At 56.1% G+C, this 248,234-nt stretch overlaps 11 protein-coding genes and 3 non-coding genes across 20 annotated transcripts; 4 read left to right on the plus strand and 10 right to left on the minus strand.

The window, feature by feature from the left end:
* Window positions 1-7,979: 7,979 nt before the first annotated feature.
* Window positions 7,980-119,054, plus strand: MACF1 (microtubule actin crosslinking factor 1). Its single transcript, XM_065650722.1, has 99 exons — window positions 7,980-8,293; window positions 13,137-13,198; window positions 14,319-14,408; window positions 16,810-16,887; window positions 18,330-18,422; window positions 24,366-24,532; window positions 24,882-24,994; window positions 25,086-25,192; window positions 25,539-25,658; window positions 25,763-25,858; window positions 26,116-26,243; window positions 26,340-26,433; window positions 27,231-27,385; window positions 27,773-28,049; window positions 28,468-28,596; window positions 28,857-28,934; window positions 29,048-29,209; window positions 29,814-29,918; window positions 30,480-30,575; window positions 31,287-31,412; window positions 33,554-33,706; window positions 34,131-34,285; window positions 34,777-34,903; window positions 35,329-35,512; window positions 36,062-36,231; window positions 36,493-36,671; window positions 36,847-36,985; window positions 37,436-37,629; window positions 37,884-38,046; window positions 38,327-38,410; window positions 38,519-38,626; window positions 39,244-39,342; window positions 39,719-39,871; window positions 39,970-40,058; window positions 40,498-40,633; window positions 43,503-48,767; window positions 49,270-49,419; window positions 49,869-50,084; window positions 50,194-50,343; window positions 51,267-51,500; window positions 52,901-53,050; window positions 53,140-53,373; window positions 53,832-54,059; window positions 54,646-55,167; window positions 55,484-55,660; window positions 56,275-56,398; window positions 56,726-56,934; window positions 57,298-57,615; window positions 58,335-58,501; window positions 59,502-59,658; window positions 60,428-60,545; window positions 61,920-61,979; window positions 62,728-62,969; window positions 63,421-63,550; window positions 64,332-64,531; window positions 65,633-66,128; window positions 66,697-68,168; window positions 85,810-85,971; window positions 86,118-86,288; window positions 87,194-87,360; window positions 88,132-88,291; window positions 88,949-89,275; window positions 90,000-90,084; window positions 90,941-91,182; window positions 91,298-91,504; window positions 92,265-92,384; window positions 93,387-93,494; window positions 93,824-94,042; window positions 95,014-95,217; window positions 97,083-97,314; window positions 98,192-98,418; window positions 99,251-99,373; window positions 99,467-99,568; window positions 100,245-100,346; window positions 100,448-100,621; window positions 100,728-100,883; window positions 101,041-101,238; window positions 101,936-102,064; window positions 102,390-102,563; window positions 103,593-103,748; window positions 103,865-104,071; window positions 104,205-104,324; window positions 104,528-104,697; window positions 104,858-105,017; window positions 105,469-105,663; window positions 106,320-106,448; window positions 106,532-106,675; window positions 107,082-107,270; window positions 107,574-107,691; window positions 108,071-108,234; window positions 109,178-109,340; window positions 109,756-109,910; window positions 110,154-110,228; window positions 110,918-110,935; window positions 112,858-112,975; window positions 113,469-113,680; window positions 114,302-114,412; window positions 116,257-116,380; window positions 117,476-119,054. The coding sequence occupies exons 1-99, from the start codon at window positions 8,191-8,193 to the stop codon at window positions 117,730-117,732; spliced, it is 22,305 nt and encodes a 7,434-aa protein (XP_065506794.1). The 5' UTR covers window positions 7,980-8,190; the 3' UTR covers window positions 117,733-119,054.
* A 1,351-nt stretch (window positions 119,055-120,405) lies between these two features.
* On the plus strand, window positions 120,406-132,118 carry LOC135997826 (bone morphogenetic protein 8A-like). Its single transcript, XM_065650720.1, has 7 exons — window positions 120,406-120,835; window positions 127,081-127,273; window positions 128,080-128,228; window positions 128,898-129,092; window positions 129,639-129,718; window positions 130,076-130,186; window positions 131,660-132,118. Exons 1-7 carry the CDS (start codon window positions 120,406-120,408, stop codon window positions 131,807-131,809), a joined length of 1,308 nt encoding a protein of 435 aa, XP_065506792.1. The 3' UTR covers window positions 131,810-132,118.
* Window positions 132,119-133,454: 1,336 nt separating this feature from the next.
* On the minus strand, window positions 133,455-136,282 carry PPIE (peptidylprolyl isomerase E). Its single transcript, XM_065650721.1, has 10 exons — window positions 136,214-136,282; window positions 136,025-136,123; window positions 135,870-135,913; window positions 135,551-135,577; window positions 135,281-135,362; window positions 135,076-135,176; window positions 134,824-134,947; window positions 134,556-134,741; window positions 133,855-133,997; window positions 133,455-133,769 (listed from the first exon to the last, which is right to left on the minus strand). The coding sequence occupies exons 1-10, from the start codon at window positions 136,242-136,244 to the stop codon at window positions 133,701-133,703; spliced, it is 906 nt and encodes a 301-aa protein (XP_065506793.1). The 5' UTR covers window positions 136,245-136,282; the 3' UTR covers window positions 133,455-133,700.
* Window positions 136,283-137,337: 1,055 nt separating this feature from the next.
* Window positions 137,338-152,224, minus strand: PABPC4 (poly(A) binding protein cytoplasmic 4). Of its 4 annotated transcripts, none has more exons than XM_065650576.1 (16): window positions 152,116-152,224; window positions 151,152-151,374; window positions 145,043-145,236; window positions 144,624-144,739; window positions 144,004-144,143; window positions 143,646-143,740; window positions 142,894-143,031; window positions 142,211-142,306; window positions 141,439-141,711; window positions 141,093-141,180; window positions 140,801-140,920; window positions 140,097-140,224; window positions 139,354-139,447; window positions 138,761-138,891; window positions 138,572-138,671; window positions 137,338-137,687 (listed from the first exon to the last, which is right to left on the minus strand). In XM_065650576.1, exons 2-15 carry the CDS (start codon window positions 151,342-151,344, stop codon window positions 138,585-138,587), a joined length of 1,893 nt encoding a protein of 630 aa, XP_065506648.1. In that variant the 5' UTR covers window positions 151,345-151,374; window positions 152,116-152,224; the 3' UTR covers window positions 137,338-137,687; window positions 138,572-138,584. The 4 variants fall into 4 exon arrangements, with proteins under 4 accessions (XP_065506648.1, XP_065506651.1, XP_065506649.1 ...); XM_065650579.1 differs by lacking the exon at window positions 152,116-152,224 and adding an exon at window positions 152,083-152,100; XM_065650577.1 differs by lacking the exon at window positions 152,116-152,224 and adding an exon at window positions 151,869-152,057.
* LOC135997874 (small nucleolar RNA SNORA55) lies at window positions 140,527-140,651 on the minus strand. The gene has a single exon (XR_010607498.1). It is a non-coding gene; the product is annotated as a small nucleolar RNA SNORA55 (small nucleolar RNA).
* Window positions 141,807-141,937, minus strand: LOC135997873 (small nucleolar RNA SNORA55). Its single transcript, XR_010607497.1, has one exon. It is a non-coding gene; the product is annotated as a small nucleolar RNA SNORA55 (small nucleolar RNA).
* Window positions 142,451-142,583, minus strand: LOC135997872 (small nucleolar RNA SNORA55). Its single transcript, XR_010607496.1, has one exon. It is a non-coding gene; the product is annotated as a small nucleolar RNA SNORA55 (small nucleolar RNA).
* Window positions 152,225-155,946: 3,722 nt separating the features above from the next.
* Window positions 155,947-164,705, minus strand: HEYL (hes related family bHLH transcription factor with YRPW motif like). Its single transcript, XM_065650643.1, has 5 exons — window positions 164,443-164,705; window positions 160,883-160,949; window positions 160,362-160,445; window positions 159,832-159,913; window positions 155,947-158,444 (listed from the first exon to the last, which is right to left on the minus strand). The coding sequence occupies exons 1-5, from the start codon at window positions 164,520-164,522 to the stop codon at window positions 157,777-157,779; spliced, it is 981 nt and encodes a 326-aa protein (XP_065506715.1). The 5' UTR covers window positions 164,523-164,705; the 3' UTR covers window positions 155,947-157,776.
* Window positions 164,706-176,311: 11,606 nt separating this feature from the next.
* On the minus strand, window positions 176,312-187,920 carry NT5C1A (5'-nucleotidase, cytosolic IA). Its single transcript, XM_065650637.1, has 6 exons — window positions 187,758-187,920; window positions 181,864-182,031; window positions 180,933-181,062; window positions 180,117-180,239; window positions 179,486-179,670; window positions 176,312-179,218 (listed from the first exon to the last, which is right to left on the minus strand). The coding sequence occupies exons 1-6, from the start codon at window positions 187,860-187,862 to the stop codon at window positions 178,853-178,855; spliced, it is 1,077 nt and encodes a 358-aa protein (XP_065506709.1). The 5' UTR covers window positions 187,863-187,920; the 3' UTR covers window positions 176,312-178,852.
* Window positions 187,921-190,623: 2,703 nt separating this feature from the next.
* HPCAL4 (hippocalcin like 4) lies at window positions 190,624-191,616 on the minus strand. 2 transcript variants are annotated; one of them, XM_065650670.1, is made up of 3 exons: window positions 191,455-191,616; window positions 191,096-191,311; window positions 190,624-190,821 (listed from the first exon to the last, which is right to left on the minus strand). In XM_065650670.1, exons 1-3 carry the CDS (start codon window positions 191,614-191,616, stop codon window positions 190,624-190,626), a joined length of 576 nt encoding a protein of 191 aa, XP_065506742.1. The 2 variants fall into 2 exon arrangements, with proteins under 2 accessions (XP_065506742.1, XP_065506743.1); XM_065650671.1 differs by lacking the exon at window positions 191,096-191,311.
* Window positions 191,617-198,259: 6,643 nt separating this feature from the next.
* LOC135997813 (CYFIP-related Rac1 interactor A-like) lies at window positions 198,260-202,064 on the plus strand. 3 transcript variants are annotated; one of them, XM_065650703.1, is made up of 10 exons: window positions 198,260-198,329; window positions 200,132-200,253; window positions 200,331-200,436; window positions 200,637-200,773; window positions 200,936-201,013; window positions 201,095-201,211; window positions 201,310-201,389; window positions 201,473-201,599; window positions 201,807-201,877; window positions 202,001-202,064. In XM_065650703.1, the coding sequence occupies exons 1-10, from the start codon at window positions 198,260-198,262 to the stop codon at window positions 202,062-202,064; spliced, it is 972 nt and encodes a 323-aa protein (XP_065506775.1). The 3 variants fall into 3 exon arrangements, with proteins under 3 accessions (XP_065506775.1, XP_065506773.1, XP_065506774.1); XM_065650701.1 differs by lacking the exon at window positions 198,260-198,329 and adding an exon at window positions 199,550-199,622 and having other exon boundaries at window positions 200,093-200,253; XM_065650702.1 differs by lacking the exon at window positions 198,260-198,329 and adding an exon at window positions 199,550-199,622.
* A 4,210-nt stretch (window positions 202,065-206,274) lies between these two features.
* TRIT1 (tRNA isopentenyltransferase 1) lies at window positions 206,275-221,565 on the minus strand. The gene is made up of 11 exons (XM_065650544.1): window positions 221,389-221,565; window positions 215,568-215,710; window positions 215,026-215,122; window positions 214,666-214,811; window positions 213,665-213,807; window positions 213,335-213,446; window positions 212,830-212,942; window positions 211,940-212,017; window positions 209,639-209,748; window positions 209,196-209,313; window positions 206,275-206,869 (listed from the first exon to the last, which is right to left on the minus strand). Exons 1-11 carry the CDS (start codon window positions 221,563-221,565, stop codon window positions 206,730-206,732), a joined length of 1,377 nt encoding a protein of 458 aa, XP_065506616.1. The 3' UTR covers window positions 206,275-206,729.
* Window positions 221,566-224,446: 2,881 nt separating this feature from the next.
* Window positions 224,447-228,285, minus strand: MYCL (MYCL proto-oncogene, bHLH transcription factor). The gene is made up of 2 exons (XM_065650546.1): window positions 227,781-228,285; window positions 224,447-225,507 (listed from the first exon to the last, which is right to left on the minus strand). Exons 1-2 carry the CDS (start codon window positions 228,283-228,285, stop codon window positions 224,948-224,950), a joined length of 1,065 nt encoding a protein of 354 aa, XP_065506618.1. The 3' UTR covers window positions 224,447-224,947.
* Window positions 228,286-233,666: 5,381 nt separating this feature from the next.
* MFSD2A (MFSD2 lysolipid transporter A, lysophospholipid) lies at window positions 233,667-242,775 on the plus strand. The gene is made up of 14 exons (XM_065650587.1): window positions 233,667-233,744; window positions 233,827-233,949; window positions 234,455-234,579; window positions 237,270-237,393; window positions 237,523-237,601; window positions 237,714-237,886; window positions 237,975-238,065; window positions 238,964-239,085; window positions 239,347-239,430; window positions 240,219-240,302; window positions 240,566-240,678; window positions 240,892-241,035; window positions 241,239-241,415; window positions 242,184-242,775. The coding sequence occupies exons 1-14, from the start codon at window positions 233,667-233,669 to the stop codon at window positions 242,239-242,241; spliced, it is 1,575 nt and encodes a 524-aa protein (XP_065506659.1). The 3' UTR covers window positions 242,242-242,775.
* Window positions 242,776-248,234: the final 5,459 nt, after the last annotated feature.

A 248,234-nucleotide genomic window follows, 5' to 3' on the forward strand; every position in this document is an offset into this window, starting at 1 on the left:
TTCTGCTATTAAAAAAGAAGGATTTTTAGATATTTTTAGGTGTTTTAGGAGGATCGGAGCGGGAGGCAGGAGCAGCACCGGAGTAGTGCCACAGCTTGTCCCTGCATCCTGCTGTCACCGTTTGCTTTCGTCCCGTCATGCGGCGGCTTCCCCGAGGGGCTGCCCAAGGTGTCCGGGTGCGATAAGAGATCCGGGGCCACCATCTGCCCCGGCCACCGCGGGCGGAGGCCCCGGCAGGTTTCGGTTCCTTTGGCGTGCGGCTCTCCCGGCCCCGTGTCCCCATGCGCGGGGAGGAGGACACAGCTGGTTGCTCCTGGGGAATGGTGGGTGCTTCTCCTCCGGCACGGCCACCCATGGGGTGTCCCCTGGGCCATGCCCTGAGAATCCCCTGCGACTTACAGCTCTTGTCTTGCTAGAGATGGGTTTTGCTCCGGAAAGGTCCAACTGAGCCCTCCTGAGAGCATCCGATGGGCTCTGGCCAGGCTGGTGGGACCCAGCAGATCTGGTGCTGGCGCTTGAACGGAGCTGCAGAGCAGTGTTAGCAACGGGATTATTGCATTTGGTTTTTAATGGAGATTAAGTTTCTCCGCAGGAGAGCGGGTCTCTAGGGAACAGAAGTTTCAGGCTCCTGCCTTCCCCTGTTTGGTTTAGTTTGGTTTTTTTTTTTTTTTCTTTCGCCTTTTTAATCCCAAATTCCTCTCTGCTGCTGCATGCCAAGGCCAGCCCGGCTGGGAGCCGGCAGCAACTGGGCTGAAGCATCACGGTGCAGCCGTGAATAAACCCGTGGGTGTGATCTCAGGAGCGTTCACACTCCGGGCAAGCCAGGAAGGACCAGGGCCACATCCAGAGCCTGGGCAGGGAGCTCTGGGTGCCCTGGCTTTTTGGGGTGCCGGGACCCCCCATCTTGGGTGCTGGGGCTGGCTGGCGGAGCCGGCTGCCGTCCCTTCGCCCGCCTCCGGCGCCGCGTTAATCAGGTTTCACACTGCTTAGTTTGGGACATCTAATGAGATCAGGGCTCAAGGTTGCTCACCCGTCCTCCGCTCGCAGGGGAAAACGAGGGAATCGCCTCCTTCTCTTTGACCTCCATTACTAAGATGGGGCTTCGCACGTCTGCCATCCCGAGCGGGCTGGGGGGGCCGTGGGTCCCCCAGCTGTCCTCGGGTTTGCGGTGTGGTGAGGCCGCTCGAACCCTGGGCTGATTTTTGGGGCCGGAGGCAGCAAAAGTGGGGGACGCAGCTGCCTACCAGCAGCTTGGGCTGTGAGCTCTCCTCTTGCTCTTTTGCATCCCCGTTTGCAGGGAGCAGGGCGAGGGGATCCGCAGCCAGGGGCTGTCGCCGTGGCTGTGACCGAGGACCCCGATCGGGGGGAACCCGGCCCTGGTGCCCCCGCGAGCGGCTGCGTGGAGCCTGTGCAAACACAGCGCCCAAGCGCGCCCCGAAACAAAGCGCGGCCAGTTCCCGCTAGCCTAACGTTTTCCTACGGCTCCCGCTGCCAAGCAGCCTTTGCTTGGCGTTGGAATAACAAGCCTCTTTGCGGAGACACCAGGCCTTTTGTTAGCCCGGAGAAAAGGGGTTTTGATGCCGGCCGGTCCCTCCGCCCCCCCAGCTTTGCTGCTCCCTAAGCTGTGGGAAGTGCAAAGCTTGGCCTTGAGCAGCCGCTGATGATCCCAGCGCTGGGACTTCAGCCCCACGGTCTCCCCGGGGCTCCGCTGTGCCGGGTTCTGGCTCCTCTGGGAAGGGCTGGGCCCTGGGTCTTCATTTGGGGGGTTTTTCCAGGATTTGGGGCATTTACTGGTGCTCAGCGCCTGTGGATGAAGGGTGTGGCCAGGGCTCGGGCTGCTCTCAGGCACAGGGCTCTGCTGCTCGCCTCCAACAAATCTTGTGGTGGGATTTTTTTGGTGGCGTTCAATTTTGTTGTTGTTTTGGGGTTTTTTTTGGTTTGTTTTTGCACGCTTTTCTCCCTGCCGCGGTGCCGGCGGGGCGTGCTGGGAATGGCGGAGCGGGTGCGAACCCAGCCGCGGTGACGGCGGCTCCGTGGAGGTGTGCGGCGTTGTCCCCGTGGCTGGAGGGGCAGGGAGGGACCCAGAGATGGCATCACCTTCCTCCTCCTCCTCCTCCCTCCGCCTGGGAAAGGTGCCACCTCGCCGTGTCGGCACAGGCCCCTGGGAAAGCGCGCGGACGTGTGTGTCCTCATGGGCGTGCGAGCAAACCTTCCTCTGCGCCCAGAGACGGTGCTGCTCCCTCCCAAAGAACAGGAGTGCTTTCTGCTCTTCCTCCCCCTGCGCGTCCCCATCCTCCTCCTCATCTCCTCCCTCCTGCCCAGCAGCTCCAGGTGCATCGTGAGCCGCCCTCGCTGCTTGGCTGTCTGCCTCCCAAAATACAGTTTTTATCTGTGCCCTGGTACCCAGTTGCTGCCTGTCCTTGTCCCCTGTCCCCTCCTGCCGTCCCCTCGCAGGGTGATGCCACCGAGCTGATGCCGGCTCAGAGGGATTCGGTGCTTTCCCAGATGCATGGCCACGAGTTTTATGGCATCACTCGATGAGCAAGCGTGGTCCGGCTCCCTGCCAGCGTCCTCGGAGGGCTGACAAACCCGGGGAGGCTTCTGAGAAGCAGGAAGCGATGAACTAATGCCCGAGCTGCTGCGTCAGCACAAACCCCACGGCCTCGGCAGGCGCCTGGGGAGGCTGCCGGGCGGATCGATGGAGGTTTTTTACGCGGGGAAAGGAGCGGTGAGATCACTCTCGCCACCTATTCAGCGTGACGTGCTTGGTTTCCTGCCGAGGGGGAGAGTTCTAGAGCCTGGGTGGTGTTGGGGAGGGTCTCAAGGAGACGTGTTTAGCATGGCATCATGCATGTGGGTCGGCAAAGCCACTGGCTGGGCACAAGGATCTGCTGGGGTCCTGCTGTGGGAGGAGGGAGGTTTGGGGTCACTTTGGGGGACACGCGGAGGGGAGGCACCCTGCCTGCCCTGGCTCTGCTGAGGGCTACGGACGCCCTGGGGAAAGGTGCTGAATCTGGGGCACCAAAAAGCAAACCCCAGCAAGGCCAGGAGGCTGGAGCTCCGTGCCGGTGTCCTGGGAAACCAGCCGCTCTTCCCGCTGCGGGCTCGGGGTGAGCCCACCTTCCCGCTGGTGCTGCCGGGGGAAACAAGCTCCTTTTGGGTCATTTTGCAGTTTTTTGAGGTTTTGGGGTCCTCCCGTTGGCTCTGACCATCCGTGGTGAATCGATTCCCTTGACCGGCCCCAGCTGGGGTGTCACATTCCTGCAGACCCCACAACCGCTGGTGTGCTGGGGAGTTTCCGCTCCCCCCGCGCGGGAGCAGGAGTTAACACCGCGGTGCTGGGGAATGATTAAGCCGGGAGCAGGTGGCCGTCCAGCTCGGCTGTTTGCTCTGCAGGATGGAAACAGGCAGGAATGATGTTTGCTTCCAGCCTCCAACCATCTCCGCTCTGCCCTCCGCCTCCATCTCCCAGTAGAGAGGTGGCCCTCGGGGTCCTGTCCCATGTCCCCCCCACCCCAAGGCAGCACCGGTTGTGGGGCAGCAGCTCTGCCCTGAGAAGGGAAGTCTTTTTTGTTTTCCTTTTTTAAGATATAATTCTTATTTTAGTGCCCAGACGTCTGCTGGAAAGGGGAACATCTCCGCCCTTATCCTCAGCGCTTCCTTCCTCCGGTTCCTTGGGGCTCAGGTTTTACCGCTGGCGGTGCCGGGGGGTCCGAGGTTCCCCCACTGCAGCCCCCATCCCTCTCCCTTTGCTTTGCTGCGTCCAGTCGACCTTTGGCAGCATGAGTGGCTCCTCTACCGAGCGATTTGCAGTTAAATATTCACTTGGGCTGCCCTCTTGGTGCAGATACTGCTCGGGGGGGCTGGTGCAGAACAGCCCCCCAAGCCCTGAGCTGAACGGGGCTGCCTTGGTTGTTTCAGGTGAAACCTGGCTCGAGTCCCCCCGTTCTCTATGCAAGAACAGGGCGTTTGGAGCTTTAGCCCTTGCACAGACACTTCTCCAGGGCCAAAAGCCCTATTTGCACAAAACCCAGCATTTGGGAGGTTTTTTTCCAGGGCCACGAAGAGCATCGCTGCCTGCGAGGTTTTGTAATCCTGATTTTTCAGACCTTTTGGAGCCCTGGGGTTCGGCGGCGATGCCGAGGGGGCCGGCATGGAACCTGGCGGGCTCGTCCCCGTCCCTCTTGGCAGGGCCGCGGCCTCTCGGGGATGATGAAAGGCAGAAGGAAATGTTTAACGCGGGGAATGTGCCGGCTTTGCCAGGAGCCGGAGGTGCCTGGGCAGGGCCCGGCACCGGGGCCCGCCGGATGGCAAAGGGCTCGGCGGCTCTGCCCGCACACGCACGGGCGGTGATTCATTGGCAAGACGAGAAGGTTTTTTAGCCGAAGCCAAGGAGCTCGTCTCAAAGGGGATGCGCTGGGCAGTGCCGGGAGCCGCCACCTGCCGCGTTCCACCTTGTTTTTTAATAGCCCGGATCACAAGAAACGTCATCTTTGTTCTCGCTTGGCTTTCCCATGGCTCCTGGCGCCGCGGGCAGGGTGGGGTGAGCCCCCGCGCCCCGGCGGGCCCTGCCCGTGCTTGCCGGCAGGAGGGGGCGCGCCGGCACGTGTGGGTGCACCCGGCAGCCAGGAACGCGTCTTGCTGAGCTGTCTGTCTGTCTGTTGTTTGCGTGAGGGTTTAGCCAAGCTCTGGGTTTTGAAGGAGGAGAAGCTGCGGTTTGGGGGGAAACAACCCCAGGGCATGGGCTTGCTCCTCGGGCTCAGGGTTGGGGGTGCAGCGGTTTTGCTCCAGGACTATGTCCCCCATCCAGTCCCTGTGGATGCCAGAGCCAAACCGGGTCCTTGTCACACTCTGGAGCGGGTCCTGTCCCCAGGGAGTGATGGGTGATGAGTGTCTGTGATTTACCCCAATCCAAAACCCAGAGTCTCCTTCCCCTCCTGGGCGATTCTCATAAGTGACCGAGATTTGCCCTCCCAGAATGGAGGAAAAAACACCAGAATGAGGAAAGCACCACAGAGGAAGCACGGCAGGAAACCCGGCTCCTGTCCCACGGCCGTGAGCTTGTGCGTGCTCAGCACCGCTGCCGGACAAGCCCTTTTCCCCACCCTGGGATCGCGTGTCCCTTGCCCATCTCCAGCGCCATCCGGTGACACCAATTTCGGCGTTTCCACAGTGCCACCTGGCTGCCACCACCCAGGGCTGGGACACGTGTCCCTGGCTGGAGCCTGTGGGGCCTCTGGGGAGCCCCCAGCACCCAGGGGATGGAGCAGCATCCCGGGATGCAGGAGCATCCTCGGGCCGTTGCCCACTGCGATGCCCAGGTACCCCCGTACCCCAGGCGGTGCCGGGGAGGTGCAGACCATGCCGGCTCCGTGTGCTGCTGCCCAGCAGCGTCCCCGGTCATATAAGGAGATGCCAGAGCCGGCAGCCGCGGCGGGGCCGTGTCGGCTGAGCATTACTCACCGGGGAGGCGCATGGATGGCGGGGGGGGGATCAGCCCCACGAAATGCTTGGCCGGAGCCGGGAGTGACTCAGCTCCGGGTGAGAGGCACGGCTGGAGCGATGGGGTGTGTGGGGGAGCCCCTGTCCTCAAAGCTGTCCTGTGGAGTACCCTAAAACCCAGGCAGGGCGCTGGGGAGGAGCAGGGGAAGGCACGAGGGTGACACCGTTTTGGGGGATGCACAGGCATGGAAAATGCTGAGCAGGGCACCCCGTGAAACAGGGGAGTGCCTTGCAAAGCGGGGACACCCCATTTGGGGGGAAGGTGCCTTATCCCCAATTTCCTCTGCAGGTGGGAGACGCGTGTCCTCTCCCCCCGACCTTTCCGGGCTGCTGAAGGAGCCGCCTCGCAAGGAACTGAAACGAGCTGTTTGTGTTTCGGGTGCGTGGGGCGGTTTCCATGGCGGCTGCATCCGGGGCTGGGTGTTCCCCAGAACCCCAACGGGTCACCCCGAAACCGGCCGCAGGCTCCCTGCACCCCGCGGCAGCCGTTACCGGCTTCCTGCCGCGGCCAGAGGTGCCGGGCTGGTTGTGCCGAACGTGCACCGGGGAGGGCGGAAGGGAAGGGGAAAAAGGGGAGGAACGGCGTGAGACTGAGTGGGATGGAGTGGGGGACCCCAGTGCCCTGGTGCAAGAGAGGGATGTATTTATATATCTATAAATATATGTTGTTTATATATATAAAAATATTTCTATTTCTGTGTGATTGTATATATATTTATACATCTATTTAAAGAGTTTATTTTGCTGAAGGCGTTGCTCGGTGCATTTTTTTCCCTATGGAACAGGTTTCCAGGAGAAATTGTGGCTGCCCCATCCCTGGATGTGTCCAAGGGCAGGTTGGACGGGGCTCTGAGCAACCTGCTCTAGTGGAAAGTGTCCTTTCCTTTAAGGTCCTTTCCGACCCAAACGATTTTCTGATTTTGTGATTTTTCTCCATCCTTCTGACTGCCCCGCTCAGGGCTGCACCGCGGGGCCATTTATGGTGGCCATTTATGGTGGCCATTTATGGTGGCCGCAGTGCCGGCTGGCAGGTCGTTCCTCCGCAGCGCTTCCCCTGCCCGTACACAAAGCAGATTGCTTTACATGAAAACTATGCCGGGATATTTTTCATCCAGGCAGGGCTGAAGCTCTGGAAAATATATCGTAACAGTGCCGAGCCCTGGGGTAAATATCACTGTTTTCTGTCACCCGTCTTATTAGCTCGAGCGGCGCTGGGAGGTCGTGTGTGGTGCAGCATTGGGGTCCGTCGTGTTTTACTTGATATGGATTTCATGGTGGGCCTGGCCGGCATGCAGCTGTTTGATTTAGGGAGCTATAATTGATATTATAAAGATAATATAAATCCCTGCTTGTACCTAGGTTATACCCCAGACCGCGGGTGGGTTCACCGTCCCACGCTGTGGAGCTGGTGGTGCCGGATGGTGGCCGGTCTGGCGATGGGCGCGTGTGGTCCTGGGCTCTTGGCTCAACCCGTGAGCAAAGCCTGAGCCAGGCTGTGGTTTTGCAGGTCCAGCCTTACCTTAACGCCGTTCCCCTTTGCCGCCGAGCGCCGGCAGCAGAACAGACCCCTCTTGTCTGAGCCCGTCTGCGAAGGTAAAGGCAAAAAATGAGCATTTTGTTCTGCACAATTTTCTATCGAAGAGCAAATCTCTTCCCCCAGGAGCTGGCGGGGGGGACGAAGCAAACCGGGCTTTGTAAGGAGCCTCTCTGCCCGGTTCGCTTGTGGTTACAACGGCAACAAGCCGGGGATGTAACCGTTGTGCCGCGCAGGGCTCGCCGCTCTTGGTTTCCCTGTGCTGTTTCTCTATCTCCACTGCCGGAAAAGGTTCCAAACAGAAGCAAAACTGCGAAAGTGCCGCCTAGCACAGTGCTAACCGCTAATAAACAGCGCCGGCTGCACAGTGTCACCGTGATGCTAGTGGCACCCGGCTGCAGGAAGGGTTGGGACATGGAGGAACCTTCTGTGTTAGAGCAGCTTTTGTGGGTATTTATTTCCCCCCCCGGCTCTGGGGGTGTCCTGGCACTTAATGCATTTATTTCTGGGCATCCAGAATAAATGTTCTTGGGGTACCCAACTCCCAGAAGCCCGAATTGGGTCACTTTTACCCATCTTGCTGGGGAGATGGTTTCGTGTGAGCAGACCGGAGCTGGGCCCAGCCCCGGTACCCACCCGCTCCCCGCTCCATCCCGGCTGCTCTCGGTGTGTGGGCATCACCGGGCAGCGGCCGCTGGCTGGGCTGTCACCCGCTGGCGGGGGACGAGAGCTCGTGCCCCCGATGAGGGTGTCGCGGTGATGCCGGCGCGGCAGCTGCTCCCGCCGATCCCCCCTCGCGAGGCCACCGGGGCTGGGAATGGAAATTGAGGAGATGACGTCTGTGCCCCCGACGCGGGGGGGGCCGAAGTTTGGCCGCGTGAATGCCGAGGAAAGATGTTTGAGCCGGCCTGACGCTGCCTTCCTCCCTCTACCCGCCCCCCCGGCTCCGAGCTCCCGAATCTCCCTGGCCCCGTCCCGGCGCCGCTGGCTGTCCCCGAGCCCTGCCAGCCCTGGGGACACAGCCAGCTGGAGGCAGAAGTTTTCGGAAGTTTCTGCAGGCGGCAGCTCGGCCCCCGCCCCGTCCCGTCACCCTCCCAGCGATGCCGGGCTCCGGGAGAAAGAAATTCGGGAGAAGGGGCCGGGAGTAGGGGACGATGCCGCTGTCGCAGAGCTCCTATCTGCCACCCGCCGCCTTTGTCCTGAGCCACGTCCTGGGCATCGCCGGCGTCCTGTACTGGCGGAGCCGGAGCAGAGGAGGTACGGCAGCCCCCGCGGGGGGGTTAAGATGGCCGACGTGTTACCGGCGAGGGTCACGGCTTGTTTTCCCTCCCCGAGAGCCGCGGCGCAGGCAGGGACGGACGTGGCTGGCGGGGAGGAGGGAGGAGAACGCGGTGACGGGGACCTGTCCCCGCGCTGGGGGGGTGGGCAAAGGTTTCGGTGCCTAAATTTGGTCTCGCCACCCATTCCCAGCGCACGTGGGGGGTGGGAGCGGGTGGGACGGGGGGCGTCTTTCTGCTTTTTTGTCTTGGCGCAAACCCGCGACACGTGGCCAGTGTCGTGCGTCCTGCCCCGGCGCGGGCAGCGTCGCTCCCGTCCCTCGCCGTGACAGCAGCGTCTCGGTCCCCACCGACACCAGCAGCGCCAAGACGCGGCTCTGCGAGCTGGCACAGCCTCGCCGAGCAGCTGGGGCTGACCCTGCCTCAGTTTCCCAAAATAGGGCTCGCACGTGACTGCCGCTCGAGGAGGGCGAGGATTCGGTACAGGGATGTGCGATAGCTCCGGGCCCCAGGCGAGGACTCAGTAGCTCCTTCTCCATCCCGACCGCTTTCTCCTGGGATTTGTTTGTTTTGATTCTTCTCCCTCTTTATTTCCCAGCAGCGCTTGTTCTCGCCTGTGCCTCCGCATGGGGCCTCTTCCCATGTCCGTGACCAATTCCCCCTTTTCTTTCACTTTTTCCATGCAAAGGGGCGGGACCGTGGAGCCCGGGCAGCACACAGGGACTTTTCCCCAAATGTTGCTTTGGGATACGCTTCTTCCTTCCTCCCCCAAAACTACTGGGAGAGAGATATTGAGGCTGAGTTGCACAAATGTGCAGCAGTGCTCCCTGTCACCCACTAAACCCGGCCCTGCTGCAATTCCTCCTGCTGACCCGCCGTTCCATGTCATTAATCTCCCCAAACCGCTGCAGAAATCCATCCCTTTTGGAAAAAATCCTGGTGCAAGTGTTGCAAGCAGCAAGTATGTTCAATATCTGTTTTCCTTCATCCCTCCTTCCCAGGAGTTCTGGAAGACGAGGGCGATTTTGCAGCAGGTTTTCTTGCCCTGGGATGCTCGTCCAGCTCTGCCGAGCATCCACCCAGGTCTCCTTTGCATCACCGCCTCTCAGGTATCTCCCTCATTAAATATCCGGGTGCTGGATTGTTTTCCACCGCAGGTATCTCTTGTGCATTCTTCCAGGCTGAATCAGGCGCCGTTTCCTCTCCCTGTTTCCAAAGGCTCTGTAAATCCTGCCCGCTTGTCTCTGCTGTCATGATGGATTATGTCAGCCCCCGAGTTGGCAGCCAGCACATTTTAAATACCTCGTGCTCCTGAGCCAGCCAGGATTTTTGCATATCCCCCATCTTAAAAGTACCGCGTTAAAAAAAAAAAAAGGTGCATTCCCATTCTTTGCTTGCCTCGAAGGAGTTCAAAGTGAAAGCGATGGGTTTAAACTCTCAAAAAACTTGTTTCTAGGCATTTATACATAACAAACCCTCCTTCACCCCTTCGCTGTTTAATGCACAGAGCTGCTTTCACGCTGAGCTGGGGCTTGGAGATGTCTCCAAGATCTCTGTGCGCTTGTCCAGTGCAGGGGCCTGTCTGATGTCTCCCGTATTCCTTCAGCTTTAGCAGGAATCAATGAACAGGAGGAGGGAGTATGGGAAGCTGCTTCCAGGCTTTATTCCAGCCGGAGAGGCTGAAGGAGCCGATGGGGGACACTGGAATCCCAGGGTCCTTCCCGAGGGTGGCAAAGGGCTCCCTGGTCCCACTCCTGGGGTGTCTGTCCAGGCACCCCCATCCCACAGGGATGGGGACGGGGATGAGGACGGGGACGGGGATGAGGACGGGGATGGCACGGCAACATCTCGGCTGGGCTTACGCTGGGCTGTTCCCTGGCTCGTCCGGGTTTTCATCTCTGTGAGTCTCACCCATCTTGGGAAAGCAGCAAGGCGGAAGCGTTTTGCAGCTGGAAGCATCTGTGCGGCTCCGATAGCATCCGTGGTGCTGGGAACCGTGACGTGGGTGTGTGACACAGGTGTGCCCAGTTAAGGAATCTGGTTTTTGCTGGTGCTGCTGGCAGCAGGGTCTCCATTTGCCGGCGATGCTCCCTGCATCACTGGCACCAGCCTTTGCATGGGGGGTTTGCAACAAGTTGCTCGTCAGGGTGACTCTGGAAAAGATTAGTCAGGGAGAGATAAGCTTGCAATGCCTTAATATCGTTAGTAAGCAGTAACCGGGCATTATTATTAGTGCAGACGGTGGTGCAGGTGCGCGGTGGGGAGGTGTAATCTGGTTAGAACCCAGGAACCACCCAAAGGTGGTGAGACAGGGCCAAAAAAAAAGGAAGAAAACCCCCCATATCTGCAGGAGATGGGAAGAGGGAGCGTGCAGAGGAGCCGCTGGCCCGCGGGCACCCCTGGGATCCGGCATCGGAGATGCCTCGCTGCAGATCGTCCGTGTGGGACTCGGTGACGCGACCCCGTCCCCGTGTGCTCCCTGTGATGCTCAGGGACACGCTCCCCGCTCCTCTCCCCCTCCTGGCCGGGGCTCCTGCCAGCAGAAAGGCTTCAGGGGGTTTATATTTAGAAGAAAAGGAAGAGAGGGGGTGATAAGGAGGCCCCCGTTATCTCCCCGCGTGCCGAGCGGGGCTGCGGAGGGTTCCTGGCTCTGGCGCTTCGGACCCGGGAAGTGATTTGGGCAGAAGCCGCAGGCGGGAGCGGGGAGAACAGCCCGGCATTGTCCCTCCCGTCCCTGGTGCAATTAACTGGAAAACAAGACGAGGCAAAACAAGCCAAGAGCCTGCCGGCGGAGCGGTGTCCGGCTCCGCGGGGCGAGCCCGTGTCCGCACCCCCAGCGATCCGCACCGCGATCCGCACCGCAGCGATCCGCACCGCGATCCGCACCGCGATCTGCACAGCTCCTTGCTGGCTTGCAGGAGGGAGCAGCTCTGCCCTTCTGAGTTTTCTGAGCAGCTTTGCCGGCCATCGGGACCATGGGACGGTGAGGATTTTGCCATCGTGGAGCTGCCGCACCGGCGGCACCCTCAGCTGGGAGCACCCGGAGGAGCCGGGGAAGCTCCGGCCAAGCCACCCTTGACTTCATGGCGATGTCCCGGAGGAAGAACGGCCGGTGCCCGCGCCGGGCGCAGCGGGTGTAGGAAGTGGTGAGGTGGGAGGAGCCGCGGCCGAGAAGTCGCCAAACTGCTGGGAACGAGGTCGGTTGAGCGGGTGGTGCCACCAGAAGACCCTTCCCCAGGAGGCAGCCGGTGCTGTGCCGGGACCCAGCGCTGCCCGGCGCGGTTCGGGCGATGGAGAGGCGGCATCTCGCCGGGGAGCGGCGGCGGCTGAGTGCCTGCCTGGTGTGCCGGATGTGCTGCATCGGTTCGTACCCGCCGCCCGCTCTTCCCACCCTGCCGGCACCGCGGCACGGCTCAGGCTTTATCCACCCCAAATTAGCACCGGGGTTGGGAAGGGACTCGGCACCGTGGCTGCGAGGGGGGATCGGGTGAAGGAAATGTCCATAAACCCCGTGGGGTGACGTGGTTTCCTATCACGGGCGGCAGCACCGTGACTCGGCCGCGTCGTGCCGGGGAGCTGTGCCGAGGCCGGAGCTCGGCGGGGTTGGGGGGCGAGGGGGACCGGAGTCTGTCCAGTGGGTGGTTTTGGCAGCTGGTGACATTCCGTGGCTGGAGGATGGAGCAGGGCAGGGGGAACACATGGAAGGTGTCACCGGGGATGTGCCACGTGTTTTACCGCGGTGCTTTCGGATGGGGGAAGCCGTGGGGTGGAGGAGGAAGAGGAGGGGTGTTCGATAGCGCTCTCAAATCTGTGCAGGTTGGCGTGTGGAGATGTTTTCCTGATCCCATGGGCACCCGGCCGGTGCAGGGACCCCCACCCCGGGAATGGGGACACGGGGCCATCGGGGAGTCCAGGCTGACAAATGCTGGGTTTTTTCCCCTTTTCTTGATTTTTTTGGCTTAAAACCAAAGCAAACGGTGCTTCCGCTGGGTGAAGTGGCATCAAAGGGATGTCTTGGGGTAGTGGGTTTTGTCCTGTCCGCTCTGTCCCACGGATCCCCGGGCTGGACGGGGCAGCACTCAGGAACTTGGTTGTGTCCTGTGGGTCGGTACCAAGACACTCTCTGTCCCATGTTGCTGCTCGGCATCTCCCATCATGTCACGCCATGGGGCTGGCGGCCACCCCTGGGGACAGGACCCCCTTTGTCACCCTGTCCCACCCGTGTTCACCGCTCCCGGTGTCTGGCCAGGGCACCCCCGGCTGAGCCGTGGGACGGGAATAAACGTTAAATCCTGACAATCCAATGAACCAAAAATACAGCGACAGAATAAGCTGCTAATTGCACAGGCTGGTAGCGCCCAGCAGAAGCCTGTTACGGGACACCTGTGGGGTTTATGTAAAGCGTTGAACCTCTGGGGAGCAGGGACACCCTCCTAAAGCGGCGGGCTCGGGTAGAGCCACCTCCCTCCCTGCTCTGCGTCCCCGGGGGGACAAGCGGACGCAGGGGTCCCAGCTGGTGTGACACATTTTAGGGGTTCATTTGCCACTTGCAGCTGCAGCTATACCCATCCCAATCGTCCACTCTGCTTTTATTCGAATAACGCTATTTTCCCCCCCAAAAAAGTTGATGTATTTTGTTTGAGTGGCCCCGTCCTGCGCTAACCCGTGACTAAGCTGCCTCTGTTCCCCTGCGCGGGCGCGGGATCCGTCCCGCGGTCCTGGCAGCGCCGGCGATTCCTCTGTCTGTTCCCCTCATTTCAAAGTCATTTGAGTTTCTGCATGAGAAACACCGACCAAGAGCCGCTTTTGTCTTCTTTTGACAGATGAACGGGACAGAGTCCAGAAGAAAACCTTCACTAAATGGGTCAATAAACACTTGATGAAGGTAAGATTCACATATTTCTTTACAAGGCTGGTTAAATGACCATCTGTCTGTGTGTTCTGGCTCAAGACTGGCAGATAAATTCCTTTTTTTAAACCTTTTTGTCTAGGAATTTTTGCATTGGATTGGAGCGTTCATATGTGTCTGTACTCAGAGCAGAGACGGTTGCGGTGGATCCGCACCATGTCAGTGCCTTTGGAGGGCACTGTAACATCACCACAGGCCTTTTTTAATTACATTTGCCTCCTGAGAACCTGGTTCTTGCTTTAATATGAGGCTTGTACACCCTCCCACCCAGGTCACAGGCAGTTGGGGTGAAGAAGGGGGTCCTGGCATGGGGCTATTCCCCGCTCGCACCCCCTTTACCTGGGCAAAAGGGCTTTTTTGTCTTTCAAGGGAATCTCCTGCATGGAGAGGAGCCCCAAAGTGCGTGAAGGGAGATGCTTGCAGCTGTAGGTAACTAAACAGGATTAACATCGCACCTGGTTTTGCTTGGTTAATACCGGGCGGTTTTTAATTAATTCTCCGTTTGCCCAAAAAAGAAGTTGTTTGGGCATTAAGTGTGAGAGCTGCAATTTCCTGCCAGCTTTGCAAACCTCTGCATCGAGCTTTTGGCTCCTTTCTAAATCTGTGATGGGTACAAGTTAGTCCTGGGGAGATTCTGATTGGACACAAGAGGGAAATTTGTCGCGATGAGAACAATCAGCCCTTGGAATCATCTCCCCAGGGAAGGGCTGGATTCCCCAACATCGAGCACTTGTAAGGTGCTGCTGGACCAGCTTGTCCAGACTGGGCTTTTGCCAAGAAAGGTCGGACCAGATGATCCTTGTGGTCCCTTCCAACCTGTTGTTCTATGATTCTGTAATTCGATTAAACTGCTGCTTCAGGACCGAGCTGCCCTTTCTGCAGAGCTCTGAGCGTGATATTGTGGGATTACCTGGAGCACGGGTGGTTTAACAGATTGTTTTGGGGCACAAAATCGGCAGCAGCTTCTGTCAGGTCATTTGGGAAACAAGGAGCTGCTTTCCTTAATAATAATTATTGAATAATAATTCTGGAATAACCATGTGAAATGTGCGCGGGGCTGCAGTTCTGACATTTCTCCCCCCGGCTCTCTCTGTAGGTGCGCAAGCACATCAACGACCTCTATGAAGATTTGCGAGATGGCCACAACCTCATCTCCCTCCTGGAGGTGCTGTCGGGAGTGAAGCTGGTGAGTCCCCAGGGCTGGCCGGTGACACTGCTGTCCCCACAAGCCCCCTTCCGTCCCCCCCTGCTCCCCTCCACTCCCAGCCATCACCCGTCATTTCTTACACCATAGTTTTGTTTTCAAATGTCTCTCATTGTTTCTTTTATTATTATTACTATTTTAATGTATTTATTATGATTATTATTTTATTCATCGTCGCTCAAACCCGTGTTCCCCAGGCTGGCCTCTCGGATACCACCAAAGCCTGTGATTAAAGCCGCTGACTTCTGGTCGAGCCGTCTCTTTGTGAAGGCTCACACGCCTTCATCTGCTAGATTTGGTTCCATATTTAAGATAACGGATAATAGCGGCTTTGGCCAAAAGTGTTTCTGTGACAGCTCAGATTTGCCTCTCCTGCCCCACGCTCGGCTCCTGCATGAGCTGGATTTGTAGCAGTCGGTGGCATCATCTTGAGCATCGTAGAGTTCCCCTCCTTCCTCCTCCTCCTCAGACTGATACGTTCACGCAGCTCTGGGAAGATCCCAATTGCTGCAACAGGGTAGCGCGGCAGGAATTATTTTAGTTTTCCCCTAAAATAGGATCTGGGCAAAGATCTCCTTCAGCAACCCTCCCGAGATGCCAAATCAGTTTTTGTGGAGGCCGAAAAATTGGATTGAGCTGTTTGTGATCCAGGCAGTTTCCTCCTCGCTGCTCCGGCTTCCAAAGCCAGGGGGAAATTTCTGTGCCGGAGCCCCAGCCGCCTTCGTCCCCGCTCATTTTTGTTTTTCCTTTTACCTGGGTGTTGCATTTTGGTTTCCATTCTGTCTCCCTGTTGTGTCCCCTTCCCGTTGCCGCCGTCCCTCCCCTCCTCGTTAGCCGGTAGAGCCGCCAGCTCAGAGGAGCCTTCGCCTGGTGCAAGCGCCGGCCTGGTGCCGTGCAAGCAGCGAAGAGGAGGAAGATGATGATGATGAAGAAGTAGGTTGAGTCTGCCCCGGCCGCAGCATCATCCCGGTGGACACTGGAGTGACACCAGATAGCCCAGTGCAGCCCAGCATCGCTGGGGGCTCTGACCTGCCCCTCTTTTCGTTTTTAGCCGGGAGTTTTTGATAAAACCCACCCAGGGTGGTCACCCCGAGCAAAGAGACGCTGCGATCTTTGTTACTGGGCTGCGTTCTCATTAACTGGATTATCTGCGTGCGTTGCAGTGTCCGCCTGCAGCCAGGGCGTGCCAGCCACCCGGTGGGACAGCATGTGTCCCCTCCACGGGGTCGGGAGGGGACAGGGACGGGTCCTGCACGGTGTTCGCGGCCAGGTCCCCTCGGGGGGCTGCGGTGACGGCTGCTCACCTCGCACTGCATGGCACCTTCTTGGGGGGCTGGTGCCACTGTGGGGTCTGGGGTGCCACCGGTCACCACATGCATGTGAGTGGAGGTGGGAGCACAACTGGGGGTTACCCCAAAATCTTGCTCAAGTGTAAGAGAAAGGTGTATTTTCCATCCCCCTGGCTCCGGGTGACGATTCCTTTGGACATGGTGTCACCTCCTGGAGCAGCTGGGGCTGTCGCACCTTCCTGGAGATGTTCCCCTTGCTCTTCCCCTTGGGGCTGGGGACAGAAGGTGACTAGGAGGACTTGGGGTATCCTCGTGGGTCAGAGCATCCTGGTGATGCCTCTTATTGAGGCTGGGATCAGGACTTAAGCATCGATCCTCCCCCTTGTGCTGATTTGGAGCAGACCCATCATCCCATACCCTTCCCTGGGCCAGGGCTCAGCTACCGGGTACCTCGGAAAATCCCCCGACGATGAGCACAGCCCAGGGCACCTCATTTCTGCCCTTCCCAAGGGTCCAGAGCTGGCACCCAGAGCATCAGCCGCTGCTGGCGCACAGGAGGAGCTGAGCCCGGTCTGCAGGGGCCGATGCTGAAGTTGGGGTTTCTCTGCTGGCAGCGGGGACACACAGCCTGTCCCTGCACGGGTCCCCGTGCCCTGCTGCTGAGCAGACCTGCTCTGCTTCCACCCCACAGGTCGGGGTCTGGACCCGCTCGGGTAAATCTCTCATTGCTGAGCCGTCTTCCCAGCTTACCTGGCTGAGCTTGGGCTGGGTGAGACCCTGCCCTGGGATTTTGGAAGCTGAGCCAGTCCTGGGAGCCATTCTGTGCCCAGCTCAGAGCCTGGACATGGACCCTCAGGGTCTCGGAGGTGATTGAGATCTCAGGGTCTTCCCACCTCCATGCCCCACCATGGGCTTTTTGCCCTTTTTCAGCAGGACCATGCGTAGCAATGACTTTATTTCCCTCCAGAGCAGGGTGTGTGGGGTGCACGGGGGGCTCACAGCAGCGCACTGAGCGTGGGGGGTGGCTGTGCATGTGGGGGGGCCCCTGCCTGGCCCCCCGAGCCTGACCTGAACCTGCCTCCTCTCTCTTGCAGCCGCGTGAGAAGGGACGGATGCGTTTCCACCGGCTGCAGAATGTGCAGATCGCCCTGGATTTCCTGAAGCAGCGGCAGGTAAGGGCTCATTTCGGCTCAGCCAGAAGCAAAGCTGCACAAAAACTGGTATCAAAATGGAGGATCAGACTCTTGTTCTGGGAAGGGGTTTGCAGATGTCACTGATGTCACTTCTGTGCCCCGATTTGCACCAGGGTATGTTGAGATTGGATCTTGGGAGCAATTTCTCCCCCAAAGGGCTGTGGGGCATTGAACAGGCTGCCCAGGGCAGTGGTGGAGTCACCATCCCTGGAGGGGTTGGACAGACGGACATGAGGTTCTCAGGACATGGGGCAGTGCCAGGGCTGGGGAACGGTTGGAGTCCATGATCTTGAGGGGCTTTTCCAACCCAAATGATTCTGTGATTCTATGATTCCTCAGCCTCGTTGGCTCTGCAGGTGGAACCCCCGCAGCCCCCGGACCGGGTGTCCTGTTCTGCCTGTTGGGTCAGGTCTCCTGATCCTCAGATATGCCGAGATGATGATGAATTGCAGAGGTTCATGCTGAAGCAGAGATTTTTCTCTCTCTACTGGCCTGAGGGCACTGAATAAATTTAAGCACATACCCCACTCCAGGGAGGGCGAGCCGCTTCCACCTCCCTCCTCCCCAGCCCCTTGATAGAGACATTTTGCCGGCGGCTCTCGGGAGCTTGTTTCTCTACTCGGATGAAACAGCTTTTTCCTTTGAAGCCTGATGGCCCGGTGACAGTGACTGTGTTGGGATGTCTTACCCTGAGTGCTCCCGCTAGAGGTTGTGGGGTCCCCTTGAGTGCTGGGGAGCGGGGACACCCCTCTGGGGAGCCTGATGGGGGGGGAGAGAACCCGAAATAGGTGGCAGCTCCCGGGAAGGCGACTGCAAGGAGAGCAGGAGCAGCAGCCAGGCAGCACCGCTGCGCTTTGCATCTGCTGGGAGCACCGAGGCTGGTGCCGCCGGCATCTCCGTGGGGTTCAGGGACTGCAAGTGTGTTTAAATCATCCACAGAGCAAAGCAGCTCCGGGATTGCTGGGGCTGGAAGCTGCTGGGATAGGGGCTTTGGGTGGGTGCTGGACCCTCAGCGCTGGTGTTTCTGCCTTCGTTAGGGCTGATTGATTTGTTTTGAGCCCAGGAGAGAGTTAATAAAGCTCGGCCATCCTATTTTAACCACGCTCTGTGGTCTGCAGCTATTAAATTATGCACTAGTGCTCCGGGCTTCGGGGATGAGGCACTTCTCTTGTGAGCTGAAATAAAGCCGCTAAGTGCTGGGAAAGCACTTCTAGATGGAGAGCGATGGAGATGTGAAAAATCCTTCCCGAACTGGGGCATGGGGCGGCCTTGCTGCCTCTTTTAGAAGCACCAGGGTGTTTGTGTCTGTTCCCTGTGGAGTGCTGGGGGTGACCCTGGGTACAGCCTGGTTGGGGACGTGTCCCCCTCCTCTCTGTGGGTGAGGCTGATGAGGAGCTTTGACCCTGTTGCTTCTCTTTCAGGTGAAACTGGTGAACATTCGCAACGATGACATTACGGACGGCAACCCCAAGCTCACCCTGGGGCTCATCTGGACAATCATCCTCCACTTCCAGGTAGGACAGGAGAGTATTTTGCCAAAGGACGCAGGGCGGATGGCGGGAGCGCGTTGTCACCCTGGGGCGCTGGCCTCAAGTTGCGCCAGGGGAGGTTGAGGTTGGATCTGGGGAACAATTTCTTCCCCAAAGGGCTGTCGGGCATTGAACAGGCTGCCCAGGGCAGTGCTGGAGTCACCATCCCTGGAGGGGTTGGACAGACGGAGATGAGGTTCTCAGGGACGTGGGGCAGTGCCAGGGGTGGGGGACGGTTGGACTTGATGAGCTTGAGGGGCTTTTCCAACCCAGATGATTCTCTGATTGTCCACGTGCTCCATGGTGATGCCGGCACCGTGGATCGGTCTGGGGGATCAACACACGTTGCAGTGTCGCAGAGAGCGGTATCGGGGAATAGCAAGGCCCTTTTCTTATCATTTGCATGATGAAATCGTTAACGATGGGCTGTGTGCGGTGGCCTCCTGGTTGGCACCAGGGTTGTTTTTGGTGGCTGTTTGCTCAGACGAGTCTCTGGAGGAGAAGAACAAACTTGGAGGGGACCAAGGGGGACGGGCTGAGCTCACACCACATGGGAATGTTGTCCCGAGGTGCTCCCGGCCCTTTGGGTGGTCAGAGCAGCCACAGGATCTTTTGCTGAGATGGAAAATATCAGCTATGTGACAGTGGTTCGGGTCGGGGATGGGAGAAGCTCTGTGATCCAGCTGGAGAGCGCACTTTGGACTGTCTCCAGCAATCCTGTACTATAGATGCTCTTGCAAAACAGGGTCTTGGGGTCTTTAATAGCCTCAGATCATCTGTTTGCAGCTTTGATGTCCTCAGGGGGACAATGCGTGGCCCCTCATGCCACCAGCGCGTTGGCACGTGGGGCTTGCTCAGCGGTGCTGCTGCCAGCGGCTCGTTAGTGAATGTGCAATTAGCTCTGGGGCCGTCACCGCCGCGGAACCGAGCCCATGGGAGCTGCTGCATCCCAAATCCCTCCCGTATCCCCGCTGGCATCTTCCAGACAACACCAGCACTGGCTTTGGGACCTCGTAAGGAAGATTTTCATGTGTGTGCCCCATGCCAGCACAGCCGTGCTGTCCCCGAGCGCTGGGCGAGCCCCTCCTGACCTGTATTTCTCAAGAAGAGGCTTTTTTGGGGGGGAAGCATGGGGTTAAATTGCGTGTGGGGCTGCTGACGGTGCGCTCTGCCCGTGTTTTGGCCCCGGGAAGCAGCCGCGATCGAGCAGGAGCTGGATGCTGATGAGTCACTGTCATCGCTGGTGGGGCCCTGGCTGGTGGCATCTCATCCCCGCTGTCCTCTCGGTGGCCCTGTCCTGGTGCAGGGGACCAGGGAGGGGACATCAGGAGGTCCTGGGTCCCCTCCGTGCCCCAGGGGAGCTGGGCTGGTGCTGAGCCTGCGCGTCCTCCCCCCGCCTGCGCTAACGGGATTTTTTCTGGGGTTGTAGCTCCATTGTGAACCTCTTAATCTCTGCGTCCCGGTGCCTGGGGACAGGCGGCTGGGAGAGCCCTGGGGACAGGCTTGGGGGGGCCGGTGCCCCCTGTTTTCTGTCTCAGCCCTGCTTTTGTCATGTGTCACCCTGCGCTGGTCCCTCCGAGAGGAGCGGGGACGGGAGCACCGGTGCTGCCGGAGCCTGTTGGGGACCCCACAACCGCGGCTCCTGAAGCGATGCCGGGACCCCAGGGCACCTTGGGGACACCCCTCTGCCCCCCAAGCCGGGTGAGCCTGGCGGGGGGGGTGGGCACATGAACCGGCTTCTCGGGGCTCTCGATATTTAAGAATTAAGGAGCAAACCTCCCAAATTGGAGAGGAACACCCCTGCGAGAGCCGGCGCGGCTCCCCATCCCCATCGCGTGCCTGCCGAGCCGCTCTGACTCCTCCCTGCTTTTTTTTTTTTTTTTCCCTCCCCATTTCTCTCCCACCCCTTCCTTTATTCTACCTTTACCAACCTTCCCTGGGTTTTGTGTTTTTTATCCCCCCTTCCCCACCCTCTCCCACCCTCCCTCCCCGCGATTCCTGCTCCCGGCTCGTGTTGGCGAGGGCCGTGCTCCAATTACCTCATATTTGGCGAGAAGGACGGCGCAGCCAATCCCCGCTCCCTCTGCTTTTAGGTCAAGTGATTTCTGAACTGCAGTGTAGATGCTTTGAATTTGTCTTCCGAGCAGCTCCCAGGCTGTAAGATGGCTGTCTGGAGCGGCGGCGACGGCGGCAGGGCCGGCGGGAGGGAGCGGCGGCGGGGGACGGTCCCCGGCGCGGTGCACGGCGTGGCTTTGAGCCCATGAAACCCGGCTCGGGATTTATTCGGCAGCCGGCGATTCGCTTTAAGTGCATTCCTGCCGGTACCGAGGAGGAGATGGGGAATTCTCTGGGCTGCGTTAAAGAGCAGAAGGAAAAAGCCGTGGGAAAAGCCCCCCTGTCTCCCAAAAAAAGGGTCCGCTTCAAACGGAGGCGGAGGGGGAAGAGGAGAGCGATGCCGGCGGCAGCGCCGCAGGAGGAGCCCCCGGCGCTGGAGGTCACTGAGGATGAGGAGGCAGCGAAGTGGAAGGCGGCCACGCAGCAGGAGGGGGGACAGGAGCCCCCCGGGAGCCGGCACGGCGGGGGGGGCCCCAACCCGGCATCCCTGCACCCCGGGCTCATCGTGCAGGTGAAGGAGCGGTTTCAGGGGGAGGTGCAGAAAGCTCGCCTGGTGCTGGAGCCGGCTGCGGAGGGGACATCCCGGGAGGAAGGCACCACCGTCATCGCCCACTTGCTGGAGAACCCGGCCGAGAAGGGCTGCGAGAAGGCGGTGAGCCGGCTGGTTGAGCTGCAGCGGAGCGGCACCGGTAACCGCCGGGCCGTGCTGCTGCCTCTGCGTGAGGGCGATGCCGATGGCCACGCCGGGGGGCTTCTGTCCCCGCTGAGCACCAGGCCTGGCGAGGAGCTGGCGAAGAGCCGGGAGCCGGCGGCCGGCAGTGCCCGGGGTGCTTGGGGAAGAGGAGGCAGTGACAATCCCAGCTCCAGCGCCGCGTGGACCTGCTCATCCTCTGCAGAGCCAGGCACTGTTTCGGAGCTGTCTACACCGTCCCCCGTAGTGGATCAGCTGGAAAACCCCAGCGTGGGGACAACCTTGGTGTTGCCACCATCTCGGGATGGGCAGGGGCTGCCGGGCTCCCGCAGCTCGTCCTCCTTCAGCGGCGGCGTGGCCCGGAGCTCCTCGGGCTACGGCAGCGACCCGGCACGGCGGTCGGCCAAGGGTGCTGGAGCTGGTGGGACCGTGATACGTCGCGGTGACAGTGGCCGCAGGCTCGCTGCGGAGGGCTGGGGTTGGAGCGGGAGCTCAGGGACAGCCGGAGGAATGGTCAGTGTCTGTGTGTGCCCTCGCCCCCCTTTTTGGAGTGTGGTGGGGGGATCTGGTTCAGCAGACCCCAGATCCTGGTGGCCCCTGGGGATGGTCACATTGACGAGGTTCAACCTCGTGCTGAGTGCGGGCAGGCGGACTCTTGTGCAGAAAGTTGCCTGGTGCCTTTTCCCCTCCAAGCATCTCTGCTGGGAAAGCGTCCCCGGGACCGACCTGTCCCGTCCCCTGCTCCTGGCACGGGCGGCCAGAGGGCGGCTCTTGCTGGAGTCGGTGGTTGTGTTTTTTGTCAAGTGGTGGCACATGTGTCCTCCGTGCGATTTTGGTGTGTCCCCTTCCTGCTGCCCACACTTGGCTCCCAGGCAATGTATGAACACAGAGATGCGAGGGCTCTCCCTGCCCCGAGGCGGGTCTGGGAGGAAGAGGAGGGGGTGATGCTGGGTTTTGGAGCCTGTTGTTGTGGTTCAGAGGTCGCTCTATGGGTGGGCTGAAGGTGCCCTGGGTTTTGGCTGAGCTCTGCACATCCCAGGACAAGCACGTTGGAGGGGCAGGAAAGGGGCTGTGGCCCCCGACACCTTTGGGTTGGGATCGGTGTCACAGCTGCCCTCCTGCCTTCAGCCTCCTGCCACCGGTTGCTTGATGCTGGAGGCTGATGTTGGAAGGGTTTGGAAGGGCTTGGCCCCAGATCCTGCGAGTTTCCATTCTCTCTTCTCGCCGGTGCCTCCCTAAATCTTTGTCCTGACACGGAGATGTGAAGAAAGGAGGGTGGAGCTGGTGCCGCATCCTGCACCTCCGTAAGCGCATCTCCAGGAGGGTCTCCTGCCAGGATGCCCTCGGGGAAAGGCCCAGCACTCAAAGAACCCCAGTGCCACGTGAACGATGAAAAATGAAGGATTTATCTGAGCTGGGAGCTGCAAGGAGCTCTCCGATGGGCAGCGGTGCAGGAGAGCCCAGGTGGGGCACTGCCGACCGGTGCGTTTGCAGAAGGTTTTATCCCACTCTTAATTAAGAGCTGCTAGGAAATCACTATGGGGGTGCTGGGCAAAGGTTTGTGGGTCCCTCCCTCAGGGTGCGGAGGGTCCCACCCTGCTGCTCGCCTGGTCCATTGCCCCATCCCGGCTCTGCCGATGGGCGCTGGGTCCCAGCATCCCTACGGCAACCCGGCCACGGGGCTGGAGGAGTTAAAGGCAGCGCCGGCGGTGTAGCAGCGCCTGACAAAGAGCAGTTTTGTGTGTGATGAGCGGCTCAGGCTGGAGAAGGGGAGGTGAGCTGCAGAATACCAATGACACCATCGCTGCCGTGCCTCGGCAGCATCCTCCCCGCCGGCACGGCGTGGCTGCCATCCCAGCGGTCCCTGCCTCCTGCCTGCTAAGGGATCCCTGGCAGCGCTGCCAGCGCCCAACCTGGCGTATTTTTGGGGAGGAATAAAGCAACTGGGTGTTGTCAGGACCGGGAGAGGCGGCAGGTGGGGCTGGGTGCTGGCACACGCGTCCCTGCCGCGCCGGGAGGAGGAATCCGGTGAGCAAACAGCCCGCGGTGCCTTTGCACAGGCGCCCCAGAAAATCCGCGAGGCTGACATCCTCCCCTTTGTCTGCCCCTTAATTAAGGGGAGGCAACTGTACTAATTGGGGAGCTGGGGGAGGAGGCAGCCGTGCCAGTCAGGAATACGCTGGCATGCGGGGACACGTGCGTTTTGTCACGTGCGAGTCTGGGATTCGCAGCCGGTGCCGTGTGTCTGTCTGAGGGGTCTGTGCCCGTCGGTCTCTTTTGTTGGGGAATTGGGTCACGGGCACCCCCTGGCACCGGCTCTGCAGGCATGGCGAGGCACAGGAGCGATGTGACAGCCTTGTCCCCATCCTTCCCTTTGCCCCCAGGGTGGAGCCGGTGGCCGTGCTGGCTGGAGATCGGGGAGATCCCTCTGCCCCACGCGTCCTCCCAAACAGCACCTCCAAGTGCTGTTTTCTGCTTCTTAATTTGGTATTTTTTGTGCCTCTTTCACCTGTCGGGATCTCCCATCTGCCCGATCTGTGCGATCCAGCTCTGGGGTCCTCAGCACGGGAAAGATATGGAACTGTTGGAGAGGGGCCAGAGGAGCCACAAAAATGATCCGAGGCTGGAACAGCTCTGCTGTGGGACAGGCTGAGAGAGTTGGGGTGTTCAGGTGGAGAAGAGAAGCTCTGGGGAGACCTTATTGCACCTTTCTGGACTTAAAAGGGGCCGATAAGAAAGATGGGGACAGACTTTTGAGCAGGATCTGTTGCGAGAGGACAAGGGGTGATGGTTTTAAACTAAAGAGGGGAGATTCAGGCTGGACACGAGGAAGAAATCATTGGCCCTGAGGGTGGTGAGAGCCTGGCCCAGGTTGGCCAGAGAGGTGGTGGCTGAACCATCCCTGGAGACATCCCAGGCCAGGCTGGACGGGGCTCTGAGCAACCTGAGCTGGTGCAGATGTCCCTGCTCGTGGCAGGGGGGGCGCTGGGGGAGCTGGGAAGGTTTCCTCCTGTCCTTCCTGGCAGCTGCTGGGTCTTGGGCAAGTTCATGGCCACTGGCCGTGCCTGGTGGAGTCTCCTCCTCGTCCCACATCACCCCATGGCTGTGCCGCTTCCTTACAGATCTCCGACATCTACATCAGTGGGGAGTCGGGGGATATGTCGGCCAAGGAGAAGCTGCTTCTGTGGACGCAGAAGGTGACAGCAGGTTACATCGGGGTGAAGTGCACCAACTTCTCATCATGCTGGAGCGATGGGAAGATGTTCAACGCACTCATCCACAGATACAGGTGGGGAGGAAGGAGCAGCAGAGAGCATCGTCTCGGTGGGGAGGAAGGGCTGGGGTTGGTCTCTTCCAACCAAAATGATTCTATATTCTGCCAGGGAGGGCTCGTGGTCCCAGCCTGGCACGCTGGTCACAGGGGGCAGGTCGCAGTGGAGCACGGGGGGGTTTCTTCACAGCCTGAACACCCCCTTCCAAAGGGGACAAGCTGGGGAGCTGCTGCAGCCGAGGTCCCCTTGGAAAGCCACCATCCTGGGACAGGGACAGAGGCTCGGAGTGATGCCCACCCAAGCTGCTCTGTCCTGGGACACCTTGCGCTGTTTGCCACCGTGATGACTCCGGCACGTGTCTTGCAGGCCAGATCTGGTGGACATGGAGAGGGTGCAGATCCAGAGTAACCGGGAGAACCTGGAGCAAGCCTTCGAGATCGCCGAGCGGCTGGGGGTCACGCGGCTGCTGGATGCCGAAGGTGGGCGGCCAGGGAAGCGGCTGGCGCAGGGGGACATCGACCTCTCCGCCCGCTCCCCTTCCTCACTCCCTTCCTGCTTCCCTCTTGCCAGATGTGGATGTCCCCTCCCCGGATGAGAAATCCGTGATCACTTACGTGTCTTCAATCTACGATGCCTTTCCCAAAGTCCCTGAGGGAGGAGAAGGGATCAGCGCTATCGTAAGCATCGCTGCGAGTTGGGACAGCGGTTGGAGGCAGCTGGTTGTTGTGGGAAGGGTTTGGGGGTTCCCTGTTGCTGTAGCAGATGGATGGAAGAGGCTTTGGGGGAGGAAGGAGCTTCCCCCATGAGCGTGTCTGCCCTGAGAACTGCCAGCGTGCCCGTAGGTCCGTGGTGTTCTCCACACTCTGCGGGTTATGCCACAATTTTTGAGCTGGTGGGAAAGCTGAGCTGGCTTCCAGGGAGCAGCTCACACGGAGGATCTTCCTCCTCCTCCTCCTCCCTCCTGTACCTGGGATGGCATCCCTGCCACCGGCAGCGCTCTGCAAGGATGCTTTTGCTCCACAGGAGGTGGATTCGAGGTGGCTGGAGTACCAGAGCCGTGTGGAGTCCCTCGTCTCCTGGATCAAGCAGCACACGATACTCATGTCCGATAAATCCTTCCCCCAGAACCCTGTAGAGCTAAAGGTAGGTCCTGGACAAGCTCCACCCGCAGTGTTCCTTGTGCTCAGTGCCGAGCGCTGGGTGGTGGCATCACCAGACTGGCTTCTGATGAGCCTTTCTCATCCCAGGCACTTTATAACCAGTACATACACTTCAAAGAAACTGAAATCCCAGTGAAAGAGCAGGAGAAAGGAAGGATAGAGGAGCTCTACAAACTGTTAGAAGTAAGTATCATCGCAGCTCCCCAGCGGCTTGTAGGTGGGAGTGTTGTGCTTTTAGCAAGACTAAAGTGTGCTCAGTTTGGGTTTATTTTGGAATGAGAAGTGGAAATAACCCTGAGGGTAAATGATGTAGCAAGCAAGATGCTGCAGGAGTGGAGACAGATCTGGTGCCTTATAGCCCCGCGTTCCTTGCTGTAGTTTCTCTCTACCCAGCTCGAGGAGGAGGTAGAAAATGCCATTCTGCTGATGTTTTCCCCCAGGTGTGGATTGAATTTGGACGCGTCAAGTTGCCCCAGGGCTACCACCCCAACGACGTGGAGGAGGAGTGGGGCAAACTCATCATCGAGATGCTGGAGCGCGAGAAGCTGCTGCGGCCGGCGGTGGAGAGGTGGGAGCCGTGCCCGTGGCGGGGTGTCCCCTGCTCCCCTGGCTGCGGGGACATCCCAAAGCCCCTCTCTCATTCTCTTTCCCTCTGCCATCGCAGGCTGGAATTGCTGCTACAAATCGCTAACAAAATCCAGAATGGTGCCCTGAGCTGTGAGGAGAAACTCACTCTCGCGAAGAACACGCTGCAGGCTGTGAGTAGCCGGGGAGGGGGTGATTTTTCCTCTCCTAAATTTTTATGGATTTTTGTTTGTTTGTTTTTCTGCCTCTTCTTTTATGCGCATCTCTTCCTCTCTCTTCTGTGTGGGGTGGTGGGTTCCCTGGACAGTTTTCCTTTCTCTTCTGATGTTGAGCCCATCCTGGAGGGGCTACAGAGGTGACAGTGGATGCCTGGGAGTCTATGACATGAGGATCTAGGGGACAGGGGACAGAGGATTGGCCTTGTCATGCAGCAGGCTGCCTCTGGGAATGCAGCTATCGAGGCTGGATGTCTGCAGAAGCGTTGGCTTGGAGGAGAACTGCAGTTCTGGGAAAGCTGCTTGTATAATGAGGCTTAAAAACCCCCGAATCTGTTTTATTTGTCTAAAAGACTGGCAGAAAGGATGCAGGTGCAGACTGCAGCTACCTGGGCAGGGAGTAGATTTCTGAAGAGAGGTGTTTTGTTCTGGGAGAAAGAGATGTAAGGGTTAGGAGCTAGAAATGGGTAAACCCAAGCAAGAAATGAGAGACGTGTTTACATGACCATCCATGGGACTGACCATGGGACCCCATCCATCACCAGAAGCTCCAGTTCGTCCGCAGGAGCTTTTCTAAAGGGGATGTCTTGGATGTGGTGTGAGTGATGAACTCATGTTCTGCTGTTCAAATCAAGCTTGTGGATCAAAAGGTCTGGGGTTTTTTTGGTGTTAAAGTTGATGCTGGGCTGCTCTCTTGTTCTCTCTGCCCATGTGCCCGAGGGGCCCGTGCCTCAGTGTCCCCTCTCTCGGTGCAGGACGCTGCTCACCTGGAGTCAGGCCAGCCGGTGCACTACGAGTCCGACGTGGTGATGTATCTGCAGGAGTGCGAGGGGCTGATCCGCCAGCTCCAGGTGGACGTGCAGATCCTGCGGGATGAGAATTACTACCAGCTGGAGGAGCTGGTGTTCAGGTGAGAGGAGCCGTGTCCCAGATGGTCTGTGGATGGAGAAATGGGGTGCACGGGGTTCCTCTGCTCGGTTGTGGGGAAGGAGGGAGTGTGTGAGCATCTTCTCCCAAGTAGCAAGTGATAGGATGAGAGGAAACGGCCTCAGGTTGCACCAGGAGGGGTTGAGGTTGGATCTTGGGAACAATTTCTTCCCCAAAGGGCTGTCGGGCACTGGAACAGGCTGCCCAGGGCAGTGCTGGAGTCACCATCCCTGGAGGGGTTGGACAGACGGAGATGAGGTTCTCAGGGACATGGGGCAGTGCCAGGGGTGGGTTAACAGTTGGATTTGATGATCTTGAGGGTCTCTTCCAACCCCAATGATTCTTACCCGTGCCTTGCTCGCTTCTCCAGGATCATGCGGCTGCAGGATGAGCTGGTGACGCTGCGGCTGGAATGCACCAACCTGTACAGGAAAGGTCACTTCTCCAGCCTGGAGCTGGCACCCACTACCACGCTGAGCACGACGCACTTGAAGGGCGAGTCCCTGACCAAAGGGCTTCACACCTCCTCCGCCTCCTGGTTCCGAAAGCCCATGCGCAGGACGGAGCTGGTGGCCATCTCCTCATCCGAAGACGAAGGCAGCCTCCGGTTCGTGTACGAGCTGCTGGCCTGGGTGGAGGAGATGCAGGTGAGTGCTGGGCCAAATCGCCTGTGGGGAGGTAGGAAGCTGGTCTGGGCTTTTTCCTGCCTTTATCTGAATAATTGCTTCGATGGTTCAAAGTTTCTGGAGAGCGCCGATGCTTTTGTCTTGAGTTGGGTTTCTCTCTCATTATCCTGCTGATCAGTGGGTATCAGAAGAGCCTTTCAAAGCCGGAAGCAAATCTGTACTGATGCAGTCAGTCCTTTCATCTTACATGTGTGCAAAGCTTGTGTAGGCTGTCCCAGAAATCATTCTGTGCTGGATCACTGGCTTTGGATCCTCCACAAGGACTGGAGGGTGTTTGCTCCCTCTTGAGTGACCTAGGAGGTTTCCGTGCCCTTGTGTCCTTTTGAGACACTCTCCTGCAGATGAGGAGAGCTGACTTGCACCTCCTGGCCTGTTTCAGATGAGACTGGAGCGGGCAGAGTGGGGGACTGACCTGCCGAGCGTGGAAACCCAGCTGGAGACCCAGCGGCACGTCCACGCCAGCGTGGAGGAGCTGGGCTCCAGCGTGAAGGAGGCCAGGGTGTACGAGGTACGGGGGCACGGGCTGGGTGACAGCGTGTGGCACAACGTGTATGGGAAGGCGAGGGCGTCAGAATCGCCTCTTGTGGGTAAAGGTGGCTGGGGCAGAGACGTTTTTTAAGGACAGAACTTCTGAATTGATGCTGGAGGCTGCTGCATCCCCTCCACCTCCTCTTGCTCACACAGGGCTGGGGAGAAAGATTTGGAGATGGGGTTTTCAAGTGATGCTGTCCTCTGGTGGGTAACAGGAGCGTATTTTTCATCCTTCAGGGTAAAATATCTCAGAATTTCCGTGCTAGCTACACAGAGACGCTCGGCAAGCTGGAGACGCAGTACTGCAAGCTGATGGTGAGTGGGCTTGGAGTGGGTCCATCCCCGCATCCCTGCTCCCGGCTGGGGAGGGGGCCAGACCCCCATTGCCTGCAGAGCAGGGAAGGGCAATGATGCTTTGTTGTGTTCAGGAAACCTCCAGCTTTCGGCTGAGACACCTCCAGAGCTTGCACGGGTTTGTGTCTCGGGCCACGGCTGAGCTGATTTGGCTGAACGAGAAGGAGGAGGAGGAACTGGCCTACGACTGGAGCGACAACAACCCCAACATTGCAGCCAAGAGGAATTACTTCTCGGTGAGTGACCGCAGGGCAGGACAGGTGGGATTGGGTGCTCTCTGGGTGCTGCTGCTGCTTTTGATCCACTCTGGGACCTTCAGCTACCGACAGACCCGAAGTCCCCAGAGGTTTGATGCTCCCTCTCAAGTCGCTGAACTTGTAGCTCGTGAGTGCAGCTGATGAAAGAGCTCTCCCTAGAGCAGAAAGTGCAAATAGTGTTTGTTCGGTTGAGTTTCAATCGCAAAGGCATCAAAAGATGGCTTTTTAGCACTATTTGGAGCTAAAGGCATCTTTAACAGGGAAAAAAAAAAATCTGAGCTAAAGAGGAACATTGATTCCTCTTAAAAGCAGTATAAGTAAATTGCTGTTTTTCCACAATTGCACTGTCTGGAACTGAATAGGTCCCCGCGCAGGTTTCCAGTGTCTGTGTTACATCTGCGTTTGGTGCACAGGAGGTGTCCTGATGGGAGCTGGCTGTGCTGCTCCCCTGAGCGGTACAGGTTTCCCTGAGAACCACTGGTATTTACTGCCAGACTGCACGTTGTGTTAGTTGGACACGTGCTCTGAGTGAGGCTGCTCCACGTAGCCGAGATTTGGACTTTTGCTTCGGTCCTTCACGCAGGAGCTGACGACGGAGCTGGAGGAGAAGCAGGACATCTTCCGCTCCCTGCAGGACACGGCCGAGCTGCTGGCCCTGGAGAACCACCCGGCCAAGCAAACCGTGGAGGTGAGTGGGTGCCAGGAGGAGCCCCGAGAACCGGCTGGTGGCAAATCGTCTCACTTGGGACTAGGAAACTCTGTCCCACCCTTATGGGCAGCCAGAGCTGGTAAAGCTGGTGGTAGCAGAATGTCAGTGCGGTGATAGGGCTGTTATATTCTCGGGAGTGCAGTGAGAAGCTCGAGGCCGTTCCTAAATAATCCTCAGCTCACATTAAAGCACGGATATGCTTCTACGGAGCATGAGCCTTTTCTAAAGCAAGATGACGCAGGGAACGGCCTCAGCTCGCTTGGAGTTACCCAGGCGTGGAGGAAAACTGCGGTGCTGAAGCAAAGGGCTGTGGGGACGTGTTTCTCCCTGGTGTTTCTCTCTGGGGAGAGAACAGACCCGTGTGTGCTGCAGCCCTGTTCCTGTGTTCCTGCTCTTTGTGCCTGCAGCCAAACCCTCCTGGTTGCAGCCAGATCTTGCCCGTTTCTGTCCATCCCACCGGCTGTAGCCGTGTCCTTCCCGTGACCCTCCTGGCCGGTAAATGCTCGTTACTCATCACCGTTTGGTGCGTGTGTTTCTCAGGCGTACAGCGCTGCCGTGCAGACGCAGTGGCAGTGGATTAAGCAGCTCTGCCTGTGCGTGGAACAGCACGTGAAGGAGAACGCTGCCTATTTCCAGGTACCTGGGGAGGGGCATCCCCAATTTCCCTGCTCACCATCCGCTGTGTCCCGTTGCATGAGCTTCAAACGCTGCTGTTCCCTTTTGGGGAGAGAGAAGGAGGGGTTTGTGGTGCTCATGGGGGTTGGTTTCTCATGACTCGTCTCCTTCTCCTTAGCTGCTCTCTGGGTTGTCTCATTGGGGCAAAAGGGATCAACTTCCACCTAATTCTGGCTATCCATGTGGGATCATGGAATATTTTGGGTTGAAGGGCCCTTCCCAGCTCCCCCAGTGCCCCCCTGCCATGAGCAGGGACATCTGCACCAGCTCAGGTTGCTCAGAGCCCCGTCCAGCCTGGCCTGGGATGTCTCCAGGGATGGTTCAGCCACCACCTCTCTGGCCAACCTGGGCCAGGCTCTCACCACCCTCAGGGCCAACAATTCATCCTCATGTCCAGCCTGAATCTCCTTCCTTTAGTTTAAAACCATCACCCCTTGTCCTCTCACAACAGGCCCTGCTCAAAAGTCTGTCCCCATCTTTCTTATCGGCCCCTCTTAAGCACAGAAAGGGCACAATAAGGTCTCCCCAGAGTCCTGCTTTCACAGCTCCAAGGCCAGAATAACTTTGGGAGCCGCTGGTTGCAACGTGGGGGTGATTGTCCCCTGCCTGCAGTGCTGCTGGCTGCTCGATGGCCTTTTGTGCAGGTTTCCATGAACCTCTTTGTCTTTCCAGTTCTTCAGCGATGCCCGGGAGTCAGAGACCTACCTGCGCAACCTGCAGGACTCCATCAAAAGGAAATATTCTTGCGACCACAACACGAGCCTGACGCGGCTGGAGGACCTGCTGCAGGACTCCATGGTGGGTTCTCCGGCATTCTGACCACCCTGGGCCTTCTTGCTCCGGTCCAGCGGCGTTACTTGGGGCACCTCTTGCTTCCCAGCGACACCTGGGCCCATTTTATTCCCACAACGATGCGGTTTCATGTAACGTGGTTTGGTTTCCCCATCGACGTCAATGTTCTGCTTTGCCTTGGAGCTGCTGCATGTGTTTGTAGGTGGCTGTGGGCTGTAGGTCATGTGCGTGACCCAGATCTCAGTTATTACAGCAGCCGATGGGTCACTTTTATTTAGGGGCACCGTCCAGCATTTTTCTGTTTTCCTCGGGCTGAAGAGCAGGCGGTGCGTGCTGTCTGTGCAAACTCAGAGTTTGATATGCGAACTGTTTTTTCCCCGTCGGTGCCCATCGTGCCATCCCGCTCTGCATGGAGCTGGTTGTGTTCAGGCAGAGCCCGTAGGATGCTTCTGGTTCTGCTTTGGAGCTGCTGCTTGCAAGGGATGCGGAGAAATGCCTGCGCTTTATCCAGACCAAATCCGCCGTTAATCCATCACGCTGTGCCGAGTGGGGGGGACCCCGGCTGTGCATGGGGACGGGGACTCGGCTGCGCTGATCTCCAAACACGTGGCATGGCTTAGCTGCGGCGTGGCAGAGAGCAGACAAGGGGCGATCGCGCTGTGATCTTCTTGTCCAAATTGGCCTGGAAAAAAAACCCCAAAAAACCGGAAAACAAACAGCATAAAAACAAAACCCGAGGAGCAACATGTCAGATGGTGTTTGAAACCAGGGGCGGGGGAGGATTTGGGTTGGGGGTTGACCGCTGAGCCGCTGGTGGAAGTGCCAGGAGGTGACACTTGAGTGTGTGGAGGCGAGGGGCTGCTGTGGCTTTGCTCTTAGTGCTCACCAGTGACAGCCAACATGTCCCCAGTGGAGCTGGACACCGTCGCTGGGTGTTGGTGATGGGGGATCAGCTGGGTCAAGGCTCACCGTCGCCTCTCCGGGGGGCTCCCATCCTCTGTCATTGTCTCGGGGTTGTCCTGGTCTGTCCTCCAGTGTCACCAGGACACGGAGTGGCCAGCCCGAGTCCCGGGGTCCGTGTTGGCAGCACCAGGGTCTGGCAGGAGCGTCTGGGGTGGGAGAAGCTTGTTTGAGAGCGGCCACGACCGCAGCACTGGGCAGCTGCCCTGAGCTCAGCTGTATTACTCTTTCTTACCTAATAAGTTAAAGTTGTATTTCTTCCAATCATGCTCCCTGGGACAGGCACAGGTAGTTTAATCATTTATTCTTTTCTTTTTCTTTTTTTTTTTTTTTTGCCATTAAATTATCCTCCATTGTTAGCACACTAACCAACCCCAAGAGTACCAAGCATGAGGGAGAACATTTTTCTGGGATCCTTTTTAAACTTTTGCAGCCAGGACGAGCTGAGCTGCCACTAATCACACAAGCTGCCGGTGTTGTGATGCGCACACGTCTCCCTCGGTGCCGGAGGCTGTTCCAGGGGAGCTTTGTCACCAGTCCCCTGGGTTGTCCCATCACCAAACCTAGCAGGGACTTTATTATGCTGCATCTTCCTCCAACCAGCAAATTTCTCCCCAAACACAGAGACCTGTGCAATCACTCCACCACGAGCCCCTTCTCCTGAGGTGTTTTATCCACATAATTCATCGTATCGCCATTCCAGCCGTTGGTTTACACATCTGTCATCCTTTGCTGTAGAAAAGGGAGCATGCTTCTGGGGTCTCTCCTCCAGGCAGCTAAACATCCCCAGCTTTGGGCTGGAGCTTGTCCTGCTCTTGGCCCTTTACACCTCCTCGGACTTTAATTTTGCTGTATGCTGTGTTCTCTTTTTTTTTTTTTTTTTTCCTTTTGAAATAAAATATTTTCTTGTTCTAGCAGCACAAGAGCCAGAGGCGTGCATGCGGCTTTGCAGGGCAGTGGGAGCAGTAGCGTAGAGGTCCCGTCCTGACCCACCATCCGTTCTCCCTCCCATCCCATCTCCTGCCCCCTCATCCCATCCCGTTAGGGCAGCAGGATCCTCCTGCCGTGTTTGTTCAACCCTTGAGACCCCAGCAGGGCAGCGTTGGGGTGGGGGGTGCCGAGATGCCTGGGAGACGCCTCCTCTCCCCTGGCTCCAGCAACCCGTCCTTCCTCCTCCTCTCTGCCAGGACGAGAAGGAGCAGCTCATCCAGTCCAAGAGCTCCGTCGCCAGCCTGGTGGGACGCTCCAAAACCATCGTGCAGCTCCGGCCCAGGAACCCGGAGCACCTCGTGAAGAGCACGATCCCCATCAAGGCCGTTTGTGACTATCGGCAGATCGAGGTGAGGGCTGGGAGCACTTGGGAAGGGGAGGCAGGGACAAGGCGGAGGAGAAAACCCCGTGGTGGTTTAGGACAAGCTCCGTGGCATCTGTCACTGGGAAGCAGGGAGTGGGAAGACAGGAGGAGGGAAATAGTGCGGCTGGTGTTCCCGGAGCAGATTTCCATGTCTCAGATTTATTCTGGGCAGGAGCTAAAGTCCTTTTCCCCAAGGAGGACAGGCTTCAGCAGCCTCAACCAGATCAGCACAGTTAACTCCTTGTCCCTTCCTCTCCAGACGTGAGCGTGCTGCACTGCCTGGCACCGTTCCAGGCTTTTGCTTCGTTAAAAGATCTCTATATAACGCTATTTGGAGGAGAGCTGGCAGGCAGGGCAGGCGTGGGCATCCCTGCTGCTGGTTTCTGACGGGGCGGGTGGTGTTGGTGCAGATCACCATCTGCAGGAACGACGAGTGCGTGCTGGAGGACAATTCCCAGAGAACCAAGTGGAAGGTGATCAGCCCCACGGGGAACGAGGCCATGGTGCCCTCCGTGTGCTTCCTCATCCCCCCGCCCAACAAGGAGGCCATCGAGGTGGCCAACAGGTGACTCGCGGTGGTGGGAGTCCCTGGGGCACAGTGGCGGGGAGGTGGGGAGGGGTTGTTGACACAGGAGAGGACAGATCTGGGGTGGGAAGCGGGGAGGAACTGGGGCAGAGGAACAGGAACGGGTGGAAAGACCTTGAGGTGCTGGAGCGAGTTGAGAGAAGGGAACGGAGCTGGGGAAGGGGCTGGAGCACAAGTGTGATGGGAGCGGCTGAGGGACCTGGGGTTTGGAGGAGGTTGAGGTTGGATCTGGGGAACGATTTCTTCCCCAAAGGGCTGTCGGGCATTGAACAGGCTGCCCAGGGCAGTGCTGGAGTCACCATCCCTGGAGAGGTTGGACAGACGGAGATGAGGCTCTCAGGACATGGGGTAGTGCCAGGGTTGGGTTAATGGTTGGAATCGATGACCTTGAGGGTCTTTTCCAACCAAAATGATTCTGAGAGTGTGCTAGGTTGATCCAGGGCTGACAGATCTGCTCCTGTCCCGTGCAGGGTGGAACAGTTGTACCAGAAGGTGATGACTCTCTGGCACCAGCTCCACATGAACACCAAGAGCCTCATCTCCTGGAACTACCTGCGGAAGGACATCACCATGGTGCAAAGCTTCAGCATGGAAAAGGTACGGTAGGAATTTCCCTGACTGGCTCCAGGGCTGCACTGCTCATCCTCTGGGCTTCTTTGTGCGGCTGAGGAGGAAGGGAAGGGTTAAAGGGAAGAGCAGAGACTGCGAGGTTGGGGAAGTTCAAGGGTCTTTGCACCTTGGACAGTAGGAAGACCTGAGCTGGGGGGTTCTTTTCAAAATGATTGCAGTTTTTCCTAATAAAGCATCAGGAGTTTGCTGCTGTTAAGGCATAAGAGATTGTGGACTTAGCGTTTCCTAGGGAGTGAGCGAGGTGTGAGACTGAGACGGAAGAGTTTGCCTTTGCTCCTCTAACGAGAAAAGACTCACTTGGCCGAGGAAGGCGATGGAGCTGGGCAGGGTGGCTCCGGGTGAAGTGTGGGAAGTCGTTCCCGGGGGTTAACGTGCTGCTTTTCCACTCGCAGCTCAGATCCTTGGCGCAAGGCGAGTGCCAGCAAGCGCTGAAGAGCCTGCAGACGCACTACGAGGACTTTGTGCAGGACAGCAGGGACTCGGAGCTCTTCTCGGTGTCCGACCGGCTGCGTCTGGAGGAGGAAGTGGAGTCGTCCAAGGAACACATCCGGCAGCTGCTGGAGTCCATGGAGAACGGTGAGCTTCAAAGGGCTGATGGGTTCACCAGGAGCTGTGGGGACTCATAAACACAGGATTTATGGGATGGCTTCATTTTCCTTTTTTTTTTTTTCTGAGCTAGTTGATGGTGTGAGCAGCTGCTCTCCTTATTTCTCCATCCATTCAACTGTTTGGTCTTTGTCCAGCGATGTTCCTGCAGAGAGGGCTTGGCTTTGCAGCTTCAGCTTAACCGCTGAATCCTCTTGCCCTAATATTGCTGGAGGATTTGGTCATTGGGGTTCATTCTGAGCAAGGAGTTCTTCCTGCATTTAATCTTTAAGAAAACATACATGGTGGTGACACATGTGACACAGCAGCACTGTGAGCCTCACTTCAAGGATTTGTCATGCGAGGTGCCCTGTGGCTGGGCTCGTTCTCAGCTGCGTTTGAACGAGATGATATGATTAAATTACTTTCCGTCTGAGCGGAGTCCCCAGTGTCTCGGTGTCAGCGCGATGCTGTGCTCAGCTCCGGGGGTCAGACACCAGCCAGGTTGTTTGAGCTGCTCTTTTGGTTTGTGACTTGCAGAAGACAAGGACGAGACCGTTGCCAGGACGTATCTCTCCGAGCTCAAGAACATCCGTCTGCGCCTGGAGGAGTGCGAGCAGAGGCTGGTGAGCCGGATCCAGAGCCCGAGCAGCGCCCGAGCAGATGGTGACACTATCCAGGAAAACACCATTCGCATTGCAGAGCAGGAGGTCAGTCCTGCCGCTGGGAGGTGCGGAGGTGGTGGCCGCTGGTCTTTAACATGTGCAAAAAATAGCTTTAGCTGCCCTGGGCTGTGTGTGTGGGTGATGGATGTGTGACTGTGGGGTTTGAGGGGATCTTGCTGAGCAGAAGGTGGTAAGGACCGTCTCCAGGTGGGCTCCCTGCTTCATTCCATCCTTTGCCAAGGACAATCCTGCTTTTTCTCTGCCCGCTTGGGCTCTCCTTTCATGTTCTTTCCCTCCGTCCCGTAGCGCATGCAGGAGGATCTGCAGCGGCTGCAGTCGGACCTGCGGTTCATTTCCGAGAGATGCTACAGCTTCCTGGACAAGGCGCCCGCGGGCTCCAGCACGCCCCACTTGCGCTCGGAACTCGACTTGGTGGTGAACAAGATGGACCAGATGTACGGGCTGTCTTCCATCTACCTGGACAAGTGAGTCGGGACGTGCCTCTGTTCCCAAATACCTTTTTTTTATCTGCCCGATTCTGCTCAAGACCTTTCATCTGCCCGTCTGCCACACCTTGCGCTGAGCTCCGTCCCTCTCGCGATCGAGGGGATCTCTGTGAAACTCTGGATGTCATTGTGCTGCCTCTGCTTGATTTGCCAGGTTGAAGACTGTCGATGTTATTATCCGTAACACCCAAGGAGCAGAGTCTCTGGTCAAAGGCTACGAGGTGAAGCTGAGCCAAGAGGAGGCCGTCCCCGCCGACCTGCCAGCTATTCAGTCTCACCGAGCGGCGTTACAGGTGGGTGCTGTTCCCTTCCCGAGGCAGAAACCAGCCAGCGTTTTGGCGTTTGGCAAGTGGGGTCCTTCCCTTTCTCTACTGAATTTGGACTGCATGCCGTATCTTGCCACGGTGTAGCTGCCAGGAGGATTTTGTGCTGCTTACGCGATCCCTTATTGCTTTGTAAAGGTAAAGGAGCTGCTGCGGTTTGTGCTCGTTGTAGGTCACATCAGCATCTTGGCAGCTTCATGTCCTGTTGCTGCAGGACAGGAGCTGAACCAATCTGACTTGCTCCAATCTGTGAACACAGTCCGCTCTGTTTTGCACCTCCCATCGTCAGCAGGTGGAGGAGAGAGGAAAGATAAACCCCTTCTCAGGCTTGGCAGCTCTGGGCAGGAGAGCATCGCTGACTCAACGTGCCTTTTGCTTTCCGAGCCATTGAGCTGGTGCTGTCTCTTGCTGGTTTTGCAGCAATGGCTCGGGGAGGTGAAGGACAAGAGCTCCGTCTTCTCCACGCTGGAGGAGGAGTTGGCCAAGGCAAAGGCAGTGGGAGAGCAGCTGTACCGGCTGAGGCAGGAGCGCAGCATCGACCTGGAGCGCTACCAGGAGAAGGGCAGCCAGCTGTGGGACCGCTGGCAGCGCGTCTGCGCCCAGATCGAGACCCGGTGAGAAACCTCCTGCCTCCTCTCGCAGATTTGCTTTCATGTCTTTCCAATGCACCGCAAGAAAGGTTGGACCAGATGATCCTTGTGGTCCCTCCCAACCTGATATTCCATAATTATGCTTCAGCGGAGAGCTTGGATCAGGCTTTTTCGCAGGGATATTCTTCCAGATGGGATTCCCCCTGCTGGCTGGGATAATCCCTATTTCATACAGTGGTGTTTCGTCCTCCTCTTATTTGTCTTGGTTCTTCTCACAGCCACACGGAGCTGGAGAGCATCCAGGAGGTGCTGAGCGATTACCGGCAGTGCCACAGCGCCCTGATCCAGTGGATCGAGGAGATCACGGTCCAGCAGGAGCTGATGAAGCCTGGGCAGGCAGAGGACAGCCGGGTGCTGTCGGAGCAGCTGAGCCAGCAGACGGTAAATTATGTCTTGACAGAGCAGTTGCTGCTGTGACTCCGTCACTTCTTTTACTAAAATCTTTCCATCTGTGAGCTTGAAAACATGAAACAGAGGAGGAGAGGCTGCAGGCCTGAGCTGGGTGTCTGGGAAGTAAAGAAATTCTTGCTTAGCTTGAGGTAGAGATGAGGCCTCGCATGAAAAATTGAAAAGGATAAAAACTTTACTCAGAGGGAGAGGGATGGGGACTGAAATTCAGCCTGCCGCCTGACAACTCTTTTTACTTTGAATTTTGCTGAAGGCTTTGGCTGCAGAAATTGAGAAAAATCAAGCCAAACTGGACCAGTGTCAGAAATTCTCCCAGCAATACTCGGCTGCCGTCAAGGTACGAGTCCCCTCCTGCACCTGGATCAGGCTGGCTGGGCAGAACCAGCCCCGGCAGAGTTTGTGTCTCACACGCTCCGTGTCTCTCCACCCCTGCTTGCGTTTGCAGGACTACGAGTTGCAGCTCATGACATACAGGGCGTTCGTGGAGTCGCAGCAGAAGTCTCCCATGAAGCGCCGGCGGATGCTCTCGTCCTCAGATGCCATCACGCAGGAGGTAGGAGCCGCCCGACCCCGCCAGGGAGAAATTGCACGGGGGGTTCTTCGACACCGAGCAAAGCGCCGAGCAGCCGCTGCAAAATGAGCTCCTTTCTGCTGAACTCGCTTGTATAAATAAAGCTTCCACCCTCGCTGTTTTTTCCGCTAGCCAGAGAGGATGGCTTTGTGCTCTAAGCACCAGGTATGACATACCCAGCCTCCTGGGAACCCCTGGGCAAATCCAGCGGGGTCGGCTCAGCCCTTCGGCCTTGCGAGGTAAATAACCAGAGCGCCGTGCGGCCTCAGTGTCTGTGGGTCTTCGGGATGAGACCTTTAGGGACCCGAGGTCCTGTCTGCTCCGTGTGGACATTAAAGATCCCGCCAGCCCTTTTTTGTCAGAGTTGAGCACCCACCCCAGCGTCCCCTTCGCTCCGGTGTTGTGCAGCATGCTGTGCGTGGCCACAACCCTCCCCGTCACACTCGCCGTGTTTCATTGATGCCGTACGGGGTCTGCGAGATGCTGGGGGGCTGCCCAAGCAAGAGATGGTGCATCCATGCCATGTACCGTAAAGTACATCTCTGCGGATCCGCTGGTCGTGACTGACAGGCCCCGTTTCTCCTTCTCTCCCTTCGCAGTTCATGGATTTGCGGACTCGCTATACGGCTCTGGTGACGTTAACCACGCAGCACGTGAAGTACATCAGCGATGCTCTCCGGCGGCTGGAGGAGGAGGAGGTAAGGGTGTTGTTCGGAACCGAACTCTGTTCAAAATGTGCTGCCTCATTTCCTGACACCCCAAGGATGCTCCATGTTGAGGTTACATAGAATCACAGGACAGTTTGGGTTGGAGGGACCTTCCCAGCTCCCCCAGCGCCCCCCCTGCCACGAGCAGGGACATCTGCACCAGCTCAGGCTGCTCAGAGCCCCGTCCAGCCTGGCCTGGGATGTCTCCAGGGATGGTTCAGCCACCACCTCTCTGGCCAACCTGGGCCAGGCTCTCACCACCCTCAGGGCCAACAATTTCTTCCTCGTGTCCAGCCTGAATCTCCCTCTCCACTTTTGGGAATCTGGGACCCCTTTGACGTGGTTAATCTTCCTCTCTCTTCTGCAGAAAGTCGTGGAGGAGGAGAAGCAGGAGCACGTGGACAAGGTGAAGGAGCTGCTGGGCTGGGCCCTGGGCTTGAAGCAGAGCGTGCAGGGCAGGACGGCAGCTGCTGGGAGCAGAGAGCTGGGTGACATCGAGAAATCCATCTCAGAGCAACAGGTAAACCGCGGGCAGCTGTCAGACAGTTTGTTTAACTGCTGTTCTTCTTCCACAGCTGGTTTAAGCTTCTTTCTTTCTTTCTTTCTTTTTTTCAACAGACCCTGAATGATGAGCTGGCTGCAAAGAAGGAGCAGGTCTCTGAGGCCATCAAAACTTCACAAATCTTCCTGGCAAAACACAGCCACAAGTGAGTGTGGCCAGAGGAGGAGACAGGCAGGGAGAACAGTGGGGAAAATGAGATACCTTAGAGCTGGTGATTTGGTGTCCCTGGGCTCCAGGGCCCAATTCCTGTTAAAAAACAAGGATGAGCTGGACGGAACAGTTGTCTTCTTTCTTATTTGCAAGGAGAGCTATGAAATATGCTACCCATTTATGCTGTTGGGACAATATTAATCCCATTTAGGTATGATCCAGCCCTGTATATTTGGGGATTTGATCGTTATGATGCAGGTCAGCCTTTGCTGAGCCCAGTACCCTTGCTGGTTTTAGCTGAGCTGGGCAAGGAGTGGGGCAGTGGGAAGAGGGGACTCGTGGTGGGTTTGTCCTTTTCCTTCCCCAGAAGAACACGTTAATTCTGCAAAGCTGGGAGCTGCTTCGTGCTGAGAGATTTCCCCTTCCTCTTGCAGGCTTTCCCATCCGGAGAAGGAGCAGATTTCTGCTCAGATCGCTGCGCTCAAGGACACCTACCAGGTGCTGTGCAATGACTCCACGGAGCAGCTCCAGCAGCTCCAGAGCCAACTGGCTCAGGAGACAGAGCACAAGGTACCAGTTCCTGCTCAGTCCTGCAGCTGCACGGACACAGGGGGTGACAAAGTTTTTCGCTTGGTCGCGTGTCTCATGGCCACCAGCCACTCCCAGCCCGTTGACTTTCTTATTTGCACGTGGTTGCCCTCCCTTCTCTTCTGTCCATGCTGAAGCATCCAGGCTGGGGTTGGTCCCGCGTACCTCCTGCCTTCCAGGGCGGTGAGGGAGTCGTCCTTTGCGAGGGTTTTCATCAGAGTTCTGCTCTGCACAAGGGTCGGCTTGTTCACGCTCAGTAGGGAAGGATGTAGATGGAGCTCTGGCCTGGGAACGGTCCCCATAGCAAATCCGTGTCCTCTGAGGAGCGTCCTCTTGGTGGTTTAACCACAGAGAGCTCCATCTCGCAGGCAGGAGACACAAGAAGGTGGTTTCTGCACAAGGGCGTTTTGTGGTCTCATATCTCAGGGTCTGGCGAGAGGTTTGTCTCAGCTGTGGCTGAATAAAATTGCTTCTCCCAGTGGAAGGCGACCTGGGAGCCCTTCCCAACCCATAGCTGGACCCTGTTCACATCCACCAGTGCCCCCCACCAGTCCCCATCCTGGTTTTGCTGGGTAGAGAGGGCTGAAAGCGCATCCTTATTGCCTCTGTTACGAGCTGTCTTTGGTCGTTCACAGGTGTACGTGTTCTATAAGTGTATATACATGTGTCGATGGATATATCTGTGTGTTTGCTTGCTGGCTCCCTGTACTCTGAAGCAACGGCCCGCTCAGATCTGGCTGCGTGACGCAGGTTTTGGCTGTCGGGTCCGTGAGTGAAGCCCTGTTCGGGACAATGGTGACAGGGCTGCTTGTTTGACATCTGCCCATCCAGCTTGCACCTAAACATAGAGCATTCCTCTCCAAATTGGACTCTATAGCAATTTCAGGTGTCTTAATGGAGCCAACGCTTTCTGTCACACGTCCCTTTAGCTCTCGTGCTTGCGATGAGCAAACAGACTCATTAATTGCCATTAAGCCCTCGCAGATTTGCTGCTGCTTCGTGCCAGGATTGCAGCGCAGAGCAACCAGCCCCTGGAAAGGCTCCTTTGTCCTTTCCCTTTTCCTCCTTCCCGGGCAGGAGAATGACTTTAGAGCAAAAAGCCTTCTCCAGGGCTTGCCGGGTGGGTTTTGTGCAGCATGAGGATGCTTTGGGGCTAGAACAGTTTTCACTCACGCTCTCGATGGAGCCCAGGACACAAAACGAGAGGTGGCAGTGGGGCTTCGCTGTAGATCCTGTCTACGAGACGATCCCCGCGGCTCCTGTGCTGTGCGGTTGCTTCACTGTAGAGGGAGCATGAGGAACTCTTAACATTTGCTTGCTGGAAACATTCAACTGCCAGAGAGAAGTTACAAAAGATGAAAATGCAAAGCAGAACGCGCTAAATTGAGCATGATGTGTCCCTGTACAGTTTGTGTTTCATGTCAACTGTTTTTTAAGATTAACTGACATCCTTGCTTACAAGTTTAACTAACCCTCCGAGATTTAAACACACAAAACACACAAAGTGAAAAAGAGGACGACCTGTGTGTGGGGTTCTTTTTGCAAACAAAACAGTCGCATGCTGGACGCTAACACCAAGCTTTACACTGTGTGTGATACGGCTGAACTGCTCCATAAGGCTCTGTCTTTAACTGCTCAAGGCACACCCTGCGACTCGGGTAAGTAAAAGCCTTTTACCCCCATCTCCTTTTTTACCTTTCTCTCTTTTGTCCTCCCTCCTTTTCTCTGTCTTTCCATGGCTTGTTCATCTCCGAACCTGCATGCCCGAGTCTGGTGATGGTGGTGGAGAGCTGAGGTTTTGCCAGCAGGTTCACCGGGGGAACCTGCAACCCGGCGCGGTGGAGGCTGCGTCCTCGCCCGTGCCGTCACCGCGGCTACAAACACCCCAGCCGCTGGTGCCGTTAGACTGACCAATAAAAAAAAAATAATCTGAAGCTCTTGGAATTAATTCCACAATCCAAATTCCTTCCTCCCTATCCCCACAAAAATCTTTTCGTGCTTGGGCCAACCTTACACCCAACCGGTGGGGCTGGGAGAAACCCGAACATCCAAAGAGCTGTTACTGTTCATCATCTTAATTATTACCTTCCCTGTGGGGATACCAGCAAGAAGAGAAAAGCCCCTCCAGAAACACCAAAGGAGATGCCCTGTTTCCATGCTGGGACCTCCAGCTTCTTATATTTCTCCCTGTGACCTGTCCGAAGAGCGGGTTAATTTGAGATGCTGGTGGTGGTGTCGGGGGGAGCTGCCCTGCACGCAGCGCTCCTGCCCTAACGCATGGCCGGTCTGTGCAGCTGGGGAGCTGCTTGGGCTGCTCCTGAGCCATCCTGGCACTTGGGATCTGCCTGGGAAGGGCAGGATTTAAAGCATGGCAGGAGTCAGTGCGGAGGCTGCGCTGGGACAGGTTCCTAGATAAGGGTTGGTTTTTTTTCTCCTCTGGGTACACAGTGGTCTTTGCGTTGTCTTTACTTTTTAAAACTGAAGTTATTGAAGGGCTTTGGTGTGCTTGGTGGTCTCCTTCCCTCTGTTTCTCCGTGGAGCGCTAGGAGCACGTCTGGGTTTTGCCGCTTGCCGCTTTGCTGCATTGCTGTTGGATGCTGGAGGCATCTCAGTGCTGCCCTGGGTGATGGACTAGATGAGCATTAAAACTTGCTGGCAAATGCACTGATTTGAGTGCTGTGATGCCTTTGGAGTTGCATTTCAAACACTTTGGGACTCCTTTCTAGCCTGTTTAGAGTTTTAAAACTTTTTTATTTTTTTTGGAAATCGAGACCTCCCTGGACCTCGTACAACCTGAGTGCTTGCAATGCTCAATTTTGATTTAATGCTTTTCCTTCTCTTTCTGTTCTAGGGCAGTGAAGCAGTGGCAGGAGTGATCGATCTTGGCACGGTAGAAATATTCCCTGTCTTTGGTGCCATGCAGAGAGGTCTTATAGATCAGGACACCGGCCTCGTCCTCTTGGAGGCTCAGGTTATCATGTCTGACTTAGTTGTTCCAGAGACCAACGAGAAACTCTCCTTGGAGAAAGGTCTGGCGAGAAACATCATCGATCTCAGGACATTCCAGGTGCTGCAGGAGCTGAAGAATGCTCTCCGCCAGGTGGAAGAAATCAGCTGGGAAGGGAGGCAGCTCCTACCTGCTGCCGCTGCAATAGAAGAGGGGAAAATCAGCGAGAGCATCGGGTTAAAGATTCTTGAAGCTGAGCTTGTCACCGGCGGCTTTAAAACCCATCAGGGCAGAATCAGCATGGAGACAGCAGTGCAAGAAGGGCTCCTTCCCCCTCAGCTGCATTCCAGGCTTCTGTCTCACCTGGAGAGCGGCAAGGATTTGATTGACCCCAACACCGCTGAGAAAATCAGCCTGTCCGAGCTCCTGGACCGATGCATCGTCCACCAAGAGACAGGGCTGAGGCTGCTGCCGGTCACGCAGCTGGCGGGTGGGACGGTGAGCTTGAAATCGGGCAGGAAAGTCAGCATCTTCCGTGCCGTCCAGGAGGGGCTGATAGACAGGCAGGTGACGGTCAGGTTGCTGGAAGCCCACCTCTTCGCTGGTGGCATTGTCGACCCCAGGACAGGGCACAGGCTCACTGTGGACGAGGCTGTGAGACATAATTTAATTGACCAGGATTTGGCGTGCACGCTGCTCATCCGGCAGCTTCAGACGGGCGGCATCATCGATACCGTCACAGGAGAGAGACTGACCATTGATGAAGCTGTAAGGAAAGAGTTGGTAGCACCAAGGATTGCGTTGGTGGTCCTGGAATCCCTCTGGTCCTTCATGGGGCTCCTGTGGCCAGAGACAGGGGAGACTGTCACGGTTGCAGATGCTTTGGAGCAAGGAATCCTGTCCACAGAGTTGGTTTACAAGATTCTCAGCAAGAGGCAACTCATTAAGGCTGTCTTCATACCAGAAACCACCGAGGTGCTGTCCTGGAAGAGAGCGGTTGAACACGGTGTCTTGGAGAGAGATGTGGCGAAGAAGCTGAAGTCAACAGTCATACCCGACGTCATGGCCGGCGTGCAGCTCGCTGGCTCTCCCAGCAGAACCAGGCACAGCCAGAGCTCCGCTGGAAGGAGTCCCACGGGTCACCAAGAGCAAAGTGACGCTTTGCTAAGGAGTGACGATGAAAGGCTGATGTTCCACCTGATGACCCACAGCTACATCAACATCCATGATGGCCAAAAGCTGCTGTTAGTGGATGGAGAATTGAACAGTGTCACTAACGCCCTACTCCAAACCCAAGAAAATGGAACCTCTGCACACATGTTGGAAGAGTGTGAAGGTTTTGATGAGAAAAGGGCAGATGCGGCTCTTGAGAGCGAGCCTTGCAATGGCTTGGCTTCGCAGCAGCTGGAGTTGCAATTTGCTCCTTCCAAAGAACAAAGCGAAAAGGTCCTGCCACCCAGAACTGCTTTGGAGAATGGGGAGGTGGTGATGGGACCTGAAAGGCTCCTGTTGGAGGGTGCAGAAGACAACCTGCTTGTGGAGGAGCAAGAGCAGATTTATGCCGAGCAGGTCTCCATCAAGGGCAAAGCTGATGCTGAATTTGGAAGGCAGCAAGCAGCCTCTACAGGCAGGGACAAACAGCAGATAAAATTATCCGTGCGAGGACATCCTGGTGACCTTGAAAGTAGATTCAGAGAAACAGAGGAAATGATGACTGAGGCAGAAGAGTCCAAGCCTACTACAGTAGATGGAGTGGAAAGTATGGAAGATCAGCAGAGGGCATCGGAAAGCGTGACAGTTGTTATGAAAAGAGAAATCTGCATATCGGTGGATGTTTCAGAAAGAAGAGATAGGCTGGAAATCAAGGCAGAGAGGTCTCAGGGTGTGGAGGAACCTGAACTAGAGGCAGAGGATGTTGGAGAGATTGATTTGCCAGATGAAGAAACAGTTGAGAATGGCATGCTGGGGGAAGAGGAGGTTGTGCTCCCAAAAACTGGAGAGACTGAGCGAACAGAGAGGCAAAGTGAAAACATCGAAAGTGGATTGGAAGAAGGAGAAGAGGAAGAAGTATTAGATGATGAGAGTGTTCATGAAACATCCCTGCCAGCCCCAGCAGAGCAGGAACCAGAGGACACTTTGGAAATGCTGTTAATGCAGCTCCAAAGCGGTGGCATAATCCATGAGCAGACAGGCAAGAGTCTTCTTCTGAACGAAGCCGTCGCCTGTGGAGTGGTGTCCAGCCACACCGCCGTGAAACTAATGGAGAAGATGAAGATGTTCAGCGGCTTCTTTGACTCTCAGACGTGTGAATCATTGACCACTGAGGACGTCATTGAAGAAGGTCTGATGGATGAGAAGCTTCTCCAGAAGGTACTTGAGTCTGACAAAGCAATAAGTGGTGTTCTGGACCCAGGCAATAACTTTGTCTACTCTATCAAGGACGCCACTGCCGTTGGCCTTCTGGACAAAGAAACAGCGCTGAGGATCTTGGAAGGGCAAGTGGTTACTGGAGGGATCGTTGACTTGAAACGTGGCAAAAAAGTATCAGTCACTTTGGCTTCAAATCTGGGCCTTATAGAGCCAACGAGTCAGAAAGAGCTGGTCAAGCTGGAGAAGGCTTCCAAAGGGAAGGGCACTGATGAGGTGACCAGACAGAAGCTCATTCGCTTACAGGCTGAGACCAGCGGGATTGTGGATCCTAAAACCAAGCAGCCTTTGACTGTTGCACAGTCTGTTGAAAAAGGGCTCCTGGAAAAGGAAAAAGCTTTTCAGCTCTTGGCCAAGCAGGTTGCCGATGGAGGAATCATCCATCATGTGTCTGGAATGAGGCTTTCGGTAAACGAGGCAATGAAACATGGTTTGATAGGTGAAGATTTATATGATGAACTCAGGAAAGCTGAAAGCGTGTGTCTTCAGGACTACGTTCATCCAGTCACGCAGGAGAAACTGCCCTTGTCCAGGGTGGTATCATTAGGGCTTGTTAGTCCAGAATTCCAGAGGAAAGTGCAAGAAATCCAGGCTGGGGGTGGAAGCATTTTAGATCCTGCTTCTGGCCAGAGACTGGCACTCAGTCAAGCGGTCGAGGAGGGCTTGCTGCCCAAACAGGTGGTGGAGAAAGTCCTGGCATCTTCAGAAATGAAAGAAGGGATTGTAGATCCTGAGACTTGCGTGATCGTTCCCTACTCGGAGTTCATCAAGAAGTGTAAAATCGACATCGAATCTGGCCAGAGGTATCTGGAGGTCCATCCCTTCCGAGCCATGGAGGACGAGGTGACGGGGAAGAAGCTGACGTGTGCCGAGGCGGTGAGGTTGGGGAAGGTGGACCCGCTGCCCACCCTGCGGCTGCTGCAGGCTCAGGCGGACGCCGGGGGGGTCGTGGAGGGGACGGTCACCAAGAGGTTGTCCCTGAGGGCTGCCGTGGAGCGGGGGGTGCTGGACGAGGAGATGGCCCAAGTCATCGCCACCAACCAGATGAGGACGGGGGGAATTGTGGATGCGAGCAGTGGGAAAAGGCTGAGCTTAAAGGAAGCTGTTGAAAAAGAGCTGATTAGTCCCAAATTAGCTGCCAGCCTTCGGGAGGCGCAAATATCCCCAGAGAAATATGGTTCTGAGGTCTGCAAAGTAGATAAACCCCACCTTTTCAAGGAAAAAACGGAAAAGTTATCTCCACGAGAGGAAGATGACGTTGTCTCCACCAGTGCTGCTAAGAAGTCTGAGCACAAAGCTGGATCTGAAGCCGTAAGCTACGACGTGACTGGAGGTGCAGCCGCTGCCACCGAGAGATCCCCGGTGACACCGAGAAAAGGGAAATCAAAACCTCCAGAAACTTCAGAGGATGCTGTAACGCACCGTCCCCAAGACCAGGCTGAACGGGCTCCAGAATGCCCCTCAGCATCGAGCAAAGCGTCTCTCTCCGAAGAAATAGGGGTGGAAAGGGCAACAGAAAAAAGGATCGTGAAAAGCAGCTTCCAGGTGGGAGCAGCTGGGGGGAAGGAACTGAGAGAAGCAGCAGATCGAGGGTCAAAGAAAGTGGAGGGATTGGGGTTGGAGAAAGAACGGTTGGTTTTGGACACGGAGGTTCTTCACAGTGTGGAGGATGATGAGCAGAGGATGAGGGGAAGGTTTGGAAGTGCAGAGGGAATCGTGGCAGGTGGAGAAGGTGCAGAGGTGGCTTCTGAGCAAGAGGAGCGAGTGGGCAGGCCGGGCCGGGTGACACCGGCAGCCCCGAGGGAATCCGTGACTGTGGGTCGAGGGAAAGGCAAGATGGGCCCTACAGAGCCTGGAGAACCCCCCGAGATCAGCATCCCGATGGAGCCTGCGGGAGATGAGCTTGCAGGTGAAAGAACTGTCAAGCACATCGAAGGAGAAACCCTGAGACTGGGTGCAGAAGGTCCAGTTGATCAAGGAAAAACAAGTGAAACCGAGCCGAAACCTACCCAAAACCAGAAAAGCAAGAAAAAGAAAGCAAAGCAGACTGGTGTCCCAGGAGACGGTGCTCATCCAGAGAAACCTTCTGTGGAAAAACAATCCCTTCCTTTTCCAATTTCCGAAGAAATTCCAGGGAAGAAGGAGGAGGACTTCATCTCGAGCACGCCAGAACCAAAACATGAAACCACCACCAAGATCACTGCTGGGTTGGCAGGAGACGCAGCCACGCGCGTGGGGAGCAGCAGGGATGATGAAGAAAAGAAAACGGTTTCTGAGAAGGATGAAGAAAACCTTGCTGGGGGTCAGGAGTTCCCTGTTCCCTCAGGACAAGAGGAAGCTGAAGAGCTGATGAAAGGTGGGATCAGAAATGGTCGCGATTCCTCGGTGGCATTTAGCCTGGAGGAGAGGATGGAGGAGGACACCAAGGTGGAAACCACAGGTGATGTGTCCAGTGCAGCCCCTGCAGCCGGTGAACTGCCCGAGGAATTAATTATCAGAGAGGAACCCAGAGAGGTGCAGGAAACCTCCGCAGCCCTTGGGCGTGGAGAAGAGACACGGCGAGAGCAAACGCTGGAGATCAGCCCAGGCCAAGGAGCTGCCCCCGTTCCCCCAAAATCCCCCGGAGAAACCCCCCAGGAGAGGAGCCGGCAGCCGGGTCCTGCCGATCGGGGTTTGCTCTTACCGGTGATCGTGGAGGGGGAGCTGCTGGAAACCTCCCAGGAATCCACCAGGCCAGCCCAGGTAAATTGATGCTTTTTGCTATTTTGACTTTTTTTTTTTTTTTTGAGTTATTTGTGCCTGTTTGATGTTAAATCTGTCCGAGGTCCTCAGCACAAAGGACAGCCAGGACAAGAGGAGTGGGTGTTTGAGCTTGATGTTGCAGTGTCAGCTGCGATGGATCTGGCAGAGGACCCGGTGATGTGAGACTGAAAACACGCAAGGCTTGGTCGTGGCTTCTTTTTTGCTAGAGCATTACTTATAAATGACTAATAAATAGGACTCTTTTTTGGCACTTTTACTGTAACACCAGGGATCTCTTGCCATTTATAAGCTTATGTTGGAAAAAGAGCTGTGTGTTTTATTTCTCCTGTAGTAAATCTTGTAGATAAGGCTAGCGAGTGGAAAGTCCCTGAAATGAAACGTGATTAAGAGATTTCTTCTTTGCAACAAAACAATAGCGTATAATCCTTTGTTTTCTTTTCTGTCTAAACCTGCGGTTTTGTTTTACTGTTTGATTCTGTAGATCATGTTCACCAAGAAGATGTGTCTGGAGCACGATGAGAAGCTGATATCGTATCGCTCCATGCTCCGAGATATCGAGATGAGAATCAAACGGGTGCAGCCGGCCGAGCAGGATTTGGCAGCGCTGCACGACCTGCTGCGGCAGGCGGAGGTGAGCCGGGCTGGGCCAGGCTTGGCCGGCGTTAGGCCGGACAGAAGTTAGGCCGGACAGAAGTTAGGCAGGACAAAACTCATCCCTCCTCTCCCCAGCTTCTTGCACAGCCCTTGCACCCCCTCCCTGCTCCTGGGAGCCAGCCGGGGAGTTTAGTCTCAGGTTTAACAGACATTTATAAGCAAACCTGTCCCTCCCTGCTCTGGCACTGCCTCTGCCTCACCTCCTCCCTGCTTAGACAAGAAGTGAAGCTTGGCTGAAACGCATTTTCCAGCCTGGAGAAAGATGGGCGAGCACTGGCAGCTGAGCAGGGCTGGAGGATGGTCGTGAATCTTCCGAGGAGACAGACGCAGTGTTTGGAGCTGCGTCTCCAGAGCCTTTTCCTCGGTTTTGGCAGCGGGAAGATGAAGTCACCGTATCTCAGACATAACGATGTTGTCTTGTCTCAGGCCCTGGGCGCTGAGCTGCGGGAGTTGAGCTTCCCCGTGAATCAGGAGTTGGATGCCGTGAAGCAGATTGTGGCCAACCCCCCTGAAGAAGTCCCTGAGCAATTACTGAAGGCTTTGGAGAAGGACGCCAAGAACCTCCAGAAGTCTCTGAGCTCTGCGAATGATGTCCTGGAATCCCGGCTGCAAAACCTTCATGGGGCTGCAGAAACCGAAAAGGTAGAGCCGGTGACTATCCCCGCTACCTGTTCCCCCCAGCATCCTGGTGCTCCTTCCCCAGAGAGCTCTGCTCCTTTTTTAAATGATGGATTTTAAATTTGTTTTTAAGGCTAAAATCCTGGCACATCACGAGACCCTCCAGGGCAAACTCCAGGAGCTGCTGAGCTGGGTCTCTGGCACCACAGAGTCGCTGGACGGCAGCGATTACCAGCACACGACCGATGCCAACAGCTTGAATCGCTGCCTCCAGCACTACCAGGTAACCATGGCAATGCCCCTAATCCTTCTGCGTGATGAAGTTACTGTCCTCTGCACAGAGAAGCTTTTAATCCTGTTTCTCTCCTGGAGCCGACCGAGGGTTTGCCCTTATCCTTTGTTGCAGGAGGAGCAAAAATGTTGTATTTGCTCCAAAGTCTTTTGTTTCTGCAATAAACAAACCATCGGCTTTGGCTGCTTGGGGAACATGCTCAAACGCAGGTGTGTGATGGGGGTTCCCGTCGGGGCGTGGAGGAGAGAGCTGCTTCCTCCATGGGGGCTCTGAGAGATCCCCCATCACACCCACCCTGGGCTCCATCAGCTTTGGTGGAGTCACCATCCCTGGAGGGGTTGGACAGACACGGAGATGAGGTTCTCAGGGACATGGGGTAGTGCCGGGGTTGGGTTAACAGTTGGACTCGATGACCTTGAGGGGCTTTTCCAACCAAAATGATTCTATTCTATGATGACTATACCAAAAGCCCAGGTTCCCCTCCACATTTATTCATCTTTTAGCGATAGCTCTCCAGATTGGGTCAGTTCAGCATCTCTTGTTTGCTGGTAGCACTTTGGCATTGACGTCAGGGGATCGAAGGCTTTGAGAGCTGCTGGTGGCACATGGAGTCACCATGGACCGGACCGGGCTGGTGGCAGCTCCGTGTCACCTTCAGGGCTCCGGCAGCCCCGCACCCTCACTCTGAACCATCTCTCGGTGAGGTGCTGGAGGGCAGAACTGGAAAATTGCTGCAGCGAGATGCCATCACCTCGATGCTGAGTGCGCTTTTGGCAGCATTTGGGATTTCTGGAATATATTCTGGTGATGAAGCATTTTTTTTGCATGTGTACTGCTGCGTGTCTGTGCGTCCCATCTGAAGCGGCACGGGAAGGAACCACGTTGCCTGACAGGTCTTTTCTCTCCCCGTTCAGGAGCTGCGAGAGCCCCTCGCTGACACCAAATCTCAACTCGATGCCACCGCCTTTGACATCCAGTTCCTTATCTCTGAGCACGCCCAGGATCTGACCCCGCAGCAGAGCAGGCAGCTGCTCAGGCTGCTCAATGAGCTGCAGAAAGCTTTCCGGGACCTGTCGGAGCGAGTGACGGCTCGGGTGGAGGTCCTGCAGGTCTGTCTCCAGCAAGCGGAGCAGCCGGATCAGGTGAAGGTTGGGAGACATCTGCTGCCTGGCTGCATTTTGCTCGCTGAAGCGCTTCCCGGCCACAAGAACATGCGCTGAGACACCTCGTATTTGGGGTTTCATGTGCATGTCACTCACGGTTTACGACTTCTCATTGCACATCATGAGCTTCCTCTAAAGTCTGTCTTCTTCCTACCACGTAACTCCCAGGCGGAAAATCACTTTCCTCTGAAAAAATGGAGCTTTGCCAATGTCTGGCCAGTGCCCTGCTAGACGTAGAGTTGCTCTGGGCTGGGTGGAATAATCCCTGCTCTCTGTAACCCCACCAGAAAAATCCCTGTGCAGAGGAGCCTCCCGGGTTACAGTTTTAATGTCTTATTTCCAGTGCCCAAGTCAGGAATTGCTGTCCCAGAGAAAGAGCTGATGGTGTATCGAGGCAGCAGGCAGCTGCAAAAATAAGTCCTCGGGGCTCTGCTGCATTGCTGCAGCACCCATCACTGCATGGATCCTCTGATTCCAGACAGGATTAATGTGTTTTTTTATTAACAATTGCTCTCTGTAACTCTTGCCTGTCCTCTCTGGAGTGCGTGTGTATATTAACCAGTTTGCTTTGCTTTTTCAGATTGAGTGTGCGCCCATCCTAACCCAGGAAGAACTCGCTTTGCAGCTGGAGAGCTCTTAAGAAGGCTCTTTCAATTTGCTTCTGTTGTTTATCTTATGACTGGGAGCAACAAGCACAGTGTTTTGCACAAGTTTGTCCGTCACCTTGCTGAAATGCCCAGTGAAAACTCAAAAAAACCCTTTTGTGTCCCCTGTGGAAAGGGGAACGGGAACGTTGCAGGGACTCTGAGGTCACATCATGCTCAATTGCTCAAACAGGCGCTTCTGTTTTGTGCTCTGGCAGCAAAACGCAGGAGCTGGATCAGCTACAGAAACGCTTTCTCTCTCCTGGGCTCCCTCTCCAACCCCAGGATCAAAAAAATCAGCCTATTTAGGTTGTTTGGGGCTCCACAGTGGTGCTGCCTGACCTCAGGTCATCGCTGCCTCTCATTAGATGAGTTTCTGCTGCATTTTTGATGTAAGGTTGCATGGAAAAGGCACAGAAACTTCTGGCTGGGCTCTCCCAGGAGAGGAGCGCGTGACCTGGAGCGTAGCTCCACGGTGGAGCTCCTCAAAGAGCAAATTCAGAGAAACCTGCTCGAATGGTGGCAAATTCACAGCGAGCAACTTCTGCTCGGCGGGGACTTGGCGTCTCAGCCCCGCAGCCGGAGAGGGAGCACGTGGAGAGCTGCAAAAGCTGTTTTCTGTGCTGCATCCTCATCGTCAGGAGATGCTCCAGCTGTAACCTCTCGCCTTTGCCTTTCAGCGTGAGCGGAGGGCGCAGCGGCCGGTTCTAACTGTCCCCTCTCTGTCCCCTGTGCCCGCAGACACTGCAGGAGCAGCAGGCAGCCCGGGCGCGCAGCCTGGCCGAGCTGAGCCGCTGGCTGGGCCAGGCAGAGGACACGCTGCAGGAGCAGCAGCGAGCAGCCAGCCAAGGGGACCTGTCCGCCTTGCAGCAGAGGCAAAGCGACGTGAAGGTCAGTGCTTTAAAAACCAGGGACCGGAGGGCGGAGAGGGTCGGTGGCGCCTCGGGAGCGCAGGGAGCCTTACGGCATCGTCTGCTTAGGAGCTGCAGAGGAACATGCACACCCGAGCCGCCTCCTTCGCCAACGTCCTCAAAAGCACAGAGGAGTTTTTGGAGGAGAACAAGGCGAAGATGGAGCCCGGGGAGCTGGCCGCACTGCAGAAGGACCTCCAGCGTGCCAAGGAGCAGTATCGGTCCCTGCAGGAGAGGACGGAGGTGGCGCAAAAGGAGCTGGAGAGCGCTGTGACGGCCGCGATGCAGCAGGAGACGGAAAAGGTGACGTGCAAAGAGCTGGAGCCCCTGGGTTCTGCTTGAGGTGGACAGCGAGGTCTGGTCGGTGCAGAATCATTTGGGGTCCTGGTATTTGTCTGGGTAATGGGGTGTAAAGACATCTACTGTTCCTCTGTCCCTTGGGTGAGGTGGGACAGTGGTGCTGTGTCCCCTCCTGAGATGCCTTGAGAGCTGCGGCCGCAGATGAGCTGGTTGTGGGGGAAACGGGGACCCTGGGCTGAGAAATACAACACAGCTGGGAGGCTGAGTTTATTCACAGCTTCTTTGCACATTTCTCCCTTTTGGAGAGCCCCACGTTGTTCTGGAGGTCTCTGAGTGTCTCAGGCATTTGCTGTGGCTGGAAAACTGTCCAGGGATTTTCCTTTGTTTATTTTTGTCTCCCCTGTGCAGCAGTTTGCTGAACACGCGTAAAATGAGTTCTTATCTGGAGTCTCTGCTTTCAGGTGAAAGCTGCCAAAGAGCTGGAGGAGAACAGCAGTAAGATCGATTCCCTCTTGAACTGGGTGGCATCGCTGGAGCAGAAGGGAGAGCTCCTGGAGTACAGAGCGCACCCCGTCGAGCAAGCGCTGGGGACACGAGCGGGGACGGGTGCTCAGGATGTCCCTGACGACCACGTCGTGGGAGCAGCCAGCGCTGCCGAGAGCCTGGAGGAGCAGTACGAGAGGCTGAAGGTCAGGACCGACACCTCGTCTCTCTCAAAGCTTTCTACCCCACACACTGACCCTGCCTCTGGGAGCAGGGTGGGCTGTGAGATGGGTCTGGCCTCAAAAACACGTGTTCAGGGTGATTCTCCAGATGGGAGACTCGGGATTTCCTGGGAAGTCCCTGCCCGACGCCCTGGAGGACACGCGGTCTGTGTGTTGGCGGGTGGGTGCAATCAGGGTGATGAGAGAAGGTGCCCATCACAGTTAGAGAAGGGGTTACTCCTGCCGGTACCTCCACCTTGGGGTGTTCCACACATTGCTGGTGCTGCAGGAAGGGTGTGGAGGCTCCATCACACGCATGGCCTCACTGCACTCGCTGGGTGCTTGGTCTTCAGCTGTCATAGAATCACAGGATGCTTTGGGTTGAAGGGACCTTCCCGGCTCCCCCAGTGCCCCCCCTGCCATGAGCAGGGACATCTGCACCAGCTCAGGTTGCTCAGAGCCCCGTCCAGCCTGGCCTGGGATGTCTCCAGGGATGGTTCATCCACTGCCTCTCTGGCCAACCTGGGCCAGGCTCTCACCTTTGTCCCTTTTGCTCGTTGGCATCTTCCAGGCCCAGCACCAGGAGCTGCTGTCCCAGCAGCAGGACGTCATCCTGGCCACGCAGTCGGCGCAGGCGTTCCTGGACAAGCACGGCCCCAGCCTGGCCGGGGAGGAGCGCGAGCGGCTGCGGGACCGGCTGGGAGAGCTGAAGGAACAGTATGCGGCGTCCCTCTCGCGGTCCGAGATGCAGCTGAAGCAAGTGCAGGTCCTGCGGGACGAGCTGCAGAAATTCCTGCGGGATCACGGGGAGTTCGAGGCTTGGCTGACGCAAGCGGAGCAGGATCTGGAGGGGATGCACAAGGGGGACAGCGACCCCGCGGCTCTCCGGCAGCTGCTCCTGCAACAGGGGAGCTTCTCGGAGGACGTGATTTCCCACAAAGGCGACCTGCGGTTTGTCACCATGTCAGGGCAGAAGGTGCTGGATGCGGAGGGAGCTGCTGGGGACGCGGGGTCCCAGGCGCTGGCGTCCGGGAGCGTGGTCAGGAGCAAGCTGGAGGATGCGACGCAGAGATACACCACGCTGCACTCCAAGGTAGGGAAAGGGCTCTGCAAGGCTGGGAGTTGAACCCTGGCTGCTGGTTTTCCTCCTGTGCGTGTCTAACAAGCAGGGATGGCAGAGGGATGTTTCACTTTTGAGTGTCTGGCTGGACTTCTAGCACATATGTAGATTGTAGGACAAGGATTGTCTCCTCCCAGGGCTTGGGCAAGAGTAACACCCTCTGTTGTTTCCTGTAATTCCTTTAACATGTATGGCAAGATTGGTTGTGAAATTATTTTTTTCTTTCTTGATGATTTCTGTGCATCTTTCCCTTGCTGTTTTTTTTCACCCTCCTGTTGCTCCTTTGCAGTGCACCAAGCTGGGCTCCCACCTGAGCACCTTGCTGGATCACTACCAGCAGTTCCAGGAGGTGGCAGAGTCTCTCAGGACGTGGCTGCAGGAGAGAGAAGCCACCATTGGGAAACTGCTCTCAGAGACAGTTTCTTCAGACCCAGGTGTTCTGCAGGAGCAGCTCGCCAGCGCCAAGGTACGGATGGGCTCCTTGGGTCATCTCCTGGGGGAGCGGTGGCAGCTGGGTGGCAATTTGGCTGCTGCTCTGAGCAGCAGGAAAGAAACTTGATCCATTCACTTTTTTTGCTGGTTGAGCACGGTTGGACTCGGGGATCTAGAGGGTCTCTTCCAAACAAAACGATTCTGTGATTCTGTCATCGAGTCCAACCATAACCCAGCCCTGGCACTGCCCCATGTCCTGAGAACCTCATCTCCGTCTGTCCAGCCCCTCCAGGGATGGTGACTCCAGCACTGCCCTGGGCAGCCTGTTCCAATGCCCCACAGCCCTTTGGGGAAGAAATTGTTCCCCAGATCCAACCTCAACCTCCCCTGGCGCAACTTGAGGCCGTTTCCTCTCATTCCTCCCCATGAAGGTGGCACTGGAACAGCCCAGACCCCCTGAGCCAGTTCTGTGTGCACCATGAGGTTGGACCTTCCAACCTACATTATTATTTTTCTTTAATGATTTTGTGATTTAAGCGGACAGGATCCCTCAGCAGGGTTTAAATGGAGCCCTGAGCTCCTCGCAGGTGTGGGTCTCTCTTGCGTGTGACCCACCACTGATTTCTGCCTTGTCTTTTGTCCAAGCAGCAGCTGCAGGGAGACCTTGCTGAGCATCAGGTGCTGGTGGAGAAGCTCCAGAAAGCGGCTCGGTCCCTGCTGGAGGTACAAGGGGAGCCGGCCCCGGACCATGGGCACGTCCAGGAAACAACAGGTATGGAGCAAAGTGTTAGCAGGGATGGTTGGGGAGAGCCTGAAAACCAGCCAGGGAGGGGAGAAAGAAGAAATCTCCCACTTTTGGGGGAAGGTGGGGCAAAGGCGCACAGCAGCACGTCTTGAACACGCTTATGTTTGCCCATGGGGACGGCTGTGATCCAGTTTTTCTGTTTGCCTTGGGTTCCCTGTCTCGCTGCTGAGTTTGGGGATGGGGATTCAGCATCGGTGAGAGTTCGGCAGGAGCCACACATGGTCCTCACCGCTCTCCGAGCACTGGGCGAGAAGCTCTTTGCCGCTGATTCTCCTTTTGCGCTGAATTCCGCAGATGCCATCGTCGGCCGATTCCAGAGCCTCTCCCAGCAGATGGCCGAGCGCTCGGACCTGCTGCAGAAATCCATCGCCCAGTCCCAGAGCGTCCAGGAGAGCCTGGAGAACCTTCTCCAGGCCGTGGCCGAGGTCGAGAAGAGCCTAGAGGGAGAGCAGCCGGCTGCGCTCTCCTCCACCTCCATCCAGCACGTGCTTGCCACCAGCACGGTAAGGCTGGTCCCTGTGCTCCCTCGCCTCAAACACACCTGTGCAAGACCTGAACCGGGCAGGAGTTTAGCTACACTATTCTGAAAGCACAAAAAAAACCCTAAAAAAGGGATACGAGCAGAACCTTTACTGAATTTCTTTAAGCCAGGACCTGTTGGAAGTCTTTCTTCTGCGGACAAGCAGGGCTTGGATATCAGGCACCAGGGCAAGGCAGAGCGGGCTGGGGAGATCAGAAAGGAAACCAGGGATAGAAAACTATTCTTGCCCGACTGTTCTTTCTCAGCCTCTTCACCTCTTCGTGCCCGTCCAGTTTTGCTCAAGAGCCTTCCTAAAATGGCATCCCTGTCTGTGTGCCTCCCGCAGAAGCTGAAGCAGGACATCGCCAGGCAGAACAGCTGCCTGGAAGCCACCCGTGAGATGGTGACGCGGTTCCTGGAGACGGCGGACAGCCCCACGGCCTCGGCCCTGCAGGCCAAGCTGGCCGAGGTGACGGAGCGTTTCGGGAGGCTGCGCCGGCAGCAGCGGGACCGGGAGGACACGCTCAAGAGCCTCCTCCCCAAGGTCGAGCAGTACGAGCAGCTCTCGGAGAAGCTGCAGCAGTTCACGGAGAGCAGAGCACGGGTGTTGGCGTCTGGGAACCGGCCAGACCAGGATATCGCTCACTTCTCCCAGCACATCCAGGTGAGATGCAGGGGGAGAAGGCTCCACCTCGGCCTGGGGTTTCTGGGACAGGGATGTTTTGCAGTGATTTCTTCCTGGACAAAAAGCCCCGGGTCGCTCCCGGGCTGGCAGGATCCGCAGGACCGGTGCTGGCTCTTTGCCTGGGGAAGGGAGCGTGGCCGGAGCAGCGGAGGCTGTTTCCATCAGTGAGAGAGGGGAATGGCATTTCCCCGGGGCCGGGCTGGTTTTCGGAAGAGATCTCTAGCCAGGCTCTTAGGGGCCGCTCCAAATATAGCCAGGTTTTCCAGATTAAAGACTCCACAGGGCTAATACGGCAAGACGCCCGAGCGCTGGCAGCGAGTACAGTGCAGGATGTGACAAAGCCCTCGGAGATGCCGTGGGTCCCGCTCACTGCTGTGTCAGGATTCCCTCCTCTGGTTTCCTACCAGGCGGGAGGTTTGGCCACAACCTCAGCAATGCTCTAAGCTGGTGTAAACCCGGACACTTGTGCTGTGGGGGGGTGGTTTGGTTTGGGCTAGAGCCCCCCCATCCCATTCCCTGTGTGCTGGGGAAGGTGGAATTTGCACCTAGAGCTGCTTGAAGTCTTTTCTGAGGTGGGGAGCAGGTGCTGGTGCAATCCATGGTGCTGCCCGCAGAGGGACACGGGGCTGCCCGGTTCGCCCCCCCTGCCCCAGTCTGCTGGCAGGGGCACGGTTGGCATCACCCTTTGCTCTTGGCAGGAGCTGAATTCGGAGCTGAGGCAGCACCAGGAGGACCTGACCACCCTGGAGCACCTGGCTGCAGAGCTGAGCTCCTGCGGCTTCGCTCCCAGCGCTTCCCAGCAGCAGGAGAAGCTGCAGAGCCTGAAGAAAGACTTTCTGCAGCTGCAGAAGGTGGCAAAAGAGAGGTGAGTCCCAGGGACCCGGCCAGGGGACGTGAGTTTGGGGGTCAGAGCAAGACCTTGTAGAGATCTCCTTTCCATGGCGGGGCAAGAGCGAGCTCCTCCTGCCTCCCTCCTCCCACGCCGGGAGATGCGAGGCAGCTCGCTCCAGCTGACGCTTTAAAAAAAGCCTTTGGCTGGGGGCGTCGTGAAAAATTCCTGGTGCTGCAGGAGCCGGCGCTGGTGCGTTTCCCAGCGTGTGGGCTGCCACAGCTCCCACCCGGAGCATCTTGGCGGGGGGAGCCTGTCCCGGGGGTGCTCTCCGGGAGGTGACACAGCAGAGCAGCCTGTCCCCAGAGTCTCCTTCAAGGTGGGGATACAGAGGAGCTTTTAGCAGCGACCTGGGCTTGAATTGGCCAGGGTTGGAGCGATAACTCACTTGTGTCCCTGAGGGGGTCACACCTCCTGGGCTGTATCTCTAAAAACTCCCTGCTGAATACAGAGAAGGTGATGAGGAAAAGCAGATGAATCTCATAACAACCCCGGGTCATTCAGTGCTGAGCAGAGAGCTGCCTCCGGCCAGCAGCTGCATTGGGCGAGCGCTGCGCTGGGGGGGCCCGCGGCTCCTGCCCGGGGCTGCCTTGTTCCTCGGGGACGGGCTGAATAGATGAGGCTGCAGCTGGCTGGGCTGAGCCGGCATGAATGAGCCTTGTTTTCCCAAAAGCTTCACTCCCCCCGGCACAAAGACCCCGGCGCAGGTCAGCTGTGGTGGTCCCAGGGCTGTCAGTCACCGCAGTGATGCTGGAGCGTCCCCAAAAGTGCCACCGGCCACGATTTTGGGGGGGCAGGCCGTGGCGTGCACCCCGCTTTTGGCTGGCGCTGCTTGTGCTGTTCCTAAGCAACATCTAATAATAATAATAATAATAAAAAGAAGGGCTCCTAGAGACACAACTGTGCGACATTCAAACGGGGGTAATTGCGAGGCAAAGCACGAGCTCTGACTCTCCAAAAACCTTTTCACTCGCAGAGAAAAGGATGCGTCGTCCTGCCAGGAGCAACTGGATGAGTTTCGGAAGCTGGTCGGGGCCGTGAGGAAGTGGCTGAAGGAGAGCGAAGGCAAAATGCCGCCGGCTGAGACCTCCCTGGGCACCCAGGAGCTGCACGAGCGCAGGCAGCAGATCCAGGTGGGCAGCAGGAGCTGGAACCGAACTGGGAAAGTCGGCAGCTGGTGTGGAAATGCTGGAATGTGGAATGAATCCCAGGAGGTGGAGTCCTTGGAGGTGTTCTATGGTCGCGGGAATCCTGGGCTCCCCTGTGCTTATGGGGCTGCAGCCCCTGGTGTATGAGCATCCCGTGGTGCCCGGTTTGCAGAGGAGGGAGCGTTGCCAAGGTCCTTGTGGTCCCCGCCTGGTGTCCCCTCCCTCTCCCCACCTGCTCAGGGGGATATTTCGGGGTGGGGGACCCGAGTACGCTCATTTTCCCTGAGAGTTTCCCCTTGCTAGACGCAGAAGGCGGCCTCCCGTCATCCAAACCCCCGCTCCTCTCCGGCACAGCGATGCTTTAAGTCAGGATGAGCCGAGGGTTTGACTCGGAGGCGGCTGCTGAGTCACCTGCAGCCCTCGCCCCCGCGGCATGTCGCCGGCTCCGGCGCATCGCCGGGCTGTGCCGAAAGCTGCGGGGACCGGCCTCGCGTCAGGCTGGGTCTTGGCGAGAGGAGGAGGGATGTCCTCGAAATGGTGGGAGGGATGAGAAGGTTTCCTGCAGCAGACCCGTGAGTTAGGGAAGAGCTTTTCACTCTTTGATTCCCCCCAACAAAAATAAATGTAAAGACACCCACTTTGCCGGTGCGGTCTGCGCCGTGTCCCGGTGTCACCGCAGAGGTGACAGATGAGGAAGGAAGGCTGTGGCGGGGCAAACGCAGCCTCTGACCCCCGGCATTTGCTTTTTGAGCAGGATCTCCTGGAGGAGTGGACGGGGAAGGGGGCCCAGGTGGAGGAGATTGGCCACAGAGGGACCCTCCTGGAGAACCTGATCATGGACATCACGGCCCCCGACACCGCGGCCAAGGCAGGTGAGTCGCAACCCAGCTCTCCCGAGGATGCCTCCTTCCTCGGCACACTGTTTGCTCTCACTGCTGTGTCTTTTCTGACCCCGCTTCAAGCGAAAAATGTGGTTATTTCCCCCTTTTAACAAATTTCAGAGGGCCCGTGGTGGTCCAAGTATCGTGCGCCTCAGCCCGGTGGTCAAGTTGCCGCTGCTCATTGAGTTAATAAACCAGCCGAGCGCTGGGAGCCCAGCAACGTGGCTGAATTAGCTGTGGTGTAACAAGCACTGAATTACCTGGCCTTTGGCGTGGGGACACGTTATCACGGTGTGGATGGAGCTTCAAGCTGCAGCAGCACCGGGTTTGGGTGCTTGGCCCCGTGGGAGCTCGTGGAGGCGGCTCCATCATCTTGGTGATGTGCTTCAGCCTCCCGAGGGCTGGCACGTTTGAGTCAAACTCTCGTATTTGTTTCCTATCTGGATGAAATTTAAGACTGCGATATTCAGACGTGATTTACTAGTCTCCTTTTTGGCTTCAAGGCTGTGAAGCTATGAGATTATGTCTGGCTCGTTTGGAAACCAACTACAAGATGTCTTCCAGCTCGTGAGAACGAGTCCCTGGTTTCTCATCGTTGATGGGCATTTATGGGAATTCACAGTCTAGATGTGTTTGTCGGGATTAACTTGATGGGAAACCTCCAAGAGGAGTGGGGAGAGGCTTGTTGTGGGTGACCCAAGCTGCAGCCCCTTACGTCCATTAAAGCTTTAAAATGTGTGGTTAGGTAGAGACTTACCCGATAATGTTTCTGGTGAATCCCCCTTTGGTTGCAAACGTAGCTGTGGTGTCTGGTGTCCAAGGACGGGACACCGGTGCATCCCACGGGGAGCCTCTTGACAAAGAGAGCGTGTCCGTGCACCAAAGCGGGGTTTAAATAGCTTCAGCCCATAAGAAAAGGAGAATATGGGGAGTTAATAACTTCAGGGGAGTTAATCTCTTCAGGGAAGGCATCCAACAGTCTCACTTGATATTATAATTCACAAAGTCATGCTTAGGGTAGCAGCTTTCCTGGGGTGGAGACGTGGCCAGTGGCCCCTGGTGTGATGGTCCAGGCAGGGGGCACGTCCACCTTGGGCGATGCTGGGAGAGGTGCCCAGCTCCGGGTGGCTTCAGCTCTTCTGCTTCTGGTCCAGCAAGGTCCAGCACCTCTGGGAAAGCGATGGATTCGGGTGTGTTGGGAGGAGGAGAAAGAAATGGGCTCCAAATTGAATTAGGGCTGATCCAGTGAGTGGGCTCGTGGAGACGCCGTGTCTGTGCTTGGTGGCCGGTGTGCTCCGTGTCCCGGAGGGTGCTGTCTGCATTCCTAACGCGTCTGTCTTGTCTGTCTCCATCCCCTCTGCTCAGGTGCGACCCTGCCCGCTGCGGGAGGCTCCAGCAGCGTGAACGGATTCCACACGTGCAAAGGTGAGCTGCCCGTCCCCACCGTGCCGTCACCGCCGTGCCATCACATGCGTGCGCGACTGTCTCCCCGTCCCTTTCCGTCCGTGCGTTTTCCATCCGTGAGCATATAAAGCACAATGTGACACCGACAGCGTCCCGGTGCAGGGAAATGAGGCTGCAAATAGGCTGGCAAGTTCCCAGCCGTGCCGCGGGATGGGCAGGCGGCGATGGAGGGTGTAGGTCAGGCTGAAGGACGGGGAGGGACAGCACCCCGACACCCCATCAGGTGGTGGTAAAAGCTGATGAATGAGAGGTCATTTTAAGGCCTGCAATTAAATTTATTAGTTCTAAGGGATTGTAACCCATCCAACCCTTCAGTTTGAAGAGCAATTTTAATTATTGCCCGTTATCTGCTGTTAGTTCGCCGGTTCAACGGATCATAGGTGCATAAAAACGGCGTTTATGTTTTGGTGTCAAATTCTTTACCACTGTATTAGCAGTGACATCGCGAACGGGGGGCTCAGCTCGCATCAGTCTCACAAACACGGAGGCGTTTGCTTGGTTTGCAAACTGTCAACATCCGTACGTGATGCAGCTGGAAAGGCCCCTCTGGCATGAGAGGTGAGGACAGTCTGACATTGCTCTGCAGACAGACAGACAGCAGCATGGCCTCTTGCCTCTCCTGCCCAGGGCTAGACTAGAACCTGATAGTCCAGCTTAAGATGGGCCAGGCGGGCAGTGGTTCTCATCTCGGGCTACTTTTTGGCACCAGATCTGACGGAGATCCAGTGCGATGTGTCGGACGTGACCCAGCAGTACCAGTCCCTCGGCGCGGCGCTGCGGGAGCGCCAGCAGCAGCTCACGGCCATGCTGGAGAAGATGCAGGAGGTGCAGGAGGAGGCCAGCTCGATGCTGAAGTGGCTGGAGTCCAAGGAACGGATGCTGTCGGAGCTGGACGCCTCCTCCTCGCCCACTAAGACGGAGACGATGAGAGCCCAGGCTGAGCACAACAAGGTAACGTCTCTTCCCGAGGAAATCGGGGATCTGAGCATCACCCAGAGGATCTCGGAGATGTGCTTGATTGCTGCTCATCCTTCTAGCCCCACTGCAAAGATCTGCCCTGGGGTCAGGAAGGGTTTTCCACAGGAGGGATCATGGGCAGGTCGCTGTGCTCAGCCTCTTTTTGCTTTTAGACCTCTTGCTTTCAGGCTTTTGGCTCCGAGAAAAGGAGCTTTTATCTACAGCCCTTGTTGCTGGGTTACTCCGGCTTCTCGTGGAAAGCAATTCCCATCCTTTCCCTGCTCTCGGAGCCAAGTTAGCTCACAATATTGCTAATAAAATGATTTCATTAAAGAGCAAAGAACAGAAATTGCCCAACTCTGAGTTGTGGCTGCTGCTTCATTCCTGCTTGGTGATTTCATTCTTTTGCCCTGTGTCTGAAGAAGGTCCAATAATTATTTTCCAGGCATTTCTGGCTGAATTGGAACAAAATTCAGGGAAGATCCAGAAGGTAAAGGAAGAACTTTCGGGCTTGTTGGAGAAATATCCAGATTCTCCGGAAGCAGCGAACTGGAAGAAGATGCAGGAAGACCTGAGTAAGTGCCTGAAGCACTTCGTGAGGTTTCTATCTTGAAACATCACGTTAGAAGTGGTTCAGGATTGCAGGGCAATTCCAAAGTCACAGCAGAGCAGAGTCGCTTCTAATTAAAATTCAGTAAATAGCGAACTTATCTCCCAGCTGTCTGGTGTACAAGGTGTTCCTGAGACGAGCACTGTCGTGTTTAATGAAATCTCTATGATGGATGCATATTGTAGAGACTTGCCTCCTTAGATTACTTCTTTAAAAAAAAAAAAAAAGAAAAGAAAAAAAAGCTTTAGCAGCATGGATTGATTATTTTGATTAAAAGCTTCACTGCTTGATATAAAATTCTAGTCATTAGTAGGGCTATCCTAGGTAATTAAATGTCAACTAAACAAGACTATGTATTTCAAAAGAAGCCCAGAGATTCTCTTCTTTGAAATAGCAGGAACGCATTTATGGAATTCTCCATCCAGGAGGTGTGAGTGTGCTGTGTGAGGACTGGTACACATGAGAGTACCCTCATTTCTCGAGCCAGGGATGTGAGATGGCTCAGCCAAGGTCAGCCCAGCTTGTGGCAGTAGTGACTAGAGCGCAGAAAACCTGCTTGCAAGGACTTAATTTCTAGGAGCTTCAAGACCACATAGCTGTTAGAAATGGGTAAACAGCTTATTAGATGGAGAGTGACTAAAGCCACGCTAGTTTTATTGAAAAGCTGAGCAGGTTTCCCGGCGGGAGGGTGAAAAACCTTCTCGCTGGAGGGGTTGGCCGGCCGTGAACACAAGCTGGTGCTTCAGATTGCAGGTGGGAACGAGCCAGCCGGGCGACGGCCGCGCGGCAGCAGAAGCTGGAGGAGTCGGTGACCCAGCTGGCCACCTTCCAGGCGGCCGAAGCCCAGCTGCGCCCGTGGCTGCTGGAGAAGGAGCTGATGATGAGCGTGTTGGGACCCCTCTCCATCGACCCGAACATGCTGAACGCACAGAAACAGCAGGTCCAGGTGAGCCGGGAGCTGTGTCCGCATCCTCAAGCGGGGAATGAGGATGCGGGTGAAGCCACTTGGTTTGTTCAGCCTGGAGAAGAGGAGGTTGAGGGGAAACCTCATCGTGGTCTTCAGCTTCCTTGCAAGGGGAGATCTCTCTGGCAACCAATGATAGAACCCAAGGGAATCACAGGATGCTTTGGGTTGGAACGGACCTTCCCGGCTCCCCCAGTGCCCCCCTGCCACGAGCAGGGACATCTGCACCAGCTCAGGTTGCTCAGAGCCCCGTCCAGCCTGGCCTGGGATGTCTCCAGGGATGGTTCAGCCACCACCTCTCTGGGCAACCTGGGCCAGGCTCTCACCACCCTCAGGGGCAGCAAAATGTGCCAGGGGAGGGTCAGGTCGGGCATTAGGAAAAGGTTCTTCACCCAGAGGGTGCTGGACACTGGAACAGGCTCCCCAGGGAGGTGTCACGGCCCCAACCTGACAGTGTTCAAGTAGCGATTGGCCGATGCCTTCAGACACGTGGTGTGAATTTTGGGGTTACACATCTTGCAAACGCTCCCCCAGCGCTGGGAGACCTCGCGGCTCCTCTCCCGAGTCCTCCAAACCCCACTGGGCACAAACCACTGTGAATAACTTAAAACGGGTGCTGTGTTTGAGCTCCCTTCCCTGCATTGGATTGACTCATCACTGAATCACTTGGCCCCTCTCGGAGAGTGAAATTGCTTTAAACAAGACCTGTGCTGATGCTCTGCAGGACTGGCCGATGCAGCTTTCCTGCCTCCCGCTTCCAAATCCCAACATGTCCGTGACCGGCCACGTCATAGAAGAAAATGCCCTAGTTAACATAATTATTTTTCCTTCTCCGTCCAACTGGTTTCTGTTATGTTACACAGCAGCACGACAAATAAGAGAGAAAGTCCTGGAATCACAGACCCCTCCCAGCTTTTTAAATTTCACGGTTGCAGTAAATCCCCCAATTGTTGTCCCACCCCAGGGCTGGTTCCTACTGATTCCATGGGCTGGATGAAGCCCCTGAAGGTCTGGTTTGTTTTGACTGTGTGTACTCCGAGCTGTCAGTTTTATGCAAACATTTTTATGTTATTTCTGTTGCAGTTTATGCTGAAGGAATTTGAAGCTCGCAGGCAACAGCACGAGCAGCTCAACCAGGCAGCTCAGGGCATCTTGACTGGCCCTGGAGATGTTTCTCCATCCACCAGCCAGGTGCGGGAGGAGCTCCAAGGGGTTAACCAGAAATGGTCCGAGCTAACGGAACGCCTCAACTCCCGCTCCAGCCAGATTGACCAAGCCATAGTAAAGAGCACCCAGTACCAGGAGCTCCTCCAAGGCCTCTCCGAGAAGGTGAAGGCGGTCGGGCAGCGCCTGAGCAGCCAGTCGGCCGTCAGCACGCAGCCTGACGCCGTCAAACAGCAGCTGGAGGAGACCAGCGAGATCCGCTCGGACCTGGAGCAGCTGGAGGAGGAGATCGCGGAGGCTCAGACCCTCTGCGATGACCTCTCGGTCCTGATCGGAGAGCAGTATCTCAAAGATGAGTTACGGAAACGTCTGGAGACGGTGGCTCTTCCTCTCAAAGGGCTGGAAGACCTGGCAGGTGAGACAGCGTGGAGATGTTAGGACATCCAACTCCACCCCTGCTTTCTGCCAAAGGGCTCTCCCATCAATGGGTTTCTAGGAATGATAGGGAAAGCACCATTTATCATTTTTTAGGGTGCTTTATGTGTGTTTTATGTGGGACTAAGGACAGGAGAGTTCACACTCTAGACATACCTGAGCCCGGGGAGCGAGCAGAGATGTTTAGTCCCACTGATGTGGCTCTTTACCAAGCCCGCCTGGCTTGGGGAAAAAAAACCTGGTTCCTAAATTAAGAATGGAGCATGGAGAAGACCCGATGGCCACCCTTTAGTCTTGGGCTGCCTCTCCTGGTTTCTGAGAGGTTGCATTTAGAGACTAGACAGGAGAACCGAGACCTCTGCGTTACCGTTGCCTGTTCCTACTTAAGAAACTCATGAATCAGGGAGCAAAAAGGCCGGCGATGCAACAGAAGGCTCCTTCCTGTTAATCAAAACACAGTTGGAGCATCTGAGATGATTTTAAATAATTGCATTTTGCTTATTTGATTTCAGCTTAATTGTCGCATTCTAATCTTGTTTCCATTTCAGCTGATCGGATGAACCGGCTGCAGACTGCGCTCGCAAGTTCCCAGCAGTTCCAGCACATGTTTGATGAACTCAGGACCTGGCTGGATGACAGACTGTGCCAGCAAGCTCAGAGCCAACCGATTTCTGCTAAACTGGAGAGGCTACAGAGCCAAATTCAAGAGCAAGAAGAGTTCCAGAAGAGCCTCAACCAACACAGCGGCTCCTATGAGATGATTGTAGCCGAGGGAGAATCTTTGCTGCTTTCTGTCCAGCCCGGGGAGGAGAAGACCACTCTGCAAAACCAGTTGGTCAACCTCAAAACCCACTGGGAAGAGCTCAGCAAACAGGCTGCTGATAGACACTCTAAGCTCAAGGTCTGTTTGCAGAAAGCTCAGAAGTACCAACGGCACATGGAGGACCTCCTCCCGTGGGTGGAGGACTGCAAGGCAAAGATGTCTGAGCTGGAAGTGACTTTGGATCCGGTGCAGCTGGAGGCGACTCTTCTGAGATCAAAGGCTTTGCTGAGCGACGTGGAGAAGCGTCGCTCCTTGCTGGAGATGCTGAACAGCGCCGCCGACATCCTGATCGACGCTTCTCAGACCGACGAGGACGACATTCGGGATGAGAAGGCCAGGATCAATCAGAAGATGGATGCCGTCACCGAAGAGCTGCAAGCCAAGACGGGCTCCATTGAAGAAATGTCACAGAGGCTGAAGGAGTTTCAAGAGAGCTTCAAGAACATTGAGAAGAAGCTGGAAGGGGCGAAGCACCAGCTGGAGATCTATGATGCCCTGGGGCCGCAGGCTTGCAGCAACAAGAATTTGGAGAAGCTCAGGGCACAGCAGGAGGTCCTGCAGGCCCTGGAGCCACAGGTGGATTATCTGAAAAACTTCACTCAAGGTCTGGTAGAAGATGCCCCAGATGGGTCCGACTGTTCCCAGCTCTTAGGCCAAGCTGAGGTGGCTCAGCAGGACTTCACAGCTGTGAAGCAAAAGGTGAACGACTGCTGTACGCTCATGGAGAACAAGCTCGAAGGCATCGGCCAATTCAATAATCGGGTGAGGGAGATGTTCTCTCAACTGGCGGATCTCGACGATGAGTTGGACAGCATGGGCCCCATCGGGAGGGACTCTGACAGCCTGCAGTCCCAAGCCGAGGACATTCGCACCTTCCTGGGCAAGCTCCACAGCCTGAAGTCTGACATTGAAGCTTCTGAAGGTGAATGTAAGAAGATGCTGGAGGACGAAGGGAGCCCCGACTTATTAGGGCTGAAACGTGAGCTGGAGACGCTGAATAAACAGTGCGGCAAACTGACCGAGAGAGGCAAGAACCGTCAGGAGCAGGTGGAAACCACGCTGGCTCGTGTCGAGGACTTCTACAGCAGGCTGAAGGAGCTGACCCACATGACGACCGCGGCGGAGGAGAGCGAGGCCTTGCAGTGGGTGGTGGGGACCGAGGTGGAAACCATCAGCCAACAGCTGGCAGACTTCAAGGTAAGGCCTCATGCCATCAAGTGGTGGTTGGCGTTCGAAGGTCTGTCTGGTGTCGTGGTCTTTTCTGTAGGATCTCTGGTCTTCAAGCTATGGCGGCGGCGTTGTTCATTGCTGTAACGTCAGCATTTTTGGTGTGTAAAATATCCTTAATCTGCACTTGATGGTCTGCGGTGAAAAGGTGCAGAAAGATTTTTGTGATTGGAAAGAAAAAAACTTTTGCCTGTTCTTGCGATGTGTCATGTTGACGTGCCAGAGCCTCGTGGGCTTGTAGAGGCAGTTGGCATTTGGGTTTTGGGGAGGGAGGGATGTTTTTGAGTCCATCTGAACTGTAAGTTGGCTTCATCCGAGAGTCTAGTCCAGATCAGGTCATCCCGTGGGTTTTTCTACCTGCTCTACCATTCCTGCTTGTTGTTCCCTTCATCTGGGACATTTGTAAGTCTATTTTGGGGGTCCTTGGGTACAAATAAAGCCACAGATAAACTGTGGGATGGCATGCACAGGGAATAAAACCAAGGCGAAGTTTTGCTGGGGGCTGTTCATGTTTCCAGCAAAGAGCTGCTAGAGACCATCAAGACTTGCACAAAATGCTGAGAGAGGGAAGAGTTGGTGTCTGATATTTTTTTTTTTATGCAGTATGATGGTGTTGGGTCATGCTGTTACACTACATTAATTATTTTAATACTGCTTAGAAATTCTCTTGCTGTGAAACTTCTATTACTGATGTGCTCGGTAGCTGATGATTGGGCTGATTTACATCTGGCTGCTCGTTTCCTGGTGTTAATAGGGGCTGGGAGGAGGAGGAGGAGGCATTTTTACAGCCATTTACTTTTCATCTCATGGCTAATTGATCCCGTTCCACCACTTAATAGCTCTGCGAAACCTTCACCAGGACAAGGTATTTCTGTTTTGGGGATTGCTTCTCCAAAAGAAAAGGGTTTGGAGGTGTTACAGGACAAACTCAAACTCATCCGCTCGTGTTGCTGTTAACTCTTGTGTCGGGCAGCCATTTGTGTTGAGCTTATATCGATGGGAAGGATTTAACTTCCCCGTTAAACACTACACAGCTGCTTGGAACAAATATAGCCAAAAAGGAGTTTCTAGTCTTTAAAACCAGGGAAACTTTCCTGCAGAGCAAGGGATTGTTGCCGGCTGAGCAGCTCTCATTAGCAGCGATGCTGGAACGCAGCGTCGGTGCAGATTGCTCGGTTTTCCAGGCTGGCAGGCGCAGCTTAACCCGTCGGAGCATTTGCAAATGGTCTGTGTGACAGTGACCTTGAGGGTGACCCTTTAAGACAGTGGTGGCCTGGGCTGCAGGAGCCAAAGGTGCTTCGGGAGGTGACGTGTCCTCACCAGGAGTCATTCGTCGGCCATCGAGGCCACGCGGTGCAGCCGGGGTCTTCGTTCACGGCGAGTTTAGTGGGGAAAAATGCAAGTTGCAGCAGCGAGGGTAGGGATCTGCTGTGTGATCGCCGAGAATAAAACGGGGGAGAAGCGAGAGGGGAGGACGGAGCAATCGCGGCGGCGCAGCAACATTCCCCCCGCGCACGGTTCGTCCAGGGAACGAGCGTTTTTGCACGGAATCGTTAAACGTTGCGGAGCGGATCGTTGCAAAGCCTCAGCTTACGGTTCTCTCTAAGGGGAAACGCGATCGCAGATACGGATCTGCATGTGGAAATGGCATCGCGGCGGTCGGGCAGGGACCGTCTGTGCTCCGTACGTGCCGGAGAGCGAGCGATGGACAAGTCTGGCGCGTGCTCTGGAGCAAGCGGGGAGCACGGGGTTGTGTTTTGGGTTTTTTTTGTTGCACCAGGCTTTTATTTCTCAACGCTTAATCTCACAACTGCTTCCCGTCTTGGATCGCAAACACGGTGCGTGTCCGTGGGGACACGGGGCAGCTCCTCGGCTGGGCGACGCAGGGAGGGAATGGGGTGGCCAGGGCTCTCCAGGCGCGGTCATGGTCCGTCTGTCCAGAAGGCTCCAACGCGGGCAGATATATTATGTCTTCAAGGCATTAATTTTAATGAACATCTGTGTAAATGAGATGCAAATTAGGCACGGCTCCAGGGCCCCAGGCAAGTTGCCAACGCAGCCCTGACAAAGGTGGGCGCTTCTGGGCTCATTGTGTCCAGATTTTAATAAAGAAGATATATTGAAGGCTCTGACAGAGCCCATGAAGAGATGACTTTTGAAGCAGATAATACTTGAAACTTCCCATCTATTTCTCTTTTCCTGCCTGCAAACACCCCTCAAACTTGCCCCAAAAGACCACAAACACTAATTTTTGGAGACCCGCCCGCCCGTGTGTTTCCTCTGTCCCCTTTCCCGGGTCACAGAGAGACGAATCCTGACTGCAGGAGGGATGAGCGTCTCCCACTGGATGTGCTGAGCATCGCTGGGTTCTTTGGGGCCGGGAGGCTGGGAAGCAGCTGTGGGATCTTGCTCGGGGGGAACCTTTGGTTGCGGGAGGTGTTTCGGGGCAGCGAGCGGGTGCGATAGCGGGGATGGCTGCACCAAGGGGCTCCGATGGCTCCCGTGGCCATCAGAAGCCAGGACGGGGACATAGGGTGGTCCTGGCCTTTGGGGGTGCGGGAGAACCACACAGGGACCGGTTCAGAGCACCACGTCCTTAGAGGGTTGTAAGAAACCCATCTGGAAAGACTTGAAGGGGTCGTCTAGTTTAGCCCCTAGTTTTATGGTGAGATCAAGTGCAGCTGAAAGGCATTTCTGTGGTTTGGAGTCTGTGCTTATATGGACATCCTGATGGATGGCTGCAGATCCGCCGTGCTACAGAAATCGCACGGGGCTCGCTTATGTGAAGCTGTCGGAGCCAAGGGACCTCATCCTTAACTCCTGCTCTTCAGCCCGAGTTTAACCCAAGTGAGTCTTTCTATTTCTGCCTCTCCGAAGAGCCCCTTTTTTGTATAAAAAGGCACTAAAAGTTGGAAGACTCTTTCAGCGCCGCGTCTCTGTGAGCATCACATGGCCGAGTTGGGCTCTTGGGCACAGGGGACAAGGGACATCTCCTCGGAGCTTTCTGGCCGGGGTGTTTCTTCCGCCGCCGCGCTCTGTGCTGTCAGCTCAGGTTTCTCAAAGCTTACGCTAATATTAAATTTTAATGACTGGAATCAAATGAGCAACAGTTGAAATGTTACTAAACATAACAGCTATGTTGATTCAGTTTAGCAAGCGGCACGACTCCCCCGGGATGCGGTTCCCCGGTTATGATGAGAGACGAAGGGTCACACAAAGGGGTTTTCTCCATCCCATATTTTTCCAGCATCAGCAACCCCTGAGCTTTTATAAAGCGGATTTTGCACTTGGGTTTCAAAGCCTGGCTGGTACTTATCATTTGCAATTCTGAGCTGGGATCCTCTTTGATTCACCGTGTTGGTTTTGGGCGAACTCTGATTTTGCCACATTTCACCTACAAAGCAGAATGTAACACTCAGCCCCGGGTCAAAGGTGCCAGCAGAGATTTTTTAGGCTTGCTGTGATACAAAGTGATGCTCAGGAGCAGAAAGATGCCGCTGCTTCCCCAGTTGGATCAGGCCAGGGTGGTTTTTGGTTTGCTGGGGACACTTTCTTCCCTGTGACGAGGATGAGAACAGGAACGGGGCAGCCTGTTTTCCTTCTGAGTTGTGCTCAACAACCCGAGGGCATTCCTGCAAGAGTCTGGAGAGCTCGACCCAAAACGCAACCCAAGAAAAAGCATCAAACTTTGACATAACCAAACGCTCGCTGTCGTGTTCAAATCGGCGCGGGCGCCGTTGGCCGAAGGGGAGGACGCGCGGTGACACCTCCGCGTGCGGCTGGAGCTCCGTTGAGCCCTTGTCCCCGCAGCTGCGCGTGGCCCCGCGGCTCTGCGGGCGCCGGGGCACGGCGCAGGAATGCCGGCGAGCCGGGACCTGCCGCGGCTGGCACACGCCGCGCCGCTTAGCCGCGATCTCGCCTCCGAGTGTTAATTAAACCCCACCCTCGCCCCAGCCGGAGAGAAGCGGGGAGAGGAGGGAACAAGGGACCTGCCGCCTCCGACCCTCGCAGGCGATGGCTTTGCTGGGGTGGGTTGCGGGGAGCGGAGGGAGGAGATGGGGTTCGGGGCGGTTTTGGGGAGGTGATTTGAAACCGGAGTCGCTCAACGTGGTGAACGCGGGCACCGCTCTTTCACGCCAATAAAGGTTTTATGCCGGAGGATGGAGAGAGGGAGGGAGGATCCCTAGACGGCAATAACTGAAGCTGCACTCCTATTTTATTTTAGAGCAGGTCAGATCGTCCGGGTTCCCCTCGTGCCTCCAACACCCTCTTTGTCTACTGAAATAAAAAAAAAAAAAAAAATCAGGAAAGCAATCCCAGGAGGGGTGATGCAGTGAATGAGTAAAGCCCTAAACAGCATTAGTCATCTCGCCATTCAGACGCTGCTCTGTCTAATCCTGCTCCGGGTCCTCCCGCTTCACCCCAAGCAAAAGCAGCAATTAGCCGGCACTCATCGCGCGCTCCTACCCCTGCCTCCTTTGCCGTGGCTTTCTTTGGTGCTCTCTTTATGACTCTCTTAATTCCCCCAGCCTTTCAGATGGAAGCTGACTCAACGGCCGCTGTTGCTAATAAGTATTTGCCTCGTGTCTGGTGTCCCTGGGTTGCTCCCAGGTGCTTTTTGGGAGAGGGACCCACGGCCTCTGGGGGGTACAAGGGAGCTCGTGGGCATCGCATCCCCCTGTGAGCTGTGGTCATCGCACGGGGCATCGGTGGCAGGGAGGGACGTGAGATGGGGACTTGGCGTTTCACAGTGGTTGTTTTGCAGGAGGACTGAAATTGGGTGGTTTCTTCCCAGAAGTTTATCCCGTTCGCGGAACGAGCTCCTCGGTGGGCTGGGGACGAGCGGAGTCCCCGATCGCGCGGGTGGCATTTTGTGACCGTCCTTTGCAAGACACGCGTGTGACGATCTTAAGGGTGGGTGGGAGAGGGGAGGTGGGTTTCTGGGACGGGACAGGGAAGGGGACACTCTGCCACTTGCTGTGCCCCAGCCTGGCCGAGGGTATTTTTAACCCTTCCGTGCCCCCCGAAGGAATGCGCGCGGCTCCCGACAGTCCGGTTGGGAGCAGCTGGGTGGGACTGGGAGCGGGGACAGGCTGCACCACGGTGTCTTCTCGTTGAACGCTTTCCAAACCTACTTAAAGTATCTCTGGCTCGTATTTTCAGCATCGACAACACACGCAAAAATGCCTCCTCTCTGACAGCTGTTAAGCTGCCTTAAAGGCACCACCTCCCCTCGTTGGAGAAGAGGATGATAAATGGGGGGTGATAAGCGCGGGCTGCGCCGGGTGACAGGGCTGTCACCAAACCTGGATGGGATGGGTGGCCCGAGCAGAACTGCAAAGGCGTTTGCTTCTAACCTGGTCATCGGGGGGTGTTGTGTTATAATAAATAAAGGTGTTTGCACAAGAGGCACTTGAGCGTGAGCAGCCCGTGCAGCCTTGTTGTTCCTTGGGAATCAATTTTATTGCAAAGGGAAGAGCAAACGTGCCCCCGGGGCTCGTCCTCCCCCCAGGGAGCATCGCGGGTGCTCTTGTTCATCAGCGAGAGCCACGGGTGGGTTTTGACCTTGACTTGTCTGCGGGTGGGCAGAGAGGGACGGGCACCGTCCAGGTCCTGAGCGCACCGAGAGCTAGAGCGAATTAATCCGAGAGCTGCTGAGACTGACCACATCATAGCCAGAATTCTTTATTTTAAATTTCGACCGTGAAGCAATTAAGCTGCGATCAAACGGTCCCTTTCAGGAGCTGGCGTGGGTCGCTGCTCCAAAGCCACCCGCTTGCTGATGCTGCCGCGGCCCTGCCAGGGAGATGATGGCTGCAGGAATGTCCTCCCGTTGGCTGGTGGTGCTGACACTTCGCAGTGTTTCCAGGAGATACTAAAAATACCGGCTTTGCACAAGACCAGGAGAGCTGAGGATCCGAGGGAGGAGGTGGGAAGCTGTTTGTCTGCAAGGGCCAAGCAGAGCAAGCGGAGAAGCCGGGTCCTGGTGGGACACGGCCATGGAGGGGGGATCCATGGGGAAGGACGCGGTGGAGCCAACCCTGGGCTGTCCCATCGCCCGTGGTACCCAAGCGAGTCCCCGTTCTCCTGTGGGGAAGAGAGGGACAGCGGCCGCAGGGTCTGGGGCGGACGGGAGCGTCTCCGGGGAAGGGCTCGGGCTGGGATTAGTCACCGCAGCCTTTCGAGAACAATTGCCAATTCTTCTGCCAAAGGAGCGGTTTAAAATGTCTCCCATCCAGAGGATTCTCTGGATGATAACACGCTTACCTCACTTCCTCACGAGCCTCCAGAGCAGTTTATTAATCGCCCCATCCCTCGGCTCTCCCCGGTTACTGTGACACCAGGTGAGGAGCAGCTTCTGCCATTGTCCCTTTCCCCGGGTACGGGGGTTGGCAGCTCCCTGCCCGTGGCCGCTGGGTCGCTGCTGCTTCATCCCCCTCCTGCAGCACCGCAGCAAAGCCACGGAGCGGGGTGTGCAGGAAAACCGGGCAGCTGAGGACAAAAATGGGCATTTCAGCAGGTTACTTCCATGAGGATGCTGGCACGTGGCTCTACCCTTCGCTCGCAGCCCCAGCTCAGGTTGTTGCTGGTCTGTTTTGGGGTGATCTGTGCATACAAATGGGGTTCTGGGAGAGCCCCAGGCTCCACAGCCGTCGAGCGGCGAATGCCGGGGTGTGGGGCTGTGCTCGAGCGCTGCCGTGACACGTGGCTTCAGTCGGGAGAATTATTTATACCAACGTCTGTATTAGCTACCTTGTGGGGAAATTGCTCTAGTGCAGCTCCTGTGCCCTCGGAAAAAGAAAATAAGTTAAAAAAAGAAAATAAGTTAAAAAAATGCAGCGCTCACTGCATCTGTACATCCAAGCTGCAGAACGTTTCTCCGGGAGGTTGGTTTTTAACCTCTCTCTAAAACTTTTCCAATGGAGGTGCAGACCCCCGTGAAGCCAACCGAGTTTTCCTCCCCCAGCCCCGTGGAGGAAAGTCCCCAAATTAAGGGGCTACAGGTTGCAAATCGCTGTTCGGAAGGGCGGGCTGGCTCCCTGCGTCACCCACAGCCGGAGCCTTTGAAGGGAGGGATTGCGCCGTGGCAGAGAGTGACGTGAAATGGGTTTGAAGTCAGCTGGAAGCCAAGAGCCGGGGTGGTGGGATGGGATTAGCCCGAGCGCTCTCGCCTGGCGCAGGCTGGGAGCTCGGCGCTTGCCCACGCGGCGCCGAAATGGCAATCGCGAAGATTTGGCAAAAGGAGCGAGTTTAGGAGAAAAGCAACAGCGCTGAAAGGGAGATAAAGAAATCTCTCAGAGCTTCCGACAAATGCAGCAAAGGCTTTAGAGGATGTGAATGCTGCAGTAAAAATCCCAGCAAAACCTTAAAAGTGGTTTCTAAGGCAGATTTTGAGCGTGCGTGATTTGGCTTTGTGCTTTTATCGCGGTGTCTGAGGGAGGCTGGATCCCTCCCTGAGTCCCTCTGCGGCACTCGGGGCTCATCTCCTCGGCTTTTGTTGGATGTGGCACCGTGTCCCAACCCCGTGGTCCCTCCTGCACCTCTGTGACCTTCACGGAGTCACACATGGGGCCATGGTCAGCCAGACCCGTAGGGACAAAGCTCGTGGTGCAAAGCCATCGATGAGGTTGGGCGAGGGCTGGAGGGCACCAAGGTGAAGATTAAAGGAGCTTTGAGGATGAAGAAGCCCCTTGGTTGTACCCTGGGCTCATTAGCGACCTGTCCGTCAAAGATCTCGAGCTGTCTCTGGGATCTTTTGTTCGTCACATAACACAGGTCCCTCATTTCCAGCTGCTGAGATGCATTAAAAGAAAGCTAAAAATATATTGGTTTCCAAATACTGCTTTCCCATGTAAACAGCGGCGGCAGGCGGGATGTAACGCAGTCGTAAACAGGGTGACATCAGCCCGTGACGGGGAAGGCGCGTGTCCCCGAGGCTGGTGGCCATATGAGGAAAGCCTGAAACCTCCAGGTCTGGGAGATAAATGAGGATGCTCCTACTTGGAGCAAGTCTGGGAAAAGCTCCGGGCGGGTTTTAGCTGAAGGTCTTTGTCTAAAGGACGTGGCTGTTGGGTGGACCTTCTCGTCCTGCCCCGTCTTGCCCTCACGCCAATGCGAAGCTCGAGCAAAGCCCTGAACTTGCAATTCCCAGCACCCTTGGGCTTCTGTCCCCATGGCAGGGGGTGGCACTTGGTGGCTTAAAGCCAAGTGACCCGTGACTTGGGGAACCTGTGAGAGCTCCGCCTCTTCAGGCCAGGTTTTTAATTGGCTTTAGTACCTGCCGAATCTTTCCCTAATGGTTTCAGGGATGGGGGGGATGTGTTGGAAGAAGACTTGCCTTGCTTCTGGCACGTGACTCGGTGAGGAAATGGGAAAAGAATTTCTGGCTGTGAAACAGCAGCTCCACGTCGAGATTCGTTCCTTCTTCGCAGTGGAACAAAAAGCCTCCGCGCCCCAGCCCGGATGCCTGGGATTCCTCGCGGAGGGGCCCCGGAGCGGTAACGGTTCTGCTGCTCCTGCTCCGCCAGCTCCCGGCCAAGGTGGGAGCCGGGGGTGGCTTTGCCGGAGCGCCGGCACGGCACGGCCGACCTGCTCTTGTTGTTTCAGCTGCGCCGGATTAATAACTCGGACCAAGGGCTGGTGTGTCCCCCGCCAAGTATCAAAATCTGGGCTTGGGGACGCTCTTGCGGTGTTGGCCGCGTGGGATGGAGGAGGCTGTAGGGCCAGTCCTGACTGTCCGTCTGTCCATCCAGGAGGGCTCACAGAGGCCGCTCCTGTTCTTTTCCTTGGTCATATTTAATGATGGAAATAAGAAAAGGGATTCATGAAGATTTCCAGCATGCAGCCAACCCTGCCAAGCGCTTTGGACCATTTCTCATCCATAGACCTGCACCCTCCCCTTCCACAAAACATCCATTCCTGTCTCTCCACAAGGAAAAAGTCCTTCGGGGAGTGCGGTGCTGGAGCTGCTGTGTGTGCCATTGGGGACAAAGGGTCCAAAGGCTGGGGACGGGGATCCAGGCTTCCACCATAGCTGTGCCATGACCTTGGCCAAGCCACCATGTTTCCAGATAGAGCAGGCACCTGCTGCGCATCTGAAATATCAGGCTTTTCACCTTTCCCTTGGCTTCATGGCAGAGCAGGAAGGCTTTTGGTGAAGCTGTGGCCCAGCAAAGTGCAGACCGGGGTCACCATCTCCCAGCGTTGGCACTGTTGGGGTGCACAGTGCGTGCTTTTGTGTATTATCCACCCGCCCGGCCTCTTGTATTTTTATCCCAGTGTTCAAATTCATCCCCGAAGTAGCAGGCAGGGTGGCTGGTGGGGCGGGTTGTTGCCTGGAGATGCGTGGAGGCTGTTTCAAGCCCTCTCCTGTTTTCTCTTCCCAAGTCTGTGACTTCCCTCAGCATCACTTCGCAGCAGTGATTCACACGCTGGGCTGCCTCCCTCTCCCAGCCCCACGGCAGCTGCTTTAAATGTTCCCCATCCCTTAAACCAAGAGATCGGGGGGGAAAAAGAGGGTGTTGGGGTGGGGGGAGCATGATGCTGACCCAGAGATGGCGATGTAAAATTTAGGTTTTTTGGAAAAGGAGCCGGCGAGCCACGCGGTGGCAAGTCGGGGGTGGGTTTTTGGCAGAGCGATGCGGCTTTGGGAAAAGCAAAAATGGTACTTCGAGGGGGGTTTTTTTGGTGATTTAATAACTCGGTTCTTTGTGCAGGGGTGGCTGTGAGAGCAAAGGGGACCCGGCGGGAGGGGCCAGGCCCCCTCCCTCGGTTGGGAAGCGCCTGAAACCGCCGCGATGGAGGAAGAGCCGCGGCCGGGCGCGGACAAAGGGCCGGGGGAGCGCGGCTCGGCGGGGCCGGGGCGCGGGGGGAGCCGGAGCTGAGCCGAGCCAGGGCGTTGCTGCTCTTTGTCGGGGGCTGCCGCCTCCCCCCGGAGGAGGGGCCACCCCGGCGGGGCGGGGAAGGGGCAGCCCCGGGGCTCCTACCGGCCGCGGAGACCCCCCCCCAGCATCCCCACCACCGCGCTCCGGTCCCCCCGTCCCGGTGAGGCGGCGGTTTGGGGGGGGTGGAAGCGGCCGCGGTGCCCGGGGAGGGGGCGGCTCCGTTGCTCCCGCTCCGCCCCGCGGTGCCGCCCCCCGGCCGCCCCCGCCTCCCCCCGCCCTCCGCCGGGGCTGGCAGCTCCGCGGGAGCCCGGTGCTGGCGGCGAGCGGCGGGGCCGGGGCGTGCGGCGGCCTGCGCGGCTCGGCCTTTTGTTCCGCCGGCGGGAAGGAGAGCGGAGGAGGAGGAGGAGGAGGAGGAGGAGGAAGGCGGCAGCAGCCCGGGCTCGCCATGCATCCCGCCGCGCCGGCCGGGGGCTGCCCGCGGGGGCGACGCGGAGCCCCCCCCCGCCCCCGGCCCGGCCGCTGAGCCGCGCACAAAAAGGGGCGAGAGCGGCGGGCAAGGGGAAGGGAACGCGCGGGCGGCCCCGGTGTGCGTGTGTCTGTCTGTCTGTCTGTCTGTCTGTCTGTCTGTCTGTGTGTCTGTGTGTCTGACCCCCCTCCCCACCCCCCCACGCCACCGGGACCGGCCCCCGCGCCCTCCCCGCCGCCCTCCCCGCCATGGCCGGGCAGCCCGGGGCCGCGGAGCCGCCGCCGCCCGACACCGGCCGGGAAAGTTAGTGCGGGAGGAGGAGGAGGAGGAAGAACCAGCAGCCTCCGGCCGCGGCTGTTCCCCGGCTCCCCCCGCCAGCTCCCGGCAACTTGGGGGATTTCGTGCCGCTCCGTCCCCTTGCCATTTTTGGATGCGTTTTATAGCCTTTTTTTTTTTTTTTTCCTGGGGAGAAAGAGAAAGAGAAAAAAAAAAGCGAAGACTCGGCAGCCTTCCTCCACCGCCGCAGGAGTCAGCGGCGTGCCCCGCGCGCCGGGCTGGATTTTGGGGGTTCGGTGGCTCCGGGCATCACGACAGGGTGGCGGGAACAACAATGCCATCATGTTTTTGAGACAGGAAACCTCCGAGTTTGCCCTGAATGAAGAACTTCCTGTGTTTAAACTTGCACGAATATCCGCTGACAAGCTCAGTTCAAATGAAAACACGAGAGTCGGGGGGAGAGGCTAATTCAGACCAGCTGGACTTCCACGGGACTTAAAGCTGGGCAGAAAAAAAATGCGAGGAGCCGCTCGCCGCTCGGGCTGCAAAACGTGAGCGGCCGGGACAAGCGGTGCCTTTGTTATTAAAGAAGGGCGGACAGGAGAAATTCAGAGCTTCAAACTCTTTCCGTGGATTTGCTAACGGCGATTGGGAATATTTTATCGAAGCGGTCGGATTTGGGCGGTTTTTGCTGATGGATGGGATTTTTTTAAGGGGGCTGGGGGGATGAGATGGGTCGTTTCTCCGCTCGGGACAGCCGGTCGGGCTGCTGAGCCGGCGCGGTGCTGCTGGTGCTCCCTCCCGTCCCTGTAGCGTCGCTGCTTTGGGATTCGAGTCTTTCGCGGTGGGTTTGGGACCTGCTGGCCGTGTGATGCTGCCCGCGGTGGCGGGCGAAAGGTTGCTGGGGCGGTTTTGTCACCCGTAAGGACGAGAGCATGGGCAAACCACTGAGCCGGCCAGACTGTTTACGGCAGAACCGCACTTGCCTGGGGAAGGGCGAGGAGGAGGATGGTTATATAGAGGATTGCTACGTGCCCCAGAGGTCGATATACGACACGATGAGAATTAACGAGCAAATCGATCAGGGATCGAAGCTCAACCAGCTTTCCAAGAGCACCCTCAGCAAGGGGGATGGCAGCACCATATCCAGCAACGGGACGCTGGGAGCTGGCAACGTCTTCGAGTCCAGGGCGCCAGAAACAAAAAAGTTGGATGAGCGAGTCATTTTTGACGCGCTGAAGCTCAGCAGCGATGTCTCCAAGCCCGCTCCAGCTCCACCGAGGAGACGACCGAACCCTGAGAGGAAGGAGAACGTCAACCGGCGGTCGTGGAAGTCCTTCATGCCACCCAACTTCACCGAATTTGCGGAAAGGATGGGAGCTTCGCTGAGCGAGGTGTCGGAAGCGGGCGCCTCCAACCCTTCCCTGCGGGATAAGCGGGAGTCGAGCGCCATGCTCGCCGAGCACACCGGCCAGCCCGACCATGGCGAACCCATGTCCGAGTCCCTCACCTTGGAACACGTCTCCAAGTCATCTGGCACGACGGAGGCTCTGACAGCCAAGCAGTTCAGCATGGATGGCTACGGCGGTCCCCGGGATGAGCACCAGCCCCTGCTGAACACCGGCAATGGTCGCGGTCGCGCTGGGGACCTGGCCAGGGCTCGCCAGATCCCCAGTGCCACCTGGCCGCGAGCCAGGAAGAACTTCATCAAGGGAAACTTCAACGACGGGCGCCAGGAGACCCTGGAGGCCTCTGAGTCGGACTGTACGGTGGAGAACGTCAACCTCTCTCCGTGCCTTAGCGAAGAGCTGCTGGATGCGGGACTGGATATTCTCATCACCTCCAATCTCAGGGAGAAAACGGAGTCTGAGCTGAGATTTGAGGAGGACGAGCGCTGGGTGATGATGGAGGAGTGGGAGGAGGCGACGCTGTCAGAGAGAGGAAAGGCTGTTCTGGTGGCAGAGGAGAAGAGGAGCTGTTGCTTGGCAGATATTTCTGAAGAAAGGGAACAATTTGCTGCTCCAGGGGATGGCTCTGCCCCCAGCCCAGGGACCTCCCAGTCCTGTGCGTCCCCAGGGGGTGCCGGCAGCCCCCTCCCCGGCAGCACGGGCTGCACCGGGGACACAGCGGTGCCATGCGAGGCCGAGGACTTTGCTCCAGGTTTGGAGTGCTCAGCCAGCCCCGCGGTCCCCGAGTTGTCCGACACGGACTCGGTGCAGATGTTCCTGGAACTGGAGGAGCAGTGTCTGAACGAGGACGATGGGGCCGTCCCTGCCTGCCAGGAGGTTCAGGTCTCCCCGATGGACTCGGGGGGGCTGGACACAGATTCGACCAAACTGTCCGGGACGGCGGTTGAAGCGTGTCAGCGTATGGCGCCTTTGGACATCAGTGCTTCAGACTCTGCCGTCGTGTCGGATCTGGAAGACTTTGATGTCACCTGCAGCTCGCAGGTGCTGAGCATGCTGGAGCCGGCGACAGAGCCCTTCTCGGAAAGGGACACGTCGGCTGTCACCCCGACGGACTCTGACGGAGGGACGTCTCCCAGCCCCATGGCCGCGACGGGGCCGGGCTCCCTCCGGCCGTGCTCTCCGGCACCCGAGGATGAACCTGACCCGCTGGTGGACCTGGAGCTGGTGGACGGTTGCATGGTGGCCGTGCTGGTGGCTGGTGGGATGTCATCTCCTGAGCTGGGCGTACATCCAGCGTCTGGCTTGGAGGGAGCTGGTTACCCCAGCGCTCCGGTGGGGTGGGGTGAAGATAACCAAGGCTTGCTGGACCACGACAGTGAAGTATCACAGCTCCCTGAGGAGACCTGTCCTGGCCAAGTGTCCCCGTGCCACCCCCCAGCTCCTGACACGATAGCAGAGGAGCCACAGTCCCCTCCACAGCACCACGAGGATGGTGTTGAGGGAACGGATCCATCAGGGACCTGTCACCTTCTGCCTGGAAGGACAGAGCTCCCCAGCTGGGATGTCCCAGAGCTGGTTTCTGAGGAAGAAGCCACAGATTTGGGATCAGAGAGTGACGGAGCTGAGGGCCAGACTCATCTGGCAGAAAGCGGGGATGCTCACCAGGCTTCTCTGCCGCCCTTCCACGCCGGCTCTGCATCAGAGCCAGGCTCCGAAGCTCCGACAACATCCCTGGCGCCTGTCAAGGACCTGCTGTGGGATGCGGTTCCCCCGCGCCAGGGCCTGGCTCTGGAAGGGGCTGCCCACGCCGAGGGGACCCGTGCGGACGTGACCCCTGCAGAGGTGACTGTCACACACGGGGAGGCACCGGCAGCCGTCCTGCAGCCGGGAGACCTGGACTCGCTGTTTGCCTGCAGCTGGGGGGACCGGCCGGTGACACGGTGCCGGACCATGGTGCTGGACCCCCCAGAAGAACTTCCCAGCATGTTGTCCCTTGCAGAGCAGCCTGTCCCCGATGCCACCCCATGGGATGTTGAGGGGCTTTATCCCCCAGCCGACCCATCAGCACCGGAGGATGTGGCTGTCCCAGAGCCCCTGGGGACACCTCCAGCCACCGAGGATCATACCGCAGGTGCTGAGGAGCTGTGCGTTGAGTACCCGCCTCCAGATGCCACCACCGTCCCCGCACCCTTAGCGGTGGCAGAGCTGCTGGCTGCCCCGCCGCCGTTTGCTGATGTGCCTGTTGCCACCGTGCCACCCGAAGCGGCCGACCCGCTCATCTCCGGCGTCGGGGACCTCAGTGGTGTCCCTGCACCGCTGGCACCAGGGGGGCCAGCGGTGGCCTTGGGAGATACAGATGACTTTGGCAACGTGGTTGTGCTGCCCCTGGGGGAGCCTGGTTCCACCAAAGCGCTGGCTTTGGAGGGTGACCCCTTTGCGACAGCACCCGCAGTGGAGGTGGCAGCTTGGGACAGTCCCCCCTTTGCTTTCCCACCCTCCCCAGAGGGACCCCCCACCCTTGAGCTGCTTCTGCTGCCGGGTGCACCCACCGCACAAACCCCCTGTCCCCCCAGCCCTGGGGAGGTGCCCATGGGCATGGAGGGACCCTCGGCCACCGCTCCCATTGCAGAGGGGCCTCCTGCTCTGCCAGATGGATTCGTTCCAGATAACGAGGTATTTGTTGCTCAGGCGCTCGCAGACGGGGGTTCCAGGTGCAGAAATCGCTTTATTTTGCACTGGGGGTGGGTGGGAGGTGGGACCGTGCGCAGTAACTCACGGCCACTATCTGTGGGGTTCAGGTTTTGAAATCCTCTCCCTCCCGAAGCCGGCTTGAATTTGGCAGGCAAAAAGCCGGCTGTGGGAATTGTGTGTTTTTGTAAGTAGAGGAGGCAAAAGGCTATCGGCGATTATCTAAACTATTGTCTTAAACTTTTTTGGCTTATAAAGTACGTTATGGTCACTCAGATGTAAATCACAGACTTCAGAAAAACCTTCTTGCCACATCCTGGCAAGATGGTTCCCGCCTTTGAGGCAGAAAATATATTGGAAGAGAGAATCCTGCAAAAGAAATTAAGTGCAAATAATTCCTGTCCTGTGCAGTCACCGCTTTCTGTAGCTTTTTAAGTGAGCAATAAGGTGCTGAGGCTCCAAACGTGCGCAGGAAGGGGCTGAAATTCCCTCCGGCGTTTGGGGATTTGCTTTCCCGTGCTGTGCTGATGGCTTTTGCCTGGAGAGACCTCGGTGCTGGAAGTTCCCACAGCCGAGCACTGATTTACTGCCATCTGGATCAGGAGAAATATCACTAAGGAGACATCAGAAGTTAGTCAGCGCCGAAAACCCCGATTCGGTAGCAATTACTCATCCTTTGGGCTGTGTCACTCTTTTAAGAAATGCGTGTGGAGGGGCTTGGGGAGATGCTTTCGCATGGCGGGGGTCCATGTGAGCACGGGCTGGGGCACCCGGTGTGGGCTATAGCAAGGAAAAAAAAGAGCTTTTGGGTTCTTGCCGTTGTACGTCTCTTGTCCAAAACTTGGTGTCGGCGTTGGCCTCGCTGGTGGGATATTTTCCGTGCGGTGTCTCTGGTGGTTAACCCCGTAAATCTTCCCCCTTGTTCAGATGTTGTAGCAGCCCTTGGCGGCCCCGGGTCTGCACCGGGCCCCGCGTTCGGCAGCGCTGGGGTTAAGGACCGCGGCCGCTGGGGGATGAGGGAAGCAGAAAGCCAGGGGATGCTTCAGGAAGCTTTTCTGGGAGCGAGGAGGAGGAAGAGGAGGAGGAGGAGTGGTGGAGCAGATGTCCCTCTGCTCACCGAGACGCCTGTCCCGAGCAGGACAGCTTGCTCTGTGCTTTCCCTTGCAAAATTAAATACTTGTTTCAAAGCTGAGTCACAACGAGGTTAATGAACTAAATCGCTGGAATCGTTCACAAGCAGAGAAAAACCAAGTGTATTCAACACGCTCGCTTCTCAGGCTATTCGCGTGATGACCTTTGTGGCTCTCGGACTGTACGGGTTCGTGTTTTGGGTGATTCCCATGTTGCAGGTACCCGTGGTCGGGTGGCCGGGCTCTCAATCCCTCCTGTCCCGGCTGCCTCGAATCCCTGGAGTTTGTTTTTGCGGCGTGCACAGGGCTCGGCCCCAGCCCCACATGCCAGACTTATCAGCCTGCTCCTTTTGTGGGTTTGGCAGCTCTTAACAGCCAACTCCATATATAAACAGTAAGGGGAGAAGCGGCCGGGGAATCGGTGATTTCATGTCACCATTTACTTTTTTATAACCGTGGCATAATTCTCCCTGAGCAAACAGCTCTGGACAGTGTCTGCCAGCACACCCTTCGCTTCTTGTCCCGCAGTGATGCCTCCCTGCCCTCGAGGAGCTGAGCTCCGCTTGGAAAATATCGCTTTTTATTTAAGAACGGGGCAAAGAAAGTCAAGTAAGCCTCTCTTGCTCAGGCAGGGAACTTGCTGTGTGTATATTTGGGGTTTTTTTGTGTATCTGGGGATTTTTGCCCGCCTTGTGTTCCTTCAGAAGCAAAGCAATTGCCGGGTCCGGAGAGCCTTGCCATCCCCGAGCCGCTGCTCTGCTCGAGAGGTCTCGCATCCGAGTGGGAATTTCTCAATGTGTTCTCGGGCACGTGAGGAGGAGGACGCTTGAGAAAGCAGCATCTGGCTGCGATCCCACCGCTTTCCAAAGAGAAAATGATGCAACAGGGCCGAGGGCTCCGGTCCTGCCCGGGTGACCTGTGCTCTGGATGGGCTTGTGGTCCAGGGGACCAGAATAAGTGATGAAGGACTCCGGTCTCTTTTCTGGGGGCTTGTGCTGTTTGCTGTGGTTTGTCGCTCGGTGCCGGAGAGGGACCGCGCACGGGTGGTTACAGCAGATCCACAGCTCTGATAACACTGATCTCCCTCGCAGAAACAGGATTTTCCCTGCTGCCTCTCTTTACAATGAGGAGCTTCATTCACTCTCCTCCCCCTTCCCTATCAACTCTTTTTTTTTTTTTTTTTTTTTGGTTTGGAAAAGCTTTCCCCCACAGGATTCCCAGGCAGGATCATGCCAAATATGTGGTGCGCTAAACGACTCGCACATTAATTGCCTATTGCCTTTGTCTTTCGAAACACAGCCAGCTTCTCGGTGTCTGTAATTTCGCGGTTAACAAAACTCGGGTGATGCCAGGTCTCCGTTCTCAATGGCTTCACTGTGAGAATCACTTCGGGTTTTTCCCCAGGAGCATTATTTCCCAATCTGATGGCTGACCAGAGCCAACACTCTCATTTTTTCCCCAATTTGCTCTCTCCGCCTTGCTTCAGTCCTTGGAAAAAGGGGATTTGCCCATATAAAAGCAAAGATGCGTCCTTATTAATCCCGAGCTGTGCTTCCGACTAGCAAAAACCTGCAATATCCGTGTTACTGGGTCAAGGCAAGGGTATTTAGAAAAGGTATTTAGAAAACTTGCGCAACTCTAATAAAATCAGTGCAAGCAGCTACCGCATATTCTCTGTGTTCGCTGAAGGTTGGAGGGACCGAAAGAGCAACAGGCGGGTTATAAATACCTTTTCTGTCCCACCCTTCCCATCCCCAGCTGTTCCAGAAGGAGCAAGTGGATCCTCTCCAGCTCAAGCTACAGCAAGTCAATGGGGTTGGTCAAGGACTCATCCAAAGCGCCGGGAAAAACTGTGATGTCCAAGGACTGGAGCACGACATGGAAGAAATCAACACCCGCTGGAACACCCTCAACAAGAAGGTCAGAGCGCGGGGAGGGGCTGTAACTGGGTTTTCTCGGCCCCGTTGGGGTCTGGTAGAAGAAAAGGGTCATGGACGGGGAGCTGAGGCTCCGGCGCGGATGTGTCGCTGCCCTGACGGTGCAATGGGCTTGTTTTTGGGGTGCAGGTGGCCCAAAGAGTCGCTCAGCTGCAAGAGGCCCTGTTGCACTGCGGGAAGTTTCAGGACGCGCTGGAGCCGTTGCTGAGCTGGCTGGCGGACACCGAGGAGCTCATCTCCAACCAGAAACCTCCCTCGGCCGAGTACAAGGTGGTGAAAGCCCAGATCCAGGAGCAGAAGGTGAGCGAGTATGGGGCGAGCGTTTGGAGGGGGAGCTCTGGGCAGCCAGGCAATATTTTGGGGGTCCAGCTCTAAAGATAAAGCGTAGCTGGGATGTTCACAAACATGCTCCTTCCATGGTGGCTCTTCTACCAGTTCCCCACATCCTAATGTCATAAAAACACAGCCCGTTTGCCCTCACATCGTCTAAATCACCAGCATCACTTTGTTGTCCCGTTGCCTCCTGAAGTTTCCTGCTGGTTTGGCTGGTCGGCCGTGTTTTTCCAGCCCTGGGGTTTTTTTTGCGCTGGCAGTTCTGCTGCGTCAGGAGCAAGCTGGCGTTGTAGGTACCGGTTTGGGTGTTTGGACAAAACGAATATACAAATGGCAAGAACAAACCCGAGGCGTGCCGGTGTTTGCAGAGATAACAGCCGGGCTCGGCGCCTGCCCGCGTGAGCCGGCGGATGAAAGTTCAAGCGTGGTTGTGGTCAAACGTTTTAGGAACGAATTCTTAGCGAGGCTTGGTCCGATGTATTGAGACTTTGAAGAGGAAATGTATTTTAAGTGCAACTTAAGAACTTGATAAGTTTGGGGGGGTGATAGGGAAGTCTCTCTGGCACAGAAGTGCTTCGAATCTCTTTTAGAAGAGAGTATTTCAGTTGGAATGGACCTACGATGATCATCTAGTCCAACTGCCTGACCACTTCAGGGCTTGCCAAAAGTTAAAGCATATTACGATTATTTTCTTTTGAACTGGTTTTGATGGCAGAGGCTGTCCCGCTGGGCCGGCTTTGGTCTCAGCCCCGCGCTTACGGCGGTTTGCAGTCACAATTAGAGATCGGGTCTCTCTGAGGGCTAGAAGAGGTTCTGACTGATCCAATCCGGTAACTTTTATCTCCTCCCGTGTTCCGTTTCTGATGCTAAAGCTGCTCCAGCGACTCCTGGACGATCGCAAAGCCACGGTGGAGATGATCCAAGCGGAGGGCGGCCGGATCGCGCAGTCGGCCGAGCCCGCGGACCGCGACAAGATCGTGGGTCAGCTGGAGATGCTGGAGCGTCGCTGGGCCGGGCTGCTGGGCCGGGCGGCCGCGAGGTGAGGGGGGAACTGTCCCGCCGGCCAAAAACCGCGGCGACAAGCTCGTCCGGCAATTCACGGTGCCCCCGGAGCCTGGGGTTACAACACGTGGGGAGCTGGCGGGGATTTCTGTGCAGATACATCCTGGAAACGTGGAAACAGCTGGAAAACATGAGAAATCAAAGCCTGTTTGGGGAGCTGAAGTTGATAGCGGTGGTTTACAATGGCAGGGAAGAGCTCGGATTAAATAAATTCCCTGCAGGGTATGGGATGTTATTTTTATTCCTTTAAGCGTTAACGTTTAGCTTTAGCGGCAACATCCTGTTGACACCTTTCTGCTGCCTGAATCTCATTTATGGGTTGCTGGTTGCTACATAAGCTAATATTTGAGGTTATAAAGTGACTTTTGAGAACCAGATTTGACCTCCTAGTGTTTAAATCACTGCCAACTAGATGGATTGTCCATCTAGGACTTGTACTGGTGCTGGGCTGTCGTTGAACAGAAGCTCTGAAACACCAAGAGCCCGGCCACAAGGACAAGGGGTGATGGTTTTAGATTAAAGGAGGGAGATTCAGGCTGGACGTGAAGAAATTGTTGGCCCTGAGGGTGGTGAGAGCCTGGCCCAGGTTGCCCAGAGAGGTGGTGGCTGAACCATCCCTGGAGACATCCCAGGCCAGGCTGGACGGGGCTCTGAGCAACCTGAGCTGGTGCAGATGTCCCTGCTCATGGCGGGGGGGGCACTGGGGGACATTTGAAGGTCCCTTCAACCCAGACTGTTCTTCCCACAGGCAGAAGCAGCTGGAGGACATCCTGGTCCTGGCGAAACAGTTCCACGAAACCACGGAGCCTGTGTCGGACTGGCTGTCGGTGACCGAGAAGAAACTGGCCAACTCGGAGCCCATCGGTACCCAAACGGCCAAAATCCAGCAGCAGATCAGCCGGCACAAGGTGGGACCTGTGTGTGAGCAGGAGCTGCTGGTGGTCGTTACTGGGTCCCACTGGGGTGGGTGGTTCTGCCTTTGGTTTGCAACTTTTGAGTCTCAAAAGCTAATTCCTATATTGACAAAATCCCCTGTAAGCAGTACATCTCTTGTAAACAACATCTTCAGCCAGGCAGCTCAGGCACACATCAGGCCAAATACAGACGTTCTAATTTTATTTATTATTATTTCTTTAGTATATTTATTGTTGTTATTTATTTATTCTTGGGTGGGGGCGGTACAAACAGCTATTCAGGAGTTATCCAGGCTTTATGTACAGAGAAGGCTGCAAACCCTAAGCCACCAGCGTGGGTAAATATTAAACTGGTGTCTTTACACCTTCACAGAATGACAGAATGTGATTCACCTTGCAGCGAACGTATGTGCCTCTACATACAAAACCCATTCCTGTTCTTGTGTTTCTTTTAAACTTTTTTTTTATTTGATGCAGTTCACCCGTTCACGGGTGGGTTTTGTGTCTCCATTCCTTCTGTTGCGTTCATTACTCGTTTTCCTTTTTATGTTTGGTTTTTATTGCGTTTTATTTATTTATTTATTTATTTTTAACCCATTTGTTTCACTCATTTTTCCTTTCTGTTGTCCGTTTTATCCTCCCGGCATTCAGGCTCTAGCGGACGAGATAGAAAGCCACGCGGCCGACGTGTCTCGGGCGGTCGGTGTCGGGCAGTCCCTCTCCTCCCTGAGCTGTGCCGCTGAGCGCAGGCTGCTGGCAGAGAAACTCGAGTCTCTGCAGAGCCGCTACGGCGAGGTCCACGACCGGTGCTGCCGAAAGGCCGCGCTGCTGGACCAGGCGCTGTCCAACGCCAGGCTCTTTGGGGAGGAGGAGGTGGAGGTGCTCAACTGGCTGGCTGAGGTGGAGGACAAGCTCAGCCTGGTATCCGTAAAGGATTACAAACGGGACGTCCTGCAGAAGCAGCATGCCGACCAGCTGGTATTTTCCGTTTTTCTTCCATCGTTTATGTTGTTTATTTTGTCGCATTTATCTGGTTTTATTTTAGTTCCCGGCCTGACTTTAATTTTGCAAAGCTCGTTCGGCCCCTGGTTCGCTTCTAGGCTTGGAGGAGTGTAAAGAGATTTCATGTGTTTAAAAAAACCCCAATAATCGTGGCCCTAAAAAATGGGTTTCCCGGGGGAAACTTCAAATGATTCATTTGCTTTGTGAACAATGCCTGAGCAAACTTGGCCACCCCGTGCCTTTAGAAAGCTGGATGCTGCTTCCAAGAACAAGAGCTTCAAACGCCCGGTGGGTTTTCCGAGCCAGGCTGGCCACCAAGGAAGCCGTCTGCTTCCGCTGCCCGGGGGCCGTGCGAGCTCTTGCAAAGAGGGAGGTGATGTCTGATACAAGGGCAAGTTCTATCCAACACACATCCAATGGGTTTGCTCGAAGATTTGAGCCTTTGGGTCCCACAAGTCCCAACAGTTCCCATAGCAGAAGGATGACTGGACAGGTTTGCTCTAAGATTTGGGTCTTTGGGTCCCCCAAGTCCCAATAATTCCCGTAGCAGGAGAAGGTTGGCTGGACAAGCATCAGATCTGTTGTCCACCCTCCCGTGCTCAGCAGAAGCAGCTCATGCTCTCCGTAGCATCTCTGGCCGGCAGGACATGTGGACCTGCCCGCAGAAGGATAACTAACCCAAATTGCCCTTTCTCTCCAGGCTTTGAATGAGGAAATTGTGAACAGGAAGAAGAACGTGGACCAAGCCATTAGAAACGGGCAAGCTCTTCTGAAGCAAACCACAGGTAACACGAATTGCTGGGCACCCCCTGACCCATCCAAGGGGTCTGGGAAGCCCCTCCCGTCCTCTGCAGCAATATGTTGTTCGGGGGATGCTGTTCTCCCACACATCTAATTTCCTTTTGGATGCTCCCAAAGTAGCTGATTTGCATCCAGAGCCACAAGCACTCCAGCTTAGTAAATCCTGAGTCCCAGCCTTTGTGAGCGATTCCCACCGCCGGTGTGGCGATGCTCAGCGCCGAGCGGCCCCGCAACACGAGGGAGGGTTTTCTCATTGCATCCAGCTGCTCAATCACATGGAAAGAGGTTAAAAATACACCCAGCCCTTTCCTAATATCGCTTTCCCATACTGAGCAGTTGCTGCTGTTGCCACGTGGGTGTGAGTTTATGTTTATGAGTGGGAAGAAAGGTCGGGGCGATGCGTTTCCTTCAGATGTGGCCTGCTCGGAGCAGATGCACGGACCTCTGTCCTTGTGGGAGCCGTGTAGCAGGAAGAGCGATTACAAAGAATTTGGCTTGCAGTTTCTTGTCCTCTCGGAAATAGCAGTAAAGAGCGACTTGGACCTTTTCTCTGGGAGCTGTGACACGGTAGTTGAGAGAGGAGTTGTGGCTTTGAGGCTTGTGGCAAAGCCCAGTTTCACGGCCCGCTTCCATCCTTTTCCAGGGAGGAACGGACGTTACGCTGGTAGAAAATGTCAGCTCTAAGAGTAGCTTCCTGGCTGTAAAAAAATAGGCTGAGAAGTTGCACTGATACAAAGAAAAGCGAGACTGAAAATAGCTATTTAAAATGTGGGGGAACGGGGCGGGTGGCTGCTTAAACCTTCCTGCAGCCCCCAACCCAGCGTCGTTTGCCCCTGGCAGGGGAGGAGGTGTTGCTGATCCAGGAGAAGCTGGACGGAATCAAGACCCGCTATTCGGACATCACGGCCGCCAGCTCCAAGGCCCTGCGCACGCTGGAGCAGGCTCGCCAGCTGGCCACCAAGTTCCAGTCCACGCACGAGGAGCTCACCGGCTGGATGAGCAAAGTGGAGGACGAGCTGGCTTCTAGCGGGGGACAGTCCCCCGCCGGCGAGCAGATCCCCCAGTTCCAGCAGAGGCAAAAGGTGGGAGCTGGCAGGGACGGGGAGCTGGTGCGGGTTTGCTCGCTGTTTTGGGGAGCTGGAGAGGGGTGACATGTGCGGAGCACTGAGGACACGTCTCCATGGGTCCCTCCCACAGGAGCTGAAGAAGGAGGTGATGGAGCACCGGCTCGTCCTGGACACGGTGAACGAGGTGAGCCGAGCTCTGCTGGAGCTGGTGCCCTGGCGAGCGCGCGAGGGGCTGGATAAACTCGTGTCGGACACCAACGAGCGCTACAAGCTGGTCAGCGACACCGTCAAGCAGAGGGTGGAAGAAATCGATGCTGCTATTCAGAGGTCTCAACAGGTAATTTAATAAGCTGGCCGGAGGCTGATGGGGTTTCTCGGCAGAGCGGGAGTGGGCAAATCGGAACCGCTCCAGCCCGGCGCAAGGGCTAGATGCCATCAGGAACACCAAGGCGTTAACTGGTCCCACCAGTGGCTTGTGTCAGACGGGCTGGTTTCTGACCCATCCCATCGCGTCTGGTTTGGAGGGAACAACTCCAGGGCAGTGCCGTGTTATCCTGCCTGCGGGCTTTTGCTCACGTGGGCAACGTAGATGGTGTAAAACTCATCACAGGTGACATTCAGGCCTGGAAAAACATCACCCTCTGTTGTGATAGCACGGGGGTTTGTTCCAGGTGAATGGTCCTCTCAAAAAAGTCTTGTTCTGCACAGACTGAGGGCTGTGGAGTGTGATTAACTGCCCTCGCTGGCTTTGAGCACGGACTCCGCAATGCTGAACGTGCGAGCAAAATCGGCGTGTAAAATAGAGCCGTCCCTTTCCCCACGGGCAGGGAGGGTGTAGAGGAAGGTGGTGGCTCCCCCGTGCTCTGCTGCCTGTGCTGCAGTGATGCTCCGTGCCCCCAAACTAACTCCAGGAGCTGTGGGGCAGTTTTGCTGCTCCCCTCGGAAGGGAGTGTTGGGTCAGAAACCCGCGTCCACCCCAAAGTCCCCACCACTGCGGGTGAGGAATTTGTCCCCTGCATCCCGCTGGGCGCCCCCCACGTCTCCCACCGTCCCCAACTTGCCGTGTGCTCTAACCTGCGCTCTGTGTCCTCTCGCAGTACGAGCAGGCGGCCGACGCGGAGCTGGCCTGGGTGGCCGAGACCACGCGGAAGCTGATGGCTCTGGGTCCCATCCGCCTGGAGCAGGACCAGACGACGGCCCAGCTGCAGGTGCAGAAGGTCCGCGCGCACTCGCGGACAGCGGGGACGGGTGCGGTTTGAGTTTGGAAGGGGTTGGCTTTACCCTGGAGAAGCTTCTGGGGTTTGTGTGGCTGAGCCCAGGGCACTGGGGGAGATGCAGCACTTGTCCTTGGTGAGTAAAAGGAGAAAAATGAGCGAGAAAAAGGGTTTAGAGAAAGGAAGTGTTGGGTTTCCGAAGGAAAAAACCTCCTGTGTGTTTGCAGGAGCCGAAACCTTTGCGCGGTTGATGGATGCTCAAGACAGAGCTGCTCCTTCCCAAGGCTTTTCTTGCAGCCGCTGGAACGAGCTCTGCCTGGGAAGGGTTTAGGGAAATGTATATATTGATTAATGAGTGCGCTTTTACATTTGCTTTTTTGCTCATTGTTCCTTGCAGTGGGGGACTCCTCGTTTCCCCCCGTGGCAGCCAGACGTGGAACAAAGAGACGCTGGGGTGTTTTTGTTTCTATCTTTGAGATGAGCTCATGCCTGAAAGAACGTGCACTTTAAATAAACGGGCCTTTTCTTCCCTTCTCAGCCTCAGCAATCAGAGCAGTGTACAGGCTTATTGGATTTAGAAAAAAAAAGACATTATTATAAAGGAGGGGGACTGAAACGTCGAGCATTAAGTTAAATTGAGCTCAGCTTGGCTTCCCGCTGTTAATCGCGTGGACCTTGGGAATGGCAAAATTATCGGTAGATGCAGTTCTGGAGAGCATCGTTTGGGTGGGTTAACGTGGTCGCTAACGAATGGGTGGTGGAGCTTTTGAGGACCATGGCTGTAGAAGTTGACTGATATACCTCATTCCGAGAGCTGTTTCCAGGCCTTCGAAAAAGAGAGAGGTTGATGTAGATGAGTCATGAGAAAAGCATGCAGCAATCTGCATTTTCAGCCGGATTTTCAGCGCGCAGCAAGATGCCTGTGCTGAGTTTTGCCCGGTCTCTGCTGGCGCAGGCAGGAGGGTCCCGCTCTGATTTCTTCCCTTTCCTTGGCCGTTTCTCCAGGCTTTTTCCATCGACATTATCCGGCACAAAGACTCCATGGATGAACTGTTCAGCCAGCGCAATGAGATCTTCGGGACGTGCGGGGAGGAACAAAAAGCCGTTCTCCAGGTGAGCTCCCTCTGCTATTTGCCACGCCGGGGAAGACAAACGCTCGGCTCTTCCACAGGCTGAACTAGTTTAAAATTACTCCATCTTCAGTAATTCCCACCAGCGTTAGCAGAAATCTCTTTACATTTATTACTCTCCTTTATTACATATTTTTATTGTAGCATTTGATGGGGTGGGGGGATAGCAGGGGTTTCTGAGGCTGCTTTAATTGGAATTACAGCTTGTATGCTTGGAAAGCCACCAAAGGCACCTCCAGCTCTTCCAGCTGGCGCTTTTCCTGGGCCATTTCACATCCTTTTTTAACCTTCTCTATTTATTTTTTTTTTTAGGAGAAAACCGAGTCCCTGGTGCAGCAGTACGAAGCCGTGAGCCAGCTCAACTCGGAGCGTTACGCTCGCCTGGAGCGCGCCCAGGTCCTGGTCAACCAGTTCTGGGAGACCTACGAGGAGCTGAACCCCTGGATCGAGGAGACACAAACGCTCCTGTCGCAGCTGCCGCCCCCGGCCATCGACCACGAGCAGCTCAAGCAGCAGCAGGAGGACATGAGGGTAAGAGGACGCGGCGTTCGCGTCTCCTGCTCCATTGGTTTTTCTACCTTAAATGGAGGTGTAGCGCTCGCAGGGGTGAGAGCACCTTTTTCTGAATTTTTTTGGTGAATTTTCTTTCTGGATTTTTTTTCTGTCTGGAATTGTTTTCTTTTTTTGGAATTTTTTTTTTTCTTTCTGGATTCCCCCCCCCCGCCCCGTTTTTTATTTTTCTGTCTGGAGTTTTCCTTCCTTGCTTGTCTGGAGTTTTCCTTCCTTGCTTGTCTGGAGTTTTCCTTCCTTGCTTGTCTGGAGTTTTCCTTCCTTCCTTGTCTGGAGTTTTTTTTTAAATTTCTGGGATTTTTTCTTTCTGTTTTTTGTGGGTGTTTTTTTTTCTCCCCCCCTCTTTCTGGATTTTTTTCCTTTCTGGATTTTTTCCTTTCTGGATCCCCCCTTCCCCTGATTTTTTTTTTTAATATATATTTCCCCCCCCCCCAAATTTTTTTTTTCCCCCTCTGATTTTTCTTTTGTTTTCTCCCCCTGATTTTTTTTTTTTCCCCCCCCATTCTCTTCTTTTTTGGGATCCTGCCCATGTCCCACTAGCGTGCCGTGAGCGTACCATGTGGAAATCACTAGTTCCATTAGAGCGCTGCTTACTAAAGCGCAGATGGTGCCCAGGGGAGCCTGACTGCCTTCGGATCTCCTGCCTGACTGTGGTGGGGAAAAACCGCTTTCTGCTTTTAGGGTAGCGAGCTGCAAAGTGCATTTTCTCAGCGGTTTTCCCTGTGGGGCCTTGGGGGGGTCAGGACCGTGTCGGGTGATGAGCCATGGACGTGTATGGAAAATCCATGTGCTTGGCAGACGCCGGGTCAAGAAACTGGCGGTGAGAGTTCACTACCAGATACGATCGCTGCTCCCGGAGTGTTGAAATAGGCAGTGGCTTTCAGTAGATTTCTAAATAAATATATTTCTTTTTTTCCCGTCCTATTCCCTAGCAACTGCGCGAGTCCATTGCTGAACACAAGCCGCATATTGACAAGCTGCTGAAGATCGGGCCGCAGCTCAAGGACCTCAACCCGGAGGAAGGGGAGATGGTGCAGAACAAATACTCGACGGCGGAGGCCATGTACGCCAAAATCAAGGAGGAGGTGTGCCAGCGGGCGCTGGCGCTCGACGAGGCTGTCTCGCAGTCCACCCAGGTACGCTGGGGCGGGAAGGAGCCAAATCTTGTCGTCACAGCCCCCCGGGGGAGCCACGTGCTTTGAAACGTGGTTTTATTCCGAGTGTTAGGGTTGTAAAACCCTTTACAAGGCACGACCTGGTCGGATGCCTCTGGGAGATTTTTTTTCCTGCTGGGAAAGGAGGGGTGAAGGCATTTGAATCTTGACGTGGTAAATAGGGTAATAAATTTTTACAGCCTCCATAATGATGCTCCTTCAAAACGGGGCTGTTTTGGCATCCACCCAAGGTTAGAAGGGCCCGCAGAGGCTCTTTAAAGAGCTTGGAGAGATAAGTTTCATTTCTGATAAGCTGTGTGTGCAGCAAACAGCCACGGGATCCTTTGTATGGGAGAGCGAAGGGTCTTCTCCAGGGTCTGGGCATCTCCAGAGCACGTCGGTGGCTGGAGGAGCAGAGATGTGAAGCGAAGGGCAGAGACCGTAGGTGCTAAAGCCCGGAAAAGCGGTGAAGAGTTTCTGCCGCTGAGGGTTTACGACCCCTAATTCTGTTCCATTCCGCCCTGTGTTACCGTAGAACAGTTGGTTTTGTCATGTCTGGGTGTTTGGTTTTTTTTATTCCTGTATTGTGTAGTCACTTCTCTTGGTTTGCACTTGTATTAACTCCGAGTTTTTCCCCCCCACACCCCCCTCCCGTCTCATCTCTCACTCCCATTGTGGAATATGTTGTCTGTGTGTGTTGCTGCCCGTCCTCCCCACGTGGTCCCATTTCATTCTTGTGTTGACCGCGTCCCACCATTGCAGATTACGGAGGTAAGCCCCACCACCCCCCATCTTCATTTACGCTCTTCCTTTGGCCTAATTCGTTTTTACACCCGGACTTTTACTTCTGGCCCGCGCGTAGCAGAGAACGTGCTTAAAAATCCACTTGGCGGGCCTGAAAAATCCCGTTTCTGAGATGGCTTTTGTCGCATTGCCGCCTGGTCTGGGCCGTGGGCAGCTTCTGCTGGGAAATGCCTCCTGCAAAGCGGAGGTTTTGCTTTCGGGGCAGTTCTGGAGCTCCCTGCTCTGGCTGGACTTGCCGGTTTGCTCCCGCTTGTTGCCCCCGATCAACTTTGCACCGAGAACCCGTCTCGTCTCTGCTGGTAGAGCCTGGGATTTGGTGAACACCAACACCGGGGTCCCACAGAGCGGGACCGGAGCTGGCAGCAGAGCCGTGCTTGCCAGCAGAGATGGTTTGGGGTCTTTAAGGCCAAAGTTGACTTTTCTTTAAAAAAAAAAAAATAAATGATAGTAATAAATCCTGCTAGATCCCCTTCCTGTCTCACTCTCGGCTTTCTGGTTCTGCTTTTGGTGACATCCCGGCTCTGCGGCACCTCGCTGCTCCCCGCACCTGCAGCCTCCCAGCATCTCCTGCCACCCCTGCCGGCTGGAATTCCTGCTGCCGTTGCACCAAACGGAGATTTTCCTCCGCACCAAACGGAGATTTTCCTCCGCACCAAATGGACATTTCCCTCCGCACCAAACACGGGCGCTTTTCCAGCAGCATCTCCACATGGATGCTCAAACAACCGGCTTTGGGTTTTCTTACCATGCTGCTCACAAAATGCAACGCAGCGGGCAAAAATGTGCATTTTACCAGGTTGAATCTGGTGATAAGTCGCTGCCGTGTTTGTTCCCAGTTGCCTGTGCCGGCTCTGTGGGTCTATACAGCTCGAGCTGGTGCAGCAAAGGGAAGCGGAGGCAGGAGAACAGGAGGCTGCAGGTTTATTTGCTGTTGCAGACCATGTTTGTCCTCTCCGAGAGGCCGCAAAGGGCTGTTGCACAGGCAGGGAGCGACGCAGCGTTGCTCGGTCTCATCTCACCCTAATGGACTTGTTCTCCTCCAGTTCCACGACAAGATCGAGCCCATGCTGGAGACGCTGGAGAGCCTCTCCTCCCGCCTGCGGCTGCCGCCCCTCATCCCCGCCGAGGTCGATAAGATCCGGGAGTGCATCAGCGAGAACAAAAACGCCACGGTGGAGCTGGAGAAGCTGCAGCCGTCCTTCGAGGCCCTGAAACGCCGCGGGGAGGAGCTGATCGGCCGATCGCAGGGAGCGGACAAGGACCTGGCAGCCAAAGGTATCTCCGGGTGGATTTAACAGGAGGTGCTGGTGGCAGCATCCAGCGTCTCCTAGCCAAACCGCGGCCCCAGCACCCATGGCACCCATCTCCCCCTGTACTGGGTGCTGGTGAGGCCAAACCTCGAATCCTGGGGTCAGTTTTGGGCTGATGGTTTAGTGCCAATGTTGGGTTGGACTCAATGATCTTAAGGGTCTCTTCCAACCCAAATGCTTCTGATTCTGTCACTGTTGGGGAGGCTTTGGTGCCCTAGGGGTGTATTTCAGAGGGTCTCCTGGCCTTAGGAGGAAGGATGAATCCTCTGTATGGAGATATCTGGTGTCTCCTTCCACCTGGAGCAGACAGGGTGGCATCGACCAGAGGAAAATGAACTATTTGTGGCTTCTCAGGCAGCAGTTTCGGCTCAGCCGAGCCCTCACCCGGAGCTGGTCTCTTGTGGCAGCCGTTGGTGGCCCCTGCGAAATGATTTGTTGGTGTCGATCCAGCATCTAATGGAGGGAAGGAACATCCCCAGCACAAAAAGACCTGTCGGCGCGATTGGCGCTAATTGGCACCTTTGTTGGCAGCTCAACAGCCGGCTCATGGACTGAGCGTAGGCTTCACGCTAGAGGTGGCCAGAACAGAGGGTCGTTGGAGGGAGAGTGTGTGGGCAAATTTGCCCCGAGCTTGCCTGCACATAAATAAAGGCTTTATTTCTGCAAGCTGGAGTTTCTCATGTCCCTCAGCATCTCTGAGTTAATGCTCTGATAGTCCTGGTTGTCTTTAATTCCCATTTGAATATTCTCTTGGCTGTTTCTAAATGGGAAGTGTTTGCAAAATGCTTTCGAATTGTAAAAGGGTTTCCTTCTTCACTGAATATTTTCATTCCCTTCCTCAGTCATCCAGGATAAGTTGGATCAGATGGTCTTCTTCTGGGAGGACATCAAAGCTCGGGCAGAGGAACGTGAAATGAAGTTCCTTGATGTCCTGGAGCTCGCAGAGAAGTTCTGGTACGACATGGCAGCCCTGCTGACGACCATCAAAGACACGCAGGACATCGTTCACGACCTGGAGAGCCCAGGCATCGACCCCTCCATCATCAAGCAGCAGGTGGAAGCGGCAGAGGTGAGAACTGTGGGGCTGGAGCTTGTCTGCACCCAGCTTGTGAGCTAAACTGGGACAGATCTTAGATACCAGCATGGCCAGAAGTGGCTGCAAAACAGTTTTGTAGGCAGCTGGATTACGAAATGTTATTTCCATCGCAATTTGGAGCAACCTCCTATTCCAGACGAGGAAAAAATGCTTAAATCACTTCGTCTGTGGCTGTTTTGGGAAGCTTATCGTGCGCGTGGTCAGAGTTGGCTGCCCACGTGTTTCCATGTAGAAGTTTGCACGGCTCTGCTCCCAGTCTCACTCGAAGGCACCCGAGTGCTGTCTAGCGTGGGAAGTGTATATTTAGATTTTGGGTAGACCGGAGATAAGTACAAAGCTGGATGGGTTTGCATTTGTATATTGTTGGTTGTTTCAAATAAGTGATGAAATCCACTTCAGGTGGATTTGACCTGACTCAAACATTGGGGAGTGAGTTTGTTTATGCTTTGCTAAGTTTGTCCTTGCTATTTCCCTTTCATAAACCCTTTGACTTCGGTTTGCAACTTCGGAGTCTCAAAAGCTAATTCCTATATTGACAAAATACCCTGTAAGCAGTACATCTCTTGTAAACAACATCTTCAGCCAGGCAGTTCAGGCACACGTCAAGCCAAATACAGATGTTCTTACTTTATTTTATTCCCCCAGCCCCTACACACAGCGATATTTCCACTGTGGCCAGAGCTGGGAGCAAACTAGTTTGGTGCTGGTGATGCTGGTGAGCAGGAAGGACCCTCCTGTTCACGGGGCGATTTTGGAAGAGCATTTAATAATAAACATTTTTCTTTTGTCTCTGTGTTCCATGCAGACTATTAAAGAGGAGACAGACGGCTTGCACGAAGAGTTGGAGTTCATCCGACTCCTTGGAACTGATTTAATTTTCGCCTGTGGCGAAACTGAGAAACCAGAAGTGAAAAAGAGCATTGATGAGGTAGGAAAAGCAGCAGATAAGATCACGTAGGAGTAAGTGGGAGCTCTGGTAGAAGAGCCTAGCGAATTTCGTGGGCAATCTTGTGTTCCGCAGATGAACAACGCGTGGGAAAATCTAAACAAAACGTGGAAGGAGAGGCTGGAAAAGCTGGAGGAAGCCATGCAGTCGGCTGTGCAATACCAAGATACACTGCAAGTAAGAGGCAGGGCTGTTGGTGTGGGGTGGGAAGAGCTTGGGAACACCACTGCGAATCCTCTCCCTGGTATGTGCTGGGATTTGCACAAATGCAAAGCAGAAAACGTCTCCTGGGCGAGGGTTTGCAGCCTCTGATAGAGCCTGAGCACAACAACCAGCTCCAAGGAACAGCACATCATAGAATCACAGAATAATTTGGGTTGAAGGGCCCTCCCCAGCTCCCCCAGTGCCCCCCTGCCACGAGCAGGGACATCTGCACCAGCTCAGGTTGCTCAGAGCCCCGTCCAGCCTGGCCTGGGATGTCTCCAGGGATGGTTCAGCCACCACCTCTCTGGCCAACCTGGGCCAGGCTCTCACCACCCTCAGGGCCAACAATTTCTCCTTCATGTCCAGCCTGAATCTCCCTCCTTTAGTTCAAAACCATTACCCCTTGTCCTATTGCAACAGGCCCTGATAAAAAGTCTGCCCTCATCTTTCTTATCAGCCCCTTTTAAGTATGGAAAGGTGCGATAAGGTCTCCTCAGAGCTTCTCTTCTCCAGCTGAACACTCGAACTCTCTCAGCCTGACCCATAGCAGAGGGGTTCCATCCCAGCATCCAGATATTTGATGGGATTTGTCTTCAGGGAGAGGATGCTTCACCATTCCCTTTGGTAACGGTGTCCTCACCCCTTCCAGGCCATGTTCGACTGGCTGGATAACGCCGTGATCAAGCTCTGCAACATGTCTGCTGTCGGCACGGACCTCAACACGGTGAAGGAGCAGATGAACGAGATGAAGGTACCAGTGGGACCAGTTCTCCAGTTCTCTTGCTTTGCGTCACGGGGCTCACGCTCCAGTGATTCACTTTGTTCTGGTTTTTCTCTGGTTTGTTTTGGCAGGAGTTTAAAATGGAGGTTTACCAGCAGCAGATTGAGATGGAAAAGCTTAATCACCAAGGTGAACTGATGCTAAAAAAAGCTACGGATGAGACAGACAGAGACATCATAAAGGAACCACTGACAGAGCTGAAACATCTCTGGGAGAATTTGGGCGAGAAAATTGCTCACAGACAGGTAGGGAGAAGACCTGGGCTCTCACAAGTGCGAGGTTGAAGCTCGCCGGGATGCTTTCCATCCTTCCCAACTTCAACTTGCCTTTTCCATCGCTGTCCTTGCCCAGCACAAGTTGGAAGCCGCTCTCCTGGCACTGGGCCAGTTCCAGCACGCGTTGGCGGAGCTGATGGCGTGGCTGACCCACACCGAGGAGCTGCTCGACGCGCAAAAACCCATCAACGGGGACCCAAAAGTCATCGAGGTTGAACTCGCGAAGCACCATGTGAGTACTCCCGCTCCAGGCCCTTTTTTCATCTATTCCCATTGCAGGATTTTATTTCTCGTGAAGGGTTTGGGTTGGTTCGACTCCATGAGAACGTACAGGAATTAAGAGGGTGTTTGAAAGATATATCCAATGTTTGCTATCGTGTCCCGCGTAGGTGCTGAAGAACGATGTCCTGGCCCACCAAGCGACCGTGGAGACGGTGAACAAAGCGGGCAACGAGCTGCTGGAGTCGAGCGCAGGGGACGACGCCAGCAGCCTGCGGCACCGCCTGGAGACGCTGAACTCGTGCTGGGAGTCGGTGCTGCAGAAGACCGAGGAGAGGGAGCAGCAGCTGCAGTCCACGCTCCAGCAGGTCGGGGAGATGCCTTGGGGCGGTGGTTTGCTGTGGAGGGCCCGCTTCCCCTTTGCTTTGGGGGGGAAATGAAGTGGGAAAGAAGTTAGAGAGGCACTGGGATTTTTTAATGCAAGTTTTTGACTTAACTGGAGTGGTTTGGTGCCTTGTTTTGGTTGGAAGACATGCTCAAAATCATGGAGTCCAACCATTAACCCAGCCCTGGCACTGCCCCATGTCCTGAGAACCTCATGTCCGTCTGTCCAACCCCTCCAGGGATGGTGACTCCAGCACTGCCCTGGGCAGCCTGTTCAATGCCCCACAGCCCTTCGGGGAAGAAATTGTTCCCAAGATCCAACCTCAACCTCCTCTAAACCCCAGACCCGCTCCCATCACGCTTGTGCTCCAGCCCCTTCCCCAGCTCCGTTCCCGTCTCTCAACTCGCTCCAGCACCTCAAGGGCTTTCTTGGTGTGAGGGGCCCAAAACTGACCCCAGGATTTGAGGTTTGGCCTCCCCAGGGCCCAGCACAGGGAGAAAAGCACCACAGGGCCCCGGCACACGCATGTGGCTAAGGATATATCGTGTATAACCTGCTGCTGCTGCCTCCAGCTCTGCCACTTTATCTGGTTTTTGGAGCGAACACAGTGTTAATCTTGGCGCATGATCAATGGTGGCTGATGTCATCTGACCTGTGGACGATTATATGTTCCCGAACAGGCCCAGGGTTTCCATGGTGAGATTGAAGACTTCCTCCTGTGGCTAACGAGGATGGAGAGCCAATTGTCGGCATCGAAACCCACGGGAGGTCTGCCAGAAACTGCCCGGGAACAACTCAATGCCCACATGGTAATTTCTTAGGAGAGATTTTCTTTTTAATGCTTTTAATTCAGCAAGCTCCTGTCTGTCAAATATCGCCGTCAAATCTTCTCGCTTCTTTTTCTGATGCGAAGAAGAGCGCTTCTTTGCTCTCTTCTTAACGATAATTTTCTACTTGATGCCTGGGACAAGCGTCACGATGCTTTAACCACCCATCTCTGCTCACAGTGACACACGGCTCTCACTTTGCTGCCTGCCCTGAACCTTATTTTCTTGTCACCCTGAGTCTCAGTGAGTCATGGCCCCTCTTTGGGCTCTTTCTGTATCCAACCCTTGGGTGGTGTCTCTCTCGCAGGAGCTGTACGGGCAGCTGAAAGCCAAGGAGGACGTGTACAGTCAGCTGCTGGCCAAGGGGCGGCTGATGCTGCTGAACCGCGACGACTCGGGCTCCGGCTCAAAGACGGAGCAAAGCGTCGCGCTGCTGGAGCAGAAATGGTGTCTGGTCAGCACCAAGATGGAGGAGAGAAAGGTAATTTGGTGGTGTCATGAAATCACAGAATCATTTTGGTTGTAAAGCCCCTCAAGATCATGGACTCCAACCGTTCCCCCAGCGCTGGCACTGCCCCATGTCCTGAGAACCTCATGTCCGTCTGTCCAGCCCCTCCAGGGATGGTGACTCCAGCACTGCCCTGGGCAGCCTGTTCCAATGCCCCACAGCCCTTTGGGGAAGAAACTGTTCCCCAGATCCAACCTCAACCTCCCCTGGCGCAACTTGAGGCCGTTTCCTCTGGTCCTGCCCTTGTCCCGTGAGCTGGTGGCTCCCAGCATTGCTGCTCAGCTTTCCCTGGGGGCTGGAGCTGGTCAGGGCTGGGGAGGAGGACGGGGTGGGGATTTTTGGACAACCTTTTGGTTGCACAGCTTGAGTTTGTTTTTCAGGTGGTGCTGTCCAAGCATAAAGCTGGTGGTTTTTTGTGGTGTTGGTTTTTTTTTTTTTTTCTAGATAGTTGTCGGAATTAAATCACACAGAAAAATAAGAGTAAAATGGCATTTTGGGTTAATTTAGAGGAGCGGTGGGAAGAGGCATCCCGCGGCTCTGAAAGACAGCCTTTGTTGGTCCCCTGCGAGCCAGCGGGCCAAATCCTCCCCCGAGCTGACTCCATCCCAGGCTTTTGGCCGGCGATGAGATAAAACAAGGGACGCGGTGGCCTCGGCCCAGAATAAATTTGCCGCGCCGCAGCTGTTACCATCAAAATATCCCCCACCTTGTTCACCGAGCCGCTCTCCCACGGCGATCCCTTTCTGGGGAAGCTGGGGGTGACACGGCAGCTGCTCGCGTGCCGATGGGCTTCCCCCCTTCCAGGGGTGGAAAGAAAGCAATGGCTTTCACCAAAACCCCCTCCCCTTGGGAAACAAGTCGCGTTGCCGGGCTGAGGAGGTTCCTGCTCGAGAGACGTTTCGGCAGCAACACAAAGGCCGCCTCTGTCTGCAGAACCGCGGATTCCGAGCTCTCACCCTCCATCTTGTGGGTTTTTTTTTCTCTCCCTCCCCACTGCGACAGGCGAAGCTGGAGGAAGCTCTAGCCCTGGCTACGGATTTCCAGAATTCCCTCCAGGATTTCATCAACTGGCTGACGCTGGCCGAGCAGAGCCTGAACATCGCGCCCCCGGCCAGCCTCATCCTCGCCGCCGTGCTGGCCCAGATCGACGAGCACAAGGTACCGGCACCGCCAGCACCCAGCGGCTCCCTGGGATGGAGGGGACGAGGGTAGCACCCTTGGGTGCTCGCGGGCACGTCCCCTTGCAGACAGGAGAACGTCTTTGCCGTCCGCAGGTGTTTGCCAACGAGGTGAATGCTCACCGGGATCGGATCATCGAGCTGGACCAAACCGGGAACCAGCTCAAGTTTCTCAGTCAGAAGCAGGACGTGGTGCTGATCAAGAACCTGCTGGTGAGCGTCCAGTCGCGCTGGGAGAAGGTCGTCCAGCGCTCGGTGGAGCGGGGACGGGCTCTCGATGACGCCAGGAAGCGAGCCAAGCAGGTGAGAAACATGGGAAGGGTGCGACAGAGCCCAAGGTGTGGTCAGCCTTGGAGAGCAGGAGGTCCCGAGAACAGAAAGGGGCTGGGGACGCCACCGGTGTTACCTTTCAGACTTTGCTCCTGTTTCTTTGCAGTTCCACGAAGCTTGGAAGAAACTGGTTGATTGGCTGGAGGATGCAGAGAATCACCTGGACTCCGAGCTGGAGATTTCCAACGATCCTGACAAAATTAAGCTCCAGCTCTCCAAACACAAGGTAGAGCTTTGAGCAAGCAAGATGGGTGCTGGATGCTGGGTGGAAGGTGGGGGAGCAGGGTCGCGTTTCTGCTGTCAGGACAGGGGAAAGTCTCGTCCACATCTACACTGCCGTGGAAAACATTCAGCTGGGGACCTTCATGTGTCTTCAGAGAGCCAAGGTCAGGCTTTCTGAAGCAGTTTTGTTTTCTCTCTGGTTCCCAGGAGTTCCAGAAGACGCTGGGGGGGAAGCAGCCTGTCTATGACACTACCATCAGGACGGGCAGAGCCCTCAAGGAGAAAGCCTTGCTTCCAGATGACACTCAAAAGCTGGACAATTTACTGGGAGAAGTCCGGGATAAGTGGGACACGGTGTGCGGAAAATCTGTGGAAAGGTGAGTCCGGCCCAACGTTGCACCAACAGCGCTCGTTTGCCAAGACTCTTAACAAAGGGGAGAGCAGAGGAGGTGATTTCGTGGGGCGGTTGGGTCACTGGGATGCGACAAACGGAGGCGAGTTTGTTCGTGGAAGCTCACAGGGATGTTTGTTTTCCAGGCAGCACAAGCTGGAAGAAGCCCTCTTGTTCTCTGGGCAGTTCATGGACGCGCTGCAGGCCTTGGTGGACTGGCTCTACAAGGTGGAACCCCAGTTAGCTGAAGACCAGCCAGTCCATGGTGACCTGGATCTGGTCATGAACCTGATGGACGCTCACAAGGTGAGAGCGCCTTTCCCAGCTCTTCTTTGGGATGTGAGTGGGGCTTGTCGTCTCCAGGAGCCAAAGGACAGAGGAGCCGGAGTTGGTGCCTCGCTGCAGAGCTGCATCTCGCTGCTCTGCGTTGCTGCGGTGGACAAGGAGGACAAAAATAGGGCAAAAAAGTGGGAAGAAACATTGACATTATTGGGAAGGTTAGAGGAGATGGAGCTCTGCTCTTCCGAGATGCTATCAGTCTGATATGCTGAGGGTTTCGTTTTGAAAAGCTTGCTGAATTATAGTGTCTATAAACTATGGATGTGGACATTAATCCATGGCGTGATGGATCCCTGATGCGGGTACAGAACCCCTGTTCCAGACTATTTCAGATGCGCCCCCTTGTTTTTCTTTCCCCACATGAAACGACCCGCTGGGACTGACTCACCCCGCTCGGCTTTGCCCTCTGTCCTTCCAGGTTTTCCAGAAGGAGCTGGGGAAGCGCACGGGGACGGTCCAGGTGCTCAAACGTTCCGGCCGGGAGCTCATCGAGAACAGCCGGGACGACACGACCTGGGTGAAGGTGCAGCTGCAGGAGCTGAGCAACCGGTGGGACACGGTGTGCAAGCTGTCTGTGTCCAAACAGACCCGCCTGGAGCAGGCTTTGAAGCAGGTGAGCAGAAAGCTGCAGGTGGAAATGGTCTCGGAGAGCTTTGCTGGGCTCTGGGTTTGCGCTGAGAGGTCGACACCAACCTCAGACAAAGATGGTTTTGCTCAGGGACTGATCTCCTGACCGAGCAGGTCGCCCCAACCCTGCAGCAGTAACCAGTGAGAACTGCAAAGCGTTGGGATGGCGTCAGTTATTTCCTTATTCTTTTCCCCAAAGAAGAGCTGATAAAAGCTGATATGAAAAGGGAGGACGAAGAGATCTCACTGATGTGCACAGCAGGAACAGAGCGGTGACCAGAGACTGGTGCTTGCTGATGTCCAGTGCAAAAGAGAGAGCCAGATTGAAGTTAAAAAAAAAAATAAAGGGTCTTAAGTAGTTTTAGTATCAAGTAGGCCATTTACAGAATAAACTGCCGAAGTGCCAAGTTGATCGGAATACAGATAGTTGTGCTGTTTTTAAAAACATTTAGTTCTTCGGTGCAGCTGAAGAGGAGGAAAGTGCTGCGGGACCCATCTGCTGGGGCTGCAGGGCTTTTTTTCCCCTTTTTAAATTCGTTTTTCAAGTCCCTTTCAGCCCTTTGTCTCTCCAGCTCCCGGCAGTGAATGTAGCGTCCCGTTTTGGGGGGAGGAGGGCTAACCCCGCTGCCCTTGTCGCCGCAGGCAGAGGAGTTCCGCACGGCCGTGCACGTGCTGCTGGAGTGGCTGTCGGAGGCTGAGCAGTCCCTGCGCTTTCGGGGAGCACTTCCCGACGACGCCGAGGCCTTGCAGTCCCTCATCGACACGCACAAGGTAGCGGGGAAGCTTTGAAACGCAACCCGAGCGAAAATGAACAGGGGGGAATACCGGCAAGCAATTCATTTGGGTCTTTTCAGGAGTTCATGAAGAAAGTGGAGGAGAAGAGAGTGGATGTGAACGCAGCGGTGGGCATGGGGGAGGTGATCCTGGCCGCTTGCCATCCTGACTGCATCACCACCATCAAGCACTGGATCACCATCATCCGGGCCAGGTTTGAGGAGGTGAGTCCACCAGGCTGGTGGTCCCAGCAGGGATTGTAGAATCATAGAATCACAGAACAGTTTGGGTTGGAGGGCCCTTCAAATGTCCCCCAGTGTCCCCCCTGCCACGAGCAGGGACATCTGCACCAGCTCAGGTTGCTCAGAGCCCCGTCCAGCCTGGCCTGGGATGTCTCCAGGGATGGTTCATCCACCCCCTCTCTGGCCAACCTGGGCCAGGCTCTCACCACCCTCAGGGCCAACAATTTCTCCTTCATGTCCAGCCTGAATCTCCCCTCCTTTAGTTTAAACCACCACCCCTTGTCCTATCACCACTGCTCAAGGGTCTGTCCGCGGGGTGGCCGTGTGGTGGTGGGTCCTGCCCGGGTTCCCTACGCCGGGCTCACGGTCACCTCTGCGTCCCCACCAGGTTCTGACGTGGGCGAAGCAGCACCAGCAGCGACTGGAGTCGGCACTTTCCGAGCTGGTGGCGAACGCGGAGCTTCTGGAAGAGCTCCTGGCTTGGATCCAGTGGGCTGAGACAACCCTGATCCAGCGGGACCAGGACCCCATGCCGCAAAATATCGATCAGGTCAAAGCCCTCATCTCCGAACACCAGGTGAGCACTCGGGAGAGGGGCTGGGAGGTGTTTTTCCCTGCCCCTCCATGGAGGAGGCATTAACTTCTCTTGGAAGTTGCTATGAAAACAGCCTGTGACCCAACCAGAGCTGTCACCTGGGAGCAAAGCCACCTCAGGGGACAAACTGCGTCATTGGCAGATCCAAACCAACCCCATCGCTGGTGCTTGGTGCCCCCATCTCCTCTGTGGGCTTGGCATGGCCCAGAGAGGGTCTGGAGCAACAGGAGACTCAAAACATCTCAAAGCTGCCAACGTTTTCTTGTCCCTTCCATATTTTGACAGTCCTTCATGGAGGAGATGACGCGGAAGCAGCCAGACGTGGACCGGGTCACCAAGACGTACAAGAGGAAAGCGACTGAGCCACCCCATGGGCCTTTCATTGACAAGTCCCGCAGCAACAGTACGTCTGTGCTCTATATGCAGCTCTTGGTGAAACGTGGAGGAAATGAAACGCAGAGGAAGCTCGTTAACTGTGATTATCAATTAACGAGGCATCCTGCATTGACAGCCACCAGGAAGGCGGCTGGGACTCGTTGGGAGGGGACGATCCAGGTGGCATTTGCCGAAACAACCTGTCGCTGTTCTTTGCTTTCTCTCTGCAGTCACTTTGTGATGAGGTTTTGGTTTTTTCTTTTTTTAATGTTTCTCAAAGCCGGAGTCCAGTGTGAATTCCCAAAAATGAAACAAAATCTATTCCATTGCTGCTCTTCCCTGACCCACTCAGACTCAATGAACCCACCGACACCACCTCAAACAATTCCTTTTCCCTCTTTTTCCAGGGAAATCCTTGAGCCAGGCGGCACCCCCCAGCATGCCCATCATCTCCCAGTCGGAAACCAAGAACCCGCGCATCAACCAGCTGTCGGCGCGCTGGCAGCAGGTCTGGCTGCTGGCGCTGGAGCGGCAGCGCAAGCTCAACGATGCCCTGGACAGGCTGGAGGAGGTACCGGCCGCGTTTCGTAAATCACTGCTGCCCCTCGAATTGCCCAGCTCAAAGTTAATTCTGAAAACTACCTCCTGTAATTAACCGCACGTTAATGAACTGCTTTGCGCCCCTGCAGTCGGTACCTGTAGAGGTGGCGGCGGCCAGGCTTGCTTTACTCCTAGTAATTAGTCTAACAATTACTGTCTCTATCTTTTCCAAACATCTAATGGAATTTTTGTTTTTATTTATGCTTAACAAAGCAGCTATGCCCAGAAGTGAGTGGTTTTTTTGTTTTCTTTTTTGTTGCTTTCGCTGTAGGTCAGTTCAGTTTATACGTATTAATGTTTTTTTCTTTGTTGCTTTTAACTCCCAAGAACGTTTAGAGAAAACAAAACAACAAAAATTGTCGCGTTACCTTGCTGTGAGCTGCTTGAGCTGGTGGGGTCGTGGGAGTCCTTTCTGGGGGGGTGTTAATTGAAATTGGAGGGCGAGTGGCTCATCGGAGGCTGGCGGGCCAGGGTTTGCAGAGCTGAGATGTGCCCCAGCCGCTCTCTTACCTGGAAGATGAGCAAAAAATCCCTTCTTGGCTGCTTAGGGGGAAAGGGAGAGGGAAGACTTGTCCCCAAAATGGTGCCAGCGATGGGTGTTCCTCCCGGGCAGACCCTGGCGAGTCGTTAGGTGAAATCCCAGCCGAGGAAGCGTCCCCAAAAGCACGAGCAGGGATGGGGGGGTGTGTGTCCGTGTGTGAGTAGCTGATATCTCTGCGTGTTTTGTCCCACCCTGGGGGATGCTGCATCCCATGTCGATGGCTGTCGGCTGCGCTGTGTGTCCTTCTGTTCCTCCAAGTCCCCTCGTTAACGAGGATCATCTGGATAAACCCAGATAAACCTTCCCAGCGGGTGGGTTTGGGTGCTGCTCCTTCGGGGCTTTCCCCTGCTGACTCTTGCGGGTTCCCTTCCAGTTGAAGGAGTTTGCAAACTTCGACTTCGACGTCTGGCGGAAGAAATACATGCGCTGGATGAACCACAAGAAATCCCGCGTCATGGATTTCTTCCGGCGCATCGACAAAGACCAAGACGGGAAAATCACCCGACAGGAGTTTATCGACGGCATCCTGGCATCTAGTAAGTCCCTGCCTGAAAGGAGCTTGGAAAATAGTATCACAGAATAATTGTAGTTGGAAAAGCCCCTCAAGATCATCAAGTCCAACCATAACCCACCCCAGCACTCGTCCATGTCCCTGAGAACCTCATCTCCGTCTGTCCAACCCCTCCAGGGATGGTGACTCCAGCACTGCCCTGGGCAGCCTGTTCCAATGCCCCACAGCCCTTTGGGGAAGAAATTGTTCCCCAGATCCAACCTCAGCCTCCCCTGGCACAACTTGAGGCCGTTTGCTCTGGTCCTGTCCCTTGTTCGTGGGGAGCAGAGCCCAACACCCTCCCTGGCCACCCCGGCGTGACAAGGACCAAGATGCAGATGATGCTCTGACTCTGATCAGTGAGGTCCCACCATCAACCTCTCATTTCTCTCTCCTTCCAGAGTTCCCCACCACCAAGCTGGAGATGACAGCGGTGGCCGACATCTTTGACCGTGACGGCGACGGCTACATCGATTACTACGAGTTTGTGGCCGCTCTCCATCCCAACAAGGATGCCTACCGCCCCACCACCGACGCCGACAAAATCGAGGACGAGGTGAAGCACCCAAAGAGATGGGCGCTGGGGGTGTGGGTGGCTCAGGCTACAGGTCGGCAGTGGGGAAGACAAGAAGGAGGAGGGGGAAAAAAAGGATTATGGTGGTGCTGAGCTAAAATAATTGGCTGGTGCCACCAGTACCTAGTGTGATTTTGAAAGGCTGCACAGGGCTGTGTGTTATCCAAGGTTTTCGGGGGGAAACTCGCAAAATCCCGGTCCCTTACCTGTCTTTGCTGCTGGCAGGTCACCAGGCAAGTGGCCCAGTGCAAGTGTGCCAAGAGGTTCCAAGTGGAGCAGATCGGCGAGAACAAATATCGGGTAAGGCAGAGGGGGCCAAATTCTGCCCCGGCGGCACAAACCCTGTTCCCCCTCCCCAGCCGGGGAGGGGTCCCCGCCGGGGGGTGCCCAGCCTGGTGTGGGGGACCCCCCCGGGGTGAGATGGAGCCGCTGAGCTGCGTTTGCCCAGCGCGTCCCAGGGCGTTCCCCGAATCGGGAGAACATAAAAGTGTCCCTGTTCTGGGGCACCCGCTGCCCCGTGAAACGCCGCATTCACCGCGCCGCCAGCCGCCCTTGAACTTCTCCTGGCGGACGAGTGTACCTTACGCTGGTGTTTTTCTTAGCTGCCTCCCGAAGAAGGGAGAATAATTTCCTTAAAGAATCTCTTTGTAACGTGGCTTGTTTACGTTTCAAATCGTTCCCCGAGGTCGAACCGGCGAAAGGAGCCGGCGCTGCCCACATTCCTACCCGCGGGTTTTTGGGGGTGATGCTCCGGCCAGGAGGAGCTGCAGGGCTCACCCCCCCAAACCTGCACCGGCCCCGAGCTTCTCCCTTCCACCCAAATACCATAAACCCCCCGGATTTCTAACTCCCGCAGTTAACAGTTTTCATTATTATTGCACTGTTAATCCCATAAATGTTTTTCTTGTTTTTTCTTTCCCCTCCTCTTCCTCTCGACTTTCCTTCCCCTCCCCATCCCTTCTCCCCCCACAACTCTTCTCCCTCCATAGTTCTTCCTCGGCAATCAGGTACAGTTTGCCTTGCGATGCTGTCTCTCAACTCTTTTTTTTTTCTATTTTTTTTTTTTTTTTAACAAATGTAGCTTTGTGTGTCCATTTGCTCTGTCCTTCGGTGCTGTGGGAGGATGATCTGTGAGCGCTGCTCAGCAGAGCCTGGTCCAGACGAGCGCCTGAGCTGGGGCGGGGGGCACCCAAAAAAAGACAAGACTGCAAAGGGAAAAACTCAATGGGAAAAAGCAGAATTTGACAAAATTTAAGGGATTTTTCACTCTGTGGCTCCTTTCTCGGATACATTGGGGGTGTTGATGGTAACCAGTGGCAAACCACAGCATCCTGCGGTGGGGAGCACTGGGATACTGGTGCGCTTACGCTCGGGGTGCCCTTTGGGGACCCAAGCGCCTGGATTAAATCAGGGGGGTGCAAGTACTGGCAGGACGGCTGTACCAGGCTCTGGGTGGGTTTGGGTCGCAATCACCATGGAATGAGAATGCCGAGTGTCCACCCCTTTAATCCCGTAGGTAACGACAATTAAACCCTCATCCCCGCTGCACCCACTCTCCTAACGGGAGCAGAGCTCACAAAACCCGCATGTGTCCCCATTCCCGTCATGAGATGAACAGTGCAGCTTCTTTTCACGGGACTGGAGCATCGCGTGTCGTTCCGATGTGCCCACTGCCCCTGCTCAAACAGAAAAGCTTTTTTTTTTTTTTTTTGCACGTGGAATGATGATGCCCCACCAAAAACACGCCCAAAAAAAGAAAGAAACTTGGGTGTCAGAAGCGGACGGATCCAAGAGAGCTCTGACTTTCATTTAGACAGCGATGATAGGAAAATTTTCAACAGCGACTGAAAAATAACATAAAAGTGGCAGTGGGGATGAGAACTGACTCGTCCCTGGTGTTCCCTGGTGCAGAAGTAGCTCTTGAAGCGCAGTCCAGGGTCCCACGTCCCCGCGGGAAGGAGGGTCAGAGGTGCCGTCACCTCCTGCCACGACCCATGTCCGTATGGCTTTGCACTCTCTATTTTCATTTAATCTCTTGTTTTTTACATTCTTATCCACCCAGCAAAAACATTGCTGCTTTTTTAAAAATTCTTTTAACCATTCTGAAGATGGTCTTGCTGTCGAAGGCTGGTTCCCTTATCTCCTCATCGCAGCAGGTGCTCCGTAGACCTGGATGCAGAGCTCCTACACCCACACCAGGTTCTGCCGAGGTCCCAATTCCTGGGCTTGGCCGTCCAGGAGCTTTAGGGAGCTTTGACAGACAAACACATGCTTCCGATTGAGGGTGCGCTCGTTGGAAATCGCAGGTGTTTCAAATCACTAATGAACATCGCAATCACTAATCAACATTGCTGCGGGATTCCTGCCTGGATTCCCATCACTCCGCACTCACCGAAACATCCTCACGGGGCGATCTCTTGTGGCGGGGGCTTTTTTTTGGCTGGTGGGGTCAAGTCTGAGGCTCAGTGGAATCGCTGGGCTTCACACTTGATGACGGGAGGTTTCTGGCTCGGTGGTGATGAATCAGATGGTTCTTTTCCACATGGGCTGCACCAGGAGGGTCATTGCGTTGCCAGCCTCTATTTCCTTCATGGTAAAAGGAAAAACTATGACTTTGGCTGAGAAAACCCATCCAAAGACCAAATTCCAAATTCTCGTTTGCTGCTCTAAAAAATTCTCTCGTTCCAGCGTTAAAACTGAAGGATTTGGGTGGTTTCATCACCTTAAAACCACGCAGCAGAAAAACTCCTGTAGATCGGAACTAGCCTTCGCTTACTCCAGAACAACCTATCTGGAGAAACCTTAGAAGTATTCAACAGATCAAATAAACATTTCCAGTGGCTTTGCCCTGGTGCAGCCTGCTGCGGGAAGGAGCCGAGTGTCCCTGGTTGTGTCCCCCGTTCTCTGAACTGTCCCCTTGGCTCCGCAGTTCGGCGATTCCCAGCAGCTGCGCCTGGTCCGTATCCTGCGCAGCACCGTCATGGTTCGCGTCGGCGGAGGATGGATGGCCCTGGATGAGTTTTTAGTGAAGAACGATCCTTGCAGAGGTAAGAGAATTCCTTGGTTTTATACAACTGAGGTGGTTTTGCGCAGGAAAGGGGAGTTTGAGAACTGGTCTGATCTGTGAATGAGCTGATGGTACCTGAGTGGGAGACACCACCAGCAGGGACCGTAGAATCACAGGATGGTTTGGGTTGGAAGGGACCTTCAGAGCTCATCCAGTGCCCCCCCTGCCATGAGCAGGGACATCTGCACCAGCTCAGGTTGCTCAGAGCCCCGTCCAGCCTGGCCTGGGATGTCTCCAGGGATGGTTCAGCCACCACCTCTCTGGCCAACCTGGGCCAGGCTCTCACCACCCTCAGGCCCAACAATTCTTCCTCATGTCCGGCCTGAATCTCCCTCCTTTAGTTTAAAAGCATCACCCCTTGTTCTATCGCAACAGGCCCTGCTGAAAACCACGTAAGCTCTGACCTCCTGAGCCCCGGTATCGGTGTCAGGTCCGCACAAACCTCCGCTCTCCTCTCCTTTGTCCCCTTCCAGCACGAGGACGGACCAACCTCGAACTCCGAGAGAAATTCATCCTGCCGGAGGGAGCCTCCCAGGGGATGACCCCCTTCCGATCACGAGGCCGGCGATCCAAACCCTCCTCCCGGGCGGCCTCCCCGACGCGATCCAGCTCCAGTGCCAGCCAGAGCAACCACAGCTGTGCCTCCATGCCGTCCTCCCCCGCCACGCCGGCCAGCGGAGCCAAGGTGGGGTTTGCACGTGAAGCCCCCGTCTTCCCTCTCCTTTAGATCCTGGTGGCCTCCAGACCCCTTCCTGGTGGCCTCCGGACCCCATCCTGGTGGCCTCCAGACCCCTTCCTGGTGGCCTCCAGACCCCTTCCTGGTGGCCTCCAGACCCCATCCTGGTGGCCTCCGGACCCCTTCCTGGGGAGCTGAGGAGCTGGAGGAGGAGGAAGGCTGGGGATGAGCTGGATGGCTCCTGCGCTCTCAGGAGGATGTTCGTGGTGGTTGTCCACGTGGTGGGGTGGGGTGGGGTGGGATGGGGCAGGACGGGTTTTCAGCCCCAGCTCGTGGTTCTGTGGCAGGTGGCGGCTCCTGGTCCCCCAGGCAGGGCCGTGGCGCAGGGAGAAGCCGTCGCCCATCGTCTCTCCTTCCCCACCGCATCATCTGCCCGTGCATGTTTCATTTCGTCATATTTGGGTTTTTTCCCGTTTATTTTAATTTATATATTTCCCGTTTGCTTCTCGTTTCATTTTAGTGCCATTTCCCCCCCATTCCAAATACCTTTCCGTTTTCTTTTTTCTTTTTTTTTTTTTCACTCACTTCCATCTCCCCCCCCCTCCCCTCCTTGGATTTTCCATTTCGCAGACTCCACATCACTTCTCTCGATGTTATGACAAACCCTGGTTGATAAACAGTAAAGCGGGCACCCCCCTGAGGGGATTCGATTATTCCGACTTCCAGCTCCCGAGCGCCGAGGTAGAGTATGGGCTGGCAGCCCCAGGACCTGCCCGCGGGCCGGAGTGCCGCTGTCACGGACAAATCCTCCTTTTTGCCTGTTTTTAACGCTTTTCTTGTGGTAGAGCAGCGCTTGTTAGCACCGCTACCGCTCGGACTGTTAGCGTTTTTCATGGGTTTCTAACTCGGATTAAAGAAAACGCCAAAAGAAAAGAAATCAAGCACAGTGGTTTGCAATTCGCTTTTACCCGCTTGCAAACCGAGAGAGCAACATTTATCCTCTTGTGCTTTTTTAAAAAAAAAGGAATTTTTTAACTTTAACAGCTTTTAAGCATTGAAAAGCAGCCACGTTTGGCTTTCAAAAATTGAAATCCAACAGCCGAGTTGAGACTTGAAAATCAGCTACAGCGCATGCACAGTAACCACGTCGCCTTCATTTTGATGAAGCGCTTGTATTTATCGCCGCGTTGAAGCACGTCTGGTGTGTCCAGCGCTGTCACCGGCTTGATGCTCCCAGGAGGATGAATTCGGGCTGAGATTTTGATTTCCCTGAAGTTTCAGCCTCCTCGCGGACTTTCCTGACCTTGTGAATCGGTGATGAGAAATTCCTGCTGGATCTCGGTGATTCGCTGAGCGGTGGGGTGCGCCGGCGAGAGAACCGCGTCTCGCTCGGCGGTGCTGTCACGCAGAAAAAATAATTATTTTAAATCGTGAGAAGGCCAGGAGCACTTCCCCGACTGCCCTAAATTGCCTGCTTGCTGCTGTTAACATGTTTATAAAATAGGGTCACGGACGAGAATCGAAATCTCTGATGATGCAAATGGCACCTTCGCAATCACGTATTAATGGATTTTAATTCCCCCGGAGCCGAGCCCGCTGCTCGGCTGCCCCTCTCCCCCTCCGCAGCTCCAGTTTCGTGACGTTTCAAGATTTCTAAGTTTCCCAAAAATCTCGGGGAATAGAGGGAAACCTCTCCAGCTCTTGCTTTTATTGCTCATTGGGAAATTATCCGCTGTTAATGTACGTTTATCCAGGGATGCAGCTGGGATGGAGCCGTCCCTGCAGCGATGCCGGGACAGGGGACACGACGGGCAGTCGCTTTCCTGCCGCGCCGCCCCAAACCCGGAGCTTTCTGGGGTTATAGAAACTGGAGCTGCCCTTTCCAGCTGCTCCGGGTGCCCTCGCCCTGCCCAGCGCTTTCCCCTTCGCTTCATTCCACAGCGGCGGGAGCCAAACTGCCCCTTGAGCTGCTTTTCCACCCTTCATCTGCGTTCGCGACATCTTAAAGGTCGGGGAAAGCACCGTTTCAGGATGCGACCCAAGCAGACTGGCTGTGTTTTGTGTCCCACTGGTGCTCAAATTTGGGTGGTGGGTGCACGGACCTGCCCGCTGACGTCCGTCCGACCCGCGGCATCGCGCCGAGCCGGTGCCTCCGGACAACGGGACGCGTTTCTCAAGTCGCTGCGTTGTATTTGGCCTTCCAAAGTGGTCCTGAGCTGCTCAGGTGCTGAAATACCTATTTTTGCAAGATACCACTCTCTCTTTGGCGAGCTTTTGAGCCCAGATGATGCTGTCATCCTCCAAATGGGTAGCAGCTTTGCTTTTACTTTTTTTTTTTCCAACAAATAGCTGCGCATCAGCCTGCAGCGCACAAACTGCCACTGCCTTCCAAATTTTTTTGGCTTCTTTCCTTTTTTTTTATTAACCGCTGCTGAAACGACAGCTCGTGTTCTCCTTGACCGTTAAGATGAGCGTTTCTTCAACGTCAAAATCTTTTTGCTGAGGTTGCCGATGTCGGACGTGCTCTTGGCCCCGTTGGCGGCTCAGGCGACCCCTGAACGATGCTCTGTGTGCTTCCCCCCAAGGTGACCCCCTCGGCGGGCAGCAAGCTGAAGCGACCCACCTTCCACTCCAGCCGCACCTCCCTGGCTGGGGACACCAGTAACAGCTCCTCACCGGTCTCTACAGGTGCCAAAACCAGTCGCGCAGGTGAGTTAGGCGCAAAAAAAAACACCCAAAAAATTCCTGCTGCTGCTCTTCCTACTTGGTTGCTTAAATTGGCGGAGAATATGTTGAATATTTAGGGAGCCCCCAGCGAGCTGGGAAGCTGGTGCCCCCGTCGTGTCCTGGTTTCGCAGTGGGAGGACTTACGGGTTCTTCCAGCTCAAGATATTCTGCACAGGGGCTGGAGCACAAGTGTGATGGGAGCGGCTGAGGGAGCTGGGGGTTCAGCTGGAGAACAGGAGCTGAGGGGAGACCTTCTGATCTCTGACCTGCCTGAAAGGAGCTTGGAGCCAGGGGGGGTCGGGCTCTGCTCCCCAGGAACAAGCGCCAGGACCAGAGGAAACGGCCTCAAGTTGCACCAGGGGAGGTTGAGGTTGGATCTGGGGAACAATTTCTTCCCCAAAGGGCTGTGGGGCATTGGAACAGGCTGCCCAGGGCAGTGCTGGAGTCACCACCCTGGAGGGGTTGGACAGACGCAGAGATGAGGTTCTCAGGGACAAGGGTTGGTGATGGGGATGGGTTAACAGGTGGACTCACTGAGCTTGAGCGGCTTTTCCAACCAAAATGATTCTATAATTCTATGATGATGGAACTATTTGGGTTGAAGGGACCTTCCAAGCTCATCCCCAATGAGCAGGGACATGACATCTTCACCCAGCTCAGGTTGCTCAGAGCCCCGTCCAATGTGACGTTGGATGTTTTCATGGATGGGGCACCCACCACTGCCCTGGGCAACCTGGGCCGGGCTCTCACCCACCCTCAGCATCACAAATGGAGATTGGAAATTGGAAATTTGGGCTAATTTCTTCCCAAAAGGGCTGTGGGGCGCTGAAACAGGCTGCCCAGGGCAGTGCTGGAGTCACCATCCCTGAAGGGTTGAACAGATGGAGATGAGGTTCTCATGGACATGGGGCAGTGCCAGGGGCGGGGAACAGTTGGACTTGATGACCTTGAGGGTCTCCTCCAACCCGAACGATTCAACGATTCTATGACTTGCTGGGGGTTTGGGTGCCGGTCGGTTTGGGGATGGGAAAGAAACCTCCATCCTCCTCTATCCGCTCACCTCGGCTCTTCTTGCAGACCCCAAGAAAACCGCCAGTCGTCCCACCAGCCGCGCCGGGAGCCGCACGGGCAGCCGGGCCAGCAGCCGGCGGGGCAGCGACGCCTCCGACTTCGACCTGCTGGAGACGCAGTCGGCGTGTTCCGACACCTCGGAGAGCAGCGCGGCCGGCGGGCAGGGCGGCTCGCGCCGGGCCATGGCCAAGCCCTCCAAGATCCCAACCATGTCCAAGAAAACCACCGCTGCCACCCCAAAAACTCCAGGCCCCAAAAGATAATACTGTACCCACCGCCCTCCCGAAAGCGAGAAAACCCCAACAACCTGTGTCCAGTTTTTAAACCCTGCTACGTACATTGGATGTATATTTATTCTAAATGGGAGAAACTATATTGTTAAAAGTGTAAAAGAAAGTTGTGTTATGAAGCTGCCTTATTTGGGGTTTTTTTTGTTTTTGTTTTTTTCTTTTTTTTTTTTTTTTGTAAGTTACTATTTTCATGTGAATATTTATGTAGATAAAAATTGCCTCTCGGTGCCCCCTGTTCAGAGAGGGGCCTGGAAAACTGAAATGTGGGAGAGAAAAAGTAAGAAAAAAAATTAAAAAAAAAAAAAAAAAAGGAAAAAGAAAAAAAAAAAGGAAGCAAAAAAGGTCAAGGTGTGAAAGTGTAAAGAAAAACTAAAATATAAATAGGATTTCTGCGCGGTGCAGGGTGCGAACCTGCTTTATCTTTTAGGATTGTTTCCTAAATGCATCTTTATAAACTTAACTTGCTGTCTCAGCAAGGTAAATTATATTTAAAAAGAAAGACCTGAATCCTACAGTGTTCAAGGAACTCTCTTTTTGTAAATCACAGATACCTCAACCAGAGAAACTTGAGGTGAGGGGACTTGGGGCTTAACGTTTCCATTTTTTTAAAGCTATGTGGTTTTACCTGAAGAAAGCGGAGTTTGACTTAATAAAAAATTTGCACACACTACAGCAAAGGTCATGACAATTGCTGTCTTGAAAATACTGTCCCGAGCACTTAGTTTTTAACGATCAAAGAGCCGGTGCTGGGTTTGGGGAGGGGGTTCACGCTGGTAAGATTGCAGGTCTGGCTCACTCGGATACATCCCTTAGTGGTGGCGGGTCCTACAAATTAAAGGATTCTTCTGCATCCATGGCCTAAGAGACCGACCCAAGATGTTCCTTACAGAATTTGCTATTTATCTGCATATTTTTTTTTTCCTATTTATTATTTAACTGGTCATTCCACTTCCAACCAGGCTGAGATTGATGTGACCTCTGCTCCTAGAAGAAATCTGGACTTACACGCACAGTCGCTTGTCCTTGAAATGAGTCTCACCAGCACACTTGCTACGAGTCCTGTCTCGCTTTTGTACGCTACTTTTTCTTTGTAATAAAATCCAACTGACCAAGTGACCAGGAGGCGGGCCGGGGGAGAAAGCTCTCCAGAGCTCCTGTATTTATTAAATATTGTTCCTTTCCGGCTCTGACCGTGTTGCTGTGTGATTCTCTCAATTGGTTTAAATTGAGGCAAAACTGAAGCTCTACCAATGAATTGTTTAAAAACCAGACACATTTTTGTATTAAAATTGCTTGCGGTAATAAACAATCTTGCCTCCTACTTTATTCTGCAGTGTTAGCTTTTTAAGTACAAGAGCTGGAGCCGTTTATCCCGTGCAGGGAGGCGATGGATGTGCTGGCCACGGAGTGTCCGTACCCAGGTTTCCCTGCAGAACGGAGCAGTGAACCACCAGCCCCAAAATTAAAAGGTCCAGATGGGTGCACGGGTGCTGGTGAGGGTGCTCGGTGGTGCGGGTGCCCGTGGGTGAGGACACCGGCTGGTGAGGGTGCGTGTTGGAGTGGGTGTTTGTCAGTGAGGTGCGTGGTGGGGTTGGGTGTTGGTGAGATGGGTGCTCGGTGAGGTCAGTGTTTGTGGTCATGGGTGCTGCCGAAGTGGGTGCCTGTGAGGCTGGATGCACGTTGGGTGCCCGTGGGTTTGGGTTTTCAATGAGGGGGCAGATGCCCTTGGTTTTGAGCGCCCACAGGGGTGGTGGGTGCCTGTGGGTTTGGGTGTTCACGGCTTTGGGTGCTCCTGAGCATGAGCACCCATAGGGATGGTTACCTGTGGGTTTAGGCGTCAACACAAGCGAGTGCCCATGGGTTTGGGTGCCAATGGGGGTGAGTGCCCATGGGTTTGGGTGCCAATGGGGGCGAGTGCCCATGGGTTTGGGTGTCAATGGGTGTGGCTGTCCATGGGTTTGGGTGTCAATGGTGGCGAGCACCCATGGATTTGGGTGTCAATGAGGGTGGGTGCCCATCGATTTGGTTGCCCACAAGGGTGAGCATCTGTAGAGGTAGGTGCCCATGAGGGTGAGCATCCCTAGGGATGGGTGTTTGTGGGTTTGGGTGTTCATGGATTTGGGTGCCCACGAGGGGTGAGCATGCCCAGGAGTGGCTGCCCATGGGTTTGGGTGTCAACGGGGGTGGCTGCCCATGGGTTTGTGTGTCAGTGAGGGTGGGTACCCATGGATGAGTGTCAATGGGAGTGGGCGTCCATGGGTTTGGTTGCTCACAAGGGTGAGCGTCTGTAGAGGCGAGGTGCCCATGAGGGTGAGCATCCTAGGGACAGGTGCCCGTGGGATTGGGAGTTCATGGGTTCGGCCTTTTGTGCGTTCGGGTGTTTGTGGGTTTGTGTGTTCTTAAGTTTGGGTGCCCACGAGGGTGAGCACCCCCAGGGTGGCTGCCCGTGGGTTCACACGCCCAGCGATGCTCCCGGCGCCCCGGGGGCCGCAGGGCGGGGAGGGCCGGGGCGGCCCGGAGCCGTGGCCGGGGCGGTGCCGCCGGCGGGACCGTCCCTTTCCCTCGCCCCGCCGGGGCGGGCCGGGGCCGTGCCGGTGCCCGGGGCCGTTCCGCACCGCACCGTGCGGGGGGGGGGGCGGCGGTGCCATGGGGCCGGGGCGCGGGGGGGCGGCGGGCCGGGGTCCGCTGGGGGCCCTGGCGCTGCTCTGGGCCGTGGCCGTGCTGTGCCAGCTGGGCAGCGGCAGCGTCCTCCGCCGCCGGCTCCACACCGCCGGGGTCCTGCAGCGGCGGCTGAGCGGCGGGGAGCGGCGGGACGTGCAGCGGGAGATCCTGGCGGTGCTGGGGCTGCCCGGGCGGCCCCGGCCGCGGACCCCCCCCGCCGCCCGCGCCCCCGCCGCCGCCGCCCCGCTCTTCATGCTGGATCTGTACCACGCCGTGGCCGGGGAGGAGGAGGCGGAGGAGGAGGAGGATGAAGCGGCGGTATCGCGACCGGTGCTCACCGGGCTCAGCACCCAGACCCCCCCGCCCGGCAGCGTCGTCAGCCGCGCCGACACCGTCGTCAGCCTCGTCAACATGGGTGAGAGCGGCGGCGGGGACCGCGGGCGCACCGGGAGGAGCGGGGGCACCGGGAGGAGCGGGGCGCGCAGGGACGACCGGAGCCTGCGCGGGCACCGGGGCGGCGGCGGAGTGCGGGCAGGATATAGGCGGCTTTGGCGGGACCGGGGGAACCGGAGGGACCGGAGCCGGGGTGGGGGGAAACCGGGATGCACGGGCAGGATCCACCCGGCTTGGGCAGGACCGGAGGGACCGGGGCGCACGGCCGGACCGGGGACACCCCAGCAAGCCGGGGCAGGACCGGGCGGTCTCGGGAGCACCGGGCGCGGCGGTTGAGCCCCGCACAGGGCAGCGCAGCGGCCCGGGGCACTCGGTACCCTCGCCCGCAGCGCCCGGGAAGCACCGGGAGCACCGGGGAGCAGCGAACGGGCGGACCGGGGCGCTCGGGGCTGCGACGGCCGCACTGCCGGGGCTGGGCACGGCACGGAGCCCCGCCGCCAACCCAGCCCGGGCTGCCGAACCCCCCCAGACCCAAACCCCGCGGAGCAAACCCCGTCCCTGGCTGCGGGCAGGCTCTGTAGCTGCTGCGCCGCTGGCCCCGAGCATCCCTCGCTCCTGGGGCGCTTTCTCAGTGTGTCCCTGCTCAAAGTCTCTCTTGCACAGCTCTGAGCTTAATGGCAGCAGGAGAGTGGTTGTGGGGGACGCGGTGGCCATGGGCCTGTAGCCTGGGTGCTGGGAGAGAGATGCTGCGGTCAGTCCTGGCAGGCTGGGCACAGCCTGGGCACAAAACCCAGCTCTGTTTAGGAAAGAGGAGATGGACAGAGGGAAAGTCATGCAGCGAGGCTGGGCTGGGACCACGGTGGGACAGCTTGGTCAGCACGTCTCCAAGTTCCAATGAACTGGGCTGCTTCCCCCAAACGCTGTCTCCATCATAAGGCAGCGGCGGGAGGCTGGAAGCCACCGGGGGATGAGGCAGGCTCGTCCTGCTCCACAGACACGTGTCACCCACCCCGCACTCCCCATTTCGGTGGGCAGATGTGAAGTGGTTGCAGAGCGAGCGGGGAGCGCAGGCAGGACAGCAGCTCTCTAGTGCCAGCAGCAGGGTGGACCGAATTACCTGCGGTGGGACACTGAATCACGGTTCAAAATAAAATCCTCAAGGTTGCTAATTATTGCTGGAATCCCGTCCAGCTGGTTACTGAGCAATGCCCGGCTCCAGCCACCGGCCTGTTTCCAGGCGGCCGTGTGAGCGGCAGTGAAAGCAGAGCTGTTTCCAGCCAGCATCAGTAAGAACTTGGGGTGCAAGGGGTCCCCCTGTGAGGGCAGGCACTAGGGTGACCTGAACCCAGCACGTTGAGCAGACTAGGCATTCGGATACGGAGGTTTTTCCTGCTTCTGCTCGGTGCTTTAAGGGATGTTCAGGTGTTCCTGTCCAGGCCAAGCCCAAGGATTTCGGAGAAGCATTTGTGCAATGGCTGGGGACGAGGTGCAGAGCAGGGGGGTGTTAGTGAGCGCAGAGCAGCATCCTGGGCCATGAGCCACGCATGTGGCCGGTGTCTTGGGCTCAGTGATGCTGACGGGGGCAAGGACCCAGCACCCAGCTCCCATCTAGAGCCCTTGGGGCTGTGGGTGCTCAGCATCCCAGGGGAACCAGGACCAAGGGAGGCACCCAATCCCAGCTCAAGACCACACAAGCACCAAAAAGTGCTTTAAGATGGCTGGGTTTGATGACAGCCAGGGTGGGATGCTCGGGGGTGCTGGTGCCGCTCCCCTTCCCGGTGCTCATGGAGCAGCCAGGAGAGTTGGGGAACACAGTTCCAGCCTTCAATTTGAATGGCTTTGATTTCTGCGGCTTCGTCAGCCCCTTCATGTTAATTAAATAAAGTTTTGTGGGAGAAGGCCAGCTTCCATTTGCATGTGTAATTTGCTGCGCAATTACCCTGATGGGACATGCAAATGGGGTAAGTCGGTGCTCCATTGGGCACTTGGACCTCTTTGCTTGCGGCTACCCGGCGTAGCCCTGTGTGAGCCGGCCGGGAGTGCGGCTCCCAACAACACACCTCTGCTGGGAAGGGGGAAGGACAAACCTCCCCGGCACAAACACAGCCCGGGTTGGGCGGGCAGAGCACCCTGCCCGCTGGGCTCACAGGTGGAGGGGCCGCGAGCCCCCCCCCGGCGATGGGTGGCCACTGGGCACATCGGTCGAGTTTGGTGATGCTGGACCCGCCTGTCCCATCCTGTTTGCATGAAGAGAAAGCTCTTCCCATAAGCCTGCCCCGTGCTATTTCTGTGCGCTAACTGAAGGAGTCAGGTGGGTTGTATTTTTAAGCCTGGGGTAAGGCTGGGCTTGGAGATTTCGTCTCGGCCGGGGCTGAGCCGCCAGCCGTGAGTCACAGTGATGCTCAGGGTGTAATCACGGAGCAGAGGTTTGTAACAGGAAGGCGAGGAGGAGGCTGGTGGTGCTGCAGGGTCCCCGAGCCCCCCGCGATCACCCCTCACACCACGACACATATGTCTTCCCCTCAGGCTGGACACGAGGAAGAAATCGTTGGCCCTGATGGTGGTGAGAGCCTGGCCCAGGTTGGCCAGAGAGGGGGTGGCTGAACCATCCCTGGAGACATCCCAGGCCAGGCTGGACGGGGCTCTGAGCAACCTGAGCTGGTGCAGATGTCCCTGCTCGTGGCAGGGGGGGAACTGGGGGACATTTGAAGGGCCCTCCAACCCAAACTGTTCTGTGATTCTATGGTTCCCTTCCTGGCATCCGCCGCTGCCCGGGAAGCACCGGACTCTCCTGCGGCTGTTGCGCATGGATCAGTGCGGCGGCTCTGCCGGTGTCCGGGCACCTTTCTGGCAAATCCTGGTTTTACCGGGTGTGTGTCCCGGGGGGCACGGCGGGCAGGGGGCAGGACACCTTTGCAGAAATGGCTGCACTTGTGGGACGAAGCAGGAGCCCGGCAGAGGCTTGGCTGCATTTCTCAACATTCAGGATAAATGTTAAATCTCTCTCCACCTCAGAAAACCTCCAGAGTTTATTTTTTCCTGCTAGCAATGAAGGACAGCATCTTCCTTGCATCTCCTTTAAACCTATTTTAGGATGCAGAGCGCTTGATGTGGTTGAATATCCTGGCATTTCCTTTTAATTTCGTGTCTGAAATGATCATGGAGACCATCAGGAGCAGCCAGGACCAGTAATTACGACTGATGTGCAGTTTATAGAAACAGAGAAAGTTAAAAATGAAAAAAGTGGAGCTAAAAACAACCTGGGGAGCAGGACGAAGGGCCAGCAGCTCTGTCCCCCCATCTCTGGGAAGGGAGCAGGACCACGCAGGGATGGGGAGACAGCAGGGCCAGGGCTTGCATGGCCCCACAACCATTTATGTACCTATCTAATATATTTTAATTATTTTTGTGAGGATAGCGGGAGCACACGGCGCAGCCATGGCGTTTGGCTTTGGGGAAAGACGCAGCATCTTCTAGGGGCAAGATGGTAAATGCCAAAGGAGGGGGGTGGCAAAGAGAGCAAAGAGCTTGGCTTGGGGTTTTTTTAGTGCGTCTCATCGCAATCCGGATAATCCGCCCACAGATAATTGAGGGTTGGTGGCGCGGCTGAGTCAACCCGCTCGAATCAATCGCGGGTTCCCGGGCACGACGGGGAGGGCCCATCGCCCCCCAGCACCCGCGGGGTTTGAGCAAAAAGGAGGCGCTGGGTGTTTTGGGGATGCGACACGTGCTCCCCCGCTGCAGAGTTTGTAATTTTGCAGCCCTTTATAATTTTTTCTGGAAAACACGGTGATATTAAACCCTTCCCATCACCCTCCTCTGCTGCACCGACCCCGTGTCAGCGCAGAAGGTGCTTTAGCCTTGGTTCTGCCCTTCTGCTCCACAAAACGGGGGAGAAAGTGGGGATTTCTCCCTGTGTCTCAGCCCAAATACTCGGCAGGTTGCTATTAAGTCCAGCTCGTTTCGTTCGTCAAGGTGCACAGCTAATTGCCGTCACCGTGAGCATTTCTCATCCCCGGGCTTCACGCGGCCCCGGTCTCCTCCATCACCTCCACAGCAGATGGATGTGACGATTCCGTAACAAACCGCACCTTTAGCAAAGGTTTTTCACCCTTTTTACAGGGGCTGGAAATCACCCTGGGGGCTTTTTTTTGGTGTCGCTGGGTCCCTGTGAGCTCCTTGGCTGTGTCACAAAACTCTCCCTGCCCGTCCCTGGAGCCACGCGGGCGGTATCGCCGCTTCGCTTTGCTGAAAACACTCGGTCCGCGATGATCGCCGTGGTTTCTGAGCCCGTATTTAATTTGGTTGGGTCTTGCCTGATGCCAGGGAGCAAAGGGGTGACCCGTGAAATACCCAGGTGACCGAAAATACCCGAGGGGACACCAGTCTGTACCTGGGTGTCCCCTGGACTGACCACAGGACCTCCCGGTGAGGGAGTTTGTCAGTGAAAAGAAAAGAAAAGAAAAGAAAAAAGATGAAAGAGAAAAGGAAAAAAAAAGGAAAAGGAAGAAAGAAAAAAGAAAAAAGGAAAAGAAAAAGAAAGAAGAAAGAAGAGAGAAGAAAGAAAAAAGAAGAAAGAAAAAAGAAAGAAAAAAGAAAGAAAAAGAGAAAAGAGAAAAAAGAAAAAAGAAAAAAGAAAACAGAAAAGAAAAATAAAAAAGAAAAAAGAAAAAAGGAGAAAAGAAAAGAAAAAAGAAAAAAGGAAAAGGAAAAAAGAAAAGAAAAAAGGAAAAAGGAAAAGGAGAAAAGGAGAAAAGGAAAGAAAAAAGGAAAGAGAAAAAAGAAAAATAAAAATAAAAAGAGGAAAAAGAAAAAATAAAAAATAAAACCGAAAAAGTAAAAAAGAAAAAAAGGGGGATTCCTACTGCTTTATTTTGGGAGATACGAAGATTTTGCAAGAACCATGAAGCAGTGATGGTCTCAGCAGCATCTTCAGTGGCCCAGGAGCATCAAACCACCCGCGATGGGTCAGTGGATGGGAGAAAACTGCAGAAAAGGGCTGGGGAGCCCCCGGGGGGGCCGGGGCCGGTGTGTCCCCCCCCGGGGCCGCATGGCCGGATCCGGCTCCCACAGCATCCTCCTCCTCCAGCTGCCGCTCTCCGCATCCGCCCGGCCACGGGCTTTTTTGGTAACATCGCTTGTGGTGAGCAGTAGCTGGAGGGAATGTGGGTTTTATTTAAAAAAAAAAATAAGGAGAAGAGAAAAAAAAAAAGAAAAAAAAAAAATCAGTGTATGCATAATTAAAATCTCAGTGTTCGATTCAGAGCGACACTCCAGGCTGCTCCTCCCGTATAAACGGGGACATCAGCTTTACGGTGTATTAAATTCAGACCGGTTCCCCCCGCCCCCTGGAATCAGTTAAAAATGGCGTTTAAAACGTGTGTTCTCATTTATTTAATTATTTGGTCGATTTTATTTGTTCGGTTTATTTTTAAAAGTCAAGTGGCTGGGGTCAGATTTGTCGCGTTGCTTTTGTGCCTGGGGCGGGAGGAGTTTTAATCGCTTCAATTATATTCAGACATGGGAGCCTGGGATAACTTTAAAGAACAATTTGAAGAAAATAATTATATATTACAGAAACTGTATGGGGCTGCCTTAGTGTAAAGAAAGAGAGTGTTTTGTTTCTTTGTGCACTTAAAAAAAAAATTCAGATTTTTCCTTTCCCAACATGCAGTAGGTTTCTGCAGAGAGGAGGTATTTTCAGTAAAAATGAAGGTTTATTTTTACAGAGCCGGGACCTGACATTTCCCCCACAGTCTTGTTGAGGTTGCAAATCTTCACAGAGGGGACCCGCGACACCCAAAAATGGCCCTGGGCTGCCCGGACTTTGTCCCCTGAGCATCTGATGCCAGAAAAGCTTGTAAAAAAAAACCCAAATTTCTGTCCAGAGGGTTCTGCTGACCCCCAAACTTGTGGGTTTTTTGGGTGAGTTTTTCACCTTTTGGGTGCAGCCCCTGAACCCGGCACAAGCGGCAGCTTCTCTGCGCTCCTGCCATAGCCAAGCCTTCATGCTTTTTATTTTATTATTTTATTTTAAATTAATACAAAAGCAAGAGGGCTGGGAGGCTGGGGGGTTTACAGCAAGATAAAGTCAGGGAGGGTGTGCAAAATTAGGGAGGATTTGCACATGCACAGATTAAAACTCTCAGGAGAGGAGAGGTGGGAATTTGCAGCAGCAGCCAAGAGCTCAGCAGGGTTTGTCCCCAAATGGGGACAAATCGGGGTGTCTGCAGCCCAGCACAGTGCCCTGAGCCCTTTTCTCTGCAGTCGAGCAGGACCGGGACATCTTCTCCCCGAAGCCGTACTGGAAGGAGTTCAGATTCGACCTGACCCAGGTGCCCACGGGTGAGTCGGTGACGGCCGCCGAGTTTCGCATCTACAAGGCGCGGGGCGTCACCCGCCACGCCAACAACACCCTCCACGTCAGCATCTATGAGATCGCGGCCGAGCACGCCAACAGGTGACGGGGATGGGGATGGAGACAGGGATGGGAATGAGGATGGGTTTGGGGATGGGAATGAAGATGGTGAGGATGGAGACGGTAGGGGATGGAGATTAAGATGGCGAGGATGGGGATGGAGACGAGGATGGAGATGGGGATGGAGATGGTGGGAATGGGAAGGAAGATGGTGAGGATGGGGATGGAAACAGGGATGAAGATGGTGAGCATGAGGATGGGAATGGGGATGAAGATACTGAGGATGGGAATGAAGAGGAGGATGGAGATGATGGAGAAGAGGGTGGAAATGATAGAGAAGGAAATGATGAGGATGGAGACAATGAGGATGGAGACGATGAGGATGGAGACGATGAGGATGGAGACGATGAGGATGGAGACGATGAGGATGGAGACGATGGAGGTGATGAGGATGGAGATGAGGATGGAGGTGATGAGGATGGAGATGATGATGGAGATGATGATGGCGATGATGATGGTGATGATGATGGCGATGATGATGGCGATGATGGCGATGGGGCCCCCACAAGCCCCAGCCCCAGCCCTTTCCCTTCCAACCACCACCCAAGCGGCAGGGCAGCCGCTGCTCCCACGCTTTCCCACCGGGCAGTGCCGCACCCCAGCTTTTTGGCCGGGGCTGAGACGATGCTTTTCCCGGTGCCACCACCATGTGCAGCACAGCCAGAGGCGCCGGGAGCCGCCGTCCTGAGCCGGGACCTGCACGGACGCAGGCACCGAGGAGTCATTTCCATGAGCTGGTGCCCTTCGGGTGCTGTTACTCACCTGCTCTTTTTTCCCCATCCCCACAGGGAATCTGAGCTGTTCCTGCTGGACGTCCAGGACCTGCGTGCCGGGACGGAGGGCTGGCTGGTGTTTGACGTCACGGCCGCCAGTAACCACTGGTTAGTGGATCGGAAATACAACCTGGGGCTGCGGCTCTATGTGGAGACAGATGATGGTGAGCCCGCTTAACCTCCCTGCAGCGTTTGGGGCCAAACCCCCCGGAATTGGAGCCCTCCTGTTCCCTGTTGGTGCCACACAGTGGGAGGTGAGGGGGGGTTCGTCTTGTTGCAATTTTAAATTTCCAGCTGCGATGGGGAACCACAGAAGCTCGGGGTTTGTAGACAAGCCCTGATGGTGCAGCCTCCCAGAGGCATTAATGCTAATGAGGTTCCTGGTGTGGGCTGTAATAACCTCATTAGCACTTAATGAACTCCTTACCTGGAGGGATCCTTGTGTGTGTGTGTGTTCGTTCCAGAGGATTAACCCTCTTCTCACTGCAGGATCAAATCTGCTCCAAAGGTGCCTTTTGCAGGTACAAAGACACGATGCTGAGGGGCACGAGGAGCATCTTCAACCCCATGGGGTGGAATTCGCAGCTGTTTGTGCCCCATCCACCCCCCTCCCAGCACCCTGAGCTTTGCATCCCCGTGTCCAAGGGGAAAATCAGTTGCTTGGGGTCGCTCGGTTTTTCTCCCTGAGTCGCTCTGCGTGACCACGAGGGTCCAGCCGCTCGGGATGCCCAAACTCCAGCTCTCCGCTGCAAATTTCCTGTATTTTTTTCTCCTTGCTTTAACCGAACGCGTTCATCCCGAGAGCAGCCCCATGCATGGTCTCGTCCTCGCAGGGCACAGCGTGGACCCGGGCTCTGCGGGGCTGCTGGGGCGCCGGGGTCCCCGCTCCAAACAGCCCTTCATGGTGACATTTTTCCGGGCCAGTCCCGGCCCCGCGCGCATCACCCGGGCGGCCAAACCCCCCAGGAGGCGGCAGCCGAAGAAGACGAACGACCTCCCGCATCCGAACAAGCTGCCGGGAATTTTTGGTAAGATCAAGGACAATTTGTTCGTAGCTTGTCTTGCAAGGAGTCCCAATTTTGGCCCAGAAATGCAGCCCAGGGGAGCAAAGAGCTCTGAGTTTTTAGGATGGGGTGGTTTGTTGTCCAGGGTGGGCACCCCCGAGAGGACAGTGAGGTTTTGGGTGTACCTGAATATTTGGACTTTTTGCATCCTTGCCTTCTTCCCAATTTCAGAGCAATAATTTTCGGGTCGGTTTGAAGCCTCTTTTCTCTTTGTACAAGCGCAGAGGCTCCTCTACTTTAATTTTTCTGGACTAACCCCGACGACACAGACTGTTCTGTCCCACCCTGTGCGGGGACGATGCTGCACGGGGGGGTGGGACGTGGGGCAGTGGGATGTTGGCGGTGGGACGGTGGGATGTCGAGGGGTGGGATGTGGGATGTTGGCGGTGGGACGGTGGGATGTCGAGGGGTGGGATGTGGGATGTCGAGGGGTGGGATGTGGGATGTCGAGGGGTGGGATGTGGGATGTGGCACCGCGGGGATGATGCCGCCTGTCCCCTTGTCCCACAGACGATGTCCACGCCGCGGACGGGCGGCAGATCTGCCGGCGCCACGAGCTCTACGTCAGCTTTCAGGACCTTGGCTGGCTGGTATTTGTCTGCAGGGAGAAGTAAATGCAAAAAAAACACCCCCAAAAAACCCCCAAAATCATCTCCCCCATCCCAGCCCATCTTCTCCTGCCCATGCAGCAAGCTGCAGCGGTGTGAGCAGCGGGGAAGGCAAATATGAACCGCCACAACCCCAAACCTACCGGTGACCCTGAAAAACTCATGGCTCAGGCTAAAAAAAAATCAAAATAAACCTTTGCTGCTGGCAGGGCTGCCCGGGGAGGAGCCGCTTGGGTTGTTTTTGCAGGTGGGGGATGGATGAGGTGGCACAGAAAGGGCAAAACCCACAGTCTAACCAGTGTAAATCCTTTTATTTTTTTTTTTTTCTTTTTTTTGCAGGACTGGGTGATCGCCCCGCAGGGCTACTCAGCCTACTACTGTGAGGGGGAGTGCGCCTTTCCCTTGGACTCCTGCATGAACGCCACCAACCATGCCATCCTGCAGTCCCTGGTCGGTGCCACCCGCGGTGACAATCTGGGGGGACACCGGCGGTCCCGGGGGAGTGGTCGGGTCCCCACAGAAATCGGGATTTGGAGCTGGATTGAGAGTGTTTAGGTCGGAGGGTGCAGTTTAGTTCCAGCTCCCAATAAAGCATTGGTGGGTGCGTGCACATCTGGGGGGGGGTGCTCACACATCTGGGTGGGTGTGTGTGCACATCTGGCTGGGTGTGTGTGCACATCTGGGTGGGTGCTCGCACATCTGGGGGGTGCTCACGCATTTGGTGGGTGCTCAGGCATCTGGGTGGGTGCGTGCACATCTGGATGTGTGCTCGCACATCTGGCGGCGAAGGGCCCTGTGTCTCCCGTGCATCCTCCTTGCACGAGGGTTTCACCAGAGGCCCCACGATGCAGCTCCAGCGCGCAAATGTTAAGCTCAGCATATTCCAAGCAGGAAAAGCTTTAATGCCCCGTGTTTTTTTCCCCAAACCCACCCCTCCATCCCAGCCAACGCTTTAATTTCTGGAATTTCCTGCCCTGTGAGTGTCTGATTTCCCAATGGCACAGTCACACCGGCTCCGGTGTTCACTGTTAATTACAGGGAGCGCCGAGTCCTTGGCCGAACCTTTGAAGGTGTCGCCTGGTGGGGTTTAGTTTTTGCATTAACAAAGCTGCCAGCGGCCCCATCCGGGCTTGGGCACGATCCTGGGAGGGATCCCTGTCCCCCCTACACCCACCCATCACCCCTAAACCCCAAATTTTTCCCCAAACAGAGCCCTTTGGGCAGGATGTGAATCACCTGGCGCCCAAATCCGGCTCTTCTGGGAAGCGCCGGGGCGAGCGCGGCCGAGGATTCGTGCCAGCACCGGCCTGTGCTGCAAATAGCAGGGTTTGCGAGCAAAAACACCCAACTTCCGAACTGGGAGAGCTGGGCTGCCCCGTATTAAATTAATCGCATATGTCGGGTAAAGCCAGCGAGGGCTGTGTGTGTCTGGCAGCCCGGGAGCCTCCCGGTTCATGAAAATTACTGGGATAACGGGTGTCCTGAGCAGGGGATGAACGAGCCAAAGCAGATTCAGGTTCAGAGAGGTGTTGTGTACTGAAGACTTTAGTGCAATATGTTAAATTTGCAGCGGTGCTGAGCCCTGAAGGAGAATCTCTATTGCAACAGCATCCAGCACCCCACGCTGGGATGAGACCCACAATGCCCTAATTTTTTTTTTTTTTTTTTAGCCATTTGCCTATTTATTGTGAGCAAACGGCCCAGCGATCCCAAATTAACGAAGGGGCTGCCTGGCCCGTGCAGTGCCACGAGCCCCGATCCAACACAAACTGCAGCCAGGACTGCCTGGAGCTCAGAATAAATATTTTTGTAAAACCTGGAAATAATCTCCCCATTCACTCGGGGTGTTTTTTGCAGTTACGAGCTACTTTGATGCTTTTTATTCTGCTTGGAGTGGTGCTGACGGGCTCCATCCTCCCCCAGGTCCACCTGGTGAAGCCCGAGGCCGTGCCCAAGGCGTGCTGTGCCCCCACCAAGCTCAGCGCCACCTCCGTCCTCTACTACGACAGCAACAACAACGTCATCCTCAAGAAACACCGCAACATGGTGGTGAAGTCATGTGGTTGTCACTGATGGCTGGGTCCTGTGCCCGGACATCCCATCCCATCTTATCCCCATCCCATCTTATCCCCATCCCATCCATCTCCATCCCATTCATCTCCATCCCATCCTCTTCCATCACATCCCATCCCATCTTTTCCCCCATCCCATCCATCTCCATCCCATCCTCTTCCATCCCATCCATCTCCATCTAATCCCATCTCATCTTATCCCCATCCCATCCCATTCATCTCCATCCCATCCTCTCCCATCCCATCCATCTCCATCCTGTCCCATCCCATCTTATCCCCATCCCATCCCATTCGTCTCCATCCCACGCCATCCCATCCATTTCCATCTCCAACCCATCCCATCTCCATCTCCATCTCCATCCCATTTTATCCCCAACCCATCTCCACCAGAGCAACACGTTTTTCTGCTGCGTGTGCAGAAGAGGCATTTCACGGTCTGCACCATACCTAAAATCCCATTAATTATAATAAAGAATAATTAAAGAAAAAAAAAAAAAACACTCCCAACCCCTCCTAGAAGCAGATGTAAATAATATAAAAGTTTTATTCTCTTACCCCACTTAATGAGACACATACATATATACAAATATATATACGTATTTAGGAAAGAGAGGATTTGTGGCTGGTTCTGTGTGTGTTTTTTCGTGGCTCGTGTTTTCCCCCCATCTCCGGCAGAGGCTGTTGGGGCTGGAGGGTAATTAGGACAACGGAGGCGGCGTCCAAGTTGCTCTGGGGTTGAGCTGTTTCTGGCCATGAATGTCAAACTAACCCACCTCTACCCAGAGCTTTTAATTCCCTTAATGAAAACACCGACAGCCAATTAAGTAGCTGGCTGACTAACCCGCTCCTGTTTACTTAAAGCTCACAAAATTCAGCGGGTTGGAAAAAAGAAGAAAATATCCATATTGAGCTATGACACTGTTATAAAATAAACACCTGGTTTGGAAAGTAAACACAGAGTTTCTCTTGCTCTTTGTTTTTTAATAAATGTCACGGCACAGCAGCGCTCTGTTCGGCGGATGGGATTTCGCAAGGAAAACATATTCAGGATTGGCTAAAATTGTAGGTGTTTGGTTGAAAACAAGCCCGGCCAATTGTTGTGATGGGAGGTTTGGGTCGGGCTGTGTCTGCACGACCGGTAGATGCTTCCCCTGGGCTCACAACAGGGCAGCTTCCCGGGGTTATTTGCACAATTAAGTTACTTATTTGCTCTGGAAATTAAACCCCTTCCTCGAGCCTCATCGCTTTTTTTTTTAATTCTTCCATCACCCAAAGGGCTTCTTCATCTCCTGGTGCTTCTCATCCAGACCTTGTTCTCCCACTCACACATCCCAGTAAATTCTCCCCTTCTCAACCAAACCGGCTTCCCAGCCAGGGACCTGCCTCCCTCTGCTGATGGGAAAGGACATTACAGAGCAGGGAAAATACCAAAAACACCTCCACGAAACCCTGCTGCAGAAAAAGCATGAGATTCGGCTTTGCTCTTCTCTCCATGACATGCGTAGCTTCCCCTGGAACCAGGACTTAGGCACCGGATTTGAGAAGATGAGTGCAAACGCAAAAAGAAAAAACGTAAAGCATATTTTCTCAAAAGCAAAGACCATCCTCACACAGTGAGAACTGAACAGGCAGGAGTAGGTCATCCATATTTTTTAAAACTATATTTTATTTTTTTACCAAATATAAAGCCTTTCCCAAACACAGCAGCAGAACCAGCACAGGACAGCGCGGTCTGAGAAGCGATTTATCCTCGGGTGGGTCGGACCCCCCGGCACCGTCCCCAGGGATGTTCACACCAAACTTCACAGGGAAATTTGCGCAGGAGCCGGGGGGATGTGGGGCCATCCCGCCCCAGCCACGCTCCCCACGTCCAGCCCCCTCCAAAGTCGAGCTCACGAGCACTCCCCGCAGTCTGAGATAATCACCTTCTGCTTCGTTTTCCCATCTTTGGTGCCCTGAGCCTTTGGGAAAAAGAGCAGGAGGAATGAAAAGCACAAAATTTCGCAGTGGGAAGGAGGTGGGGGCTCTGCCACGAGCGGCGCCTACCTCGATCTGCCGCACCACATCCATGCCCTCCGTCACCTCGCCAAACACCACGTGCTTCCCGTCCAGCCAGTCTGTTTTATCGCAGGTGATGAAGAACTGGGAGCCGTTGGTGTTCGGGCCAGAGTTTGCCATCGATAACAGCCCTGCGATCGAAAAAAAGGGGAGTGTTACAGGCTGGGGAGGGAGCGACGCGATCCAGTGCGTGAGCTGCTACTTTGGCCCAAACCCATGCTGCTGGTTTTAGGAAAGCCTCTAATATTAAACTTCATAGAAACTGGTGGAAATAAACCAAACTGAGAAACACTTGCAAGCGTGAAAGATGCAAAGTGGTCCAGATTGCTCATCTATTGCTAAATGCAGTAATAGAAAAGCTGTTTGTGCGGAGATAAACCTGCTTGCTTTTTGCTGTTTTCATAGTCACGCTGCAACTTTTCTCCTTTAAAATCAAACAAGAAAGCAGTTTTGAAATGCTTTTGCCATTATGCAACACTGGAAATTATCGGCATATGAACGGAGAGAGAAAGATGCGATTCTGGTTGCTGAACGCAAGTGACACGCGATGGTCTGACCATGGGAGATTCCACCAGGCAGAGGCAACACAGATCAACATTCAGAGCTCCTACGACCAACACGGTCTGAGTCAAAACAGACCAAGCGTGGGCCCTGGATGACATTGAGCTGTTTTGGGGAGGTGGCTCTACCTGGCCCCGTGTGTTTGAGAATGAAGTTCTCATCATCAAACTTCTTCCCGTAGATGGATTTGCCTCCGGTGCCGTTGTGGTTGGTGAAGTCGCCGCCCTGGCACATGAACTGGGGGATGATGCGGTGGAAGCTGCTCCCTTTGAAGCCAAAGCCTTTCTCGTGGGTGCAGAGGCAGCGGAAATTCTCTGTTTGGGGGAAAAGGGGAGCGGTGGGAGCTGTGCTGTAAGTGGAACCAGCAGAGCGGGGAGGCTGAGCCTCCTCACTCACCTGCGGTCATGGGCACCACGTCCGAGCGCAGGAGGATCTGCAGCCGCCCCGCGGGTTTGTTTCCAATCTTGATGTCCATGTAAACCTGAGGGTTGGCCCGGGATTTCTTGGCGGGAGGCTCACCCTGGGCGGAAAAAGAGAAAAAAGCAGCTTGAGGTGACATCGCTCTGCTCTCCCTCCAGAGATGCGTGGCCTCACGCTCTCAGCCTTAAGGACAGCGGGGATACAGACGGCTCCGGTCGTTTTTTGTACCTCCTGCGCCTCTGGTTTGGGGGCCTTTTCTCCTGTCTCCTCTGTGTTCTCCTCCAGAGTCTTCCCGGAAAACTTCTTCAGCCATTCGTCATCCGACCAGACTGCGATGGCGAAAGGAAGGGTCAGGGCAGGGCAAACAAAGGGCCGCACGGCAGCACAGAGCTCTGAGCGTGGGGATGCTCTTCCTTCCCAGGCACCAGCTCACCGGGTCTGGACGATCCTTCTTTAATTCGCATGGGTTTGGCCAAGTTCACGCGAATTGTCCTGCCAAAGAGCTCGGATTCGTTCTACAGAGGAGGAAAAAAAGCACAACAAAGCCCACCAAAAAGTAAAAAAAAAAAAAAAAAAAAAAAAATCAATCTGCCCCCCCAAATCCCTGCACAGGTCAGAGGAAAACAGAGTTTGGATTTTATATACAGCCACATGTGGCCTCGCTCTGAGCTACCAGGGTGACGAGCGGGAACAGCGTCCGTACCATGTTGTCGATAGCTGCTGCTGCATCCTGCCAAAAGAAGTGAAACGAAATGATTATCGACGTTTCTTCTCTCTACCTTTAAACGCAAGGCTCAGGATACACGCGCCCCAGCGGTGCGTTGCAAAAAAGATTGCCGAAGGGCTGTTTTCCTAAAGCTCAGGGCCGTAAAAACGGATGGATCTTGGGAAAAGGGGAGAAGAGAAGGGGGAAAGCAGAAGAGCGGCTGCCGCTGCTGGGGGGTCTCCATTGAGATCCAGCCCAAAACCCCCGGGGGGGACGAGGAGGGTCCCAGCAGCTCAAGTATTTGCCCTTTTCTCACCTCGGCCAGCTCGAACTCAACGAAGGCGAATCCCCGGTGCTTTTCTGGAGAGAGAGGAACCGGCGGTCACGGGCACTGGGGACCCCCGCTCGCGTTGTGTCCCGTGTCCCCCCCAAAACCACCCCGGAGACCCCGGTCCCACCCCGCTCACGCACCCGTCTCGTAGTCCAGCGGGATCTGGATGTCGGTGATGTCGCCGAAAGGGATGAAAGCGGCGTGAAGCACCTTTTCGTCCACCTCCTCCGCCAGCCCGCCTGTGGGGCGGACACCGGGCACCGGTCACCGCTCACCGGGCACCGCCGGCGGCCCCGACCCGCCGGGGCAGGCCCGGGCCCGCCACTCACCCACGTACAGCACCCGCTTGCTGGCCGCCATCTTCCCCGCGGCCCCGCCCACTCCGGAACCGCGCGGCGGCTCCGCCCACCTCGCCCCGCCCTCCCGCTGGACCCCGCCCACACGCCCGCGGCCACGCCCACCTCGGAACTCCGCCCACGCACCCGCGGCCACGCCCACCTTGGAACTCCGCCCAACGAGGCCACGCCCGCCTCGGAACTCCGCCCACTCACCCGCGGCCACGCCCACCTCGGAACTCCGCCCAACGAGGCCACGCCCGCCTCGGAACTCCGCCCACGCACCCGCGGCCACGCCCACCTTGGAACTCCGCCCAACGAGGCCACGCCCACCTCGGAACTCCGCCCACCCACCCGCGGCCACGCCCACCTCGGAACTCCGCCCCACGCGGTCACGCCCACCTCAGAGCTCCGCCCACATGCCCGCGGCCACGCCCGCCTCGGAACTCCGCCCACTGTCACGCCCACTCCGCCGTTCCGGGGGCTGCGAGCGGCTTCCCCAGGGCGTTTTCAAAGGGGATTTTGGGTTATTTTACCAGAAAAACGAGACGGACCTGGGTCAGGAACACCCCCGAACCGTTCCTGCGCCCCCCCGGGACCGGCCGTCCCCGCCTTCCAGGGCTTTCCGGGAGCCTCATTTCCACCGAGGAGCGAGTGTCCACCCCCGGGTAGACAAGGTGTCCCTCTTTCCACTTACTCAAAAAGATCACTCAAAGAAGTTCACAAAGCATTTATCAACCCTACTGCAGCCACCTTTAGCATATAAAATATTAAAGATCCAGCTGAAATTGTACAAATGCGCATAAAGAACAGCAAAGCACCTCTCCTGCTGAAGACAAAAGCCAAACCCCTTTTTTCTGCTTCACTTGAAAGAAAAAAAACCAACCTCTCAAACCGTTTAATTAGATCACCACTTAGTTACATTCATCTCTCATTCAGACACTAACCAAACCCAACTTAATCAGCCTGGAGCATAATTTTAACAAAGCCGCTTTAAAAAAGTGATTGTCCAAAATAAACAAGCAGAATAACTCAATTAAAATCACAATTTTAATGTATCAAATACATGAGAGCTAAGCCATATCACATTTACTTATAAAATCTAGAGAAATGACGACAAATGCAGTGAAAGGTTTTATTCCTTTATTGTTAAACACTTTCCAGACTTTCCAAACAGGATTGTTCAAGTTAAAACCAAAACCACAAAATATTTTCAACCCAAAATCCTCAATGTCCGCCTCAGAAGATGCAAAGGGCAGCTCTGTCCTGACCGCGAAGGAAAGCTTGCACGCCTAACTCTGCGTTTGGAAACCTAGAGCTTCAGAGTTGGCTTTTTAAATAAGATCCGAAAGATTAGTTTACAAAATGCAATATAACTATGTGATATGATGAGATCTGCAGGACAGTGAAGAATCTTCAAGCGTCTCGAGCTGATGTCTATGAAGGGGCTATTTGGCTTCTTTGCATCCTAGAAAAGACAAAGATGAGTTACCGACCCAACTCACCCCAGGCTGGGGACCTTCCCTGCATTACAAATCACAAGGACCCCACTAGAATTTACAAGGTACAGAACAGCTGTTGTGGAAAATATCCATTTCTGATCATCTGACAAGAAAACTCAGCTTTTTAGCAGAGTTGACTGGAGCCACTGAGAAATACAAGGATGAAAATATAAGAACCTTCATCATTCTTCGCCATTTGGAGTTGTGACATCTGACCACAACAGCTTCACAAGAAGAGCTGAAAACCATCAATTCCAAACAACCCACAGAAAAACAGATCATCAAAAGCAAGAAGAACCATTCAAATAATCAAAACCTTATTTGGAAGTTTAACAAAAGGCAGCTCCAAACACCGGGACAGCATTTACTTGGACAGACCTGTGCAACGAAGTGACATTCCCAAACCAGCACTTCAACACCCGCTGCGGGCAGATGACTGGCAGGATGAGGAACGAGCATTAACAGCCCGTTTAGCCTCAAAGTCACGACAACAGCTTGTGTTTCTCTCATTTTCTTTCGCACATTAGCAGTTTCACACGACTCATCTCAATACATTATCCTTCCCTGACATGTCAACCACCAGGAACACTTCAGGGACTTATGCAATGTCTTTCTGACGCTTAATTAAAATAGGATTTCTGAAGAATATTTCTAAAGTGTCTGCAATAAGGACTCTGTTGGGAGAAACTTCATTAGGCGTTTTGTTTTTTAAAGAGTGAACTAAAAATCAGACAAGTGCTGCACCCAGACCTACACGGACCTCCAGCCATTCACTAACAACCATGCAAATAAAGTTGATTTACTCTGATTCTGGAAGCTTTTAAGTGAAGCTGATGACCAAGACACTCACCAGTTTTCCTGGTTTAAGAGGTAGCAGCAACCACGCCCACCTTCTGGGCAGCTTCTTTCTTGGCTTGGTGAGCCTGCAACACCGCAACGGCCTCCTCCACCTTGGGGAGACACAGCACCCGCTGAGATGTGGTTTTCCCGACCAACACCTCCCAAAATCCAGCCCATCTCAAGGACCAGGGCAGGTTACCTTTGACCGGAGGGACTCGGGAGACTCCAGCATGTGCAGCAGCTCTGAGTTGTCAATCTCCAGCAGCATTCCCGTGATCTTCCCCGCAAGGCTGGGGTGCATAGCTTGGATCAGAGGGAACAAACGCTCCCCTAGGGGAAAAAAAAAAAGAGTATAGAATCACAATGTCAGGGATTGGAAGGGACCTCAAAAGCTCATCCAGTCCAATCCCCCCGCTGGAGCAGGAACACCCAGATGAGGTTACACAGGAAGGTGTCCAGGCTGGTTTGAACGTCTGCAGAGAAGGAGACTCCACAACCTCCCTGGGCAGCCTGGGCCAGGCTCTGGCACCCTCACCATGAAGAAGTTTCTTCTCACATTTAAAGTGGAACCTCCTGTGTTCCAGTTTGCACCCATTGCCCCTTGTCCTACCATTGGTTGTCACCAAGAAGAGCCTGGCTCCATCCTCCTGACACTCACCCTTTCCATATTGATAACCATGAATGAGGTCAAATGAGGTTCAGACAGCAGAGTTTCAGTTCAAAAGTCATCTTTGAAATCCGAAGGGATTTCCAAAGCAAAATGCAAACTGTAAGCAGTGGAGTTTCACTTACCCAGCATCTGTTTCTGCTCCTGGGGGGGGGCAGCCGCCAGCATGGAGGCCGTGAGTGGCTCCTGCCCCTGCACGTGGACCGCGGGCTGAGGCGCCTAGAGAAGGGCAGACGTGAGCTTTCTGAAACACGTACTAAGCTGATTGCTTCATATTTAGAGGCAGTAAGAATATATTCTCTCCTAAAACACGTTTGTCAAGCTTACAGCTGGCAAGTTTCAGAAAAGGACAGATAAGGTGCCATTGGTTCAAAAACAGGCTACCTCCAAGTCCTGAACTCAAAATCACATAATGTCACACACGGGCGCTGGAAATATCTTACAAAAACTGTAAATCTCTTACAGAAACTGGATGAAGCACGGTGAGACAAATAGCACAATTGAGAAAGAGCAACATCCCTGCCTGCTTTTTGTACAATGCAGAAGTTTGAGAGAAGCAAATTGGGACTTCAATGAGGATTTGACAAAGAGGTGAGAGAATGAATAGTTGCAAAACAGGAAAGCAAAGAACTGAGAAAAATATTCTTAAAACAAATCTGGGTAAAAAAGGGCTTGCAAGTATAAGACAGAGAAACCAATGAGGTTGCCCTGGCAAAGGTACAACAGCCAGGTTTTTAAGTTTCAAATTATGATGCCTGTCCGGGTTCTAAAAGTAGCTTGAAATTGCTGCAAAAACACCTCAGTTGCACACAAAACCTGCTGGACTGAAGAAACCGCAGGGCCCTCCCGGCCCAGCCCCTGGTGTTACCTGCAAAGGCTGCACCGCGGGGTGAGGGCTGCGCACGCTGGAGGCGTATTTGTAAGGAGGAACCGCGCGGGGAGCGGGGGCAGCGACAGGCGGACGAGGACCTAAATTCTGCGCTGCGGCGCCAACACCTGCAAAAGAAGAGGAGGACAGAACTGCACACACCTGTAGCAACACGCAAGTTGAGATGTCTGATATCAACTGCGGAATTCGGACTACGGCCTGCAGAGTCTAATAACTCTTTAGAAACTGGTGTCTCGAAAATGCAACTGGCTGCTTTAGGAAGCGGCTGTTCTCCCTAAACTACACCATGCATTCCACATCCTGCATTTAAGATATTTTCTAGTTATTCACTGGAATAAAATGAATTTGGATGCCCTACTCTGAAAACAATATCCATAACCTACAGTCTTTTTTGGTTTTTTGGTATGGTCAATGTTGCAGAGGTGTAGAGCTGAGTTCCGAACCAGCGGAAAGCAACCCATCTGGATTTGTGCTGTCGCACCAACTGTCCCCAGACCTGCACTGCACAGGAAGGAATAGGAAAGATTCAGGTGCTGTCTCTGCCCCTTGCTCCAGGTGGCCTTTGGTTATCCATAGCTGACAACCATCTTTGGAAGTAAAAAAAATAAAAATAAAAATCAAATCTCAAGAGCATCCTCCTCCCTCAGAGCCAAGGGGAAGAGCCTGGGAGGCAGACAGCTTACCAACTCGCTGGGCAGCGGCAGGGAGGCCACGAGAGGCCGGAGCATTGCCGGCTGGGGCCAGATGGCGCAGTGCTGGCCGTGGTCCAGACTGGCGCATGGCATTTGGCATTCCCTGGAAGCCTAATGGAAGAAATGAGGGGAAACCTCAAAACAGAACTGACCGGCAAGTCACGACACAGTCAGCTACAGGAAGCAGTTGGGGTTGTGCGCAGAAAGGAAAGCATGCATCGCTCTTGTGGAAAGTACAGCTGAGAGAGTCACGCAACTAAAATATTGTCTCTAGCGTGCTCACCTTGAGGTCTCCCTCCTTGCTGCCAGCGTGGGTTGGGTCTCATCTGCGTCATTTGGTTGGGTGCATAGTAAGTGGGTCTGCTCTGAGCCTGAAAAAAGATCAGAGGCGACATCTAAGCGAGGAACAAACCTTATTTACAACATGTTTTGGCAGTTGGTGCCAGGGCTCAACACTCTATTCACATTAAGGGAACAGGCAGCTGGGAAGTCACAGAATTAACTCCACTGACTGCACCCCTCATCAGGATTTATTTGCTTATGGGCATAAGAAAGGATCAACGAGGTTACTGCAGCTGAACCATCAAAGCTCCAAGACAGGTTAAAAAACCCACACTAGCTCAGCTCACCTGGGGCACAGCAGGCATGAAATACCCCCCAGCAGCAGGCTGGAACTGATTAATGATTGTGTTGGCAGGCAGGGCTCTCATCCCAGCAATCCGCTGCATGTACTGATTAGTGAGATGGGCCTTTCGCTCTTCTTTCCTTTGTGCGAGTGCAACATACAACGGCTTTGAGCCCACAATTCGCCCGTTCATCTCTGTCACAGCTTTCGTAGCTTCCTCTGGAGAGGAAAAGCAGACAAAGCCAAACCCTTTGCTCCGTCCGTCTTCCAGCATCACCTGCAGTAAAGATCAATTGCTAGTGGAGCACCATTGCAAGAACTTGGCCTAAAAATCCACATTTTTAAGTGTCAGATTTCAGACAGGTAGGACCTAACTGTTGCAGAGGTGTAGAGACAGGTACTCACTGAATCAAATCACCTGCCTGGATTTACTCTGCTCTTCTGTGAGCACCATGTATCCCCAGGCCCACACTGCACAGTTAGGAATGGGAAAGATTTGGTGCTGCCTCTAAACACAGGCAGGGAAATGTCACGTCATGTTCACTGGGAGTCACCTCAAACAAGCAAGTTTGCCACTTCCCAACTCCTCTTTACATGAGGGAATGAAGCAAGTTCTCGGTAAAATTCCACTGAGGCCCAAAGAAATCTGTGTATATACTAGTCCAGATGTTCTTAGGGCAATGACCAGGACATAAAAGACCTGCCCTTCAATCCCATGTCGATCACAGTTCCTTCTTCAGGCTTTAAAATCCAAATCCCCCAAAATCCCACAATACCTTGGCACTTGTTATTGACCCAAAAGGTGAGAACTCCTTCCTCAGTTTTTCATCATCTATAGTGTCATCTAGGTTTTTAATGTACAGGTTAACACCCTAGAAGGGAAAGAACAATAAGACAATAATAACACTAAAGAAAATCCTGAGCACATTGACATCCATCTGCCAGAGCTGCAACTTGTCTGAAAACTCTTAATTTAGCATCATGTTCCTTTCGTACCACCCAAAGCTGAAGGCGATAAATGTTGCAAAGGTGTAGAGACAAGTCCCACTGTGGTGAAAGGGAGCTCGTCTGGATTTCCTCTGCTGTCCTGTTGCATCGCGTATCCCCAGCCCAGCACGGTATCGCAAGGAATGGGAAAGATTCAGATGCATCTGACACGACCCCATTTTGCCATAAACTGGAGACACAACAGCACAGGGTTATGCTGTCTCATTCTGTCCTTTTAGGTATCCCCACTTGAAAACAAAGGAGACTGCAGGACTGTTTTCTCATGTCCTCCTAAATATTTTACTGCAAGATTACGCCCTGATGCCCCCTTTGCCACCAAATACCAGAGTCACCTTTACATTTTAACTCCCAGGATCTCTCATAGGACAACGACCAAGTACTTCATCAATTCCTTTCAAGTCTGCCAGACTGAAAACGGTGTTTTAGTTCAGAAAAGGAACAGACTATTCACCTGGTACCGGCTGAGTCTTTCTTGTTTTAGCTGTTCAAACTTCCGTTTCAGCTCTGCCTGGCGCTCAACCTTCTTCTGTGCTCGGCCCACAAATACCATTTTCCCGTTGATGTCCTTTCCATTCATTTCCTCTACTGCCTGGACAGAGAGTTCAAGAGGAAACTGTCAACTGCTGAAACAAGATAGCACCTCATCCTGTTAAGAACAGGACTGTCCAAAGTTCACATTGTATCCCTGCCTGTCAGCCAATAAGCAAAAGTTGACGCATTACCTTTGCACCACTTCTTCCGTGTAACCATGGGCTAATTAACGACACTGAAGTTATCAGGAGACCATGCTGACACCACCACTGTAAACGGTGGATTAACCACAACTTGTGAATTTATCCCCACCCCTTCTTGTAATTAAGGCCAAATTTTAGCAAGCATTCTGCTTAGAGAACACGATTTCTAAGCAACGTTCTTACTCTAGATGCCTTCCTCCTCCTGAAGCCCTGCATTGTACTTACTTCTGCAACAATTAACGTTCTTGATTATACCAAGACACTCTGTGCAGATCTAATAACCTGGAGAAATGCCAAGTTACCCCTGAATGTCAAGCTAGTAAGGTGCAAAAGTTTTCTAAGTCTGCACATCTAGAAGAGGTTATGCTTGAGGCAGCATCTTCTCTCATTTTAGTAACAGGCTCCTATGATAAACCAAGTCAGTTTTTCTTCTCTGAGGATACCCAAGCAGCGTAAAAACCGGTCATACCTTGTTAGCATCTTCATGCTTTTCAAAGCTTACAAAGCCAAAGCCTTTGGATTTTCCAGTGGGGTCTGTCATCACTTTAACACTCAGAGTTTTACCTGTTACCAAAGGACAGGGCTAGTAAAACATCATAAAACTATTTCAAGACTATTAAACTTCACATAATAGCCCCAGCCTTCTCTCCCTCATCTGCTAGGCAGCCTCTGCCTCCTGTCCAACATTTGGCACAACTGCTACCCACACCTCGACACTTCATATCCCTCGAAGTGACTCACGTAGAGGTAATACAGATGGTAGCAGCACTGTTAAAGAACCACAGGTCATGAATTCACAGCCTCATTAAAAGTGTTTCTGTATTTACCATATTTGCTGAAGAGCTCTTTTAGTCTTTCGTCATCCATGTCATCCCCAAAGTTTTTAATATAAACATTGGTGAATTCCTTTGCCTTGGCTCCCAACTCAGCCTCCCGCTCTTTACGAGACTTGAATCTCCCAACAAATCTGTAAGAAAGAATGAAAATCCCAATAAGCAGCTTGTTTTCAAGAGCTGAAAAATAACGTGTGATTCACAGTGAGGCCAAAAAAAAAAAAAATGAGTGTGTAGTAGGAGCTGGGAATAGGGACAAGAAAGGGTGGCAGGGGAAGGACAAACAAGCCACAGACCAACCAGAAAAATCACCTGTGCTACGGTTGGCCGAAGATGCCCACCCAGCTCTGCAGTGGAGAGAGTATTGGCCACAGAAACCCCCCCCAGCCCACCAGCAGAGAGGTGGCAAATCAAGGCTTGGTTAGGAACCCCCACCAGCCCTGGAATGGAGGGGGAACAGGCCATGGCGTGGGCAGGGTCACTCACCAGCCCTGGAGTGGAGAGGTAGCAGCCCAAGGCTCGGGCCAGGAGAACCAGTGCCTTGTGTGTCCCTGTTAATACCCAGACGCATCACGGTTCATGCGATCGTTGCTGCTTCTGGCTGTGACACTCACACTTTGCGGTCGTTGAGCAGCATGCCGTTCATCTTCTCGATGGCTCTATCTGCAGCGTCCTGGGTCTCAAAGTGCACAAATGCGTAGCCCTTAGAGCCATTCTCATCACACACCACCTGGACATGTGGAAGGAAAACAAAACGTCAGCTCTCTGAACACGTTTTCTCCTCAGCCACAAGGCCAGCCCGCAAAAATAGCTTACTGCCAAGGGTCAGCGCTAGGAAGATGTTATTGTGCTTCAGATTTGCACACTTCATAACCAAATCTGACATAATTTCATTAATCCCTGAGCTTTTGGTCAACTCTGCCTTTTAGAGACCCCACTCCTCATTTGGTGAAACATGTCCCTTCCACTTCCTACGTGGGACCTATCTGATGTCACCACTATAACAGAATTTGACAAAGTAACCACATCTCACCTTGCAGGACAAAATATTCCCAAACGCTGAGAATGTGTCATAAAGTGCCTTGTTATCAATGGATTTGTCCAGGTTCTTAATGAAGACATTCCCAACCCCTGACTTCCTCAAGGAGGGGTCCCTCTGAGACCACATGATGCGAATGGGTTTTCCTTTGATCACATCAAAATTCATGGTGTCTAGAGCACGCTCAGCTGCAAGAGAAGTCAAGAACACATTTCTGTGGGTTGTTAAAGAATATAGGTTTCCATCATGTGGGTGATCGTTTTCCCTAAATTTTACTCAGTTCGCAGAGATATTTGGGGCAATATCGTGGGCAACTGATTTCAATCACTTTTTAACTCAGTGTTTCAAAGGAGGTCCTTGCAGCACGGTCACTAGACATGTTTAAGTATATAACAGGTTTAATAGACTATTTTAAGTTTACATGATGGTAATGTTTGAACAACCACAGCAAAATGAATGTCAAAACACCTGGGGTTTATTAGAGTCTTAACTATTTTAAAAGTAAATTATTATAAAGGCAAACCGCTGCACCCAAAGAAGGAAAGGAAATAGAGGAAACCCTGCCGGGGGGTGGAGGAAGGAAGTAACAAAAGCAACGGTTTGGCTTGTTTACTTTACGTGAAGCTCATATCTACCCATACTCATTTCTATTAAGCAAAAAGGATCATCTCCCTGTCAGGTCAGGGAAAACGTGCATGAGCACGTGGCTGGCTGGGAAAAAGACACGAGTCACCCTCTGCAACTTACGGGGCCAAAAAGTGATCCCCAAGTTGCTCAGTCTAAGGATGACAGCAAGAGTGGACAAAATTCTGGAAAAAAAAAAGTCCATATACCCGATCTGATTAACAAGGAAGTGTTTATCTAAGTTCTAAAACCCCAGCACCGTCATTCTAACCTACACTGAAACCACCCTCCCAGATTCTATTTCTGCTACCTACTGATATATTAAAAGGATCATTACGTACACACATTAGGATCTTGTTCATAAAATTGAGATGCTTGGGACTCTTCTGTGCCAGAAAACACTCCCAGCATGGAGCTCACAGAGAAAAAGAGAGACTGTTAATTCCCAGCATGAAGCAGGGAAAGAGAGGTACAGACAGGCATTAAAATCAAGGAATATTAACAGGGCAGAACACAAGTTTTCCAAATTTGTTTGTCTCAATTCTTCCAGGCCACCTTCACACAGTGATACTTGCTGATTAGATTTCAGGAGCAGTAAATTCAAGGAAAATGCCAATTCCAGAGTAACTATTCAGAGTTTCACAGAACCATCTCTACAAACTCCAAGGGGACGTTGCCTACAAAAGTCTCCTGCACTCCCTACCTGCAAAGCCAGTCTGAACTACTGCATGGAAGTTTCTCAGAATTGTTCATGCGCTTTGAAAATGTCTTTTGTCGTTGCTTTTTAAACTCAAGTGGTGCTATTACAATTCTCCTATTTTCCCCAGTCCTGCACACATACACCCAGCTGGGAAACAAGCTCTGCTGGATTTCATTCCTGAAGTAGTCAGACTTGCAGCAAAAATAAAATAAAAAGGTAAGGAGGAAAGTCATACTTGCTAGGACTCTACTAGCTCTGTTTAGTCAAAGGTGCTAAATTCAATTAACAGCCATGCTAAAATGATTCCTTAGCTGCTACTGGGAACCAGTGCAACCGAGGTTCTCCCTGCAGTCCATTCCTAGTAGGCACTTCAGCAGGCGACTTGGTCCGGCTTCTCAAATTTGGCAGTGTTTATTTATAGCAGGGAGAGGTCCTCCTGAAGCATGCATTGGCAAGGACACAGACCGGTTGCATATACCATTTGCAGCAGAACCAGGGCTCCTGCTGAAAGGTGACAAGCAGATGGAGCGGCGGCACACAGGCAGAGGGGACTGTGAAACACCGCAGCGCCTACCGAGATAGAGATTAGTTGTGAACTTGCTCCCAGTTCTTTCAAGGTTCCCAAGTATATACTTCAGCAGATACTATTGCACTGCTCTTTCAACAGCTTGCTAGTATTCCACTATTATTACACTGTTTGAAATCCACCCTGACACCTCTCGTGAGCAGGAGCCCTCGATGGATCCCCTGATTTGAGGAAGATCTGCCATACTTACAGGTGGAAATTCAACCATGCTCCACCAGGACCTAAGAGAGCCTGGAAAGGATCGGCACGAGATATGTGAATGATTCAGACTAAGCACATCTGATTCATTTCCTTAATCTGAGCAAACACCTTCTCATTTTTCTTCTATTTAAATCACAAAGCTTCAGCCATTTCAGTTCCTGTAGCTGCTTCTCTCCCACCGGTTCCTGTCATCCCCCCAGCAGACTCAACTGCAACTCATATATAACATTATACACACTCTTAACCCCTTTCGTTCTTCCTTTTCATTCCTCTTCCATAGCCTGCTGGATGAACACTCCTTGTAGCCTGCCTTAGGCCTCAAAGTAACTCATCTCCCTTCCAGGCTCCTTGATGCAGAGCTCACACAATGCCGGAATTAGCAACTGCGGTTGAGCAGCATAAAGGCAGATAACCACACAGCCCAGGATTCACCCAGGAGAGACTGCACAAGGAGCTCTGTTCTGCAAAGACGGCTGCTCCACAAACCTCCAGGCTCTCGCTTACATCACTAAGCAGAAAAGACCCAACGAAAGCACACAGCATAAATTTAACCACTTATTTTTAAAAGGAGAGGTTGCATACAAAAACTTAAATTATTTGACCACTTGACTTAGGAGAAAATGCTGTTGGCAATGAAGCGTATGTAAGCGACCACTCTTCCCTCCTAACGACACACCTGCATTTATGTTACCAAGGCCTTCTCTTACATTTGCTTCTCTTCTTTAAGGAAAAAGAGACAAAAAGTTTATCTGTGTTCTTCTACACCTTTCTTCAGAGTCACTTATCTTAACCTGAGCTCTGGGTTCCCTCTTGGCTTGGGAAATGTTCTGTTTTCTCTGTACTTCCAGAACAGCTTATCTCCACAGCCAGATTAAAGTTTCTCTGCTTCATTACCTGAGTTGTCATGTCGGGACTGTTGTCAATGGTATGAAACGCTGGAATGCAATTAAATTGCGTGAAATTCAGCTCTTCTTTCAAATGAAATATTTGTTTTCTTTCCCTTCTTCACAGTCAAAAAATAAATATTAAGGACCACAGCCAAGCCTGAACTAGGCAGAACTTTGAAGCGTTTCCTTCATCTATCAGAGTAGGACAGATTCAACATTCAGTGGTTATTACACCAAAGAACTGCAATCAAAACCAGCAGAGCTTGTTTTCACTAAAAATAACTTCTCTGCAGCAGGCTACCAGTTAGACAATGCATGACCAGAAAGTAACCCCTTCCAGGGTCAAGCATCACTCCATTGGCTAACAAAAATATACAGAAAAATGCAGGCTTGGAATCAGAGGAACAGCAGAACTCTGGAAGTGCAGAGCACGTTCGGGATGTGATGGTGGGATCTCCTGGTGGCCCCACACAATGGGGAAGAGTTCTGGTTATTTGACTATTTTCAGTGTCCTTCTCTAGTCATATGGACAGAGTCCTATTTCCCTCCCACACACAAAGTTATTATTTGGCTTTCTTCAGATTTACAAAGCACTCATCCTTCTACAAAGGTGCCAGGGAAATGCAAACTATCATGTATCAACTTCTTTAATACCTACTACCCTTCAATCATACTAACAATGTGTCCACATGAACTTCCCTAAAAGTTTTCAGAGCACGAAGCTTCTTGATTACTTTAAGTGGTATTTTGTAGCATCATCTATCATCGCCTGTAAATCAAAACAGATCCCTACAATGCTAGAGAACACCCCTATCTTTTCACAGGTTTAGTAAAATGAAATCCAAATGCATTCCTGATCACAGATTCCTGGAAGAAAATACAGATCCTTCCATCTCTCAGAAAGCCCTCATGCAGGCAGTACCAAGTACTGCAACTTTGAAAACAAAAGCCAAATTCCTGCATTTGACAATAAGAATTATATTCTTCGTATTCAGGATTTTGCTTCTGAGACCACGACACACCAGCAATGGGCTCATCTTTCCAAAATCAACCGTATATGTTCTGCTGCATTACATTGGGTACAGCAGCTGTTTTCTACTTATGCAAAGTTTGCCGGACAAAAGAAATTCTGGACTTTTCAGAAGAGAACTTTTCCTGAGGGCAGGGGAGCTCGAATATTTCTCCTTCCCAATATTAACTCAATGATTAGGTTGAAATCACTTGACCTTCTAAGATCTACCAGTAATAAGACACCACTTACTTTGTCAAAGTATCACTTGAAGTACCGGGACTTCCTAAAATGTCCGCTGCCTCACCAAGAGCCCAGAATGATGCAACCTCCCTCTAAATTCCTGCCTATTTATTACCACAAAAGATTACCTTGAAATACATTCGAAGGCCACCTGTCTTTGTATGAGAAGCAGAACTGCTTTCTGCTAAAGCAAGCAGGTGTGACTAGTCACTCTTTTAACATCGTAACTACACTTATTATATGGATCTTCGCTACCTCCCCGACATTTACCTGAGGGTCGCGTTCCTTCTTGGCCTTATTTCTGCTGCTTGTTTTTAATTATCCTGCAAAATGAGGTCATAACCTGGACAAAGGCGGGTGAGCCCAGGTAATGCGCCCTTCCCTGTACAGCACATGGACATACCAAGGCAGTTTTTGTAAGAGGCAGGCAGAGCAGACAGGTTCATCAGAGCACAAGAGGACCACAGATACAGGCTCTCAGGTTCTCTCCTCCTCACTGAGAAGCTTTAAAACACAAATATGTTGCTTAGCCTGCATAACAAGCACTTTGGATAGTTTCATGAAGGAGAAATTATGCACTGGGGTGCGATCCACCTGTTTATCAGCCTGGCAAGAGGAAGGTTCAGCAGCGCTGGATCAGATCAGCCAGCATCCCAAGGAAAAGACACGCAGAAGGTACTTGGACCTGGGAGAGAATGGAAGCTAGGATGGCATGGAGTCACAACAGAGTATGGAAAATCCAAACGTTACAGCCAAGAGCTCAAACCTAAGCTCTGCCAGCTTGCAGGAATACAATTTCGTAATAACATTTATGTTTTCTACACAACAAATGCTTTGATCCAAGAACAATATATTACCTCGTGCAAACAGACCACTCGCTGCTGCCTGTAAAAATGTAAAGCAGGATAACCTACTACAGGCTAGAGGAAATTTTACTAGCTGCTGAGATCTGTGCGGTTGTGAATTGATTCTGAATTCAAGGGGAAAGTTCGCTCTCACCTATCCTTTGGATGTCTCTGTCACATCTAGATACTGCTACATCACAGCAGAGAGCAATAAACTTGCACCAGCCAACGGGCAAAGGCTCTGAAAACTAGGGCAGAAAACGCTGACCCATTTTTCTTCCAGAAAAGACATGTTCCAAAATGACCTCTTCTGTCCCATCTTTCACATGCTACTGCTGCTTCAGCTCTGGAATAACTACTTGAACAGGAGCCAAGCTAAACTACGAAAAAAAGAGTCTGGCAACAGCAAATCAGCCTGGCTTCTGCATGTGAGACAACCTGGTTTCCCATGCATTGAACAACGCATCTTCTTTCCCATTAATACAAGAAAATCACCTCCCAGACTGAGAGATCCATCCATTGTTGCTTGCACAAATGCAGCTGCCTGCAGCCCACCAGATCTCCCAGATATTAAATCAGACTGGGTGGGCAGCCAGAGGCTGAACCACCCAAACCAAACGTTCAACCTGCGCTGACTACTCTGAGCTTTTCTTCTGCCAGGGCTGACTGCACGAAGACCCACACAAATAGCCCAAACCTAACACGAGAATGAAGGGGAACACAGTGGAGGTTGTTCTCTTAGGTGCGGAACAAACCCAAGCCTCCAAAGTTTCATATCAGTGAGAAAAATAGGTCAATCTATCAGAGATGTTACCAAGATGTGCATTTGCAGAGTATTTCGGAGACACCAAGCAGCATTCCAGCTTCATTCACTAGTGATTACTTACCCTGTAACACTTTGGTAGGCAGCTACATGGCAATACACATGAGCAGGAGTGTAAATTAGTGGAAAAAAGTGAATAAAAGCGAAGGGAAAAAGCCATAAACGTGGCTGCACACATCACTTACCATCCGCTGGCTGCTGGAAGTTGACATAGGCGTAGCCGAGGGACCGGCGGGTGATCATGTCCCTGCAGACCCGGATGGAGAGGACGGGCCCGGCGGGGCTGAACTTCTCGTAGAGCATGGCCTCGGTGACATCGGGGTGCAGGTCACCCACGTACAGCGACGCCATCGGGTAGCTGCTGGCGGCCGTGTTCATCTTCCACCCAGCACACGCTCCCACCGGGAACTAAGAGGGTTTTATTCTTGAAGTTTCTTTAAGTCAAGCTTTTAGTTAAGTATTTAAACTGGGGGGAAAGGCAAAAATCTGATTTAAAAGCCTCACTAAGCGGGGGGCTGAGATTGGGAGAGGGGGAATGGCAGGAGGCCGGTGACCAGAAGGGGGGACCGTGGCGGGCACAGGGGGATCAGCTGCTCCCCCACACCAGCCCCGGGACAGAGAGCGGCCTGAAAAACCTGCAAAAAACAAAGTTAAGCCTCCAGGAGAGCCGGGCTCAGAAATGAAGCTAAAAATTCATAAACTGGCTCCTAAGCACTTCCCTTGTCAGCTCTGGGGCAAAACCGTCCTCGATCTCCCTAAACCCACATCCCTTATTTTGCATTAAGAGCCTAATTTACCCCCAGCTCCCCAGAGCGGAGGCCGTTGGATTTTCTGAGGTTTAAAAAAAAAAAAAAATAGGAAAAATAAACTTCTCTGGGATATATATATATATTTATACGAACCTTTCTTTTAAAATTAAATCTCCTCCGCCAAGTTTTTATACATATATATATTTAGATCTAGAAAACCGTCCTGCTCTAACGGGGCGACCGACACCACGCGGCGGCCGTTGAGCGCGGGCCGGGCTGACAGGAGCTGTCGGGATCGGGCCCCGCGCTCGCCCGGCGCCCCCGCGCCTCCCCCGCGCCCTCCCCGCCCTCCGGTCCCGGTCCCGGCCCGGGGCGGCGCTGGGCCCGGACACCGACTCACGCGCTGCGGCCCGGCGAGCGGAGAGGCGGCGGCGGGCGGCGGGCGCCCCTTTATAGCCGCCGCGGCGGCGTGAGGAGAGGCCGCCGGGAGGAGGAGGAGGCGGCGGCGGCGGCGGCGGGGCCCGGCGGGGAGCGACCCCCCGCCCGCCCGACGCGCCGCCGCCCGCTGCAGCGACCCCAGCGGGGGGGAGGACCGCGGTGCCGCCCGGGCTGAGGGGACGCGCGGCGCCCGCCCGCCATTTTGGGGTCGCCAGGCGACGACCCTCAGCGGGGAGATGGCGGCCGGCGCCCCTCAGCATTGCCCCGCTGTAGCCTCCTCATGTGTCCCAGGACAAAACTGGGCCTCCATGTCTGCCCAGCACGAGGAATCCCAAATCCCCTGGGCAGTTCTCGCCCCTCATGGTGGATGTGCATCAGGAGGGACTGAAGTTCGCCTTCAGACCCAAGCTGCTCGTCAGCGACACCTGGTTTTCCTCAGGCTGGTCAACAACTTCCCCCTCTCAGCAATGTCCACCGCCCCCAAGTCAGCAAAACACCCCCTAAATAAGCACAACTTCTAACAATCCACACGGTCACCAGGCAAAATGGCGCCTGGGCAGCATTTTGGGGACAGCCGTGCAGCTTCACAGCTCACTCCACATACCGATCCCATGGTGGATGGAGCAACAGCAAAGCCTTGTCCCTGCACAAAGACGGCAGGCCAGATTTAAGGGGAAACAACCCCCACAAAGGGTGTTTTTGGGGTTGTTTCCTAACCCATCTCATCCCCACCCTCCACAAGTGGATGTCTCATGGGGCAGCTCAGTCCCAACACAAAACATGAGGGGCCCAGGGAAACGTCTGGGGCAAGGAGCAGGACATGCACAGGAATGCACCACGAGAGCAAAAAATTCCTCCGGGATAATTTTTCTATCTGCTCCAAGCTCTGCTTTGGGAGGTGTCGCTGGTGGTGAGACAAGGAGCGGCCGTAGCTGGAGCTGCTCCCACAGCCTCCTCCTTTTCAGAACATAATTTTTTCCTCGAAAAAGCGCGAGTTCCCGCGGCAGCCCCAGCCCTGCGCCAGCTCACATCGTGGCCTGCCCTGGAGCCGGACCAAGGGACATCCACATGTCCCCATGGATGCGAAATGTCAGTCGCTCTTCCTGGGGTGAGGGCTGAAAAACTCCCAACGTAGAAGAAAGCCACTGGGACAAGAGAGGGATTCACCCCCCTCTGCCGTCTCACGAGATTCAGCTCCAGGGAGACCCGTAATTATCTATTTCCAGCATCTTCAGCAGAGCGTGAGGATGCGGCAGCATCAGTGATTCATCGTTGACCTTCAGGCACCATGGATGTCGTGTTAAGGGGGTCTAAGATAGTCTATGGAGGCTGGTAGCTGGCCTGCTGTGACTTTTTGATATAACATTACCTTTAATTTGCTTTAAAAGTGGGATAATTCTATCATACAAATGGGATATGATACCCATCTCATTATTACAGTGGAACAATCGAGAGTAGCAGAATAAAAGGTTAACAATAGCAAAGTAAATTGTAATATTTTGCGATATTTTCAGTCCGGGTTATTTTCTAAAGACACAAATCATCCTCCACCTGAGCTCATCGTCTTCCTCCCAACAGCTGGTGGTGCTGGGTGGCAGCACTGGTGTGTACTGGGGAGACCGTACCTGCTGCTGTTTGGTGGCTGGATCCTCTGCAGCCTGACATCTCAGCTGGGAACCCACGACCTGAGACAAGCATCTTGCTGTGGAAGGAGGTCGGAGTGGCTCCCACCCTGGCAGCTGAATTCAAAACACAGCAGAGCTCGAAAAACATGATTTCCATATAAACCCCCTTTGGCTGCAAGCAGCCGCTGTGGCTACGCTGAGAATGGCTTTTATTTGAAACATATTTATGGACATTTGCGTCCCCTCCCGGGGGACGCTGTGCAGACAGCTACAGTCATCTGTCCTCCTTGGTGCTTTTCGCTCCTGACATGAACTGATGGGCTGGGGGAACCCAAACCTGCCCCAGGGACCCCACTGCTGCCACCCTCCTCAAAACACGAGTGCAGCTGCCCCTGGTGACCGGCAATGCCCCAGACCCTCCCAGTTCACCTTCCCAAGACCTTCAGCAGTGCCTGGAGCAAAGGTTACATCTCTTAATGTCTTCATCTTGCCAGTCTGTTCCCAATCAATGATGCTGATGTGAGACCCATCGCCCAGAGGCCTCCCAAGCCGCTCTGCTGTCGTGTGTCTGAGCGTCACCCCGGTCGCTGATGGTCCTCGTGAAAGATCATCTATTTTTCAGCACAGATGGCAAGTTTTCAACCAAATGCTGGCTCTAGTTTAGGATTTCTCCTCCTTAACTTTGGGATTTTACCAGTAGAGGGCAAGCAGCGATTGCACTGAGAGCAGAAAACCGCAGAAGCGAGAGCATTTCGCCCAGGGCAGGCAGTGGCTGGTCTGAGATAAGCAACATTTTTCATACAGAGACATTTGGGAGAGCAGGACTTGCTGCCTTGCAAATCTCCCGCAGCCTGGAAACAGCCTTGTCCCCTCCAAGCAGCAGACGAAGGCTCATTCATCAGGACCCTGTTTTGTTCCAGCCTCGCCAATGTCAGGGCTGGAGCGGGACAGGGTGTTTAACACACAGCCCACACATTCCCAAAGGCCTCTTCATTATGTTTTTTTTTTTCACCTAAAGAACAAGGATGAACAAGAACGTGTGGAGAATTCGGGGATTTCCCCTACAGGGTAGATCAAAAGTTGCCAGGATGTGTTAGAGGAGACGTTTAGGCTAAGGAAAACCCTGGGAAAAAAAAAAGAAAAATGAAGCTCCAGTCCCAGGTTACTGCTCTAATCACCATGTTGCTGTGGGGAGAAAACCCCACGGGCCTGAACTGATGCCCTCCCACCCACTCCGGCTCCCGTTTGATCCACAGGGATCAGGAAGTGTTTTGTTGTGTGGGGTTTTTTTTTTTGTTTTCCACTGTCTCTGTTTTGTTTTACCACTGTAGCCTGCGGGGCTGGTTTGTCTGCCTGCCTCCCACAGAGGGTAATTTGGTTTTTCTTGCTGGCCGAGGCCACACCAGAGCACTGGGCTCCCACTGCGGTCTCCAGCACAGGCACCGGCGGGATGACCCGTCGTCAATAGCCCTATTATTGCTCCTGAAATTTTCTCTCCGCTTCCAGACGATGCCGCGTTCCTCCATCACAGCTGCAGTCGCTCCCTTCCAGCAATTCCCACCACAGCACTTAAGGCAGGGATTTATGAGCGGTTTCGAAAGGCGTTTTGGAGTGAGAAGGAGTTATAGGAAAGGAAGTTGAATTCCCACCATTCCCCGGAAAATTCTCCCGGCATCTTTCACGAGCAGGATCATTTACTGGTCCTTTCCTCAGAGCAGAGCCAAGCTCTCAGCTGTGGCTCTGTGTTTAGTCCGAAGCGTTTCCCAACAGCAAGAAGCAGCAGGGATTATTCTGGTCCTGCTTGCAAAAGGTCAGGATCCCGAGGCGAGTCCTCGGAGTCTGGCTGCGAGGTTCTGCTGGATCTGATTTGTTCCCTGACATTTTTGGGGATGCTCATAGCTAAATGAAGTGATTTGTTCTCAAGCCACGGCTTATTGCCAATCTCAGGACAAGCGTTGCAAAATAGTAAGTCATGGGACCAGAGTTACCAAGACCAGCCACTATAAAACCACCAGCAGGGATGTTACTTTACAAGCTATGTCTTACCTGGTTTGAAGCTTTTCAGGAATAATAAACTCACCTGCCACAAAATTATCAGTCATCCACACTGGCTGGATTATCAGAACAGATTCACATCGACACTACATTTCACAACCAGGACAGGGGTTTGAAAGACTTTTATTTGACACCTTTACTGGATGTCACAGCTCGTGAATCTAACAGCTCTGCACAGTGTGGAGTGAGGCCGGGCTAGTTGCTGTGAGCTCGAGCGTGCCGACCAGCCACAGGGAAAACCGGGGTCCATGGGGACCTCCTCTGCCTTCATTAAAAGGGAATATGTTGTTCCTGGGTGATTCTGGCACTTCAGGACAAGGGCAAGGAGAAGTAGCGGAGGCGTTTCTGTGCGTTAAGTGCAGTGATGTTCATCAAAACAACTGGGAGGGACTCACTTTTAAAACAAGAGCAGATACACACAGCGACATGCACGTGGCAGATACAACCCGCAGGAACGCAACCACCAGCTCATCCACAGTCTCACCGGCTGCGCGTTTGACCTGAGGCGTGGGGAGAGATCTTCTCCCTCTCTTTCATGTTTCTTTGCACTGACCTTCCCACGCTTTTCTCTCTTTTCGCGTCACAGTGCTGCAGAGGTGGGCGAGACTCCTTGGGGTAGGTATTTGTGCATGTGTATCCCAGCTCATCAAGGCACAGATCCAGGGAGCGGGGGCTGTTCAGACAAGGGGGACACTGGGACATCCTGCCCCGGCCACCATGGGAACTGGGGACATCACACAGGAGCTCAAGAGCTTCAGGTTTCTGTTCCTTTCTGCCCCAAGGAGGGGCGGACAGCCAGGGGAGCAGAGGCGTATCTGCTGTGTCGGTTATTTAGGGGCACACGTGCCAAGGCAGAAAAAGCTGTTGGGAAGCAGGACAAGTGCAAAGCCAGAACTTGCCGAGGTCTGCGGTGAAACCTCAGCGGGTTTTGGTCCTGGCCCAGGGAGAGGGATGAGCAGCATGAGACCAAAACATGATGCTGAAGAAAGAAAACTAGAGACTGTGGGAGGAGATGGTGAGGGATGCAGGGCTGGGACAAAGCGAGGGAGGCACTTCAAACGCAGCCTGTCCGACCCATTCCCCCGCTTTGCAGTCAGCAGGGGACAGAGGAGAGACGGCTCCAGTGCGGAGACTGGCAGAGGGGAAGGTTTTTCTTCTCGCTTTGGCCGTCACAGCCTTCCCCTCTGTTACAGACATCCCTTTGAAATCCTCTGTCTCGCCTCTTCACACCCCGGTGCAGAGCAGGGGCTGCAGAACGTCCTCCTGTGGACACAGCATGGCCCCGGCGGACACGGCGGCATTTCGGCCGGGCTGTGGGAACCAGCCCTGCTCAGCTCTTGCCTCACTCCACCTCAAGGGCACACAAGTGGGAAAAGCTGATAATGCAGTGAGGAAAGCACAGGAATCAGCAGGAGTTCGTGGAGGGAGCTGGGGGGGGCTCTAACCTGCCTCGGGGATGCTGGGGAGGGGGGTTGAGCTGCGTCCATCCCAACAGACCAAAATGAGGTGCTGCAGCCGGGGACACATCGCAGAGAATCTGCGTGAGCAAGCGTCTGGCAGCTCTGAGTCCCCAGGGAAATCAGACGGTATTTCGAGGCTGGCTGTTTGCCCAAGGGGAGCGATGCTGGGGGTTGCTGGAGGAGGGACGGGGTTGGGGTCTGCGGGTGCCCCCTCCCTTGCAGCCGGAAGGCTCCGGATCCAGCCGCGTGCAGACAAGTGCATTGAATTGGGCGTGATTTATGTTTGCAGGCATCACGAGGGAGAGGACGTGTGATGGCGAGGCAAGGAAGGCGGTGTGAAGAGGGTGGGAAGAGTAAAGAGGATTTTCTTTATGGATCCTTGGCTTCTGCAAAGCAGGAAAGATGCCTATTCAGCTGGGTTCGTTCTTAGGCCTGTGGGCAATGAGTGCTGAAGAATTCCTGTCTCCGAAGGGGAGGGGTGGGTCAGAAAGCCCCGATTTCAGTCGCCCAGGAGCGGCAGATCCTGGATGTCCCAACCCTGATCCCGGGTCCCTGCGTGGCAGCACCCAAGGTGGGAGGCGCCGTGTAAGCCGGTGGCACGGGGACGCTGGCGGAGGCTGGTGAGAAGAGGAACGTCGTGATCTGGCCACTCTTGGACGAGCCGTCTCTCAACACGCCCACTGGTGACGGCATCCTGGGCACGGCTGCTCCAGCCACGGACGAGCCCGTGCCCCGGGCTCTGCGGCTGGAAGAAGCCATCCTGCTGGCCAGGAAGCTTCGGCGGGACGGCAGCATGTCGCCGGGGACGCGGCGAAGGGGAGCCGGCCTCACGGCGGGGCTCGGGTAAGCCAGGGAAGATGCAGTCAACACGAGGGGAGCAGGAGCAGCCTCTCTCCTGGGGATCTGCACGGGGCCGGCGGCGCTGTGGAGGAAGGACCACGGCCACGTCTGGATGGGCACGAGGGACGAGGCCACAGGCGAAGGCTCCATTTCGGCCACGTAGTTATTCAGGTGGGAGAGGAGTCGCAGCCGGATGGGGTCAGCGGCGTTTTGGCCCTCGAGGACGCCCAGGTACCTGACAACTTCAGTGAGACACTCGCGGAAGCCAATGCTCCTGTAATCCACGGCCAGAGCCCGAGCATCCAAGAAACCTACAGGGAGAGGACACGGGTGACACTAAGTCCGTGCAGAGCTCAGGAATGCGCTTTGATTTCACTACCCTCTCTAACACGCTGTGTATTTCACTTGAGGCACTTTGCTGCCGTGAGATGTTCCTGAAGCAGATAGCCAAGTGGGTGTCCCAAAGGACTGGACGTTTGCGCTCACAAGAACAGCATCTGCGGTTATCTCATCGGGAGAAAACCGCCAGGGTCATGAAGCCTCTTACTCCAGCATGCGAGATGAATAAGAGGTTTCATGAACTGTGCTCAGGAAGAATTTTTTCCTATCAGTTATCACTGCTGGAGACATGACCCTGGTCTAGATGGGCACTATTTTCCTCTGCCTGTGCCTCAATCTTTATCCTTCATTTAAAGACAGGTCTGGCTGAAGGACACAGGACAGCAGCAAAACCAAGAGTGCTGTGCTGAGAAAGCTCAAAGCCACAGAAATCAACAAGACAAAACGCAACCGACAGCTGATTTTTAGGCTTCTGCTCCCTACTTGCAGCTTTGTGAGACGATAAATAATAAAGCAGAGAATGTGACAGCAGAGCAAAGCACTGGACCACTTTGCTTGACGGGGTCTCTCGTGACAATACAGCCCTTTGTTGCAGTGCAGTCAAACTGAATATCTAAACAAATGTTCCAGCCCGAGTTACAGCTCTGAAGCAAAGCCTGGATGCCAGCAATGTCCCCAGCAAGCCAAAAATGGGTGGTGAGCAAGCCAGAGGCTTCTTTACTGGAGCTGTGATCTCCATCCTGTTAACTGGAACAGGACAGAGGGTCTGTACTGAGGTCTCAGTACAAATAAGACCTTTGTTGAATTTTGCACAGGGCTCCCTCTCTTTTCTTATAACAACCAAGAGACACAAACACACAAAAAAAAGAACAGAAAGGGGAAAAAAGCCTTGTTTATTTGCAGAGTCCCCATGCAGAATTCAGTCTCTGCAGGAAACGTATCCCAGGGAGGAGGTGAAGAGTTTAATATCGTTTTTCTGGAAGCGAGCTCCATTTCTGGGCAGGACTAAGCACGTCTGGCTGGGCAGCTTTTATCGGGTTGTGTGACAAGAGCAGCGCTGCCATCCCTGCGGCTCTTTGGGACTTGCTATCCCACACACCCCAGTCTTCCAAATGTATGCACGGGATGCTGACCCGTATGTTAGACATAAGAAAAACCACAGGGCAGGAAACGTCCATCTGCTCTCCCTGAAAAAAATATTTCCCTTGGGAAGCAGGCAGGGCAAGTGGGTTTTGGTGCTGGCTGGTGTCAGCAAGGCACAGCAGCACCAAAGTACCACTCGCTGTGAAGCTGATGGGGAATTTTCCTTCCAGGTTTTCACCTTCACCTCACCCGTACATTTGTAAGAGCGGTTCTTACCTGTTCCTCCAGTGGCATGAAGCATTTTTAAGTGATCTACTGTCATTTGTAGAATTTCTGCCTTCTCCAGCTTGGAAGAGCCCTGCATGTTGGAAGCAGGAAAAAAAGAGCAATTCGTCATTTTATGGGGTTTATGCCTCTCAGGAGCTGGGTTTTCCTGCTGATCTCCTCCCCAAAACTTTCCTGAAGCCCAGGAGTGCTCAGATTGGAGCAGGGCATCCATCCAGGGCGTTGACTCTGGTTTTTACATCAAGCGAGTAGAAAATGGAGCTCCTTCCCAAGATCCCCTGACGCAAATTGAAAAATCCCCATTTCTGTACATCTTCGTATCTGCGAAACACTTTCTGGATTGAATTTACCCTCCCTGGGGCTCCTGAATATTGTTTTCCCACCCAGTTTCACCACCTACTTACTCCCTGAAGTGATGATGATAAGAAAGACATAGAAACGCTCCAGACTCTCTCATTCTGGGGGCTCTACCCTTGCGTTGCAGAAACGGGAGGACGGTTGGAAATCGGGGACACACGCACCTGCTTCTCGAAGGCCGTGGGCACCAGGCGCCGCAGCTCTGAGAGGCTGCTGTTGATACGGTCGCGGCGTCGCTTCTCGATGATCTGCGGGAGATTTCCAAGCGGGGAGAAGAAAACACGGTCATTTATGGCCGCAGCTCACGGGTTTAAAGCCGTCGTTAACAGCTATGGCAGGTTTAGAGAGGCGCTTTGAACAGGGCCACGTAAATAAGTGTTTTGGGTGCAAAAGCTGAGCAAAAAAACCATGGATAACCCCAGGTGAAATCGCTCTACTCCACCCCTATCCCCACCGCTTTCTGCCAGATTTGAGGCCAAACCTCTGCAAAAAAATCTCCCAATTGGCTGTGGGGAGAGTTCTGCAGGAGACAGAGCAGGGAATGGTGTAAAGTCAATTTTGCGCTATGTCCCCACAGTGAGGACGTGCCCTCCGCACATGGGGGATGTCCCGGGGAGCTCTGTCACATGACTGGGACTGGCCCGACCTCCCAGTAACCGCCCCGGTCACCGCAAATGGGACTCACCCCTCTCCGCTTCTTCCTGGCTTGGATCTGAGATGTCGTAGTGGGAGACACAGACCTGGAAACGTGGCTGGGAAGGAAGAAGAGGGAATAATTTCTTGCATTAGCTGGAGAGAAACCTCTGGTGCACATCTGCTTTACACACTTTTGCCATCTGCAGTTTCCCCACTCTGAATAATGTCTTCTGTGGTTCCCATCTCGTTTTTAGCCACAACACAGAGCTCAGGAATTGGGGACGTGGAGCCAAGGAGAGACTCAGATCCCACTTGCTCCCCTCCCACCAGCCTGGGACAGATTTCTGCACCGAACTGCCCATCACCTCCCATCTCATCTGGAAAAGCAGCGGTATGAGCTCTAGAGTTGTGGACATTTTTCCCCTCCACGTGCAAACCTCTCGTGTCTGAGCCTGCCCTGTCTGCAGAGCTTTGCATCCCAGAGCTGTGACAGCAAAGTTCAATCTATAGGTCCCTGTGGAGGTGAAGCCTCCATAAGGATGGATAACCAGGCATGGGAAATCCTCAGAGCAAACCCCTCTGCTCGGGGTTTTTCCACCTCCCCTGAGCAGGTTTCTCCCCCTGGAAAGTGGGACGGGCTCAGGGCTATTTCTGCACCTTACGAAATTGGGCACAGGGCCGTTAACGGGCAGGCAGACGGCAATCTGCAACCCCAGCTGGCACCGCGCTCCGCAGGGACTCGGCAACCACCTTTAACACAGACAAATCTGGAAAGGGGCGTTTGGGTTCACCCCATCAAATCAAAATATTTTTCAGTTCGATGAAGCATTTTAATAGCAGCCTGTTAAAGATGTTTCTGCAGAGGCAGAGCACGCCAAAACCTAGACCCAACTCAGCCCATTAAAAATGCATTTGGTTGGGCTCAAGCGAGGCGCTTTCAGAAGTGGTTTCGCACCATCAGATGAAATAACACGTTTTTCTACTGACTGCTCCGCTCATCTCCATACAGGTACCCGATTTGAATGTCTGCTGGGTGGGCTCTCTCTGGGCAGAGGTGCTGGCTTCGCAAGTACCAACACGCATTGCCCGTGTAGAGAAACGCACACGCGATGGGCACGTATGGTGTGAAAACGGGCTCTGCGCAGACACTGGGGTGTTATACATGCAAGGGGTAGGTGTTGATTCTCCTGGCAGCGCAGGAATTTGGAGCACGCACTCAAGGAGTCTCTGACAGCAAATTTTGAAACTCTCTTTGCAGAGCTGTCCGAACACATCACTCTTTGTGAGCTACAGCTCCAGATGTGGGTATAAAGACCGAGCTCACTGCAAAATATCTTTAAAAAATATGTTTGACAGATCTGAACCACATAAAAGATACCGTAACTATATTCTCTCTGATGATTAACATTTCTGCATTGCTCTTTGCTCAATTTTATAATCTACAGCATAACTTTAGCTGCTTATTCAAAACAAAAAGGAAAAAAAATAGCCCAAAACCAAGCAGTATTTTGCTCTTCTGCAGTGACTTGGAGTCCAAATTCGCTGCACGCACTGAACCCAGGCTCGCACCACGGTGACTCAGCCCCGCTCCGCGGGGGAACTGGTTTGTCCAAACCGCGCGACCGCTGGGCGATGTGCTGGGAGCCCCGGCCAGCCAGCCCGGCTGCCTCCTCTGCCCCGAGCGCTCCCCCTCGCTCCCCGCTGGATGTGTCGCATTTCGCCTGATCCGCCAGCATCCTGCCCTACTCGGGCTGTAAACTCCGCAGGGCACGAGCAGCTCTCTTGGCCATGTGTTTGCGTGACATGAGCAACAACACAGATACCACGAGATTCTACCGCTGGCTTGAGAAGACAAACGTATTCGCAGCACCAAAGAGAGATCAAAAATTCATCGTCGCTGTTGACTGACATAAAATATTATGACAATTGCTCTGTTTCATCTATCAGGGTACTACAGACTCAGTGTGCTGCACTATTGGAAAGAGTTGGAATATATTTCATGTGCAGCAGGAAAGTAGGTTAAATATTGATGCACTTGGAAACTGCATAAGGGGTCGGTGAATTTGTGCAGGACTTTACGTGTCGGACATGCCCGACTCTGTCTGTGACCGTATCAGTGAGAACCAGACGTGTGAATTTAGTTCCATGAGAACCCGAGCTTGGCACCGGGCAGGGCAACTTCTCTGCTCACGATACTGAGCAGCAAAAGGGAATTAATTCATCTGGGGCCTCACTGGACACAGGGGGAGGGAGGGGGATGCTTGGCTACTGAAACAATAGTTCAAAAGCAGCTGATTTTTGCACGAGAACAAATAACAGAGCCCTTCGTTCATCCTCAGTGCTGTCTGCACGCCCAGAGCCCGGGCATGCCCGCAAACGGCTGACGCAGCACGGGAACCCGGGGCTGGGGATGCCCTTTGCCAGCTGAGCTGCCGCCCAGGGAAACGTTGTATGAAGATCGAGGATGTTGCTGGGGGGAGCCAGGCAGAGGTCCTGTCCTCACCAGTTCCCCAAGCTGCAAAGCCCCAAAGCCGACGGGATGGAATTTGCGAACCGCGACACTGGAAGTTCACGCTTAAAGCGGGGCAACCTTCTCTGGCCAGGGTGCACTGGCTCCTCTTTAATAGATCAAAGCCCCAGCCGGTGCATTACAAATGCATCAGCAGAGCAGAAGCGTTTCTCATGCAAAACCTCCTCGTTTCTTCCACGTTTCCTGGGAGCGCTGGGGCTGCAGCGGCACTCAGGCAGCCGACGGTACCTTTTTGGGGGACGGGCACTGCCCCATCGCGGGGTGCACAGACCTGCGAGCAACCGTGCTCCCACTAACGAAGCTCAGAGCTGCCCTTCTCCCCAGCAGGCAGGTTAAAGCAATAACAGGACATTTTTCGTGAGCGCGATCTGCTCGTAACACGGCTTTAATCCCTGTAATACGACTTGGGTTTCCTTGCCGGGTCACTCCTAACACCAGCACCAGCCCACACTGGAGTGATCCCCCCGGCTCATCCTTGCCCAGGGCAGGACCAGCCCAGCCCGGGGGGGTTCGGCGAGGTGACAGGTGACCCCCTGTGCCTGGTGCCGTGTCCCCATCAAACCCCGAGGTGCTCGCAGGGACCTGCTGCCAGCACCATGCCCGGAACCCCCGTAGGATCACAGAATCCCAGAATGTCAGGGATTGGAAGGGACCTCGAAAGCTCATCCAGTCCAACCCCCCCCGCCGGAGCAGGAACACCCAGCTGAGGTTACACAGGAAGGTGTCCAGGCGGGTTGGAATGTCTGCAGAGAAGGAGACTCCACAACCTCCCTGGGCAGCCTGGGCCAGGCTCTGGCACCCTCACTGGGAACAAGTTTCTTCTCATATCTAAGTGGAACCTCCTGTGTTCCAGTTTGCACCCATTGCTCCCTGTCCTATCACTGGCTGTCACCCAGAAGAGCCTGGCTCCATCCTCCTGACACTCACCCTTTCCGTATTGATCCCCATGAATGAGTCACCCCTCAGTCTCCTCTTCTCCAAGCTCAAGAGCCCCAGCTCCTCTCCTGCCGAGAGCTGCCCCACAGCGCGGACCCCAAAACCCCGAGCGTGCCCCATCCCCGGCCAGCGTGTCCCCTCACCTGTACTCCTCCTCCCGGCCCACATCGATGGTGCCGTCAGACTCCGTGTCGGACGAGCTCTCCTCGCACAACCGCTTCATCCTGGAGCAGAGAGGCCGGCGGGCTCGGCGAGCTGGTCCCACGCGTGTCCCCGGAGGCCGCGGCCGCCGTCGCTCCCCGCGCCGCTCGGGGAAGTGCGGCCCCTGCCCGGGCTGCGCGGCGGAGCTGCCGCTGCCCCGCCCGGCTCCTCCCCTGCCCGCACTCTGCCTCACACCCCCGGCTGCTCCCTCCTCCCCGGTTAATGGGTTAATGAGACATCTCCCGGGAGTGACGGATTACGCGGCCGCGCCGCCGCTCCCAGGTTCCCAGGCCCCCCCTACAATCCCCATCCCGCCCCCCCTCCCGCCCCCCCCTCCGCCTCCTCCCGCTCGCAGCTCGAAATCCCAAGTCTTCCTGTAAAAGGAACAGTCTGTGTGAACCATCTCATGTCCCCCCCCTCCTTCTGCCCACAGTCCCCCCCTTCTCCCCACCGCCCCCCCTTCCACCCGCTGCACATTGGCCTCAGCCCCAGTTTAAAGGGACCAGTGACCTCACTGGCAACAGAAAACCGTGGGAAAGAGATGGGACTGATAAAGCCTTGTGTTGTTTCAGGGAAAAAAAAAAAAATCAACATCCAGCCCCACACACGCACACACATGTCTGCCCGGCTCTGCGCAGCGCAGGCACTTTTCGGAGACTTTATGATTCAGATGGAAACCAGCTTATTCGAAGCGCGGTGCTGGGATTAATTAGCGGCCACCTCCGATGGTCAGAAGGGCAGCCGGAGGCATCGGGACAGATTCGGCACCCCAGCACTGTCACCGTGGCCCCGCCGGGACCTGCCACGCTCCCACAGCTCTGGAGCATCTTCTAGTGCTCACAGCGCTTTGAGACCTACCCTGTAAAACAAACTGACCCAAGCCCAACTTTAGGGTTTATGACACTTGAATTGCTGTTTTCTTGTCTCGTTCCATAATGCTGGAAACTTTGACCCACGGCCGAGCATCTTGAGAGCATCTCGCTCTTCCGTGGGCTTGTGGGAGCGAGGTAGGAGTCTGTTTTTCAGAGCCCTGCACTGCTAAAATCCCCCAAGGCAGCAAAAACGTGTGCGTGTGGGAGAGAGAGACACAGGGGAGGAGGGAGAGAGCTGAAGTGGAGGTTCGCAGTACAAAAATAATGCCTTTTATTTTGAAAAAAATAATCGGCGCTGAGATCTGGCAACACGTGGGTTTCCCAAAGCCTCTTTTTTTTTGCAAAGACCGTGGCGGCAATAACAACCCCGTCGGTCGCTGCTCAGGCCAGCCAAGCCACCCCAGCACCCACCTCCCGCGCGGTCGGGTGCTCCCGATCTGCCGCAGCCATCTCTGCCAGCTCAGCCGCGCTGCACCCGCCAACCCCAGCACTCTGCAATCAGCTCCCATGAAAGCCAAATACCAGCACACGGGGCAGGGCAAGGCACAGCCCCCGTGGCCGTTTTTTTGGGACTGAACCACATCGCCCTCCCTCCCCAGCTAAAACAACCGAGACCTGAACCAGCCGTCCTGCCTTGGAGTGGAAAGCTGACGTCTCAGAAGTGTTTGAAACATCCCAAAAATGAGAATAAAACATTTGCTTTAGGCTATAGCACTTTGTTTCTATAATTTTGATGTTTTGTTTTCATTTTCACTATAAAAACTGGTCAAGAAACTGAGCTGTTATTAGCTTGCATTTCAAAACGAAAAGTTACTTCGAACCAGAAGAATTAGAAATGTGTTATTTTAGTAATTTCGAGACTCACTCCTCCTCCCTTTCCTAAGTGATTTCACTTAAAAATACGTACATCTCCAAACTAAACTTCCCATAAACATGTGTGTTTGAGAGATTAATACTCTTTCCACTGATAAAACCATTTAAATGGGATCCAGAGATTGGTTATTTCAGGCTCTTACTCATATCACAATGAGCCTGAACCAAGCGGAGCCCAGACCTGCCACGGAGGAACACTTTTCTTCTCCATTAGAAAGGAATTCACTGCCCAGACTCTGTCTTTTCTGGGCCTTGTCTAAGCACCATTATCTGGGTTCAATTGAAGTGTAATTGGCAACATGTTTTTCTAGGATTACACTTCATTATGAACAGAGCGGGGCCCCGAAACCCACTTCTCCTGTAATCGGATCTGTTTTCCAGCCTGTGCTCTTGGAGAGTCGTTCAGCAAGTCCAGGGGGATGGCGAGGGGATGTGAAGCCCCCCGGGATGAGCTGCACCCAGGAGCAGCCAAAGATGCTGCTGAGACCCCTTTGCAGATCAGTTCAGTGGAGATGACAGGGAAGGATTAAGTGGGTTTAGCTGCCAGGTTTTGATAAGCATCGCCAATGTCTGGTGGGAGAGAGCGGGCAGAGCCACCCTGCTGCAGACAAGATGTGATGCTGGGGAAGGAGAGATGGGGCCAAAGTGCAGAAATGGGGTTTCTGCCACCCGCTCGCATCCCACCGAGCGCCCGCGCAAGCCGTTCCCACGGTGGCAAAGCCTGGCTCCAGGCTCAGAGCCACGAACAGTGGGGGACCAACCTCTGCCCAGAGCCCGTCTGCTCATCCCCAGGGAGCTATGGGCTTCGCCACAGCCAAACCAGGGAATTATTAGAGGAAATCTCTCCCCAAGCCCTGAATTATCACCCCTAGTTCAGCATTCAGGACTGTTTCCCTGCCTGCATGGTCTCTAGGAACTCAGTGAGCATTGGGCAGTGCCTGTCCCCGTCCCCGGGACCCCCGAGAGACCCTCGGGGGCTCCGGAGGCTGCCGAGAGCCGCCCCCCGCTCTGGCTGGCTGTGTGTCTGTGCGGTGGGAACCGTTTCCAGAGGATGGGTGTCACGAGGACCGGGCTAAGCCATCCATCACACCCAGCGCTAATTAGCTACCCTGCTTTGGAGGCCAAGGAATAAGTGAGCTGCAAAGATTGATGTCCTGTCTCTGCAGCGGGAAAAACTCCCCGGGCCAGGGCTGAGGGTGGATCCTTGCCAGGGAGCTGGGATTGCCCAGGTTTGGCTGTGCCAGCCTGTTCCTGGGGGTGAAGGGCTCCAGCCCAAGGTTCCCCAGCTGAGGGGTGACAGCTCAGCCACCAAATCCCCTCCCATGCTGGGACCGGGGGCTGATCCCTCCCCTCCCTCCTGCTCAGCTCTGGGAAATGTCCCCCGAGAGCGGCCAGCTGTGAAAAGCTGCAGCAGCTGGAATGTGGGAGGGAGGGCAAACGCTTCTGGAAAGCCAGAGGCAGTGAAGAGCAGGAGGTATCTGTTACCTCCCCGTGAACTGACACCTCGGATTTAACCCCGTGCATGCCTGGAATGCCCTGTCCGCACGTCTTCAGTCAACGTCACCTCCTAACCTCAGGTCCCACCACTGGCTGCCAGATCCACAGCTGTAATTTCAAAAGCGGAGGCCTCGCAGGGATGCTGGACGGGATTCCTGGCTGCAGCGCTGCGGACGGGCTGGCTTGTTCTGTGGCTAAGCAGAGGGATTCATCACAGACAGGAGAATCACGCAGGGCTTTTGGGAGGTGATTTGGGATGAAAGCGTATAGGTATGAATACGATAGCACCTCTGTGTTTTGTCAGATCTGGAGTGCGGCCAGGAGAGGATTGTTTGCCGTGGCTCCGCTCCAAGCCAGAGGCACTACAATTGTTAACTCCTCCCCGCTTCCCCGGCCCACGCAATTCAGAGCTGGCCCAGCCGACTGCCAGGGGCAGTCCAGGGGAGGGAAAAAACCCAACATTTTCCCACAAACCCACAGATTCACCCTTCCCCAGGCAGGGACAGGGCAGATCCTGCATCTGCTGGGGGGCCCGGCTGAAACTTGGCGCTGCCCTGGCAGGGCTGGCTGTGTCCTCACACCTGTTGCCCCACGGCGGCTGGGAATGCCGCTCGGTTTGGGCAGCCCTGCAAACCCCATGGGATGCGTCACCACGAGGCTGCACCGGCCACGACACCGCGGAGGTGCTTCTCTCCCTTCTGCCCCATGAGACGACGCTTGTCCCCCACAGCCCGTGAATGTCGGGGGTGAGGTGGTTCTGTCACCACGTCCCCAGGTCAGCCACGGACAGGGTTGCCTTCCAGCTCCAGAATCAGCAGTGCATCCTGACAGTTCGAGCCAGACGACGCCAGCATTTCAGTCCTGACTGCCCTTGATATGCCTCAGTTTCCCCACCCATTGTGATGCTAATGCACCGGGCACTCACTTTGCAGAGAAGCATAATTAATATTGCGCCAGCTCTGCTGACAGCCGGGGTTACTGGCTCCTCTGGGAGCCCAAACCGAGGTCAGAAACTTACTGTGGGTGGACACAGCTCTGTTCCTCTCTTATGTTTGGGACCTGGAGAGGGTGACAGGGACAAGGTGAGCTGCTGTGGTATGTGGCCTTATGGCTGCTCCTGTGCTAACGCAGCGAGAGCGGCTGGGATGGGAAAACCCATGGCTGGCGAAGCGAGGCGCTGGCCTTGCCCCGGGGCCAGTCCCCAGGGCTGCGGGGAACACAAAGCCTTTGTTTGCCACTTGGCCTGCACCAGGAGCTCAGCCCCAAAACCCCAACCCTTCAAAAGGCCTGTTCTCCCCTCCCCTTCCCGCAGCGATGCTAATGTGCCAGGCCTCTTCTCATGAACCCTGGGAGAGATCGGGCTGGGAGACAGTTTCACTACTTGTTAAATGTGTGTTTAGCGATCTTGTGAGTAGACAAGAACAAATACAAACAAGCCGGGCTGGAGAGCCCCTGCCCCTCCACCCTGCCTGGAACGCACCAGCCCCAAAGCCTTTCTTCTCTAACCACTTCAAACTTTCATTTCTTCTGAAGCCACAACAAGGCACACTTTGTAAAGCAAATGAGTAAACAGCAACTTTCAACTTAAAAGGAAAACAAGGAGGAGGGACTGTTTTTAATTACTGGATTTTAAAAAGGGCTTTATTCGTTTAATTGCTTTCTGTTGTAAAATGTTCTTCTGCGCACAGCCCTGGTTCTAGCTGCGTTGCTGCTGGCCAGATGGCATTGCAGAGGTAATGACAGCATTTGCGTTTGCTGCTTGGGCACACAAGTGCCTTTGACATTCACAGACATCCCCCTCGAGCCCTCCCAGCCTCATGGAAATGACACGAGGCACCAAGTTCTGCTCAGACATGACCAGTGGTTTGGCACGTCCAACTCACGTCACTTCCAAAGGGCCGGAGGAAGAGCAATCGGCACGCACGGAAGAGCCTCTGCAGCATTTCAAGTCGAGTTCCCAAAAGGGCTAATTGCTGCTGATTGTCTTGGCTGCAGCGTGTTACCTTCTTAATCTGGGGTAATAACCCATGTTCGTGAGAGGTGCTGAGCTCAGCACGGCCCTACCCGGCGGGGTGCCCGTCTTCTTGAACCGGGGAGAGTGACAGTGCTGCAAAGTCTGGCACGGCAGCCGGCGTGCGTGTAGGCATCTGAACGTACACATCTGCATGTGGCTCAGTGCAGCAATGCGAAACGGATTCCAACTGTATCCCTGATGATCACAACCAGCTTGGAAGATACCCTGAGCCCCTGCGGAGACAGTAGGATTAAAAATAGAGAGCCAGCTAAGAGATGCACAAAGGGACCTTTAAGCAAAACGCCACCATTGCCGAGCTGTGAAGTTGTCGCTGTGCTGGGGACAGATGGCACGGGGAAGGGACGGGGAGAGGAGGCAGCGGGAGACTTTTTTCCAGTTGGATCAGCCTTAGGAGGGGAAGAGCGAGGAAAGGAATTGGAGCAGGAATGGCCCTGGGTTCCAGGGGAGCTGCCATGGAGCCCCCAAAAGCCCCGGGCCCCTCACCGCAGGGGTTTCCACGAGGCCCCGGTGAGCGGGTGGCTCTGAGTCAGTGCAGGGGAAGATGGAAGCAGCCTTGTCACCAGACACGGAGCTTGCAGGAGCACGAACTCTCCCCCGCCTCGCCAGCCTACAAAACACCGCAAGGGAGTGCGCATGTGTGTGGGAAATAGGGACAAGGAGGCTCCCGATGCTCGTTCCGTAGGGACGGGACCATCCCCTGCCCCCCCCCACACTGGCTGGCATCTGCTGGCTCGGTCAAGATGAGCTTTGAGCACTGAGGAGGCGACGTGCACATCCAAAGGGCTCCCAAAGCCACCAACCCTCAGCCGTTCCCTCCAGCACCGCAACCTCGCGGCTTTCCCTCCTTACCTGGCTGCTCCTCATGGAGAGTCCCCCCAGACCACACAACCACTTTGAACAGCCAACCCCCTTCCCAAAAAATGAACCCAGGAGAGAACACGGACACGAGGGGAAGCATCCAGCCTTACCGAGGGGCTCTGGGAGCAGCGCTGCGAGCCGTGCCGCAGCCCGCAGCGCCGCGGCAGCAGGCCTTTTCCTGCTGAAAAGAGCTTTTCCTGCACCCGCCGTGGCGGGTGGGACCGTTCCTGCCAGCAGCCAGCAGCTGGTGATGAATGCTCACTTTCTCTAATTGAATAGCAGGAAGTTAAATCTTGTTTCTTTGCCTTTCAGGCTGTCAGCTGGAACAATCGCCCACCTGTGACACCACCCTGGGGGATATAAATAAGGAACAAAACACAGTGCCGCCGGTGGAACGGACTGCGTTCCCAGCAGATCTCCTGAATGCTGGATGCCATGTTGTGTGCCCACACAAGGGAGAGGTGTCTATGCGGCCATGGAGGTGTGTACTCAAGCAAACTGGTGCTCCAAGGACCGGTGAGCACATGTGCACGGGCTCGTGTGAGAGTGCACAGATGCGCAAACACTCTTGGGTGACACATACCGCCATGGGATTGAGCGCCAGGCACTTTGCGGCTGGGGTGCCTGGTGTTCTCGTCCCACAAGCTGGGCTTGTGCTGCGGCTGCATCTCGAGCACCCAGCGCAGGCAGGGATGGAGGGGAGCGTGTGCTGGCGGCTGCCCCGCGAGCGAGCTCGCCTGCTCGCTTTCCCGTTCCACCAAGCCAGACAGGTTGCAAAGCCCAGAGCTGCTTCCCGGAGCTGCGCTGTCCCTCCCCGCCACCCAACGTGCTTCCCCGCCACCTCTGGCACCCGCACGGTCAGCTCGCAGCCGGCCCGGGAGGCTCCCACGGCGGTGGCCGTCACAGCTGGGCTGGATATGATGGTTACGCACAGCTGGAAGGAGCCCAGGACAAGGACAGAGGAACCTGCGGCGAGCGGCACGGACCCTCCATGCACAGCAGGGACGGGGGGGAAGCACGGCTGGGAGGGCAGTGGGAGACACCGACACACATGCACACAGCCCAGCTTTGTTGCCGCGAGAGGAAATTATTAATTTGCTGGGAATAAAGTCGGCAGTGAGTCAAAAAACCATCCTCCCGAAGCGCCGGAGAAAAGCATCCCGCACTCCCCCTCACACCCTCCCTGCGAGCGGCCCTGTCGCCTTTGTACGGGGAGACGGGCCCGACACAAGGGCGTCTGTCTGGGCACCACGTCCCCACGCCGGGATGAAACGCAGCCCAGGCTTCGCCCAGACGCCAACAGCCCTCACTCCCCCCGTGGGACTCGGGGCGCCCTGACCCGGCGCGGGGGGGCCGCGGTCATGGCCCCCTCCAGACAGCCCTTTGTCAGTCTCTGTGGTAACAGCGCCGCTTCCCTGTTTGTTTTCCCCTTGCCTCCATGGCGGGGGCGGCCGTGGCCTCCCTCCCTGAGCGGGAGTCGGGGTATTCAGGGCTCAGCAGCCTGAATGAAGCCAGATCCCTGGACACATTCCTGTGGCTTGCTTTTTTTTTTTTTTCTTCCCTTTTTCTCTTTATTCCCCCCCGCCTCCCCTTCTCCCTCGCTTGGCACAAGCTGAAGGATTCAAAAGGAAGCCAGGCTTGGCAGACACAGGGGGAGGAGGGAGTGGGGAGATGAAAGACGGCCTCTCTCCAGCTTTCTCTTCCAGTTCCCACACTCAGCCCGGCGCGAAAACCTCCTAATGATTCCCAGCCGCACCTGGAGGAGGCCGCCCGGCCGCCGAGGAAGCGGGGGCTTGTTTATACAGCCTGCGGGAAAGTCCCCCAGCGCCCCGGCCATGGCGTGCAGGGTGGCCCCACAGCCCCTCAGCCTGGTCACCCTGGGTGACAAGGTGCCCGAGATGGCCACCTTGTCTCAACGCCTTAGATGGCTGACATGCCACGGTGCCCGAGATGGTCACCCTGCTGTGGCACCTGAGATGGCAGCCCTGCCTCGGCACCCAAGATGGCGGCCCCACCTCAGCACCACATTGCCCACGATGGCGGCCTTACCTCAGCGCCACGTTGCCCACAATGGCGGCCCCACCTCAGCGCCACGTTGCCCACAATGGCGGCCCCACCTCAGTGCCACGTTGCCCATGATGGCGGCCCCACCTCAGCGCCATGTTGCCCACAAGGGCGGCCTTACCTCAGCGCCATGTTGCCCGCAAGGGCGGCCCCACCTCAGTGCCACGTTGCCCACAATGGTGGCCTTGCCTCAGTGCCACGTTGCCCACGATGGCGGCCCCACCTCAGCGCAACGTTGCCCACAATGGCGGCCCCACCTCAGCGCAACGTTGCCCACGATGGCAGCCCCACCTCAGCGCCACGTTGCCCACGATGGCAGCCCCACCTCAGCGCCACGTTGCCCATGATGGCAGCCCTATCTCAGTGCCACGTTGCCCACAATGGCAGCCCCATCTCAGTGCCACACCAGCACCCGTGGCCATGGTGTCCCATGCCGGAGCTGGCACTAAGGAAAACCTCTCCATTCCCAGCTTGGCAGGCTTCAAGCCTGAAGGAGCAAGAGGCGGCACCACAGAAGGTGGCAACGCCACTTGGAGCATGTTGGCTCATGAAGTTTGCCTGCAGGGGGGGACAACTGCCACCGTGGCACCCTCCCATGGCACGGCCCTTCACTCCCTCTCGTGGCACCTGCTCAGCAACACAACTGTCCCCGTCCCTGTCCCCACAGCCATGGTGGCTGGCAAGGACGCAGCCACAACACGAGTGTGGGCTGGTTCCAGCTGTGGGGCTGCTCGTGGGTACCACCAAGTAAAACTCAAAAATTCAGAGCCGATCCTGGGCTCCGCGTCCCCTTTCTGCCACAGAGACAGGTGATAATCATGCAGTTTGCCCTGAGAGAAAACAAGCAAAAGTCCCATGCCATGCACAGGACTGCTGGATGCTATATACTCTGAGGATTTTATTTGTATATTGTTTTTACACACTAATGCCTACCTCCCTTCAAGTCATTCAATCAGAAAATCAGGCACCAGTTGTGCCAAGCTCTCAGCAGCGTGGGGCTGGCGATCCCTCCCTGACGGGTGCAGCCGTACTTGCCTGGCACCTGCAGCCATCCTCGCCATCCTCCTCTCCCTCCTCCTCAGTGGGGTTTCGTGCACAGTCCCATCCAGCACAGCACTGCCAGCAAAGCTTTGAAGTGCAGCCCTGGAAACGAAGCTTTTGCTGCAGAAATAGAAAAACACCAGGACAGAGAGATCTCCACCTCCATCACTCACCAGTCTGGGCAGAACTCAGAAAATGAAGCCGTTTTTAAAAGCCAGATCTCCAGGTGGGAAACAGAGCGTATTTGCTCCGCAATTACAAGATTTTTTGCCCTCTTACATTTTGCTCCAGCCCAGTAACCAAAGGGTTATTTCCACCAGCGTGGGCAATGCACAGAGCTATTCCCACAGCTGCCTTCAGGACCAACATCAAGCTGCGGAAACCACTGGCTCCCAGACAGAGCCGGACAAGCCCCAGTTCTGGGGAGGGGGAGAAGGAAGAAGAAGGTTGGAAGGTGGATCTACCCCACCGACTCTTCCTGGAGAGCGGCCAGGCCTCAAACAGAAACCGTCTGGTGCATCTTCCAAAGAGCTGGCCCAGGCGTGGAGTTGACTCTTGGCAGAGGGAGACGGCGGCTTCCTCCGTCAGCGGGGCGATGAGCAGCTCCACACACGCTCGGTTGAGTCACCGCGTCGTTGGTGGCCTCCCCGGCGCGGGACGGCTCAGCCCAGCCACCCCGGGCGCGCACAGAGGAACCATTTTAGGCTCCGGTGACAGAGGCATCAGCGAACACTGCTATAAATAGCGGTGTCGAAGGAACGAGATGGTCGGGCTGTCCAAATCCTGGCACGGCCCCACTAGTGCTGATAGCAAGTGCCCTTTGCTTGTTCTCTTGCCGCCAGGTCCTCTTATCTATTCTTTCAACTCGGGGTGTTTCTGTCACCCTGTCACCGGGTCCCCTGCTCTGACATTTTAGCCTCCTGGGATGGCTGCAGGTCCCCGCTTGCGTTTGTTTGCCCTGTATTTCTGCACTCTTGAAAGGACAAAAAGCGAAATGCGCAGCAGGGACGTGGTGGAGACCCCACCAGCACAGCCTGGGACCCCTCGTGGCCAACACCATGGGGTTGTCAGGACAGCCCTGTGTTTGCATGGGACCCGCTGCTGGGCATGCAGGAATCACCACGACAATACGGCGTTTCACTGCGCTTAAGAGCAGTCCTGCATTTCTGCTTTTCTTCTGCAAGGAGCTGGAGTCAGCCTCTGGACCTGCTGCTACCTCTGGATCGCTCTGATCTCTGTTATAGTGATGGGGAAACTGAGGCAGGGAGGTGTCATGACTTACCGTACGTACGCAAGGACCAGGAGAGCGGAGTCGACGCTCTGCCTGACCTCCCTGCCATGCAGCTGGTCATCAAGGGCATCGCAACCTCGCCAAGAGGCCCCACAATCCTTGGGGTTAAATCCTGGGTTAGTCGTGAAAAGCGGTTCTCACTGTTCGAAGGCCATGATTACCTTGTGAACATCTGCGCTGACAATAGTTGAGTGGCAGCATAATTCTCCATCAGCTCTGCCTCCGCTTTTTCCTCCTCCATGTCCTTTATTTTAAAGCACACCCATTGCAAAGCCCTTCAATGCCTGGTGAAGGAAAAAGCTCAGAAAACAGGCGACAGAAACAAAAATCCAGGCTTGCGGCAAACCAACGACATCACAGATCCAACCGCATGAACCTCCCCTCCTCTCCCTGCGTGGCCTTTGCCCATGTCTCTCCATGACCTGTTGGCTCCTTGGCCCCTCTGCTAACGCTGGCCCCAAGAGCGAGTCGAGGAGCTCAGGACGGTCTTTGCAGGAACACCAGAGCCAGCTCGTGACTTTGGCACGGACGTCCTGACCTCTCAGTCCCACCTGGACTGGTGCAACACGTGCCTTATCAGTGCTGGAGTTTGATGTTTTTCCCCCAGGCATCTGGTGGAAGAACACACAGGATTGGGGATGGGAGTAGGGAAGGCATCCCCAGCAGATGAGGCTGCATGAGAACACCCTCTACCAAGGACCATCCATCCCTTAAACAAACACCCATAGCAGAGATGCTGCCCTGGGGCCTATGGACATTCCTTGGCTATATTTGGTGACAGATGCAGAATTTGTTGCTTCCTTTTAACCCATCTGTTCTCCTTATTGACAGGGAGGAGCTCACACCAGAACTGCAGTGTCACTATTCGGATAAACCCGGTACTTCAGCAGCAATAAATCTCCTCTAAAAAGCTTTTGCTGCCTCCCACCTGTTGGCTGGGAGAAGATCAAGTTGACAAAAGTCTTGTGCCATATTGTATTTTTATCCAGGACTTCATCACGAGCCCAGGCTACAATAAGAGCCTGTTCACGAAGCAGAGGGCGGCAGCTGTATCACAGCACATCTCCCAACTCGAGAATCCCACCTCTCCCAGAAGTCTCCAGTTCCCAGGTAGCTGCTTTTACTACATCTTCTGAATTCCCTTAAATCCCAAAAGGCACTTTTTCTTCTCATCACCCCACCCCTTCACCATGAACCCTGGGAGGTCCCAAGCTGAGACCCCAAACCCTATTGCCAGCTGCACTAGGGAGGCAAAATAACCATCGTGAGAACAGCCAGGCTGTGACCAACACCATTTATTACAGAAAAACACCCAGAGGGATTTCATTACTGTGACAGTCCATTCACAAGAAAAAACACTGGAGGACAATGAAGTGAAACCCACGGCAACAACACACAGCGGGAAAGTCCAGTTGTCGGCCAGCACGGCATAAGAGGCACAACCGCACCGGCTCATCGGGACCGGAGATGTGCCCAGCCTGTCCTGGGGACCACATCGCTCCCCCGGCCCCAGAGCACGTCACAGGTGGGCACACGACGAAAACACACAAGCAGCAAATCCACATCTGCCAGTCGCAGCAATGGAAGAAAGAAAACAAAAAAAATAGGAAGGATAAAAGCAAACAGGGCAAAAGGGAAAATCCCCTCCGCGGAGGAAGGACTCGGCGCAAAGGGAGGTCTACCTCACTTGGACGAGCCTTGTGTCCCCCAGCGAGCCCTAAGCTGCCCTGGCAGCAGGACCCGAAGCAGAGTCACTAAAACTGCCCCGTGTCCCCACTCCCCAGCTTGCACCCAGCTCCCCGCACACCTCAGGGCCTGGAAAGGCAGCGACGAAAGCTGCGGAGATCCGGCGCCCTTCCCCAAAACCACACCCAGAACCACAAGCTCTACCCCATCCCACCAGCCCTTCACCCTGGCCGAGGTTCCCTAAGGGTTTGCTGACACCCCGGTTCGTCTCCCAGCCTCACGTCCCAGGCTGGCCCTGGTGCAGCCCATCTGTGAGCCCAGCTTGGCTGGGCTTCCACGACATGATCTTCAGGAAACACCTTGGAAATGTTTGCTGGGAGGCCAGGCTCTTATCCCTCTTCCAGCTGCCAAAAAGGTCTCCGAGATACAGTTCAGATCCCAATATCTGGGGTTCACATTAAAAAGACGAGACCTTTTTATAAACCTGTATATTAATAGATGTGTTACTGAGATACTCATTTATTTCAAGACTTTTTTTTTTCTTCTAATTTTAGACCTTCTTCTGTGGTGTTTGTCACCCAGATGTGACAAATAACAGTCTGTCAAAGTGAAATTGTTCGGTGGGAAAAAATGCGCAATTTGCTTTTCCCTGTTAGAGCAGGATTTAGTGCAATAAGAAAATAATCTCCCAAGCCACCAAAGGCATCACTACCTTGTTTATATATTCACCAAAAGTGCGATAACCCCTCGCTGTCAGAAAGGGCTGAGCTGTTTTAGCTGAAACCTCCCTGCAAAGTCAAGCCAGAGGCAGATACAGACCTGGGAAAACTTCAGCCCATGGAGCTGGTGTTTGCAGAAAACTGTCTGATAATACTGGGCAACCCTCGTGCCCAACCACGGGGTGCACGGCCCCCAACCTTAAAAAAAAAATAAAGAAAGAAAAGGAAATAACCCGCAAGAACTAAGTAATCTTTAAATTTTTACCCAGAGCATGTCCTTTGGGACAGGGCTTGTGCAGTAATGTCAGTGTGATTGTCACACCAATTTTGGAGGAGCTCTCCAATTGATTTGTCTTCCTGGTTTTTAATCAGAGATTTGGTTCTCTCTCACGGCATCACTAGCAAAGGCGTCTATTTTAGGAAACACCAGAGGTTTTAAGAAGCTGAGGAGAAAAAGATTATCTCATATTGGCTCAGTCTAGAAAGGGGAAAAAGAATCTTTTAATTAAAACCTCCAGGCTGAAATTCTCTGCAGATTTACCTAAACGGACTTCAAATGATGTCCCTAATATATTAGGGACTGCTTTTAACTTAATTCAAGCCCCAGGCATGTGTCTGCGGACCCTGGATGGCTCACACAAGAGCTGGGTTTTGGATGCCTCACTGAGATGATTATTTTTAAGTGCTAACTCATGCAGCTGTGAAACCCAAATTTAAAAACCTGAGCCAACAATACGCTGGCCCAAAGCTCCAAGCAGGAAATGTGGTTTTTTTTTTTTTAATAAATATATATACATGTGTTTGTTTCTATTTTTCTAAATTTTAGTGCATGAAAGGAAAGCTTTTCAGTTGACAAAGTGTTGGTGAAAGGACAAAGACGTGAAAGGTTTTCTGCTTTGGGGAGCAGGGGCTGAGTCTGTGAAGGAACTATATTATGGCTTAATTTTAGTTAAAAGGGACAACGTTTTGTTTAAAAGCTGTAAGAAGGGGTTTTGTGTGCTCCCAACTTTCCAGTTCAACAGTCCAGCCTGAACATTTGCTTTGTAAATCAAAGGCTTTGGGAATTACCTGGGGTTTTAAAGAAACGCCAATAGGTTAAACCTGCCTGGCACAAACAGTCCACGAGGATTTTGCCTGAAGCAAGCGCAGAAGAACGGGGAAAACACCTCGTGGGGCTGCCCAGCACCCGCGGCCCCACGAGGACAACACCACGACATTGCAACGAGTACAGAGGCGAAAGGAATCGTTTCATCAGCCCTCCTCCTCCATCCGTGCCCCCGACAAGGCTCCCGATGGGGAACGACCTCGCGCTTTCCAGGACAAACACACTCTGCCTTGCAGACCACAGCCCAGGTCCGAGCGCGGCGCACGGGGCTGAGCCTGTGCCGCACGTCGGGGACGTGGGACCACCTCTCGCTACTTGCTGTTCGGGGTTTGCTTCTCCTGCGCCGGCTTCTTGTGCTTCTGGGCGACGCCGTAGGGGACGTGAGCAGCGACGGTGCCCAGCTCCTTGGCTCCCTCCACGTGGAACATCTGGTCGTCAAAGAAGATGTGGGGACGGATCTTCTTCAGCAGTGGCCCCTTGGGAGCCCCGGCCAGGAACAAAGCTTCATCCGTCTCCAAGCCCCAGCTGCGCAGAGTCTTTAGGGCCCGGGCTCCCGAGCTGGCCGCACTCCTGGCCGTCACCAGGTAGGTGCGAATGGGACACTCCATCCTCAGCCCCTTGGAGTAGAACTTCTTCTGCAGCTTCCCCAGGGCCTCCAGGAAGCCCTTCAGGGGTCCCTGTCAAAGCAAGAAGAAACCGTCACTCCGTGCTATCCCTTCCTCCAGCTTAGCAGAGCCAGACATGCTGCCTAACATCTTCTCCTCCAAAAATGACAGCAAGCACCCATCCGCAGCCACCCCGCGGGCCAAAACCAGCAGCACCAGGCTGCTGACCGGCACATTTCACGCTCCACGTGCCGATCCCCGGCTTGTTCCCAGAGGCAAGAGCACCCCCGGGTACTGTCTCTCTCCCAGAGGCTTTTTCTGGCTGCACCCCAGCACTACCTGTGCCAGAGGCTTGTTCTCGTGAGCCTTTTCATGCTCAAAGAACATGTCCAAGCCGTGAGCTTTCACGATCTGCTCCGACTCATCCGAGAAGAGCACGGCGTCGCCATCAAATGCCACCCGCAGCTGGTTCTCCGACACCTCCAGGTCTTTACTGGGGCTGAAGATGGTGGCTGCAGCGATCCCTGGAGAGGTTAAAGCACAAGGCAAGAGGTGACAGTTACCCAAGGATGCGGCCTCGTGGCTCATCCTTTGAGGAGCACAGCAAAACACAACGGGCTGGAAGCAAACACGGCAAGGACACGCATGCACCCAGTAGTGCCTGCAGCTTGGCCCCAAGACCTTTTGGAGCAAAAACAAGTCCCCACGTGACAAACCTCCCTTTGCATACAAGAAATAAGACAGAAAACCAGTGCCTTTGCCTTGGAAGAGCTGTGGAGGGCCAGGAAAGCCTTATTTCCATGGAAACTAGAGGCTCTTTGGAGCGTCAAGGATGGGACGTGGGACAAGGCAGGCCCCAGCGGCACACCGATGTAGGGACACGGACATTGGAGCTATTGCTCCTGGCGCTGACCCCCTGAGGGCTGCAGGCTCCCCCCGCTGTCCCCCACAAGCTGGACCCCAGACTCACCCTCTTCAATGGCCTCACTCACTTTCTCGGCATCGGAGGAGAGGTAGAGGTTGGTGTGATAGGCCTTGAGATAACAGATGGGGCTGTTCCCTCCCGTCATGCAGAACCTCTCGATGAACAGATCTGAGGGCAGACGGACACCAGGGTGAGCCTGATCACCCCCAAACCTTCACACCGCTCTCCCGTGGCCTCTCAGGACTCGGCAGGATGGGGGCTAAATTTTGGCACTGCTGTTCAAGAGCACGGCCAGAGCATCCTCACCACCAGCCAACCTCCACTCAAAGCCCAGGAAAACCACAGAATCACAGGATGGTTTGGGTTGGAGGGGACCTTCAAATGTCCCCCAGTGCCCCCCCTGCCATGAGCAGGGACATCTGCACCAGCTCAGGTTGCTCAGAGCCCCGTCCAGCCTGGCCTGGGATGTCTCCAGGGATGGTTCAGCCACCACCTCTCTGGCCAACCTGGGCCAGGCTCTCACTACCATCAAGGCCAACAATTCGTCCTCATGTCCAGCCTGAATCTCCCCTCCTTTAGTTTAAAACCATCACCCCTTGTCCTATCACTACAGGCCCTGCTCAAAAGTCTGTCCCCATCTTTCTTATCAGCCCCTTTTAAGTACAGAAAGGGCACAAAAAGGTCTCCCTGTAGCCTTCTCCAGGCTGAAAACCCCAACTCTCTCAGCCAAATTGGGAGAATCAGGCTTGGCGTGTGGTTTAGAGGAAGAGACAGGAGAAAGCATCTCCTATTTTGCTGCGTAGCACCAACACCCTGCCCAAAACTCAGCAGCACCGGCGCGAAGGGTCACTTTGAGCTCACCGTAGTGGTTGATGCTGTTGATCAGGCGAACCCCGACCTGGGCATGGTTGTTGGTCATGAGGACGATGTCGAAGAGCTCCTCGCTGTCGGGGTAGAGCTCGCGCAGCTGCGTGTTCACGGCTTCCAGCGCCTGCAGCACCCCGGGGCGCGGGGGGGTGGGTGTCAGTGGCCCTCACCCCCTCCTCACCCAGCAAAACCCAACTGCGCACCAAAACCAGGGATCTGGCCCCACCCCAGCTCCACTCTGAGCCAAGCTGACATCAGCAAGCAGCTTTAACTGAGGAAAAAAAAAAAAAAAAGACCGATTTGGGGGAAAAAAAAAAAAAAAAGAAAAAAAAATCACATAGCCACTCATTTATTTTCAAACACAGAAGGTTTCGATTTTTCATTAGGAGATGAGAATAAATGAGCTCAAAGTCACAGATAAGTGTTTTTCAAGCAATCAGGAATGGAACAAGTCCCTCCCCACTGGGAATGGGCAAGAGATCACTTTGGTGAGGGCCAGCACACAAAACTGGAAAATAGTTTTGAAGTTTGAAATGCCTCGTTTCAGCACGTCAAAAATCAGAAATTGGCTGGCTCTGTAGCAAGGCTAAATTCAGCCAATTTAAAATAATAAAAAAATTGGAATTAAAAAAAAAAAGATAATTCCTTAAAGGGAAACTTTAAATATGATCCAAAGAGATTATTTCTTCAAATCTTGGTCTCTGTTGCCAATTTGGAAAATTCAGCATTTCCTCAGTCCTGGAAGAAGCACATCACTTGCCAGGAGGTTTATTTGACCTCTGTTTGCTCCGTGGCTACATTTCTTCCACCGCGCTACTCATTCCCCAGCCCTTGCCCATGCAAGCACTCCACAGCAGCCCCTTCTCCCCAAATCTTTTGGGTCAGGACCACAGTGAAGATGCAGCTCGGGCAGGTGGATGCTCACCTTGACAAAGGGGAAGGCAGCCCCGGGGAGGAAGGGCTCATTTTCGTGGTCCAGCTGGTATTTCACGTAGGCCTCCACCCCTTGCTCGTTGTAAATCTTCTGCTCCTCCTCCATGCGGAAAAGCGCCCGCGACGACACCGCGATGGTGATGGCGTTTTCGGGCTTTGGCTGTATGGGAAAGGAGAAAATGGGGATGCAGCCCCTGCACCCAGCCTGCTGCCCGAGGAGACACCTGTGAACCTTCAACAGCAAAAGCTGCTGAAGGCGGATGACACCTCCATAACGACTTGGAGGATAATGGGGCAGCTGCAACCCTGATCTTCTAACGCTCCAACATTTGAAGCCCTGATGCACCATCCACACACATCCAGGATGCCTGAAGGTTTATTTTTTGCTGTTCACACCATGCCCAAGCCCTCCCACTGCAAACAGGCTCCCAGGACCCATCCAGACCCAACATGCTACCCCAGGAGAACCACTCAACCCCGCGCAGAAGGAATTTCTGTGGCTTTTCCACCCCCCAGCCAGGAAAAACCACACGCAGCAGCTCGGCCAGATCCACACTCCCACGATGCTGTCCAGATGTGACAAACAACCCGTGCCAGCTCAGCTTATAAAAACACTTGATATAGTTATTGTGGGCGGAAACATGACAAACAGGTGGTGCAAGCGATGATTTATGAGTCATTATTATTGATGTTCAAGGGCTTGATCCAAACCGCACTGAAGTCAACAAGGGGCCTCTCGTGGGACTTGGCAGCCAGAGAGGGGACACCAGGAAAGTCAATCTTGTCTTGACCCCCACCCATCCTCCCTCTCCCCTTGGAGGGCAGGAGGGTGTTAATCTCTGTCACTCACTTGCAAGCACGAAAACTAGTTCATTACTGATGGCCAACAAGGAATCCTCGCTCCCAGAACAGCAAATCCTGAGGAGGGACGGTGGCACTGGCAGCCCTGTCCCCAGCAGACTCTGCCTGTCCCAGGGGCAGGACAGGTCTTGGGGGGGTCACACAGTGGATGCTCCCCAAAGGCCGTCCCAGCCCATGTGCTCTCCAGCTGCGTTCGGGGACGTATTTCCGCAGGGAGCTTGTGAAATCCAGGCGGTCAGCACTTCAGGAACACCTCACCCTCAGCTCCGCTGTGACTTCCAGCATCCTGCTGCCCTGTGAGTAATCCTCCGGCAATGCGGTTTGCCCGGGGGCAGGAGGACGTCTTGGCCAGCCCTGCACACCCAGGTGCTCCAAAGTCCCAGCTCCCGCCCTGCCCAGGGCTGAGCTTCGCAGAAACGGCAGCCCGGCGAGGACAAGGTTCCCCATCTGCATTGGGGATCTTCACTCCCCACTCGCTCTGCCCCAGCCCAGCCCCACTGATCCTGCCCAACGTGGAGACGCACCCTGGCATGAGTCAATGGCCGCCCCTGTGCCATTCTCAGCACCTCACCCCCGCCATAAGCAACGCCCGGCGTCAGCCCCGCAGCGCGGCCAGTCCCAGACACCCCTCCAAGTCCACAGCAGTACCCCAAATCCCCAGCAAGTGGGGCAATTAGAACTGGACATAGCTTAGCTCAGGCTGAGAACATCACTGTGGCCAGAGGGATCCCTTTCCCACAGTGTCTGTAGAGAAATAAGGTCGTGTTCGGAAGCAGCTCCTTTAATTAAGCAGATAACCCCCAGGACATGCAGGACCACCCATGTCCATGCAGAAGCCGAACAGCGACACCAGCATCGCTCCCACGAGTGAACCGCAGCCCGCTCCCCATCTCACGTTCAGCTACCTGGTGGATGTTAGCTATTAACTTGCCGCAGGCCACGTCTTGGCACTCCAGCTCATTAATTAATAACTCTGGTGTCATGGGCCATTTATTAGCTGAAAATATTAATAACTATTAAAGGTCTTGGGACATCCGGTCACCAGCCTTCAGCAAGGAGTCCTGCTGCTCTGGGCTGCTCCCAAGTCCCTGGTTATTTATCTGGGTACGTAGAAGAGCTGGTGTGTGCTGCTGGGTGTTTGCTCCTCGCTCCTGGTCCCCGATGGACCACAGGGCAGAGCATCCTCCACAGCCAGCAGGATCCCCAGCAGAAAAAGTAAGCCAGCAGCACACACAGAAGCACGTTCACGGGGGTGAGATGCATGTGAGGGACCATAAGCCAAGCCTAACCGGGTCCCCAGCCTGAATTTGCATCTCTATCTCCCCACGGCACACACCTTGCACCCGGCGGTGTGCACCCAGAGCACAGGCACCTTGCGCAATGGCAACAGGCTGCTCAAGGTCCCTTCCTTTGCCATTTAAAGGCACCAGCCTCCAGGAGGTTAATTTAAGAGGTAATAAACACAGCAATAAAAATAACCGTAAGCTTGAGGCCCTAACTCTGCCCCAGCGTGGGCTGCTGGAGCGGCCTCTGGGAATGGGACCTGCCAGATCCTGTTCATTCCTGCCAATGAAGATTTGCACCTTTGGAGCATTTTCTGCAGCAAAGTCTCACCCGGGCGCTAACGCAGCTCCCAGCTCCGGCTGGGCTGGAACAGCCCTGCTGTTCTCTGGGAAACGCTGACATTTTAAAATTAAGGCAATTCTGCTCTGCGAGGAGGGAGCTGCATTTTGACATTTCTTTGAAGTGGAGGTTTCATTTGGAAGCGTTCCCTCCTCAAGGTTGTTTGGATGCTTCTGCATCCCCACTGGTACTGCAGATGATCATTATTACATTCAAAAATGGGCTTTTAAAAAGTCACGGCACTACAGGAACCACAGCACCTCAAATCCTCCATCAGAGAGCTGTGAACAACCCAACAAACCCCACTTTGCCCTGAAACATCACCATTTTGGGGGGAAAACATCCTTCATTTTTAATAGGAAGCATGTGCATGGGAGGGGTCTCACTCACAATCCTCACTGGGATGCATTGAGTCTCATGATTAAAGTTCATCATCCAACACAAACCCAGGACGCAGCTGCGGGGCTCTGCACGGCTGAATCCAACTGAATTTGCTGCCCGGGGATTCATGGTGAGCTCCTCTCCCTTCCCACGGGTGCATCAGATCCAGCCCCATCCTGAGCATCAAGCAAGAGATTCACGATGTGTTTAACAGAAATGCAAGCAGGGCTGCGCGGGGGAAGGTCCCATCCCAGCCCTGGGTCCATCCCCAGGCTCAGGCATGCAGGAGGGACAAGCAGGGACACATGGTGACAGCCCAGCCCTCTGCAGAGGAATATCAGCCCTTAGCACAGCTCCAGGAGGTCCAAACTTCTCAGAAGCAGAAGTGACCTTTCTATCAAGTGCAAAACCCACCCCAGACCCAAAACACCCCAGTTTTGGGGTAAAAGCAGATTCCAGTAGTGACTGGAAATGGCACGTTTTCCTCTGCAGACCCAACAGCTGGCAGGCCTTTAAATCGCCCTTCTAATCGCACGTAAATCCTCAGCAGCCCCCGCAAGGATTAGAGGCAGACATTTGGAAATCCCGCATGCTCCCGGGATGCTCATGGGGGGCCGTGTCCTCCCACCCATGGCAGCCACAGGTGCCCACAGTGACACCCAACACCAGTGGCTTCCCTGCCATCCTGGCTGGCTCTGAGACAAGGGCCACAGTGGGGACCCTGTTCTGCACCCCCTGATGCAGCGGATCCTTTGGCATCACCTGGGGCTGAATCTGCTGGACACACCTCGATCCTTAAAAACCTGGAGGAACTCCAGCAGTGCCAGAGACTTCCCTGGATGCTACAGATCAAATCCTTGTGGGTGTATTCCAAATTTGGAGGTGAATTTTGGTGTGAGATTTGGACACAGAAAGGGGAGAGGAAGGACTTGCTCCAGGGTCAAGCACAGTCCCCACCACAGCTAAAGCATCCCAAAAATGACGCACCCTGGTGAGCCGGACGGGTCCCCGTGGGTGCAGGGGACAAGCAGGGTGCCCAGAGGAGGGGAGCCAGCAGTGGGCCAGCTCCCACCGACCCGGCCTCTCCTCCCTGCGTGGTGTCACTGGAGAGGCAGCGGGACATTTTCCGCATTGCTGAAGAGTGACAAGTCTCATCGCTGACCTCCCCAGCTGGCAGGAGCGAGAACAGAGCAGATGCGGGAGCCGGAGCATGGGAAAAACGGAGACCCCTGCAAAGCAGAGAGCCCCGTGGGCTGGGGGGACATCCTGTGAACCCTTTGCACAGCCAGCAATGGGCTCCCCAAAAATGCTCCCCCAAATCACCCTGCGTCCTGCCATCTCACAGCCCAGCTCCAGGACAGAGCAGTCCCCACAGCTCACGCCTGCTCCCAAACAAGTACCTGCTCCCAAACAAGTACCTGCTCCGGCTGGCAAAGACATTCAGCTGAGAGGATGGACAGACCCAACACCCGTAAGGATGCAAACGAACGATAACAAACTCCATTTCCCACATGCATGAGGGAGCTCTGCGCAGCTCGGGATCAGATTAAAGTTCAGGGCAATGGCCGAGATGTTTTTGAGTTTTCCAAAGGCATTATTTATAACGCAAAAAAGCACTCTGCAGCCGTCCATCACAGGGCACGACAGCTGCCTGGCGGGGCTGCCGAGCTGCGGGCACTGGGCGCCCAGCCTGTCCCAGCAGAGGGGCTGGGGCTAGACAGGCACCACGGGCATCAGCCCCAGCCCCACATGGATGAACAACACAGCCTGACTTACAATCTGAGCGCCTGACCTCAGCTTTGCCGCTGGTTTGCTGTGCGAGCAAATCATACTACTGCCCCGTGCCTCAGTTTCCCCAGCAGAGATGGGTATGCTGGTCACCAAGCTTGCCGCAAGGAGAGGAAGAGGAGGAGCCTGGGTTGACATCCGCAAGAGGATGAAAACATGGCATGAAAGACAACCAGCCACGTCTCACCACCAAGCCGGGCTGTCCCTCTCCTGCGGGAAGGACGAAGGCAGCGGCGGTGCCAGCTGGCAGTGGGTGCAGGAGCGGGGAAAGTACAGCGGCTGCTCCAAATCGGGGTCCGCAGAGCAGGGCTTGGCTGGCTGCCCTCGCCGGAGAGGTCACATCAGAGCTTTGCCGCAAAAGGTGCCAGTTGCCATCCCGACCTCACTGTGGGCAGCGCCTCTGCCAGAGCCCCACATTTTGGAGGGACCTGGAGACCCACACGTACAGCTGGGTGGGCTCGCAGGCTGGGGGGGCCCGGGCCAGCTTGTGCCAGGGTGCAGCCCCCAGCCCCCTGCAGCTATTCCGAGATACGGCAGCACTTCCAGGCACTCCTGCGTTTAAAGCCGGCAGGCTCAGCCCTGGTTAGATAACACATGCTTTCCCTCTAATCTCCTGGAGCAGGCGAGCCTGGCTGGGGGGGCTACACCCCTGCGACACCCCAATGCCCCAGGCAGGGATTCGGTCCCTGGGCTGTCCCCTTGCTCCGCCACTGCCACCGGCAGGGCCTCCGGGTCTTGGCACAGGGGACAGGCGGCTCCCGGGGCACAGAGCCGCTCCGCAAGGACATGTCAGCCCAGGAGGGACCCGGGAGCACCCCGGGGGTCTGCAGGAACCCAGCCACACCCGGAGAGCCTGGGGGCGTTTCTGGAGAGGACCCAGGCAACCAAGGGATGCCACGGAGGAGTGGGGGCACCTGGAGCGACCCAGCACTTCCCCAAGGACCTGGATGGAGACAGGGGTCAAAGAAAAAACAGAGACACCCAGGGGGACCCTGGAGCACCTGGAGGAGATGGGGCACCCAGAGGGTTCCACAGGGGAACCCGGTGAAGATGAGGCACCCAGGAAAACCCCAAAGAACCTGCAGCAGATGGGGCACCCAGAGACTCCCAGGGGGACCCGGAGGAGATGAGACACGCAGGGGGAGGCACCCGGAGAGGACGGGGCAGCCGGCGGGGCTGCTTCCCGTCCGAGGTGGGCAGCGCTACCCGGTTCGGCATTTCGGGGGCTCTCACCGATTTGGGCTTCTTCTTGGGGGCGAGGTTGTCGTAGAAAGCCTTGGCCTCCTCCCAGGGCCGCCCCGCTGCGCCCGGTGCCCCGGCCGTGCCCGGCGGCTCCATAGCGCGGCGGCTCCGGGGCACCGGCGGCTCCGCACGTTACCGGGAGCGCCCGGAACGCGAGTAGAGGCCGGCGGAACGCGCTTTATAAGGCATCCCATGAAGCTCCGGGGTTTCAGCCCACCGGGACTCGGCTTAACCTCTTCGGGACCGAGCCCGTCCCGCCGCAGCTCTCCCGACATCCCCGTAAATCCCGAGTGCGGGGGGATGGAGGCGGGAGCGCTCCGGGGCAGAGTCAGCAAAGGGAAGGGGCTGGGAGGGGAAAGGTGGCACAACAGAGAGCCCGAGGAGCAGGAGGTGACAGGGCACCCACGGGGGACAGCAGCACACGAGCATCGGGGGTGAGCGGGGTTCACCCATCCTTGCCAAGGACAGACTGGTCACCGTGGGGAAGGAGCAGCCATAGCAGCAGCTGTGTAGCAGGTTACTGGCATGCTCAGGCTCTGCTCTGTGCCAGGGGAACCTGTGCTGTGTGCTAGTTAATGGAGTGATCATGGGTATTCATTATGGCTCTTCACTAAATGTTCTCCCAGGGTGCCGGTGGGATGGAGTCCAGCCAGAGCTGTGCGCAGAGCCCACCTTTCAGCTCAGGCTGCAAACTGCACCATGACCAGCCAACCCCTCCCAGCCCAGAGGCCCTTGGGGAGCAGCAAATGTGCCCCAGAGACCAAAACTCAGCAGCCAGGAAGGGCCAAGGGATGGAGGATCCCACCTTGTCTCACCTGGCACAGCACAGTGCCCAGGAGGAGGTTGCAGAGCCCCGGCACTAAAACCAGCAGAAGGGTTTCGTGCAAAGCTCTGTGCCAGCAACTAAACACCAACCATCCCTGCAGAACACAGCGTTGGGGACCCCTGTGTCCCTCCCCATGGGATTGATCAAACAGAACCTCACTTGCTCTGAGGTTCAGCCAGGAGAGCAGAGCCAGGGAAGGCAGGTGCTGGTGAATGGGGCTCACCCGGCTGCCTGGATCCCAAACCCTTTGGGATGCCCTTCTGGGAGTTCACCATCATTTCAGCCTCATCAAAGCCTCCCTTTCCCCAGGGCCTTTGCAGCCCTCCAAGAAATACTTGAGCTCTTCCTCTGGGGTGGCCCCAAGGGAAGCAAGAGCTTTGAGAGCCCTGGGGTCACCAAGGGTATTCTCAGAGTCCCTTGCCTTTTCATACAGCAGCCCTGGCATGTCCCCAGGCTCCCACACCATGGGGACAACCTGCCCCATATGTCCCTCCTTCCCCAGGCACAGCTGAGCTGCAAACACACATTCCCAGGCAGGCAAACCCAAGGTGCACAGAGCTCTCCCTCTGCAGCACCCCTAAAAATACACACGCTGCCATGGCTTTGGCATCATCCCATCTCTGTGCTCAGGTGCTGGCTGCTGCAGGACAGATGAGATGCTGGTGATTTGCAGGGTAGAAGTCAAACCACGCACCTCCCCACACACAGAGAAGTATTTAAAAATCAGTGAGAGCTCCTTAGCAACAGGCACTGTCTCTGCCAGCTGCTGAAGGAGAAGAAAGGCCAGAGGAAAACCCATGCCGGGAAGATGAGGGTGGAGAAGAGGAGGCTGAGGAGAAGGACAAAGGTACAGTGACAGCAGGTCCCAGTTGCTGTCAGTGCTGGGACCCGGCCCAGGGCAAAACCACCAGCTCCTCCCCTAATAAAAATGCTCAGGAGTGCAGTGTTGTCCCCTCACCTGCCCCACAACTACAGCAGCCAGCTGCCCCCCTCCCCAGTAAGCCATTCAGGGGAAACACCACACATGGGGGACAGTTTATTTTTCCATTAAAAAAATAGATAACAACTTCACTATTTCCTAACAGATATTACGGTCATCAACAACACAACGTGCAGGCTAAATACTGATCCGTGACAATATTCCTGTCCTGGGGCAGGAGGGATGGAGGCAGCAGGCTGGGATGGCAGGGGAGGAAGGAGACAGACGTTTCTTGTGGCCTCAGAGCCTTGCCAGGAGGCTCAGCAAGTACAGGACCCATCCACACCTCTCCACAGCCCCAGCCCACGACCCACCAGTCCCCGCAGTAGCACCACGACCCTCCTGACCTCACCCCAGGGCGGTGCTGAGCAGCCCCTGCCCTCAATTTGGGACCCCAGGCATCACCTCAGTATCCAGGAAGACCAGAAACTCCACAAAGCATCCAAGACGCTGCCAGGGCAGTTGTGAACGTCACCCGCTCGCTCTGCCCGCTCACACGGGTGATGGGGTAGAAGGTGGCTTCTGGGTCAGACTCTGGCCACACATCCAGGGGTGGCCTTGGACACTTCTGCTGTCCCCTATAGTCCCCTGACCAATCTGGCCATTCTCCAGTGAAGGAGAGACCAGGGCCAGGACTTGGGACTTTTCAGCCTCCCTGGAGGCATCACAAGCAATGAGGGCGGATCAGGGAATGGGCCGGGTGGAGCAGTGGGGGAAGGCAAGGAGAAAGCAGCAGGGATGTGGGGACAGCTGGCCCTGGGGAGGCAGGACACTCGCCATCAGCTGCAGGGAGTCCAGCTCCAGGATGGGAGAGGGTTGATTTGGGGGTGACCTCAAGCCGGCAATATCCAGAACAGGCTCTACCCATCAAGGGAGAGCTGCAGCCCGTGGGCTGCCCAGGGCACAGCCGGGAGCGGAGGCAGATAGGTGGCAGGAGGGACGGAATGTTGCTCACACCAAGTGGGAACAGGGAGACTCAGCAGAAAATGAGGATGAAACCACCGTGGGGGGCAGAGGCTGGTGCAGCCAGTCCAGCGATGAGCCCCAGGGCTTTATTTCTGCATGTCACACTGCAGGAGGAGGACGATGGAGGGGTCGCTCTTCGCTGCCTCCTTGAACTCCTCCAGGGTGATCTGGTCATCCTTGTCCTTGTCCATCTTTGCGAAGATCTTGTCAACACGCTCCTGAGGTGTCAGCCCGTCTTGGTTCATCCTCATCATGATCACAGTCCCCACCATCTTGTAAATGGCCTGGAGCAAGAAGAGGAGCAAAGTACCGGAGTGGGAATATTGGATGGGCAGAAGGTCCCAGGACAAGGCAGGGGACAGGATTGCTGCTCTGCTGGGACCCAGTTAGCTGCTGGTACAAGCTGTGCTGCTGCACAGCTACAACCACGTACATACAGGGTACCCTTTGGACAAGGCTCTGGGCAGGAAAACTCATTATTTTGTGCCAAAAGAGACCCAATAGTTGTGAAAAGTCTGGAAAAAGCAAGCTATCCCTGCTGATTTTAAGCACCAATACCTCAATGATCTCCAGCATCTCTAAGCGTGTGATCTTGCCATCCCCATCCAGGTCGTACATCTCAAAGGCCCAGTTGAGTTTCTGCTCGAAGGTGCCCCTGGAGGTGACAGACAGGGCACAAATGAACTCCCTGAAGTCGATGGTCCCATCACCGTTCTTGTCAAAGGTGCGGAAAGCATGCTGAGCAAACTTGGAGGCATCTCCGTAAGGGAAAAACTGCAGGGTGGATAAAAGAGAGACATCAAAACAGGGAGGAGGAGCTCAGTGCAGAGGCTGCACCCAAAGCAGCACCCTTGCCCTGGCAGGAGCAGGGTGCTCCAGCCCTGTAGGCATCACTCAGTGCCCCGTCCAGAGCCCACCTTGATGTAGAGCTGCTGGAACTCCTCCAGGTTGAGGATACCGGAGGGACAGTCCTTGAGGAAGCCCTTGTACCACTGCTTCAGCTCCTGCTCGCTGAACTCCGTGTTCCTCACCAAATCGTCCAGCATCTCCGGGGCCAGCTTGCTGTTGTGCTTGCCCATGGCTGCCCCTGGGAGGGAAAACACCACACGGCTCCTTCGCACCGGCCACAGAGAGGGCTGGTGCTCCCAGGCCCTGCTCCATCATCGATATCATCGAGTCCAACCGTTCCCCCAGCCCTGGCACTGCCCCATGTCCTGAGAACCTCATCTCCGTCTGTCCAACCCCTCCAGGGATGGTGACTCCAGCACTGCCCTGGACAGCCTGTTCCAATGCCCCACAGCCCTTTGGGGAAGAAATTGTTCCCCAGATCCAACCTCAACCTCCCCTGGTGCAACCTGAGGCCCCCATTTCCTAGGCTGGCTCCCTTTGGGCTGCAGAAAAACACTCAAAAAACAACTGAAGACCCAGAACTCCTCCTCACGTGGCCTTTACCAGACCATGATGTCCAGCTGCCCTCTGTAAGGATGGGACAAAGAAGAGGTTACCCATTCTCCTGTTAAAGCAGTGAAAAACCCCCTCCGGCACAATCTGACTTGCCGCATCCAGCCGGCTGGGGCGATGCCCCGGCCACCCCTGGTGAGGACAGCTCTGCTGCCTGCGGAGCGGTGTGCTGGAGCTCTGGCAAGCCCGCAGCTGCGTGGGCAGGACGCGGAGCTGCTCGGATACACGCCGTGCCCGCTCCCACGCAGCCTTGGCTGCCGGTGCCGCTCAGCCTGAGCAGCAGATGGTTTGCTGAGAGTTCCTGGAGCTTCTTTCTCCATAGAGAAAGTTGAGTAGAAGTTCACCTGGAGCCCGACCAAGCACCATCTTCCTCCCGAGCATCTGATTTCCTGGCCATGTGGGCTCAGGGGACATGGGGGTACCCTAGGATGGGCACAAGTCTCTTCCTGCAGTGATGTGGGGCTCCTTGCGCTCCCAGCCATCCTCGTTTCCAGCTAATCCCACAGGCAGAAGCTGCTTCCTGCCCCATCATCCCACCAGCATCTGTCACCGTCTGCTGCGGCAGCACTTAACCCACCACCCCTCGGCAGCCAGAGCCGAGGAAACGTCCAGACGCCCACGGAGCACAACGCTTCTCCAGCAGTCCCCAGCTTGGCTGCGGAGCTACGTGAGCCCTCCCGGCTCCACGGTCCGGCTCTAACCTGCAGCGACTGATCAATCCCCACCATGTCCCATGCTCATGTCCTCTCACATCTCCCACCACCACACTGGCAGGTGGATGGAGCTTCTCACCTGCACAAGGGGCAGCTTTGGAGGAAACAGCGACAATGACCTTTGCTAGAAACAGCACACATTGTCCTGCAAGTGAAGCCCTCAAAGAGGCCAGGACTCAGGAAGAGCATCCTTTGGTCCACAGAGCTTGACTCCCTTTTCCAAGCACAACCTGGCAAAGGCCACGCCAGGGCAGGGGAAGCTGCTGGAGCCAGCAGGGCCACCACACGCTTGACACAAACTGCTTATCTCAAAGCACAAACATCATTATCAATCACTGGCTGCCGGTCCCAAAACAGGACAGAGGGGGGGTCTCTATGGGTGCCCCCCCGGGGCTGCACCCTGGGCAGCGCAGGGCACCCACTCTCCAGCACCCAGGGAGGGAGAAGGGAAAGGGCGCAGGACCCAGCCCAGGGGATGGATGGGGCAGCCGGGCTGGGAGCAGCAGCATTCGCGGGTGCAGGGGCTGCTCTGCCCACCCGGGGGGCAGCTCCGGGACACCGGCCCCCACAGCCGCTACAACTGACTCCGAGCACCTGCCCCAACGGCAGCTCCGCACCGGAGAACCGGCTCCCAGCCCCGGGGTGGGGGGGACCGGCTCCGGCCCCGACGGCCCTTACCTGTCGTACGGTGCGGGCAGGCGGCGGTTCTGCGGGGCCGCTACCGGAGGGGCCGCGGTTCAACCGGCCGGCTCTGCCCGCGCCGCTCCCGCCCCTCTTGTAGCCGCGGGCCGCCCGCCCCCCCGGCGGCAACGCCCGCCTGTTGGCTGGGAGAGCTGTCAATCAGCAGGGTGGGGCCGCGGGGGGGGTGAGAGGTGGGATACTGGGAGGGTACTGGGGTGCTGGGAGGGAAACAGGGACTGGGATACTGAGGGATGCTGGAGGGAAATGCAGAGGAGATGCGGGGGGGGCGGCGGGGACCGGGATGCAGGAAAGATGCCGGGACCGGGATGCGGGGCGGGAGGCCGGAACTGGGATGCGGGGCGGGATGCGGGGACCGGGATGCAGGAAAGATGCCGGGACTGGGATGCAGGGCGGGAGGCTGGGACCGGGATGCGGGGCAGGATGCTGGGATCGGGATGCGGGGCGGGATGCTGGGACCAGGATGCGGGGCGGGATGCTGGGTTCAGCACCAGGGATGCTGCCGACTCTGCCTGCCCGGAGGTACCTGCCTGGTCTCCAGCCTTGAGCGGAGCTCCCCTGCACTCTCTGCCCATTCTGCCACTCTCTGCTGCTGCTTCGGTGCTTCCTCCTCCTCCTCACCCTGCCCCACTCAGCTGCCTCTGGCTGCTGTTCCTGGTGGTGGTTGATCCCAAAGTGTCCCCAAAATCCCCTTGGTGCGTTTCAGGGCTGGCAGAGACCAGCAGGGACCATACTGCCTGCACAGAGGGGACACTTGGACACACCTTGGTCCTCCTGGCTGGGCAGAGCCATGGCTGAAGTGCAGAGAAAGGGCTGAGAAAACCACTCCGATCTCCAGAACTCTGATCTCCAGAACCAAACATGGAGCGTTTCCATGGCGATCAGTGGCAGCTCTTCCCAGTGACCTTGGCCATCCTGCTGTGATTCGAGTGCCACCCAGGCCTGTCCACAGCACCCCTTGCAGCTGGTGGTCACTGAGCCCAGCGTGATGTCTCCAGCCAGCCAGGGTTGCTCCCCATCCTGGTCCCCATCCAGGCTGTGGGGTGTCATGGGGTGCTTTGCCCTTCCCCACAGCTCAGCATCCCCCCGGACCAGCCCTGCTCTGAGGTGCCTGCAGAAACTGCCCCAACTGGAGGCGAGAGAGGGCTGGTTTACAAAAAGACACAAATATTTGCAGCTGTGTTATACACAGCAGGGCTGCAGGGACCCACTGCCTGCCCACCCCAGGGGCAGGAGGGCTGGGACCCCTCCCCGGCTGGACATGGCATCCCTGCGCCGTGCCCCTGTCCAGGGCTGGATCCCCACCTGTGCTGGGCTCATTCAGCCCCACGGCTTTCAGGTCACTCCAGCAGCCTCCGCTGGGCACATGGCTCTGTCTGGCCCCAAAGCCTCTCCATGAGCCTCCCCAAGAGCACAGGAGGATGAGCCCCCCCTGCACCGGCTGGGCAACCCACTGCTGGTTCTTACTTGCTTAAGTAGAGAAGACATCAATTAGCGCTGCTGGAAACCGCCTGTGCTCAGGGTGCGCAGGGGGACTGAAAAATTAATGAGGGTTTAATTGAAGTAGCACGGCTGCCAGGGCTGAGACCAGCACAGCTCAGCTGGTGGAACAGGGTGGGCTGAAGGGGCAAGGGGTGGCTGGAAGAGGTGGGGAAGCTCCAGGCTGGGGGTGTGACGGGACTCTCCAGGGATGGGGACAAGGGCAGCTGTGGGGTACGGAGGTGTCCAGCTTCTTGGGGCTGCAACACCCCAAGTCCCCACGCTGGGGAAATGCCCAGGGTCATGCAGGGCTGGTGGCACTGGTGGCCCTGAGTACCTGGGCTGGAGCACCCGGCTGAGCCCAGCACCCAGATCAGGGCACCCCAAACGCTGATGTGAGCCCAGGCTCAATTGGGACACTGAGATTGCGGAGGGGGCACCGGGCTGTCCGGGCGGGACCGGCTCTGCAGACAGCGCTGGCTCTGTGACAGCCCTTTGGTCCCCACCCCTGCAGCAGTGTCACCCCAGCCCCCTGCCCTGGGATGCTGAGCTCCCAGGGCCTCGCAGCTTCCGAAAAATCTCATTATCCAGCAACGCTGCTGAATGCAAAGGACTGCAGCTTCCCCCAGCGGCTACGGGCTGCACTGGCACAGCTTGGGGGGCTGTGCCCAATGCGGGGGACCTTGGGGACAGTGCACAGCCCTTGCAGCCAGTGCAACCCTTCCAAATCCCCAATTTCCCAGTGACACGCTGGGCAGAAGTGTCATCCATGAGCTGGAGCAGGAGGACAGGAAAACTAGGGGCTTCCTTCTCCCTGCTCAGGGTGGGCTGCCGGGCTGAGCTGGACTGGCCCTGCCGGGGGGGGGACAGGCACCCAGTCGGTGTCACCGTGTCCCCCAAAACCCAAGAGCAGCACTCCGGTGGGACCCAGAGCCCCGATCCCGGCAGGCTGCAGAGGTTTGCAGCTCGGCACGCAGGGGGTTAAGCGTCCCCGTCTCCCTCACACTTGAGACGTCACCGTCACCAGTGGCGTGGGGCGGGGGGGCCATGGTGGTCTTTGTGGTGCATTCGGCAGCTGGCGCAGGGCGGCTAACGCACGCGGCGGGGGCTCGTCCCCGACACCCCGCGTTCCAGCAGCATCCGCGGACGCTCCGCCGCGGCCACCGCCTGCCCACGCCTCGAGCTTCCACCGCCACGGTGAGCACAGGGGGACAGGGACAGGGATGCCACCAGGCCTGAGAGCCGGGGGGTGCTGTGGGAGCCGCTGGCTGCCTCCCTTGGGGACCCAAACTGGTAGCAGCCCCTCGCGGGAGCCCCTCTCCCTTTGCACCCCCAGCCTGGTGCCCCCCAGGACAGGGAGTGATGCGGTGTGTGCAGAGTGTGTCCCCCCGGGATGCTGCAGCCCCGCGGTGTCCCCGGGTGGCTGCGGGTGCACGGCTGGGCGCTCCTGGTGCCGGCTGGGTGCTGCGGCTCTGCTCCCCGGCAGCCCTGCGGTAAATCCTGCCACTCACCCGCAGCCGTAGCCAGGCCCCCGGCACCCCCGCTCAGGGGGGGCTCAGCCCCTTGCCTCCCTCCAGCCAGGGAGGTCCCCAAAGTGTGGGGGGGTGACAACCCTGGGAAGCCCAAACCCCACACTGGGCAGGGCTGGGGGTGCCCTGGCTGATCCTGGGGCAGCATCTGGCCCCGGCACTCAGGTGCTGGGGATAACATGTCCCCCCCCAGCCCAAATCCTCCAGGCACCGCGCGTCCAACCCTGCAGCGGCTGCGGCGATGCCAGCGCAGCCAGGGCTGGGGGACACCGGCAGGGGAGGCTCGGCGGTGACAGTGGGCACCAGCCCAGCACCCAGCGGGCACCCAGAGGGTGGGGGGGGCTGCGGGGTGCAGAGCCAAGCCAAGGGGAAGGGGCAACCAGCCTCCGGCCGGGGGTGCGGTGCTGCACCAGGCTGCAGTGCCCGTGGCCATGCAAAGGGACACAGCCCCAAAACAGCCCTGGGTGACACGGGGACAACCAGATCCAGGGGCGTTGCTGCCCCTGGCGGGGAGCTATGCTCCTGGGTGCAGGATTCGGCCCTGCCTGGAGCATGGGGGCGGTTCTCCCCGTCAGCTGGGATGTCCCCATAGAGGTGACACCCACTGTGGGGTCCCCATGGGGCAGGATGCTCAGGGGGAGCAGAGAGAGGAGTGGGTGCTGAGCAGGGCTGGGGTGCTGGGAGGCCACTGCAGGGAGGGACAAAACCCGGGGCCACCTCGGGTGTGGCTGGGGGGGGTCACCAAACCCCCAAGCCACAGCTCAGGCCTCATGCCGGGGTGTCCCCATGCTGGGGACCACGGGGACCCATCCATGCCCCTCCCTGGGCACAGGCAGAGTTCAATAGTGACAAATCCCAGCCCCGAGTCGCCCATCAAGGACAACCGCGGCACGGGCATGAGGACACCGGTCACAGCGTTTCTGCAAATGCCTGAGCGGAGCGGGTGCAAATCTCTCACCCCTGGGGCTGCCCCGGGAATCCCAGAGTCCCCCCAGCACCTGCCCGAAACCCCCCAGCACCCAGGGTTGTCCCCAAGCCGGCAGGTTTCCCCGAGGGGTGCAAAGGGAAGAGGATGCTCGGTCAGTGCCCGGTGACATGGTGGAGAGCGCCGCAGCCCTGGGAAGCTCCGAGCGGCTTCTGGCAATAATAAAATGATTGCAGCAAATCAGGTGAAGGCCGGATGGCTGCGTGCCAGGGTGGGGGGACCCAGTGTCCCACTGTCACCCCCGGGTGGGGGAATCCCTGGGGTGTGGCCTGACCCTCCCATCCTCCTGCCTGCAGGTCCCCGCCGGCCCATGAAGTGACCCAGGGGGGTGGCACAGCCCCTGATCCCGCCGTAGCCACCGCGCCAGGCACCGAGGTAAGGACCCGGGGCCGTGGGGTGGGTGGGATGTTCTGGTGTGGGTGCCAGACCCCCAAATGGGGTCAGTGGGGCAGAAATCCCACTTGGGCTCTTCCCCTCTCCATGGGGATGCCCAGCGCTGTCACCCAGGGGAAGCGGCACAGCCCCACAAGGCTCACCTGGGGCAGCCCTCAGCCTCACACTGGGGCTGGGCTGGGGGAACCGGGGTGTTTTGGGGGGGCGGCGCAGCCAGGGGCACCCACAGGAAGCACCGACACAAACCCCCACCCCGCTTCCCTCCCCGCCGCGTTTCAGCAGAGCTCACGCCGCGAGTCCCGGCCGGGGGGTGTGGGCTGGGGCCGTGGGGTGTGGAGCCCGGTGGGACGGGTGCAGGTAGGTGCCGTGGTGGCGGTGGGGGCTCGGGTGTGCTGGAGCATCGGGCCGGTGGCACCGGTGCTGTTCCACTCTGTTCTGTTTCTCTCGCTCAGGTCTGCTGGCCATGGGCAACCTGATAAAGGTATTGGGCAAAGATTTAGAAAACTGTCCTCATTTTTTCCTGGATTTTGAAAGTAAGTCCCATGAGCAGGGTGGGCGTGGGGAGGGGCCCAGGGCTGCCGCCAAGGCTGCTGCCGGGGCTGCTTTATGGAAGATGGGGACAGGCACAGTGTCCCCAAGCAGCCCCGGTGTCCCCAGGGCCCCTGGCTGTGCCCCACAAAGGGCTGAGTGGGGCAGGGGAGTGAGACACGAAGAGATACCCCTTCCCTGAAAGCACAGGGAGATGTCCCCGGCTGAGTGACCGGGATGCAGGATATGTCCCTGCCCATGGGGACTTCAGGAACAGTCGATGGCACCAGGTGGCCATGTGGCATGTCCCCCGCCACCGCCACGGCAGGGACAGCCTGGATGCTGGGGAGGAGGAGGGAAGGATCTGTGCTGCCTGAGGTGCCGGAGGGGTGACAGGGGCCACATCCTGCACCCGGGGGACAGGGACCCAGGTGCCCCCACCCCAGCTTCTCGCTGGCCTGGGCTAACTGGGACAGGAGAGCATGACTGGGGACCTCCCAGGCTGGACATGGGGGTGTACGGGAGGTGACAGCCACCAAGGCGGGGTGCCATACCCAGCACGGCTCTGTGGCCCCCGCTTCCTCCCTCTCGCCCGTCTTCCTCCTGGGGCAGAGCTCAGAGCAAGAGCAAGGGGGATAACAACACTGCAGCAGCAACCGCTCACCCCGGCCCCGGCGGGGACAGACCGTGCACAGCTTGTCACACCGTCCCCAGCACTGGCAGCGGGGCTGGGCTGGGCTGTGGGGCTGGGGCGGGGGACTGGGGTCACGCAGCCACCCCGCTCCCACGGCGAGGGACCTTCTGGGCTCCTCATGCATCCTTCGGGACAGCAACAACCTCCGCCTGCCTCCAGCGCCCTCCGCAGCCCCCCGCATGGGGACAGGGCTATGGGGGCTCCCTAGGACCCCTCAGCTAGAGGGGGGACACCCGTAGCCGAGACTCTGGGGACTCACTGAGCACCTCGCCCTCCTCGCCGGAGCCCGGCGGCTCTCTCCTCCCTTCGCTCCTTCGTCTCCATCAGCCCATCTGCCAGCGCTCATCGCCATCGAGGCGGGGAAGAGGCTGCAGCCGGGGCCGGGAGCGCCCCGAGCCCCCCGGAGCAGCGGGGGGAGGACACGGGGGCTCCGGCCGCCGCCGGCTCCTGCCCACCCCCAGCACCTCTTCCCCATGCACCACCTGCCCATCACGCTTCTTTTCCTCTTGTTTCTTCTCTTGCAGGTTTCACATGGGGAACCTTCTTAAAGTGTTGACTTATAACGAACTTGACCAAGGCCCTAATTTTTTCCTTGACTTTGAAAGTGAGATGGGATTTTTATTTTCCTTTTTTTTTATTAAATTCCATTTCGTACTTGATTCTGAGTTCCACATCCGCGCCATTTTTGAGTTCTCGTACCCCGTCACCCATCCCATCGCAGCCATCCCAGAAGTCCTTCCCCCCTGCCACCTTCTCCACCCGGGGGTCTCCCCGGGGACGGGGTGGGCACGGCTGGTGGGACGGGTGCTATTGCCCCACATTTCTTCCCTGGGACAATTTGCAGCCTGTTGGGGCTGGGGGCTGCTCAGGGAGCCCCGTGAGCAGGACGACAGTCGCAGGGCAGCCAGGAACCCCCCGCCTGACCCCCCGCTCCACGGCTTGGCTCGAGTTTGGGCAAGGAGACCGACCCGGGGGGACAAAACCCAGCAGGAAGGGCTGCGGGCTGGCGGGAGAGCCGGAGGTCGGCGTGCTGACACCCCACCCAGGCTCTCGCCACCCCGGGGTCCCGCTCAGAGCCCTCCGGGTTTCTCTCCCCGGGGCGCTGCCCTGCAGATGCGCAGCCGACGGAGGCCGAGACGGCGGTGTGGAACCAGGTGAACGCCGTGCTGGAGGAGGCGCAGGCCGTGCTGGCCGAGCTGCAGTCCTACACGGGCGCCGGGCAGGAGATCCGAGAGGTGGGTGCAGCCCCTGGCACCCGCTGCCCCCCACCCCACCATGGCTCAGGACAGCAGCGGCGCTCTCGTCCCCACAGGCCATCCAAAACCCCGGGGATCTGCGGCTGCAGGAGCGGGCTTGGAGCGCCGTCTGCCCCCTCGTCGCCAAGCTGAAGCGCTTCTACGAGTTCTCCCTGCGGCTGGGTGAGCGCCCCGAGCCCACATCCACCTTCCCCGCATCCCCCCGTTGCACCGCATCCCTCCTCGGACGCAGGAGCGGGGCAGGGCGGGGGGAGCCCTGGCCATGGGCTGTGCTCAGGTGCTGCCCTGTGCCTCAGTTTCCCCAGGCGGGGTTGGGGAGGTGCAGGGGAGCTGGGGGGGGACCAGCAGTGCTTTGTCCGCAGAGAACGCCCTGCGGAGCCTGCTGGAGGCCCTCACCAGCCCGCCGTACGCCCCCACCCAGCACCTCGAGCGGGAGCAAGCCTTAGCCAAGCAGTTTGCAGAGATCCTCCACTTCACCCTCAGCTTCGACGAGCTCAAGGTACCTCCCCCTGTCCCCCTGGGGTGGGACAAGGGCTGGGGGGACCTGTGGCGTTCCTAAACTGGGGCTGTGCAAAAGCCACGAGCAAGTACAGTTCCTCGAGACGCCCAAGGCTCCCCCGTGGCCCCCCTACCCCAACCCTAATGCCAGACCCCCCGCCAGATGACCAACCCCGCCATCCAGAACGACTTCAGCTACTACAGAAGGACCATCAGCCGAAATCGCATCAACAACCTGCAGGTGAGAGGAGGGTGCTGCCCCCCCGATCCAGGGATGGCCTGGGGGGGTCAGCAACCCAACAGTCCCCATCGTCCCGCACAGCTGGATGCAGAGAGCGAGGTGAACAACGAGATGGCCAACAGGATGTCCCTCTTCTACGCTGAAGCCACCCCCATGCTCAAAACCCTCAGCAATGCCACCACCAAGTTTGTTTCAGAGGTGAGGGAGGCCAGGGGGCCCTTGGGGTGGGGGGAACCCCCCAGAGCATCATGTGGGGGTCAGGGGGGATGTGGCAGCCAGGACCTGTTGGGTTTCAGAACAAGACACTCCCGATCGAGGACACAACCGACTGCCTGAGCACCATGGCCTGTGTCTGCAGGGTGATGCTGGAGACCCCGTGAGTACCCCATGCACAGGGGGGACATCTCGGTGGCCCCTGTGCCACCCCCCAGGGCTCAGCCAGCCCTTCTCCCGGCACAGGGAGTACCGGAGCCGCTTCACCAACACCGAGACCCTCCTCTTCTGCATGCGGGTGATGGTTGGTGTCATCATCCTCTACGACCACGTCCACCCCGTGGGGGCCTTCGCCAAGACCTCTAAGATTGACGTGAGTGGCCGTGGCGGGGGGAGGACACCCATCCCACTCATCCCAGCGCAGCGGTGATGCCTGGAATGTCCCCTGTGGGGACATCTCTGAGCTGGTCCAGAGGGGAACTCATCCCCCACCGAGCAGTGAGGAGGAGGATGGGGAGGAAGGGGACCGACCCCCGTGGTAGGTCTGGGTGCTCACTGCCTCTCTCGCTCCCCCCATCAGATGAAAGGCTGCATCAAAGTCTTGAAAGACCAACCTTCAACCAGCACCGAGGGGCTCCTGAACGCTCTGAGGTGAGCCAGGGGCTGGGGGACACAGCGGGGGACGTGGCATCCCCTGATGGCGCTGTGGGGTGACGGTGACAGAGCGGGTCGGGTGCTGCAGGGTGACAGCGTGACAGTCCCCTCTCCGCCCAGGTACACCACTCGACACCTCAACGACGACACCACGTCCAAACAGATCCGGGCCCTGCTGCAGTGAGCGCGGGGGGGCCAGCGGAGCCGGCCCCGACCCCGCGCACCGTCACCGCGTCACCTACACCCATGGCCATACCGCTCATTTTGTACAGAGGGAAAAGGGACAATAAGAAATACGTAGAAACACAACAACAACGAAAAATCAAAACGGCCCAAGGCCACCCCCCAACACGCTCCTGCCCCCTCTTCCCACCCCTAAATCAGCGCCTAATTATTGGACACAAGGTGCTGGTGGCACCACGGGGACACCGCGCTGGGGGTGCTGGGGCCGGGCAGGATGGAGCCGGGCAGGGACGCGCCGATGGGGCCGGTGGCAGCGAGTGCTGGGGGCACCTTGGGGAGGGTGTCACCCCCTCCCCATCCGCGTCCCCGAGCACCCAGCCGCCACGAGGAGGAACAAACATCCCTGCGGATCCGCATGGACTGGTGGAAACGGCTCAGTCGCACCTGGGAGATTTTTAATATGAGCAGTGAAATCTCCACTCACCTCTTCTTTTCTACATTTTTTTTGGGGGGGTGTGAAATAAAATGACATTTAATCTGTTCGTGGCTGGAGCGGGGCCATCTCTGCCGTGTCCCAGCCTGCACCGCACTGGCTGGAGGCACCTGGGTCTGTGACACCCCCGGGACTGAACCACATCCCCCCCTGTGACACCCTGGGGACCCATTTCCCAGCCACTGTGACACTGCTGGTGACCAGGAGCCTTCAGGGGGAACTACGGCCAAGGGCTGGTCCCCAGGATGCCCCCACCACGGTGGGGCCGCCCCCGCGGCTGCTCCCGATCCAGCCCATCCAGGGCACCCTCCTGCCCCAGCGCCCCAGCAGCTGCAGACTGGGCGCACTGGGAGCTGCTGCAGGCCCTGGCGGGCTGCCATGGGGCCTTTGCCGGCAGATGGCCCTGTGACACCGTGACAAAGCCGCCCCAGTGGCCCCCCACCCTGCCAGCTCCACCACAGGGGGACCCCCTGGCCCTCAGCCCCCACCCGCAGCCCCCCGAGCTTGGGGACCCCCCGACGTGCACCCCGCAGCGCAGGGCCCTGTGCCAGCCCGCGGCGGGGGCTGCGTCGCCCCGCACGGGGACACCCCAGTGCTCCCCCCGCCCTGGCCAGGCTCTCGGGGCACAGGGCCAAGTCCCCTCCCGGGGTTTGCTGTCCCGCCACCCCCCCGGCGCTCTCCTTCCCGCCACCTTTCCCGCCGCGGGCAGCCACGGGCAGCCGCCTGCGCTGTCAGCCCCCCCGCGCCGCCCCACACGGCCCCCCCTGCGCTGCCGAGGGGCGATGGGCACCCCGCGTGTGACACCAGCACCCCAGAGCCCTCCTGCAGGGTGGCAGCATGCTCTGGCAGCATGCCCGTGCCTCAGTTTCCCCACCTGCGCAGTGGGTAACGGCCGTTGCCTGTGGGGCGTGCTGAGGGTCCCCACAGCCCCCTGAGCACCCGACCCCCACACTGGCTTGTCCCCAATGTGGGGACATCTATCTGCCCACCAAAGCCCCACATGGCCCTGCACCCCCCACCCACGGCAGCCCCGGGGGATCACAGGCAGCACAAGAAGGGGACAAAGAGAAGGGGAGACCTGGCAGCCCCCGCCCTTTGGATACCAGCATTTCCCAGGCCCAGTGCCAGGATTTGGCCGCGCACGCCCGGGCTTTGCCGCCAAAGCCACCGAATTCCCGCGGGACACGCACGGTGTTACACAACCCCGGCCAACAGCTCCTTTTATTTTCAGGCTCTTGCGAGACGGCTTCTCCGCAGCCCCTGCGAACCGCGGCCGGGGCGTCGGAGGGGCATCCGCCACCTCTCTGGGCAGGGCCCTTCCCAGCCCCCCAGTGCCCCCCTGCCACGAGCAGGGACATCTGCACCAGCTCAGGTTGCTCAGAGCCCCGTCCAGCCTGGCCTGGGATGTCTCCAGGGATGGTTCATCCACCACCTCTCTGGCCAACCTGGGCCAGGCTCTCACCACCATCAGGGCCAACAATTCGTCCTCATGTCCAGCCTGAATCTCCCCTCCTTTAGTTTAAAACCATCACCCCTTGTCCTATCACTACAGGCCCTGCTCAAAAGTCTGTCCCCAACTTTCTTATCAGCCCCTTTTAAGTCTGGAAAGGTGCAATAAGTTCTCCCCGGAGCCTCCTCTTCTCCAGGCTGAACACCCCCAAATGCTCAGCCAGGCCAGGGCACTGAGGACTTTAACTGATGGCGAGCCAAGCCACGCCAGGCCTGGACTGTTTTCTAATCCCAGTGTAATTAATGACCTTATCTTTGGCCAAAGCCATTTAGATTAAGTGGCTGGTGTGATGGGCTCGGTGGCTGCGGCTGCACAGATGGAAGAGCCGCGTTTGTCTGGGGATTAGCGGAGGGCAGATGGAGCCAAGTGCCGTTCCCCATCCCCAAACCTCTCGGCACTGACAGCAGCCTGAAACCTGAGGCCACAACAACTTTCTCAGCCAGTCCTGGCCAGGAATTTCGCATTGTTTGTCCTTTCTGCAGGAGGCCAGAGCAGGAGGAACAGGAGCTGAACAACATGTGTCGGCACCAGGACTGGTGTGACCCTCACCAGGAGCTCGATCCCAGTCCCTGCCGTGAGTCCTTTGAACAGCAGAAGTACAACGCACACCAGTTTCTTCCTCGCAAAGCAAATCACGGCAGCGATGCTGGTCCTGGCGTTGCACAAATAAAAAGCCGTGTCCTCATCGACAGCCCCAACCTCTTCGAGAAAGAGAACTCACCTGCTTGGTGCTGCTGGAGGGTCGGGACGCGCTTCCACCGTCCTTTACCAGGCTGGCCACAGCATGAACAAGCAAGTGTGCCGGACCGCCGTTCTCCCAGGACACACGGGAGCTGCTGCCCCCAAAATAAGGCACAGGGAAGGGGGAAAGCCTGGGAGGCCCTGCCCGACAGCAGCTGCAGCACAGCCTGATCATGAGCAAAACAGACCAGCAGCTATTGTGGGAGAGGAATAACATTTATCTGTGGGGATAACAAAGTTCATATTAAACCGATTAAGGCTATCAAATCCATTTCGAAGGGTCTGGTCATCTGACTGCACGCAGGAGACAGAGCAGATAATCCCAGCCCTCATTCACAGAGCTGCCTCCATGAGCCCAGCCTGGCCTGGGGAGATGACTCAACACGTCCACGCGATCAAAACACCACACTCAGCACATCAGTGTCGAATGGGGCTTTTTACACTTGGCCTCACCTGCATTTTATCCATCCAGGCCAGGAGAACACGGTTCCTCACCATGACCCCTTGGCCACATGCTCCAGTGCTGGGCTGAGCCTGGATCCACGCAGGCTTGAGTCAGCGTGGATGGCAAACAAGTCTGGGCTGGAGGAGAGGTTGAGCTGGTGCTGCAGACAGACCCGGCAACGCCAACGCGGTGCCCAGCATTTCAAAGCTGATGCCCAGCTCTGCTCAGTGCTGCCAGAGAAAAGCCCATGCAAATTCCCAGCTCTTCCCTGCGTATTCACCTCATTCCAAGCTCTCAAGCTGCCCCTACTCCTATCAAACAGCCCAAGGCAGCCGCTCCACGGGGCGTTGCAGAAATAATTCAACGCCGAGGAACACGAACGGGAGGTTTCACCTAATTCCCACCAGAGCAGGCATCTCCAGAGCATCCACCCACGCAGCCCTTCCCCTCGCAGGCTGAGCCCCAGGAGATGGCTCTTGCCACATGGTGCATCGCAAGTAGTTGAAGGAAAAAATCATGCTCTACCAACCCAAAACCCTCCCAGGAAGAACTATCCTGATCGCATTTGCCAGGAGAATCCCAAATACCCTGGGGAAAGCCCTCCTGGTTCCACCAGAGCGGGAAGCGCGGTGGCACAGCCGGCGCTCGCGTCCCCCAGGAACGAGACCACGGAGACCAACTGCCTCGCGGACGCGGCACAAGGAATTTGCTGCTCAGCAACTCAGATTCAAATGCAGGGCCGGTTCCCGCTGCCAAACCACAGTGTAAACCCCCGGGAATTCAGCTTTAACTAGGACAAGACTCATCTGTTGCAAACTTGATGAGATCATTTCCAAGTTCCTGTTTAACAGGTGCCAGCTCCTTCTGCACCTGCTATGTGCACAGGGACCAGGCTGCCTGCACTGAGCTGAGAACATCTGCTCAGCTCTCTCTGAAACAGCAGAAAAGGTGGCTGGAAGAAAGAACCAGGTGGAAACAGAGAGCAAGAAAACTGCGCTTGTTAATAGGGAGGAGAACCCACAATAATCTTGCGACTTTATTTCCATATAAAAGAAAAAAATTATAAATCCTCTCCACAATAAAGGCAGTAAGAGCTCGCTCAGCTCCAGAGTTGCACTCCTGGCCAAGCTGGAGGAGTGCGGGGTATTTCTGTCTCTGAGAACGACACGTTCGCACGCCAGCAGGATGGGCTCAGCCATTCCAAGGATAACGCTGCGTTTCTGGCAGGAATTAACGCTCGGCATGGGAGGATGCTCCCCGCAGCCTCGCCCCGGGCCCAGCCCTTCCATGGGAACACGGCGCCGTGAGGCCACACGAAGAGGATCTGACGCAGCCGATGGCCTCTGGCCGTCACACACCTGCTTCATCCTGAAAAAAATGACTCAGCTCGTTCGGTTCAAGGCCACCCAGGACTAAGTCGCTTCCTCGCCGTACAGGTGGAAGCGCGGCTGCTGCCTTCGCCAGACGGTTTGCGGGTTTATGGCAAAGGCAGGACGCTGTCCTCGCCCCAGGTCTCTGTGCCCCCACTGTTCCCCTCAGTCTCTGCAGCACGGCTGGCAGCCTCCAGCTTCCTTCTCTTCTTCAGGTGGTGCAGGTGGGATTTGGATCGTGTGTGAGCTGCAGGAAGAGGCAAACAGAGCATTTAACTCAGGGGAACGCGACCCTCTCTTCCCATCCTCCCGTACAACTCATTCCCACAGAGAAGTGAACTCCCAAGCCCTGCCCTGGATTTTTTTCAGGACACTTCTAGGCCAAACTATCAGGGCTCAGAGGGGGACAACCCTTCCAAGCCTTCTCCTGACCACAGAAAGGACTGGGAGAGGGAAAAATCCTGGTTCTGCATAGGCAGAAGACCCCGGATCGTCAGGACACAACTCTCCCAGCAACTCCGCTCCCAACCGAGACATGACGCCGGGAGGAGAAAGGGAAGTGCTACCGAAGAGGCGGCACATCGCGGGATGCGGGTGAGGTTGCGAAACGCCCCAGCAGCCTGTGGAGCACGGCCAGGATCATGTGTAAGCCCAGATGCCTGCGCCACAGCGCTGGGATATCCTGAACAGCTACAGAGCGGTAGGGATGGAGCCCAGAGCAGAATTGTGCTTTTGCATAACTCCCGGGCAAGGCCTCCAGCTACGGGAGCACTTCAGCAGGAGTCGGATGGGAACGGCGCATAATCCCAGGGATGCACCTGTACTGACGCTGCAGGGCAGCGGGAGCTGCATTTCCGCTTGAAATCACATAGTTAAGGACAGCAAAACCTCCACTATCAGTGGTATTATCTAAGGAGAAGGCTCTTTGTCTAACCAGACCAATGCACCATCTTAGCAGGGTGGTTTTGCTGTTTCCAAGAGATCAGAGCAGCAATTAAGGCAGCAAACATTCCAAGCAGAGCCTTAATTAAACGAGGGTATGTGTTCACCGAATCAAGGCCCTCAGGTGTTTTCCAGTCATCCTTTTCTGCCAAAGGATGAAATTACCTGTAAACCTGCTGCTGCAATGGTGGAGGGTCACCCTCAACTTGAAATAAAGTCTCACCTCTTAGAATTTGTCACAAGCAACACCAAAAAAAGCTTTGAAAAGCTTACAGTGGCTGGAAGAAGCACTGATTTCTGCTGCTGTCTGGGGAGGTGCGCTCTTTGAAGTCCATACAAATTGTAAAATGAGATGAAATTTTTAAATCTTCCAGAGCCAGGGGGGTACTAGGAAGCAGTTCCCAGAACTATCTGTAATTTGACTTAAGAAAGACAGACCAGATTGCAGATCAACTCAGCTCCCACTACTGTTTTCACTTCCCTTTGAGCTTTTACACTTTGCAGTTACTTGTAACATCCAGGTTTTGGACCATTTTTTTCTCCCACTGGTTGGGGATTGGAGCCAAATTCAGCTGGATGCAGAGAACAACAGCTGGTCTTGGTTGAGAAAGGTCTTGTCACCATCAATCAGATTTTGGGGTGACATCTCCAAAGGTCATGTAGCTGCAGGGGTTTTGGGGACCTTGAGGAGTTCCTGCTCGGTCATAAAATCTGCTGGAGCTGGAAGGAGGACATGGACCCTGAGAGCTTCACTGTCCTCTAGTTCTGGAGTAGGTAAAGCTCCTTCAAAACTGAGACTGGCTAAAATCTCACTACAAGCAGCTTTCTATTCTGAGCCAACTTCCATCTTTGCTTTCAGCAGTTCCCTGGATCAATAGGAAAAAGCGACTCGTTCAAATCTGACGACCAAGGAGCTGGGAAATTTATCTTTGCATTGTGTCTGCATCAACTGCATTTGGGCAACACATGGAGATTTACCAGTTTCGTTTCTGCAGCCAGTTTCTCCACTACTTTTTGTTTCTGGTTCTCAGCATGAGCCTCACAGCACAGATAAATTCACTGAGTTAATCTGATTCCAACTGAGCTCTTTTAAAGTAAGTCTATTGAAAATAGAAAAGCCCTTTCTATTACCATTGCAGCTAGGAATACTTTAAAAATAAATAGACAAATAGGAGACGTTGGAGCAAAACTGAGCTATTAAAAACGTTAGGAACTTTCCTTTTACACAACAGAATTTTAGAAGAAACAAATTCGTTCTGTGCTTTTTGACAAAGTATCTGAAGTGTTGAAGAGGACCAGCAGCCCTGACTAAATGCTACGTACAGATCCGCAGGTCTGGCGTGACAGCAGCGAGCGGCAGCGTTTCCCGGGTGCGGGGAAGGGGGGGAGCTGACAGATGGCTGCTGTGGCACAGCTCCCGCACCCCCTCCGGGCTCGCAAATGGCTGCTTGCACACCCGGGCTGTAAACAATCCTTGAAAGCCCAAGATCAGGTGCTGAGGGTCATCCAGCCAAGCAGAGACAGCTGAGGAAGCCGCTCTGCTCCGGAGAATGGCCTCGCTCCGTCCCTCCGCACGCCTGCGCTGGCTGTGTCCCCTCCCGGTCCCCTTCTTGCCCCCCACCAGGCCCTACCTGCCCACTCCCTGTCCCCGATGATGACTCTGTCGCAGAGCTCACACAGGCGATGACTCCGTTTGTTCTCATTCACATCGTACTCCATTTTCACAGGCTCTACTGGGGGCTCACGTCCCTGTAGATTAAATATTGGCTCAAAGTGGTTTCTACTATGAAAATTTGCTTGGCTGTGTTCACTTTGGTCGAGTTTGGGCTGTGAACTTGCCACACCCAGACACCGGAGTTAGCAGGACAGACACTGCAGTTTTACCATGCAAGACAAGTGGAGTACTGGGCATTAGGAGAAATTTTCAGCTCAGACAACAACCGAGGAAAGCCCAAGGCTGGAAATGTACAGAGACAGCCCTGCTCATGGGAGACACTAAGTGCCAAGTTATGGGGCTTGGAGACTACTGAGAAGTTGGGTTCCCAGTCATGGCTCATGTGTTCATTTTTGTTACCTGAATGAAGCTCTCCACAATCTCCAGAGCAGGTTTCAGCACATCCTCCTCCCACCGCAAGAGATCAGACACCTCCAAGCCGTACACCGGGGGCACGTTGGGCCCAGGACCTACAGAGACACAGAAAGGCCGGTCACCACCAGAACCCCCCAGCATCATGTCCCAGCACCCAGGACGTGACCCTGTCACCAGCGGGGATCTGCTCTTTCTTATCTGGCTGTCCTTTAGCATTCAGAAACAACAGCACCAGCCTTTCCGGGGCCAAAATTACCAAAGACCTCAGCTTGTGGGGGCAGCACCCTTGCAAAGAGCAAGAACAGCCAAGAGCTCAAGCATCTTCCTGGTTGTCTGAGCATTAGGAAATCTGAGCATGCCAACAGCCCATCACAACAGCAAGCACTTTGTCACGGCTGTGGTCCACGGGAGGCTGCAGAAGATCAAAAAGCCAGATCCAGGCACAAAGCCATTACACCAAGCTTACAAGGAGAGGCAGGCACATAGTCTGGACAAGGAATCTGTGGGTGCAGGCTCCAAATCAGAGCTGTCACTGCTCATGCGGCTGCAGGGGCCAATGCTCTTGGCTCCCAGCAGCAGGCCACGGCAGGAGATGCTTTATTCATGTCTCGATGTGACAAGGCACCGTGACAAAGCCACCCCTTTGGCCTCACCCGGCCTGGTGTGAGGACACGGGGCTCTCGCTGCAGCCCAGCCGGGGCCAGACGGCTGTGATCAGAGATCAGCCTCTCCCTCCGGCCACGCCACGGCTCGCCTGCCCGCAGCTGCCGGCCACGCCGCTCGGACAAAGCCATCAAAGGCCACCACGTGCCAGGCACCGGCAGGTGCTGCTTTTTATTGCCGTAACCACAAACAAGCTGATCTGAAGCACACCTGCCACCAGAAAGGTGAGCCACAGCCACCAAGCACATGGCTCCAGAACAGCTCTTGCACCCCGTTCAAAGCCTGTCTTTTGACTCCAGTTTCTCCCTGCTTTTTTTTTTTTTTTTTTTTTTTACATTTTTATTGTTGTTTTGCCCCTACCAAGCACCTTTCAACAAGTACCCGGCTCCCAGCTGCTGCTGCTGGCCCCACTCCAAGGTTGAGGCTGGGATGGGGAAGTCCTGCTGGCTCCGGGCCACCGCGGTGAGCGCGGCCCAGGCCAAGAGCAGCCGATGGCCTCCTGCTCCTCATCTGGAGGGCAGCTGTGAGCCGGGCTCCTCGCTCTGCGCAGGGACCGTGTGTGGGTACGTGGAGAGAGGGACCCTGCTGGGCACCCCCTCCCTGACCCCTCAGGAGCCATCAGCAGGACAGGCTGCAGGGATGTGGGAAAAAGCACCAGGACCAGAGGAAACGGCCTCAAGTTGCACCAGGGGAGGTTGAGGTTGGATCTCGGGAACAATTTCTTCCCCAAAGGGCTGTCGGGCATTGGAACAGGCTGCCCAGGGCAGTGCTGGAGTCACCATCCCTGGAGGGGTTGGACAGACGCAGAGATGAGGTTCTCAGGGACAAGGGTTAGTGATGGGGATGGGTTAACAGGTGGACTCACTGAGCTTGAGCGGCTTTTCCAACCAAAATGATTCTATAATTCTATGATGATGGAACGGACACCCAAGGTTTGGGTTGAAGGGACCTTCCAAGCTCATCCAGTCTAAGCCCAATGAGCAGGGACATGACATCTTCACCCAGCTCAGGTTGCTCAGAGCCCCGTCCAATGTGACGTTGGATGTTTTCACAGATGGGGCATCCACCACCTCTCTGGGCAACCTGGGCCGGGCTCTCACCCACCCTCAGCATCACAAACGGAGATTGGAAATTGGAAATTTGGGCTAATTTCTTCCCAAAAGGGCTGTGGGGCGCTGAAACAGGCTGCCCAGGGCAGTGCTGGAGGCACCATCCCTGAAGGGTTGAACAGACATGGAGATGAGGTTCGCATGGACATGGGTCAGTGCCAGGGGCGGGGGAACAGTTGGACTCGATGGTCTTAAAGGTCTTTTCCAACCAAAACAATTCTGTGATTCTGTGATCTACTGCTGCCCGCCACGTGGCTGAGCCTTTGCTCACTTTGTTCTGCTGGGGTATTAACTTCTGTTGGGAGAGGAAAACCTTCCCTTGACAGCAGCCAAGGGTACAGAAGAAGCTGTAAGAAGGAGCTCTGGCTTCCCGAGCACTGGGGCAGAGGCACTGCAGCAAGACAAACACGGACGGTGCCGGAGGGGCTGTCTCGGGAGGGCTGAGCGGCTGCTCCGCAACCCAAAAGAGTGGGAAGGAATCGAGGCAGAGCCGGTGGGTGGATGTGACACTTACGTCTCAAAAAGCGGTTTCGGACCCATTTGTTCTGCCTCCGGGCATATTTCTTGGTCACCTGTTTCAGGGCCTGGATCCCTTTGAAATTAAAGAAAAAAAACAAAGGTCAGCGCAATGCTGCAAGCTGGGCTCGGAGCAGAGCGAGAAGAGGCTGTCAGCTCCAGTGGGGAACTCCTTGTCCTACCCGCCGTGGGCCCAGAGGACAGTTTACCACTGTAAAACCTTGCAATATTTAGCACCAGACTTATCGTATCCCTCTGTAATCATCTCCTGAGCAGACACAACAAGTCCCTTCTGCACCAGACTTGTTTTCAAGCCTTTTATCATTTCTGCAGTTTTCTCAGCCCACATCTCCACCGAACACCAAACCCTCCTCGACACAGACCAGTTCCCCCTGGGACCTCCGCTGTGCTGAGAAGCGGAGCAGCTTTCTCCTCTAACCGCGCATCAGTCCAGACACTCCAGAATGGCATGTGCCAGGTTTAGATTGGATATTAGGAGAAACTTCTTCATGGAAAAGGTTGTTGGGCACTGGAACAGGCTGCCCAGGGCAATGGTGGAGTCACCATCCCTGGAGCGGTTTAAAGGATGTATAGATGAGGTTCTCAATGACATGGGTTAGTGCCTGAGTGAGGCTAATGGTTGGACTCAATGATCTTGAGGGTCTTTTCTAATCAAAGTGATTCTGTGATTGTATTCTATGATTCCAAGCACTGAAAAAGGAGTCCCTGCCCCTCTGGGCTGGCAGAAGTGGAAAATGCACAGAGAAAGGTGCAGCTCCGTTCCAACAAGATCTGCCCCGGGTTTGAGCTTGGTTCAGACCATCAAGAAGTGTCACCTGGAGCTGTGTGGGGCTGAGGGACATAGGGCACGCAGGGTGTTCCTCCCACCTTTTTGCAGCAGCATGGCGCTGTTCTCAGGTGAGCAATTCCCCTCACTGACGAGGTACTCGTGGAATTCCTTGAAGCCGATGGACTGGAAGATGCCGTGCTGGTAATCCTGCCTGGAGAACAGGACAAGAGGCAGGGGTCAAGGCCATCTCCTTCGGAACAGTGGGAGACCCCAAACCTCCTCAGAAGAGCTGAGCTCTCTGCGCCTCACCCTGCAAGGACCTCCCCAGGTGACACAAGCCCATGGCTCAGGGGACAAGCCAAGCCAGGCACGCACAGGAACACAGATCGGTGTCTGCAGTGCCAGCCCACGTCAGCTTTAGAATCATGGAATCATGCAAAAATGGAACCCATCCTGTCTGCTGGCCCTGCCAAAGGAGCAGGCATTGCCAGGAGAGAGCTGGGAGCAGCGACACATCGGAGCTGCCGCAAGGAGTCGGGTCGGGGTCTGCATGCGTCTGGCAGGTGGGACTGGGAGCAGAGAGGGAGCTGGCTCGTCACCCACCGGTTCTCGGCCACCTTCTCTCGGTTGTAGCGTCGGTGGAAGTCTCGCAGCTCCTCCAGCAGCCCCGCAGCCAGCATGTCATCCACCCGCTTCTCCAGCCGCTGGTCCAGAGCTGGGAAGAGGAAAGCAAGAGAGGCTCAGCGGCTCGGAGCCATACCCTGGACAACGTGCTGGGACGTGGTGCGGCACCGCCAGCTTCCCAGTCCACTCGGGAGCGAGTCCTGTGTCACAGCAACTGATGCCAAAGGAATTGCTGCCTCGTTCAGGTAGGAGGCTGGGGCAGGAGCAGCGTGCTCAGCCGGGCAGGAGCTGTGCAAGGCCTGCTCTCACCTGCCTGGTCTGCGTGGAGCCACAGGATGCAGGAATGTGGGTACTTCAGCGGGCCCCCTAAGGGTCCCCCCCCTTCTTCCTCCTGCTGCTGGTGCAAGATTTCACTGTGGGGGATCCCCGTCTCTTCAAACACTTGGAGGCTCCTGTGAGCAGAGACAGACAGAGCTCAGAGGCTGGGCGAGGAGGAGCTTTTCCATTTCCCCAGCAGCCCCGGGGGCTCCAGCCAAGGGAACCGCAGACACTCGCTGCGATCCAACCCTCTCATGGTGAGGGGAGGACAGGTTTCTACCCCGTCCTGTGCCCGGCATCCCGAGCACACCCAGGTCCTGGGGGTGCAGCACAGGGCACAGTGATGGCACCCGAGGAGCCCAGAGCACAGCCACCCACTCCTGCCTGGCACAGGGACAAGCCCCGCAGGGGACACGGTTCTGGCTCCGGCCCTGCCCTTTCCAGCCGGGCAGGGCTGCAGGGAAGGGGCCAACACTGCCAATTCTGGAAGCGTTACTATGCTGTACTCAGCCCTGCACAGCCAGGGAGGTGTAGGAAACCGCGCAGGGTGCCCAACCCTCTGTCCTCCTGCACCGTGCGAATGGGGTGGGCGGCGTTCTGTACCCCCCAGGCCAGGGCTCGGCTGGGATGGGCCTGTCGAAGCAGCAAGCCTGGTCTTGCTGCCGTGCTGTTCCCACAGAGCTCAGGTATGTTACTCAGCCAGCACAGCAGCTTGCTCTTTAAATAGCTCCAGATAAACCCTGCTGCTGGGGCACCGCAGCAGGAGCAGCCCCGGTTCACAAACTGTCCTGGACCCCAAAGGCAGTTCAAGCTGGGGGTTGCACAGCCAAAGCTCTCGGATCCCAGAGAGCTCCCCAAAACCTCCAAGGTCCCAAAGCACCTTGCTAAGGGGTTAGGGGCACCTATCTGGGACAGGAGAGCCCATCCTGCTGTGTTCCCACGCAGGTGATTCCCTCGGGAAGGGGTGCTGGGCCCTGGCACCCCAAGCTCACCTGGCCACTTTGCGCTTGTCGTGGGGGTGCAGCTTGGCTGCCATCTCCGGGTCCACCTGGCTCAGGCGACGATGGAGCTCGACACCGTCCAGCTGCTCTAGCTCTACTTTCCTGTCGGTGACGGACCCGGGGGACATGCTGGACTTCTGTGGGGCACAAGGCAGCCCTGAGTCAAGGCACCCATCCCTGTGCAAGGCCAAGACACGCAAAATGATCCCCTAGACCCACGGGATGAGTGAGGGGCTTTTGGGTCTCACTCTAGCAGGAGGAGCACCATGCCCAGTCACAAGAAGTCACAAGAAGCCTGCCCTGAAAGTGGAGCTCACCCTTTTCCAGAGGGACACAGCTTTCCAGCAGTACCTTAGTGTTGATAAGGACCTTCCAGAGCAGGGACTCGATGTAGTAGTTGGTTCCTCCCACAACAATCGGGATCTTATTTCGGGCAAAGATATCTTCAATGTGCCAGAGTCAAGGAGCAGAAGCAGAGATGCACAGCGGGGAGGGGGGGCTGTGGGGAGAGGCAGCCTGGGGCCCAAACCCCACTGTCCCAGCCCCGTGGAGGCTGCAGGACAGGCTTAGAGGTGTCCCTTGTCTCTCACTGTCCTCTCTCAGCTGCCACCAAAACTCGGGGACACCCAAGGACGGCCAGGGAGGGCAACACGTGGCTCAGCACAGCTGCTGTACAGCAGAGATTGTCCCCAGCCCTAAGGAGGGGCTGCCCTGAGCATTAGCTGGTCAAAGAAGCTCCAAGCCCCTTTGCCAGCAGCATCCTCTGAAAAACAGAGGTAGTTGCAATGTGGAGAGCCCAAGGCTGGCACAAGCACTGATTTCTCTTGGAGGCCTGGCTGTGGAAGGGGAAAATCAGTATCTGCTCAACCAGGCAGGCTGCAGCGTGAAAGGATATCAGAGCCACGGCTTTGTCTCTGAAATCCACTACCGTGTAGTTGGAAACAAGGGGATCCACAAAGCTGATCATGTGGTGTCTGCACAGACGCTGCTCCTGGGGAGAAACCTTGTTGGTGATGATGTCCAAGCCCTTGTACACCTGGGGAAGAGAAGAGCCCATCATTTACCTCTGCGGCCCATGAAACCCCCACCGACCACCGCTCCTTGCCCCAGGCAGAGCTGTTGCCTGGCCCTGTCACCCCCCAAGCCCTCGCTGGAGCAGCAGGCAGCGCAGGCAGCGCAGGCAGCACAGGCAGCACAGGCAGCGCCATGTGCCCTGTTCAGGTGAGGCAGCAGGAACCTCACCAACACCTGCACCTGCCCAAACTGCCTCTCTCTGGTGCTTGTCCCTGCCCACAGGAGATGAACCGTGAGCCCGACCACTCGTGACTGCTTCCCTGCTCTGATACAACCCCGCGGGTGGGGACGCAAAGGCTGCTCGAGGGATCGGAGCGCGGTGTCAGAGCCCGGTCAGCATCACCAGCCAAGCCTGGCTCCAAAACACAGAGCTCTGATGCGAGGACAGCTGCCTCCGAGCTGCCGGCTCCTCATCTGCTGCCGCTGCAGCCTCCTAAACGCACACAAACACTCTCAGCCCTTGCACACCACAAAATCCTGGCGTAGCGCCTGCTTCCTGGTCTCACCGAGCCTGTCAGGGCTAGAAAGGAGCAAAACACATCAGTGCAGGGGACAAGAGGCACTGGAAACAGCTGTACACATTTCCTCCCCCTTCACTCAGAAACCACCCCAGCCAGAGGTTCCAGAAACAATTTTTTCCCTAAAACTCTCCAAGAAGCTGCCAAGGCTCCAGCTGCAGCATGGCCTCCGCTCGCTGCCTCCCCTGGTCCCAGACAGAAGGACAAGGTGACACAGAGGTGACCTACGGGCAGAAGGCAAGAAGGACAACCCGAGGTTAGCGGAGCGGGGAAGCCGGATCCTGCCTGGAGCTGCTGAACCGGCTGCAGCCCGGCAGACACTCCCCGTCTTACTCAACTCTTGCACTTGGTTTTGGAGGACGAGGACCAGCCTCGGTTCCTGGTTCCTCTCAGAGAAAGTCTTGCCTGGGGGCAGGAAGCGAGGGGGGAGCGGGAGGGCAACCAAATGCTTTTCTTTTCTGCCCTGCAGCTGCCCCAGGGCCGGGAGCAGAGAGGAGAGGCCCAGGAGCTCTGTGCCAACGTGCCCCGTGGCTGGTTACAGCCTATCGATCCCCTTCCATCACTCAGGCCATTCAACGCAGGTCTCCAGCGGCACCAAAAACCTTTGAATTCAGCAAATTTTGGCTCAGCGCCTTCTCTCCCCCCGGCACGGGCCAGTCCAGCCCCTCCAGCTCCTCCAACTCCCACTCGTCTGCCCGAAATCCCAGGCGATACAGAGCCTCGGAGGCAGCTCCCAGTGCCCTGCGCCGGCAGAGCCGGGATTTACAGTTCAGGCTCCAATCCCCCAAGGTCCTGCCGGAGATTAAAACACGGACAGCCTCCCCGAATATCTGGCAACAAGAGGAGGAGGAATGTGGTGTCAGTGTGTGGGCTGGAAGGAAACAAAGGCGGCCTTTTACACGCACCCGGCAAAGCCCAGAGAAGGTTTCCACCAGCTGGCTGCCGGCAGGGCCGCGCACCGAGACGTCCTCCCGACACTCATTTCTATTTTCAGCCCGTGGCTCAGATAAGCCTTTGTTGCTTTCTAAGGCCCCAAAACAGATTAGTGGCAGCCTGGAGCAGCAGGACTCTGAGACACCGAACACAAGCCGGGGACTAAAGATGCTTAGCCTTGACAGTGTCCTACCACCTCTGCCGCTGGAACCGCGCGCACGTCAGCCCCACAGCTCCCAGCACTCTCTCCCCTGTTAAAGGCTGGGGAAACTGAGGCAGGAGACACAAAAAAATAGCGAACCCCAGGAAATGGTGCCCATGAGGATCATCAGCCAGTGGCCTGGGAAAAGTGGGCTCTCCCAAACCCTCGCTCTGCAACCAGTTTCACGCGCAATCCCAAATTCTGTCCCTTTGTCCCCATCTGCACTAGAGGGGGAAAGGCACTGTCCTCGCCCTGAGTGCAGGTAGCGCAGTATTATAGAATCACAGAATCATTTTGGTTGGAAAAGACCCCCAAGATCAGTGAGTCTAACTGGTCCCCAGCCCTGGCACTGCCCCATGTCCTGAGAACCTCATCTCCGTCTGTCCAACCCCTCCAGGGATGGTGACTCCAGCACTGCCCTGGACAGCCTGTTCCAATGCCCCACAGCCCTTTGGGGAAGAAATTGTTCCCCAGATCCAACCTCAACCTCCCCTGGCGCAACTTGAGGCCGTTTCCTCTGGTCCTGGCGCTTGTTCCTTCGGAGCAGAGCCCGACCCCCCCTGGCTCCAAGCTCCTTTCAGGCAGTTCAGAGATCAGAAGGTCTCCCCTCAGCTCCTGCTCTCCAGGCTAAAAAGGTGACAAGACAGCTGTGAGATACAGTGACCCCAGCCACCTACAGCCAGGAAAAGCATGAAGATTTCACAAGAGCCAAGGGATCTCCCAGCTAGAGACGAGCATGGAAGACCCAAACCAGGCCAGGGTGCAAGGAGATCACAACTCACTCCCCTCTCTGATCCTTGCCATGAGAAGGAGGTCAGCAAAGGCTCTTGAGATGTCCTGACTCGACACACTAACTGGTAAACGTACCCCGTGTGCTACAACAGCCTCTGGGGAAAGACAGCATGGCCACTTCTATCCGTGAAATCTAGAAGGGACAGTGGGATCGGGAGCAGATGGGCTGCTCAGGCAAACCAGCACCGGGATGGCTGCGCACTCGCTGCTCCATCAGGAATGAGGACACGGGACTGGTTTCACCCCACCTGGCTTCCCTGGGAATGATTTACTCCTAAAGGAAACTCACTGGGATGACTAATAGCAACAGAAAGGACAAAAAGAAAGATTAAAATGCCATCAGATTAAGCAGAGCTCCTGAGCTGCACGGAGGCAGCAGCTAAATCTGTAATTCGACCGCAGCGACTCAGGGCCGTGATGAAAATGCCCTGGAGATAGAGCGGTGTCTGTATGGGGGAACAGGTGGGCTCCCCGGCCCCTTCCCCAGCCTGGCTCCAGCCCCAGCAGCTGCCCAAAATGCTGCCAGCGCTTGTCAGAGCTCTGCAAAGCCCGCACGGGGCCCAGCGATGAATGGACAGAGGGGGCCGCGGGTGACACGCTCGCTGGCAGCTGTCAGTCGAGAACGAGCAACGGGAATTTTAAAACCCAGCAACATTTCCACGAGGACACCGGAGCCAGCTCTGTGTGGCAGCGGGGAGACAATATTCCACGGGAACAAAGCCAGCAAGAAAGCAGCCCCAGTTGGCCGGTTGTGGCTGCCTAAGCGGGGCACGGGGGTTACTGGAGCGTGGTGGGGGAGGCGCAGACGCGAGCTGCTCCAGGCTGCGCCTTGAGAGACAGGGCTCCCCCGCCTCGCTGCCCCGAAAACACGCTGCCTTACGGGATAAAAGTAATGGAGCTGCTCGGCTCTCGCTCCACAGTCACGCTAGAATGAGATTAAAAGGAAAGGAGGACAAGAGGCACTCGAGCCCGGATGCCATTGGGCGCCTGCAGCCAGAGTCCTCCTAGCGCTTGCATTCCCATAGTGGGACTTGAAACAACCAGAGCAAAAAATACATGCTCCAAAACACCCACCAGCACGAAACGAGGATCCGCAGCACAGCAATCAGCTCCAGCCACGTCTGCAGAGCTCGGGATGCAGCAGGAGCCTCGTGTTTGCAGGATCGCCCAAGTCAACAGCGCTTTCCCTGATATTAAAGCCTGCCATACGCTGGGCTGGCAGTCACCACAAGGTCCGAGAACCTGAGCATTCACAGTGCACAAACGGGCACAAAGAAATGAAAAAAAGCTCGGGGGCTTGTTTGATCAGGAAGGTCGGTACTAGTCGAGCTCTGCTCAGAGACATTTCCGACACAGGCACTAGAGCAGAGTAACTCACCTCGGAAACTTAACAGCAGCCGACTAAAAGCTGCCCCAGCCCTAAAAGCTGCCCCAGCCCAGACAGGGTCTTCTGTGGAGAAAACCAGCCCACAGTTAGTCCCACCTCAGGTCCAGGAGCTTCGTTAGCATGCCCTTCGTTAGGAGTTATGGGCTCACAACACTGACAATGCCTGGTGGCTCAGGAGGGCTGGGCCAGGCAGCTGCTGGCAACCAGGCAGCACTGGACAAAGCTTCTGCATCTCGCGTGAACGTTCTGCCCTCCAAGGTTTTGTCAATTCAGCTCAGATCTCAAACACTCTTTCCCCAAGAGCTAAAGGAAAACATCCCATAAAATAAATTAAAGCTTTCCAAACACCTGTTTTAAATTCAGGAGAGAGAGCCTTTTAATCTAACTCTCTGGGATACAAATAGTGACCAGCATCAACAGCCACAGTGCAGGAAACCGGGTGGTGGCCGCAGAACAGTGAGAGTCGAGCTCTGAGCAGCATGAATGGCAAAGGATGTTGTTGGTAGAAAACACCTTTTTAAAAGGATAATTAATATGTTAAACTTGATGGAAAGTTCATGCATTACAGAAAAAGAATAGTGAAAGTATTAACTTGGAAGGAAAACATTTTGCTAAACAACAAAATCCCTGCGGTGGCTGAAATCTACATCTCATGACAAAGCTCTTGTAGCCGAATGCAATCAGGACCAAAAATATGAGGCTCAGCTCCTCGGTGTTTACTGACCCTGACTGTAATATATAGAGAGAGATATATGTATTCCACGCTGCCACTTGCAATAAGAGATAAGACCACAGAGACTGTCACTGGCAAGTAGCAAATATCATTTTTAATATTCCTTCCCATATCTCATCGGTGTCCCTGTGCCGGTGACCGAGGAGGGGAGCGCTCACCTTCGCTGCCATGTTCCAGTAGCACGGATGCCACGTCCACAAAACAGCCTGGGAAGGACAGACAGCACCGGCCAGCGCTGCTGCCTCACTAGGTCTCCCAGCCGGGACGTGAAGCACAAGGCAGGAACCGTCCCGAACCGAAATGTGCACCCAAAGGCCTCGATGCAGCTGCGGATTCTTAGGCAGGATTCGCACCATGTCCTCTGTGGTTGCCCAAAACCCATGGTCCGTGTCAGCAGATCCAGGGCAATCCTGGGTATTCCTGACTACAGATTAACTCCAGCTGCTGCATTCCATTAATCAAATGCTCCTTACACCTCCACGTAGCTTTTTGTGGGTTAAAATTATAACACCTTTGCTTTGGTTTCCTTCTAAAAAGTGAACTTATTGTTAAGGGAGGGGGAATGAGCAAACCCAGCTCTGCAGTTTTGGTTGTGCCGCCTTGCTCAGAGCTAACAAGCCAGCGTGGCTTCCCCCCGAACCCGAGAGCAGGAGACTGTGACACCGCTCACTCGAAAATAAACCGGCCCCGGGACAGGGACACCGGGAGCACACCCCACCAGCAGGATCCGTGCTCCGGGTTGTCCCCAACAGGCACCGGGCCACGGTCCTGGGGTCCCCGGAGGAGCGCAGCCCACAGCCCCGCGGGGCTGGGCCTCTGCGGGCCCCGACCAGGCCCCGCTGCTCCCCGGGACCAGGCCAGGCCGCGTCCCCACAGCCCCAGCCAGGCCCAGGGCCCCGCCGGGGATCCCGGGCCCAGTTCGCCCCTTCCCCGGTCCCCAGGCCCGGCCGCGGCCTCCTTTAGGCCCAACTCCGGCCCTCCCCGTTCCCTCCTCTAGGCCCCGCCGCGGCGTCTCCCGGTGCCCGGGCCTCCCCGCGGCCTCCTCGGCTCCCCCGCAGGCCGGGCCCGGCCGTACCTGCATGGAGTCGGCGCTGACGATCTCTCCGCCGAGGCGCAGCCCGAGCTGCAGCGCCAGCGCCGACTTGCCGGTGCCGGTGGCGCCGAGGATCACAACGAGCGGCCGCGGCGGCGGGGCCCGGCCCAGGCACAGCGCGGCCGCCGCCATGGCCCGGCCTGGCCCGGCGGCTGCCATGGGGACGGGCGGGCGGGCCGGGGGCGGGCCGGGGCCACCCGCGGGAGGACGGGCCCGGGCCCCGGGCCCGGTGTCCCTGTGTCCCTCAGCCAGGCGGGGCTCCTGTCCCCAGGCAGGTCCCTCCCGTTGCCCCCGGCCGCGGCCCGCGGCCCCAACCCTGTCCCCTGCCCGTCCCTGGCCCCTCTTTGTGTCCCCCGGGTACTCCCCGGGCCGTGTCCACGAGTGGGGTCCTGCCCCATGGTGTCTTTTTTTGGGGGGGGTAGGATGGGGTGGGAAGGATGCTGTTGCCATAGCAACGGGGCAGGAGGAGGAGGCGCGGGGCTGTTGCCATAGCAACAGGAAGAAGCGCGTTGCCGTGGCAACCTCAGCTTCCAGGGAGGCTCGTCCTCCACATCGCCCCGGCAACACGGGGGTGATGGGGAGCGGGCGGCTGTCTCCGTGGCAACAGAGGGGAAGGGAAGGCATGGAGACGGTTGCCATGGCGACGGCGGGAGGAGGGTATCTCCGCGGTGCTGCTCTCCCTGGCAACACACATCCTTCGCCATAGCAACAGGGAGCGGGAGCCTGCGGGCCGGGGAGGGGCTCGGGCAGCCGGCCCCCCTCGGAGGGCAAGGGATTATCGCCGCCTCGGGGAAACTGTCCTAAAAATTTGCCAGCCCAGGCGTGAAGGCAGCACCGTGAAGGCAGCACCGTGAAGGCAGCACCGTGAAGGCAGCACCGTGCCCGTGGCACCCCCGGGCCGGCGGGAGTAAAGCTGCGGGGAGAAAGCAGAGGTGGTCTGGGGAGCTATGGAGCTGAGGCAAGGGGGTGAGCTGCAAGGAGCAGGGTCGTGTGTATTAAAAAAAAATAACTCTGTCAGGCTGGGAGATGTGGAATTGTGATGGGTACAGCCGACTCTTGCAAATCGCGGCATTGAACAAGCGAGGAGGAAAAGCCGTGTGTGTTTATTTTGTTCACTTAATAGCACTGTCAGTTTGCTTTCCTGGTCCTTAATGTAGCAATATAGAATCACAGAATCACTTTGGTTGGAAAAGACCCTCAAGATGATCAAGTTCAACCGTTAACCCACCCCTGGCACTAACCCACATCCCTAAGAACCTCATGAGAGGAAACATCTGCTTTAGTAACCAGAGAAGTTTCAGGTAGATATCTATTTATGTGTGCAGGCTTCAGCAGGAGAACTCAAAGGTGTGTGCAAAACTGCAACCGTTCCTCGGTTCGGTTTGAGACCAACTGCATTTTCCACCGGTGATGGTCTCAGCTCAGGCCACATGATCTACACATCATTTCCGAGAAAGAAAAATAACATTTTGAACACCCTATGTGCCTTCAACATGAAAAGAAAAAGCACACCTTAATAAAAACTTTATCAGGAGGGTCACCTTGAGCTGAAAAAAGACACTTTTCTGCAAGTGTCAGCATACACACAACAAAAATAAAGGTTTGAGGCACTGGTACATCTGGGCTTTATTTTCTGTGCACGGGCAAAGTGTCAGATTTAGGTCACCCTACTCCATGTTTAAACCATGGTTCCTGTGAACACCTTTTAATACAGCTCTAAAACACTTTGACACGGCATGATGCAACACGCGGAAAGTGTGAAACGTTGCTGGAACAAAAGGTATTTAAGAGCTTCTGTGCAGAACCATTGCTTTTTAAGGCTGGCTTCCCCCGGGTGAGTCTCCTGCAGCAGCCACAGCTCTTCTGGCTCCTCAGCAGTAACAGGATCCTGTGTCCCTCCTGCATTTACAGTAAGACTTTTACTGCCAGTGTGAAGGAAACCCAAAAGCATCGGGTTCAGGGGCAGTGGGGACAGCTCACATATCTATAATTTCATCCACTAGGCAGGTCTTGGTATATGAAGTTCTCTAATGCTCCTTGAAGCAAGCGGATTGCATTCCCCCCTCCCTATAGGGTTACTGCCAACCGTGGCCCCATCCCCTGACCCACAGGGCAGCGATCACCCCACACCAACTGCCCCAAGCCCCATTAGGGTGGTTTACAGTTACACCAAAGCCTTCTCTGAGCCCAGCGTGGGCTCTCTGCCCCTCCTTGCCAATAAAGCCACTTAAAAGGAGGAAAAATAATCCAGGTGGTTCATTTCCCTGGCCCTACCACCGTGACCACTTCTGTTTTGATTGTCGGGAGAAAGCCAGGACAAAGAGCTCAGTCTTACTGAGCAGCCAAGCCCTGGTGCAAAATACATTTATTTCTATTCGTGTTTGCCAGTGGACAGGACACCCCAAAACATGGGGGCCACACCAGCCCCCACCCGGGAGCATCGTGGTGTTATGCGTGGAAACCCAGAGCCGCCTGCATGGAAAAAGCGAACCCAGGCTGTTGCAAACTTATTTATTTATGAAGTGTGAGGTAATGAAGAAAGTGCTAAATCCGACCACAGTGTTAACTCTAACAGTTCTCAGCAGGTCAGTGGGGACCCCAGGGTGCTGTCCCGCAGAGCCACCCCTGCCAGCACCCTGGGGAGGGGACAGGGGACTCTGTCACCCCTGTACCCCAGCACAGCTCGGGGAGCAGGATAGCACAGGCAGGGGGAAGCCTCGAATGCAGCACAACCCCCCCTGCACCCAACCTGCCCCTTCCAGCCCAGCTTCCTGCAAAGGCCAAAGCTTTGCTGGTGATTTTGTGTGGCTGCTGGTGAGGGGTTGCTCACAGAGGTGGGAAAAGGGGTCACGAGGATGGGAAAGGGGAAGAAAAAAAAAAAAATCCCCCGTTATTGCAAATAGGTGGTTTGGAGAGCTACAAGGGGGAACCGGCCTCGGTGAGGACTCAGCTCAAGGGTCCAGCAGGAACCAGCCCCTTCCTGATCTCCCTAAAGTGCAGCAGGACTGAGCCCTCCCCCACAGCAGCAACCCCCCTCCAAAAAAAAAAGTTTTATATATATATATATAAAAAGCAAACTCTTTACCAATACTTCTCCAAAAGTGGTACAAAAATACAGTATAAAAACACAGCCTCCAGTATAAGACTCGCAGTTACAGCAGCAGTTTCTAGAACAGAAAAATCCAAGACAAGCTACTGTGTGAAGTGGTAAGAAAGTAAGGTACGGTCCAGCCGAGCAAGGGGATCACTGTTAGCCCACAAATCAAAGCAGTCACTTGAGAAAGCTGGACAGGGCAAATCTCGCAACAGCCGGTGCCAAGACGCCGGCCCCAGGCAGGCGATGCCACACGGAGGGGGGTCCCACAGCCGGGAGCGGCACCACGACCACCCCACATGCAGCGACCGCCATGTGCTCCAGCCCGCCGGGGCCAACAGTTCAACAACCAACCAACAAAAAAATTTTTAAATGTGCAAATTGAGAGGGACACGGGGTGGAGGGGCAGGGGGGGTGTGGGGACCAGGGCGGGGGGCACATTGGGTGCTAGTCCCCCTTGAGGTGAGCAATCCGTTTGAGCAGCTGAGTCTGCTGCAGCCGCAGCTGCCGCTTCTCGGCCGCCATCCTCCTCTCGGCACTGATGAGGGACTGCAGGTACTCGGAGGATTTGCTCAGAATCACCACTTTGGGTGTCTTGGGGCAGCTGGCGAGCCCGGGCACCTGGTCCCGCAGGGCCAGGAAGCGCGAACGCAGGTCATTGCGCCGCTTGCGCTCCAGGAAATTGTGGTTTTTCCTCTTGGCCACGTCCTCGCTGTCGGAGCCAGGGCTGCTGCCGGCTTTGGGTAAGCCGGGCTCAGGCAGTGTGATGGCAGGGGCCAGCTCTGCAGCGTTCGGTGGCTTGTCCTCGTCCTGCTGGGGTGGCTCTGGTGGGGGACAGGCGTCCGGTGGCGAGCGGGCGGCGTAGTTGTGCTGCTGCTGGTGGACCGAGATGTGGAAGCGTTTCATGCAGGGGTCCAAAGGGTCGGCGCGCAGCGTGATGGTGACTGGCTTCCTCAGGCTGAGCGATTGTCTCTTCTCCACGGTCACAACGTCGATCTCTTCACCTTCTGCTCAAAATGGATGCAGCAAAAAGAAAGAAAAATTCCCCATCAGTTGGAAGAACCTGGTCACCCCTCGTCACCCCGCCGGGGCTCCCTGCACGATCCCCCTGCTGCCATCCCACAAAAGTTCACTCGTGCACTGCAAAGCCACTCTGCGACCTCCAGAAGGGATTCTGTGATTTAAAAACTCCTCCAATATCGTCACACAGGAAGAATTTTCCCTCCGCATTCATGTGCTCAGTCCCCTGAAACTGGGATAGGGCTTTACTTCCACCTCACTTCTGCACAAGGAGCAACATGTGTCCAGGATGAAGAATCATCCAGTAAGAAACACCAGAGCCCACCTGGGGGGACAGGAGGATGCTGGGGACCTGGCACAGCCTGACTCCAAAGTTCATCCTGGTTGGATGCTTTCATGGCCCATTGGAATTGTAAATGAGGGACATGGGGGCAGAGCTGCTCTTTGTTCCCCTTGGCTGCAGCTTCCCACTTGGGTGACTTGTTACTTTTCACAAGTGATAAACCCCATTCAGCCCAGGCTTCCTGGGGACAGAGGGGACAATCCCCGTGGTGCAGGGGGAGAGGGAGCGGTGAACGGGTCCCTCCCACCGACTTGGTGAACCTCAAAGGCATCTCAAGCCCAGGAGTCAGCAGGGGGAGGTTATCAGAGCTGTGAACAGCAAGACCCAAATAAAGCATAACCAGAACCAAAGCACCCTGTCTGTTGTCACCACACCTTGTCCCACCCCAGCAAAGCCCAGTGGCATGAAGCTGGCCCCTGGGGACAGTGGGATGACTTGGCTCCAGACACACCTCACATTCTCACTTTAGGAAAACAATTTCAACTTTCTTTCTTAGACTTTCGGGGAAAATACAGCCAGTCACTAAAGGTCAAATGATGATGCTCAAACCCCCACCAGCACCTTGGGCAGAGGCCTGGCCACTCCTGGAGCTACTGGAGGGGGGACACTCGCTGTCCTCACACAGTCCGACGGTCGCGCTCATCAGTGTCACAACCCGACCGGTCCCAGCCACGTGTGTACACACGGACCCCCCCACCGCCCATTAATAAAAGTCGGGACGCATGGCCCCGCCCCCCGGAGGCGCCCATTGGCTGCCTAGCGGGGCCGGCCGGCTGCCCTGCCACCCCATTGGCCCCTGCCGCTGTCCATCAGCGCGGCCCCCTCTCATTGTTTGCAATCTGTTGCTTTTTGTTCGGCGCCCACGTGGCGCGACCGGATCGGGACCGAGACCGATCCCGGGACCGGGACCCCCACGCCATCTCCCCCGCACCCCCCGGCCGGCCCCCGCAATTTGGGTTAAGCCTCTTAACGCCCGCGACCCGCTTTACCGTCCCCGGGCTCCTAATGGCATTAAGTCCCCGTCCCGCGCCGTGACTCACCGGCGCAGGTCGTTGCCACCGGCAGATTTATTAACGGGGTCACGGCACCGGCAGAGCCGCGTCAGCGCTTCCACGGCAGCCAAGTCAGCCCGGCTTCCGTGGGGGCGAGGGAAATGGCGTACGACCCCCGCGGCCGGGGGGGGTTGGGGAGAATGTTTGTAAATAGGGACTGAAAATAAGTGGTTATAGCCCAAGATGCCTTGGTCTGGTGGGTTTCAGAGGCATCCGCTTCCCAGTGCGACTTCCCGTGTAAACACTTCGACCCCCCCTCCCCACGCGTGACACGCAGACGTGCCCTGGGGGTGACCCGGGACGCGCTACAGCTGATGCGCGATGTTCCTGCCCATCCCACGGAGCCACCGCCTCGGGGGACGCGGCCGCTACTCCACAACCTGACAGCCCCAGGGGATATTTTGCTTTTTGTCCCGAGGAAAGCTCGTCCTGGGTGGGCCCCGTGAGCCTGGGGGAGAGGAGAAAGAGCCGAGCCTACGAGCCCGCAGCAGAGCACACTGCAACACTCGAAAAAAATAAACTTTCCACGGTGAGCTGCAAACTTGTCCCTCACCGACCAGCCCGCGAGGCTCCCGTGAGGCCAGGCCGGGCGAGAGGGGCCACCAGAGACCCACGCAGCTGCCGGGGGGAGCCCCACGTCCCCTCCTGCGTGGGGTGGGGGATTTCCGAACAGGAGCCCCGCGGGAAGGGGCGCAGCCGAACCCGCTTTGTTCGTGGGACCGGGACTCACTTGGAACCGCAACAAAAGGCGCTGCCTGGGAGGCTCCCTGCACACACATGTGTGGACACGCGTGTCCTCCCCGCCGGGCTCCCCGCGGGTTGCAGCAAGGCTGCGCCGGGGCCAGCCCGCACCTCCATCCCTTACCAGAATCGCTTTGGCCCTCGGATCCCGAGGATGCGGGGATCTTGCTTTCGGCCAGCGGGCAAAGGAAAACGGCAGCGGGATCCACGCACTCGCTCACCGAGCTGCTGAACCCAAAATCCTGGGCGAAAGAGGGTTTGTGGGGGGTGGCCCTCTGAGTGCCCGTGGAAAGTTTCTCGGTCATCGCCTTCTCCAGTCTCTCCCGGGCTGAGAACCCGCTCCACATGCAATCCTTAAGGATGAAAGCGCTCAGGTTCCCGAAGATCTCCCCCGTCCCTATGAGATACTCCGGCTCTTCCCCAGCCAGGCAGTAGCGGGAGAAGCAGCCGGAGCGCTCGTCCGCCCCCGAGCAGCAGCCTTTCTCCCCGGGGGTGCCCAGGGGGGACAGGGGAGGCGTGGGGACCAGCTCGAACTTCTTCCAGATGTCCTCGCTAGGTGCCGTGGAGCGGTGAAAATCCTCCTGGGCGTCGTGGTCGTAGAAGTAGTGTTGGTACGAGTCAAACTCCATCTCTGCATGGAGGGGAGGGAGGTGACAAAAGGCAGAAAAGAAAAACGGGCGCCACTCGTTCCGAACTGCAGCCCTGCTCAGGAAAGGGGTTCTCCCAGCCTCATTGATGAAGGTGGGGAGCCCCCACCCCCGGTGCACCCACCTCGCCCGATGCTGCGGGTCCCAACCGCACCAGCACCCAACCGGGACGGCGGGTGCATTGTTTCCCCCCCGCTCTTATAGCCTCTCTGCAGCGCCTGGCCCCGCCCTCCGACCAATCGCTGAGCTGTGATTTGCATAGAGGGCGGGTTCATGGATATTCCCCGCCCCCCGGGAGGGCACTGTTTGAGGAATGCCGCAGCCCCCCCGCCCCGGGTTTACCGGTCCTGCTAACGGGGATGCTGACGGGGATGCTAACGGCGCTATTAACCAGCGACCACCCCGTGCGCTGGGCTGGGGGACCCCCGTTGCCCCTCAGAGTGTCCCACCGGCTCCCGATGCCATCCCCAGCCCAGCGGAAAGGTCGGGGTTTGGGGGACCCCCCTCTGCAGGCGCTAAGGAGGGATTCCTGCAAGAAAGATTTTGGCTGAGGCCACCCAGGGCAAGTGCAGCGGTGCCACCAGCCCGGGGACATTCGGCTGAGCACAATGGCAAAGCAAACTGCAGAAGCAGGGACATGTCACAGTGAGGCAAGGACCCCCTTGGTGTGTCTCCACTGCCAAGGTCCTTCTAGGAAGGGCAATATATGTTGTGAAAACACAGCGAGGCTTTCACCTCACACAGTAACGACCATGGCATCGTCACACACACAGGTGCTGTTACAAAGTCCACCCGGGATGAGCAGATTTCCCTCAGCGATGTGCCCAAACCCACTTCAGCCTCAGCACCCCCTCCTTTTGCCACCCAGTGCAGTTGGGGCCACAGGACCTGCCCCGGCCAGCGGCACTGGGAGCTGTGGGGGTTGGGTCCTTGGGAGGTCTCTGCAGGGAGCAATCAGCCGACCAGCATAGCCCAGTACAGCCCAGTACAGCCCAGCCCAGCAGAGTCCTGCATGGCCCTGTACCATTCTTCATGGACCAGCACAGCCCAGTGAAGCCCAGCACAGCCCGGCTCTTTCCAGCACAGTCCAGCATGATCCTTCGTGGACCAACACAGCCCAGTACAGCCCAGTGTAGCCCAGCATGAACCAGCACAACCTCGCGCTGCCCAGCGCGGTCCAGCACAGCCCGCCCGGTTCCCCCGGAGCTCTCCCGGTTCCCCCGGGCTCCGGCCGCCACCGGCGGGCGCCGGGCGCCACCTGCCGGGACTCGGGCAGGGCCGGGGACCCGCGAGGGAACCACCGGCCGTGGGACAGCGGGGACGGGGCGGGGACCACCCCACCGGGCACCCCGGCCCCGCTCAGCAGAGCTCCGGAGGGGAGCGCCGAGGGGGGACAGCGCTGCCCGCTGCGCACAGCTCCGTGCCTCAGTTTCCCCATCGCTGAGCCGGCAGGGGGCACGAGGGAGGCAGAGGAGCAGGATCAGGAGCAGACGCTGGACTGGCAGCTGTTCGCAGGGTCCCCAAGCTTGTGGGGTGCCCCAGAGTTGCTCCAGCCCTTTCCTGGCTGGCACGGGGTGCAGCTGAGCTTCCAAAGCTTTGCCAGCCTTTGTGTCTGCACAGCAGGAGGGTGCTGGGCCCAGGGCTGTAGTTTCCCAGCCACGAGGGTACCATGGGGTCCCCATGATGGCCACAGCACCCTACATGTCCTCCTGGCCCATCGGGAGCATCCCAATCCCACCTGCATGCCCATGGAGCTGGGGCAGGAGCTCTGGGACCCACACAGCCCTGGGGGGCCCAGGCTGTTGTCCCCTTTGTGTCTGGTCTCAGCGCTGGCCTTTGTCCTCAGTCATTATAGGAGCCCTGGGCTTGTCCTCAGGGTGTCCCCAGACAGGATCCTCCCACCCCACGGCTGCTCCCAGCTCTTCGCCCTCCCCATCAAGTGTGGGTGAAGATTTCTCTCTTTAGGAAACAAGTTGCCCCATCAACATTAAGGGCATGAGCTGAGCTGCTGCAAGGGCTGTGGAGGCTCATCCTGCACCAGCATCTGCAGGGACAAGTGATCATAGTTGGGGACGAAGCTGGCATTGCCCCAGACTGCCTGCTCCAACACCAACACATCCCCGGGAACAACAGCAAAGGCTCCTACAACCCATAGCTCTGGGCCACGTCTCCTACCCCCTCCCTGCTGGCCTCGGGGACCTCTCCGGTTTTTCCCAGGGTGAGGCACGAGCTCCTCCCGGCTTCAAGGGGCTCCAGGTGCTTTGAAGGTTCGAAAGCAGCTCTGGAGAGGGCTGGAGGGGCCACACAGCCCTTTCATCCCAACCTCTCCAGGCGCTTGGCAAACAGGACCTGAGAGCCTCTCGCTGCCAGCGCCTGCACCGGCTGCACAAACAGAGGCAGGTGGTGAGTGCCCTGGGGGCTGTGGCACCATGGGTGACAGGGCTGGGGCCACCCACGGGCCAAGCTGGCACCTCACCATGACCCCCAGTCACAGGGCGCTGGCATGGCTCCACTGCCAGCACCGAGCACATGTCCCCAGCATTCACACAGCTCCGCAGGAGCTGCTGTGGCCAGGCCAGTGGCTAGTGCTGCTCTGGCACATGTCACAAGGCTGTTCCCAGGGACTCCGTGCCCTTGGATCCCCACTGACAGCAGGGCTGGACTTTGAAGCTCCAGCCTCACAGTGCTTCCCCACGGGGAACAGACACCCTGTGCCCAACAGGTGTCCTGGGGACATCCTGAGCTGGCCTCTGCCTCCAGCTGTCCCCATCCCGCTGCAGCAGCAGCCTTCAAGCCATCCTGCTGTCCCCATGGGGGTGCCAGGTCCCCAGGGACAGCAGAGGCTGTGAGACCCCATACCAACATATCCCAGCCCCGTCTTGTCCCTCTCAGCCTTGTGACACACTCCCCAGGGCCCTATGCGGCGGAGATGTGGGCAGCGCCGAGCGGCTGCCACTGCCGCCATGCAACACGTCCCCTTTGTCCCCATGAAGCTGTTGGGCAGTGGCCACAGGGGCTGGCTGGGCCCTTGCAAAATGCCTCCTGAGTCCCTGTGGGGTACAGGAGCACCACAAAATACTGCCTGGCTGTACGGAGTGGGGGACAGCGCTCACAGCCCTGGGGTCACGCTGGCCCTGGATCCCTCAGGGTGCAGCCACTCACTCTCAATTTAGCAGGCAGTGAAGGGCAGAGAACGGGGAGGAAAATGCACCATCAGCTCCAGCCCTGCTCCATCTTCAGCCCCCCCTGGACCCATTTTGTCCCTGGCACACCCTGCCTGATGCCAGGAGGTGCCCTGAGTCCCGGAGAAGCTCTATGGTGTGCAGGCAGGGCTGTCACCAAACCAGGGTGACACAGTGAGGCTGACCCACAGCCCCTGACAGCTCTGGGGCTCTCTTGCTGCTGTTTGTCCGCAGGCTCCCTGTCCTGGCTGGCCCAGCCTGGCAGGGCTGGCTGGTTTTGGGTGCGCTCACACTTACTCAGTTCCTGCTCCAGGCTGAGCTGGATCCGTGACAGCAGGAAGGTGTGGGTGGCAGGTGGGATGGCAGAGCCATCATCCACTGGAACAGCCCCCATCTTTATCTCTGTCTCCAGGGCTGAACCATGTCCCCAGGGCCAGCATTTGGGTCCCAATCCCTGAAGAGTCACCTCCAAACCCCAGTGGTGTTCCCAGCTCAAGGATTTGAGACTGGGTTGGTGTAGCATCACCGTCAGAGCAGTATTCGAGCTCTGGTTTTGCCTGCAATATCATCGCACTGGGCTGGTCCCAGTGCCATGGCGGACCCTGCGAGTGGCCCAGACCCAACCACCTGTGGGTCCCTGGGGACCCCAAGCCTGGCGGGAGCTGCCGCACCAACATCCCCATGGGAATCAGTCCTTGGCAGCTCATTTAGTGCTGTGAGGGTCCCCCAGAGCATCTGCTTGGGAGGAAGGTCTAAAATCCTCCACTAGAAATTGTGCAATACCAGACTTGGGGGAGAAAAATCCTCCTAATCCAGGGAAATCCTGGGCTTTTTGCTTCTCCTAATTCACATATAAGGCAGTGCTGCACCTATCTGCGGGCTTTCTGCACAATCTCCAGCACAAAGAGCAGCTCATTGTTCCCCTAAAGCTGCGTTTGCCCAGAAGGCAGTTTCTCGGTGCTTTGCTCAAGGACAGGAATGCCAAAAGCATCAGGAGCTGAGGAGCCCCTGGGACAAAGGGAGCGGAGCAATAGCACTGGGGCCAGACACAATGGGGAGCTGAGGGGGCAAGATCACCCTGTCCCCAGGGAGCCCCACCTCTGCGGGGCAGGCACATGCCACCATGGGAGTCCCCTTATGCCACCATGGGAGTCCCCTTCGTTCCTGCGCAACAGGAGCTGTGACCCTGTGACGTGTGACAGTGCAGGAGGAACCCACTGCACACACTGTGCGAGGGGACGGAAATTGTGAGTCAATGGTGACACCAGCACAGTGCTTCTGAAACCGGGGAGTGTCCAAAGCTGCTGAGACATGGCTCCATGCCAGGGACTTCCAGCCCCACTCGTCCCCAGCATCTGCTCAGGCTCTGCTGCGTCCCAGGTCCCTGCTTGGTTCCAGCTGCTTGTCATCCTTGCCTGTTGTCCCTGCTTGTCCCCGTCCCCATGGAAGGGCAGCTCCAAGTCCAGCTCCAAGTGGCAATCAGGCGATGGCACTGGGTGCCACGCTGGCCCCGCTGGCTCGGCCCCGCTGTGCAGCCCCATCTCGCAGCACATCTCAGGGCGATCTTTGAACCTCGGTGGCCTGAGCTGAGCAGGGTTGGTGGCTGTCACTGGGGTGACACAGCGCCGGCACAATCAAACCTGTGGGAATGTGGGAATGGAGGGATGAAGGGGTGAGGAATAGGGGAATGGAAGGATTAGGGATGAGGGGATAAGGGATAGGGGAATGGAGAGATGAGAGAATGAGTTATGGAGGAACAAAAGGATGAGAGAATGGGGGGATGAAGAATGGGGGGATGAAGGATGGGGAATGGACGAATGGGAATGGAGGGATGAGGGATAGGGGAATAGAGGGTTGAGAGATGAGGGGTTAAAGGATGGAGGAATGAAGGGATGAGGGACGGGAGAATGTAGGGATGAGGGGATAAGGGATGAGGGGGATAATGGATGAAGGGATAAGGGCTGGGGGGGATAAGGGATGGGAACAGATGAGACTTGGAGGAAGGATGGGGCCGGAGGGGCGGGAGAACAGAGGGAAGGGGTTGGGGGCTGGAGGAAGGGCCGGGACAGGAGGAGGAGGAGGAGGAAGAAGCCTCCCGGGAGGCGGGGGCGAGCAGCGGGGCGGGGCGGCCGGTACAAGGCGGGCGCGGCCGGCGGCTCGGGCTCATTCATCGCGCACGGCATGGCCGGGGGCGGCGGCGCGGAGCGGGCCCGGCCGGGGGGGCTCCTGCCGCCCGTCTGCCGCCAGCCCCGCCGCAGGGTGAGCGCCGAGGGGGCCGGGAGGGGGTCGGGATGGATCGGGGGGCGCTTCCCGGCCGCGCTAACGCCGAGCCCGGTTGCAGGAGAGCCGGGAGCGGCTGTCGGTGTGCAGCAAGCTGTGCTACGCCGTCGGGGGGGCCCCTTACCAGATCACGGGCTGCGCCATCGGCTTCTTCCTCCAGATCTACCTCCTGGACGTGGCGCAGGTACGGCCGGGACCGGGGCGGGCGGGGGCCGGAGCCCCCGGGGCGGCTTTGCCCGGTAAACGGTGCGGCCCGCCGGGAGGTGCGTGGTCGCGGTCCTGCGTGGGTGTCGGTCCGAAGGCTGCGGGTTCCCAGCAGGACCCGTGTGGCCGCTCTGGTGCCCCGGGCCACGAGATGGGCTCGTGGTGTCCGTGGGGCGGGACACGGGGTCTGTCTGTCCCACGAACCCGCCGCGTTCCGTGTGGGTGTGAAATGAGGAGGGAGAAGCGCCCGTGGGGTGGGGTTTGGGGAGGTCTGCTCTGAGTTTGGTGTGGAAAGAGCGTGGTGGGGCAGCACTGGGGGGGACTGGGGGACTGTGTCACAAATCTCAGTGAAAAAGGGGAAGAGACTGGGGGGTCGGTCCCCTGTAGCGGGGCTGCAATGTGCTTGGGAAGGTCTTGAGGAGCTCCGGAAAGGCAGGCAGGGGCACGGGGCGGGTTCATGTGTCCTGACACATCTTCTCCTGCAGCTGGACCCTTTCTATGCCTCCATCATCCTGTTTGTGGGGCGAGCTTGGGATGCTGTCACAGACCCCATGGTGGGCTTCTTCATCAGCAAAACACCCTGGACTCGCTTGGGCCGCCTGATGCCATGGTAAGAGCTGCCTGTAGCACTCTGCATCCCTGCCCGATGTGTCACAGCGCCCGCAGACAGCTTTGAGTGTCCCTTGGCATGAGGTTTGCCGGGCAGGACCTGCTGACACCCTGTCTCGCCCAGGTGAGGTGTCAAGCACCCCAAAAAGCCCGCGATGCTGCCAACAGCTGGGGCTTCACATCTGTGCCTGTTATTCTGACCGGTCCCAAGCTGTCCCTGTACGAGCTGAGCTCAGCTGTCCTCTGTCGCTGCAGCAGCTCCAGCCTCCCTGAGAGCTGCCCTGATGCTGGACTTTGTTCTTACCGCGGCTGCTGAGCCCTGACCGGTGGCAGGGCCACGTTGCCAGCAGAGCAGGTGGCATCACGGCCACAGGGAGGAGGGACGGGGGTGTGTGCGGTCGATGCCAGCTGATCGTCACGAGGATGTTCTTCTGTCAGGAAAACGGTTATTATGGCTCCGGGTGTCTGCACGTGGGTGCTCCCGCCACCCTTGGGAGCGGGGTGCTGAGCAAAGGGGTGTCGAAGGGAGTCGGAGCAGATGGGACGGGGTTTGCAAAGCCCCAAAGGGCTTGTGGCTGCACCCGGGGCAGACTGAGGATGTCCATAAACACCCATCCCTGCGTGGGACAAGGAGCAGAGTGCTAATGCCCAAGTGTGGACATGGCGGCACGTCCTACGCCAAAATAACCCACGTCCTGGGCGTCTGTGGGATTGCTGAAATACAATGCAGCAACTGGGGTGGGCACGGGGAGAGTGGAATTAGAGGGACACAGTCGTTTCCCCTGCAGATTATACCCTCTGCTTTTGGGTTTTCCTGGAATAGCTCTGGGCAGCGGCAGTCGGCTGTTGTTAAAGCCGGACTCAGCACATGGCCTGAAATAGCTTCCCTGCAGCCGCACGTGTGGCGGGGTCTGGGGTTTGGAGATTAGAGCAGGGCTCGGAGCTGCCTCGGGCTGCGCGGGAGAGCCGTGCACGCTCGGATGGCTGCCACGGCTCTGTTCGCTCTAATCTCACGAGTCGGGGGGTGGGGATGGAGCGGCTGCATTGCTCCAAAGGGCTCCTGCTTTGTTAAAATTAGCCAGGGCTTTTGACTTGCGCTGGGCCCCTCAGCAGCGCCGGGGCAGCCGGCTGCGAGGAGCTTGCTGCTATTGTGCATGGCTCAAGGGTGACCGGCTGAGTCTGATTTGGATGGAGTTGAGTTTAAATCTCCCGAGCTCAGGGTTTGCTGGCTGCGGTGGAGCTGGCTGTGGCTGGGGAGCTGCTCCCTGCCTCAGTTTCCCTGCGCGCAAAGCCAGGAGCTGCAGGGTGGCCTTGGAGGCTGCTGCCTGACCCCCTCCCTCAGACCCTGTGTCACCCACCCTGTGCGACGGTTTGTTGTGCAAAGTTGCTGCTGGGCTCTGCAGGGTCTGCTCTGCGGGGCTGAGCCCCAGCTGGCTCTGGCAGCTCCAGCTCAAAGCTCAGGGTTGCTCTGGCCCTCCGAAGGGAGAGGAGACCTTCCCCAAGAGCCATCACCTCTCTCCTTTCCAGTTTTTTCTTTTCGAAACACTTTTTGGTGTGTTTTGTTCCAGCAGCTCATTCACTGGCTGCTTCCTCTCCCCTGGCTTTGGGGACCTCACTCTGGCCCCAGCAGCTCCATTTCCTCAACCATCCTGGACTTTTTGGTGACCAAATTTTTCCTTGATGGTGGTTGAAGAGCTTTGACCTTCCGTCTCCGGGGCAGCAGCCGTTTGCAAACCAAACGGTTAACCGCCGGGCTGGGCAGGGGTGTGCGAGCCGGAACACACCATGAGCAGGAACACACCATCGCGCCGGGCCAATGAGCGGGCGAGTGCGTCACCAGCCTCCTCCAAGCTTCTTAATCACCTCGGTCAGGGGTAACTCAAAGTCACTTGTCCGCCACTGCCAGGAGCCACTGGCCAGCCCCGGGCAGGGCTCAGCACCCCCGTCCCAGCGCTGGGATGGGATCACAGGGAATTGGCACATCTGACTCGCACGCGCTGGCGCCCGCGGCGAGCGTGACATGGTTCCCGCCGCGCGGCGGCCGTGACTCATTCAAAATTTTCCCCTGGCTCCACGTATGCGTGAGGCGATAAGCGCGGGAGGGAGGAGCGGCTGGAGCTGGCTCGTCCCCTTCCTCCCCCCGCTGGGGTGACGTCTGCGCAGAAAAATGTACATGTGTTGGGTCCTGTGCAATGCCTCTGCCGCCTTTCCATCCATGGAGATTCGGTTTCTCGCTCTCCCCTCAAGCCCCAACTTTAAATTTAAACTCTGCATCCTGTGCATCGGCCTGGATGGAAAGATCTTGCTGTACCCCGGCAGCGGTGTGGCGGAGGGCCAGCCCCGAGCGTGTCTGGCTCCGTCCCCTGTCCTGGTCTGCTGGCTTCGTTTCAGGACGCAGCCTCTGACCAGTAGTTTGTGGACCACAGGGTGCTTGCAAATCCCCGAGCAAAATCAGTCTCCCAAACAGATGTGGGTGTAACCTCAACACCTGGCTCACATCCCTCCAGGAGGAGGAATTCCTCCCAAGTGATGGGGGGACCTGGGTGCTCGTGGTGTCCTTGGGCTGCTGGTGCAGGGTAGCGCTGTTCCCTGGATGGGTAGCAGCAGGACAAGGGTTGCGAGATGTGCTGGATGACGGAGAGAGATGCTCTTGGTGGCTTCCCGCTGGGCTAACGCTGTGTTCTCCCAAAGGATCATCTTCTCCACCCCCTTTGCCGTCATCTCCTACTTTCTCATCTGGTTTGTGCCGGACATCTCCAGTGGCCAAGTGATGTGGTACCTCATCTTCTACTGCACCTTCCAGACCCTTGTGACGGTGAGTTGGGCTCTGCACACACCAGGATGTGAGGGATGGAGGGGATGAACCGCCCCCCACTTCACCTCACTGAGTTTTGCAGAGGGACAGGTTCCCAACCCCGAGCTGATTCTCCTTGTGCCATTGCAGTGCTTCCACGTGCCCTACTCAGCGCTGACCATGTTCATCAGCAGGGAGCAGAGCGAGCGGGACTCGGCCACTGCTTACCGTAAGACTCTTTCCTTCCCTTCCTCACCTCAGCTGGGATGGGGATGAAGAGTTTTGCCCCCATGCCCTGGGTGCCCAAGGGCTGTGCTCAGTCCCGCTGGCCTCTCCCCCAGGAATGACAGTGGAAGTGCTGGGCACCGTGCTGGGCACCGCCATCCAGGGCCAGATCGTGGGCAAGGCGGACACTCCCTGCATCGAGAGCCTCCTCTTCATCGGCAAGACCAACTCCTCGGTGGCCATGGAGGAGCTAAACATGACCCACGACACCGGGTCGCTCACGGACACGGTGAGATGGGGGACACTCTCCTGGATTTTGAGCAGGCTGGCCCCTGGGATGAGCACCTTCCCTCACCGTTCGCTCCTCTCTCGCACAGAGAAACGCCTACATGATCGCTGCGGGGGTCATCGGGGGACTCTACATCCTCTGTGCCGTCATCCTGTCGGTGGGCGTGCGGGAGAAGAGAGGTGAGGCTTCAGACGTGATGGGGTACTATGGAGTCGTGGAAACCCTCTGGCTCCTGCCAGGGGCTCCTCAGGAGCCCAGGTGGGCTCTTGGTCACTCATTGGTTGTATTTGTAGTAAGGAGGTTTCAGCATGGAGGGTGTTGGTCTCTTCTCCCAAGGAAAAAGTGCCAGGATGAGAGGGAACAGCCTCAAGTTGCACCAGGGGAGGTTGAGGTTGGATCTGGGGAACAATTTCTTCCCCAAAGGGCTGTGGGGCATTGGAACAGGCTGCCCAGGGCAGTGGTGGAGTCACCATCCCTGGAGGGGTTGGACAGACGGACATGAGGTTCTCAGGACATGGGGCAGTGCCAGGGGTGGGGAACGGTTGGAGTCCATGATCTTGAGGGGCTTTTCCAACCAAAAGGATCCTGTGATTCTATGATTTGTGGGTCAGGCACTGGAGCAGAGGGGCTGGCAGAGCTGAGGGCTGGGCGTGGGGTCTGGGGCAGGCGCTGCAGAAGGGCCGTGCTGTGGGCAGGGGGCCAGAGCATCTCCAGGGCACAGCCCGGAGGACTTAGCTCTCTGCTCTGCGCTGTCAGAGATAAACCTTATCTTGCAGTTTTGTCTGGCCAAGGTTGCTAGTGCCAATTGGGGCATCCCAGAGTGAGGTGATATCCAAAGTCCAGCAGCTTCTGTCCTTCCCTTCTGCTTTGTGACCGGCTCTTATCCTAGGTGAATCACCCAGGCCATCCTGTCCCCAACGTGGGGCTGAGGGACCCCTGGGTGAGGACAGGGAGGTCCCTGGGCTGGGATGCTGTAGGGGGGCAGGGGCTTGAGCAGGGACGAGACACTGCACCCCTTGCACCCAAGGGTGCTGTTTCAGTGAGTCTAACAACGGGCTGATTTGCTCTGCTCCCCAGAGTCCTCTGAGCTCCAGTCGGATGAGCCCGTCTCCTTCTTCCGGGGGCTGAAGCTGGTGATGAACCACGGTGCCTACATCAAGCTCATCGCCGGCTTCCTCTTCACCTCGCTGGCCTTCATGGTAAGCACGGCCGGGCTCGGAGGAGGGACCGGCAGCAGCACAGCTTGGGGATGAGCCGCACGGGGCTCAGGTAGGATCCTGGTGGGCTGGGAGCACATGAGATGGCAGCTCGATGAGCCGGAGCTGCCCCGGGCAGAGAGGAAGGATGCGGCCTCGTGCCCTCAGATGGGTGGGTGAATTGGCCGCTTTCTTCCCCTGTTTGCGAGGAGGATCTCGAGCCTCTGGGGTGTCTGTCCCCCCCTAACGCTGTCTGCTCCGCAGCTGCTGGAGGGCAACTTTGCCCTTTTCTGCACCTACACCCTGGGCTTCCGCAACGAGTTCCAGAACATCCTCCTGGCCATCATGGTGCGTACGGCCCCATCCTGGAGCCTCTCGGGGCTGGGACTGTGGTGGGACACACGCTATGGGACCCCCTGTGTCCTCCCCAGGAGCTGGCGTGGGGTGGGGGCTCCATGGGCTGAGGGGAGGACAGTGTCCCCACCGTGGGGACAGTGACCGAAGGTCCCCCGGGAGAAGGAGCTGCCAAATGTCCTGCAAAGGCTGGGCGAGTTGGCAGGAACAGCAAAGCCTTTGTTCCCGTGTGAAGGCGGCCAGAGACGGGGAAAACCAGGAGCCGTGGGGGCCTTTTGTCCCAATCCTGCCATTTATCTCCCTTCCCCCCTGCCCTGAGAAAAGGATCTCAGTGTTTACTGCCAGCAAGATGGAGCAAAACAGCTCCTGGAGAGCCCTTTCCAGCTTTCCTCATCCCTGAGAGCCCTCCCTGCCCTCTTTGCTCCGTGAGGTGGAGAGGTCCAAGGTGCCAAGGTCCCCAGAGAGCCTGGCTCTCGGCCACGCTGTGCACAGCCAGCGGTGACAAGATCAGCTCCCTTCCCAGCACCGAGTATCGATTCTGGTCCCCCCTCGGTTTGGGCAGGTGTGTGAGGGATGGGGCGAAGGCAGGAGCAGGCGGTGTGGCTGCATGCCAGCCCCGGGAGTGTGTGGAAATCAGACCTGCTGGGAAAAGCTGTAAATGGGATGGGGGAGGTTGTGCCCAGGAGCTGCTCCTTGCTGGGAAGAGCTTTTTTTTTTTTTTTTTTTTTTCCCCAAAGAGCCTGGCCAGCAAGTGACACTGTGACCTCCTTCTCTTTCTATAGCTCTCGGCCACCTTGACCATTCCCTTCTGGCAGTGGTTCCTCACCCGCTTTGGGAAGAAGACGGCTGTCTACGTGGGCATCTCGGTGAGTGGGTCCCCTCGAGGTGCACGTGAGGGTGGTGTTGCCATGGGGCGAGCGGAGCTTTGTCCCTCAGAGGGCCGAGAGCTGGGCAGGGGTTCCTGCTAACGACGATTATGTGCCTGCCCCTCATCCTGAGCTTTGTGCTGTCGTGGATGTGGCCCAGGCGAGCAGAAGTGGGAGGGAGGGCTGGCGTGCACGGCAGGGAAGGGGAAAGGCTTTGTGTCTGGGTCAGGCACTGCTGACGCCAACCGGGTTTCTGTCCCCAGTCTGCCATCCCTTTCCTCATCATGGTGGCTGTCCTGGACAGTAACCTCATCGTCACCTACATCGTGGCCGTTGCAGCCGGGATCAGCGTCGCAGCCGCCTTCCTCCTGCCCTGGTGAGTGCGGGGTCCTGGCGCTCTTGGTGCTGCATCCCCCAGCGCTGGGCAAGGTGCTGCCAGGGCCTGCCGAGGTGGTTAGAAATCTTTGGGAGGCTTTTTTTGCAATGTTTTCAGCCCAAGATGGGGCTCTTGGAGGGAAATCCTCTCAGCAAGGAGAGGAAATGCTGTGTTGGCTCAGTCTTAGCGTTCACCATCCTGCTCTCTGCCCAGGTCCATGCTCCCAGATGTCGTAGACGACTTCAAGCTGCAGCACCCCGACTCCCGTGGCCATGAAGCCATCTTCTTCTCCTTCTATGTCTTCTTCACCAAGTTTACTTCTGGGGTCTCCCTGGGCATCTCCACACTCAGCTTAGAGTGAGTTCTGATGTGGGAGCTGAGGGACGGGGAGGGAGGGAGGCAAGTCTTGCACCTCTGCATCCAGGTATCTCTGCTCCCCAAGGGCTGGGAGGGAGCTGGAGGGGTCTAAATCCAGTTGTGGCTCCAAACCTCTCCCTGCAGGGGCAGGTTCACTTCCTACAGAATATTTCCTTTGCCTGAAGGTACCTTTCTCTCCGCAGCTTTGCAGGGTACCAGACCCGGGGCTGCTCCCAGCCCAAGGAGGTGAACTTCACCCTGAAGATGCTGGTGTCAGCCGTGCCTGTGGTGCTGATCCTACTGGGCCTGCTCCTCTTCAAGCTGTACCCCATCGATGAGGAGAAGCGGAGGAAAAACAAGAAAGCCCTGCAGGACTTGAGGTGAGCGTCAGCTTGTGATACGGTGGTAGGAAGCGCGGCGTGCCAGCGGGATGTGTGGAGGCAGGATCAGGCCCAGACGGGTTGGGACACACTGTGACTTGTCCAGGAATCCTCCAGGACCCGTGGGTGCTGAGGTGAGGGAAGGGCTGGCTTGTTTTCCCAATCCCGACTTCCAAAGAGATGGCGTGAGGTGTTGGAGACCAACGGGGAACCCGCCCCGCTTGCTAAAGAAAACTGGTTTGGGGACTGTGCGAGGCACCGCAGTCCCTCTGGAGCCCTTTGAAGGCTCCGCTGCTCGGAGGCAGGGATTGCTCCATGGCTTGCTCTGTGCATCCTCCCCAGCCATTCAGTTGGAGCTGGGGAAGGGGCTGGAGCACAAGTGTGATGGGAGCGGCTGAGGGACATGGAGGGTTCAGAGAACAGGAGCTGAGGGGAGACCTTCTGATCTCTGAACTGCCTGAAAGGAGCTTGGAGCCAGGGGGGGTCGGGCTCTGCTCCCCAGGAACAAGCGCCAGGACCAGAGGAAACGGCCTCGAGTTGCGCCAGGGGAGGCTGAGGTTGGATCTCGGGAACAATTTCTTCCCCAAAGGGCTGTGGGGCCTTGGAACAGGCTGCCCAGGGCAGTGCTGGAGTCACCATCCCTGGAGGGGTTGGACAAACGGACATGAGGTTCTCAGGACATGGGGCAGTGCCAGGGGTGGGGAACGGTTGGACTCGATCTTGAGGGTCTTTTCCAACCCAAATGATTCTATGACTCTTTGCCCCCAGGGAGGAGAGCAACAGCAGCTCGGAGTCAGACAACACAGAACTGGCCAGCATTGTGTGACCCGGGGCTGGGTCCCTCCGCTCACACCGGGGCTCTCCCAAGGACTCGTCCCCCCCCGGGGCTGGACCAGCCGCTGTCGGTGTGCGCCCTCGAGGAGCCGTGCAGAGCATCCGCTGACTCCAGCACGGGATCTGTGCCGGTCTTGTGCCTTCCACGGGATCCACAGAGCGCTGGTAGTGTACATTACACGGATTGACCCTGTGGTACCCATGTGCCTCACGAGGAACAAGCACTGTTATTCCCTGCCGGGTTCTGGAGAGCAGAAAAACTGGAGCTGGGATCCTTTTGCTCGTAACGCTCGTGCCCGCTGCCCACGTGGGGCCAATGGCCGTGGGACCGGGGTGATGGTTAGTGTACATTACACTGTCGATGTGCCCGCGCCAGGGACGTGAGCTCAACTCTGCTGTCTGTACATACGACACTAATTTGGAAAGCTGTTCATTTTTTTTTTTGAGAGAGAGAGAGCGCCTAATTAACTTAATGATGTAAATATGAAACTATTTCCTATTTGTATATATCTGTTCAGAAACTGAACTCAAGGACCTATTAATATTAAATTTACATAAAAATGGGGAAAGTCAGCTGTGTGGGTGCGGAGGACTTCTTTTGTTTGTTTGGCTGCTTTTTTTTTTTGTGCATGTCAGCAAGCCCAGGGTCCCTTTACATGCCACAGGGTGCAGGATTGACTTCCCCGGAGCTGAAAGCTCAGGAATGCCATAATCCAGGCAGGCAGCTGTGCCCGCAGCCCCTTACCCCCGTGCGGCTCCTCACTCAGTGCCTTCGCTGCAGCAACCCAACAAAGGCTCTATTATTTTCTCTCTTTCAAGAGACGACGGGGTGGAGGGAGGAATGAAATCAAAGTGCTGGCTGTGGAGATGGTGAACCCAGGGGCTGGAAACGGGAGAGGCAGCTGGGGAGCCGAGAGAAAGGGAATGCGGGCTGTGGGTGACACTCAACACTGTCTCCCAGGGCAGAACGCTGTGCAAGCACTAATCTTTGCAGATATTTATACCTTGCTCTCGCATTCCCCTCTCTGCAGCAGAAATGGGGAGAGCCCTGCTCCTGCAGCACTAAGTGTGATACAGAGGGAGGGGGAAGACAGGCTGGAGGATGCGTCAGGGATGAAGCAGCCACCCGTACAGTTGGGGACTCTACTAGTTCTGCTGCTCTGTCCCCATGGCCACTGTGCTGGGGGACAGGGCTGCTGCCTTTTGTTAGGCACATTTGTCACGCCGAGCAATTTGTGGGGTCAGTGCCTGAGTCAAGAGCAGCCCCTCTGCGCAGGGCGGGGGCTCAGGGGAAGGATGTTTCGGCCTTTGTTCTGTGTTTGGGTACAAAGGACTGCAGTGAGGATGGGATTTTAAAAATAGCCAGAGGGATTAGACCTTAGCTGGGAACGCTGAACTGGGCCCCACTCTGCACCATGGCGGGGGTCATGGAGAGAAGCAAAGGGGATGATGCAAGGAGGCTGGGAGCCGGCTGTGTGCGGAGCAGAGGGCAAGAGGCAGCGACAGCCAGGGGAGGTTGAGGTTGAGTGTTGGGGAAAAATTTCTCCCAGGAAAGGGCTGTTGGACATTGGAACAGGCTGCCCAGGGCAGTGCTGGAGTCACCATCCCTGGAGGGGTTGGACAGACAGAGATGAGGTTCTCAGGGACATGGGGCAGCGCCAGGGGTGGGTAATGGTTGGACTTGATGAGCTTGAGGGGCTTTTCCAACCTAAATGATTCTACAATAGCTATGGCCTGAGTGCTCCCTGCTCCCCCAGGGACAGAGCTGGCAGCAAAACAAGGGCAGGACAAAGCCAGCGCTCTCCAAAGCCCCTGTGGCAGGGCAGGTGGGTGCCGTGGGCACCTTCTGTGAGAGGAGGAAGAGGAGGGCAGCCAAGCACAGAGCTCGAGATTGTTGCAAATGTACTGACCCCTGTCCCGCTCCTGGCCGGGTTTGCGAGGAGTTGTCCTGCCCATTGCTGTGACCTGGCTGCCTCCGACGGGTGTGGGCAGCGCTGCTGTCTCCAAGGGTTTGAAAAATTGCTGCGAGCTTTTCTTTTTCAAAGTGTTTCGACTTAAATCAGGGATGCTTTATTCTTTGCCTGCTCTTTTTTGGCTCTGCGGGGTTCACGAGGAGTCTCTGTTCGGGTTTTTTTGCAGCCAGCTCAAGAGACTAAAAGGAATAACTGAGCTTGAACCGGGGCCCAGACATTCCTCGCTGAGCACACCTCTTCTCTTTGGGGCTTTTAGGAAAATAGATGGGGGAGGAAAAAATGACCATGGGAGCTGATAGCACCAAACCCAGGGCAAAACTCCAGTCTGGAGGCAGAGACCGCGTCTTGCTTTGGTTGTGATTACAGAGGGCTTTCACTCCAAGCATGAAGAAAGCCTCTCTGGCATGGGAAGGCTGCATGGGGAGATGCTGCTGCACCTACAGCTGCCTCCAGCAGCAGCTGTGACATGGCTTAATCCACACGAACTTCAGGGATGAAGAAAATGCACCCGGGTGTCGGGGAAGCTGAAGTTCCATTGCTGTCGTGTCCTCCGTGCCAGCCGGGTGAGCCACGTGTCGGGGCTGATGTACAGGGAAGTGAAATCAAAGCCACAACATGGAAAATTCAAGGGGTGAGCTGAGCGCTCAGCAGGCAGAAGCAGCAGGAGCCACTGGAGGGACGGTCCCCAAGGTGAGAGTGGCCACACTGTGTCTGTTTACCCTACGGGGGATAAGTGGAAGTGTAAAAATTCACTACTTGCAGAGGGTGAGGAATAACCCCACTCCTTATCCCAGGGAAAGGGCAAAGAGCTGCAGGTTTATCTTGCAGGAAAAAGAGATTTATGAAGCTTTCATGCAGCTGCTGCTGGGGACAGTTTTCCCTCGGCCCCTGGGCTGGAAAGACCCACATGCCCCACGCTGCAGCAGAAACCACCCAGGGCTGGTTTCACAGGTGCTTCAAGCTGAACCAAGCAGGAGATCCCATGGAAAGGGGGGTCTGACAGGGCAGCCCCACCACGGTGCTTGTCCCGTCCCCGAGGGGCTGAATCAGCAGATCCAGCTGGAAATCAGCTCAGACCAAAAAGCTGTGGGGAGAAGGGGAACGGACGGAACAGGAGTGTGCTCGGGACAGAGGTCATGGCGAGCAGGTCCCCTCCCCGGCACGCTGGGCTCTGTCACCGCTGAGGAAGGTGGAGTTAACCCAGGGCCAGGGGCACAGGATGGGGCATTCCTGGGTACAGACTGTCCCCAGGGGTCACCTTGTCTGTGCCACCTGGCTGAGGTCACTCACTTTATCTGCAAATAGAGACTGGAGGCTACCGACCAGTTTGGATGGGCTTTAGTTAATATTTTGCAAAACCACTGTTTCCAAGGATGTAAGTAGCCAAGGCGCTGCAGTACGTGGCCAGAAACTGGTGAGGCAACAAGATGGTTTCCTGCCACCCCCCAAAAAATATTTTTTTCCCAGGAACGAAGCTTTAAATTGCATTGCTGGGGAATGAAATCTTGTGTACAGGCCGGCACTCAGGCTTAGCCTTAACCAGCGATGGCTCAGGGAGCTCTGAAAGGCCAGGAGTGCCTGAGCCCGGCCAGGGCTGTGTTTGCTCCCCAAGGGGAGCCGGAGGCTGCTGAGCACAGGGACCTGGGCTGGAGCTGGGACAAGATCTGTCCTTCGGCTGTGACAGGCAAAGGGCGCTGTCTAGGGGACACAAAGGCATTCTAGGCATTTCATGGCCATTTCATTTTAGCCCTTTCACAGGGCCTGGAGAGCAGGAGCTGAGGGGAGACCTTCTGATCTCTGAACTGCCTGAAAGGAGCTTGGAGCCGGGGGGGGTCGGGCTCTGCTCCCCAGGAACAAGCGCCAGGAGCAGAGGAAACGGCCTCAAGTTGCGCCGGGGGAGGTTGAGGTTGGATCTGGGGAACAATTTCTTCCCCAAAGGGCTGTGGGGCATTGGAACAGGCTGCCCAGGGCAGTGCTGGAGTCACCATCCCTGGAGGGGTTGGACAGACGGACATGAGGTTCTCAGGACATGGGGCAGTGCCAGGGCTGGGGGAACGGTTGGACTCTGTGATCTTGAGGGTCTTTTCCAACCCAAATGATTCTGTGATTCTATAGCTAAAGAAAAGGAGCAAATATTCCCGTGGTGCTTGGAGGAAAAGGGGACGAGGCACCAGCCACCTGGGGAAGCTGTACGCTTTTCCCCGGAGGCAGGACAGTGGCAACCACAGCCTGGCACAGTTTATGGGCACCGGGAACCCCCACAGAGCACCGACCTGGTTCACAGTCCTCCTGCAAACAGGCAGCTCTTCCGTGACTCAGCCTTATACCAGGAACTTGAGCTTTGTTCCTTCAGGAACCTCGTTCAGCTGAACGGACCCACCCCAGAAGCAAACACAGCGGTGAGCAGCACCTTCCTCTCCCTGTTCTCTGGTTATTTCTCATTCCTCTCCCTGCTCTCGCTTCCTCTTTGCAGTTGCAGCCCTGGGGTGGCGGCTCCTGCCTGTGCTGCCCCCTCCAGTTACTGGTGCCCCCGCCCCAGCGAGTCAGGACCTGGCTGATGTTTCACTGCTGTAACCACTACAGGATGCTACAAAATAGAAATAATCAGCCAGAAGGAAAAGAGGTGGTTGTATTATTATGATATTTTCTATTTTGCATCACGTCAGTTGATCCTAAGGCGTCTGATCATGAAGGAGACAGCTGCAAGAGTTAGATTGGGTGTTGGCAGGGTGGAAAATGAGGCAAGAAAACCAGAAAACCACCAGGCCAGTGGCGTTGGTGACTGTAGGGAGCCGGTCGTTCCCTCTCTAGGAGGAAGGACAATGCGAGGGCATCGGTGTGGGTCCCGCTTGGCTCCAGAGCAGCAGCTGAGGCCGGGGGGCTGCACGGTGGGGAGGGGGACAGGGAGAAGCTCCATCTTCACCAGCACACAACTCCTACCCACTGGCCGCTCGGAAAAATCAAACCCTCCAAGGGTTTTGAACGTGCCCCCAGCTCACAGGGAGCGCGAAGCCGCAGGAGATCAACCTCACTAGGGGTCAGCAGAGCCACGCTCCCGGCGATCCCGCTCCCGGTGAGCCCAGTCCCAGGTTTGGCCCCGTTTCCCCCCGCCCCGGTCACCGCGATCCCGCAGCCGGAGCCGGGATCTGGCTTCGGGACTCGGCGGTGGCCGGTTCAGCTTCCAGCCCCCGCCGCGGCAGTTGTGACCATCTATGGTAGCGGAGCCGCGGGCAGGAAACCGCGGTAAAGTCAGCCGGGTTTTCTCCTCCTTCCCATCCTGTCAACGTGTCCCAGCCGCTCCGTCCGTCTGTCTGCACAGCCTCCCGGCTCCAAGAGCGGCTGCTGGGACCCAGAAACGCAGAGCAAAGCTCCAGGTCCGCCGCAGCAGGCAGGGAGAACCGCTGCCCTTTCTCTAACTGTGCCAGCAAACACCTTTTCACATCAAGTCCTGCCCAAATTTTAAAAGCAAATAGTAAAATGCAAAAATGGTAAAAGCCTCTGTGGGAACAATCCCACGTTGTCTCCAGGGACCTCTTCCTGAATCCAAGTTATTTTTCCCTCGACCGCCCTGTTCTCGGACTCTCCAGCAGCAAAACCGGGACAACAATATTTATTTATTTAATTTTGAAACCGCTTCTGGAATATCGTGTCCAGTTCTGGGCCCCTCAGGTCCGGAAGGACACGGAACTGCTGGAGAGAGCCCAGCGCAGCCACGAAGATGCTGGAGGGAGTGGAGCATCTCCCGTGTGAGGAAAGGCTGAGGAGCTGGGGCTCTGAGCTGGAGAAGAGGAGACTGAGGGGTGACTCATTCATGGGGATCAATATGGAAAGGGGGAGTGTCAGGAGGATGGAGCCAGGCTCTTCTGGGTGACAACCAGTGACAGGACAAGGGGCAATGGGTGCAAACTGGAACACAGGAGGTTCCACTTAAAGATGAGAAGAAACTTGTTCCCGGTGAGGGTGCCAGAGCCTGGCCCAGGCTGCCCAGGGAGGTTGTGGAGTCTCCTTCTCT

The sequence above is a fragment of the Caloenas nicobarica genome, chromosome 23 (genome assembly GCF_036013445.1).
Source record: "Caloenas nicobarica isolate bCalNic1 chromosome 23, bCalNic1.hap1, whole genome shotgun sequence".
Taxonomy (NCBI): Eukaryota; Metazoa; Chordata; class Aves; order Columbiformes; family Columbidae; genus Caloenas; species Caloenas nicobarica.

Coding starts and splice junctions, on each gene's coding strand:
- MACF1 (XM_065650722.1), top strand. CDS start 8,191: ATGCCGCTGTCGCAGAGCTCCTATCTGCCACCCGCCGCCTTTGTCCTG. Junction 54,060..54,645: donor AGCAGTACGAGAGGCTGAAG/GTCAGGACCGAC, acceptor GGCATCTTCCAG/GCCCAGCACCAGGAGCTGCT. Junction 86,289..87,193: donor CCCAGATCCAGGAGCAGAAG/GTGAGCGAGTAT, acceptor CTGATGCTAAAG/CTGCTCCAGCGACTCCTGGA.
- LOC135997826 (XM_065650720.1), top strand. CDS start 120,406: ATGGGGCCGGGGCGCGGGGGGGCGGCGGGCCGGGGTCCGCTGGGGGCC. Junction 129,719..130,075: donor TTCAGGACCTTGGCTGGCTG/GTATTTGTCTGC, acceptor TTTTTTTTGCAG/GACTGGGTGATCGCCCCGCA. Junction 130,187..131,659: donor ATGCCATCCTGCAGTCCCTG/GTCGGTGCCACC, acceptor ATCCTCCCCCAG/GTCCACCTGGTGAAGCCCGA.
- PPIE (XM_065650721.1), bottom strand. CDS start 136,244: ATGGCGGCCAGCAAGCGGGTGCTGTACGTGG. Junction 136,124..136,213: donor CAAGCGGGTGCTGTACGTGG/GTGAGTGGCGGG, acceptor TCCGCCCCACAG/GCGGGCTGGCGGAGGAGGTG. Junction 134,948..135,075: donor CCAAACCAGAGGCGCAGGAG/GTACAAAAAACG, acceptor TTTTCCGCCCAG/GGTGAGCCTCCCGCCAAGAA.
- PABPC4 (XM_065650576.1), bottom strand. CDS start 151,344: ATGAACACGGCCGCCAGCAGCTACCCGATGGCGTCGCTGTACGTGGGT. Junction 145,237..151,151: donor CTTCCAGCAGCCAGCGGATG/GTAAGTGATGTG, acceptor CTTCTCTTGCAG/CTGAGCGTGCTCTAGACACC. Junction 138,672..138,760: donor CCGAGTCCCTCCGGTCAAAG/GTAACCTGCCCT, acceptor TGTCTCCCCAAG/GTGGAGGAGGCCGTTGCGGT.
- HEYL (XM_065650643.1), bottom strand. CDS start 164,522: ATGAAGCGGTTGTGCGAGGAGAGCTCGTCCGACACGGAGTCTGACGGC. Junction 160,446..160,882: donor CCAGGAAGAAGCGGAGAGGG/GTGAGTCCCATT, acceptor AATCTCCCGCAG/ATCATCGAGAAGCGACGCCG. Junction 158,445..159,831: donor TCATGCCACTGGAGGAACAG/GTAAGAACCGCT, acceptor CTCTCCCTGTAG/GTTTCTTGGATGCTCGGGCT.
- NT5C1A (XM_065650637.1), bottom strand. CDS start 187,862: ATGGAGCCGCCGGGCACGGCCGGGGCACCGGGCGCAGCGGGGCGGCCC. Junction 182,032..187,757: donor CCAAGAAGAAGCCCAAATCG/GTGAGAGCCCCC, acceptor TTTCCCATACAG/CCAAAGCCCGAAAACGCCAT. Junction 180,240..180,932: donor CAACAGCATCAACCACTACG/GTGAGCTCAAAG, acceptor GTCTGCCCTCAG/ATCTGTTCATCGAGAGGTTC.
- HPCAL4 (XM_065650670.1), bottom strand. CDS start 191,616: ATGGGCAAGCACAACAGCAAGCTGGCCCCGGAGATGCTGGACGATTTG. Junction 191,312..191,454: donor TCCAGCAGCTCTACATCAAG/GTGGGCTCTGGA, acceptor TCCACCCTGCAG/TTTTTCCCTTACGGAGATGC. Junction 190,822..191,095: donor AGATGCTGGAGATCATTGAG/GTATTGGTGCTT, acceptor TTCTTGCTCCAG/GCCATTTACAAGATGGTGGG.
- LOC135997813 (XM_065650701.1), top strand. CDS start 199,550: ATGGGGAACCTTCTTAAAGTGTTGACTTATAACGAACTTGACCAAGGC. Junction 200,437..200,636: donor CGAGTTCTCCCTGCGGCTGG/GTGAGCGCCCCG, acceptor CTTTGTCCGCAG/AGAACGCCCTGCGGAGCCTG. Junction 201,600..201,806: donor CCAAGACCTCTAAGATTGAC/GTGAGTGGCCGT, acceptor TCCCCCCATCAG/ATGAAAGGCTGCATCAAAGT.
- TRIT1 (XM_065650544.1), bottom strand. CDS start 221,565: ATGGCAGCCGCCGGGCCAGGCCGGGCCATGGCGGCGGCCGCGCTGTGC. Junction 212,943..213,334: donor GAGAAGGTGGCCGAGAACCG/GTGGGTGACGAG, acceptor CCTGTTCTCCAG/GCAGGATTACCAGCACGGCA. Junction 212,018..212,829: donor CGCCATGCTGCTGCAAAAAG/GTGGGAGGAACA, acceptor TTAATTTCAAAG/GGATCCAGGCCCTGAAACAG.
- MYCL (XM_065650546.1), bottom strand. CDS start 228,285: ATGGAGTTTGACTCGTACCAACACTACTTCTACGACCACGACGCCCAG. Junction 225,508..227,780: donor CGAGGGCCAAAGCGATTCTG/GTAAGGGATGGA, acceptor CATTTTGAGCAG/AAGGTGAAGAGATCGACGTT.
- MFSD2A (XM_065650587.1), top strand. CDS start 233,667: ATGGCCGGGGGCGGCGGCGCGGAGCGGGCCCGGCCGGGGGGGCTCCTG. Junction 233,950..234,454: donor ACCTCCTGGACGTGGCGCAG/GTACGGCCGGGA, acceptor CTTCTCCTGCAG/CTGGACCCTTTCTATGCCTC. Junction 234,580..237,269: donor TTGGGCCGCCTGATGCCATG/GTAAGAGCTGCC, acceptor GTTCTCCCAAAG/GATCATCTTCTCCACCCCCT.